The sequence below is a fragment of the Synchiropus splendidus genome, chromosome 10 (assembly GCF_027744825.2).
Source record: "Synchiropus splendidus isolate RoL2022-P1 chromosome 10, RoL_Sspl_1.0, whole genome shotgun sequence".
NCBI lineage: Eukaryota > Metazoa > Chordata > Actinopteri > Syngnathiformes > Callionymidae > Synchiropus > Synchiropus splendidus.
Window position 1 is genome coordinate 17,138,030 of NC_071343.1, and position 288,358 is coordinate 17,426,387.

General features: G+C 41.3%; 6 protein-coding genes across 6 annotated transcripts; 1 reads left to right on the forward strand and 5 right to left on the reverse strand.

Annotated features, from left to right (window-relative positions):
- Positions 1-698: 698 nt before the first annotated feature.
- On the reverse strand, positions 699-6,976 carry tent5c (terminal nucleotidyltransferase 5C). The gene is made up of 2 exons (XM_053877144.1): positions 6,840-6,976; positions 699-5,044 (listed from the first exon to the last, which is right to left on the reverse strand). Exon 2 carries the CDS (start codon positions 5,019-5,021, stop codon positions 3,873-3,875), a length of 1,149 nt encoding a protein of 382 aa, XP_053733119.1. The 5' UTR covers positions 5,022-5,044; positions 6,840-6,976; the 3' UTR covers positions 699-3,872.
- A 12,503-nt stretch (positions 6,977-19,479) lies between these two features.
- Positions 19,480-103,293, reverse strand: man1a2 (mannosidase, alpha, class 1A, member 2). Its single transcript, XM_053877141.1, has 14 exons — positions 103,086-103,293; positions 100,657-101,198; positions 82,062-82,323; positions 69,376-69,472; positions 58,114-58,232; positions 51,134-51,214; positions 39,460-39,554; positions 38,457-38,580; positions 37,219-37,312; positions 29,499-29,614; positions 28,146-28,365; positions 27,564-27,736; positions 24,707-24,822; positions 19,480-23,351 (listed from the first exon to the last, which is right to left on the reverse strand). The coding sequence occupies exons 2-14, from the start codon at positions 100,968-100,970 to the stop codon at positions 23,216-23,218; spliced, it is 1,947 nt and encodes a 648-aa protein (XP_053733116.1). The 5' UTR covers positions 100,971-101,198; positions 103,086-103,293; the 3' UTR covers positions 19,480-23,215.
- A 16,228-nt stretch (positions 103,294-119,521) lies between these two features.
- Positions 119,522-127,617, reverse strand: trim45 (tripartite motif containing 45). The gene is made up of 8 exons (XM_053877143.1): positions 126,840-127,617; positions 126,413-126,701; positions 126,121-126,266; positions 124,592-124,908; positions 121,716-121,845; positions 121,532-121,646; positions 121,208-121,334; positions 119,522-120,968 (listed from the first exon to the last, which is right to left on the reverse strand). Exons 1-8 carry the CDS (start codon positions 127,241-127,243, stop codon positions 120,814-120,816), a joined length of 1,683 nt encoding a protein of 560 aa, XP_053733118.1. The 5' UTR covers positions 127,244-127,617; the 3' UTR covers positions 119,522-120,813.
- A 407-nt stretch (positions 127,618-128,024) lies between these two features.
- On the reverse strand, positions 128,025-131,912 carry vtcn1 (V-set domain containing T cell activation inhibitor 1). The gene is made up of 5 exons (XM_053877145.1): positions 131,777-131,912; positions 130,544-130,603; positions 129,320-129,678; positions 128,974-129,225; positions 128,025-128,329 (listed from the first exon to the last, which is right to left on the reverse strand). The coding sequence occupies exons 1-5, from the start codon at positions 131,806-131,808 to the stop codon at positions 128,220-128,222; spliced, it is 813 nt and encodes a 270-aa protein (XP_053733120.1). The 5' UTR covers positions 131,809-131,912; the 3' UTR covers positions 128,025-128,219.
- A 6,181-nt stretch (positions 131,913-138,093) lies between these two features.
- On the reverse strand, positions 138,094-169,994 carry parp4 (poly (ADP-ribose) polymerase family, member 4). Its single transcript, XM_053877140.1, has 39 exons — positions 169,909-169,994; positions 168,997-169,124; positions 168,661-168,883; positions 166,436-166,517; positions 165,385-165,463; positions 165,217-165,321; positions 164,973-165,119; positions 161,460-161,597; positions 160,651-160,818; positions 159,211-159,362; positions 158,970-159,125; positions 158,364-158,462; positions 158,082-158,265; positions 155,508-155,649; positions 155,133-155,275; positions 154,421-154,552; positions 153,761-153,847; positions 153,370-153,534; positions 152,928-152,974; positions 152,748-152,829; positions 152,432-152,569; positions 151,667-151,856; positions 151,013-151,083; positions 150,233-150,420; positions 149,136-149,235; positions 147,641-147,811; positions 147,296-147,376; positions 147,137-147,217; positions 146,977-147,072; positions 146,028-146,174; positions 145,899-145,934; positions 144,334-144,399; positions 143,587-143,685; positions 142,754-142,817; positions 140,497-141,520; positions 140,324-140,399; positions 139,308-139,410; positions 139,093-139,225; positions 138,094-138,436 (listed from the first exon to the last, which is right to left on the reverse strand). The coding sequence occupies exons 2-39, from the start codon at positions 169,120-169,122 to the stop codon at positions 138,238-138,240; spliced, it is 5,520 nt and encodes a 1,839-aa protein (XP_053733115.1). The 5' UTR covers positions 169,123-169,124; positions 169,909-169,994; the 3' UTR covers positions 138,094-138,237.
- An 8,849-nt stretch (positions 169,995-178,843) lies between these two features.
- On the forward strand, positions 178,844-184,802 carry LOC128766295 (probable 2-ketogluconate reductase). Its single transcript, XM_053877817.1, has 5 exons — positions 178,844-179,222; positions 181,939-182,110; positions 184,188-184,366; positions 184,445-184,541; positions 184,646-184,802. The coding sequence occupies exons 1-5, from the start codon at positions 178,844-178,846 to the stop codon at positions 184,800-184,802; spliced, it is 984 nt and encodes a 327-aa protein (XP_053733792.1).
- Positions 184,803-288,358: the final 103,556 nt, after the last annotated feature.

Sequence of the window (288,358 nt, forward strand, 5' to 3'; positions counted from 1 at the left end):
TGTCAGGTTAACAATCGAATTTAGACCTCTAATTTCATAGTTCCTGCTCTGCATCTCCAAACTGGGGCAGCGCTGCAGGTTTACTGGCTCATAAATTTTAAAGGTTGCTTTTTATCACCGTTATTGCTCCGCTTTTATTCCGTGTTGCGCTTCTGGGTGGCGCAGCAACACTGGTCCCACCATTTGAAAATTTGAAATATACATGTATTAGGTTCAGGTCACATCTTCATTTCAGCTCTCCTTGTTACCATAAACTGTGAATCATGGTCAGAATCCCAGATGAAAAGCGCATGTTTATTTCTGTCAAGCCAGTTCAGGTGGCTTGTCATTTTTCTGACCTAGTTCCAGGTTCTTCGACACAGTCAAGTTGAGCTGGCTGTTTGGTTTGGTAGCTTCCAGATGTGCCATCGGCTTCGTCCAGGGTAAACCTCCAACTCGCACTTGTCAGTTTGCACTCAAAAGTGGAACTGCCCAGACGGTGAACAGGTTCTAACGGGCCTCCCACTGAAATATTCAGGAGTACATTGGGGTCTCATTGTTGATCCCCAGATAAGAACAAAAAATGGACAGCTGGGAGAAGAGATGGGAACAAGCCAGAGGACACAGTGGTTTGGCCCGTCGACACTTAGTGGTTGATTCAGAACACAGAGGAAAGAAACTCTACTCCATAACTTAGTTTTCATATTTGACTGCGTTCGTATTTTGGCATCGCACTTGAATCTACTTTCAAAGCAGAATACTTTTCAACTGCAAGTTATAAACTCCGTCATGACTTATTTCAACTGCATCCAACCTTTCTGAGGTTGGAAGTTGCAGTGCAGAACAGACGCAGCATTGACTCTCATTTTCAACTACTGCACTTTGAATCGGGTCACATCAAATGACCCCCCGACACGTGATTCCTGAAGTCAGCTGAAGGGAACAAAAGAGTCAGTGCAACAGGATGCATTTCAAATCTTTATTCTTAATTATTTAAGCACATTTTCCTGATGTACATTTCCATTTCAAAGGAAAATCTCAAGTGAGGTAAAAGTGCTGAAAATGAAATAGTATGACTGTAACTATCAAAGTCGTCAGGATCAAAGGCGACAAGAAGCTCTTTTGCATTAACTATTTCACAAAAAAGGAAAATAGTGCCACGATTTTAGCCCCACTTTTGTTTTGTTTTTTTGTTTTTTTTACTTCCACAGGCATTCCTTCATACTCACATGCAAATGAACACACACAGACAAAAACACAAGTCTGCCGCAAAAAAAAAATAAATCTCTTTCACGTAGAAAGAGCCATGACATCCTCCTGGTGCAAGAACACCGTCTCCACTGCTTTCTCCCCGATCGGAAGGCAAGAAACATCTACGGTCATCCCTGGTGATTCGAGAGGGGCAAACAAAACCACCCTGCACTCATGAACAAGGAGCCGGAGAAGCAGGGCGATCAAAAGCAAGAGGGGAGAAAGAAGCAGCAGGATAACACTGACAAGTTTACAGCAGAACTAGGGGCAGAGAAAAAAAAAAAAAAAAAAAAAAAAAAAAAAAAAACAACCTCAGCACTTCATCCTCATAAATAAAGTTCAAACAAACGTCCCTGACAAAGGAAGTGATGAAAGCATCCATGATCACAGGCGCGTGGTTTCAGTCATCAAAATAACGTCGCAATAACCGTAAACAGGTGAAGATTCACATCCAAGACCGCGTGGTCTTTCTGCACAGCATCGGTCTGAGGGTGGAGGAACGGCGACCGATGAAAGCTGCTGCGGTCCTTTGACCAAAATCTGCCACCTCGCATTTAAGGCAGGAATACTATTGCAAAAAAAAAAAAAAAAAAAAAAAAGACCAGGAGGAGACGTCTCAGTGTCGGGGTCTGCTGTCACTAAATCACCCATCAAATTGAGAAAAAAATAAAATAAACAAAGCCCCCAAATGACATTAGATCCCTGAGAGCCAGCTCAACTCCCACAGCTACTGACAAGCTTACAGACAATGCTCACAGGTGTCTCACTCTAACAGGCACTTGCCGACTCAAGAGCCACAGACAGGAGTGTCGATGCACTGGGGAAGTAGGTGGACAGACCCATTGCTAAAACTTGAAGCAAGACATGGAGGCAGCTGCAAGATTTGTTTTTTTCTTCCTTTTTGTTTTAAATCCCACGAGACAGACGGGAGTGCAGCGAGGAGGCGGGAATGACAAAACATTTGAGGGAGAGTGAATGTCGGTAGCTGAACTTAAAAAGGCGAACGGTGAGGGGATTCAATAAAATAAAACCAAATTTACCTCAAGAGTTTGTTTTAAAAAGAAACAAAATAAATACACCAATAATTCCCTTACTTTAAATAAAAAAAAAAAAATTTAAAAGTTAACTCCAAAAAAGCAGCTTCTGCTTGTGTGAATAGTTTGGTCCAGTGGAAGTGTGGCACTGTAAAGCTGAGCCAGCACAGCATGCCCCATGCACCGGGCGTGACCTGGACCGTCCGCACAGATAAGAGGCTTCGCTGGTTATCTGGCGCCAACACAACCAGCAGCAGCAGCAGCAGCATCATCATCTGGGGAGCATGAAGGAAGGTGTGCGACGCAGTCAAGTCACCGCTGTTCCCCTCTGCCGGGGCCGAGCCACATGCTCACAGCCAATATTAGTTCTGGCTGGAAATAGCAAGTCAAAGGTTTGGAGGAAAATAAGACAGAGGGGAGGGCAGAGCTGCACGCACCGATGTGGACGCTTCTCAGAGCATGACCGCCCTGCTGTGTCATACTATGCCCACAGAAGGGATTCAGACACAGCCTTCCAGGAAGCGCTGGAGCTCAAGCACATGTAAGGTGACAAAACTGCTGCTCGCACTGTCCCTCCAGCCACAGACCCTCCTCCTCCTCCAGGGGAAGAGGGATAAATATAGGCAGTCGCTGAGCTGCGTCAGAGGAGGATCCCCTTTCAGCGCTGCTGTCAAAGCCTGCATCGGTCAGGAGGGCAGGACCGAGTGCTGCTCCTTTAAAGGCAGGACGCTCGCTTCTTTATTTTTCAGGCATCAAGGCCCGAGGCATTCTTTAGAGTGCAACCGTCAACCTCGACCCCTCACAGAATGACCCATACCGATTTGGACTCCGCTAAAAGCAGCAGGGATAACTTCAGTTAAAAAGAAGCCTGGAAGTCGAGGTCAAAAGCGGCTCGACGGAGAAGTGCAGGCGATCCGGCGGGGCGGACCGGGGGGGGCTTACCCTGCACTGAAATACACAGTGGGGGAAAAAAAAAAAAAAAAACTTAACACAGTCTCTTGCATCATCAGAAAGGCACTTCGGGCAGTGAGAGCACCAATGACTGCAAGAGATGCTCCCATGTTAGCGGGAGTAAAAACAAATCCGTGCGCATTTCATCGCTGTGACAGTGTACCACCCTCCCATCAAACACCTGTGCAGATTTTTTTTTTTTTTGGTTTGGCAATCACCCTTTACATGAGCCTATCCCCTTTTATACCCATTTTTTAAAGATTTTTTCCTTCTCTTTTCACATTTTTTTTATATACATACTAGAAGAAAAACAAAATCTGACTCCCACATTCAAAAAGGAGCCCATTTAAAAAAAATATGGGGGAGGGGTTAACCAAGAGATTCTGTCACAAAACTTCAAAAAGAGTCACAAAAAAAAGGAGAAAAATAATGAACACTTAAAATATATATCATTTTCAAATGGACACCTCTGTAGATAAGGAATGAGAAAGGATTCCAGAAACAAAGCAAAACACTTCATAGAATCACTTGTGCCTGAAGAGGAACGCAGCGTTGTTGTCACAATCACCATTTTTGGGAGATTTTTTTTTTTGTTTTTCTTTCTTATTCCTTCTCTTTTCCCCGACCTCATGAAAATCCCGTCGCTCACTTGCATCGTCAGTTGCAGGGCAGCCATGTTGGAATGTTTTGATTGGCCACGTAGTAGTTACTGAAGTTGTGGTCCCTGACGTAGGGGGCCGGCTGGTAGTAGCAAGTGACCGAGGAGGCGTCGGGGATGGCGTTCTGCTCCGCCAGGACTCTGAAGGCCATCAGCGACAGCAGGTGGAGCGTCTGCCGGCGCTCGTGGCCCATGAGACACACCGTGCTCTCGTTGACCACGCGCCGCAGGATGATGAGGTAGTCGTACTTGCTGGTTTCCTCGCCGACAAAGTGGCTCTGGAGGTAAGCCTCGATCTTGCGCTGCTGCACGCCGATGTCGGGGAAGTCTATAAAAAAGCGGGAGCACATGTAGCGCTCCAAGGCCTTGAACTCCTCCTCGTTGGCAGGCTGGAAATCTCGCACCAGGAGGTTGCAGTACTTCAGGAGACCCCCACCGCGGATCTCCTCTGGACGCTTGGTGGCGATGAGCTTTTCCCTCAGGTGCCCCAGCGCCATGCTGAAGTCCCCGTACACGCTCTCGCTGGTCACGGTCGGGTGAAACGTGGACGACATGGGCGTCTCCGCCAGGTCATAGAAGGACAACATGGAGTCCAGCACGATCTGAAAAGAGTCCACGCTGAACTCAAACTGCCGACGTATCGTGTCCACAAACTTCAGCTCCACGTTGCGGCCATTGTTGTTGGAGAGGGAGATGAGGCTCCAGCGGTCCTGCTCCGTGTTGACCTTCACCAGCTTCTGGACATAAGCCTCTCTGAGAGTCATGGGAGTGATTTTCTCCTTGTTCACGCCTTCCGGCAGGAAGTCCAGCAGGGTACCCAGCACCACGTCTTTTATGTGCTTGAACTCCGCTTCGTGAGGCAGGTCCACCCTGAAGATGACGTCCAAGTCTTTGTAGCTCCAACCGATGTCCTGCACCAGCACGTGGCTGGCAGTGGAGCCGTTCAGCCGAATATCCTTAACGGTGATACTGCTGAGCTCCAGGCGGGAGCGCACCCGCGCAACAATGTCCTTAAGGCGCACCTCCAACGTGGGGAAGTTCCCCCGGCCGTGAACGGGAACGGCCTCGGTCAGGACCTCGTTCAGGCGGCTCACCTGCTCCCAGGACAGGACGCTGCTGGCACAACCTTGGACCTCCACCTGCTCCATCTTCTCACAAAATTCCAGATTCACTGCGGTCAACCAGAGAGAAGCAGGTCAGTTGGACACGAGTTGGGTGACAAGACTTTCTCCAATAGCAGGCAAGTTCAACCATCTATGGAGGCAGTTCCAGCACTTAGACTATTTTTGCCTTCTATGTTCCATCAACTCTAATCTGTGGTGAAAGCCTAGTGAAGCTTCATGAAACAGTGTCCACACTTTCAAAGCGGAGTAGGGGGCAGTAGTGGTTTAAAAATGTTTTGTTAGACACCAAACATTTTAGAGCAGAGAGTGCCATCTGGTGGGGGTCTAAAATAGGGCACAGTTTCATGAAGCCTCAGCAAACCCATCAATACTCCTCTGAATTCTGAGAGATTATAAAGACCAGTGTTTCAGCCCCGGCAGTAGAGCACTGCCTGTTAGCTCCGCCTTCGAGGTAGCCAGAACAGGTAGCTGACTTTTACATGAACTCAGCCTGCAGAGTTCTCAACACTCATTTGAAGTGAACAGATATTTGCTCCCGTCTCTCCTCAGTCACAGTTGTACTATCTTTACCACATCCCACATGTTAGTTCTATGCAGCTGTCGTAAAATACATCTGCCGTCTTTGAACCAGGCCACGTGAAGACGCATGCACATTCTTGCTTCACTCCAGTTTACTCAAGTAGACTACGAAAATCAACGGGTCAGTTATTACAATGATGATTTCTACATTACTGTGCATCTGTCAGTGACAGTTCTCCTTTATTATGAAGACCACAGAACAGATTTGGACAACAGTTATTGCTTAATAACATACCAAACAGCAAACACAACCATCTCAAGATACACAATATACTGAGACATAGTCACTCATTCCTCATAGATATCAGCTCAGTCATGCCACAGACTCAAGTAGTCGACTCCTGATAGTTTTGTATTTGATGGGTCTGACAAGAGCTTTTCGACCTTAGTCTTAACATGAGCGGCATCTAACATAGAAAATGAAATGAGTACTTGTTCTGTGACTTAAATCACTGGACCCTCCAGTGAAAAGACGTCACCACAACTCTGACGTCGAGAATTGCTGATTCGGCAACAGCCGTTCTTACTATATATATATATATATATATATATATATATATATATATATATATATATATATATGCTTCAACTCCTCGGGTACTTTCTCATCATATTTATATAGCAGTATTAAGACTTGAATTATGTTAGGAGAAATCTACTTGTGGGTCTAACACTGTCCTAAAACCAAATGTAGATTGGAACCATTAGTATTCCACCACTAGAGAGACCAGTCCCAGTCCTCGGAGTTTGAAGAAATAAGAAGTATCCGACCTCAACCAAACATGAAGAACCCAAGAGGTTTGAAGTACCTTGCTCTGACAGGGGGACAAAAAAAAAAAAAAAAAAAAAAATCACGCGGCTTCCAGAACTCGCCGCTCGAGCTACAAATTCAATCCAGAAGCATCTGCGGTGCGGTGAGGAGTCGCTTTCGAGACTCCAGCAGAGACATTCAGGGTGAAAAGAGAGTGAAGAGTGGCAGGTGAGAGCGCTCAGTAATCAAGCAGCGGCAGACGGAATTGGTGGAACTTTTGCGACCTTGACCGACGCGAGCGTCACGGAGCACTTCTCTGGCGTGAGCGGGCATTTAATACCGCCACTTCTGGCACAAATAAAACACGCTTCGTGTGGAGTTAAAAGCCAACAGCATCTCTCTAGATACATGAAATAAACGAACTTTGTTTTTAATGTTTCCAACGCTCTTAAACCGCAGGCGTCACCGTGAAAAAGTAAGAGAGGAAGAGCGAGAACTACAGTGATACATACGTTCAGAAGAGCGGAGTCCGAAATGTTTTCACGCGTCAAAAAGAAGATGTTAACTGGGCGAGCGTGCAGACAGCAGCGGCATAGTCCTCCTCCTCCTGGTGACACACACACACACACTCACGCACTGCCGAGTTTACTGGCGCGCCGTCGCGGGAGCTTCCCCAAGCCCCGCCCCTTTATACGGCCGCACCACTGCCTCGCGGAGGCGCAGCCCGTTTGAAGCGCACGGATGAAACCAGCGTGTTCCCGCTTCATAGAACAAAGGCGCAAGTTTCATTGACCGGACGCGTCATTCTAAAAGATCCGCCTGAAACAGTCGAATTTCACGGCGTCATTGGGAGACGTGCGTGCCACAGCTGGTCAAGTCAGATTCATCCGCCGCACGGCGGGATCTGATTGGGCCGCGGAGCCCCGTTGCCTGGTAACCAGGAGCGTCTCCAAGCAGGCGACATGGAGTTGGAGTTTAACGCTTTACTGTCCGTGAAAGACTTTCACTTGAAACCCACTGTACTTCACCTGCAAGTAGAAACAAAGACCAGAGCCAGCAACCTGTTTTCCACAATTTAATCCTGAACATCTTGGGTTAGGTACTTTGTCCGTACAGTGTTGTTATCACATCGATTTTCAATTTCTGTGAGTGCAACATCCTGTGAATCACATGTCCACTAATAATAATAATAATAATACACAATTGTGTACTTTTTTTTTACGAGAGTGACAGTACTGCATAAACTGAAATATAAAAATGTAAAATAAATAAACTACATTGATCTAAATAAATATACATTTAAAAATGAACTGAATAAAAACACTAAATGAAATACATTTAAAATGAGAAAAATCTGCCTAATCTACCATGTGCTACTATCTCCAGCGTTGATTAGTTATTGATAGAGTTATTTTTTGATTTTACAGGAACTGATAACCCTGGGAGAAGGAACAGATAATTACATTTTATAGGTATAGTACTGAATTACTGTCCGGACCCTGAGGACTCAGCATGGTCACCATTGTCATGCACACACGCAACTTTATCATTGTGTTCTGGAACAATCGCTCTGCCATAGATCTTGAATTTGACTATGAATGATATTCCAAATGCAAAATAAGAAACGTGAAAATAAAAAGTGGGACATAATATTGACTGAAAATCACGAGCAGAATGGCAGAGTGCTTTTCTTGTTGCAGTTACACTCATGAAGTCACCTCTTGGTGTATTGGCGTCTTATACTGTATGTGCACTCACTCAACAGCAATAACTGTTGTGCTTCTCCTCACTCCTTGGCAGCTTAGAAGGAAGGATACCAGGATGAGACGTCCACTTACAGACTGCCACCTCATGCGGTTCAGTATTACACACAGGAGAACCACATTAAACTGTTGTGGTGTGAGTCTGTTGTCCAGCCTCTATTACTTATATGAATAACATCTGCAGTTTGAAGATGACTCACTGGGGAAACACTCATTTACATCTCTCAAGAGCATAGAGGTTTTTTTCCATACAGTCATTTCCACAAAACTCACATGCTGTTTTCAGCGGCTGTCTTTAGACACCCACGCGCATATTCATGTTGTCAACAGCACAGCTGCACACCTGAGAACAACTGTCGATGAAGTCATGGCCAAACCAAGTGTTTTTGATATGTTGTTTATGTCCTTTCTCTGTGAAGCTGATGGATGGAGCTCCAGAAAACTGTGGCAAAATGTCAAGAAAAATGAAGTGAAAACAGTTTTTTTTTTTACACACACACATGTAGGTGTCAGTAAAATAAATACATAAATAAAACGCAGCCTCAATTCTAGTGCTCCTAAATACATCCAATTATCACCTCAGCTGACAACAAGCACCAGAGGCGAGGCAGAGCTGTTATGCAAGAAATAAGTAATCCTCCGACATGTTCATCGAGTTTGCTCACCTACACGTGAACGTGCGTGTTTTCAGTGAAGAGTAACCTCTCACTTGATGGATTGACGTTCGGCTTGAAGCTGCTCCAGGTCCTTTGCATGAAAAAACACAGCAGGTTGATTTACTCAGATAGATATTTGCTCGTCTCCTGAAGGAAGATACACTTTTATATCCACCTCTCTCAGACATGGTAAACCTACATTGACATATGTGACACTTTAACTCTTTAACTCCTCAGTGTTTCTCACTACCCCCTGACTGATTTTCACCGTCAAGTTTCAGAAACACTTTCACGACATTGAACGTTAAATATCACGGATGGAAACCTTTAGTCGGAGGATGGTGTTGAGAACAAAAGAACAAGAACCATCAACGAGACTGAAAATGGATCCAGTTTATAAAAGTGGCTAAAACAGATCACAGGTCATGAAACAGTGTCCTCAGTTTCAGAGCTCAGATGGTGGTGCTCTCTTTTTAAAAATGATGTGAGGTTTCACTGAAATAGTTTCACTAAAATTTTACAGCAAATGGTGCCCTCTAGTGAGCAATAAATGTCATGACACTGTTTCATGAAGCCGCACTGTGACTAGTCATGGAGTGCCCGTTCTACTACTCTGGTTGTGCTTCTGCACAACCTGATGATTACATTGAAATGTTTTTTTGTTGGAATTAATAAATTGTAATTAACTTGTTAAAGTGCCATATATTATTCTCAAGCAGAAAAGAAAAGGAGCTAAATCAGTTATATTCAGATTTCAAAGAGTACTCAATGCAGAAAAAAAAAGTATCACAGTTTTACTCTCATGGAGGCCACATAAATAGAGGGACGGGCCGCATGTGGCCCCCGGGCCACACTTGATTGCTCACATCTGGAGCAAAGCAGATTCAAATAAAGCATATCAGACTCACTATTCATGTGACAGCAGTGTGATGTATATTCATTTAGGTATAAAGATACATATACACTTAAGCCCAAAATGATTCATACCCCTGTCAAAAATAAGGTATTGCTTGTTTTTTTCAGTTACACATTAATATTTCGCCTTAGATTTGACATAAATAATAAATAAAAATTTTAAAAAATGTGGGCCAGTCTGGAACCATGACCAGTCATGTCATGTGAGGTAACACTGTGCGAGGTGTTAAATTAAACTTCAACAACAAAGCCACTATGTCCAAAATGATTCATACCCCAGTGACACTAAGACTCCACAGGATATTCAAACAAACTGTCGTCTCTGACGGTCTGAGTTTGCATCTTGTTCTTTTAACCAGTTTTCATTTCAGTCATCTTTGAGTCAACACAAGACTTGCCATGGCAAAGACCAAAGAGCTCAGTGAGGACTTGAGAACACACATTGTCAATGCTAGAAAGGAAGAAAAGGGCACCAAACAATTCCCAAACAATTTCAGGTGCCAGTAGCAATGGTACAAAGTATCATCCGGAACACCAAAAAATTCACCCCGTCAAAAACCTCACTGGACGTGGATGGAAGTCTCACCTCAGCTTGCTAGAAAGGTCAAGCAGGATGTTGAAAACAATCCAACGACCACTACCATGGCTGTTCTGAAGGAATTGCGTTCAAGTGCTGTGACTCTATCAAGGCAGACACTCCAGCGGATACTGGACCAAAGTGGCCTCGATGGACGTCGACCCCACTGCTTCAACCAAGGCATGGAAAAGCTCATCTGACCTTTGCAAAGACACACGTAAAGCAATATCAAAGCTTCTGGTCGTCTGTTCTGTGGTCAGATGAAACATTGATGGAGCTTTTTGGGCACAGAGATGTGGTTGTCATCTGGAGAAGAAAGGGTGAAGCCTTTAAACCGAAGAACACCCTCCCTACTGTTAAACATGGAGGTGGAAGCATAATGCTATGGGGCTGCTTTTCTGCCAATGGACCTGGCAGCTTGGTCCAAGGGGAAGGAATCATGAGGAAAAAGCAGCACGTCAAGATTCTTCAAGAAAACCTCAAGAAGGCAGCAGAGAACCTGGAGCTGCGGGAGCATTGGACCTCTCAGCAGGACAATGATCCAAAGCATACGGCCAAGAAATTGTTCCAGGACAGTGATATTAATGTCATGAAGTGGCCAAGTCGAAGTCCTGATTTAAACCCCATCGAGGACCTTTGGATGGAGCTCAAGAAACGGGTGGCAACACAGATACCCTCAAAGATCTGGAAACATTTGCAAAGGAGGAATGGTCCACAATTCCTATAAAAATCCTTTGGAGGCTGTGATAAAAAACGGAGTATTGAGGCAGGGTATGAATAATTTTGTTTTTACCCCGTTACAGATGTTTATTGACACTTTCTGTCTTTGGTTATGGCTTCAGTCTTTCTTGTGTGTCCTATTTAAGTAAAATCTGAAGCGATATGCTAATGTGTAACTGAAAAAAAAAAAGGAACTGTTTGTTTTTGACAGGGGTATGAATAACTTTGGGCTTAAGTGCACATGTAGGATGAATAAACACAGTCAAAAAGTCGCAAACCCTTGGAACTGGCAAGCAGAGAAGGAACTTTAGAAACATAATACGAGTGAAAACCGCAAAAGATTTAAAACTTTTGAAAGGCATGGCAACATCATTTGATGATGCCGGTCACAAAGCGCAGTCAAGAAGCGCGTCCTGCGTTTCATCGTGAAGGTTTTTCCTTCTTTAGCGCGGAGGTATAGTCTCATAAGTCAGTCCTTCTCTCGTTGAGGCAGGAGTGTGTCAGCTTCATCTGCGTCAACAACTCCACTGACTCATGAGTTAATCTCACCTGGTTAGTCACTTTGAATAGCGCAAATATTACAAATCAACACGTAATTACACACCATGAGGCGTTATAGTCATGATCATGGGGCGTGTGGCGAATACAGGAAGCACATCCACGTCACTCGGTGACAAAGCAAAAGCGAGGAAGTTTCATTGAAAACGAAAAGCATCAGTGTCTCCCCTCAGCCTGAACTGAGAAGTGTGTGTGTGTGTGTAGGGGGGAGACCCGAGGAGGTGTTTTTGTGCAACTGGCATATCCAGAAACCACACAAGCAGAGAGGGAATTCCACCACCCCCAGAGCTGATGTAATGACGTGCACTATGAACAAGCAGGGCAGATAGCAAGGCAGATACGCACGTCAGTCTGGATCCTTCTACAGAAACCTCAGCCAAACTGTGGCTGTGGTGAGGTAATCCTCGCGTCCTGAGTGATAGATAAGAGGTCAGGCTGGAAACCCCCTCCTGCAAGAGCTGGGCATCTGTCTTTCAATACTACTGTAGAGCTATTACAGAATATGCTACGTCTTCTGTGTTTACATTGGGCTTGTCAAACTCAGCCACGCAAAAATGTAAACAACAACAGTGGACAGGAAATAAATGTCTATATGGAGCCCTGAACCAGCCTCGCTACAGTGGTCGGAGGAGAAGCACATTGTGGAATAGCAAATACAATAACAATCATGAAACTGGTTTTTGTTCATTGAATTTCGTTCCGTCTAACATTTGTACTGCTTCTAGTTCACACTTGACTTTTTCGTTGTAAACCCTTGAAGGCTGACAACATTGAAATGGTACTGTAACTGACTGCGGTTACATGCAGCGCAGTGGAAAGCGCAGTGGAGCTCTTCAGTCCTTTCGGTTCCTACAGTGCGACCGTAGACCGTAGTTTCACTTCAAAGGTCCAGAATCAGCGCGTCGGAGCGGCGGTTCAACGTCGTCACCGTCACCATGGTTCCTTCCGCAGGTTTTGGGAACAAACCTTCGTTTTCGTTGTATCACCATAAACGTGGAGTATGTGACATGCAGTCGTGCTTTTGTTCACCGCCGTGAGCTTAGCGACCATGCTAACAGTTGCTAACACAGAAGCAATATCATCTCCAAAAAAACCACAATGGTTCCACACACAGACATACGACTTCTCAATAGTAAGGTTATAGAGACTGTGATTCGTCTAGAAGATTGTTTACACGCAGCCGCACACCACCCAGTATTAACCGCATGATCCAGGTCATGCAGTACCACTGAGAGATATTTAAATTTCTCTCCAGTGATCGGACTAAGGTGTTCACACGAATTTTAAAAGTCATAAATGAGCTGGACTAAAGCAATAATTTGGCTTTATGATCCCTCGCGTAAACATGCTCACTGCAGTTTGGATCTGTCTTTCTGTGTGAGAGGAGGAATGGACGTCACGAGAGCAGGTCAGTTATTGCACACATAAACAACATGCTTTTACGGTGCTACAAAGGTCACAAAAAGTTTCATCCAACAAGCACATCAGTTCAATAGCAAACACGTGTTGTTGAAGCGCTAGTTTGTGTCTCTCCCTACACTCTGCATTGCCATTTGGTGATGTCAGAAACCTCACTCACACAAAATGTGTGCGAGTGCACAGAAACTGAAAAGCTGACGACAGACCTGTCAACAGGAAGAAGCGCGTTGCAGAGGAGCTGTCCAGCAGACTTGAGAAATGATTTCAAGAAATGAAACAGAAGAGAGAGAGAGGGGAAGTTTACTATTCAGAGTGTCACACACACACACACACACACACACACACAGTGCTCAGATACAGTGTACGTGACCAACAACGAATCCCAGAGATTCACCAAAACATAAACATTGTGTCGAGTGCTGTTGACTGACGCCTGCGTACGTGACAAGTACGGCGGATCATTTATAAAAGATATACGACGTGCACAAGCAATCCATAGCAATCCGGGGAATTGCCACTCAATATTAGCTCCATACCATTCCAACTGCTCACTTGAAAACAGAGACAGAGATGCAAAGCAGGCGTTTGTGGTGGAATCAATATAGAGAGCAGCAGATGATACGGGAACTATAGTTTGCTACTAAAACAAAGTAGAATTGTACGAGTTGTTGTTGAGTTACTGCGATAAATGCCCTTGTCAGTCGCTTTTTTTGTTTCGAGTTGAGGGCTAAAACTAGGGCTGTCACTGCAGGTCAATTTGTATTTTGTAAAACTCTCACATTCCAACCATGGGTCCGAAAAAATGAGGGAACCCACAACTGCGAAGCTAAAAACACACAAACACACAGGAAGTGATGAGCCATGAGGCTTCATGAAACAGTGTCCTCATTTACAGAACCAAAGAGACGGCACTCTGTGCTCTGAAATATTCAGATTTGAACAACAATTTCAATTGAACTGACTTCATTTTTAAACAGAGGGCGCCACCTTCTGAGCTCTGCAAATTGAGGACAGTTTCATGAAGCCTCACTACACGCTGGTTTTGTAGGAGTGGAGAACATACAATAATGATTTTTTCAAAATGTATTCACTGATTCAACTGTTAAATATATTCATTAAAACCATAACTTGAAATCTAAAACTTGTCCGTTTTAAGCATGGTCTTTGTGATCAGCAGCACTATTTTGAGTGAATCGCTATCACCTCGGGGCGTTGTGTTACTGAACCGCAGGACGTTGGTAATGTCACGACGCACAACATAAGAAATGTTGTTCATACCACACGAGGAAGAGAACAATCGACTCAGGCACCGCTGTCTCCTCCCACTTCCTGACACATAAGATGTCACCAAAAAGTGGCAGAATTGTCACGGCTAACTGACAGAATATTGTGTTTAAGATATCATGTCCAGGAATCAAAACAGAATCTAAACTTCAGAGTGGTCCTCAGCAGACACAACAGTGTGTGAAAAAAAAAGCTGAAATCTCATCCAGGATTAAGACCGCATCAATGACGTGTGGCAGTGTTCATGTTCGCGAGCGACCGGTCTCCCAGGAGCCCGACCACCTGCTGCCGTCTGGCTCTCATCCATGTGAAGCCGTGACTCATGGTTTCCGGGAAGAGCGCACGCTAACACATTAAACAAACACTGGGACCCACAAGCACAAACCATTAGCATCAACCTGCATGCAGCCGCATATTCAGACACAGGCTGGAGGGCCATTCAGTGCTCCAGTGGGGAACCACCAGCTCTGTGTCTCAGCGCCTCCTTTCCGCACTGAAAATGAACCACAATGACGTGACAATTGCCATGTCATTGAACCACTAATCCAAGTCAAGAGCTTCAAAGTGATCCATCCCATGGCCACTTCAACATAATAGTCTCCTCATCTGGGAGAGTAAACAAGAGGAATATATTGTCTTAAAGTACAAACAATTTCTTCACGCATGGTGTTCGTGCTCAACATGGAGGTCGAGGAGTGGCGCGTGAGAAACGTAGATCTGATCGCAGACTCCGCCATGTTTGGGTCTGGATTGTCTGTTGGTGTGGAGCACTGGAGCCACTGTGGGTCGAGATCTTCTCCAGCGCCATCATTGTCGTTTCGCTCGCAATGACAAAACAACCTCTTGTGTATCTCTGGACTGAGAAGTGGTGCCCACGGTTGAAGGTTTTTGGCCAAATGGGAACTGAGTGAACCTGCTTTTTTTAACAGTTAGCAAGTTTTTCTTTTATGAGGACAATTCAAAAGTGGATCTGTAACAGGAGAGACAGATAGAAAAGGGTGTAAGGGAAACGTGAAAAGAAAGGCAAAGAGTGAAGTGGAAGAGGCTGAAATGATGTGACCCTAGAGGCGAACACCGAAAAACAAAGAAGGAAAAAAAGAATGTGACGTAAACTTTAGGTCAACATAAAGTTGCCCTCTCACGGTACGTTCACGTAAAATGAACTTTGGTTTCCAGCAACCAAAGCGTCAATCTGCAGGGAGAGGGTATAAACTCAGTGGAAAGTCAACGTGACAGATCTGAAAGTTAGAATTCCAGCTCTTTATCTCCTTGGGGTTGGACGCTGCTCAGTCTGGGTCCATGACATCCTTCAGAGGCATCACTAGCTTGGTGAGGCAACACCAACCACTGCGATCAGCGTCTCTTCCAGTTCACTTTGCCCTGCTCATGAACTTCCCCTCTCTGAAATTCACCGCCTGAAACGTGCCACCTGAAACACGCCGAAGCGCAGCTTGTCACACGGAAATATATTTTTAAATTCAGTTAGATTTATTGTCCCACAATTTGTTGTCAGTATTTTTATACTAAATAGATGATGATAATGTATCAATAATGATACAAGCATATTCTGAAGTTTACATGATTAACAAAATGTATTTTAAATAACTCAAATGAAAATGAATGATAATAGTTGAACGACAATGAAAAAAATGCCTTCATAGTCTTTGTCAAAAAAAAAAAACAGAATATTGTAAAGCCAGAATATTCCCACACTGGGGCTGTAACTTTTGGCATTGTAATTTTCTTTATTTCTCCAACACTGTTCACTTTGTTCATTCTGCAGTGGAGAATGATGAGGAGTGACTCCTCCCATCAGTGGGTGAAGACGGGCTGCAGCGGCAGTAGGAGACGAGGAAATAAAACAAGTGAACATGCACATCGCAAATAATGGATTCGATGAACTGACTTGTGGATTATGGTGATGGGCCTAGCAGAAGCGATGAACTTTTGTGCCCCAAACGTATGGCATTTGCTGCTCTCATATTGTAGCACTATAGTCTGTCGCACATAATCTGACATTAACGTGAGAAGAGTATGAGACGCTTCTGTCGCTTAAATCCTCCAGAAGTGTTTCAATAGTAGCTCCAGTTCTTTCAACGCAAAATGAAACCATAAAATGGAAAATAGAATGCGATTTTCACACCGTTGTCCTTCTACCGATATATATATACTGTATATATATCGGACACAACTTTAGCATTTTTCTTCTGCATCCTTCTGCATTCTAAGAACCATGTAGTGAATGAAGTAAGGGTGGAAGTAAGCAAGGCACTGGCAAAATAAGTCATCCAACATCACGACGACAATGCAACGATTATAGATCACTTTTGTTCAGATGTGACAAAAACAACATTCTCACACATGATTTTTTTTTTAAGTCTCTAAACATTTTTTTCCTTCCTTTTTTCCTTTCCTTTGGAACATAACCAAAACGTAATCATGTGTTCTTAGTTCCATGATTATTTCCTGAAAATTCCATTGAAATGTCTCCATTTTTTTATTATTTCCCAAACAGATTAGCACCGGCGAAAACATGTCCTCCTTGGTGGAGGCAATAGAAATGGCACTGGGGCTGAGAATGGAAAAACAAAACAATAACACACCATTTACTATCATCCAGTGTTTTGTTTGCTTGCTTCCTTGCTGGAATGCTGAGCGACCACAGAAAAAAAATTACAATCTTCCACTGGCAGGCAGCGTGTAACTGAAGACGTCGTCATAAAGAGGTAAAGAAATGATCTGGGAATGACTCTAGCGGTTTACAGATGGACTTTATTGGCGAGGGAGCGCCAAGTGAATCTTTGTCCTGAGTGTACTGTACATTCAGACGATTTGTCAAGGCACGCGAGCGTTTATGAGAGTGACACGTGAGAACAGATGCTGCGTTGGGATGTCTCAGACCTCTCCAGCGAGACATCCCAATGGTTTGGAAAGTCTCCCTGAACGTTACCGGCTGTGGCGCAATGTTAGCAGACGAATCAGTCGGCGTGTCAAAACCAGCGTCTGCCTCACAGATCGGACTCAGGGAGGAGTTAGCACACTCACATGACCGCGCTGCAGCTGGCAACCAAGCCAACTCCTGGCATTTTGGAATACTACATTTCTGAATGCCAAATAATTTGCTTTATTTAATATGTCAAACTCATGATGAAAGTGCTGAAACCAAAATCATAGTCCAAGACAAACATGTTTAATCAGTAACACAAATGTGATTATACGTCTGGCTGCTGATAAAAGCCTCCACTGTCGCAGCGCCTTCTGGAACCATGAGTGGAGAGACATGAAAGAGCTCATGTTGCGCTCACTTCAGAGGACGAGGAGAGGGATTCTATATTATACTACGCATGCATCTGGATGGCTGTAAACTATTGTTCTTTTTTTTCCCAGAACAAACCCCAGAAGACAATGAAAACATTTTTTTTAAAACTACTTAAAGAACTCAAGACGTTTGATGCACTTTGGATGGCAGCTCCGATACATTCTCATGACTCCCTGCGTCGTCTTGTCGGGCTCAAAGAACAATTTGGATTCTGAAAACACGCAGTATCCACATATTTGACTTATCTCACTTCGACAATGATGCTGCCAGTGAGAAAAATGAAAATGGTGATTAAACCAAGGTCAGAATCCAAGGCACGAGTGGCGCTGCCAGCATGAACTCCTTCAACTCAGGCGGCACTTAAACGCTGCAAGCTAAAAGTCATGCTAATGTCAGTAAAGTTCCAGTGAAACATTTGACAATGACATGTTGAGCAACTTTACAGGATAACTACCCGATCATTACTTCCAAAACCACGCTATAATAAAGCATATGGATCAGCAGGGTGGAGGTTCTTTCAGCCACGTAAAGCTCCCACCTTTGAGACGCCGTCAGACTGCGAAGTAGAAAAGGAAGTGGAAAACACACTGAGGTGAAATCTGATAATATTGGATATCATGGAAAAGACGTGTGTAGAGGCAGGTTTTGACAGCACACCTGCCTCATAAGTCATTGATATCAGACTCATATCAGAAACGCCAGAAGTGTAACACAGGCAGCGCGTCTCCGTAAGAAGTCTGACTTCCATTGGAACAGAGCTGGAGGAAGCGTCATGTTTTTTTTTTTTGTTTTGTTTTTTTATGTAAGAAACTCTCAATAAACATACTAGCGGTTACTGTGTCAGATACAGTACGCAATTTAAAAGTCAAGCCTGTATAAATATTAAACATACCCTGTGCACAAACGCTAAACTATTAATGCACAGTGGGTTAAAATCATGAAAAACAAATACTTTCAACTCTCCTGCACCAATGTTACAGGCATAAGAGCATTTCTCTGAATATTACTATTTACTTTATAATACTTAAACGCAGATATTCTGTCTGCATGGGAGCTCGTTGTTATGTTCCGTCACTGTTAAAGCCAAGTGTACATGGGTGTTCACTGCCTTATTAAACATGCACATATTTCCATCAGTATTCACCGGTAAACATATGAAATACTCATAATTGTTTGGGGCAAAATAATTTCTCGACAAACATTTTTCTGGTACACATCCAGGGTTGTAAACTCAATAACTTTACCTTCGCATGGACTATTTGGGGTCTGTAATCCCCAAAATCTGTGTGTCGTAGATGCTCAGCACAAGCACTGCCATCGGGGCAGCGCAGGGTGACTTGAATTACAAACCTGGAGCTCATGTGATGTTGCGTAGCTGACGTACGAGAAACAGGTTAGATATCATAGATATCATGATATCCTATGATATCCTATGATATCCTATGATATCTATGATATCATAGGATATCTATGATCCTGTGCCTCCACGGTTGCAGCATCATAGATATCCGACTTCTGTCATATTTTCTGGCATCACTCACACGACTGGCAGTTAGTGATGGGCAGATGAGGCTTCGTGAAACAGTGTCAGAGCGGCACCTTCTGAAACAGTGTCAGAAGGTGTCGCTCTCGGTTTCATTATTGTTGATGGATTTTAATGTAGAGTGCGCCATCTAGTGGGCACTAAAAATGAGGGCACTGTTTCATGAAGCTTCATCAGCCCATCACTACTGACTGAATCTCACTTTATACTTCATAAATGTTTACATGTCACCTGAACAAAAACCTACAACCCGAATGCTACTTTATCTAACACCAATGTTGCCAGTCCTTGGTGGAGACTCGCACTGAAACCAAACCCATCAAGAGAACGACAAAGAGCGTTGGGGTTAGGATTTTTACCAGCTGTACATCATTCTTCGCAACCACTTAGTCACTTTTTGTAACATCTTTATTGAATTTGTGTTTTTGCCTCTTAAACATATTTACAGATACTTTCCTTTTGAGTTAAGTAAAAATACAAATACAGAACACGCAGTTTTTCAAAATTCTCGTCGCTCCCAGCGACTTGTCGGCAGCTCGGGAGTCGCCTCGCTGTCAGACACAGGAGGTCATGGACCAAAGGGTGCTTGGGTTAATGGGCGGGTCGGAGGGAGGAGCGGGGGTGAAGAAATGCAGCATGTTTTAATGGATGTACAGGAAAATACCATGTGGACGGTAAAATATCACTTTGTATATTTAAATAAACATTTTCAAAAGGTAAGCGACACACAATTTAAATAAGTTGCAATTCAACAAATGAAACCAAATTACTTTCCCATGAATCTTATTTTAAAAAGTGATATAACCTGAAATGGCAACTATATATTTAAAAAAAAAAACATGAAAGAAATGTTACCAAGGGCATCAATATTTTGTGTAACACGGCAACACACACTTGTATTTTGGCTTCTTCCTCATTGCTATAGTTTTATTCCTAGGCTCTGACTGTAAAGTTAGCCATTCAAAACAAATGGCTTGACCAGGCCTCGGAACCAAACTTAAATCCTAGTTATTTTGAAGACTTTATCCTCAAATTGAGACAAACCCGTTTTTATTATGATGACAATATTAGCTCTTGTTTATACAGAGACTTTTTGCGTCATAATTTGGCAAGGAAAATTACAACTAGCAATGTAAAAATATTGACGTAACATCACACCTAGAGGGGGCGCCCTTCACAGTGCTCTGTGCTTTCTTCTGTTAGCGGCCACAGATTCCCACCAAACACAACTGTTATAAAGTCATAAATAACATGTTTCCCACTCTGTCTTCGCATCAATAAAACAACTGACTGACCTTTTAAATAACTGTACTGACCTTTTCACAAGCTCATATAAAATGCAAGGTTTTCACAGTACAATGCCTTCTCAAGTGTAATGATAATAAACACCTGGCAGCATTAATGTTCAGATTTACTGAGCAAAGCAGCAATGAGAGCGTGGTGACTGGTGGTCAGTAAAAAGTGTTAGGCAACAAAGTGCTCCGTCTGGAGGGAAGTGTGAGCCGGCACCCTGCTCACCGGGCCAAACTCATGGATGGAGAGCAAGGCTCCCAAATCTGCCGGGATGGAGTCGGGCTGCAGGCGGGGGGCGCTATTACCAAACTCATTCAAAGATGGGGTTTCTGGAAAATTCATTGAAGTTGATAACAGATGACAGCATCCTGAAGCAGCGTATATGTCACGGACATTTCACTGATCCTTAATGCCATGGCCTTTGAATTGAAATTTTACAAGGCTTTTTTTAGTCAACCTGCCTGAGCAGATTAGCGCTGACTGGTCTGGGCACTTCCCAAGAAGCCACTCATCACAGAAGAGCTGGAAATGACCGTTTGAAGTGGCTGGATTTTTGTCGTTTACCAACCAAAACGGCTGTTACTAAGAAAAATGCCTGAAGTCCAGTGACCTTTTCAAAACGAAAAGCCAAACCTTTCAGCTACAACCACATACGAGGTTTGTGTTTCATCAAAGTTTCACATTGTGTTTTCTAAATGAAGCGTGAGTCATGACGAAACTACTTTGTTTCTTTGTTTGTATTCAGCTTCCATTCAACATGGTGCAACCAAGTTACAGTGGGGATTTGTCTGTGACCGTTTACCTAATCTGTTTGACTGTGGAGACATCAGATCAAGGCCCTCAGACTGTTTAAGCTGATCATTTAGATTTCAACACAAACTAGTGTTCTGACTAGCACTGATTTCATCTCAGAGGCTTTTAAACTACCCTTGGACCCAAGTTTCTTGGAGAGCAATACTCAATTTAGGGGAAAAAACAAGTGATTTTCAAGCCTCATCTGGCCTATTCCTTTAAACCAAAGAACCAAATACCGCCAGACATCGGTGTGCGTAACGCGGTGGGCGGGGCTATAGAGAAAATCTCATTCTGTCTTACGTCTCAAGACGATCCACATCAACATCGAAACGGCACGATCTTAAAAATGGAGTGACCCTCGTGATGTAGCACTTTCACATCATGGAGAACAAGAGTTGTGAGCAAATAAATAAGTCACAGAGGTCATGCACAACAGCGCCCCTGAAAGGGAATCACACCGCAAACACAGGCCACCAATTGATGCTCGAATTATTTTGTCAGACGCAGTTACACTTCAGGTTAGCGAACATAGCAAGAATAAACCAGTCACTTTCTTGTTTACTGTTCATACTCCGTAACTATAGTTTTGTTTAGTGTCAAGGTTTGGAGCCCAATCCAGGGTAGAACAGAGAGTTACCAGGACCCTACTCAATGCTTTGTAATGAGTAATAACAGGCTAATATGCTGCTCAGACACATGTGAGTTGGGGGGTTATGGTTCTTCCCAAATCTGAAGTGTAACCAAACACGTTCGTAGCTGTGACATGCACTCACACCTCAGCAAACCATGTGATGCGGATCTCTTTCAAATTGCACTCTAGGATTCTTTTTGACTTTTGAAGTCTAGTGACATTTTGTTTTTACTCTCTTTCTAAAACATTGCATTGTTTCGCTCAGGTCACTTTGGAGCTGTGACATTGTCTCCAGGATGTTTTTGTGTGCAACGTCACTTCTCAGTGCCAGCGTCATCTGTGGGATTGAGATTTTATTATTCTTGTTTTTTAAAAAACATTTCAAAGGCTGATTTACGAAAAAGTCCAACACGCCACCTCATCTGATCGGGCAAGGTCGCGCTCCACCATTACAGAGGTCAGAAAAAAGTTGATACTTTGAAAGTGATATGAAGATGTGGCACATACAAACGTCATTTATTCGTCTCTTTCAACGTTACATCCCCGTCATCAGTCCTCTCATACAAAGTGCACAAACAAATATTTCACAGCAGAGGCCTTTTAACCACCACACACTCACATCATGGTGCGGACATAAATCATGATGAAAAAGGAGCAGATGAAAGGATGGGTCAGTAAAAAGTCTGTGACGCGGTGGGCTGGCAAAATAAAGTCAAAATAAAAAAGGAGGAGGAGGAGGAGGAGGGAGATGCAGATGTAGCAGCAGGATGATTCGGGATGGGAGTTTGAGACTGGTGTGGAGAAGGTATGGGCTGTTCTTCTACTGACACTGGTCCACTTGACTGAATCAGGTGGAGGACTGTCGTCACACAACAGACCCTCCAGCCTCCGATATGAGCTGCACACGTGGGTTAAAATTCATCTGATGAATGGGAGAAGTGTTTGAGGAGTAGCAAAGAGGAGGGCTTTGATTCAACCCTGTGTCCCCAAATTTCGCCTGGTAGATAAACAACAGCGACCACAGAAAAAAAAAAAAAATCACACCTGATCCAGACCCTGTGAAGTGTCTGGGAAAGATCCTTCAAAACGTTGCTCCGCAAGAGAGACACTTTCAGTGTTGCAGCTCGAGTCTGAGAGGAATCCATTTGGTCGAAAAGAATCACAAAAATGAAAGTCAGTCCTTCAAGGTTCAGTCTGGCCTCCGAGGAGAAGAAGAAGGGCGGACTGTGAAAGTGGGTCTCCGACCTCCGAGGCCCCGGGGGGAGGCCTCTACTGCTGGAGCAGTCTGGAAGCAGCTGACAGCTCAAAGTAAGATTATCCAGTGCTGGTTTGTGGTTGTTTCTGTTTTTTTTTTTAAGGGAAGCCAGCGCGTTGTGGTCGCCCCCCCAAGTCTCCGCCATGGGGCACCGGTCCATCTACCGCAGGACAGGTTCGCTGCCGGGCAGAGTGATGTTGCCCAGGTGTAGGACGGGAAGCGGGTGAGCCTCGGTGTTGAAGACCCAGCTCTCAAACGGCATCAGGTCGTCGCTGGAGAACAACAGGTACAGGTACCTGAGGTGGGGCGGGATATGGTGGGTGGGGAATGAAGACAGAAACGTATTTGAGAACAACAAGACCAAACAAGAAGCTCATTCAAAAGTCACTGTTAATGATGATCGCTGAGGAACAAACACAAAGGCGTCCCTGCTTCTCACCCTCTGAGCTCAGATCTCTGCACCTGTGAGTGGGTGAATGGTTCAGCAACAAGGAAACTCTATGGTGAGGGCGAGTCAGAGTATGTTATCCAGGAAAGGTTTGGGACGCACATGCTACATTTCCAACAGCTGCGATGCAAATGGAGAAAGGTGGCTGACCCGTCGGACTTCATTCCAAACATGATAAGAAGCGGTCGCAACCTTCCTATATACGGAAGCCCATTACAGCCAGATGAATAAAAAAGAAATAAGTCGATAAATAAATCATAATAGATGAAAAATACGTGGATAAAGGATTGAGTCTAGCAGCTGCTTGAGTGTAAGATAAACAAACTCCTCTGAGGCGTAACATTCATTAATAATTTGCCATTCGTGTTGGAGTTATTTAAAACATGGTGAACATTTACATGGATAATTAAACAAAGAAATTGAAACCTGTCTTATGTTAAATGTATCTAGTAAATGTTTACCAAGAACTTTGACACGGATGGCTGAATATACTGTATATCTTATCTTATCCTATCCATTTCCATATTTACGCTGCAACTTGGATTTTTAAAACTATTTAATTCATGTATTTATCATACTTGTAAATACATATTCACATCATTTCATTTGTGATGTGAGCAAGGTGACTAAGTGGAGTTCTGAGAGGCAGTTGGTTTGAGAGAGCTGGGAAATCTCGTGGGAAGAAGGAGAGAAAAGGCCACTTTCATGGTGGAGTTGCTTTAGTCAAGAAAACTTTAGCACCAGAAAAAGTTGAAATGCAGGTATATTCATACACACAACTGCACATGAGTGTATCACAGCTCTGTTCCATAACAGCACTGACAATAATCATATTCGTATTTTTGGTTTTTGTCACTGAAAAGCCAAAACAAATGATAGATGTCAGGCAAAGTTTGTTGACTGTGACACGTCCACTGCAAGCAGTTGGCTACAAGCAACAGCTGCTATGAGATGCACTGGCATAGAGTTGCCACTAGGAGGAGGCAGAGTGCCACATGAAAAATACTTGCGCTTTACTGAAGTGACATTTTTAAATAACCAGTTGAATTTATGTAATCGATACATGAATTCAATGAAATGTTTGAAGTGGATTTTTGAGACAGTTACATGAGAGAGACTAAATTAACAAGATCCATAACTGATCTTCATGGTTTACCAGATTCATGAGACTGTTATGAAAACCCTGTTAAACAGAGGACTTACTTGAGCGTTTCCGCAAGGAAGAAGCTCTGCTGCACGTCGTCGTACGTCGGGTTGGATGAGTAGACGTCCTTCACCCCGGAGAAACCGCCGCTCACCCGGCAGTACTTATCGATCGCCTACAGGGCACAGTGAGCGAGACGGAGAGGAAAAAGACAGAAAATTTCAAGAAAACATTAATTTTCAAAAAATGATGTTATATTAAACAAAATAATGCATTCAATAATGTTGTTTTTAATCATTTGAAAGAGGAGATAATATGTATAAGCATTATGCGCAGTATACAACCAAACACATTCATATTATATATAGCCAAAAATGTGAATATAATATAGCACTAATCCTTTACGAAGGCACTAAAAGTGACACTTAATGCCTGAATATGAGCCAGATGCAAATGATTCTGAGATAATGAAAACAATTACAGACTGCAACACTGATGACAAACGGTTAATGGCTCGTGAAAGTCTGTTCGAGATGGCACATAAACGTGGTTCCTATAGATCAAACATTAGCACAACAACCATCTGCGGGGCAGAAACGGTCTGATGTACCAGGGACAATTTTACAGAACAGCTGGGTGGACACACACACAGGTTCAGGTAAACATAAACACGCGGTAACGGCCTGTAAAGACGGAGTGACTGACACACGCACGCACACACGCTCGCTCGCTCACACACTCACTCGCACGCACGCACGCACACGCACTGGGAAAAGAGTAACAAATAGCGGCAGGTGCGCTGCTGCCGAGTGCAGCTGGGAGACACCAGGAGGGGGAGTGTGTGCAGTGTGTGTATGTCTATAGGAGCAGGGAATTGAGGCCACAGGTGTTGATGGGAAGTGAGTCAATGCGCATGTGGGAGATTAAAGAGAGGAAGAGTGAAGGACGATAGGTGTGAAAACATGGACAGATTTGAGCGACCCCTTGGAGAAAATATCACAAATACATTGGTCTCACTGAGAGGCAATCGACTTACCTTCCATTTAGAAGTAGAGGTGGTTAATCTATATAAAGGTTGCACTGACTGGACCGTTACATATTGACTTTGGATTGATTCAGATTTGAGAGAGACTTCAGTCGTGCGGTTAGGCACATTCACACATTCTGGAAATCATATTTGGAGTTGTTTTACTTGAAAATAAACCCTGAAAAATCTATGCAAATTACCTGTAAAATGTGTTAATAATAGATGTAAAACTGTACAGAATCTAAAGGAATTCTGGGGCGTCTAAGGAACCTGTTTTTTATATGGATGTGCGGAGACAATCTGAGCTTGCTGTCCAATATCCTGGCTCAGAGAAGTAGCATCAATAACCTCAGCTTCCTGCCATGTCCAGTGTGCTTCCACCTGTGATCACTGAGTACTGTCATGCTTAACATGCAATACATTTAGTCAGAACTAATAATCACCATACAGACACAAACAGAGATGTTCTTACTATTTTGATGCGTATATATTATATACTAAATACTAATACGAAAAGAAACACAGAATTTTAATGTGCTTTCATGTTTAATGTCAAACAGCATAATTGTAGCTTCTATATTTTACATTCCGGATGCTTGTCATTATGAAAAAATAAATAAATAAATAAATAAAAAAAATCTGAGATCGAACGATTTGAAAAACAAGCCCTGTGTTAAAATAATAAAATAAATATGCAGGAACCCCCTCGGATGACTGAAGGATTGAGACTGTAAAGATACATTCTGCTGCAGCATGAAGATAACAGTCTCAAACTTAAGGAACTGGTTGGTAGCTTAGATGTCAACAACACAAGATTTGAAATAGTTTAAATTATCCTTCCCTTTTCTTACTGATGATGTAATGAATGAATATAATGGAATTGTTGTAATTATCATTTGCAACGTTCACAAGCGTTCACCCACAGAGCCGAGCAAACACTTGATATAAAAAGGGTCTTCGATGTTGATCTTCAAATTCCACTTTTTCATAAAATGCAGTTGTCTCAAAAACAATATGTAATAAAAAAACAAATTACATGACTCTGTCCAAAACAATAGCTTTGATTCAAACATGGAAACAATAGGAGGGCTGTTTAAAGTTCAGAGGGACGACGGGTCTCATTACTGTTTACCGCATCTGACTTTGTACTTTAGAGTGAGCGTGCATCTATTCACAGCAATTGTTCTCCAGGGTCGCTCGTGGACAATGCTCTTTCATCTAAAAATGAATTGCAAATTGTCTATTTGATCAAGCACCAGCACTGTGAAGTCTGATGAGGCCTCAATATAGAGCTGCTTGGCAACTATGTTTGTTCTTTATGAAGAATCAAGTCACTATTGACCTTGAGCACTCATTTCTCCATCCTACTGCATTCAAAAGTCAAATCGTAAAGTTGTAAGAGGTATATGTGACGAGGAAATACAATCTCAATATTTAAGAAAGTCTCAGTCAAAGACAAAATCATTAGAAAGCTTTACATTTGGGAAGAAAAATCTTTTAGTCTGGTCTTATAACTAAACAGTTTTCCACAACATTCAATTGATGTTTGGTGATGTTTATAAAAAAAAATTTCAAGATACCTTCATTGTCCTTTATCGCTAGGATGGTTAGGTTTTGATTCACACTCATCCATGAATGGCAGGTGGCGCTCTCAGTTAAAAATGATGTGTGGTTTCATTGAAACTGTTGAACGGAGCCCAGTATTTATCTGCACACACTGCCATCTAGTGGGCTCTGAATATGAGGCCACTGTTTCATGACGCCTCACCCGCCCATCACCCAATTATTCTTCTAAACAAAAGCTTATTTTATAACCACAAAACAGTCACCTCTTCCAGGACTAAGTACAAAAAACAGATCTCAAATCATAACACAACAAGTTAACATACCTGTGCAGCCTCCCAGCCCCACTGTCTGTACTTGGGGTCGTGGGTGAACCTCCACATGTACCAGTACGTCTCGATCACCTCCGGCCGTAGAATGTAGTACTTCTCATTCTGCCGCACGGCCACAGCCTCCAGGCCGCTGTCGAACTTAAAGGCCTCCGGACCGAGCTTTACCACTGGAAGAGAAGACACAGCGATGAAGAAGAGAGACAGAGAAGGCCCCAAAAGGGATGACCCCATTTATTGGAGGGTATCATTTTGCCATAGCCTATAGGGTTCTGGAGTGACGGGCTGGTGAAGCATCATGAAACAATGTCCTCATTTTCACAGCTCAGAGGGTGGTGCGCTTGTTTTAAAAAATGTGACGTTTCATTGAAATAGTTGTTAGAAGCCACAGATTTTCACTCTAGCTAGTGGGCTCTGAAAATAAGGACACTGTTTCATGAAGCCTCACCTGCCCATCACCTTGGTTCTTGTTTCTACATTACAGTCTTGTAGCAGGTTGCTTTCAAACGTCTCGACAATTACAGACGCCGAAAACAAAGCAATACTGAAGAGAAACCTCGGTGGTTCCTCCTTTTTCACCTGTTCTGTCGTACGATTCGTGACAGGTGTGTGCGATCTCCGCGCCCAGCTGCAGGTAGTGTCCAGCCTTGTCGTCCGGCGAGCCGTCCGCGCCCAGAGCAAACATGCCGCCAGCGAAACAGGCCAGGTGACCCATCTTCCTCTCCAGGTGGCCGTTCTTCCACTCGCCGATGAACGTCAGTCCTCCATTGGACTTGCGAATTAGATGGCGCTCGATCGCCTGAAGACAGAGCAGTGATTCTTAACCATCGGTTGACCACGCACCAGAACATTAGCCGCACTCACTAAATTTAAGAAGGAAACTAGATCTTGTTCATGCATAAGCTGCACCGGTCTATAAGCCGCAGGTTCAGTGGTCTGCACTGTAGACAGGTCAGTGGTGCACCGACTTAAAAACGCTTGAAAACAGGGTCCAGCTTCGAGAGTGAGTAAATAGCGGAAACAAGCTGAGTAATACGGAGTGTCTTGATTTATCCACCGTGCTCTCACAATAGACAAAACCCGACTCGCTTGTGTTCACGTCGGACTTTTGAGCTGAACGCACTTTGCCTCGAGACAGCGTCTTACATCTTTTATTCGAATTAAAGCCAGTTGTATAAGTCACAGGGCTCAGACCGCGAGAAAAAAGTAATGTCTTATAGTCTGGAAATTACGGTAATTGAAAGCCATTTACAAATTGCAAATTGAAAATGGCACTCAGCATTTTATATTGTAATAATTCTATAGAACAAAAAGCAACATTCTGAGAATAAAAGCGCCGACATATGAACCAAAATGAGCGATAACTGATTTAAATGATTCAATAAAACAATGATTTAACTGGTCATCAATGCAATACACCATCTGTCCTTGATGAGAAGGTCATCATCTTACACAAGAGAACTACATGTAGTGTCTAAAAAAAGAAGGCAGCCCATTCATTTCGACTCGCTTCACCTTCCTTTCATCTGCTTCATGGGCTCAAGGCCACTTCTAACGACTGGCAGACACTTTGAACTGCTGCAGACCACTGAAAGTTGCTTCAGGCTCCAGCTAATCTCATTAAGCAAGACTGACAGAAGCCTTATGTCTCCTCTGGAAATAGTGACCGAGAACTTGTCCGCAGGTTAAGTGGTGACAATTACAGTTAAAGATGTGATTTGTCAGTGGCTGGTTTACATTTGCCACTCAGCTGACTGTGTCAATTTCGTGATTCTGTGCGCTCCTCTCGATTTTTCTCCAACACTGTTACTGGAAACAACGTGACGCATTCAAGCCAGAAAGGTATTTCTGTTATTAAAAAATCCAGTGGCAACTTTGTGAGGCAAAATGTATGTGATAATATGAGCAAATTTAGAAGTGATGACATCATACCTCGATTGCGTCGTCGTACGTCTTGCGAGCCTCGATATCCGTGCGGTCCGACATGAGCCACGCTTTCAGCAGGTATTCATAAAAGCTATCCCCCAACCCACCAACGGAGGTGTGATCTGAAAACCAGGAGAAGGAGAAAGTGTTGAGGTCACAGAGAGAACATGGTCAGATGATAATCATGTGAATGTGCAATTTGCCTCAGTTTTCGTTTAAACATATGACATCAGAGGTGTATAATGACGTGACAGAAGTCAATTTTCTTGATAAAATGGGAAAAGTAATCGCCTCATTTAGCACATACATCAACGTGACGTATGGAACTACATTTTGAAATTTAAACATCAACATTGCAATGTAAACTTGACATCAAGGGAGGCGACGAGGAGAGTGCAGGCAGGGCGGGGACCGTTACAGTGGTTTGGGCCAATATTACTTTGACTCATTTATTTGACTCCGTTAAAGCAAAAATACACAACAGTGTAATGTGGCCTTAAATGCAAACATCACATTTATACCAAAGTCCAAACCCAGTGAACCAAAGAATCACACCCTTCCTCTGGTAGCTAGATAAAATGACTCGGAATCTCCCAGGATTCCGCGTACACTCTTGGAACTTTTTTTTTTTTCTCCTCCACAATGTGGGGAGCTGAGTCTGGAGTGAAAAGCTTTATTTGGAAATTCCTTTCTCATTTCCGATTAGCATACCCCAAGGTAAATGAAAGGATATGCAAAGAGGAGGGGAGATAATGGTGAATGAATTATTCATCTGGTGTTATTGAGCGAAATCTCACGAGCGACTCACAAGGTTTGAATGTGACCGTTCTTGTCTGCGAGCACATATGAAGGTGAAGAGTTTTGGGGTTTCGAAAATTTCCCTGTTGAGCGCTTTAATGCTAAGCTTTAGCTATGAAAAATCACCGCAGTGCTTGTGTTCACAAACAGGGTGGGATCTGTGAAAATGTGCTATTACGACATCAAAATGTTTTTTCATGTAGTGGAAGCGGGCACAGAAATGGCATCTTCACGATGTGAGGATGTGGTTTTTAGGAGACTTGTTTTAAGAAAACACACATTTCCTCTTGATACCGAGCCTTTGAAAAATATTACCAGCACATTTAGGGGATTATAAACAGTTTGCATGTGTTCTATGTTTTAGGGAGCTTCAGAAGTGATTTATTATGAGAGTATGCAGGAGCTTTCAACCTCTCCCTCATGCGTTGGTTTCCATGTTGGTCACCTGAGTGCAGTCAATCAGAGATGCCAAGAAAAACAAGTCTGTTCACTTGAATACATATTGGTGCTGTGTTAGAGGCTATGTAATTCTAATCATGCAATCGTGGAAGTATTTTGTTTGGGGTGTACAGGCACTATAGAGCAGCCCAACAAAAAGAAATAAGTAATATTCAAAGTAAACATTTATTTCCAAAGCTGAATCAAACAAGAAGTTAAATTCAACATACAACACAGGCCCCTTGCGAGATGCAGGTTCTGCTAACTCAGTACTGTTCCTCTGAGGTTGTAGGCTCCAGATTGACACCATCAATGTGTTCAAGGGGTCAAACTAGGAGGTCGAACTGTGGTGAAATAACACAAGTACAAAGCACGATCACGACCTCGACTAACCAGCTTTCAGCAGGAAATCTGGGTGTGCATTGTTTTTGGTAACTACCACTCATATATTATTTCTGATTCATATATTCAATACTTGAGATTCAATTATTGTTTTTAAATAAGGAAAATGCAACGCAGAAAATAGTAAAAATAAAGAAAAAATAAGGCTCTAACTGTTGGCCTGTACTGTAAATCCAATCAAACCCATTTATCTGGATAAAACAGAATCGGCACAAAAACATATGGTACTATTTATTTGCAAAAAATTGAGGAGTTACATCATGAAATGCTGAGAATTGAGAATATGTGAATAATTTGCAAGACACGCTATCAGTAATAAGCACGTAGTGTTCTTATTTTCAGATGGTTGCTAAGCAATGGTCATCTGTACAGTTTGTAGGAGGGAGCATGGCTAAGTACTTTTACCTTTTATACCCTCTCACTGAACTCTCTAGAACGATTTCCTTACGCTGCCAACTTAGTTCTATTCACATTCTCAACCCACACAATTTCAGCATAGCGTCAGCAAACACTTCTCTCCTTCCACCTCAGAAAATCGAAAGGTTTGGTGGTCACGTAGTGAGTATGAGCCAATTATTGGCGAGGCCGACTGAGAAAGCTTCAAACACAAAACAAGCCGACGCTATGATGTGGTTCAAATGTAGAGAGACACATTTCCAAAGGATCAAAGAGCCTTTCAAAGAAGAGGTCGATACACACCATGCTGAGTCAGAGACCTTCTTATCTGCCTGTGCAAATATTAGAAACATAAAGGTGAGATTTCTGGATGCCACTGTTGACACTTTGCTGCCTTTAAAGCACAAGTTTTACTGCAATATTATCATCCTTGAGCAGGATTGTCGATGAATTACATGTTTACTGTCTTTGTCCTGCATGATCTATGGTGTGGTTATATTGACGACAAAGATCATCGTCCATTAAAAAGGTGGTGACAATTAATAGCCTGCCTTGGAAAGTTGTAAATAAACAGAAAAACTACATTTTTCTTGCAGTTTATATTGCACTGGGAAATAAAGAAACGGAATCAGGGGTCCGATTTGAATTTTGTACCCCATTGACTGAAGCGAACCGGAAGTGTGCTGACAGTAGTAGCTCCTCAGGAGCAAGATCGTGGATGGTTACCTATATTTACTTTTACATCTGCATGGGATGTTATAGTCCGAGCAGAAGGCTCGAATTGGAAATGTTTGTTGGAGCAGTTCTTTTAGTTATGGAGGCTCTCAAAACATGTACAAATACATTGAAGAAACCACACCAAACAGTTGGGAAACAAAACATGCAACTCAAATTTGATGATTTTTTTTTTTATAAATAGTAGCAAGTGCCACATCAACTACATAAAAAGTGACTTGAATTTGTTTTGAAAACATTTTTCATTTTTTTGTTTCCATACAAAAATGGAATAAACAAATATATATATGCATTTTCATAAAGGCTAAATGTAGTTGCCATGATGAAAATGATGTCACAAAAGATACATATTGCATTTACGGATTGGAAAAAAAAGACCATGTAAAAGAGCCATTAGTTTGTGGAACACACCAATGATTGCCATAAAAACCGCATCTTTTCAGGGCAGTTTAAGCAAAAGAAAGATTTTTCACAGTGTTAACAACTCAACCACACAATTTCGAGGACACATCATACAAGGACACATCATACAAGTCTTCCCTGAACATGAACCATGAGTGCAACATTCAATCCTTGGAGGAAAAAAAAGAAAACAAAAAGTAATGGTTCAGCTTGAATGAACATTCCCCCTAAAAACTAAGCAATATTTTAGCAGGAATCAGGCTTTCTGCTGATACTGTTGCTTCCATTTCCCATTTAGATGCCTGCCTTGATTGAACCACGCTGCCTGCATGCATCATCACCTCTGTCTCATTGTTCCCAAAGTGAACAAAAATGAATGTGGCATTCCCATTTGATTCACTGTCAGTCACATGAAAGTATGCAAATCCCATTCCCTTGCTGCAGTAATTTAAAGTGGCTTTAAAGGTGTTGCAATTTAGCCTTCCTTCAAACATTGAGCGATCGAAACAGCATCACACTGTATATAGTATGTTGCTATAAAGCCATGGCCTGCTGGCAGGGCAGGAAACATGGTGTTAACTTGCATTTAATTGCTGGGTGGATCAGAGAACAAACAGAATAAAGGACATGTAAAAGAAACTGAGGAAGGCAGCAGACGTTTATCCACCTGAATCCCCTTAAATCCACTTGCTTGCTAGAATGATGTAATTCGAGGCATCGCACAGTTCACAAAGGGGTTAAATATTTAAACTGTAACTCACAATCAAGTCTTTCACTTGTTTCAAATCCAAAACTGGACTATGAAATACCAGAATTTCATGATAACAACTAAAATCTTAATACAACAGGTGTTCAATTGAAAAGTTCTCCAGTGACTGTGTGCTGTGATTCATGGGCTTTACAAAGCTCTGAACAATAATGAAATTAAAAGGCTTCAAAACACATCAGTCATTTTCACAACTGTGGCTATTATTCCTGAGTGTGTATGAATAGCTCTGCCTAGCATCCACTCAAAACATCTAATCCACCATCTTGCACTCTTGACATTCATAATTCTTGCTTTACAAAATAATTTAAACCCACAAGTATACTTAAATATATAATTAACAATGGCTTATAAAGAAGCACTTCAGTCAAAGATGGTTGTAAATAATATTTCTCAGGTATAAGCTGAAATGCAGGACTACATCATTACACATCTATGGTTATCCATCTGTGCTGTGCATCGAATAAGATGGTGGAAGATTTCACGTTTGCCATCATTTTATTACAAATAAAAATGTATTTTACCTTAACCCCTAATAGTTTTCACATAAACACATGTTCAGTTGTACTCTTATCATAAACACAAACAAAATATATAGACAAATTCATCATCACAAACACGCATGCCTTTTTGACCTCCAGAGAGATGAGATAATTTGATTTTTGTGAAATTTATTTAGATAATTTCATTAGCATGTCGCCTTTAGGGTCAAGATGGCTGCGATTTCAGAGACATCCAAACGTTTCCAAGTCACTTTAGCTCTGAAGCAAAAATAGAGCACCCCTAAATTCAGGTTCATCTTAGGGAAGCAACCAACAACTGCCTTCATGATTTGTCACCCAGTCAGCATATGACTGGTACGGATTGACAAACACACCAACATGTCTGACAGCTGTGCTGTAAAAAGAACCAACATTTTCTTCTCATATGGTGACACAAACTGACTTTGACTCGTGCAGTACTCATTTTGCACATAAGCAATGCGCTGATGAATCTTCAAGAAGCAGCAACCTTACTTTCAACCTTAGTGGTCAGCCATTTACCCCACCAAGTGAAAACTAATTCCAAATATTGAGCTGGTCCAAATTTGGAAAAATCACAGGCACAGCACTGCAACCACTTACATAAACGTAATCATTCACATAAACACAGACCAAACTTATTATTGTGATGAAACTTGCACAGGTTTCTAGCAGGAACTAGCCTCAGGAACTTAGCCATAATTTCCATGTAATGAGAAAGAGAAGGGCATTAGATAGATCCATCCTCATTCTTGAACTTAATGAAGTCGATAACCTTCATGATGACACCGTCAATATGGTGTTAATATCATGAAGTACCTGTTGCACATGGCTTGTATTGTGCAAGATACCGCCCATTGATCAACTGATTTTTTCTTTTCTCCACTCTCATCCTGTTACAACAGCCTCCCATCTAGGTTCTGTCCTTTTTCCCCTTGTTTTGGCTCCGTGCCACTGCACGGCTCGTGAGCAAAATGTTGTTCGCTATGCTCACGGGGATTGTGGGTAGTTGACTCCCTGTGCGATGAAAGCTTGATCTCCATTTTACTGGAGTTCATTTTCTGGGTGAGTGTTTTGGCAACATTAGCATTTGCTGTGTTCCTCTATACAATTTGTAGTTCACAATCATTCATGTACGTTAGTTGTCACGCGTTTATGACCATCTCCACTGTCTTCTGGGCGTTGAGCTCCAGGTTGTTGTGACCGCACCAGGACACCAGCCGCTCCACCTCCTTCCTGTAAGCCGACTCATCTCCATCTGAGATGAGCCCGATGATGGTGGTGTCATCCGCAAACTTGATCAGTTTCACGGACAGGTGGCTGGAGGTGCAGCAGTTGGTGTACAGGGAGAAGAGCCATGGAGAGAGGACACAGCCTCGGTGTTGAGGGGCAGAGTGTCCGAGACCGTCGTCTCCAGCCGCATACACAGGGAGCTCATGGTAAATCACGATCAATGAAACCTTCTACGTCACTTTCGGTGCAGGATTAATGCAGGATTATCCCAATCTCAGCTCGGTTTATTCTGTGAATATTTGTATGTATTATGAAGAGGATTATTTACTTGTGATGAATGCACAAAGCAGTCCAGGAATAAGATGCAAGAGAGCCTTCTTTCAGTAAAACTATGGGGCTAAATTGTTTCAGTGATTGAGAGCCTTAGTCATTGGACATTCAGTCTGGCTTGGAAACCATTTGGAACACTTCAGAGGCGAAGAGGGGGTAAAACAAACAACAAAATAGATTTTGTTGTTGATGATGAAGATCTGTATGTTTCCTTTCGAATTATTATATTCATGTCATAAACAACGCAGCAACAATGAAAAGCTATTTCATACAGACAATGTCTGTTTGAGAAAGACATAACAACCCACACTCCATGGCTCCATGCACACAGGAGAAGAGTGACAGCCTTCCACCCACATGCTCAGCCTCCATCAGGCAAATCAAGTCACTCACTCGTGGTTCACCAGCCATCTGTCCATCTGCTCATGAAGTCAGCTATCAATCACCACGGAATTTGTTTCACACCATTGTCTGTTTTGACTCAGGTTGGCCTCAAGCTGATGCACAACAATTACAGTTGTCTCCCGTATCAGGCTGAGGTCGGTAACATGTCTCTTCAAGACATTCACTTATCAATGAGAGCTCTCAATTCCTACTGTCAACAAGCCAGTGAATCAGTGTCGCTCAGAGGATGCATCAGAATGTAATTTCATCCTGTAATTTCTTTAAAAAACATCTTGAGAGGCTGCTTCAGTCTGAATGAAGTCATAAGCTCCTCAGACTTCTTCCTCTCTCAGCTGCTACAGCACGTCCCCAAAAGTAAACCCCCCCAGGCTTAAAAGCATTGTTGGTAAATCTGCTGTCCCATTTTTGTTTGCTGAAACGCAAAGCAAGGCAATGCACAAATGAGCTGGGTTTGCCGTCAAGGAAATGTACTTCAAGATCTCAACATCTAACATGAGCTTCCTATTAAAGAAGGTTGTTAAATTAGTTAGACGCCATGAATTTTAAGATATTTGATCCCCATTTCCTTTAACAGGTGATTGCAACATCCAAACTCACAATACAAGTGAAGCATGGCCTCAAAAAGCAAAAACAAAATCTTCAAATTACAGAGGACAAGAACAAAACAACAACACTAGCACATCATCCTACACATAATTTCGCTTCTTCAGCTGTTAATGAACAGAGGCAGACTGCCAAAATGGAATCAATACACCAGGAATATGTTGTGGCCCTCTCTTCCATCCTGCCTCCATACATTTTTTCTTTTTAAAACTGATCCCTTCTCTTCCAACAGGCCTCACTTGGTGTTCATCCCTTCAAGTCCTCTTTAAGCCTTTTTGGAAGTTGTTCAATGCCAAAAAAACAACACTGAACTTACCTTCCTCGAGAAGAAGCCTCCTAAATTAGCCTTAAAAAGTTACATTGCAGAATAACAAAGGGAGCAGTAGCTGATCTCATAACAATTCACTTCATCCACAAAGTAAAATGCATAAAAGATGCTGGAGAGGCTCCATTGCTGCATTTCTGCCAAAGGATTTATGAGCAAGGCACCTAATTGATCAGTCTACCAGCCAAGTGACAATCCATAACAGATATCAGCAAATCTGCAGAAATTCAAATTCAATGTGCAAATCTTATTTCCTGCTATTGTTCTTTTCTTATTGTTATCTTACTCTTATCTTCTGATGAGCTGTTGAGTACATCCCCTAGATTGACTGACATCAAAGGTAGTTTTCAGAGTAACAAAAGTGCTACTTACGCTGGCCCCAGCGACCGGTGCGAGGGTTCAGGTAATTTGGGTAAAGCCCATTTGGTCGGTCCATTTTGGCAAGCAGCTTTCTGATGTGCATGACCTGCAAAAACAAGTGTATCCATTTTATTATATACAAAATACTTTAATTCAACAGGGAACCTTTGTAAGTCCACTGATCACACTGATGCACAAGACACGTGGCAGCTAGGATGATAACAACAACAACAACAAACATGGAGGAATCCCTGAACAAAAGCAAACAAAAGCATCTGTTTGCTTTTGTTCAGGGATGTTTTTCCCTAGACAATGGCCAGGGTTTCCACTACTCTGAATGTGCTTGAAATTCTTATAAAATTGAAATTGTTATACAGATATTTTCAAGATATTAAAAGAGCTTTAGTTTCAATAAGGTGATATAAAAGCGTGAATCATCGTGATTCAGGTTTTTATATCACCTTATGATATAAGGTGATATATATCAATAAATATCACCTTATATCAATAAGGTGATATAAACATTTGTTTAAATGTTGTTTATTTAGCATATTTTTGCGTATGAAAATAATTGCCTCAAGAAGCCACATTTTTCAATTTGAATGAATTACTGAATCAAATGATGGACCCATACATACATGTAAACAACAAAATGTTTATTTTGCATCAGTTTGTCAATAGCAAAATAAATCACGATGATTTTTCCATCAGGGTGGAAAAAGTCTAGATGCTAGGTTTGAATGAAAAATGACTTCAGAGCTTGTTGCTTAAGGCAGAGCAAAAGTAATCAATGGTGCATCAAAGCAGAAGGAACTGTGCAGGATGTCTGCTCTTGTATTCTGTTTGCAAAAAAAAAAGTTATTGAATGAGAGGTTTGTGTGAGTAACTTCATTTTCACTCTATTGGAACATCAATGTTTATCAAAATGTTTGGCCGAATGCCTCACTGCTACACAGCAGGATCAATCTTGAGTGGTAATTCTACATTTTAACTAGCAAGAATATTATGAGGTTAAGTACAGCAATAAAACATAAATGAATACACTAAAACAGAGCTCATGCTGGTAACACATATGTGAACAGTAAGAAATGACTAAAATACAACTGAATCATAAAACAGCAAGGAACTAAATCCCTCCTGGAAGAGGTAGAGAGAGAGTGTGTGTGTGTGTGTGTGTGTGTGTGTGTGTGTCTGTGTGTGTGTCTGTGTCTGTGTGTGTGTGTGTGTCACTCTCTCTCTCTCACTCTCACCTTCTGGTAGTAGGCAGGGTTCCCTGTCAGGTAAGTGAGGTGAACAAACTCCATGTGCAGAGTTCCAAACTCAGCTAGGATACTGCTGCCAGCTGAGGCCCAACCCCAGTTACGACCAACACCACTGCAGGAAGAGGGAGAAAAGAACTATTAGATGAGGATAATATGAAAAACAGATGAGCGCGAAAGGAGAAGGTACTTTCAAATGCACTTTAACATATGAAGATGTACTCTAAAAAGGAGAAGACGTAGAAGAAGAAATGTATTTTGATTTGAAGACTAATAATCACACGAAGAAGAAAGCGGAAGAAGAAAATGACAAAAAGAAGTGATTTGACTTGGAGAAGAAGAACAAATCACAGTAATAGCTGATGCGGATGCAACAAATACACCAGTCATGGTGGGAAAATTAATGGTTTTAAAATGCGCAAAATAATTAATGAGTACTTGGATTCATGTTCGGTGAATTGATATACAGTTTTAGAATACCTGGTAAGGACCAGTTATTCACCGCAAGAGATACAAAACAGCACACACAAAGGCAGCAGAATGTCCAGCAATTAAGCAAATCTGACTAAAAGCAGGATTCTGTTCATGTTGATATGTATATAGTTTGATTTAATCCTGGCACTCAGTATTTAAGACAGTGGGCTCGGCTTTCTGACAGTATTGTGGTAGCTTTAACAGATTAAATGACAATAAAATTTGCTCAAAACACAGCAAGTGGAGCACTGAAGTGAGTAAGTATGGCCAACAACAAATTATTATGTGACTTATACTGGCTATAATTACAGTTTTGTGTCACAAGTGAACACATTTTTTGTCTGCAAACATCACACTGAAACAAAACAAATCAAATATATCATGGTGCCATTTATTTTTGGACATATAGTTTTGTTTTTGGAAACTGGAGGCCTCAGACCGAAATTTCGTTGCCATAATATAGTGATACGTTTTTGTGTAATGACAATAAAGAAAGTCTAAGTCTAAGTGTCCTCTATACCTCTTCAGATTGACCATGGCCCATGGGATTCCTGTGGGGGTGTTGAAGGCCGGGAGCAGCTTCTCTGCTAGCTGGACAGCTTTCAGCTTAAACATCTGGAGAGAGACAAAAGAAAGGTGTCGACTTAAATCAGTTAGCCCACCCACTTCACCCCCTGTAACGATCACTTAAAACATCCACGAAACATTAAACAGCTGCCCACAGCCAAAAACAAATCTTGGTGGAAAACATCTAAAGCTGAAGGAGAAGTGAGCCGTTTCGTAAGAGGACAGGAAGTCTATATTCACAACGTCCTTTTCAACTTGTGAAGTGTCTGGAAATGAAATCTTGTAGGTCAATCCATGTCGACTGAGCGAAGGGAAAAGACATTTTTGTTGTCTCGTCTGCTCCCTAATTTGAAGAGACTGACGAGGAGAACCGAGACATGTCGGTTTCCAGATTACAGAGGTTCTTACTTTAGCCTGACAGACGCAGCCAGGCTGCTGCACTCGTGCTTATCACCGCACGCCACTCAAGCAGATGAAAGTCAATGACACATATTCAGCAGCTTTTTAATTTTTAGTGTTCTGCATGCTGATAGTTTGGACAGAACTCGTGACCCTGTGGTCGTGGAGGGGGTAAAGCAGGCGCAGCGAGTGTGTGGGAAGAGAAGGTGGATGGATGTGGAGCTTTTAATGCATGCCAGGTCTTGTTATCTAACAAATAAAAATGTGGGCTGCCAAAGTTGAACTTTTTCATTGCCTTTTTCTGGTTGAGACCTTTCCACACTGAGATGAGGCCGTCGGATGAAAACACATTTATTGATTTCTGTCCTGCGCAGCATCTGCGTCACAGCATGTTTAATAACGCGCACTGGGTGAGCTTTCACTTCGGTGACAGATGAACAGAGAATAACAATGGCAGGAAAATATGTGACAGAAAAACAAAATCGCCACTCCACCAAGAGTGAAGTGAAAAGGAGTTAGAAAACAGGCTGCAATGTGAATTGTTTCTCAAGGGTGGGCCATGTGTGACACCTAAACAAATGTTTACAATTGTTTTTAGAGTCCCCTACACAAGACATGCACTGCCTTTCCATCTCATGAGGCAGTGAACAGGAACAAAGTTATTTTTTTTTTTTTTTTAGTAATGTGTGGTCAAGTGGTACAGGTAATCAGTACTTCTTAACACTGTACGCAGCACAGGTCGGAGTAGTTTGCAACAATCACTTCCTGCTCATTTTAAGAAGATTAGTGCATGAAGATTTTGTGTTCATATCGCCAATAAGCTCAACTGCTGTTGCTGAATGAGCATGACTGCGTAGTCTGTTATTGCTGAGACAACTTTCGGGAACAGACATGAGTCAGACGGGGCAGTGACATCATTGTTTGCAGAAAGTTGCAGATCAACTGTAAAGAGACAGATGCAGCGCTTTAAAATGTACCGTAAATTCCGGAGTGTAGAGCGCACCAGAATATTGGCCACATCCACTCATTTTAAGAAGGAAAATAGATCTTGTTCCAACATAAGCTGCACAGGTCTACATCCAGGGGTGCAGTGGTGCTGCCTGCGCTTTGGAAAGGTCAGTGATGCACCCGGTGAAAAGATGCATGAGAATCTCTTCTAAACTAGTTCTGAAAACAGGGTCCAGCACTGAGACTGACACATGCACTTGTTACATCTTTTATTTACATTAAATCACTCAAAATGTGATGTTTTTGCCAGTGTGTGTGCGACACCAGACCCGGGCTCAGCTGTTACTTCTCATTTTGTCCCGCTGGACAGGGACAGGGCATCACTGGAAGGAAATGCTCTAAAAACATTTCCCGTAGCTTTCAATCCGTTCACCCATCTTGGGGTTATTTTGCAAACAGACAGGGAGACATAGAATGCGCAGGTAATCTGCTTGGGGGATGTCAAAAGACCAAGCACTCGTAATCCTAATGAGTATAGGACCCACTTGGTCACACACAATAGCTACATGCAGGCAGTATTGAGCTCAGAAACAGACACAAAGTAAAGAGTCGCTTTCTGTCTGGACCAAGCAGTTTTATTGAGACCATACTGCGGAGGATAACAAAAAAGGAAATGAGAACAAATTGTTCCAATGTGGCATCTACCAAAGAATAGATGTGTAAGGCAAGCAGTAACCACAGCAATGTGCCAGAATGTGGAACCTCAAGAACAGAGTCAAATGGAGTCAAATCAGTACAAGTAAGGACACAGCAAATGTCAGCAAGATTAAGTACAAGGTCATGATGTCGGTCATGAAGAGACAAAAATGAAGGGGGAAAAGAGACACAAGTGAGAAAATGTAGGCCACAGATAAAGATGAGTCTATTCTAGTAACTCCTTCATCCCAGTTCAAAGGAAAAGACGCTGACTCTCATCCATGTGCATGTCAAGGGTCATAATGCTCGTGACAAGCTCTGCGGTCATAAACACAGCCATTAATTCAAAGACGCTTTTCTGGCTGCACTGAGAGTTCAAAATTCTGTTTAATATATTGTCCGTTCCACCGGCCATGTCACTGAACAGAGAGCCAAACTACCCATCAGAGGACACAACCCGGCCTGTTTGACGATAAGACTCTACGCTTTTACGATTCCGTCCATCCTGCGCCGCGTTTATGTGGTGCACTGATGAAGGACAAGGGAGCTGTAGATAGTTTGCTGGCATTCAGAATGAAGGGCAGGTTTCCGCATATCTCTGCGGGCTTCTTTCTGTTTTCTGGTGCCATAAAACTTTTTTAAAGTTCGTGAGCTGAGACAGCAGTGAAGTAGTTTTCACATTCTGTTTGAGAAAGTGTGTCAATCTACAAATTCTTATGTTTAAACATGAATGTTTAAGCAAGATGACTCTCTCTACGGCAGTGACAGCTCTGAAACTCATTAGACAGTTAAGGCCCAACTAAAAAAAGCCTGCTCAAGTTGGCATAGTTCTTCTAGCTGGACGTTCTGCATGTTGCCAGTTTTTTATTGATGCCATGTTGTGCCTGCTTTTATCCTTGTAAAGCGACAATGGGTGTCATGAAAGGCGCCCTCAAATAACATGTATTTCTTCTCATTTGATTATTATTGTCGCAAATTACAACTGTGGAAGCCAAAGGATAACTAGGGGAAAGTTAAGTACTTATGATTAAATAAACATGATTTACACAATATAAACTCATTTCTCTAAACATTTCTGGAATAAAACATTTCAAAATTAATTAGGACAAATAAGTAACATTTTTCTGTACATGGGAGAAAGATAAAATCTTACTATACACTCTAGTTTTTTTTTATTTTTTTATTTATTTTTTTATTCATTATTATGAATATATATATATGTGTGTGTTTTCAATTTTGTTCATCTAAACTTGTATCAAATAGTAATAAAATTCGCAAACTGCCCAACTACAATGACAGCGTACGATCAAACAATTTCCTCATCATTTTAAATAAGCTTTTTATTTGAGATGATTGCGACTGACCTCATAAGTAGGAAACTGCCACATCAGACATTAGCTCATTCATCATTAGCCAAGAATTAATCTGCTTAATTTATCCTCTTTAAACTGACTTCATGGATAATGAAATGATAAAAATAATCCTCATAATGAGGAAATCTTTTCAATCTATTTTCTGCTGCCTTTGTTTTCAGATGAGTTCAAGTCATTGACGTGCAAAATACAAACAAGTGTCTGCATAATGACAAAGAAATTACTTAGCTATGACATGAGGATTGGTCTCCTCCAAAATGTCTAGAGACTGCATGTCTGTGACGGAAATTTGATACTTTGAAAAAAGAAAAATAGTAAAAACCACTCCACTTTTATTTAGCAATTCATTTCCGCAATACTGAACGGCATGATACACAAGAATACTTGAATCTGCGGAGCTGTGGAACTGTGGAGCGAACATGGGCCACCCGACACTTTCCACAAGCATCATTGAGCCACGGCCTCACATGACTCTGACATCCATTTAGTGTTTCCTTCCTTGGACCACATCAGCCACCATCATTATGACACATCCTTCTACATTTTAGGGGTTTGGGTCCCATAGATCAGTTCTGTGTCATCCCTGTGCAGTGCGCTGAGGCGAAGTTCGGCTCCAACAACAGCTGCACAACTAAAATGTTGGATCCAAGTAGCCTGAGCCTCAGCCTAGAACAAAGCCTTTCACCACAGATCAGGGCCTCAGAGTCACATCAAATCAAACCCAGGATGGATCTTGACGGGTCTCAGAAGGCTGGTGAGGTAGACCCGCTAAGTGCGCACCTATGGTGCTGGGGAAAGGAGTGGGGAAGGATAAGTTACGTTGCAGGCACTATGGCAGCTATTACAGCCATCACAGAGAAGCAGGCCGAGGACTTGGGCACAGTTTCTCACATACAAATCCAGCTAACCTGGAAAGCACTGGTTCTGACAACATTGTTCCCAGGTGGCATTCCTGCATTTACACAACAGCACAACTATCAGTATTAACCGACAGTGTTGTCTGATGTCTAGTGATTCATTGTAATAAGTGTGAAAAACTTAACTTGCTTGCCCCTGACTTAAAAAAAAAAAAAAAGATCTGTGTTCATAATGCATGTATTACATCGCCCACGACAGAGATGTAAGGTGTGAATCCAATAATAGTGTACACTGAACAGTAAGGCTGGGCTGTTTTAAATCATGTGAGCTCAGTGCATAAAAATATATCCATATACAGAATACAACAGAAAAAAACAATGCCTATTATACAAGTGCAATGCACATGATTCCATACGGGAAATTTTCATGTCCAGATTAAGAGTCTTTCTTTATCAACCCTTTGGCCCATTTGATGCAGCTTCCTCCATGTACTTACTTCGCTACTCTTTTATTTTTTTCTTACCACAACTTCTCTGGAATTAACCGTAACCCGAGTGAATCAGTATGCAACTATGGGCCAAAGTCACAGACAGCGGATAACAGGCACGTCTGCATGTACAGAGGCTGCAGCCGTAATTTTGTGACAAGAGATGACAGTGTCAGTGCTCAGACGGATTCCTGTTGAGAATAACTGTAGTTAAAATTCAAGCAGCAGCTCTGTAAGGCGCTTTGAAGCACTCTACCAAGTGATGGTGATCTTTGTCACGATGTTCCGAACTGTGACAAGGAACGTTGTAATCTGACACTTCAACATGCCCTTTACTCAGTCAACAATCCAGCTAATCCACATCAGAATATCAATATTGCAAGATTAAGTAGAAGAGAGAGACAGAGAAGAAGAAGTTTGGTTGAAAGAGATTATTTAAAAACCAGACACTCGAGCGGGAACATTGCATTTTGCCGAGTCAGACACATTTCGACTGTCGACAACAGTAGTTATTAACCCTCCCAGCACTGTGCTGAATCGTATCATGTTTATTTTTTCCCCAACATTCAATTTTTTCCATGTAAATTTATGGGTTGGGCGACATACCATGGTAACAGTAGATGCGTAGTCGACTCGCAAAATCGGGGGTCCCTAGCTGAATTTGACGCATGCTTCACTTCATACCTTTACAACGGTGGGAAAATGACAGTCCAATGTCTAACAGGACTCGAGTTCTGCTGTGAAAGAAATCTAATAATTGCAAGATTCCTGGCCCTCCTGAGTGTTCCCTATCTGACTTGGCACACCCGCCTCTGCCATCACAGTTCCACCATCATGAAGAGGCCGGGTTCTTCTTCTTGAAGCATTGCGACTCTTTCCACTCATATTATTAGGTATTAGAGAAAAGGTCGTGCCTAAGATCCAATATAATTAATGAAAACAAAAATTAAACAAACAGTGAAAATACAATTTGAACAAATTCGTAACACAGAGAAAAAACCCTTACTTTTTGTCTGCAATAACTATATAACGGATGAGGTGTCCTACGTTACTTTAAGTGAGTTTGATGTGAGGTGTGGCGGTTATCTACATTCCAGTGATCCCTAGAGCTGCCACAAAATTTTGTTGTGATCAATAGTCACTACTAACTGGCTGATGCCATGGACTTCACAGTGAATGAGCGCATCCTGGTACTGTATGTCCAAAAGCACTGACTGCACACAGGAAGTCCTGAACAGAATGTTGCTACCTATAAACAGCATCCAAAGGGGATTATATGATAGACTGTGAAATTTGCTGAGCAACTGTCAACAGAGGGACGGTCCCCAAGGCTAGCAGGAGAGACAGGATTAGCCAGTGCAATTTCTATTCTTGGTTACGTTATGACATCGGCAGATGAGTCACCGCCTGCATTGTTTTAACGCTGTACTATAAATCTAGTCGGCTATTCAGATAGATCAGTGATAAATGATGCGATAATGCAAGCATTCCTTTCATGTGTGGCCCTGGCATTACGTATTCTTAAAAAAAAGTTATGTCTAATCTCACAAAACCAGTGGCAGTGGAAGCCCCAGGTCTTCATAGTAGGCCCTGAACTATCAGGACTCAAACATTAACCAGACTACAGTATCTCACTCCCCAAGGACAGTTGGAATGAGAACGGAGTTGGATTCCCCCTCCTGCAAGAAAACATTTGGTGTGAATCATGTGAGAAAGTGGGGCAAGAGAAGATGAATTTGGACTGCACAATTATTGTTTTAGACAATTTGCCTTTCTTCATCAGCGCACTTGGAAATATGTGCCACCCCACTTGAACGCACATCCCTTATCTGTGTTTTGTGGCTGAATCTTTTGCAACTAATAGCATTTCCTTCTCCCAGAACACAACATGAGTAATCGGACAGATCCCAGCATCGTCTGAATAAGGAGGTGTTATTTACTTAAATAATGATGTTTTTTTTTTCCCAAAAGTGAATTATTTACTAGCACAAAAAAGATGGAATTCAATCATTTCTGCTGTCTGAAACTTCACTCTTTCTTCCACAGTTCCTGATGCCAGCACACAAACACCTTGCTTGATAGCATGATGTTACACAAGGAAAAAGCTTCTACGAATGAGTGAGGAGACAATTGCCAGAAATTAATAGGGTGACCTCAATATGTGCCGTTAACTGTGAGGGAAACTCATCAAACATTTCAGTTGATATGAGAATGCAGAACTAATGAAAATATTGGAGGGAGTTTTCAAAAGTATTCAGCAATAACACACTAATTATCTTATTTATAGCATGTGACCTAGATATTGTGAGCTCATGGTTATGGCTTGTTTGACTTCCAGCATTCTTCGTAACAACTTTTTATATTCTCACAACAGGCCTCTGGAAAGGACATTTTTTTCAACTAGTCAGTGTCTTTGTTGAGGAGAAAAAGATATCATGTACAGTCACCTGTCACATGACAATCCTTATCTTGAAAATGTAAAGATAGTAAAGAAAATGTAAAGATGTAAAGATTTATCTTTTTAGCTTTTGAGTATTGGTGAAATGTTCCTTCAAAGTTGTTTTCTTCTTTAAATACAGCACATGATTTATTCTAGCCTTAGTGTGGTGTGGCCATGTAGCTAAACACAGTGTTTGCTGACTAAAGATGTCTTTGCCAGGATAATGGCCCACTTATGCTCAGCAAAAAATATGGTTCCATATATAAACGGAGCCTTCTGTCTACCGATATGTAGCTCAAATGAAACACAAAGAAGAGAATTCTTTAACCTCAAATCGCTATATATTGAGCGGCCTTACCAACCAATGCCTCCTACAATGCTGCCTCCCTTTTTGTTTTTTCTGTAAGAGGTATATGATCAATACTTCTTCATAGCCGCCATACTGGTTTTGGTGTTTGGTGCTGTCATAAACTCTTGACTCTAGGCTGCCCCTGGTGGTTACAATGGTGAACAGCAATACCATCGTGAAGAACACTTGGATGTATGTGATCAGCAAGTAACAGGTACATTTTTTATGAGTAAAGGTAGCATAAAGGACTCATCATTTAAACCAAATTCAGTGTATAGTAGTATAATACTTCCACTTCTTCTTCCATTCAGTTTGTTTCTCCCTAAAGTTATGGTGGCAACGAACAAGTCATAACAGTCAAGTCCCAGTTGATCAGTTGACTATATCTGATCAACTGGCATAGCTCCATTTAGTGCTAACACCAATATAAATATCCAAACAACCTGAACATTATCGACAAACCTTGAGTGTAGCAAAACATAAGAAGGAGCCAAAATGCTATTCTGTGGGACTGAACACGTGTAGGTAGCGCATGAGATTTGGGGAGAGAACAGAGGATGAAGAGGCAACAGCCTGTCAGCGTTAAAGATTAATAACTTACGGAGAAACAGATGTTAACTTCAAAAGACAAAAAGGAGGCTTATTTGCTGTTTGCTGCTCCAGTTCCTTGTATCATTTTTTTTCATTTCAACCTCCACAATTTAGCTTTTAAACCCCAGTAAGTTTCCTTCAGTCTTTGCCGTCTTTTTTTCATCTCTTCCCACTTCTTCTTATCCATGTCTCTTCAAATCCCTCCCAACTTCCCTTCGCCATCATTATCTCAGCCCAACTCCTGCAGTGGAACAAATCCCAGACTTTTTTTTTTGTTCCATTTTAAACATGGAAGCCCTTTCTTCATTCAGGCATTCGTTGTGCATTTATGTTTTCCTTATGGGATACTTCATTGTCTTTGCCACATTGAAATGTTTTGAAGATTTATTTTGACTATAACTGTGATAGTGCCAATGCCAGAGAATAATTTGTTTTGTTTTTTAATGACATGATGGAAGCTATATTTACTCTATATTATTATAAAAGCTTTTTATCACTGAAGTGTAATTGCTACAGCAGCTCTCTCTACAATCTATTATATTACCCATTCCTTGTGGGGGGTGTGGAGGAAATAAACATAATTGCAAGGAAAGTAGATAACAATACAACAGGGGAAATTACACTTGTATTTAACTCAAATTTATTTGTTACTTTATGCTTGATGCTAGTACAAAAACAATCCCAGAGGTATTCAAATCTGCACTTCTTTTGTTCCTTGAAGTGACCACTCCCCCCATTCTCTACTTACTTAACATCCTTATGACTCAGAAACAAATCTGCCTCCTACAGGCACAGCTTTATTCCCACTGGCATGGCAGCAGCCAACTGGCATTGATGCTTATCGCCGTAATATATCACTCTTGTCTTGAAGCTCACCATCCTGCTCTAATTTCAGGCTTCCTTGACCGTTTCCTTTCTTTTAGAATTCAGCTGAGACACGGAGAGCGGCGTTACTCTCACACACACGCACACACAGTCACAGTGCCCCAGGGAGCGTCGAGCAGCCTCAATGTATTCCGATGATGCTTGATTGAGGCAGTTTGTGGGTCAAGTGCCTTGCTCAAGGACACGTCTAATGAGATCCGATTCCCCACCTTTAGGGCCATCTTTATTCGTCACCCGTTATGCTTTTTATCGGGAAGTGTCACCTCCAAACACCCTCCACTCATTCATTCTCCACCCGCTCCTTTACTGTCGGCTCTCGAGTGCTTACAGCTCCTTCCCACTTCTTTCCCACCTCCCACGGCTTGTATTAAAGCACGGTGGGAGCTGATGAATGACAGCGGCCGATTTGAAGGGAGGTGGAATAGAATATTGTCTGGAAAGAAAGTGAATGTGCTTGTACGGTGAGGGGTTAATGTTGTTTTAATTCGGATTACACTACATCACAATTCATTATCCTCATATTTTCCCCACAGCACAAGAACGTTTGATAGCAATTTATCAAGACACCGTGCGGCAGTGAATCCCTGCAGCAAGAGGCTTCAATTCCCAATCTGGCTCCACGATCATACTTTTACTGAACAGAATTTTCATGATTATTATATATAATACATTATGAATGTACTAAAGTGTTAGATACCAAAGAATTGCAGGGATAAACTATTAAGGATCTGGGATGTGACTGCTTTTGAGGCAGATCAGGGTCCTGATCCCTGCATACATGTCTGTGGTAGGGAGTGAAGAGAATAAGGTAGAACAGTCGCCCTCTCAGCTTAAACTCCTAGATCTTTTTAGCATTGAAAAGAAGACCATCTGTCAACTTTAAGATTGAGTAGACACAAAAAGCAAGAAGAGGGTAGATGATGTCTCATGACACAGTATTGAGGGGTTGATGAGGTTTCATGAAACAGTGTCCTGATTTTCACAGGCCACCAGATGGCACTGTTATCATTTCTAAACCAAAACCGTCATGCAGTGGCCTCTGAAAATTGGGATGCTGTTCCTTCAACCGTGCAATACTGTTTCATTACGGATAGACGGACAGATAGATAGATGGCAAAATTAGATTAGATCTACGTCATCTACCCTTATGCAACCAGTAATGGTCTATATGTCCCTCTAGAGCAATGATAAGCTCAAAAGCATATTTTTGAGCACTACATTAATTTTACCTTCTCTAAAACAAAGTGCTTTTGCTCAAATGCATCTAGTCATCAATTGAAATGTGAGACAAATTCCTTCATTTGGAGATTTTGTCTCCTTACCAGTCATTATTAAGTAAATTTAAGTAATGTTAATAATGGGATGCTGCCTGGTCTTTCCAGGGCTCCATGTTTCAATGAATTGCTCACGTCTGGCCCAATGGGATACTGGTGTGAAGCAGCAGAAATAGCATTTAATGTTTCTGCAAATTCAGCCCAAGAACTTTTGATGACACAACAAGCAAAATAAATATAAGTCATTGAAGGAAGAAAATTGAGTCAGAGATTTGGGATAGAGTCAGCCAGACCCCTGACACCAAGCAAGCAAATAACACGATCGAATAAACAGACTATTTTCTTGAATCACAAGTGTGTCATATTAAAATTGACACACTTTTTGTTTTTTTTTTGTATAGATTGTTTCCATTGCTCCACTCAACGATTTTAAAAGTAGCCTCAATCCATTCCACCTCCCTCTGCTGGATATCTCTCACTAACATGCTCATACAGTGGCTCAATATACACATACAAACAAATGAAACCAATATAGCACTTGAATTTTAAGTGAACTTGCCACTAAATATGAACATTGACACACCAATATTCAAAAATGTGACATAATTATCATGAAAAATCCTGCCTACTCAGAAACCAGTTTTATTGAGCCTCAAATCTTAATTCAAACAGACATGATTATAAGATTTTCAAGCACCATCACAGGGGTGTTATGAGCTCTTTCAAGATTACCATTGACATTATCACAGAGCTGAACTTGAACCCAATCATCCAACACCTGATGGAGCTGGTCTGAATGCAGCTGGGTACAAGGTAAGTGGCATGTTTTGTCCTTCAAGTCTACTTCAACCATTCAAAAGTGACAAAGTATTGTATACTTGAATAGACTGTCACAACCCACACAGCTGTTTTGGCTAGTATTGACATGACAGCATCAACCCCTGTAATTCCAATGAACATATTCAGTGCACTCTCCTGACCTTGAACAGACAGATCCTCAAGTGCCACTTTGAAGAGCCTTATATAAGCAGACGTCTGGGCCAGGAGGGGAAAAAATCTTTAGCTTCGGAAAACTAGTTCAATGAATTCTCACATTGTTTTTAAACCAAGAGTGCCACCTCCTGGTCACTGAAAAAGAGGACACTGATTCATGAACCTGAATACTTCATGACTAGCTAACGCTGACTTTACACTTGACTCATTTAAATCCAACAAAAATGACCCACTGCGTCACCGCTTTTAAAACCCTTACCTGCATAAAAACTGGAAACAGCATTCGTCGGACATACGAACCTTATTCAAACCCACAGAAGGATGAAGTACTTACCTCTTGTCCTGATAGGTAGTAGGCTGCCAGCAGTCCCCCGATGAAACGAATGTTGACTTCAAATACTGACACCTCAGCATTCTGGGGATGAAAAAACAATTCCAGACACAAAACAAGCAATTAATGAAGAGGTACATAAACAAACCTGATCACAACAAAGACACAATACGATAAATATACAGCAGCAACGCGCATTTCAGTTACAACAAATCAATTAAAATCAGGTACGAAGACACAAGTGGAGGGAAAATTGGGACAATGTCAACCCAAATTTCTTTTTATGCAAAGTTAATGTTCAGCAAAACAAAAACCATGGCGCTTCGAACAAGCAACTATTTGCATTTGAAATACATATTAGACCTCACATTATGTTTACAAAAAAAAAGAATAGATAAATCCCTACTTTTAAGAAAATCGATAATGGGCTAAGGGACTGGTTACATAAAGTTGGCTGCTATGAGAATTCTGTCGATTTAGTCCACACTTCCTCTGTCGTCTTGGCAACACTCTAGTCTAGCATGAGTGCAAACAACATTCTCTCTCGGTTTCTACTGGGTTGAAATACTTAGAATATGCCTAAACTAAAACATTGGACAATCTTTTCGGGATTGATCTGATCTTTCCTGTGCTTTCTCTGTGCTATTCTAGTTATCCAGTTGACTCTTTACCTGATCCATCATCTAGCCAGTCTTCTCAGCAGAAAGTAGGGGAAACAGCCCTTATCTTACTATCTCATAACTTCTTCAGGTATTGAAATGATAACATGCTACCTGCATGAGTCATTGTTTAGTTATGGGATTGGTGGAGCATGAAACCTGAAAACAGTTTCATACAAAAACAGAGAGCATTCTGTAAGTGTGTTTGTAGACCCTGAGTGAGTCTTGCTATTGCCAGCTGTCACAACAACCCTGCATTTTTTTAGGAGAATACACAGCTGGAAGAATTTCACTGAAGTCTGCATACTGGGAAAAACAACATTTCCTCAGCACACTACAAGGGTTGTTGAACAGCATATCACTGTGTCTGTTTGTTTGTTTGAATGAGGGGTATTCAAATGACTACAGATCTTTTCAATGAAGATACTTTGTATTTTGTCCTGGTTTCCAAACCATAAAGGATTATATCGAAGTGGAACCCAGAAACTGCCTGTGTTCTGATTGCTGCAGTCACTCCAGAAATGTATGAAAAAGAAATGCAGGAACAGTTACTCCAAAATGCTTCTCATTCATGTGGCCAACTATTTGTGGAGCTTTGCTTCCAAGTGTGGGTTTGGATCCGCTGTGGAAAGACAAATCTTCTCAGCTGAAATGAGCTTGCAAAGAACTGTTTCTGAAAACAGCAATCCTTCTTGGTGACAATCCTAAAAACTATCATTGTTGCCAGAAGAATGTTTTTCTTTCGGGGCAAGACTTCTGGACATAGCATGATCACCATGACTAGCAATTGAAGTACGTTTTTTTTCTTCCTCTCATTCCATAATCGAGCCAATGGCCTTTTCCCTGCTATCGGCTGTTTGACAGCAGTTGAAGTAGAATGACACCTTCAGTTTGCTTCTCAGCACACTTGCCTGAAGCTTTGGAATATGAACAAGAGTAGAGATGAATCATGAACCATATGACTGTTCAAGGTTGATACCCAGCTGTTGTAAAGCTGATGAGGTTTGTATCAATCTGCAACAAAAAGACCCACAAACCTAAAGACAGAATATGTTGTACGTTATCAGGAGGCTATTCAGGATAATACTATCAGGATAAAGCTGTTTTCATTTTCCTTACCTTGCTTCTTGTGCCCTACGCTCTAGTGTTGACTCTGAGTTGTCACCTGTGCCTTCATCTACTGCAGTGGTACCACCTTCACATCAAATAAGTAAACTGACACAGTCCCATCTTGATATTGAAAGCCCATTACAGAGTCGAGGCATTGGATATTAAAGAACTTGAAGGAACTTTATTCAACCATTTATGCGTTCTAGAACTGAAGCTAATGAATCTGTCAATTGTGAGACTTACATTTGGTCCACTGGGTGCCACCATAGTATAAAAACTGGGGATGGAGCAGTGTATGTTGACGTGAGATGCAGGTGCTACATGACTGTTTGGATCAGGTTCAGATGAACAGACTGCACTGTTACTTCTTTCTCAATTACTTCACCTAACCAGCATGTCTTCTCTGTCACTCTCTCCTGACTCTCTCTCCTGGCTCAGTATATGGGCACATTTTCACCAATCACAACCTAAAGGGAAAGAAAAAATATTAAAAATACAAAAACCATCTGTTAAACGTTAGCTAGGTCCAGTTGTTTAGTAGGAGGCACCTCTAGCTCTGTATTGCATTGTGTAAATACCTATGTCACTCAGTGGACATCGGTCTTTAGACATACTCTGGGTGTGAGTGCGTGTAATGGTTAAGATGTGTGTATCACAAGATGAACGCGTGAGAGTCAGAATTGAGCACAACTGCCTCTGTGCAACCAAGCATAAAGTGAAATGACATGGTAACGTGAGACCGTAACCGACCATGCCGTTGGGATGACACTGTCTGGAGCATTGTCAGGGAAACACAGATGTTATCATTTTTCATAAAATAAATGGGCAAAGCAAGTTCAGTGGGCAAGGGATATGTCGCACCAACGCTGTCTTCTAGGGATGGGCTGGTGAGGCTTCATGAAACTAGCCTATCACTACCACCTTCGGTACTCTGCAGCGATCAGTGTACTGCTGTCACTGGGATTGATTCAGAATTTCCAAAATGATTTGCTTATCAAAGGCAATTATCAAATTTAATTTGGCAATGGATGGCAGGGGAGTCAAAACAATCTTGGCACATTATTGAAAGTATTAATGTTTACCGTCTGGTTCATGAAATGATTTTTGTTTTAGGGATTTCAGAAACTGACAAAGAGTCGTGTAGTGGAAAAAGCGATTCAGATCAATTGATCAATCTCTGAAACTCAGTCCTATCACCTGCATGTATGACTCATGGGGCCCCAAGGTTGGTCAAAAACAACTGTTTTCTAACAGAAAGCTACATTTAATTTCAACGTATATTAAACTCTGAAAAGAGTACGTCCCTTTTTTTATGTTCTGGGTGGTGATCAAAGTGTCTGTACACATCAGATAACAAGGCAAAACAGTTGGGGGTATTCAGTTACAACCATAAAAGAAGTTACAGATCTTTTTTCTCTACTTTTTTTTTTTTACATTAGTTTCACTATTTCTTTGGCCCACAAAACACTCATCTCACTTTATAGACCAATGTCCATCACTAACTAACATCATAACCATAATCATCTGACTAACACGCGTCATTGCTTCCAGTGGTTCAAATAAACCACTCTGCAGTCCTTAGGTAGCATGAACCTGCTCACCTCCTCCAAAACAATTGACAAATCGCTCAAATCTTCCCTGACATCGGGCGCAACTTCCTCCATGCACTCAACCGAGCTTGTTTACAGAGTTGGTTCCTCTCCTCTGGCATTTTACCTGGCTGCAATAACCGAGAATATCGACCATTTATAAACATATTCAGATTTAGATTATGTAAAATAGCAACATATAATGTTTATTACACCATTTCAACTTTATCTCTACAACAGATGCAGCCATGGCACGGTACAAAATATGAAAGGCATTCATCCTCCATCCGAGGGTCCCATCTGTGTCATAAAACATATGTCATCAGCTGACAGATGGAAGCACGGAGTATGTAATGCAGAATGACCATCATACCCATCACTTTGTACTGATAAGCCCTTTTGAAGATGCCCACATTTTCCCAAAAGGACTGAGCCTTCAGTCACATTCGTGATGAGACATGAGAAATCTTCTGACACGTGAAATAAGAAGTCCTCTGACCTGGATGAATATGGACTCACTTAAAATAACGTGAGTGTTAAGAACAGTGTTCTCAAAACCTACTTGAAAACTGAACAGCAATCGGTTACTAGAATATGTATGGCTTTTATGAGGGCTACCAGGTCCACGTTCACCCCATATCGAACTTTGAAAACTTTCTACAATATATTCAGGCAAGGTTTTATGCTTTGGTTTAGAATGAATATTTTTATATTTTTGGAGATGAGAATTCACTGCAGGATGACGCACAACACGGGGAAAATTGAGTTCGTTCAGCACTGACGCAAATTAGACACAGAAATAGATGTGAAAACACGATGTTTGTTCTGTAACTACAAAGGTAGGAGTTATATAATCCTCTTTTATCAGACTTGATTGTGAACTTTTGCCCTCCTCTTTACATTCAGCTTGAGAACCAATTATATCTATAAATATCCAGTTACCAGAAACGGAGCAGCTAATCTTAAAACAATAAAATGAGACAGAGCCTGAAGGGGGACACACACAAAACAATATTCAGGCTGTTTATGTTCCAATTCTGCTGTTTCCCGACCAAGGATGGTAAATGCCCGCTTATCTTAACTGTTGTGAGATCATTCTATCAGTGAATCTTTATGTCTGGGGGGTGTTAAGAGTGTAATTGTCTCGATAATTGGTTCTGGAAGCGGTTAGGACGATTATTATACATGTTCAATATTTACGACCAAAAAAACTCTGTCTGTGTGGGGAAAACTGATCGCTCCCAGCATGAACTGTGATGTGAAACTGAATGTAGAGATGGCCCATGACAGGTTGACAATAAAAAAAAGTTGGGATGGGAATTCAAATGTTTAAACTGTTGTGACTTCATGTAAAGTTACAGTACGTTTCCACCTACAGATGAAAAATTGGACAAATTAGTCCAAAGATTTCTGTAGACCAAAGTCAACTTCCAAAATAGAATGCCAAGCTGATGCCGACAAAACACATGGATATATAGTGGATATAGTTGACTTATCTTTAGTCACTCTTTTTCTCTGTTAACTTTCCCAACAAGTGCCCTTTTTAGACAGTGACTCACTATCAAACAAGCCTGCCAATAAACTATCGAGCGATCATACGCCTAAAGATATGAAGATATCGCACATTTATAAATGTCAATGTTATCTTGGTAATGCTCAGTCTGAGTGTGGTAAAATAATCTCAGGGTTCATAATCAATGGAAATAGTTGTGAAGATGATATGGCCATTTATCTGTGCACTGAGAACAAAGAATATCACTGTTGAAAAATGTCCACACTTTCTACTTCATTGAAGCCTGTCTTACAGTTGGTAAGAGCCCTCAGACACTCTGAAATGTGTTTTTTGGGCACTTTAATCGAAATACGATAAAGACGCCTTGTGTCCCGAGCTGTCTGGGAGGAACTCTTCAAAATTAAATCCAATTCATCAGATCTGGCTCGGTCATATTCTTCGACAGCCTACATTAATCCATGTCTCCATCTCAGCTGCAATGAGATCAGACCTTAAGTCGACTCTTTTCCAGAGTTGGGACAGAGTATACTCCTCCTCTGCTTTGTTGACATGGGTAAGACTTTTCATTGGAAGACACATCTCCAATTACTTGTTTATTTACTTGGTAATTTCAGTTTTGTTAAGAGTGAACGTTCAGTGACAATTCCAAGGTAAAATCTAGTCAGTCTTAGCAAGAAACAAATTAATACTTTACAATGATTAATTGTTGGCCAGCATGCTGCAAATACACAAATGAATAAGTAGCTTATTGAGGGTAATAGATGTTTCCAAATCTTAAGTATGACCATGATATGCTAGCCAACTTCTTTGATAGTGGAAAGTGGTGAGGCTGTTTTATCAACTTATCAAACATTTACATGAGCTATCACAAAATGAAAAAAGCCATTGGACAAAACATTGCGGAGTTGAGCAGCAACATATATTAGAAGAGCCCACATATGGATTTGCTGACACATCTAATTTGACATAGAGAACCTGCACTGTGATTCCAGAGTCCGGAGTCAAACTTTGGCAGTCTGGACTCCAATACCTTCAGGTTGAACAAATCTTTGATTTTTCACGGAAGCCAAACTTAATAACACTTCTGCAGCCAACTCAATACCACTGCAGGCCGGGGAAGTATTGCGCTTCGCTCGATGGGAAAATAAATATCTTGGGAATAAAAAACTGCCCTTTGCTTAGGGCTGAGAAGAGAGTAACTTCAGTCCTGATCGAGCCTATTTTACCTACCCGAGAAATCCATGGAACGCATATATACAAGATTGTCAAAAGGCATTAGCATGACATCTAATTGGGACAGAAACGGTGCAAGAACTTAATGCCATGGCGTCCATGTTTCTGCCTGTCCTTCAAGCCGTTAATGCTGCCTGCATGGTTCCTCCACCTCCATCTCTGCAGACCTAATTTCCTCCTTCATCCTCTGCTCAATCTAAACCTCTTAGATCTCCTTCTACCCCATTGTCCTTTTCAATTCATCGCTCCACACCTCTTCCCGGTGAACAGGCACAGTGGCCCTGGGGTTAATTAGCCATCCAAGTGTCAGACTGTTTGATCCCCTCTACCTGCCGGCAAGGTGTCATGTGACCACCACAGTGAAAATTGAACAAAAGCTCTGACACAGGTGCATCTAAAGGGAATAGCTTATAAAGAGAGTTTATATATGAAGCGCAATCACAATTTTATTACAGTATGAAAGCAAATTCAACAGATGCTGCAGACTAAAGAGACACACACTATATATCTCATATATCCTGGGTAAATGTTTACATTTGCTAAAAACAATTAGTTCAGGAAAAAAAAATATCAAGAGGAAAAATTGTAAGACATAAATACAACTTTTTTTTTCTCCCATTTGTTTTTTTTCCATCACAAACACGATGCCTTAGTCAGACTTTTTTTTTCATTATTACACAGCTATACTGAAACCTAAAGCCATAAAGTTTGGCACATTAAAATATATACTTATATATATAAACGAAGTAAGCATGATGTAGATGACAAAGTTAAGTTGATGAGGCATGAAAAAGTTTAACATCCCCCTCTAATATAAATCTCGAACAGTTGTTGCTTATAGTTTTTTGCAGTTAGTTGACAAGACAGAATATGACTTACAACATTCCAGTCCAGATTCTGCTCGATCCAATCCTGGCCATCCTTAAATTCATCGTGTAAGCCCATGATGTATAAAGTGTCCAAGGCATCCACGATCGTGGCCCCAAGTTGGGAATTTCCTGCAAAGCACACATGAAAAGGATGAGTTTTTTGTAGTGCCAAGAAAAAGGAAATTTCAAAACAGTTCATTTAATACGTTCGCTCTTGTTCTAACAAGTCCCACGCTGGAAAGAAATTGATCTCTTTTTGCTTTCTGCGTTTCACATCAAGTCATCCCTCTCCACCTTGACTGTACTGATCATGGCTCTATTTAAATCCATGAAACTCTTTTGTTTACCCGGTTCCTCCATCACTAACATTCTTCAGCCGATTTCTTATGTTCATTTATCACACAGTCATATTGAATATGCAATCAATAATGGTTTGAGTCTATATTTGAAACGAATGTGTGCTAGCTAGTAAGGACTAAAAGCAAAATCAGGGGTCAACAGCTGATCCATAATATTTTTTTTTGTTCCAACCAACACACTTTAGGGGATCAGTTCAAAACCCATGATCTAAATCATTCCACACCTCAAAAAGGTCCTGCATCCAAGCCAGAAGAATCGTAAATACCACATGATATTCCACACAAAAACTCTAATAGAATTTTAAAATGCATTTGTTTTGCTTCATCACAACATTGTATTAAATCAGATGTACCACATTTATTGGACATGTCAATAGTGTATCTGCCCCATATCATAACTGCAGTTGAGTCAGTGCAAGTCTTCAAGTGGTGCAGCTCTTTATCAGGCTAAGTGCTCCTGTAATTTCAGAGCTTCCTTGGCAGCCTGTTTATCTACAACTTTGTTCAGAGGGGCAACGGAGCAGCCACGCTATCATCATTAGAGCTTGGAAACTCTTAAATCACCCTAGAAATATAGCAGACAGGCAGGTCCGGTTGACAGAAAAATGCCAGGCTGGCAGCCAGATGAGACAGATTTCCCCATACTGCCGGTGGATCGCAGTTCGTCGGCATGACTGAACACAAATCATCTCCCCATTTCTGTTCTGTCAGTGATATCAACGAGATGTACACTTAAGGCTCGAGGTTGACTTGAGTTTCAGGATATTACTTGTTTATTGACTGCCACTCAGACCCGCTTGGGTGCGAAGTTTGGTGTAGAGCTCGAAGACTACTTATATATAATGGAAAACGTGATGCATAGCACGCTTAGAAGTTTTCCTGAGCAAAATTGGAAAGAAACATTGACGTTTGCCTTAGCAAGGCAATGAGACTCAACTCTCAACATACTGGGATTTATGAAGATTTACATTTGAAATCCAGATGTACTTTACAAGTGAGAACTTTCAGACTAAGTCAGAGGGAATCATCTCTATCCATAAAAAGATAAGGGCTTACATTTTATTACATGAGTTTCTAGGGGGTGCTATGAGGGGTGTCAGCGCTTTTCTAACTTATTTGTGTTTTGGAGTTTTCAGGCATCGCACTGCTTTTTGGAGGCAGCCTTCTGCGTCACATGTTAGGCGTTCCGCAGAAGCACATGTTCCACCTTCCACGACATATGCTGACGCCGAGGACTGCGTGCCGTGTAAAAGAAAGAGTTCTGCAAGTTACACGACACTTACGTACATTTGGTATATTAAGCGCCTCAAATGACTGCAGTCTTCGTTCATGCTGTCAGAATGAAGGACAGCCACATAAGGTGCAATTTGCATTGCAGCATTACTATGATATGAGCATTAAATCACTGAGGAGAGTTTCCAGCGCATGCCTCTTTCCCCACTCCCCCTTCATGCCTTCATCAAGAACAGTCTCTCTGGGGTGAGTAGAATATACTTCATTTGTAAATCCTCTTGCTGTGGCTCAGAAAAAAAGTTAAAAACCTAGAACCCCCGTGAGTCACATTGGGCTGTATGTTGTCTTTTCTTGTGCAGTTTACCACAACAGCATTTTAATTGGCGAAGAACTACTGATTGTCAAATAACTTTCAAGCACAAACAGTTTGAAGCAATTAGACCCAAGCTACTTCCCTGTGACATCAGCATTGTTGTTGTTACATAACAAATGTTGTGAAACACATAATCACAACCATACTCAGCAGTGGACAAGTCCATTAAAGTAACACATTAACAGTTTCACACAGACACAGTACACCAACATGCATGCGTGAAAGAACCTCATTCACTCAACGTCAATGGTGGACTATAACCTTCAATTCATCTCCACCCTTATTTCCTTTTGGCTTCATCACGTCCTTAGTTTTCACTCGTCTCTCTTGCCTTTACCCAACCATCTGTTTGTTCCCATTCATCACTGTCCAACTGCTTTTCCTTTATCTGTTCTTCATCTCAGCATTTGGATTCTGAATGCACACTTATTATAGAATTTCAAAGCAGCTTTGAGGCTCTTGCTTATACTAAATCTTAGCCTTTTCCTCCCTGTCATGTGGTCTGACCCAGCATTTTTGGGTCTTTATTCTTCTCCTTCAGTAGTTCAGTGTCTAGAATATATTTATAACAAAGCACTTCTTTCATTGTCACCTGATCCATGAACTGCGCGGTTAAAAACTTAACTGTCGGAAAGGGCGTATTTGACACTTCATTTAAGGGACGCAGATATGCTCTACTTAAAAGCGCACTCTTAAACAGAATCATAAAGTCATTCTCTTTTGGCTGATAAGTCGTCTGCATACATACTGTGCGTAGAATATACTCCTCTCCAGCTACCATAACAATCACAACCACTCTGAATGGAATCCCACTTAATGCATGAATGTTTAATCATTGCTATGCACCCACTTTTAGGCAGTGCTGAGACAACAAATCAATAAAATTTGATTATTACAAGTGTTGGCAATGAATTATGTAATCCATTTGTTGTGTTGCACAGTTATTGTTCTGCTAAATAAGTTGCTGAGATGTTTGAGTGACTGATGAAAAAAAAGTTCAGTATGGATCACAGGTGGAGGAAAGACCACTGGAGATACATTCTGAAGCAAGTCTCCGTTGCTACAATCATGTTGTGAATTTACGCGCACATTGAGTCAGTCACTAAGCACATGAATGCTATGGAAATGATGAATTAGAAGGGATCGTCTTCATTTGCAGGGGTGTTCACACGCTAATAGTGGAGGCTACACCAGGCCTTTGTGTTGTTTAAAGGTGTGAACACAAACAAACCAGGCAGTGGCCCCGGACTTCATATGGAGAGGTGGATTTTGCCCTGGACTTCTCTGGCATCTGTTTAAGAATTATGAACTACATTTAGAGCCAATAAGTTTTAAAGTAATTGAGGTTACCTTCTTTGAAATGCATACATACATGTATACATATATCTTAGTTCTTTTCATGCGTGCCATCTGACACGTTTGAGCTTATTTTTATTGGCGTTTCGTGCCCGTTTACCAACCTACAGCAAACTGTCGAGCCACAATAGTCAATCTACTTAAGTGAACAGGGTTTCCGGGTTTCCAGGATTTTTTCAAAACTGTGGTGGAGATCCTCTGCCGCAGAAAACCATCAACAGTTATCCATTTGTTAAGAAGTTTCCATTGTCATGTGAGATTTCATAATTAAAAAGAGACATTTTCTCTAAAAGCACGGTGGCTCTCATTTAAGTCGTGGCGGTGCACCACACTCACTTCCATGGCAGAAACCCTGAAATTTGATGTAGCCTCATCAGTGCATTACAAGATTAAATTTTTCATTAAATTCATTTGTAAGTGCAGCTGTTGTTTCACGTTTGCTTTAGCCCTGCTATTTTTTTTTTTAGCTTTTATTTCTTCATTTTTTTTTATGTACAGGAAACCCAAAAGAGACATCTTTTTAAGCCAGACAGGAAAGTTCACAAATTTCCCATTAGTGCCAGGCTGCTACTTCCCCGACTGTTTGTTGTTGACTACCAACTGATGATGTGTTCAACTCCTTAAATGGCAGTCCTTATGGAACAATAAATGTCTTTTCATCGTTCAGAGGTATGACAAATATCCTGGTTTAAATCCATTAAACCCTTATGATAATGCTTTAATTGTTTCTATTCCTATGACAGTGACAAATCTAGAAAACGGAAAAAAAAGAAACAGAAAAACAAAGCAGTTTGGCGACGGCATCTCTCTTTTATTACAATTAATTGTCCAAGGTATCTCCGCAGCCTTATTCATCTTAGCCTGGCTGCTATTATACAACCGGTTACCAAACTCCTTGGCAGCAGACGAAAACATCTGTTTCATTCTCAAAGTGGGACTTCTCCCCCTGCTTGGTAACAAGAAAAGACTAAATACCGGATTGAAGCCTCATGAAAACCTGCCTTTCTTGGTGCATTTTTATTTGTCACAAAAATCATGTTACACCATTGGTATCAATGGGGAGACGATGCTCAACATTCTGCAACAACTCCACACCTAATGGTCATCATACACACTTAGATATTATGGGGAATGCACTTAAACTCATTTACGTGTCGCTTGTCTTTACAGAAAAGTCAAAGGTTTCAAAATGTTCAATATAAAAACGGATAATGAATTAGTGTGAGAATAACGTCACATGCTGAAATATGGCTACTGCAACAGCCATTAAGACATCAAGATGAGAGCGAACCAAGCCAATAGCCAAGTTAAAGAAAATTAAAGCTTCTTCTATGTGTTACTATAAAGGGGATTTGGTCTAGTGTGTCATCTGTTCTTCTTCAGTGGCAGTTTTTTGCTCTTCAGTGGAGCAGATGATTGAGAGGCCAAGTATTTTTTATTTAATGAAATTCCATTCGCTCTTATCAAAAAAAGGTGTTTCCAAAAGTGGCCATTTGCCATATTTCAGCATTTTATCTGATTACAGCCCAAGTTTAAAAAAAGATGCTGGAGAGAAGGCTGTAAGAAGGAAAACTGTAGCTGTAATATACTACTCCAAAGAGGAATTAAAAATGTGTTTTTTAAAGTGCTCCTGCACAACCGGTCTGGATGACAGAACAGTTAGCTGAGGTGTCACAGTTAAACAACCCAAAACAGTGCTGCCACATCAGACTAAGACCAGTCAGTCAACCGTTTTGGAGACAGTGGGAGGCGGATGCAAACAAGGGCGGGCATTTCAATGGGCGGCTGGGAGAAAATAAATATAAATCCTGGGTAACTGAAGTCCCATAGCATATTAATGTTCTTAGTCCACGCAAAATCCTAATTTCTGGGGTAATTTTAATTTATGTCTTAATAATTAGAACTTATTCATATTTTAAGTTGGATCTTGCACTGAGAGTTAGTCTTTTTTAAGATAAATCAAGAAAATTATATTTTCCATAACATCATAAATAATTGTGATACATAATTATGACTACAACACTGAGCAAAATGATCATGCAGCCCTAAAGCAGATGTCTCTTTAGCAGACCACTGTGCATTAATGGTCAGGGCTTTAGTATGAGACAAGTTGCTCTTCCAACCCTAAAAATAAATGCTACTCGATTGCTGTATTGTTTACAGGCCAAAACTCCTTAATATGTGATGTCTTCAAGCAAACATTAAAAGTATATGGTTGGACCCTCGATCACAGCAAGGCTCCAAAATGACACTGAGGTTTAAAATAACACAAGGAGGGTGTAACTGAACTTTCTCAGATCCTCTCTTTCCTCTTGAGCGCCATGGTCATACACATTATACTAGCATGACTAAAGATAAATTGTGGTTAAATGGACTGCTTTTACTTGCCCATTAAAATATTGTAGCCAGTGCACTGCATAATAATGTACACTTTGTTTTTATCACTTTGTTTAATTTTACATTTGCTAGGTGACATTGTTGGAATTCACGGTGAAAGTAAATAAATGCTGTAAAGATCATAAACAGAGGCTATTTTGGAGTCACGCAGTAATTCTGCACAACTCAGCAGCAGTCTAATCCTTCTGTTTCCTGCTGGCCCATTTGGCACCACCGATGGGAAAAGGGGACAGAAGGCAAAGCCAGAGCAAATCTTTAGTTCTCTTTTTGAGAGACAAATACATGACCAATGGTCAAGACATATCAGTACCAACACTTTTCATCAGTACTTTCAGCAAGACTTCTTTTCTTGCTTTTTGAATTTGGAAAATAAGCTTATCAATAACTGTCTATTAAATGAGCGATGACATTGCTTGAGCACATTTGGAAATCAGAGATATCACTACCCACATTTCCCCCCAGAGCATCTTGGCATTATAGTTTATTTAATCAACATGATACATCCAAGAAGTATCTTGAAAGACTTTTACTTGTACTGAGCATTAACAAAGAAGGGAAATAATTTGCCTATTTAATGCTAGTGTGAGAGCTCAGTTATCAGGGTTATCACATAACAAAAGGTTTGAATACGGCAACTGAACCAGGTAGCCTACAAAGAAACATCTTAACTCTATCGAGAGTGCTTCGGTTATTTGCCTTTTTCTTCAAATAATTTATTAGAAAGCAAAAGGGTCCACTTTAGTTTTTTTTAAGTTTTATACCTCCAATTTATGAGGACTAAAACATTATTTTCAGGTATGCAAAGTATCCTGATTTTCATCAGAAAGGCTGCTAGTTGAGGAGTTAAGATTTTATGAGAGCACAGGATAATGGGTTCAAGGTTATTTACGGCTCATGTAAATAAAAGAAGTACAGTTTAGAAAAACTGCAGAGTTGATGATGCTCAGGTTTTCATTGGAAGCCACTATGTAGAAAAAGAAAAAGAAAAAGGTTTCAGATAAAATGAATGAGCGGAGAACATAGAAATGATGAAAGAAGATGAAGACGATGAAGAAAAAGAATAACGAGAAGAAAAACTAAAAGCAGTCAAAACAGAAGTAGCTGAAGAAGAACCGAAACTAAAGACAAAGAAGAAGAAGAATCCATCTCCATCATTACAACTGGTCACATTTACTGGTACGAAAATCAAAGACAAAATGAGTAAGTACTTTAAAATGAAACATGGTTAGAATATTGACTATTTTTGTTCCACCATGCATGATTTTTGCTGAGTCTGGTCACCAATTGCGGTGGTGCTGGGTTGCAGAACCTTTCCTGGTCGAGATGTGTTCACAGGTTTGAAGCATTACATACAAAGCTGCGTTAAAACAGCCTTCTGTTGACGTCATGGCAGTGAATGCCAGGGAGTCATGATGTCAGGCTCATGCCACAGTACCCACAGATGTCAACTTGAGGAATGGAGAATGGAGAAAAAACATAAACTGGATCAAGTGTGTGCCATGAATATTTTACCCAGAACTTTGGAGTCCAGACATGACAGAGAGAACAGGTATCAGCACTTCATCTCTGCTCAACATGATCTGTACTGCCTTCTCCCAACAGGCAGCTGTATGCCTAAGGCAGTCACGGATATCATTTGCTGAGAGCGTGTCCAGCTGTTCTCAGGAGGGAGAGGAAAACAGGGAGAATCGAGAGACTCCGGACTTGCAGAGTGAGATTAAAATCAGGCAGCAAAGCCTGCACGGAAACAATAAAGCACTAATAGTCACTCGGCAGAAACACAGGGCAAGGCTCTGACTCATCGCTGGTGTGCTGGCAGAAAAGATTAAAAACACACAAAATGACTTCCATAAGGTCACACTAAGCCAAACTGGAAATCCACTGAACATTTTTTTATCAATAACAAACCACGTTCCGGGCCAAAGAGGGTTTGGCAGCGTGACTCAATAACTCCACAGTGGAGGAGATTTTATCTAATAAAGTCTTTCTGGGCAACTGTGAAGAGCTCGCACATCCCTCTGAGACTCACAGCAGAAATGGGGCTTTGGTCTGCTTCTGGTGCAGCTTTTTCAGGTATGTCCAACTGCCAGAACACCAGTTGGACGACCCAGAACTAGATGAAAGGTTTAATTATTTAGGGGCTGATGAAAGGGTAAGAGAACAGGTAGCCAAACAAAACTTGTTTTCACTGAGCTGAAGATGCACAAGCGGTTTAGGATCTGGGGAATACTGTGGTGCATAATTCAGAGACTTGTCCAAAAAGGAGCAACTCTTGTATAGTTAGACAAAGTCAAGAAAAAAGAAGTAAAGAATAGCCAGCGATACATAAGTATTGCCACAGGAGTTATTCAAAAGTAGGGATGCACGATACCAGTATCAGTCTGATACCGGCTTGACTTGTAAAATGGCCACAGATACCGCTTTATGGCAGTGCGCAGTTTTTGAGTGTCAATTTGTGACAATTTTGTTACATTTGTATTTGTACTGCAAGTGAAACTTGTGACCGTCACCCAGTGAGTACTTAAATGCAAGCACTCGTACACTACTTGTTTTGGAAAAAAATGGTTTTGGCGCATCCCTATTCAAAAGCATAACTTTTTGTCCTTTGGTTTTTTTGGTTTTTGGTTTATTGAATTATTTGACCAGTTGCTCATTATTTTTCTTAACTTTGATCCAACGTTTTCAAATCAAAATCAGCATAAGCAAAACACGGTTACAGCAAAGGAGGCTTTTCAAAAATCGATGATTCGTGATCTGTGCCTTCTCAAGTGTGGAGGCACTGCACCAGAGCACGAACTAGTCAGACCTGTCAAACACACACAACTGCTGACTACAAATGCATCAGAATGACCAAGAGCCCCTCTGGTTGTTAATGTCTTGAGGCTAAATATCAAGGAAAGGACAGTCCATCCGCAATAAACAAATTCACCTCAGTCGCCCGGCACTCTGTGTACACCCTCAACAACGGTCAAATGCTTTCAGGCACAATCAATAGCTCCAAATGGGTCAAATTACATTGGATTGTGTGAGGGGTTCTGTCTGCCATTTGACAGAGCAGATTAACAGCAATCGATGAAAGAACTGATCACATAGGGCTAGATTGATTGACGGCCGATGCTGCTGGACCGTGGCGCTGAGACAACAGGTCAAGCTCTATTTACATATAGAAAAGTCAAACTCGTGATGCAGTTAGGCGTTAAACAGTAAAATCAATTCATTGCTTTCAGCATTCTGCAGGTCAATGATAATGATCCTGCATAAAATCGGCATAGTTCTTCCCTACTCACAGCTAAAGCTTATGAATCGAACATGACATTTGAGCGAGTTTGGCTGACAGCTCGAGCCGTAATATCAAGTCAGGACTCTTAGAGTCAGTCAACAAAAACTTGCTGTCACTGTGTTTTTATGCAGCCTCGCTACACGTTGAAAAGATGCCGGCACAATCCATCGGTTAGAACTTTTTTCTTAGGCAGTCAGAGATGTAGCAAGATAGACAGGTTGGACCAAATTGTGAGGGCGGCCCTCAGCGCTCAGCTGCTGGTCAGGAGAGCCTAATTGAGGTACACTGCACTGAGGTGAGGAGCTTGTTACGCTCATACAAGCTCACCATGAGCCTGCCTCACTCCTCGACAGTTTAAAGTACATTAGTCGAAATCAGGCCTGTCACAGATCACTCCACAGAGCACCCGGGACTATGGCCATAAGAACCAACAAGAGTCTGTGGCTGAATAAAGCAGTCGCTGGCTGTGACAAGACCTTTTCCACACCATCCTTGCACAAACTTTCTTTAACAAGGCTCAGTGTTATCCTGGCTTGAACCGCTTATTCTTGTGACAGAGGCTGTTTGTATCAGCACTTAAAATCACTTCCTCACATTCTCCACACAGCGCAAGAAAAGGACAAAAACATGGAATGGCACTGAACTGAAGGTTATCTGAGCCTGGTGCAATAATAAGAGCCTCGGGACTTCTTGTTACCATTCTGGCCTCTCCTCTGCCCTCTGAACAGATTAGTGCTGAGCTGTGAGCGATGTTGTAACAAGAGTTTTGCCACTTCCTCAAATCTACTGGATGGAAGGAAGAAAAACTTGAGATGCAAATGCAGTATTCATATATCTATATAAATACATAATCAACACATAGTATTAGGGATGCACCAAACATTTGGTCACCGAATGTATTTGGCCAAATTGTGGAGAAAAAAAACATTCAGCTTCAGTGGTGAAGCCGAATAGTGGAATGAGATTAAACACAGTGCAGTGCAGGCTGAATGATGAGTTTTGCTAATATTAAACAATTAAATGTGTTTTTAAACGATAACAATGCGTCATGAAGGTGAAAAGAGGTTTGCGTGACCGCTGACAAAATGCTGGCAATAATCATCCTCCAGAAACATGCCAAGATGCATCTGTATTTTTGCAATAAAAACATAAATTTAATCAACAATAACGCAAATGAAAATAGCATAGCGAGGAAAATAATAACAATAACAATCCTTTTCTCCGATAACTAGTTCAGAATTTCTCTTTTAGGCTGTGACTTACAAGCAGCCTGTCTGTCAGTAGAACTAATATATATATATATATATATATATATATATATATATATATATATATATATATATATATATATATATATATATATATATATATGTGTGGTTATGGTTATGGTTGTATTAATTACTCATATTGATATTCGCTAACGGCAAGTGCTTAAATGTCTTGTACATGTACTCGGTTGGCAAAACAGTTGCATCATGACATCCCTGCTTGATTTTTTTTTTTTTGTTTCTGAATCATTTGACATTCTGTGTTCTTACCATTACACCCACAATGGTCACAATACTCATGAGACAGTCGGAGACACTATTGAAAGAATGGTTACACATGGGAACATTATGTGACTGTATACAGGGGTCCTAAGTTAAAAAAGAAACTAGACAAAGTTACATACATAAAATATGATGGCATAATCAAGGAGATAGTGAGTAGAATAAAAACAAAAAAAGCAGAGAATTTCCAGGTGTAGGTCCCTTCATGTTGCTGCTCATACAACTGCGCTACAAAAAAAAAGTTTCCTTTTCAGATAACATCACATTTACGACACACTTTACACAGAGAATTGAGCAGAACACAGTTATCGGAACACAAGATTTCCCAGTTGAAAAAAAACCCCACTAAGACTTACATGAATACTAAATGGCAGATTTATAAAATTGTGGCATGGATGACTTGTGTGCATTTTAATGATATGGTAGAAGAATTTGACTAAAGAAATGTCTTTACTCATTTGGATTACAGTTGTCAAACAGAATGACTTCATATGACCTACATCAAGCCTTTTCGCTCCTGACATTGTCTCCTACCACTTACTGTTGCTCCCTCCTCAATATGATCCGTCAGTGGCCTGTGACGTTTTCAAATGACCTTGTCCCTGACAGCAGCCCACAGGCCATGCTAGTCACCATGAGAGCTTTTGTGTAGTCAGGCATGTATCAGTGCTATTCACCTCTACCAGGGGACAACGCCTTTGGACAGCATGAGGGAGCGACTTACCAAAGATATTGGTGGAATGTCCTTTCTTGGCGAGAGGCTTCAGCTCATTGTGACCCCAGCCGTACTGTCTGTAGCTGTCCCAGGCATGCTTCATCATCTGGTACGGATGACAGCAAAACAAACAATCAGATTATATGGTAATCAAGCATGAAAAAAAGAAACAACTGCACTCCATGTGACTCCTTATATAGAGGACCTTCTGCGCTTTTCAATGCAGGATGAGTTATTCACTGTGCTAGTGAGATGATAGGTCACTATGTTTACGAACATTGTTGATGCGTTTAAAACCAAAATGCCTTTCCAGAGGACCCCACAATAAAAGTTCAGAGGATTAAGTTTGTTTTTCAAGAAAGGTAGCAGCCTAGTTCAACGAAACACGTAACCGAAGACAGCTTCGCAACCCGATACATCACTCAAACAAGGGAATCCCCGGTGTCCCTGTCACAGAAGGAGTCAATACAAAGCTTCACCACACAGCAAAACATGACAACTTTAGGAATGGCTTCAACAATGACTCTCATTTATGAAAAATAAAGTCATGACAACATTAGCATTTTACAATATTAACAAGGTGTAAAAGAAGATAAGTGCTTCATTTGGCAACATTTAAGATGGATTTTGTCATCAATCATTCAGTCATCTGTCTTTTTAACATTCACACAACATAGGTTGTTGTCTGCTTTTAATTCTCCAGAAAACACATTGTCTTCAGCACGTTGGTAATGTAATAACGCTACTGAGTTGTAATAATATCTGACAGTCCTATGGGGAAACTAACAAACTTCCATATAGAAGCAGCCCTATTTTCAGTTGTGACATACATTGACCTTTCCAACGGAAACCAGGTTGCAAATATGAAAGAGTTGACATAATCTAATATAACAGCAGCTGTAACCAGTTCAGTTCTGTCACAGTTGTCTGTCTAAAATGACTGAACATTTGACATCCATCAAGGAATGAGTGCAAAAACACCACTGCAACAAGACTTTATGGGTGACATCAGAGTATGTTAATGTGCTTCATTTGTACATATTGCTCATATCTTTCAGTGAAAGGGGTCAGTGAACTTGTGTGTGCCTGACTAATCCAGAAATGAGTCTTGGCATCTGTTTGGTGTCCAGCGCATGAACTGCTAGTCAGAGCACCACATTTTTCTTCAAAAGAATAAATGAAAATCGCATAGAATAAGTTAAACAAGCCAAAAGGAATGGCTGCTGTGATTAACAAGCCAAGTATAAAAAGTGTCATGAAAATGAGGAACCAGGAAAAAAAAGAAAAAAACTCCCACCCGCCTTTATGGTGCAAGGAAACCTCAAAGGGCAAGCATTATTTAATGATCGCCTCAAAGCGCTTCAGTTATTATTGGTATGGGATTTTAGGCCCCAAAAGTCTTTCAGGCCTGTTTCGTGACCTGCACAGTGAATGGACATCTTAGCTTATCTCAGTGTGTGTTTGCATATACAATACGATGGTGATCTGTTTCTGATACAATAAAGGTTATTTGATGTGATCGATAACAATAAAGCACGTGATAACTGTCAACACCTGTCACACACACTGCTTGATGGAAGAGATCTACAGGACAATTCGTTGAGATAAGTTGATCCTGAGAACTTCTGCTTCAAGGGTTAAGTGAGGAGATGAAACTGCAGCAGGAAGATTTGACTGATGATAAAGTTTCTTGTTTCAATCTGCGATAGATAACACGGCTCACAGCGCTAACTCAAGTGGCGTCGACACAATCTGTGGAGTCAAGTTTCTTCCTCCAAGGAACGGCCCATCTCAGCAAGACTAGATGGATCAGAGGACTTTCTTTTTTTAATATCACTTTCCTGGGAAACCAAAAAGCAACGTAACCTGCAGTATAGAGAATTCCAACTCAAAAATCACGGCACATATTAATTCTCGTGTGTGAACTCTGAAGTAGTTTATAGTCACAGCTGCAGGGAAAGGAACACAAGAAGAAGTTAGAGAAGAGCAGGCAGACACATCTCATTTGTACTGTTGCTTATAAGCCATTGAGAATTTCACATTTTCAGACCCATTTTTGGCCTACTTTTTACCTACCAAAAACACGTTCGATACAGATATTTTCCAACAGCTTTGATGAGCACTATACTTGAAAAAGACTTGCATCTTCATACTACAAAATATGCCTTCTTGACAGTGTACTTTTTTTCTTAATTAGAATGGGGATTATTTGCTAAGACCACAAAGTAAATGAACTGTTAAATTAAAGTAGAATGTGTTGCAGATGCAGCAGGAATAAACTGGCAGAAAAGGGTGTTTATTTAAAATCAGGTAGAGCTGATATGTCCCATGTGAAGCAGAAGTGCCAGAAACCTTGAACTCCCATAAGCTACTGCCTTCCTTCTGCTCAACCTGCCGGTCTCACTGCTCATGTCTTTATGCCTCCATGTAAGGACAAGTGTTCTGATCCACCTCAATCTATTTCTCTCCTTGGATAAGGCTGACAGCCAAGCTAATAAAGACAGGGCCGGGAGACTCGATGGCATCCTTGCCTGTTGGCTGTCCATGACGTATGACATGGACACAATGCTAAATCAAATCAAAACACAGCTAGGAACGGGCGCTCTGTCAGATCTGCGTAGACGAACTGCTTCATCAAATTTGGAGTGGCCCCACATGCCAAGGACAAATGAAACTGTGCGGAGAGTTTGACAATGTGGACAAATGGTTATTTAAAACGAGCCTTGGAAATAATGTCCAAGACCGATTCAGACAGCGGACACTTCCTAACCACCCACTTTGTAGCAGATACGATGATAATGTTCCTTCTGAAATGAAGAGTGAAACTCTTCAACGATGAAAGTAACTCTTGAGACCATACCAAGAAAAGTTAAGAGCCATATCCATCATTTTGATGGTGACCTCTGAAGAAAATGAAATTGGCATCATTCTTTACGTCAGCAGTGAATTAAGAGGTGCTCAATAACGTCAGATGAATTTCACTGACTGCCAACATCATCAATCATGAATGCACAGCATGATTCTTCTATCAATGAGTAGATCAGTATCTGTGTAGACCTGGAAGCTTTTTTCTTGAATTGCAAAAAAGAGGTTATAGATGGAAAATTTCAACTGAGCTCAGTCAAAAGGCTCCAATCCAAAAAGAGCAGCACAAATTTTTGCTGCAAATTTGCTATATAAATGTGGTAATGTGTTGTGTACTAGCCTCACTGAACACTCCGGTGCACATACTAATAATAACAGGACAGTAGATGGCGATGCAATCTTTTACCAAAATGAACAAGGCATAACCTCAGGGCTAAAGGATGATTTCTTCAAGGTAATGTTTCATCTTGTCAACACCGTAGCTTGTGTTTTGATATAGAATTGTTCTTCTCTACTATGAATTGACATAGAAATTAGAAGTGGCATTCTATATTACGACTGACTTGAACCAAAAAAGGAAGGTTTAAGTGGCAACAACCAGCTTTTTCTCAGTGGATAAGAATTCTACAGGAAAGCAATTACGGACGTCGAAAGGTGACCAGTGTGTCAAACAGCGCATTGTACCATCATCAGTCAGTTCACTTATCTCAATCAGTTCCCAGTTCACACTCATAAATAAAGATGCTCTCCTGCTCACGTGTTCTATCAGTGTTGTCGGACTTCGCCATGGCTATACATAAATCATCCCCTGTTCTATTTGGCACTCGCTAGATTGGAAAGACGGTCTCTGTAGCTATCCATTATCTTCTACAGCAGCCACTGGCTTGTTTCTGTGATGCTCTGCCTATGACTTGCAGGAGGAAATATATTTATCATGCGCATGGCTCAAGCACACTTTGAACCAGTCTGTCAGCTCATCTCCGACACTTTATTGTTAAGGTCAGGTCTGTCAGGGATTTAAAAACTTCTATGCAGCTCAGCTTTCACAGCAACAGGCGAGTAAAAGGTGAGTGCACGATTGTAAAGTCTGATGAGAAAGCCAGCATGGATTTCGCCCCCCTCTCGAAAGTGAGCATATTTTTCTGTTCAGATCTCTGGCTGACAACCACGGGCTCGAGGTCCAACATTTACAGCCGTGTAAATTGTTCAATAATGCAGAAATTTGTCAGATTTCTGTTTACCATTTTTCTAATTTGAGTAGTTGAAAAATCTTACTACAACATTTTACGTCTCATTCAGTGAATAGAGCCAAAGAGTGTGCACCACTGGTGTCCTACTCTTCCTCTCTTGGGTTTCAGTTACAAAAGGTAAGTTACGGAATTTCTTTCCAAGGCAACGGCAATTGACAGATCCTAAGATATTTGAGGACGAAAGGGGTAACTTAATCTTTCAACATTGGGCCTGGTCTGCCCGGCGTTCTCTGAGCTGATCCTGCCTGGAAAATCTCCAACGTACATCATCATTCCAAACAAGACACTGAACACCTCTCAAGGGGCATCTATCAATGAATACAATCAATTCTGAGGTAACAGAGCCCTGGGGAACTGTCGCCTTATCTTGGTTGGGAGAAGATCTCTCCATATCTTTGCTCTTGCTGTAACATACTTGGAATGGTGGACTGACTGAACTCAGTATTTTAAACAAATATATCCCTCCTTGATAGTCTAGAGTCATCAATACAGACCCACGGCAGAATGAGGGAAGGACAGTACGACTTTCAGAACTCAAATAAAAGAAAAAAAACAGTGATATATTAATTGTTTAGCAAACAGAAATGAAATACGTGTGGTACTTGTGCTCTGTTCTACAGTTTTTGGAGAGGAGCTACAAAGCTGATTTGGAAATCGGTGCGGTTCTGAATGATCTCAACGGTTGAAGACTACGACTGCCAAGCGACATCCTTCTCATCCTCTTCCAACTCACCACATGGAAGCTTACTATCACACTTATTGAACAGTCTTCAAAGAAACCAAGTGAATCATTGTTTCTGGTAAACAAAGTCGAACCGGCTCCGCAGACGAGGGTTAGTCAGTGCAGTCACCGAGACTGCAAAGCGCTTTGCTTTTTCCACATCTCATTATGTTACACCCATTTTCCAAAACTGATTTGTTTTTCCCAAATCTATACACCATGATGACAAGATATAAACAGTCTATTTCGTAACATTTGTGCAAATGTAATAAAACCAAAGAAATTGCAAGAACCTTGGCTCAGTAGACCAAACTTGAGCATTCCATTTTCTCTGATCATATTTCACATGTATATAGTAGTGGTAGTGTAAAACATGATGCAATGAAAAAAATATGTTGCATGAGAAGCATATTAAAAAGCTTCAACACAACAAATTTCAGATGCCATACAGTGAGTTTTCATTGCAGACAGTAGTTAATGCAGGCCAAGCCTCGCAACACCTGCTGGGACTTGGTGTGTGATAATCAGAAGGTTGCAAATGACACAAAAATCATACATTTAATACAGCTGGATGATAAAATCTAAACATGCTTTGTCTAAATTAAGGCTACTCTCTGGTTTGTTTTTTTCCGCACCATAAACCCAGGACTCATTCTCTCTCAGGCACTGTGGCTGATCGGTTTACACTGGTTCATATTTTGGACACAGTTTAGTTTAGAAATGCACACAGCTAAATAAGGTCTATCAGTTGTCCGAGCATGTCAGAGCCATGACCTTTGGGTAAAATCAGAGGAAAGGTTCAGTGAAGTTCATACTGGCAGGTCAGAAGTTTCCAAGCTCTACAATTCTAAAATTGGAAATTCTTCTAAACATATATGGGGTGATGAGCCTCAGCCAAGTACAGGGTTCAGCACCAGCGCTTTAGCAGCTAAGGGATTTTGAGTTTTCAGCTCTTGTTGATATGAAGGGAAATACAGCATGTTCATGTTGTCAGCTGAGGGGGATGCCTCTACTTGAGGAAGACTGTAAAGGCGGCCCATTACAGACGTACAATGTGCTCTGCCATTCTCCCAATCAACCCCCTCCTCGACACGACTGAAAACCTGGACCATTCAAACTTGTCCTCAGACTTGAGCAGCAGTTATTTTTTCAATTGCACAACAACCAAAGTGCGTTGCCAAGATATCAGAGGACTTGCTTGGCCCAGCCAAAAACCAGATGGGAATCAAATGGGACATCAGTGTAGATATCTGAAAATGACTGTGCACTGATGCTCTCTACTTAACCTGGTGCCTCTTGAGAGGCAGAGGAATAAGCAAAACTGCCAGAAGACATAAATTCAGATGCACATATTCAGAAAGACTTGAGGCGGCAAGGAGACAACAAATAATAGAATAAACACTGAGCACACATAATTTGAACAAAAGCAAAGCGGTTTCTGGACGCGAGAGAATAAGGAAAAAAAAAAGGTAAAATGGCCAAGATACTTGATGCAAGCTATATCACGGCTCAATAGCATTTTATAGGTTGGCAAAAATATAGCACCACTAAATTTGACTATTCACTTACCCTTAATAGCTATGTGTTTACACATGACTACAGATTTAGGGAAGCCACTTTATCGACTTTAAGACATTTTTAGGGCCAATTTGATGAATTAAGATCTGAAGGTATGGGGGAAGATATCCACTGGGTGTAAAATTTTAGCAACGTGGACAGAAATTGAAGATTATATAAAATGAGGCATCACCAAATATGACCTCATAAACACATATTTTTTTCTATGTTATAAAGAGAAATTGTTGACTTGCATATTATACTGGTCAACACATTTATCAAAGATTTTGTTTGAATCAAAGTCCAATAAAATGACTTCTGGATGGCAAAATGTGCTTCTAATTCTTCTAACAGAAGAACAGTTCGAGTTAGACTGCTGACATTTCGTAGGTTATGGGACTACAATAATGGAAAATGATCATTTAATTTAATTGTCATATAATATTTGTATTTTTTGTTATTACAGATTATATCTTTGGCAGTGCATAATCTGGCTCAACTTTGAATGTAACCATAAAAACCTGACACTAGTTTTATAGTATATAACTATCAACACCACAGCTGACAATCAGATGACAGTCAGCTGACTGTTGAGTGAGCACACAGCGTTCACACGGACCATAAAGATATTATTGCACAGCTAGATTCTAAGTAAAAGACCACAAGCTCATAGATGCCTTAATAAAGCATGGTTCTTTGGAATTGTGTGGCTGAGTGAATAATATAAAGATGTTCGTCAAGCCCATCCATTTCATGGCTCATATATTGAACATGGTAAAGCGAACACAAACACGAGCATATATTTTAAAACATACCAGCAGCATTTATCCTTGGTCTTTCAGCCATAATCGATTCAACGCGAGAAAAGTATCAGAATGAAAAACGACTGGAAAACTAAAGTTGCATTCCAGCTATGGGATAGCCGAAAGAAAACTGCATTCTCTGCCCGATCAATATATCAACCACACCACGGAACAAGAACTTATGCCTGCAATATGTGCTTATATTTTCACTTTCCAATTGAAATGGAATTCTTTTCATTCAATAATTTACTCAAAGTTTTCTTTATTGTGGTTATATGCTTCCAATCTCCATGTAAGCAGTTCTTAACAGCTTCTTCTATTCAAAATGGGTAAACTCTAGTTGGACAAGTTGTCTTCAGAGACCATGTACACAAAATGTCTCTTTCGATGCTGCAGCCCGATTCAAAACCGAAAATAGTAATAGTAAAATAAATAAATAAATAAATTACAATGTTTTGCTGTGAAAATTGTGTAAAATGCAACAACAGAAACATAGTTTAAGCAAACAATTCAGAGTTGATCGGGAAAGTAATTTACTGCTGAATGCCATTTGCCACTTGTGAAGTGTAAAAGAAAAAATAAAGTTGCTAACATAGAAAAATGTCTGTCTGGCAGACTAGGATATTAGACAAGGGATCAATACTCCTGTGCAGGCACCACGGTTTTCATGAGGATTTTCAACAGGTTAGTAAAGCTACCGTCCGTAATTTACCTTATTCTATTGGACTTACAAATGATTTTCATCTTGCCCAAGATACTAAGATTTGGGTTTTTTATTTTGCACCAAATTGCACTTTAAACATGATAATCATATATTATTCTGTTTTTCTTTTCCATTTTGTCATGATTATTATCTATTGTGTTTATTCATTGAGCTGTTGTTCTGCTTTCATATAAATCAAAAACACTGGTGAGTTGAATGTCACAGCAGTACCACATAGTTCTGTCGCAATAATGTACACTTACCACAACGTTCACAGCCTGCTTTCTCCCAAACAGGAATAATTGATGCTCTTACAGTGTAATCCACATTACTTCAGCACCTTATACTTAGGCAAACACAATCACACTGTATTTAGCACAGCCCACTGCATACAGAATCACTGTATAGAAGTGAGCCATTTTCCTTGTTTGTTCGTATTGCGTGGGATGGATAGAAAGAAAAGTCACATCACAAAGTAAAGTGAATGTGTCTGGTTTGCTGCTTAGATGCACATAATGAGTCCTTGAAGTGGCAGTATCATGGGACGACTAAGAATTAGCTTTCTCCGCTTCTATGTGATGCTGCCTCTACTTAGAGGCAATAATAAAGTTAAGACAACAGAGGAGAGACAGACCTAATCTTAGCGGCGGTGAGTCACCTCCTCCAGAGTAACAACATCATATGAAGAAGTCTAGAGGGGAGCTGCAGCTTATTCTCATTTTATGGTGCTGTTCAGTTAATATGGGAAGCCCAGAATTCAGGATGCCTTTAAAACTTGGTCAAAATGGCTTAAAAAAATGAAGAAACTAGCTATACAAAGAGCAGCACAAGACTGCATACTTAATATCCGTGCAATACAAATTTTATAAAGCCTTAATGTGCGACAGATAGGGAGTAAAATCCATGGATTAAAGAAGACATCAGGAAAAACAGAAGTAAAAAGTAGTATTTTTAATCTTATGGATTTGAATAAATTAAAGAAAACCATTTTTGCAACAATGCAATCTGGCTAATAAGAATTTGAAATAAGGATTAGGGGACTGCTTTAAGAATAGCGGCTCAGGCTTGGGCTTCAAACAAGGTCACATGATTTGTGCTAATATGTCTTATTACTACGCAGTTGTGATTTATCATTGTTCTGCTTTTGTAATTTGGTTTCAAAACCGAACCAGGTTGAGTTCAGAGGATTAGCCTGGAAGTCGTCTATATGTCCCAAGTTTTCCAAAATCATTGGACTTTTCTAATGCTGTAAAAGGTATTCCGAGACTTGTAAAAGTAAACCTTACAACTACACTGAAAATCAACTTTTACTAAGAAATCCAGAAACCATTGCACGTCACAAATATGAAGTGTATACATAAGCAAGCCTTTGTCATATAAATCAAATCAGATTTCTCATGAAGTAATTGATGGGGCAACAAGCAACAGTTTGAGAAGGAAAAAATTAAAACCTTTAAATTAAAACTGTGTACTTCAGCAGTTGTTTAAGGCTAGTACATACCACTGGCCTTAATGGTCAATTCGAGTTTTCACACTCAACACAAAGACATAGACACAAATGACGTTTTCGCTGAAACCTGACTCCACAGACAGTCAGGAAAGTGGTCAAATACAGGGGTGCTCCGAACAGGATTTTTGCTGAGGATCATCGATACCGATCAACATAAGTGCTGATCACCACTGATAACCGATACAAATCACATGGATTGACAATGAATTTGTCATCAAAATGATGAGACCTTCTGTGTGCACGATGTGAAAAAATGAACTTTAAATAATTTGAATTAAGACACATTTTTATATACCTCATCAAGGTGGTAAAAAATAGATCAACCTTGCTGAATGCAGCAACTATTCTGTCAAAAGGACAACTGAAAAACATTCAATGAGAGACGTCACAGATGAATCTCTAGAGACTATGTCCGTGCAATCTTTACATTCTGTAGTGGGACTCTGAGACAGAGAGCACTGCATTTATGAAAGTTTCCACTCCATAATTATTTCTTACCATTCCGAATGGCATGCGGGTGTTGCTAAGCAGCACAGTTGCTGACAAACTAGCGGTCTCACTTTCATGAGCCAGGAAAACTCTCCATGCTCAGTTAAGTGCTGGCCCTTTAAATGGTTTGTTTTATTTGAAGGTGCTTCCATGCACAGCATTGTCCCATGCATGTGCTGCAGGATGCAAACTTAAGATGACAGATAGAAAGAACCTCCAAAGAAGAGATGCTGCTACTTAGTGAGCAGCGAGTAGGAAGGAGCTGACGCATCACAACCAGTGGGGCTTCATCACACTGCCAGCTGTCACATGTGATCAGTTGTTGTGATCGGCTATGACAGGTAGTAATCAGCATTGACCGATCACGCTGAAATCGGTCGATCATGATCGGTGACCGATCGATCGGAGCATCCCTCGTCAAATATACAATGTAAAATTATACAATGAGCATACACGTGAAATGGGCCATACAGTTGAGATAAACTTCAGATGAACCGCTCAAAAAGAGAAAGTGTGTGCCACTGACCAACACACACACATGAACTCAGAGCATCCAGAGGACAATCTATGATAAACACAAAGATATCACAAAGGTTGTTAATAACTTAAAAAGGTCCTCGAGAATGCAGCACCTCATTGTATTTCTGGCCTGAACGGAGATCAATCCCTCCGCTGCACAGCCATTGTGGCGTTGGTACCAGTTTCCAGGTAACAATTTCTGCCGCTGCTTTACTGACACAGAGTACATTCATAACTTCATGGCAAGAATAACTACAATGTACCTTTGTGAGCGCCTACTCTTTCATTACTCTCTCGCTTGTTGATGACGTGTAGGTCAGACGAATGCGACCTGGTTATTCACACTGCAGTCATATCGGATACATATCTGATTTAGATCCACATATGAAAGGGACTTAGGGCGGATATGAAAAAAAATCGGAATTGTACCGTTAACATTGACATAAAAAAATAAAAAAAAATCAGATATATGTCACATATAGGCAAAAAAAAAATCGAACAGTTGCACTACTAATAACAGACTTGGCTTGTGGCTCACACAGCTCTTAGTGTTGAATGAAACTTAAATGATTATAGATTTGTGGCCAAGATATGGAACTAGTAGATGTGTGTTCCCCCTGCTGATCAATGCACTGTTAGGCCTGAGGAAATCAATGTCCCCACACAGGCCCTGTCCTGCCTAGTTTCAGCTACACTCGCCAACCTTACGTACCCATCCATCCTGACAGAAAATAAAGGAGGAATGAAACCAGATATGCTTCATTTATTTCTGGTCATAATGACGTTCTACTCCATTACAAGCGAAAATTTAAAGACTGTTTACTTTCCTTTTATGGAGAGCTTTAAATACACATTTAAACCTGGTAGATAAGTACTACTGACGTCTAGTCCACATCCAGTCTACACATTTCCTGTTGTTATGTGATTCTTAATGCATAAATCAAGATCAGTGGGATATGAGATACACAATCTGATTTTGAAAATGTAAAAGGGGACTAATCTTTGAAAATACTGTTTCAACTGCCATCATCACTGCGACGAGCACCTACAACTTTTAACCAATTCAACCTTCATAGGAGGGACTCTCAACTGGCAGGTTTTCAGAGCTTTGTATGGACAAAAAAGACTTGCTTTTATTATGCTAATGATGGATATATTGATGGAGTGGCGTGCAGTCCATTCACTCAGTAGGTGATGAAAATGCTCTGCAACGTTTTGCTATGTAAAATTGCTAACAGCTATTTTACAGCTCAGAAGAGGAGCAGCAATTGAACAGTGATAGAGTAGTGCTATGCAGTGACAACCTGACATATGTGCTCCAGTAAGAACCAGCACTGTGTGTATCTCACCAGGGGGCACAATGTAAAGCTAAGTTAACAAACCTGAACCTTTGAATCGCCCAATTGATGAATCAACAGACATGGCAAGTGCAGCTGTTGAAACATTTATGACACAGGGACTTCCAGAGTTCCCTGCTGCAGCATCAGATGGAAAAAAAAACACAACCATCAGATTGCAAGTTGTGTAGCCTGATATCTGAATCTAATTATCTGTGAATAAATCAGAGAACATTGTTCTCGTCGCAAGCAGATTATTATTCATATGAACTTCCTTCTTTTGGAAGATGGGGAGCACAAAACAGAGTGGGTGTCCCGATCCAAGAGGTGTCCCTGCTCCAACCAAATGTGCTGAGAGGACATAAAGTGAGACTTTTTGACTCAAGATTTTGACTCAACACAAAATTAGAATCACACAACTTCAAATATGAATTAGAGGCACCTGTTGCTTTTTCAAATTCATTAACTCTGCCATGTGTTGATCTTAAAAACAACACACCAAACACATTTAAACACATTAAGTCTAGTCAGTATGACAACACTTTCTGAAAACAAGTCAGTGCTCAAGTTTGTGAATTTAATTTAGAAACAAGAGTGGATTTGATGGGCAGTTCATATTCAGAAAAGAGTGAAAGGGAATGACAGGACAATTATGCAAGGAAGGAGGGAGAAAAGGAGGGATGAGCAGAGCCAGGGAGATCGTCTAAGGTTGGCTTAGTGCCTGTAGAGAGCAAGACCAGATAGCACCATCTGCATTCTGCACAGGCACTCTGTCTGGCCCTCTGTTGCCTTCAATAAGAGCTGGCACCAGGACAGAGAGATCACACTGGATAGTTTTCAGTGCGGTGCAACCAAGTAAAAGGCTATTATTTTAATGATATCAGCTGATCTATGTAAAGCAGTTACCAGATTCTGCTTCTGAAAAAGGCACATCATCTTACCTCTCGTATCTTATCCCTCTTCTCTTTGACGCCGGGTTCTACAGGTTCACCATCGTTGATTCCCACCACTTTGGGCATAGGGACTGGTGGCAAGGGTTTGGGCCCTGTGTCCTTCTTTTTTAGGTCCTCCATCACTTTGTTTTTCTCAGTCTGAATTTCTGCCTGCAGCTCTTCACGTGATTTTCTAAGCTTCTCCTTCGCCTCCTGCAGTGCTCGCTCATGGTCCGCCCGGATCTTGTCCCGAAGGCTCTCCTCCTCTTCCCTGTGGGTGGTGGGATAGACAGGTAGGGGGTAGAACAAAGCGGCAGGATTACCACAGTGTGAACACTAACCGAGTGTGTGTGTGTGTATGCACACCGCTGAAAGACCGGACACAGTGCGAACAAAGGTGTGCAGTGAGTCTCCTGTTATTAAGAATTCATTGAGAGCAGGAATAGACCTTTCGGAGATTCATTACTTCTGAGCTTCTACGTTTGATGTTTAAAAATAGCATTGGCGGATCAGAGAGAAATGGCTCAAAAAAGTGAATGTACTTTCTATAACACAGGACCAAGAGCTGAACACTTCATGTTCCCATTTAGGAAACTACAAACTAATAATAATGTAGTGTGATTTACCGGCGAAATCCCTGCTTTGTTTTGACATTTTCACACCGTGATTTTAAAGAGTAATAACATTTTAAATCATGTTTAAATATAAATAGCGGCCCACATTTGCGCCGTTAAACAAGCCGGCCGATCGATCAATGCAGCCCCAGTTTTACTGAATGAACCTGCCAAGACATTACAAAGACACTTTGACTAAAATATTGCGGTGAAAAGTATTCCTTGGAATGAAACCTCAAAATGTGTTCAGAATTAAGATTAGTACTTGACTACGGCTTTACTTCCACGACACACACTTTTTCTGCTTTCTTCCCGGTGCGCCCTTGAAAGAAAGATTAGGGGTGCACGCTTCAATTTGTATAACTCGAACACATCAGGACATGGCTAGATCTTGTATCAATTTCGACAATGGTTCAAAAAAGCCTCCAAAAACTTCTTATCTCCTGCTTCAAATCCAATTGCACTGTCTTAACTTGGGGAAGTCACTATCTGAACTTGTGCCGGTGCAAGGAATCATGAATTCTATTGTTATTCTGGTCCAAGCCTGCACTTTGTTTTCACTTCATTATCAAACCCCCAAAAAAATAATTTATAAAAATGTGGTGACTGGTACAACATTGGTACTGCACTGAGACACCACACAGACCTGGTGAAATTATGACTGTAACTATTTCCCATTGTGGACTGAACTCGCAACTTCAAGTAAACTAAGACAACCGTGCCAAACTGAATCACCCAAAAGTCCAAAATGTAAAACACAGAATAAGTCATGGGCTGAAGAAAATGTATTTATTGACCAGTCAGTAACTGGTCTCCCTTTTTAACTACTCCATCTTTTATCAAATTTGTTTCAAAGTTCCCTGATAAATGGCTCCGCTTGCAAGTCAACAGGCTGTCACAAAGCAACGCGTGAACACTAGTTTTTTGTACACTTTAAATTTATATAGCGCTAAAGTGCACATACATAGAACACTTATAGACCACATAAAATGACTTAATGGGTCAGATTAGGCTCTTATGGCCAGAGTTTCATACATGACTTAATACTAGGGTTGTCATAAGAACTGATACTTTGGCACGATTCAATATAAACAAGTAAAAAAATATATAGATAACAGGCTGTTCTGAGGGCGAAAATAGATGCTTTACAAGTACAAGAATACGCGTGTGGGCACAATGTCTGCTACAGAACAACACCGGCTGACTTTAAAAAATGGCAGTGCAGTGAAAACCCAATGTTTGCCATGTCGATAAACCGTGGAGATATAAACATATGTGGCGATAATATGATGAAAGCCTTCATAAAGAGATGTGTGAAAGGCGATAACACTTCGAACCTGGCACGGTACCCAATGATGGTCACCGTGACTTGTTCAGGGAATTCAAGGTGAGTGAGTTTCAGTTTACTCCCACTTGTGTCACGTTAAACTCAGCACGAACACACACTGCGCTAATTAGGTGAGAGGACCAGCTCATGAAGTTGTGGAGGCACAGGCTTTTACAACGCTGCCGTCATAAAATCCATTAGATGTTCCCGTGAAGGAAACAGAAATCTCTGCAAGATGAATGCACACGATGACAAAGCAATTGAGTCTTACTTCTGTTGTTAAAAAACGGTTCATATCCCATGTGGATGCTGACTGTCTACAACTGTCACAGACACAGTTAGGGGTTTGTCACTTGAGATTATGTGCAAGTTAATGTTTTGTTTGTCTGTCTGAGTGGTATGCACTCAGTATGGAAAATCTCGGAAATTCACAGGTATTGGTTTCGACTATTTTTTGCGCCAACCCCACGTAAGACAGAGAGGAATGTAATCATTGTGACAATGTGAATGTCTCAATTTTCGTTAAATATCATTACATTTAAGCTGCTTCTACCAACTGGAAACTGAAGGTTGAAGTTGTCAGTACCAGTTCAGTTTCAAACAAATTGAAATTAATTATTTTTGCCACAAAAAAACACGAGAATGCTGATGAGCAAGCCAGAAAAACTCCATCCAGTCGGATCATTATGCGAATGACAAAAGCAGCCGCCGCCGACGGGTGGCACATCTCACCCCGCTGCTCTGCAGTTACAAGAGCTGCAGGAAATAGGACAGGTGAAGACCGTGAAGAGGCGATACAGTCCATGGAGATAAAGAAACATTATCTGGGGTTTCACATGGTGTTACAAGCCGCCGGCTGTTGACACAACTCTAACTCATGTGAATCTGGGTGAAAAATGAAAACATAGCTGCCTCTAAGGAGTGCGATATGGACTCGTTTCTTCTTTGCTGGCACTAATATCACATGATATTATGAATGAGTTATGTGTTAATTAAGAGGGCAAAAATATTAAAAAAAAAAAAATATTGCTGTGCGTCCAGCGAAAATCCTTTAGTCAACGCAGAAACTGGCCTGCATTGCAGGAGAACCTTGTTGTGTGTTATGTCCAAGTCGGTATTCGGTCAGTTTAAATTGTTTTATTGATGTCAACATCTGATGGTGCTGTTATGAAGTGACATAATTTCATTTACTTATTTAGGGAGAATGTAGGATAGGAGCAGTTCTTGCGGGCCGCCTTGACAAAATGTGATCGACAGGCTCAGATACACTCAATCTTTTTTTTTTGTGGATAACAGCTTGGAATACAATTTTTGACAGCAGGGTGGAGTGTGAATATTGACCACCCAATATTCTTGCACAGGCACTAATCATCGGACTTTTAGGGCATCCATTGTTTTGCAGGATGCCCAGACCCTATTTAAAAGCATGGTTGCAGCCCGAGTCTTATGCTGCACACATGGCACTGGCTCCCAATGAAAACTTAGTCAGACGAACAGTCCATTTGGCGAAATGGACTTTCTGACATCATCCACAGTGCAAATACAGTAATGGGCGCCCTCCCATAACAAACAAGATTCTTGAAAAGCGCACCACATGCGCTTTTTACTAGATTGCACACATGAAGACAAACCTCTAAGTAAATTAAGTTATACATTCTTCCAACTTCCGACACCATAAGGGATACATGAAGCACTAGTGAGCTCTGCTCATATCTGTTTTATGTTATTATGCTATTAAATAATCGGAATTTGGACATTTGTGAATCGATTCAGAGTCAGTGATGCATCAAAGAATCGTTTTGCCCACTACTCCGAGTCGGCAGGCATCACACACACATACAATGAAACGTCACAATTATGAATCACATCAAACCTTAGAGAGAAGAATTCTAATTATTCCACAGCACTTCTTATTGAGGACAATTGGCGGGGCACTCTTTGAAACCTATTAAAAGTAATCAAATCATTTAACTGTTGTATTTGATTTTGCCAACTGGTGAGATGTCAGCAGCACTAATCAAAAGGTAATAGCAGGGGCACATCATCGCACCAGTTTTGCATTGCAGATTTGTTTTGGTTGTACACTATACATCATGTTAAAACAGGGTTCTTAAATTGGTATTTTTTATTCTCGCTGTTCATGGACCTTAACTACCTTAACCATAAATAATGCACAGGTGTCCTATATAGTCCTATATATAGTATAATACAGTATACTATACTATACTATATAGTACATAGTATAATAGTCCTGTGTAGGCAACACAACTGAGAGACCAACGACTTGAACAGTCCATGTTTGGCAACTTCAGAAAGGTTTGTTATATTCGTGCCGTGACAAACTGGATGATAAAGCCTGGGGGTCAAAGACCAATACGTGTATCGAAATAAGCAAGACACATTCAATCATAAAGCACATTTCACATGCAGAGGAAGTTCAAAGCGATGCACAAAATGGGTTAATTGCTTAAGTAAAGAATTCAACGAACGCAAAACGCATACTGCTTTGGTGGGTTTAAATATTCTCGCCAGAGGCACCAAAGGCAATAAATGAGTTGAAAGCCTCATCAAAATATTCACTCAGAGCGGTGAGATGTGGGCTCACACAACACAATGTAATAAGTGTGTCATATTTGCAACAAGCTGAATGGATGAATTCATCGACAGCACTCGGAGAAGACCATCAAACTAGCCACCAAGCTGAACTATGTCTCAGCGAGTGGATCACAGCCATGGGCCCTCACACTATTGGCAACACCTACCATCAATTACATCCGTCCTCACCTGGTCTGTCTCTTCAATTGTGTGGCCAGACACTGGACTTCAGTTCCTCAACATATTCCAAAATGTTTTTTTTGTGTCTGTTAAAAATCACAACAAAAACCACATTACTCCATTCCATGAAGCATCTGTATCACGGATATTTCGATGTATCCACTTTGTTTAATAAGCTTGACCACGTGAGCTTTCATCTTTAAAAACATATTGTTCTGAAGCCATGGCAATGTGCCACAATCGTTTACATGTAGTGGAAACCCTGGCATCTGTCCCGTCGTTTCTCCATAAGCTATAATTGTGTTTCTTGAGATCAGCCATCCGCGAGACGCAATGCAGCTAAATAGAGGGTTAGATAATGTTCAGTCATGTTTGTGAGAAAGTACTCATTCAATTTGAAGGATTTAGACAAGGCAACTGGACCTAGATAAGCCTCTGGACACGGAAAGTCCGGATCAAGATTTTTCTACACCAAATTCAATTTTTTAGCTCCACCGATACAGACAGCGTTTTCTACATATGCATTAGCCAGAAGCATGACGACATGGAATATGGTTGTACGTTAAAAGAAAGACCAACTGACTAAAGCCTGTCTAACCCTCACAAAATAAAATGATAAAATTATTTTTAAAAGTCAAAAAGAAGAGCATCATGGGTAATCTGTATGACTGTACTGTAGTCAATGGCTTTGTTGTGGATTGGTCTGTGTTTCATGGCGAAAGTGGAAACCCTGGAAAAACAATGACAACAAAGTGCTGAAGTGAAATATAAAGTCTAGTTATGCTAAAATCCTCTGCTTCCATTTCACTGTCAGTGTGCAGGACTGAGAGTAGCGGGGCTGAGAGAAGTGTCACTACATTATGAGAAACCAGTGGGTCGCAGATGAAAGCTGTATCGACCCGATCTTATGACTAAATCCAATACTATCCGAGCTTCCAAAATTGCAGGATCGGCGGCCGATACCGATCATGAGAGTCGAATTGGGACATCCATACTGTGGACCTGAGTTTAATGTCCAAACCTGAAGTTCATTTGTCTTATTTAAAAGCTCCACTAGGTCTTTCTTCAGTTACTTTTCTTAACTTCAGGCCCCCCCACCCCAAAAGAGAGCAAATTAATCGCCTGTGCAGTGTGGGTTGTTAGAAGATTGTGCCATTTAAATCTCCCATCGCACAGTGGAACTAACCTCTCACTTCTTGCTTGCATCAGGTACAATAAAAAGACAAGGTCTGCTACTGTTCATAGAGCCAAAATATCAAACCAAGCGGCTAAATAAAGCAACTCTCTGTCGACCTGCTAACGCAGGTGTGTCGGGCAAAAAATGATTCATTCCTACCAAGCTGTACGGTGACTCATGCATCACTCAAATTAAAATCAATTATCTTAACAGGATAGAAGGGGTGCAGAAGAGAAGATGCTCACTCAGATCGACCATAACACTATTTTGAGGCAACAAAAAGTAAAATGTCAGGCAGCATGTCCCAGTGTGCTTTCAATAATAAATGATAGTAACATTCCGATGCCATATTCATGTGCAGCCAACAAAGACCAAAATAAACAGCAGAGTTATGCAACATCACCCAGGAAACCAATAATACATATTCATGCAGCTCAGCATGTAATGGTTTCAAACATATCTTGCAATCCAGATCGCATGATATGAGAAGAATCCATTATGTATGTTGTAACATGAAGCTGTTTTATTCCATTTCCAGGACAGATGAGTTGCTCATGATTGGGGCAGTGCGATATGTGTGCCAAACCTAGCGTGTGCGAGACAACTGCCCCAGAGCAACATGCATTTAAATGTGATATTTAGATGGTGCCGGTGGTGGATGGCTGGCTAATGCGTGTATAAGTGAGTACCAGATCTGGGCGAGCATGACACAGTTTCAGCAACGACGGCTCTAATGGGTGATGATTGTGCTGCTTAGACACTCACTTAAAATTAATGCAGCATAACACAACAGCCCAGCGATAAATCCTCCCTCCGTGCAAACTATTATGTTCCATTTTTATTGAATCCGTTAAACAGAGCCGTTGACTGGCCGGTTATTTTGGAGGCGCTAATGTCTCCTGTCATTGATAGTCTGTCAACTTTTATTCATCTAAATGAGGCAGACATTATTAGCCATAGGAATTTTCAGCGCAGCTTCACAATGTTGTCAAATAAAACAATTGTTCTGCGTTTCACATTGATATTTCCGTCCGGTGCGTGAATGAACTGCATCAACTAAACGGGGCCAATCAATTTCATAGCCTAAAAAGAAACTGAGCTCAGTCCAATTGTGACTTTGTGTGCCAGACAGCGTTTGGAAGAGGACGCAGTTTTCTATCCGTCACGTGAGTCTTCTCCAAGCTGACCAAAACACAGATTCAACAAGAATCTTTTCAGATGCCGAAAAGTATGACTCACTCAACACGGTAACAAAACCTGGTAAAATAATGTTCGGAAAATGCTTGCAACTTTCAAGTAGCAAAGATAACCCATAAATCAATTTGCTGACAAAGTAACAAAAAAATATGATCATTACTGACGACGTTTACAAAAATTACATATTTCACATTATTTAATAAAACCAAAAACTAATGAGAAATTGCATTTTGCTGCAGAGTTAGTGATTCTTTTTCACACACACTGCTCGGAAAAAACTAATAAAAAGCATCATGCTTTCGGTTGGTACGATTATAACATTAATCAATTAAATGTAACATATTATAAGTCGTGAAATGGGTTGCCAAATATGCAGGCACAAATTTGCTTTCTGTCACAGTTCCTTTCCTTCCTTCCTCCTGATCTACGGAAATGGTTATATCAACACTAACACAACACTCTGGCCAGCCGTGGCCTTGGTATCCGGAGCCAGCAAGAAAGGGTGCTCCATGAGGTGACTGTGTCCTGGGAGGACAGAATGGAGGAAGTTTTGGAGAAGAAGAGGGCAAAGTATGCCAATCTTGTGGCTGATGAATGGGCAGAAGGTCCACTGCAAGCCTATCGAAGTGTTTGCAGTCAAGTCCTTACACTCCAGGTCTTTTGTATTTGTGGACTGCACAGGAGAAAAGCCATCCTGGAAGTGTCTGAGAAGGCTTCATGTTAGCTCTGGTTGAAGAAGGGGGAGGAGTGGCGTGTCGCACAAACTGGAGACCAGTCGGGGGACTGATCAGTGCTGATGTCCGAGAATCGATGATGTGTCCAAGCACCTCAAGCAGAGGTTTTACAGCACTTTTAATTTGTAAGATAAAACATCTAATGTCGCTTATAGAATATATATGTCTAATTCATTCATTGCAACACCAACATATCACAACAACAATCCAGACCAAAGAGCAGGACAGTAATCCCCAACGGCTCTACTGAGCTGTGCTTTGACTACAAGTCAATGACTATTAACACAACAGAAATCTTTGGTGTAATGAACAGTAACCTTCAAATGTAAAAAAAAAAAAATTAAGAGCTTACAGCCCTTCCGGCTAAATTCACAGAGAAAGGCGAATTGTACTTCTCTCGCCCTTTTCCCTCCCTTCTATTTACACCAGTCATTATCAGTCTCAGTCTCGGACTGCTGCCGATTCACTTTGTAGCCCTAAATGTCAAACGTGTCATTATGACAATTACCATTCAGCTGAAATGCCACCTAAGAGGAGCCCCGACAGGACTGGATCGTGATGTTAGCACCTCAGGGTTCACACTTCCTGTCCAGACGCTATGGAGAGGAGACTTTTTGCTGTTTACATTATTAAGGATATAATGCTGGATTCATTGTGACGACTTAAATCATGAGTCACTTTGACTGCAGTGCTTCATATTTATACGGTCGTTTCCTCCACACTTTAATTCAATTTCACTGTCAGTTTAAAAGTGGTCTTTCCACAGCAACCGCAACAGAAAACAGCAATGACAAATTTGGTAGCATGAGGGACACAGTGCAATACAGTGCAACCACAGCAACACAGCATACAAGTGTGTTGAGGAGCACCATCACTTTTTTTTTTGCACGCCTTCTTCACTTGCTTCAAGCGAATTTCACCACTCATGACCCTGTTGCTAGGTTGCGTTTCCATTGATTGGTTAGCCACAGCCACATTTTCAGTTGTGTGCAAGATTCTACTGCTGCACACTGATGTGAAGGGGTCAGTTCTGGCGTTTACCATGGCGCATGGAAGTGAGACCAGTCAAGTAAATGACTTGCCAAAGACTTGCCAACAAATCTGCGAAGACATTTGCATAGTCACAGTTTTCAATTTAATCATTGTCTTCACTTCAGATTGGTCAGGATCTGGGACCCTGATCTTAATGTCTCAATGGTGTCCCGACCAATAATCTAAAAGCTAATACATATTTAAACAAAACCGACCTGGTAAAGTTGCCATTATTCTGAAATAATATTAAACAATTTAGTTGTACTTGTGAGTTTGGGTAGTTGCATGTTGGAGCTCAGAAGCTCCAGTGAGATAGCTTCATCCAGTGAGAGGGCGGTTTCACACTGCAGGTTCCGTCTGGGGTGTCCTGAGTCCGATTCGCCCCCTGCTGTGCAGCCTCGCACCTCTGTGCCTCAGGCGCTGCCCCCCTTTTTATTCTCAGCTGGCACAAAATAGCTGGTTTGTGAGGCACAACGAAGCACGTCACAAGGTCATCATCAGCCGGGCGACAAACATCATCACCATCGGCTTGACCACTTTATGTCTATGTCAATTCTTAGCACAACAAGTCACCGTCACCTCAGATATTAACTGATGACGGACCTCCACCACGGCTGTAGCAGAATGCAGCGTTTCACAGCTAAAACATCTCGGATTTCTGAGCCGAACGCGCTTTGTCTCGAGACGGAGCGCACAGTGTGAAACCGCCTTGACTTTCAAGACTTATGACTCGGGGAGTAGGGATGTTTGCATTTAAAAATATAAACATTTATATCATGAATGAAAATAAACTGAGTGGCTTAATAATAATAATAATTATTATTATTATTAACAGTTCCTTTTGAAAAATGGCATCAATCAGATTATATGCATCAGGATCACTGGGTAGTCTACGCTGATGTAATAACCATATTCCTAGCCACCTCACTAAAAGGAGTAAGCTAAAAGGAAATGGCCGGAAATGAACAATTTAGATAGAGGTGAAAATATGCATCACACACAGTGATGGAACATTTCCAGTCAAGTCAACAGTGTTCTGTTTCAGAGAAAATAAAAACGTACTTATGCAAGTCTGGCTGGTACATGAAATTGTTCCTCATCCTGACACAAAATGACCAGCTCTGTGCTCTACGTGTAACCGGTCATACAGAACAAGGTTTCAGAATATACTTAATTCACAGGGGAAGACAGATTTCCATGGCTTTGTGGAAACAACACGATGGCTATGAACATTTATATACCAGGGCCGCGGCTGTCCAATCACATACAAATGCAAACACCACTTGCTTTCACTCTGGGTCAACTAGCACTCGGCAGAGAAGATGAAAATCCCCTCCACTGAAAACCCATTCTGTTTCTCAGCATCTTTGCTTCATTGCCGCCTCAAATGACAGTTGTGTTGCGAGCTATCAAGCAAAGGCTGGCTCACATAATAGCGACTGCCGCTTTATCTGCCGCACTTACACTTTAATAAAAGTTATGAGGGAACCACACACACACACACATATATATATATATATATATATATATATATATATATATATATACACATACATACATACATACATACACACACACACACATATATGCATATTTTTTCTTCTCCTTCTTATAAGGTTGAGCGTTAAGAAAGACCATACTTCATCAAAGGTATACTCTACATCTGCAGGGGTACAATGCAACTCCCGATGACCTTGTCTGTACTTCTCAGTCAACATCCTCCAGGCAACCATTGCTTCATGAATTCAAACGTCATATTTAAATAGCATGCTGTGAATAGCTCTTCTCATCTGTAGCCACATCCCGTAATAGAGGCATCATTTGTAAGTGCAAAAACTGTAAATGCTTATAAATCTTGGGGCGCTGTCGTAAACTTGATTAAAATGGTTCAGTCTAGTTAATGAGGTGGGACAGCACTGAATAATGGAGAACAGGCATTATCATTTAGGTTCAGAGATGGAGAACAGCAACATTTGAATCAATAGACAAAACTAGTTTCATTTTGGATTTCTGAATCAAGGCTAGACATCTTATGAGCAATGTGCTCCTGGCGAGTGTAGACAACTTCCATTACAGAAGGTAGCACTTCCCTTAAAGCATGTTCCATTTCTTTTGATCTCACACAAAAATGAGTTTGGTGACCTTGGATGGTAAGCAGATCGGTGGAACCAGCTGCTCCACACGTTTTTAAAAGAATCACTTTGACACTGGCCCACAGCTCGCTCTCTTGGTCAGATCCAATTGAAAGTCGTCCTTACAGGAGCAGAGAACAGTTCATCTTGTTTCAATGTCACATTCCTGTGCACACCACTGTTTGTTGTCTTTGCCTTGAAAAAAAAAACTTAAAGGTTTAAATGTGATGATTAGACATTAGAAAAAGGGTTTGATTTGATTGAAGCGGTTGCCCTTCAGCGTTACGTAGAAAATAATACCTGCTGCAAAGTCACTGCTACAACAAGCAACTCTTATGCCAAATGGGGCAACAGGAACAACTAAGTTATCGTTAGTTATAGCTTGAGTTTTGTGTCCATTTAGTGAAAATATTGAATTCAATTTTCAATGACTTTGTATTTGGAGGGCTTTATTTATTTGTTGCACAAATACAAAGTTCAGTCAACTAGTTGTAAGAGATAGAATATGTTGACTTATTACAAGGGCTGTATTGGTTCACATACTCGGCCCGGATCCCTGGTGATGTGTCCTCTGTATTGAGAATTTGATGCATATAGCGAGTAACTCCGGCAGGCATCTTGCCAAGCATGCACCAAGGCATGTACCTATGACGTAGCTGTTGACATATGAAGCCTTGCAACCAACTGTACTATGTCACCAGTTCAGGAACTGGATCACACAGTTCATTCACAGATTTAAGCGGTGACAAAACACAACGGAAATCAATATTTGGACACTCTATGTATGCAACTACATTTAAACAGTGAAAACATATGGCATATTATTATCATTTGTCTATGATGTCATGTAAGTACTGGCACAAAAGAATGGGTGAGATGCATCGTGAAAAAAGCCATTTAAATCTGTCGAATTTGTGAACTGGCTAATGCATCTACCATCTTATGACTGGTGGCGGAGTGTGAAATCTCTGACAAAACTGGACAAAACAGAAGGGTGGCCAAGCCACTGAGACACATAATCTCGTTCTTTGCATGTGTCTGCACATGAGGTTGCACACAGCATGACTCTTCAGTCAGTTGGAGAAGCTGCAGCTGTGATCTGCACTCAGGAACACCGGAGTCACATTAAAAGATGAAAACAAAACACGACAGAGAGGCAGGAAATGAGATATCACGACAAGATCTGAGTAACAGTGAGAAAGAGAAGATAAGCCTTGATCACATTCTTCTGGCTTCTTACAGCAAATATGAGTTCAAGGCGTAAACTAAAATAATTGAAACCTTGAATTTGATAGGGTAATTTGTTTCCCCCACTTCAATGCTTATTTGATTCTGTAAAATCTGAATGCCAAATGGAGAAACAGTATAATAAAGGGCAGCAAACACAATGTCTGAAGGACAAAATGTAGTTCTTTGTTAGAGATTTTAAACTAGGTAGTACATACATGAAAACCCAAGCGATGAAGAGCAACGCTGAGTAATGCAACTTGCATTTGATGTCCTTGGATTGAACTGCAACAATGAATAATAATACCTCAATAATCATTACCCCAAGTGTCAAGCATCACTTATTATAGGTACACGCTCTGCACTAGCTGAGGACATGCATCAAACCCAAAATCTGTTTCTCGGAAGAACGAAAAGTGTTGGTTTTTCATTTCACTTTCCAACACATACAAAAGAAAGAAGTCCCCAGGTAAAGAAACCCTCATGTCAATTGTGGACTGGTTTATCCATTTTGCAAAAAGAGCTGGGGAACATAGTTCACGTGAGAAATTATTGTAAGATTACGAGACGCTTCAGTAAAACTAAAGGCTATAATAAAGTAAATTGATGGATTCATCCATCTATCTAGAAGATACTTCAGATAAGGATGTTAGCAAGTGTGTCTCCAGCTGCACCAAATAATTTATAAAGTAGAAGCCCATCATTGGAAACAACTCTTTCTGTCATATATATTTAAAAGAAGTTCCAAGAGAGGACTTCAGATGCCCTGTAACACAGTCGATAATACAGTACACACAAAAATCGGGATGATTCGAATAGATCTCTTCCAAGAAAAGACATGGGAACCTTCTCCAGAAAGCCTCCTATTCTCCCCAAAATTGATCTTGGAGACCAGTGTAATTTCAGAGTAACAACATCTCAGAAATCTCTCTCATGCTTCAGAAAGATGACAGCAAGAGTGAACAACCTGTAATATTTCAGTTGGAGAGATAGTCTCTTTCATCACTCTCGGACGGGTGTACATCTTTGTGGTGTAAGGTATTCATGCTCGAGCTCACAAGTTCTCGAGCCTGCACACTGTAAATCCAACATGGTCTGACAAGCTTTTTTACACACACCAATCACAGATCTGTGCGGCACATCCACATAATTGACTTTGCTTAGTGAAGAAGGAGTGGCTTTCAGGCTGAGATCTTTCACTTAAATTGTACAAAAATGACTGAACATGGTTGAACATTTGAAGTCAAAAGGTATGAAAAGAAAAAAAGTGGATTGAGTCAAGAAGGTGTCTACTTTTATCAAAAACCGATGCATATAGAATCGAAAGCTATGCACACATTGGCGAATTATCGTCAGAGTAAAGGCGCAAAAAAAGCGTGTTCAGACTATGATAGACTAAAAAAGGACACAGTCGTGAGAACTGACTGCTCAAAAACTCCTGTGAGCTACTGCTTTAAATTGATCCAGACTGATATTGTGTGCAACTGTGCACAAAGTGGCACTCCTTCTTAGCACCTGGGGATTGTGATGTAAAGTCAAGCACACGTTGTAGCACGACACACACCGCCAGCAATTTAAATGGAGGCTGACAAGCGAGTGAAGCATGGAGGCACGAAATTATATCCAAGATCAGACTAACTATGATAAATAAGGGAACGTTGGTGCAGGCACAGTGTGATCCGGACGCGGGGGGATGGTGATTTACGACTGAATCAAAGACTGAAAGCAAAATAATTCGCCACACGAAACTAATGGCCAAAACAGCGCTCACTGCAACAGATACAATCAAGAACACCAGTGAACTTGACACTATTTTAAACTAGGTTGGGGGCAAATGGGGCACATATCTGGAAATACAATTGATTTGACTCAATACGCCACTGTCATTTATGATCTAATCCCAATTACACAATGATGGATGGATGGATGGATGACAGTTTTAAGTATGAAAAAACATCGTATCTATGGCTGAAAAGGTTTCCAGTGACTCTAAAAATTGGATTCTACAAGTACAGTTGCTGTTTTTCTTACCTCAACCACTTGCTTGCAACATTTGAGGCATGTTACAGTTACATATGTACTGTAATTTGTGCTTCACAGTAAACATTTGCCACTCTGAAGTGGAGGATCATTTCGAGATGAAACTGAAAAAAAAAAAAAAGTGCGCATGGTAGAAGGGATTTGGCTTTCCAGAAAAAGAAATCTGAAAAGATACCCAAAGCAACCCATGCCGGCATATAATACGCTGAGCACTGCAGGGTAACTTTACCATGACTTTATCTTCGAGCTAAGGAAATACACATGCAAGCATGTAGCTTGATGTCATATCAAATGTATCCACTACACTTACATTTTTCTCACGAGCACTACCCAACTTCCCCAGCAGAAGATTCTAATGCAGACTCGACATAGACTCTCTAAAACATATTTTGCTTATGTAAATTAAAAATTCACAAAATTACTTTTTGCGTTAATTTCCTCATTTTAAAATGGTAACATTTTAGCAATTATATGTAGAATTATATACCATTTTAAATTCTCCCGTCCCCCAAATGCTTTGTTGAAATAAATGTTTGTGGAGATCAAATACATTTTAGATGACTTTTCGTTTATTATTATGGAATTACAAAATACCCAAGACGATTTAAAATAACGCTGACATTTTTGACAGCTTAATTGGCCTTTTCCCCCCACACATATTAAGCACAAAATTATTATTGATAATGTGTGTCATAGAGAATGTTGTTACACGTCACATACAAGCCAAAAACTGGATCAATATTCTACATCTAAGCCTTAAGATAAAGTGACACTGCAAGTCAACACAGGTGACCCTTCAAACCCTCCATGCAAAACCTTCTGCAGCCAGTTTCCAGATAGAATTCCACCCAAGAAACCCATTACCTCTTTCTCATATGACAATCTTATATCCAAAGAGACTGGCATACGGATATCTGAGACACCACAGAAATCATGTCGTATGGATTCTAAACAGCCATACAATTAGGCAAGAGGAAAAAGCCTTCTAACTGTAAAAGGCTATTTTCCACACCATTTGTGAAGACATTCCAAAACTGCTAATCCTAAATCTGGGATTATAGCACACATTAAATAATCCTTGACCGGCACATAGAGTGAAAGTAATAACTAAAAGGGTGTATTTAAATTCCCTCCCCGCTACCTGCGCCGACAAAGTATGTTCTGAGAGATTAGCCAGCATTAGGAGTGATAGTTGCACCAATTGAAACCTTATTTCTACAGCCAAATTAAAATTTTAATTTTGGCGGCAGATGGCAAGCTTGTCGAATCTGCAGGGCAGTTTGGCAAGCACCCAGCATGAAGGCTCATTACTGCAGGATTAATTCCTAAACCTTGATCACAATCCTAAAAATCGTAGATCTTCATTTGGCTGATACCGCTAAACCACTAATCCTTTTATACTGACAAGCAATAGTGACGTTGCTCAGTCTAATATTTGGTAAAGAATATAAGCCAGTTCCCCCCAAAATAGACGTTGTGCTCCTTCATACTTAATTGTTTTATTTCTTCAGACCATTAAGTAACACAGCCGGGTCATCATTGTCAGTAGACTGTTCAGATTACAACATCAAGCTCTTATGGGCTAAAGATGGGACAATAAAATGTGCAACACAATATATTGTTATGCTCCCTCTCATGATAAATGATCAATACAATCACTGCAAACATTCATGTTTCAAGCCATCCTCACTGCCATGCTATAATATACTGACGTTGGGAAAGTGGATTGTTGCACCCTATGATGATGTCGAAGGCAGCCTTCAGTGTTGCATGTTGATGCATTAGCTTTTCAATTGAAGCACATGTCCCGTCTCCCTCGGCATATCCTAACACCATGGGCAGCGCATTGTGGGGAAAAAAACTGGTTGGGGTTAAGTAAGCAATAGGATGGCGCTCTTTTCTTATTTCTACTCGTAATAATGTGTCAAGTGCTACTTAAAGCCCTCAATCTGGGAATGAGGAGAGCCACAGAAATGGTCATTTATAGCAAGTGACCTCCACGATTTTAAGGAGAGTCACCACACCGCCAAAAAAAAAATATTTTTAAAAAGAAGAAATAACACCTGATCAAATGTATCAACAGTTTCGTTCCTGGTGCTGTCAGGTTGCTGAACGTTGGACAATAGCTGCAGTACTGTTTATTTGTTTATATTTAGTATATATATATTTATTTATTTTTATTTGTTAGCATTTATCTGATATTTATTTATTTTGGACATATTGTTTTTGGATACCGGAAGCCTCAGACCGAAATTTCGTTGCCATAATACAGTGATATGTTTTGTGCAATGACAATAAAGAAAGTCTAAGTATTAAAACGACGTGGAAACATCAAAACAAACAGATAGCACACAACACATTGTGGAGGGGGACATGAACATGACAGTTTGTCGCTGTGTCATTTATGGAGAAATCCCAAAAGAAACATCATGATGACTGAAATCTGTTGCTCACGTAACTCAAGTAGCACGTTGCAGGGCGCAAATCCCATAAATGCCGGACTGTTTGCTCACACGGATGGTCAATAAGATCAAGATTGTGTTTCTGGTTGCTTTGAGAGAGGATATGATGAGCACTTCACGTTACTTCACAGTTTGCCAGTCTGTCGGTAACACAGCTTATTTAGTGAAACTGAAGAAGGAGATGATCAATGAGAACACAAATGACCCCAGGTTTAGACAAGTTGCTGCTACTCGCAAAACACCAGAAATCACTTACCAGGTTTACAAAAAATATTTGGGCATTGTGATATCCTTATGATACTATCATCATCACATGCCAAAGATCGTCTCAATATCAAATTGTCCTTCTGACCTTTCCTACATTTTCAAATGGAATCAAAAGTTGAAGTCCTAAAGCTAAAGACATAACACAACCTACAATGCATATAAATTACTGCTTTTTTTCCTGCACGCAATGAAGGTCATATGTCATCCAAGTGTCCAACTTGAGGTGCACAAGATGTTTTCAGAACAGTTGAACTTGCAAGTAGGAGGGAGGAAATTAAAACCCAAAACCACCAGGCATAACCACCAAAATCTGGTCCGGAAGTTTTCACGCTTTTGTAGCTCTGATCAGGCCAAAGCCTTCTTTTTCCTCTTACAAAGCAGGTACAAGGTCTAAAGCTTAGAAGACTTCCTGTTTGGAAACCCTAACTAAACCGCAGGAACTATGGAAACTGAACAGTAGCTGGCGTTCAACAGTGAGAAATGAGCACGATGGTAAGCACTCTGTGAAACTAATGACCACCCACACATGCATGGAGGAGACCTTTCTGACAGAACGAACTTTTCCACCTACTATTTGGCAGCCAGCATTAGCTTCCACGACTTTTGATCGAAAATAATTTAGGATTTGAATCTTAAGTAGGGCTGGCATTCAGAAACAACTTCATGATAATTTATTGTATTAATTATTGCGACAAGATGAGTGCTTTTGCGTTGAGAAAGCATTCAAAACCTCTTAGCCACGTACTCCAGATCAAAATTGGATTCTTATTTGGTACCACACGGGGAATTAAGTGCCAATCCTAGGTTCATAAAAGAACAAGCTTAAATAAATAACCAGACAGGCACTGAAGCGGGCGCATACCTCTGCCAAGCACCTCATTCCCACCTAGTTTTATTTTTTTAACCCAGTATTGGCTTATATTTATCTTCTTCATAAATATAGCATTTTGAATAGGACTAACAGCGGTGCACTAAATGAGACAGAAGGTGACCGTAGTGTGACAGCTATCCTTAAAACACACACAGAGGCTGGTTGCGAAGAAAAGGTTGCCCATCAGTGAAGTCTCTGTAATGAATGAGAAAACCATCTTTTCAGTCATTCTGTTTGAGTCCTGTGAATCCTGTTGCATAACTTCCACCATTTAAGGAAGTAAAGATAATGCAGATCCCCTTGTGATAGAATTTATCTCTTCGCATCAATTCATTATATTTTTACAAATGTTACAAGGAGTAATTGAATAAGGCAGTAAATTATGAGGCAGTTTTTTTCTGACACTGAATCACATTGTGTGCAGCCAACAGGTGTTTCTCAAACATGTTAAAGGTGTGACTCTCTTGACAAGCTACACTGACAGTGGTATAAATCTAACATCAAGACCTGGGTGGGAGGACACACCGAGAAGCTAACAATGAAATATTGATGACGGAGTATTCAAATTGGAGGATATTCAAACATCTTACACGCTGTGCCCCTTAATAATCAATAGACTCTTATCAGTTCGCTCCAAAGATTAGATCAGATACCCTTTAATCTGGAGGGGGTGCAAGGGTAAAAAATCCTCCAGTGAAAGATTACTTGGATGGTATTTTCATGAAATCTGTAAATAAATCCGTTCTTACCGGTGCCTGTGCTCATCATGCGCCCCTTGTCCATGAATGACAACCTGTCCAGAAGCATGCTTCCCCTCTTTGGGCGGGTCAATGTGGGGTATGAGCACGTCTTCCAAGCCCAGGTCAAAGCGCTTGTGCTTGGAATTGTCTGGGAGAAAAAAGAAGGCCCCGAAACATAACGTGATGAAGGCACTGAGGATGAGGAGGAGGATAAACTTCTCCGAAAGCCTCAATGTAGCCCTGTGGTGAGGGAATGAGGAGGCTCCTGGCGGCAGTGTGGGTATCCTGCGGCCCGACAGCGGCAGGAGAGCCGGTGTGGTCATATTGCGACCGTTGAAGTAATCTTCACCAAGGGGTAGGGACAGGGAGGAGGGGGTCAAAGGGGCCTGAGTGGGTGGGTTTATAAATGCCACGGGTGTCGTTGTAGCAGCATGCACCGGCAGGTTGTGCTATATTATCTCATCCCTGCGTCCTGTAATCCACAGAGCAAAAATGGCAGGGGTCCCTCAAGGATGGATTGGCTTGTCAGAAAGGAAAGAGTCATGATGATTCTGTGAGAAAAGAGATTACAGTCAGTCAGAAAACCCCATCAGAGAGAACAGAAATTTCAAGACACCTAAATAACATATTTAAAATAGATCACATAAACATCACACAAATATAGTTCAGCTAAATTTACATCCAGATGGAGGCGACTATTTAACACTCAGTGCAACCTTGTTAAACAGTGCTTTAAGTGTGATCGGTAGGTGCTTAATGTCCTTTTAAGAAATATTTTTTCCTGACTGTCGGCAGCATTAAGAGGTGTATTAGAGGGTACCGAGCTGATGCACATTAGAACATGAGGTGCATTCATTACACTCTTACTTAACTGCATAATTATAGTGAAACACTTCTTAAGAAGCCGTGTTCCTCAAGTCCACAGCAATCTCTGTTTATGCTCAGCTTAAGCAAAGTACGGCCCGTGATTTTTTTTTTTTTAATGGTTGATGACAAACACGGCAACATGTTTGAACGGTTACACACTTTCTACATTTTAGCTTGCGATGGTCCCGTGGCCTCATCTTACTGTGGACAGAGCAATGATGTCAATCAATCTGCGACTCATTTAATAGTCGGTTCATGTGGAGTATGTTGACTAGCAGTGACATAGCTTCACACGTTTATATCTGTATGTATTACGTAAGAATAACAAAATAACAGGTAAATCTGGTGATGGGACTTGTGTCACAGCAAATAAACTTTGCACCGTGCGATTGCATCCACAGGCATTTTAGGTCCACTTTCAATATCTGTCTCAATGGTAAATGATTCACCAAATCCCAAACTTGATAAATGAGTAACAGACCTGAAAGATACACATGATAGCTGGATTGATTTGGATGTGCATGTGTGAGTGTGTGATAGTAGGGATGTATCCCTCCTGTCTTTTGCATCGTCTATGACAGACTTTACAGGGAGCAACTCGTGCGATTGTTCTCTACCTGAGGGCACCAATAACAAACAGGTCTGCCACCACAACAAGCTCATGCATCACTTGAGAAGGAGTAGCCAAAAACAGTCACAGCAACACAACAACAAGTCAGTCCTGTTATAATTCCGTCTCTCGGTACTAATGATGTATGTTCTACAAGAGTCAGAGTAACACCCTTCATCAATCACCAAACTGCTCCCAGTGATGAGCCAGAAGGAGTCCAGCTTTTGTGTTTTGCCGTTTTTACTGCATGGCACATTAGTTTCCACCAGACAGCCGCTTGATATTCCACCTCCAACAGAGGCGTTTGGAATGACAAGTCGGGCATATGGCAGCTCAGGGTGGTTATAGAAGAACGTGCAAGTTGAACACATTCGTGTTCCATACTGACTGTAGTTCTGTGGCTATCTGAAAATGTGCCGACTTTACATGAGAATTTGGCATAAATCCAGGTTATTATTCTAAGAGGATTCTAATGATGCAATACAAAAACAATCCATTGGTTAAAGCTGGAGTTTTATGGTTGCTCCGAGACACTTCGTCACACAAGAAGGTGTCTGGTATCGAACCAGAAACCTTCACATCAACAGACAGCCTCGCTTCGAGCTACAACAACAATAACGCATCCCGATCGGAAGCGTTTTCTTGAGCCCAGTGGTGTTCTGCATGGAGGTGTGACGTGGAATCGCCTCCACACTGAATACCAAGTTCATTCTCCGACAGTGCCAGGTTGCTAAGTTAGCATTGACGGCTAACGCAGGCTAGTGACAGTTAAATAGAGCGGCTGGGCCGAGGAGCGAAGTTTAAGTCGAAATACTAGCTGCGCTTTTAAATATACCCTGACATGTGAGTTCATGTCCGCTGACAGGCAACTGGGAGTCCCGTGGGGGGCAAAGACAAGGCTCGGAAAGCCGTTAGCTCTGTGTGGCTACGTGGCTAAGGCTAGCGCTCTCTGCATCACCACCTTTTCTCGTTTTCTCGGCGAAAATCGCTGCCAAGTGACGATTAAAGGTCCCCATCGTCGTCGCAGGCGTCTGGGCAGATGTCCTCATATCCACAGACGGTTCCTCGGTTCTGGGCTCAGCGTCATTTAAGAGGCAGACGGAACGCTCCGGCAGCAGGTCCCGTGGATGAGGAGTGGATGACTTTCCGCTGCAGCGGCGGACTGAGCGAGTGGAGCTGCCGCGGCTCGATCCAGCATCAACTACTCAGGCTGCCGGACCAAGGGAGCGTGTGACAAAAGCATGACGTGGACTTGCACTGTGAGAAATCTAAATGCTATTATGTCATTATTGTGATTGTCAAGCATTCAATAAACACTGAAATAATTTCCCTGTTTATATATTCGCTCACATACATCTATTTAATATATTTTTAACAGCTATTTAACCTCTCATCTCTCTCTCTCTCTCTCTCTCTCTCTCTCTCTCTCTCTCTCTCTCTCTCTCTCTATATATATATATATATATATCAAAAGAACCAATTTTTTGCATATGGGTAGGCTCAGAAAAAGCAGTGGTGAAAATAATAAGATCACAATTAAACTCATGAAAAACAATAACAAGCAGGCTTCGATTTCACTTATATATATATATACATATATATATATATATATATATATATATATATATATATATATAGATAGATAGATAGATAGATAGAAAGATAGATAGATAGATAGGTAGAATGTTGTGTTTTCATCAGTATTGGTTTGTCTGTCTATGTCGAAAGTTATTTGAAAAGTTAAGGATGAATTTGGAAGATTTTTTTTTTTCAGGGAATATGAATATATATGAAATGGGAGAAGGAACAAATAACTTTGGGAGTGATCCCAATATTTTGCGGAAGGATACCTCATGTGGAGATTGTCTTGGGGGTGGGCTTAAACTGCTTGGCGGAGTTTTGCTCTCTCTGAGTACTTTTCTATTTTCTTTACTCATTTTTTGTTTGTTTTTGTTTTTAAATTAGAAGCTGTTGCTTTAATGTCTAACATCTTAGAAAAGATATGCATTCGTCCCAAATTGGGGGAATTTCTGTCATCACAGTCGTAAAGAAAAGACTTTAGAGAAATGCTGTACTTGAAGCAGCAACATTTTGGCAAATGGCAACAAGATAAACTGACACTGTAAAATGTAGTATCTAATGGTGAAACACTACTAAAATGTGGTTCATTAAAACTATCCATATTGTAAAGCAACATTTCAGAGTAATGCTGGGGTAGGGCTGATTATTTATTCATGTTTATTCATCTGTCATGTTGATACATTAGTAGTCGACTGTGGTTGTACTTAGTAATAACAACATAATGTCAAATATAAATATAGCAGGCACCATAAGTGGCTGTGTAACAAATCAGGATATGACAGGCTGAATGTTCTAGAATATTTTTAAAATTATTTTCCTTTATATTTCAATGTAAATGAAAAACATAATGACAAGAACTAAAATAAAGGCCACACATTTCATTTCAACAATAACTGCAATGTAATTGAGACGCGATCCCCTCTGCAAACATGGACACCTAAAGTTTATCCTCAGCCATCAATACTGCTGTGGCAGAACCAGCTCAGATATAAACATGACAGCATTCACAGAGAGCAGTTTGTTGCTGTCATAGCTCGAACAGCAAAATAAATAGTGTGTTAGCAGGGGTAGAAATAGTGTTAGTCCTTGAAGGAGCTGTTGTGGTAGCACTTATATAAAGACTAATATTCAGGAGTTTAACAGTTTTATTTCCTCTGTATTATTTGAAAAAAAATGGTTCACCATTGGATCAGTGACCCCTATCTCAATGCGTATGAAATAATCTTCCAAGTTGATTATGCAAATACTTGACCAGGGTTAAGGAGACATTAGTGTTACTGCACTTAACTTCTCTGCCTGCATCCATACATCACACAAGGTCTCCTCGTGGCGCTGTGTAATCTTATAAAATGCTCTCTCTTTTATCAAAACAGAGGGAGCCATCGAGGACACACTTCATCATTTTAGTCTAAAGCAGAAACTTTTGGAGGGGTGGAAGGGCTGTGACTGACAAGTGCAGGGTCTCTCTCTCCTACCTGACACATGACTAAATGAAAGACAAATATTACTTTGCTATCCGGAGCGTTTCATCCACTCCATCGAGCAGCGTTCGGTTCACCTCAGCCAAGAACACTCCTCTGCCAGCCAGCAGTTCACTCAGCTTTGTCTGCTGGGGAGGGCTGTCATTTGTCAGACAACCAAGACTCTTGTCCTGCAGGGGAATATTCTCAGACTGTTCTGGTGAAAACGCATCTCAAACATAGGTCAAACTATATCTTATGAAGATGTCATCGCACAGCCAGTGTTCCAGCTTGAGTGTGTATTTAGTGACCTTTAGGAAGTACACAACAATGTGGCAACTGAGGCTGAAAGTAGTCAATAAGGAGGAGCTGCTGGCGGGGCAATGCCAAACTCAAGGTCTGCATTGAGCACATGATAAAATGTTAAATAGTCCATGACATGATTTCAAAATGTCTCATATAAACAATTAAAAGGCACTCATCCCATAATGCACAGCAGCAATTTAACCTCTTACAGCAGTTAAGATCAAATTTCTACTCCAAATAAATCATTATCAGTTTGAAAAAATGCAAAAACACAACCACTATAAAAACGATACCAGGTCAAATAACACAAGGAAGATGTGGGTCGTGGATTCAGATGGAGGATGCTGAGTTGCTCTGGCAACCGCTTATAAATAATACTTCGTGACTCACATCAGAGGCAAATAAAAGAAACGAAGAACATACTAGCAACAACACATTTGACAACTTACAAAAATTCATTAAGAGATCGTATTAGAAAAAAAAGTTAAATGGATGTTTATTCTGAGATATTTATGTTTATTTCTTTAGCAGTGTTTCGGGTTCATCCCAGCTATGTAGGCTGAGAGACAGGGACACCCTGAACTGGGAACATGTGGACAGACAACTACTCATACACACACGGATTCTTTAGAATTGTCGGGTTTGATCAAAACAGTCTCCACATTTTCAGAAGGAAGTTCACTCATGATAGAAGGTTTCATTGAAACTGTCGTTCAAAGGCTATTGAGCGGAGAGTGCCATCTAGTGGGCCCTAAAAATAAGAACAACGTAGTGATGGGATGGTGGGGCCTCATGAAACAGTGTCCTTATTTTCTAAAATCTTGGCCTTTTAACAACTACTGCAATGAAACTTCACATTGTTTTAAACTGAGATCGCCACCTTCTGAGCTCTGAAAATGTGGACACTGTTTCATGAAGCCTCGCCACACCAACTTGATACAACTAATCGGCACACTACTGTGCTGCCCCCTGGTGGCACAAATGTTCTGCCTTTAATTCTCAGAACTAACAACCAAGACAGTTTCTCCCAGCAGAATGGTGCATGTATTCACTCTGGGAAGCGAGAGGAGGCCAGCAGTCGATTGAACGTTGGATGCATTGTTCAGACTGAATCAGCAATATGAGCAATATTATGAGAAAAGCATACAACTAGAAATCATTGCTCAAGACATGGTATAAACAGCCATAAGATGTGACTCATGAAGAAAGAAGTTTCTCTCGTGTACTATTGTCTATAGCTGCTGACAACCTCATCAATCGTCCACAAGGAATTTCAATGCAACTAGTTCACACACAACACAACCAAAAGCTGCTTTAACAGCGTTGTTGAGAAGACAATAGAAGCCAGACCTCTTTAATCATTAGTTGCTCTTTCATGATCAGGGACACGAGAAAGAAGTGTGTCGCCTTCTATGTGTGTGAGAGTATCCAAGTTCATCGCTCAGAGTCAGGAAACAGCACCTGCCCTTTCGAGCAGAAGAGCCAGGTGGATGTTTGTCAAAATGGCAACCAGGTAAAAATAACAATTGATCCACTGTATCCTAAAGATTCTGCTTCTGTGAAGGCGAATCTCTTGCTTTCACATGATAGTCGCGCCTTCTTATTGACCAGGGAACTTTTTGTTCAAGGCAGGTCAAATTCAATGAAAAGAAAAGATCGATTTGAGGAGAGAAAATAGTGTCAAACCACCAAGACATGAATAATTTGTTCCTGGAGACAGAGGGTTTATCTTATTCGTCATTTGAAGCACAGTTATTGAAAGCTTTTTGGTGTTCAAGATACTGGTGAAACGCAACACACAAGCTGATATAAATTCTATTTTGATAATGAACCTATTCTAATGAAGTTTTTTTTTTTTTCAATTTTGATAAAAGTTGACAGCCATGTGCGGGTTTTAATGAACATAGTGACATGTGAAAGTTGGGCAGTAAATGTAGCCCCACGTTCACTCCTGCACTCCACACTGAGGGCTGTGGATCATCCACGACGGCTGTGTTTTTGCTGCGTGTGGAAGAATCCAGTGCCGTCCAGTAGTCCTTGAGCTTAACTCTCCGCAGCAGCAGCAGCAGCATCGGGGCTGCTGATTTACAGGACACCGCTCGCTGAGTGAATTAGTGGGGCTACTGCGGCGTGTTGGACCGTAATCACTGTGAAGTCCTCCCTTCACAGAGGCATCACCATGAGTCACTCTCTCTGCTGGCCAGCGTTTGACACCAAATGTGGGCATACATTGAGTTAAAAAAAAAAAAAAAAACACCCAAAAAAAGAGCTGAGCCGCCACAAATAGGACGACAGTTTGGAAGCCATGGCCCAGATCCAGCAGAGCGTAGTGGAGGAGAGTGGCCCTTTTTTCAGTGGTTCACTGACAGGATGGCAGATGGCAGAGCTCTGTTACACCGCTAAAACAGTGTCCTCATTTTTCCACGGCCATCAGAGGGCACCCTGCGCTCTGAAGTCTTCGCCTTTGAACAACATTGAAACCTCATTTTTAAACTGAGGGCGCCACCGTCTGAACTCTGAAAATGAGGACGCTGTTTTATAAAGCCTCACCGGTCCACCACCACTGCAAACATCTACTCAGTCTAAAGGTGGAGTCAAAGCACCTGTTTCTACTTTGCACAGAGAATGATCAAATTGATTTCGAAGTCTTGTTGCTTGAATGGCTTAGCAACTGTCAAAGTCACCATCACTACTGCTGTGATAATAATGAGCACACAAATACCTACATACTTGATGTATATGTGCAGCATGCATGAGGTATTAGGTAGTAAAGGTATGGTGAGGCCTCAAGATGGCGCTCTTGTTGAAAGCCAAATATTATTGCCAACGCCATCTAGTGGCCTCTGAAAATTAGGACACTGTTTCATGAAACAACACATCACTAGTAATGTCAATATTTAGTCTGACTACAATCTGAGCAGTTTCAACAGGTGAAGGCATCCAACGCACCCGTCTGCAGCTGCTGAGGCTTCGTGACACAGTGAGGACAGTGTTTCATGAAGCCTCACCAGCCCATCACTATTAAAAAGAGTCTGTCTTGATTCAAGGGGCTTGTAAAATATTCGACACTCACGTTTGTGTTACTAAAGACTCAATAGTGTGTATTATGTACAAATGGCCATCAGTGAACTGCGAATGGCTACATGAAAAAGGTTTTAAAACATCAGGAAAAACAGATCCAACCCTGAGTACGAATGCAGGAGATTTTTTGAATGGTTCTTCTCCTCATTGTGATCAACTTGATTAGATGAAATATATTATTAGATTATTAGATTAATACCTTATCCTTTATTTGTTGGGGCCAGTAGCCTCATCTGCCTACTGAAACTGCAAATAATATCTATTTCGGTACTAGGTGCCTGAGGGCAATGCATCAACAGAATGAACCTGAAACATGGTGCAAAGAAATACCCAAGTGATGCTCGCCTTATAAATGGATCCGACATGTGTCTTGAAATGTTTGTGGTCATGGTTTTTGGAGCGGCAGAAGTCTACAGCCTCCTTTTTTATGTTATGGCAGCAGTGGTAAAACTGGACACATAAATGTGAACACAAATACAAAAAAAATAACAGAATATATTTATTTGTATTTAATCCTATTTACATAGTTTTTTGCTTTTATTTTTTTTTCTTCTCACATGAATTTCTGTTTTTTTTGGCACTGCTGGAATGTCGTACTCTCCAGTTGACAGAGATGGATTTTTGTGGGTGACTGTTGGTTAAATAAATGCAGAGCGGCTACAGAGAGAATCTCTCACAGCAATGTCACGTTCTATTACCGAGACAAGCGCAGCCGCACATCGTGATTCAAATGTATTTTGGCTTCCAGTTGACCCACAATAACTATAACAGTAGCCTGTCTGCATTCGCTTGTTCGAGTCTGTCATCATCCTGCGTGAAGGAAGGTTCAGGTCAGACAAGAACAGTTTTGTCTGTGGAATACTGGCAAGCTAGCACATGAACATGAAACAAAATAGTCTTCTGGATGAACCACACAGTCATGCTAAAAGCAATTAATCGAAGCAGGATTATGTTTGGGAAGCGTATTGCACTGTAGATTAATCGGCTTTATTTTTGATTTACAGCAAGGATTACAGCTGTCTTGAATGACATGAACAATAAACAAACAAGTCTGCTTCTGTGGCATCAAGCTGGTTGAATCAAGATATTCCTCAAGCGCGGTGCAACCAACAAAGACTTGCTGTCCTCTCGCATGTCTCGTCTTATTACTCAGCATCTGTTGCGTCTCCTGGTGCAGTTTCATTACTTCAGGTGGGCTGTTCTGCTCTGACCCGCTGCCTGTTCATGCTGCACTACAGCAGCAGCGATCCATCATCAAGTGCCCTATTGGAAAAACACCACGTTTTTATGAGGAAACACATGCGCCGCTGATATAATCACCCAGATTAATGAAATGCATCTCAGCAGATGATGTGGCTGCAAAAAAAAAAATACCCTGAGGTCTTAATATAATTGATATTTGGGTTTTAGAGAAGGAGATTATACGCCTCCATGTTAATGTCTTCATTATTGCATTATTGTCTCTGCATGTTTGGTCTTTGTGGAACGTAATCCTTTACCATGGAACCGAAATGTCAAATTCAATCCTAAGGTGGATGGATGGATGGATAGATAGATAGATAGATAGATAGATAGATAGATAGACAGACAGACAGACAGACAGACAGACGGACAGACGGACAGTCAGATAGATACATAGACAGACAGACAGACAGACAGACAGACAGACAGACAGACAGACAGATAGATAGATAGATAGATAGATAGATACATAGACAGACAGACAGACGGACAGTCAGATAGATAGATAGATATATAGATAGACGGACAGACAGAGACAGAGACAGACAGATACATAGATATATAGACAGACCGACAGACAGACAAACAGATAGATAGATAGATAGACAGACAGACAGACGGACAGCCAGATAGATAGATAGGCGGACAGACAGAGGAAGACAGACAGAGACAGAGACAGAGACAGAGACAGAGACAGAGACAGACAGACAGACAGACAGACAGACAGACAGACAGATAGATAGATAGATAGATAGATAGATAGATAGACAGACGACAGACAGATAGACAAACAGAAAGATAGATAGATAGACAGACAGACAGACAGACAGACAGACAGATAGATGGACAGTCAGATAGATAAATAGATAGATAGACGGACAGACAGAGACAGACAGGCACACAGAGACAGAGACAGAGACAGACAGATACATAGATATATAGACAGACCGACAGACAGACAAACAGATAGATAGATAGATAGACAGATAGACAGACAGACAGACAGACGGACAGACAGATAGATAGATAGGTGGACAGACAGAGGAAGACAGACAGAGACAGAGACAGAGACAGAGACAGACAGAGACAGACAGAGACAGACAAACAGACAGACAGACAGACAGACAGACAGATACAGAATCCCTGAGACTGGCAAAGGAAGGTGGATGTGGCAAAGCACTCCAACTCGTTCGTAATCTCTCTTTCTCTGGCTGTACATTTAAAGGGTCATATACGGCTCCAGGGAGCCACAGAAAAGATGGATGGTGCGCGTCTCTTTGAATGATTTTAGACTTGTGGACGGTTGCTCGCAATAATTTGGATTTATATCATCCACTATCAAATGACATTAGTGCTCAGCCTGCGTAACTGCAAACAATGTAGAGCTTCTGTAGCAAATCAATATTATTCAGTGACTGCATTTCAGACGAGAACTGCTGAGTTCTCTTGTGGTTTGTCTCATGTATCTAGCCCTCTTTGAGCACCTCAGTGATCTTGTTACGCTTCATGATCGGCCTTTTTTTCCTCCTTCATTGTTTTTTTTTTCTTTTTTTTTTGAGCATCTTATCTGAAGCAGCTCCCATCAGTATTGTGTTGCACATCCATGCAATTAAAGGAAAGTATCTCTCAACAAACAAGCTTCATTGGCCTCTAAAAACTCCACTGTTTTCCATTTGAACTTGGTTACGCTCCATTTAGATAAAGGTAAGTGTGTTAGTGTGCTAGTGTTGTGACAGCGACTGAACCTCTCAGCCTGTAATAAGGTTATGCCGTGTTCCGTCTGGATGACTTGCAGTCTCCGGAACAAATCTCCACTTGGCAGCACTTCATACTACACAAGATCCAATAATTTAATGCTGAACGGAAATGTATATTCATTATGAATTAGATTGTGTTTTCACCAGAACTGCTTGGTCCTCATTACCCTCAAAGTAATCTGAAATAGTATGTGTGAAAACAGCTGTTAATTGCTGTTAAATCCTTGAATGCACAAAGAAAGGAAGCTGCTTGAAGAAGGATTGAGCACGGTACTGGAAACACAAAGTGAAAAGACACTAGTGACGGGCTGGTGAGGCTTCATGAAACACTGTCCTTATTAGCACAGGCGAGAAGGTGGCGCTCTTGGTTTAAATATGACGTGAGATTTCAACGAAATAGTTGTTTTGAGGCAAAGATTTTAGAGTAGAGAGCGCCATCTAGTGTGCTCTGAATATGAGGCCACTGTCTTATCGTAAGACTGGGACGTTTTGGGATTCATTTCCATTCAATAAATAAAATAATGTATCAAGGCAAATAACAGATGAACCAGAGCACCAAGTCCAGGTGCACCAGACTTTACAATGCGATGTCATGACCACGCATGAGACCGGATGAGAATGCAACGAAGGACAGAAAACATATGTTTAAAAAACATCAGGATAGAAGCACAAACCTTTTCTGTGTACATATGCAGCGAAGCATCACTAGGGTACTTCTTCAAGCGTATGTAGACACATTCATTTGTTTGGTGCAATTCCACAGATAAGAACGGGCAAACTTTATTGGACCCAAATGGCACCAAAAACATCTCAGAACTGCTCTGCAGATGACTGAAAAACAGCTATTCTGAATAATTCTCTTTTCTTTCGTCTGTGTTCGATGATGTCTGTTCAATAATAGCCAACATTAGCAGGAGCTGCCATGATCCAAGTCCAAATCTCTGACATTCTAGGGAAACAAATCCCAAAGACGGTGGGCGTTCAACATCACATGCTGTCTGGATTCCATTCTGGACAAAGTTTATTGCAATGTCTTGTAGTGCAAGATCTAACCGCATGTTCGGCCCCTGATCAAACCACCTAAACAAGCATATCTAGCCTCTGTTCTCATGGAACTCAGTGCAGCTTTTCACTCCTGGGAGGGAATTATATTGCCCTTAGATGCTTTCCATCATATCCTCAAGGACATCCTCAGGAGGCATCAGGAACTTCTCTTGATCCACTGCTGAATTTACCTGTGGCCCACAGCGAGGTTCTATTTTAGGACCTATTCTGTATTCCAGCAACATGCTGCCTCCGGGCCAAATCGACCAGCGCCACAACACGTTTCCACTGCTACGTGGATGACACGCAGATTCACTTACCCATAAAGGAATGTCAAGGTGTTGCTGCTGCTGTTGCATGTCGCCACTTGGATGGCACACAACTTCCAGACAAAGCATTAGTCTGTCCCTTACGAAACACTCCTACTTTTCTTGATAGCCTCGCTCCCTTGTCCAGAAACATGCAGTGCACAGCTGAAATTGTATTGTCCTATTTGACTCCTTGCTTCTTTTAGTCCTCACACTCACAATCCTGTTTTCTACTGTGATACCTTGTCTGTACAATCCTGTCCAACCTGAAGTGGAACAATTGCCCAAGTGATTCGTCCTCCGCAGTCAGGTGGAAAAGAGAAGAGAGGAGAAGAAATGAGATGAGAAGAGATATGAGAAGAGAAGAGAAGAGAAGAGAAGAAATGAGAAGAGAAGAGAAGAGAAGAGAAGAGAAAAGAGGAGAGGAGAGGAGAGGAGAAGAGAAGAGAAGAGAAGAGAAGAGAAGAGAAGAGAAGAGAAGAAATGAGATGAGAAGTGATATGAGAAGAGAAGAGAAGAGAAGAGAAGAGAAGAGAAGAGAAGAAATGAGAAGAGAAGAGAAGAGAAGAGAAGAGAAGAGAAAAGAGGAGAGGAGAGGAGAGGAGAGGAGAAGAGAAGAGAAGAGAAGAGAAGAGAAGAGAAGAGAAGAGAAGAGAAGAGAAGAAATGAGAAGAGAGGAGAAGAGAAGAGAAGAGAAGAGAAAAGAGGAGAGGAGAGGAGAGTAGAAGAGAAGAGAAGAGAAGAGAAGAGAAGAGAAGAGAAGAGAAGAGAAGAGAAGAGAAGAGAGGAGAAGAGAGGAGAAGAGAAGAGAAGAGAAGAGAAGAGAAAAGAGGAGAGGAGAGGAGAGTAGAAGAGAAGAGAAGAGAAGAGAAGAAATGAGAAGAGAAGAGAAGAGAAGAGAAGAGAAGAGAAGAGAAGAAATGAGAAGAGAGGAGAAGAGAAGAGAAGAGAAGAGAAGAGAAGAGAAAAGAGGAGAGGAGAGGAGAGTAGAAGAGAAGAGAAGAGAAGAGAAGAGAAGAAATGAGAAGAGAAGAGAAGAGAAGAGAAGACAAGAGAAGAGAAGAAATGAGAAGAGAAGAGAAGAGAAGAGAAGAGAAGAGAAGAAATATGAGATGAGATGAGAAGAGAAGAGAAGAGAAGAGAAGAGAAGAGAAGAGAAGAGAAGAGAAGAAATATGAGATGAGATGAGAAGAGAAGAGAAGAGAAGAGAAGAGAAGAGAAGAGAAGAGAAGAGAAGAGAAGAGAAGAGAAGAGAAGAGAAGAGAAGAGAAGAGAAGAGAGAAGAGGAGATGAGCTATGTGATGAAATATGAGCTATGAGATAAAATATGAGATGTTGCTATAGAGATGACCATAATGGAACAATGACACCTTCAACTGTTTGACTCATCACGTCAGAGATTGTGGAGGGATCCATATGATGCCTGCTGCCTTGGTAAGCTGACAGAGATAACAGAGTCATCCTCATTCCTCAGCTAGAAAACATTCAAATTGACCAGACACATGAACAGGATTGGCAGGAAGGCCCACCGTGTCTGAGTATTCACGCCCTCTCCCCCTCCCCCCCTTGCTTTGGTTGAAGGGAGAATGAACGAATGCAACATGAATTATTCACATCTCAACTCTGAATTTCCTGGAAATGTCATCCACACAAGTTCATTTTACGAGCGCAGCTGTCTGCCCTCAATGAACTACACACGACCTTGAACGTCCAGCACGTGCACGTGCTCATGTCACTCACAAATTGACAGTGATGGAAGTCAGCGCTGCTCTCTGCAAGTTAGAAGATGAACCAGTCTCTCAAAACAAAGTGACCCACATGGAGGGCTGATACTGTGCTTGTTTACCTGACTTCTAAAAGTCAAGAGATCATGCAGTGCCCACCACAGTTCCACAGCCTCCAGTTACAGAGCATCCACAAAGTGTTCGCAAGGCTTCACTGTCTCCACATTTTGTTATGTTACAGATTTATTACAAATTGTATTAAATAAATCTCTTGCACAAAAATTGTACACACAATCTCCCATTATGCCATGTATTTTTATTCTCATTTTTATTTTGCAAATGTATTAAAAATAAAAAACTAAAAACATCACATCAGAGCTCCAGCGTTCCTCTGTGGAGAGAGGAGAACCTTCCAGAAGGACCACCATCTCTGCAGCACTCCCGCAGTCACACTTCACACTTCATAAAAACAACATGGCAGCTTGTGTTTGAGTTTTTCAAGAGGCATCTGAAGGACTTTCAGACCTAGTCAGGATAGAGGGTAAGAAGACTGCAGCAATGTACTGAGACATCCTGGACAAAAACCTGCTCGGGCCAAAGGTTCATTTTTCAACAGGACAACCATCCGAAGCATAAAGCCAAGATCTCGACAGAGTGGCTTCAGAAGCACAGTGTGGATGCCCAGGTGTGGCTCAGCCAGAGTCCTGGCTTAAATCCAATTGAACATCTCTGGTTGAACATCTCTGGAAAGGTCGGAAAAATGGCTGGGCGCATGCGTCTCCCATCCAACCTGATGGAGCTTGAGAAGTCCTGCCTAGAAGAATGGGCGAAACAGCCTAAGGAAAGGTGAGCTGAGCTTGTGGCATCGTATTCAAAAAGGCTTGAGGTGGATCAAAAAAGTATTAAGCAAAGGCTGTCAAGACTTATGTAAATGGGATTTACATGTTCTTCAAAGTCAAATGGGGTGTTGTGGGTAGAATTTTTAGGGAAGAGATTTATTTAGTGTATCGGATAACAACAGAAATTCTGCATATTTCCTGTTCACATTTCTAGTGAGGCCTCATGAAGCAATGCCCTCATTCTCAGGTCTCACTAGATGGTAATCTCTGCTCCACAATCTACAGTTTCAAACAACAAATTCAATGACAACGGAAAATGAGAACACAGATGAAGCAGCACCAGTCCATCACTAGTACTCAGGGTGGTGAGGATTATCCAACTTTCTGTCTAGGAAGTCGTAATTCCTGGGTTGTAAGTGTGAATTTCTGAATAGAACTGGAATACGAACGTAAGCTACATGCAGTTGAACTTCATAACTCTACCACAACTTGCTGTAACTGGTTGGTAGTTAAACTACACACATCAAGCTATTTTTTTTTATATGCCACACCAATTTTCAGGCAATGCGACAAAATATTTAATAAATCGTAATAGCATGCAGTGCATTGATCAGATATCCTTTGTCACACAGTGGGGAAAGTATATTATGTTTCGTTATACAAGTAACATCCGACTTACAACCGGGATCGGTTCCGACCAGTCGTAAGTCAGATTGGATCTAAGTTGAATGCCATTCCAAATGGCCGACGTGAGGGTTATAGGTACAACTGTAGTGGTAGAGAGTGAGATGCTGGGATACTGTGCTGCCGTAACTGTTGTACGCCATGCCAGACGTTGAATAAATAAACATCTGCTGGCCGTGGTTGTAATTGGGTGTAATGTGCCACCACAACCTGAATGACTTGCAAGCAGAATAAATGTTTGGTGAGATGTGTCTTATCAGTTACTCACATGTTTGTGTCCACATGGTTATTACATGACCCAATGACACAATAAAAAAGAGAGAGCCACAGTTGACTGACATTATGTGAGCAGGTGCTTTGTATACATAGTTTGAGTGCAGCAGTTGGTCTATTGGGTGACCCAGGTTCTGGCCAGTGTGTCTCATCCAGTGTCTTTCCAATGACTAGAACACTTTTGTCTGAGGTTCATTGAAGGTTGCGGGGTTGAAGTAACTGACTACAGACACGGCTGAAATGTAAGAGGATGCAGCGGTGGGTGTTAGATTCAGAAATATTAACCCACGGAAAGTGAGGAAGAAAAATAATCGAATGTGTTGAAGGCTATATGTGTGACATGGAACTGATGATTCTATTTTGTCATCTATTTTGAGTATGTCAATGACACTTTTTAAACCAACAGTGCCACCTACTGAGCTCGGAAAATGAGGACACTGTTTCATGAAGCCTCACCGGCCCATCAGACCAAGACTTCTTTTCATTGTCATTGTACAAAGAAAACACAGCAGTGAGACCTTGGTAACGAAATGTCGTCGCTTGGCTTCCGGATCAAACAATAATAAAATACTGAGTGCAAAACTATTAGTACAAGTACAAACTAAGTGCAAGTAAGTTAAGAAAAGCGTGAAACAGAAAACAGAATAACCGAATGACCAGTATGTAAACTGCACCAACAAACAAAAAACAGAAATGTTCGCAGATTCTGCGGAAGCTTCTGCCAAATGGCAGACAGGACAACAGTCCATGGTGCGGGTGGGTGGGGTCTTAAAAGGTCCAGTGGGCTCTGGATAGACAGCGGCTACCCACCAGGTCCTGGATGCTGGTGAGCGTGGTCCCGATTATCTTCTCCGCTGACCTCACCACTCTTGGCAGAGACTTCCAGTCTGGGGCCCTGCAGTTCCCCGACCAGACGGAGATGCTGCTGGTCAGCAGGCTCTCGATGGTCCCTCTGTAGAAGGTGGTCAGGATGGGAGGGGCGAGAAAGGCTCTTCTCATTCACCACAGGAAGTGCATGCGCTACTGTGCCTTCTTCGACAGGGAGGAGGTGTGGAGAGAGCAGCGGTGGTTGGTGATGTGGCGCCCCAGGTACTTGTGTGGCTGCGTCCCAATCTCCTGAAGTCCACAATGATCTCTTTAGTTTTGCTGACATTCATTACCAGGTTGCACCAGTCCACCAGATGTGGCACTTCATCCCTGTATGCCAGTTGGTTGTTGTCCTGAATCAGCAGGGGGAGCCGGTGTCCAGGGTGATGACACTGGGCGTGTTGCTGCCCACTCGTACAGACTGGGTTCTGTCGGTGAGGAAGCCCAGCAGCCAGTGGAGACCCAGGGGTACCAGGTCCTGGGGGATGATCGTGTTGAATGCTGAGCTGAAGTCCAGGAACAGCATCCGTATGTGTGTGTTTTCTTCTTCTCCAGGTGTTCCAGACTCGGGTGGAGAGCACTAGAGATCCTCAGTTTGCCAGTTAGCCTGGTATGCGAACTGAAACGGGTCGAATGATGGAGGGAGTATGGAGATGATGTGGTCCTTCCCCACTCTCTCGAAGCACTACATAATGGTGGATGTGAGTGCGATGGGTGGAAAGTCACGAAGGCAGACGATGGCTGGTTTTTTGGGCAGTGGAATGATCGTGTCTGACTTGAAACACGGGGGGACAACAGCCTGGTTCAGTGAGGTGTTGAAGATGTCTGTGAGCACGGGTGCCAGCTGATAAGTGATCAGGTCATGCATGGTGTAAAGCCAAGACGTGATCCAGTCCAGGAGCCAGCGCCAAAACCTTTTCATATCAACAGTCTCAAATAGAGAGGTGCTGATACTCATCCTTGCCACTTTTTTTCTGTCAACCTTAATAGAAAGAGTACTGGCCATAGAAGCCAAGCCAGAAGTTGGTGACAAAACTGATGGTAATATAACTGTATTTATTATTGATGAGTGGATGAGGTTTCACGAAACAGTGTCCTGATTTAAAGAAGCCACTAGATGGTGCTCTTTGTTGAGAAATGATGTGAGGTTTCATTTAACTAGTTTTGTCCATTCTACAGCAGACAGTGGCCTCTGAATATCAGGTCACTATTTCATGAAACCTCATCAACCCATCACTAGTATGTATTTATTTCAAGTCTTTCTATAAAAAGCAGAGGAAAAAAAACAACAAAGAAAGACGAGTATTCCATGACGGCTGAAGGTGGTTCAGCAGCACTGAACACCTGCCTCCGTCTTTCACCGCAGTGTCAGACAGCTCACTGGCCTTTGGGTCCAGTCCATAGAAAAGTGGAGAGAAAAGAGGTCTGGAACCCAGAAGAGGGACAGCTTTCGAGGCGCTCCACCATTTCGACCCCCGCCCGCACCTTGGCTAATGGAAGTGGAGGCACGCGCCCCGCGGTGATCACCCAACGGATGGCGGTCAAGTCATCCGTCATTTCTAATGAGTGGAACAATTACTTTGTGAGATTAAACAAATATGTCTTTTCTCTGCGATGGGTTTGAGTCCCAGTTCATCAAAGATTCATGCAAACAGTCGATGTGAAACCACTTAAGAGGCCTTCACGATGATGCAGTATTCATCAGGAATCAGCTGCGTGCCGACGCCTGCAGAGAGCGACGATTATCGATGACTTGTAAGGACAAGCACGCGGCGGCTAATGCCGCGCACGCAGGGACGCACTCGTGTCTGGATGGAGGAACACGCTCACGTCACAACCTGCAGAGAGGAAACATGCTACTGTCGCAAACATCACCACATGACACATCAGTAGTTCAGAAATGATCACATCAACAACCACAAATGAACATGTTTACTTACATATTTAACAGGAAAATGAATAATAACAACAGAACAAAACAGTTTGCTCTCCAGACAACACGGAACCATTGTAAGTGCAGGAGTTCCTGGTCCAGTGTTCACACTGATGCACAAGACATGTGGCAGCTAGGATGATAACAACAACAACAAACATGGAGGAATCCCTGAACAAAAGCAAACAAAAGCATCTGTTTGGTTTTGTTCAGGGAGGTTTTTCACTACACAATGGCCAGGGTTTCCACTACTCTGAATGGACTTGAAATTCTTAAAAAATTGAAATTCTTATACAAATATTGTCAAGACATTTATTGTCACAAATTAAACTGCGATCAATTAATCAAACTTCTCAAATTAACTAGATAATTTTTAAATCAAATCCCACCCCTAATTCAAATATATGTAAACTTTCTATAGCTGGGAACAATTTCCATGCATTATGTACAGCGCATTATGTGGTGTGACGTCATAACCAAAACATGTTTTGAGCACACTGACGGACAGAACTTTTTCACTTATAAAGTTCTGAACTGAAGCATAGAAAACCTTTTTCACTGGGACACTTCCACCCTGATGTTTAAGCTCCTGTGCACAGATTCAACTTCATCATTCTGGTGTCAAATATGATACAGATAAACCCTGCAAACAATGATACAGTGATTAACCACAATATTTATTAGAAATATTTCAGGACAAAACATTTTTTGTTCAATATTTGATTACCATTGTCAGTGATTAAAAAACAAACAAACAGTAATTTTGGTATTTACTGTAAATAAAAACTGACCATTTCACATGAGAAAAACTAAACAAAACAAAAAACTGCCAGAGAAAGATATCAATACTAAATGAAAAATAAATAAAGGAAATGCTAAATAATAGTAACTTTTCAACATGAATATTTATTATTTTCAAATCATTTTTATCACGCTCAAAATGAAGAACGTTGAATGAAAACTAATTTGATCGGTTCCCCAGCGGAACAGCAACATTTCAAAACAGCAGGAACGTTTCCAGACTTTCCGACGTTTTGATATGTTCGGCTCACAAATCTCGACAGCTGTCATCACACTAAATCATTTTTCCTGCAGCAAGAAAAACAAGTGAATCCAACAGAGGAAATCCACAGCAGCGGCAGTGTGGAAGGTCAGTGGTGTAAAACCTCTGGAGAGGAACAGCTGTATATTTTAGCATGAGATTGACAGGCTACCGTTCACATAAAACACACCCTCAGGTCGCGCAGGAGGGAAAAACCACTGAGAAAAGACACCTTTAAAATCCTTAATTGAGCGGGAATAATTGTAAATACAGATGCTAGATTGTTTTGATCATTGATTATCGGCTACAAATTTCTCTTCATGGTTTTATGGCCAGAAAGTTCAGTCTGAGTTCAGTTTCAGTCAAAGTGTTTGAAGGAAAAAAGGCACGTAAATGACATGGCACTTCGTACCAGCTCACTATCTAGTCAGCATCAGTACCATCACCACCGTTTCCATGGCAGCAGAAAGCTCTGACAACAACATTCCTCCTGAACTGGATTTCAGTTCCAACCATTGAAATCCGGACTTCTTTCATTTCACCTTCCATCACAACTCTGCGGTGCGCAGGTGACCACGAGGAGAAACTGCAGCCAGCACACTCGCAGGAAGACAGTCGGACCTCTCCAGCGTGCCGCCGCAGCAGGACCAGTGAGGTTTACCAGGGTGACCCTTGTGGCTGTGGCCGCAGCCTTTGAATCCTCCTGCATGAATGAAACATGCCCACATTAAGGCGGGTTTCACCAGAAGGCGCTTGCTGGAGTGATGCTCCTGCGATTAAACTTTAAATGAATCCAACACAGCTTCAATACTGGTAAAAGACTGGTAAAACTGTTTAAATGACTGCTTTATAAAAAACAACACGCTGATGATTCAGTCGTAAAAATAAGGCACTTACAGCTGTTCTGAGTGTGTTAAGTACACTTGCTAAATGGGGTCTTACCTGGCATGGTTCCAGGACATCCACATCGGGCCTCTTTGTTCCCTCCACTGGAGCAGAAGGAGCAGCAGTGAAACACCCCAGTGTGGCTCCTCGACTTCGGCTTTACGTTGAGGATGAAGGGAGACCCCTGCAGGTCAGACGAGCGCATTGTCAGTGACACCGGAACACAGGAAAGTCTCACGACCTGAGTTTAATTCCTCTGTTGTGTTTTTGTTTGACTTCAGTACATTTTAATTTAAGAAAAAAAAATAGTTAAATCAAATATAATAGTTTATCCAATTGTTAATGACCGTTTTGATGTTTGTAATAAATAAATACAAGTACCTTGACATGTTGGGTTTTAACACAAACCCAGACAGAGTAGACACCAGGCTCCAGCGGTGTGTAGGACACCGTGTAGGACCCGTCCTCGTGGTCCACCAGGGAGGTCTGGACGGTGCTGAAGGTACCGATCAAACATTGTCAGACAAAAGAGGTGGATTCTACATGACTTGGCGAAGAAACTGACCAGTTCTTCTTCTGGCTGTGAGCGATGCTGACTAAGATGTGCTCTCCGCCTCGTGCCATCTGCTCCCCAGAGGAGTCTCTGAGCACCAGAGTGAAGCGACCCTGCTGACGCTCCGTGCCCTGCCGCAGTCCTGCACCCAGAGAGAGAGAGTGAGGGCGCGGGGATCGACTTCAGACTTTTCTCATTGAAAATGAGGCGTGAGGACGGACAACACTGTACATCACATGTTGGATCGGCTTGGAGGTAGAGGTGGCCGACGGAATGATGTCATAGAGTCAGAAGGATTAACTGAAATATAGAGGACCATCAAAATATACAATTGTAGGAAAACTAATGATACTTTTTAAAAAAGATTTTTGGTGTGGAGGGAGAGAGAAGAAGAGGAGAGGAGAGGAGAGGAGAGAAGAGGAGAGGAGAGAAGAATATATGAGTGTAGAGGAGAGGAGAGGAGAGGATAATATATGAGTGTAGAGGAGAGGAGAGGAGAGGAGAGGAGAGGAGAGGAGAAGAGAGCAGAGCAGAGGAGAGGAGAGGAGAGGAGAGAAGAGGAGAGGAGAGGAGAGGAGAGGAGAATATATGAGTGGAGAGGAGAGGAGAGGAGAGGAGCGGAGAGGAGAGGAGAGGAGAAGAGAGGAGTGTAGAGGAGGGGAGAGGAGAGGAGAGGAGCGGAGAGGAGAGGAGAGGAGAAGAGAGGAGTGTAGAGGAGGGGAGAGGAGAGGAGAGGAGAAGAGAGGAGTGTAGAGGAGGGGAGAGGAGAGGAGAGGAGAGGAGAGGAGCGGAGAGGAGAGGAGAGGAGAAGAGAGGAGTGTAGAGGAGGGGAGAGGAGAGGAGAGGAGAAGAGAGGAGTGTAGAGGAGGGGAGAGGAGAGGAGAGGAGAAGAGAGGAGTGTAGAGGAGGGGAGAGGAGAGGAGAGGAGAGGAGTGTAGAGGAGGGGAGAGGAGAGGAGAGGAGAAGAGAGCAGAGCAAAAAAAAAAATTGCGCAATATAGCGTGCTCAAGTGTTCTCATTGAGATGAATCCAAAGTTCTGTTCCCTCACTGGAGAACATTGACAGAACTATTTACACAACCACCTCAGTTTTGAGCATTTGGATGCCTGATATGTGAGATGAGAAGAGTTGCATGTCTCTTAAAATGAAATTTTGAGGTTTCAAGTGGTGAAAGTAACTGAACTACTGCTAAGAAGAGAGGGGCGAATAATGCAGCAGTTGTTTCATTCACACATGAGCATGGGAGTCCGAGAGGAGGGCCAGGGAGTCGAGGCAGTTACAACAGATGAGCTAGTATTTGGAATCAGTCATCGGGAGATTTGAATGAGTCTGTCATGAGGAAGACAGAAAATGTGGCATGAAAACCAAAGGGGATTCATGGAGGGAGGAAATTTAAAGCATCATTGCTCATAGTGTCTCAGTAAGATAAATAAACATGGAAATAAAAGGCAACTTTGAAGAAGGCTTAAATGAAAGTGTGGAAGTCAACTGATTTCTGAGCATTGGTGGGTTTCAGTCAGTGTAAAGCTTCTTCTGCACAAACGCTCTCGTTCAACACTTCTCTAATTGGGCAGGACCAGGGGTCCAAATGTTGCCCCGGGGCACCACTACGCCGCAGCCAGGGCCATGCAGTTTTAGTTTAGTGTGTCTCACGCCGCATAAACGGCAGTGAGGGAGAATAACAGTGGCTATAAAGCGACCATCCGCAGCCGTCTGCGTCCCTCAACAGAGAGGAGCCAACAGAGGAACACAGACAGCAGGTCTCCTCCCTAGATCGACGAGGCGTTGTGAACATCATCATCGCTGGCACAGAGAAGACAACAGTTGCACTCTCTCAGCCATTAAACCCCCTCCTCCCCCCACACACACACGCAACTCTCCCCTCCCTCGACATATGCCGGGGGCATTGTGAGACTCCAGGCCCAGTTGACGTGAAGTCCTGTAGAGCCCGGTTTGCCTTGCTTTTGTTATTTAGTGTTTCATTAGCAGGTTCTGCTGGGACTCGCTCTGAAGCTGCCTCACTGCCGTTTCCTGTTCAAGTCCACTTAATTGGAGTCACACTGGTGATTTATGGCTGCTGCTGTCTGCTGTCAGACCCTGTTAGTGGCTGCGAATATGATCATCTTCCGCTTTGTTTTCTGTTCATGAGACCCAGGAAACACTTGGAGTTGTACTTTGTTATTCTCAAACACCTTATTAGAACTGATTCGAAAATATTTCACTTACATTAACTACTGGTTTTGTGTGAATATTATCTACATATTCTTATTGATATAAGTTTTGATATCTTCTATATCTAGCAGACAAATGTTACAGTCTTTATATTGTTACTATTATGTTTTAATAAAATTGAGTTTAATAATATCAAACCACCATATAAAAGATTTCATGCGTGTCAGTCTGTGTCGTTCAACTGCTTTTTCTGTACTACTTTTTGTGTACAATTTCTTCAACAGTACGCAAAACTTTAGTGTAAAAACATTTTGTTAGCTAGCTAGAGGAAACATTTTTCAAGGTGAAATAAATCATTTTGGTAGCAGTAAGCAGAGAGGGCTGGGCAAGCGTCACAATGTCTTCAATAGCGGGAACTCTCTGCTCTAAAATCTTTGAATTACAACAACTATTTCATTGAAATCTCACATCATTTTTACATCGAGAGCGCCACCTTCTAAATGGCTCAGTCAAAATGAGCCTTTACAGTATTGTACGTAACACAAGTGACCAAAAGGTTTTGTTTTTGTGTGAGAATGAATTGGCTTCAATGGGGGAGAGATGGGGATTTTAAGCAATATAGCTCTCCTACCCCACCTTTACTGGACCTATTGATTGTAAAATTCTTATTACAAGAAAACCAAACTTGTATTCATTGTTTCTAACACTATGGTTACCTTCTCCTTCCACAGTGCACTTGCTGAGGTCCAGCGTCCTGTGGTGGACCGCCCCCACCATGGGGTAGCCCTCCACCTCCCCTGCAGGCTCCGAGGGGGAGAAGCCGATGCAGCTGACCTCTTCAGGTGAGAGCGCGGCCAGGTGAGAGTCGAAGCTGCTCTCCACCAGACTGGTAAGTCGCTTCAGGGTCACTCCTTTGGCACTGAGGATCTCTGCATCCGAGCCAGCGCTCAGCAGCCTCTCAGCGAACTCTACCCCGCCTTTGACGTCCGACAGAGCCTGTTGCAACTGCGCCCTCTGCAGGTGGAGCTGGTTCCTGCAGGACCAAGTCAATCGGGTGATTTCTCCTGAATATTTTAGCTGAAATATTTCAAGAAATATCAAGTTGTTCCCCCCACCATCAATTCTCATGGAGTTATAAAGGAGAAATAACATCAGGGTTTTTGTACGAGGTAAATTTCTATGGCACCAATGCAGAAAAAAAAAATAAAGTTTTTATATCAGACAAATACTTATTATCTTGATCTAACCAAAGTGGCATTTAAAAGTTTTTAAAAACGCTCTCAATATTTCATACTTGGAAGAGGGCTGTGTGCACAGATTAAAGCCAAAAAGATTTCATTTCTGTGGCCATGAATGACAGCCTGAGAATTGTTAACGGCTCATTCATGTGGATAAACATTTTCATAACTCAACATCACCAGGAAAGAATTTATCTTAAAACATCAGGCACATCAAGTTATCAGACATTTTTGGTTAGAATGTGTGGTGTTTTTGGACAGATCAGCGGCAGTTTAAAGGAAAAATAAGAACAAAAGTTTCTCTTCAGATACAGGCATTCTTCATCTTAATCACTCAAGGATCATGACGTCTTTCACAAAGTCTGAGTATCTTGAAAATTGAAAAGATTGAAGTCTAGATAAGCTTTTTTGTTTTTAATTTTCTGTCACAGAAACAGCAGGACCCATCTTAAACCCTCAGAACCCAAATCACTGTTGATGTTTGGGGTGTAATATATACACGACAATGTACATAAAACATCCAGAGGTTTGTTCACCATGGCTGTTTTTCTAGTGACGGCCTATCCAGGGACAAACTATTTATAACAAGATTTCGAATGAACACACAAAGAAACACGGTCAAAAGTAATTAAAAAAACTCAAAGTGAAGAAATGAATGCAATATATGATATACAGCAGACACAAAACATCAGTAGTCAGCAGAAATGTGAGTAGCTAAGAAAATGACATCTACAACATCTACAGCCATTTTCACTTCAATCCACGTCCTGCTGTGAAAATAATCTAACCTGAATGGTGCTGCTCAGCTTAACCACCTGAGAATCCTCAGACTATACTTTTGAACACTTAAAGAGGCTCAGTAAACTACAACATCTGCTTTCAGTTCAAGCACCAAATTAGTGTTAAAAAAAAATCCCCAACTCTGGCTAGGGAACAACACATTTTCATCACTGAAAGCTGTCAAAAAACACTTTTTGACAGATCAACAGTGTAGTCCAGTGCCATACCTGCGCTGGAGTCTGATCTCCTCCAGCCGACGAAGCAGCGACAGGCAGTGAGCCTCCACCGCGCTGGCGTACCCGCGCGCAAACGCCCTCACCTCATTGGCTGTCGACTCAACACGCGCCTGCAAAGCCTGCTGGGACACTTCCACCTGCAACGGGAATGGAAGAAAGAAGTCATGACACTTTTTGCTGCCATTTCTGAAGAGGATGTGATGTTCCTTATCCAGAGTGCAGATTTATTATGAAAACATGGAGGAGCATCTTGTCCTGCTGCAGAATCAAGAAAGAGACTGACCTTCTCCAGGGCTTGCTCCAGCCCCTCCAGCTGGGGTCGGAGGTGCCCCGTGACCAGCTCTCTGATGCGGTCTCCGTGGCGATCGATGACTTCATGCACCGGACAGCAGCGGTGATCGCAGTGCAGCGTGCCGGCACAGTCCAGACAGACTGGCAAATCGCAGGTCTGGCAGAAGAGCCGAAGCTCCTGGCCCGGGTGGAGGGAGCAGAGGATGGGGCGGCAGAGGCGACCTCTGGACTTCAGGTCAGCCAGCGACTGGATCGAGTGAGACGCTGTTCGTCTCTGTCGCCTGTTGGGTCAAAGAAATTATTGTCACCTCTGCTTTTACAGCATGTTTCAGGGCGAATAAGAAGTTTATAGAAGTTACTTTTGGATTATTTGGGGTAGCATTTTCAGCTTGTCAGAACAGCCTGACTGTGGACAGTACCTGTGGGCTTGGCAGCAGAACTCGCACAGGTTAACGCAGCACACCTCACAGCGGCCCTCCGCTCCTCCCTCCCCGCAGAGGTCGCACCCCAGCGGCCCGTCCGTCACAAGCGTCTCCAGGAAGACGTCGTCCAGAGCCAGGTGGTCGGTGCAGAGCCCGCCGGGCCCAGACGGAGGAATGTCCACTTCCGAGTCACAGTCGGGACAGAGAACAGTGAGCGTCTCCGCCTTGACAGCCGGCTCTTCCGCCTTCACGGAGAAGGGCTCCAGCAGGGAGATGCAGTCCAGGCAGAAGGTGTGCAGACACGGCAGGAGCTTGGGCTCGCGGTACAGACGTTTGCACACCGAGCACACCGCTCTGGGGTTCCTCTCGCGTCGCTCCAAGTTCTCCTTCTGCTCGGACATCGTCCCCCGCCGTCCAAACAGCACCACGAAACCAGAAACTTTCCACCAATGTGGCAGTTATTGTCCTCAGACAACTCACGTGACACACTTTTCCCTTCACTTGGTTTAGCAGAGGAATGCGCCTCCTGCCACTCATGTGTTGCCTTCAGGCTCCGCTGGGAAATCTGACACCTCACCCAGGAACCCACCAACGGGAAGCCCCCGGCCCATCAGGGGGGTGGTCCGAACTTTGCTGTCCCAACATGCCCGGCTCTGAACTGCCCCCATCTACCGGCCGGATGAGTTTGGTGGCATTCTTTTGAAAGGCCATGTCACGTTTGCGGTCCTCGACCACGCCACAGCTGAGCGACTGCAGCGACCGTTTGTTTACCACATTCACACCTTGTTTTCTTAGTGTAATGCGCTTTGTCACTTCACACCACGGCGCTGTTGTGTCACTGAACTGTGTGTTGAACTCCCACATGTTCGCTCTCAAACACTGTCAGGTGTCTTTTTATGTTGTTGACTCGTCTAATGAGGTTGTTGACACTTTTTTTCCTGTTGTATAACAGTCATTGTTGACGCCGTGTTCTGTTATCCTCCATGTCGTTTGTGTTGTACAGCTGCTCACGTGGCTGTACTCTTCCAGTTGTTTAAATCATAAGACAAACATGATGTTTCTTCAGAAATTCAAGACCTTTATATCTTGAGACACATGAGAGCAAGACACGATTTAACAAGGAACAAGCACAACACTCTTATTAGACTCATTATTATGACAAAAAAAATAAAATAAATAATAATCATGTGTTCCTGGCTTTTATTGAAACATAAAACATGTTCTATTGGCATTTTTACATTTCAGTTAATGATAATTCACAAAATAGTTACAGACAAGCGCACGGTTTAAACCTCTGAAAACACGATCTAGCAAAAATTTCAGGTTGACTGTTTTATATACATTGACAAAAGTGCGACCATTGAGGAGCCTTGCTGATCATGTGACATAAGCGAGGCAAAGGAGGGCGGCGGTGAGACTCAGGTGAGACACCAGCTGGGATGTAGCCGAACTGAAGATGAAGTAGGAATTATCCTGCACTCCAGTTCCTGGAAAACAAAGAGTTTGTCACACCAAACTACTTAACTTTCTAACACTTTTGTAAACTATACATATGAATTGATCACTTCTTTTTCATTTATCCAAAACGCCATATTCATCACAATGAAAAGTTTTGTCGACAAATTCTTTCATAATAATTTGGAAAATTATTATTTATTAAAAAAAGAAATTGCTGTGTACAACAAGTGTACAACAGATTTTTTTTTTTTTTTACTTTCCAAGAGCCTTAGTTTTGAAGATACACACTCACACAGTCATGTTTTATGGGGACATTTCATTGCCATAATGCTTTCCCCAGCCTCTCACCCTAAACCTAGCCATCCAAGACAAATGGCTAACCTTAACCAAGACTCTGAACCAAACCTAAACTCATTCATCCTCAAATTGAGGCTTAACCTTATGGGGTCCAGCAAAAGAGCCCCCACAAACTCCTAAGGGCCTCACAAGAGGGTGCTTTCCACATAACTGGACCTCACTAGGATAGAATGCTTAAACACATGGATTTAACAGAAGAAAATTATAAAATGAACCGTCTTGAGATTGTATTTTATTTCTAAAAATCTACGCATGAATAAAACTATTGTGTTGTTTTTTAGAAGATTATTATTATGTTTTCAACAGGCAAGTGCACCTGTGAGGATGGCTTCAGAGACTGACTTGACCAGCTGGTTCTGGACGTTGCAGTAGTAAGTGGAGCTGCTGTTGACTTCTTTCAGCCTGCTGGTGAAGCTGAAGATTCCCTCCGAGTTCTCCGACATGTCTGTTTCAGCCTTCAGGATGTTCTCCGCGGAGTCGGTCCAGGTGACTTCAGGTTTGGGGAACCACCTCGCCGCCTCGGCCTTCAGGACGCCGCTCGCAAAGGTAAACGTTGGAGCTGAATAGGCTGTGAGGCAATTCGAATTGTTTTCAGGAACAAGAACCTCACATCTCAGACGGAACCATTGTGAGAGCAAAGACAGTGTGAACAGGGATCCAACCTCCTGTCCTGAGATGAATGGTGATGTCGCCGCTGCCCTCAGACGACTCGATGGAGCACCTGTACTCCCCCTCGTCCGAGCGCCTCAAACCCCTCAGCAGCAAAGAGCCATTGCCTTGAAGCAAAGAGTCCTGGAATAAGCGAGTCCTGCCGATGTACCGGGAGTCCTGGTCTGACAGATCCTCCACTCCCTCTGAGTACTGGTGAACGATGCCGGTGGATCCTGTCTTCACCCAGGTGACCGACATGTCGTTGATCTGGTCACTGTCCGTGTTGAGGAAGCAGCTCAGTAGCTGTTCTTTACCAAGGTTCCCAACAGGAGTCTTGTTGGCGCTCTTTATTCTGAATGTGACTCCTGCCGTGCACAAACACAACACACTGAGTGAAAGGTGCTGTATACGGAAGTATGTGGGAAGGGAACTCTGACTTGGTGTGACTAGTCTTTCATGCGCTTGTCATTGTTATTGAGAGGCTGAGCAGTGGATTCTCTCCACACTCGCCTCCACATATGAGCATTGCAGTATTTATATATAAACACATCATTTGTGTCAGTGGTGAGAACTTGCTTTTGCACTGCTTGCATAGAAATTGAATGTGACCCTATGGAACTATATTTAAGGAATAAACGAGTGCCATAATACGGAGAAGGAAAATGCAGAAAAAAAAACCAACCAGTTGTGTAAAATAAAGGGAGTTAAATGAGGAAATATGAGTGGAGACATGTTGAAATAGAAATAAATACATCAACTGTTATTACTGAATTTTTGTACTATTAATATTCCATATTCTTGGATATGTTCACTTTTAGTACATTTTAGTTCATTAAATTATTATTATTTTTAATATTTATTGATCGACTGTGTCTGAATTCCAGTCATGATGAAATAATATCTGTGTGTTAAATCTAGATCCACAAAACCAGTCGGTCATATTACATGCAACACTCATGTCTCTTTTCCTAAGAAAAAGAAAATCGTCACTATTAGATTCTCTTTTAGTTGCAAAGGGCTCAGTGTCACAACGTTGTCTTGTAGCAGGATCAGATTTGTTGTGAAAACTCACTAGCGCCACTCGCAGGTAATCCTTGATACATACAGGATAAAAATCCACATATGACTTCAAAAAAGGACTTTTTTTTTCGCCGTAGAACTAAACATTTTTACACACATTTTCTAGCGGAACAAAGAAATCACAAATTTCAGTTTAAATTGGACACTGGCCTGAGAAGGTCACAGCCAAGATGAGGATGATGAGGGCCGAGAACAGGACGATGAGTGTGACCATGCTGCAAACAGAGGAGTGACACAAACGTCAGAATATCCACAGGAAAGAGAAAAGTGTCTACAGTGAATATTAGACTTGATGGAATGAACGATGTTTGAGGGTTTTGACAATAGTAACATGACATAATTCGTATCCTCCTTAGCTTTTGTTTCAAGCGAGGAACAAACTCCATATTTACAGTAATTATTAGTCTTTTTTATTAGTCTATTATTAGATGTGACCATATAACAGGGGAACATTTTCAATGAACCGGACAGAATTGCTTCCCCACACAGCGTGATCAAATGCTGAAAGTGATCTGACGCTTTGTAGGCTTTGAAAAGTTGCTAGTGCACATGAGAGACATTGAAATATCGGCAACAACAATCTAAGTTTTGACTGTGACATTCTGACCAAGACCCAAACTCAAGCCCAACACATGTGGAAAGAGAGGTGGGCGGGCTGAACTTCACGGACATCTGATGTCTTCTACCTGTAACAGTTCCCATAGTAAACTTGTCAGTGCCATGTCAGACTCGGGCTGCGCCCAGGTGTTGTGGACTCTGGCTGGCAGCAGGGTGAAGAAAACAGGAGGAGGTCAGAGACACATAGGAACAATGGTGAGGAAAACGTGTTTCCAGTGTGCCGACATCAGTGAAGTGTCCTTGAGTGTAGGCTCCAAGTGTCGACTGTGGCACAGGCAGATATATGAAATACCAAGGAGCATAACCTGAGGAATGTTAAGGTGAGCTGAGGTCTGCAGTGTTTGTCGTCTTGTGACTCCACAAACTTGAGCTGTTAATTGAGCAGAACACCATAAATGCTCCTCACGCTGTGAGCATGAAAAAGAAAATATTTGCAGCAATAAATTAAAAATGACAAAAAAAATAAATAAAAAAGTCAGTAAGAGTAAATAAAAGTAGCTTTTTTTTTCTCACACATGTTACAAATGAATAGAAATACAGATCTAAAAAAGTTGTATATCTGTGTATGAATGAAATAAATGGAAATTGCTGACAGTTCCCCACAGAAGCTTTGCATCCATCTCATTTTGTTCGCCAATTTATTCACATGATATTGTTCAGCCCACTTGAATTACACTTCTAAAAGAGTGTTTTAATTGATTGTTTGCAGTACACTGAGCACGTTGCACTCGGGATCCATCAAAGAGACTCCCCCACCCTGGGTGTCGTACCTGTAGAAGATGATCTTCCCCAGCGTAGCCATGGCCGTGGACAGATCCTGTTGAGCCCAGGAGGGTCAGTCCACCACCAGCAAAACAATCCCCACATGTACGATCTCGGCACGAGGAGTCGGCAGTTTCAACTATTCTGACACTTTTGTGACAGGTCCAACTCCTTCAGTCAATATTTCCTCTTAGGCGTGTGCTCACTACTTGTCAGACCTGTCGTCATGGTGACTTCATTATCTCTTAAATAATCTCTGAGTCCAGGAGCTGGAGCTGGGGAACTGCTTTAAATGGCAATATTTGAGTCACTGCCACAAACTCTTGACCCCCGCCACGCCTCGGGAGGCGCCCTCCCGCTGGCTCAGTGCTACTGAGTGTCCATCCATTGGTTGCTGTTTCTCACTTTTGATCCAGCAAATCCGCACTCGTGAATGGGCTGGTGAGGCTTCATGAAACAACGCCTTCCTGGTCAGAGTACAGCAGGAGGCGCTCTCGGTTTAAAAAAATAAACTGCAATAGTGCCATCTAGTGGGTTCACTGGGACACTGTTTCATGAAGCCTCATAAGCACATCACCAGTTGAAGGTTATTAAAAAAACATAATAATATCAACGAAAACAGGGGGAAAGCGACACCAACTATTTTGTGAACCTCTCATTGTAATGCTGTCACAATGAAGCTTCCCGAAGCTTCATTTTAGTTGAAAACACGTACTCTATTTTTAGCTTTCATTTTAGGCTCCGAACAACTTTAATGAAGTGCATCACTTTTAAAAACCGAGGGCGCCACCTACGAATGTGTCTTTGCCAGTTTGTCCACAGCCTTTTGAAAACAGGTTCCGAAGAGGACACATTTGAAAACGTTGGCTTCACGTCTTCGCCTCTATGGGCAACTTGTTGGATAATGTCATATCTTTTTAGTCTTTCATCAACGTCCGCACAACCAAACGCCAGTTTCAAGGCTAAGTACTCGCCTGTTCACAGTGCTCAAGTATATCCTGTCTATAACCCTCAGTTTCTCAAGTATCTCTCTTGCTTATCTTACTTGAGTAACCTAGTGTGATTCTTGTTCCTCTCAAACCTCTGTGTTGGCTCATTTTGTAGGTCACTCCAGATAAAACGCCTGTGATTTAATGTAAGAGCCTGCACCACGCCATCTTCTCTGTTTACTTTTCTGAGAGTGCTACACTGCCACATACAGGCCTGGAGAGTCTATAACATTCACAGCGACTTCACGTGGAGATGACTGTTCACGATCACTTTTTAAAATTAGAAGAAGAACTTAAAATCCCTGACTATAAATGGAACCCAAGCCACAGTGGTGAGAGTGCGACTGCTAACCACTGGACCTGGTCCAGGGGAAATTGGAGAAGTGTTTATATCTTGTGTACTGAATGTACACGAAATAGATGGCTTCAAAATGATCAATCCCATTTCATACGTTTCCTGATAGAACTGTCCATAGCTTTTCCTAGTTATTTTGAACATGGAGAGAAAGACCAACTAGCGCCATCCAAAACACAACCTCCTTGGCAGAGGTGGAACCGCTGGGCCTGGTCTTTATGTGCGGTTGAATTTCACGGACAAAAACATTGCAAATGTTTTTAATATTCAAACAAATCCAAGCTGCTTTCCTCTGGTGCAAAGCAGTTTCTCACAACTAACCCTGGCTAACCGGCGAAGGCTGAGGGCCACAGCTGGCGAGGCCGTACCCCAGACAGCTCCACTCATTGGTCATCTCCATGAAGCTGGGGTCCTGATCCAGTTTGCTTGCTGCAGAGTTAAGGATCCCATATCAAACCGACAATTGGAGGAGATCATTCATGTGGAACGTCGCTCACCTGTCAACAGGTTGTTGAGGACACAGTAGTTTCGACCTCCGTCCAGCAGGGAGCTGAAGTCCTGAGACGTGGATTTGGCCTGGACATTTGAGCAGCTACCATCATTTACTCGCACAAATGGATGAAGGTGTCATGCTGCAGTATTACTATCAGTTTAAAGGAGAACATTTCAACTCAGACACAACCATCACTTCTACTACTAATAAATGATAATAATAATGAGATTCATTTCTTCCTCATATTCCCGTATCAGATACTAGTGGGGGGCTGGAGTCTATCTCAACCACGTGGACTGGAGGGAGGAGACACCCTGAGGAGGATGGAGTGGCGACTCCATCACACCCAGACACCAACACGTGCTGCTGAAATTCCGCATGTTTCTAGGCGGTGGGAGGGGCCTCATATAGGCACAAGCAGAACATCCAATCTCCACAAAGAAACCCTGGTTTTCAGCAAACATGGAGTTGCCTCCGGCTGGATTCCACTGGCAGCCTGCTTGCTGCTCACTGTTCTAAAGGTTCAAGTACCATGACGAGTTCATTCTCATTCAGTCAAAAGTGGAAAACATTCTAATAACAACAATGCCATTTTTATTGCATCATTAGAATACTGTTTTGAATATTAACCGCATTCACTTATGTTACTAAAAATAACATGCCAGTAGTTATTGCGGTTTTTCATAACTGTTTTTTTACTTTAAGTTAAAGTGACAATATAAAAGAAGATCCTACATGAACAATAACAATCACAATAACAATACTGTATTTATTGCTATAAAATATAAGTTTATAATGAATATGATTGTTATAATTTATTACTACTGTATATTTTATCATAAATAGTTTTCATGAAGTTAGTTATGCTTATATAACAAGTAATATTGAATACATTTCATTCATTGTCAGAAGGAAAAAAAGAATGAGATTAAATGAAATAACAGAGTTTTATGAAGTCCAGGTGGAATTTATCACATTTGAAGAAGTTATTAAGAACACAGAGTGGGACTCACGAAGACGCGACAGCCGGTGGACAGCATGGTGGCGCTCAGCGTGAAGGTGATGTTCTCCGCCTGCAGTTTGTCGACGGAGCTGTGGTTGGCGCTGATGGACGAAGGTGTGGCCGACACCAGCTGCAGCACAGAAGCCATCAGAATCACTCTGCCCGCAAACACGGCTTAAAACTCACCATGTAGCCGCATTCACTGCACCCCACCGCTGGCTTGAAGGCCACTATCTGCTGGACCAGTTTGGAGCTGACCTCCAAACACGGTGTGGTGAAGAGCCTGCGAGGCGGAGATGAAGGTTGAATGAAGATTAAAGCAGCAAGGAAACTTCAGGTTTCCTCACCACACGGTGCTGCAGAATGGGTGGTAGGGGGTGACAGGAACGGAGGAGCTGGAGCCACACATGAGGGCAACCACAGCCGGGAGCAGCAACAGAGTCTTCATGGTCACTGGAGAGCAGGGTGGATGTGTTGGAGGGAAGGAAGCAGAGGAAGTTCTGGACACTGTGGGATTTATACCAGAGCCTAGATGGGTGGCTCCAGTCTGAATATGTGTGAGAATGATACTCTGTTGTGACCTCCGTGAAATGACATTTCAAGGATGTGACTCCGCTTTCTGTGGCCTTGATTCAACTTCGGCTCCTCAGGTCACGGCAATGTCCAGAAATGATGCTGGATAAAAGCTAAAGAAAAGACTGAATCTTACCCAAAACATAAAAAACACAAGCTGTGTTTAATAGAAAATATTGTGCGTTTATCGTGTGTAATAATGGTGTAATTACATCGTGAAATGGCAATAGGCAAGGGATTGAAAAAAAATGTTTGTTACTCTAAAATAAGAGTCAGTGTTGTTCAAGAGACGTACAGATATAAAGTATGGGGGGAATAGAAAATCTCAATATTCATATCGACAATTAACCGGGGTATCAGTGATCAAAGATCGGACATGATTTACTTTGAGAAATAGTTGATGTGAGTATTTCTTGATGGTCAGAATATATTATTTAATTCAAATATATGTGTACTTCTAAAATTCTACTAGTTCATTCATGCATCAATGTCCAGACAAACATGTCTGCCTGTTACGTAAATAAATACATTTTTTGTTTTCATGTGCCGTCGACTCGACTAAAAATGACTGAATATATGAAATTTCTGTTGAATGAAGGAGGAAGGAACACATGAGGATTGAAGAATACCTTCAGCTGTGACCCGTACATGTTGTCCAGTTCAAGGACGAAGTGGACCCTTCACAAAGCGTGCAACAGTTTATAAAATCCAGACACATACGGAAGCGTGCTGCATTCAGTTGAAGAAAAAATAAAGTCCGTTTTTTTTAGTATTTTATTTTTTGGTTTGTTTTTGGCGGTCATTTTCCTGTATTTGACGCCATTTTTTTCCTGCCTGCATTAAGCTGACATACTTATCATTATGCCATCTATTTTACTTAGATATAATGTTGGACTACCATATGTCGCAATGTCTTAAAAATTTGACCAAATAAAATGTTGAAAAAAATAATGTTGGCTGAGCTCGGAAATGAATGGAATCGGATGACTGCATTGATTGTTTTATTGTTGTTGCTGTGGATTTCCAAGTATCTCAACAATTCAGGAAAAATACTTGAAAACTCTGAAAAAAAGTATGACAAAAAATGTAAAAAAAAAGGCTCAAAAAAGGAAAAAAAAACAATAAATACTTTACTAAGAAATACAGCCAAAAAAAAACAACATTGAAAATGTTTTCATTTTCTATTTCTCAAGTGACTGCAATAAGCTTCCGTTGTCACGACACCTCTTTCAAAACAAACAAGTCAGTTAAAAATAACATGATAATGATACCACCGTATTTAATTTTCATTTTTAAAATACATTAATGGATAATCTTAAGTATTTCAGCATCTGAAATATTGCCAGCAAAAAGAGATACGAAAGAGTGAAGTCCTGCTCACAGGTTCGTCTCGTACAAATCAAACTACTGTATTGTTTAGTTCAGGAAACCTGGACATCTTCCGAAGCCATTTATGCTGGGAAGGCTTCAAGCTGTTCCCAGTTGTCGGGTTTGAATCTAATTCTCTGGCAGTGAACAGACAGGTTAGCTCAGGGAAGGTTAAGCTGTAAGCAAAACATCTCAGTTCGCGTTGTGTAAACACTGAGTGAAGTATTGAGATCAGCTCATGAGTTACTCAAACATTATTCCTTCTAGAATGAGCCACGTTTTGCAAAGAAGGTTCCTTCACATCTGCATTTTCCAGTGGAAAGAGTGTGCTACCCCACATACTTGCTGACTGTCTCACTCGGACGGGACAGATTTAGTCGAGAGTTGGAGAGTCAGATGTCGTCTGTATCGGCTCAGGGGTCCAAATGGTTCACCCACTATAGTCCCTGTCTGGTTTGACCTGATCATCATTTCTGCAGAGGACACATGACCCGGATCAGCGCTGTTGTGATGTTCCGCGCTCAGCGTGACTGTTACTGACAGCATATTAAAATATTTTTGAGCAGAATCTGTTAACATCTTGGGGCCTATTTCACAGAAATATGTCTTTTATTATTAATATTCTTGGTCCCTTGCTTAAGTTCCTTGCAAGTGTCAGCCCATCAACCCTGAGGCCTGAAGGGTTACAAACAGAAAAGACAACATATTTACTCAAGCCACTTCTCACGCCATTTGTCCCACACACAGGCGGAGTTTATGTGTCGCAGAAAAACCGTGGGAGAAAAGGATCAAGCGGAACGTCGAACTTCCAATTGTTTATTAAAAATGGATTCGCTCCAGCTTCAGGGCGTCGTCCCTGCTGCCCATGAGCAAGCAGTCAGTGTCGCACTGATGCACTTTGGTCTAGAACTAAAGCAACTCCTGACCCAAACAACTGGCTCTCATGACTCGTGACCGAAACAAGGACACACATACTTGGTCATATTTGATTTAAGCTTTATTTTTAAGCCCCCGCCACAAATAATAATACGCACATGAACATACACCACAAGTGTCAAATAACACAGAAATTGATTTGTTATGGATAAAAAGAATCTCAATAAAAGTTTTGATAAATCATACTTTTTGGTAAAAACGATTTTAAATCATGTATAAAAACGCGATAATCTGTATTTGAGTCGTCATAAAATTCAGGGGGCGATGACTTTTTTCACTATTTAAAAAAGAAATAAAACAATAATGCAGGGATCAAGCGGAACGTCAAACTTCCAAGGAGCAGCTAGTGGTGCTCCAGCACCAGATCTTCTTCCCCTCTTTTTCCCTGCATGATAAAAGTGCCTCGTGTTTAATCTTCATTTGGTTCCTGAGAAGAAGTTGCTCTCCATGCACCAGGCCACTGACAGGTTCCATTTGTTTTGGTTTGTCAACCCCTGAACTGAAGTACTGGCTATAACACACGTTTTCTCTTATCGTTCCTATGGGTCCACGGATGAATGCGTGTGAAAGCGCCATCAACAGAACTAGACTGATATCTTTCTTAGCTATTTAAAAAAAAAAAAAAAAAGAATGATTGTCACTCAGTTATAGATTTGTAGCTTTACATTTGGAGCAGTATTTGATGAAGCAAGGCCACACTTTTTTCCCCCCTAGTATAAGGTGCAAAGCCAGAATCATGTTTGTAAGCGGCGCTAATCTTCCACCCTAGTGTTGCGCAGGTTCAGACCCTGCAGCGGTGAGAACGGAGGCAGAGAGTCAAAGCCCAGCAGCTGGCGAGTGGACGACTCCCAGCTCACGCCGAACTCCAGCCGGCTGCAGATGCACGGGTACTGGCGGTCGGCCCAGATGACCCAGTCCACCGCTCGCTTCAGCTGCTCCCAATGCTCCGGCCTGGAGGTCAAAGGTCAACAAGTTCTTAAAGAGCAAGACGGTAGTGAACAACCTGTGCTCATGGACGATTTAAACACCATGAATTGATTCATTTCCTTTTAAAGCCGATAAGAATGGAGGAGCTTCACTTCAGAACCTGGAGTTTCAACTCAACAAAACGTCAGCCTTTAACAGGAAAAAAAAAAACAGTTGTGAAATCATTTGAAATAAACGTCCCGTTTCATGATTGAAGCCTAATTTAATGTAAAATCTTCTAAACTGACTCTCAACACAGGACACAGTCCAGATGCAGCGGTATGTTGCTTGTGGACCGTCACCGCAAACAGACTCATTGTCATTACGCACAGACGTGGCGCCACCGCTTTCTATCTCACGGCTCAACAGAACATCTTCTGAGTGCGAGTCTTCCTCTCTTGCTCTCTGCACTGCTGCCATAACTCGAGCCTTCACAGTCTCTGCGACTGTGGGGCACTATTCGGTCTCCATTTACTCCAAAATAGGATCGAAATACGGTCACAGCTCTGATCAAAGTTACAGGCGTCCGCCATCTGCTTGTGGAAATGTGAAACTAAACGGAGCATTTTGGTGACTTAACTGGAGCAGGACACCAAGAATGGAGCCGTCAGAGAGACATAAAAAACCACTCCCAGACCCACCTGTGCTGAGTGGACTTGCTGAGGTTGAAAAGCGAGTGGAGAAAACGACCGAACTCCGGATCCCTCACTCTCATCAGCTGCAGGACCAGAAGCGTTGCCACCAGCCTCAGGATGTCCACACGGGCCTTCTCTCCTACACACACACACACACACACGCTTCCATCATGAGGATGGAAAGTCACTGCTTCAGTGCGAGTGTCGAAGACCGGACTCACCCAGAGAGTTGATGCCTCTGCTTTTCAGGAAGACGTCAGCGAAGAGGCAAAGGTCCACGTTGATGAGCTGACCCAGTTCAGCGGTCGACTCCCAAAATCCCTCCTGCAACACCATGACAACACAAGCTTAATCCCAACTCGTCCGGTGTTTTTCAAACGGTGTGCCGCGGACACAAGCGTGCTGTAGACTGTGATGGTCTACCAACGTGAGGAGTGAGGATGTGGATTCCGTCACATTCCACTGTATACACTGCAGGTGCACACTGATGCCTTGACTCATCTATCACTCACAGCAGCGCTGCTCTTCCCACACACTCCCAGCTGAGGAAGCTGGGCAAATACACAACTTCCAGCTGTTTTCAAACCTGATGTGCCTCTAACTTGACCACACACCTTCACCACAGAAGGACGGAGGCAAAGACTATCTGCACCGCAGAGCTGACAAAGCTAACAGTTAACACGACGTCTATTGACAATGGTAAACTAGGGACGTTTGCTTCGTGGTTTAAAAGTCCGCTAAGAGATGAACGCAGAACCAAATAAATGCGCTCCAAAATGTGAAGAGAGAAAGAATCATTGTTGTTATGAAGCAAGCAGAGTCAAACCATGTTAAAGATTTTCTGCAAATGACCCAAACAAGAATAAAATCAGACAAAAGAGATGAAATCAAAACAGTTATTTGAAATAAATATAAATAATTCATGATACATGAATGTCATTTTGCCCGCTCCTCTCTCTATTCTCTCAAATGAAATGTTTCTGCAGGACATTTGACTAAGCACAATTGTGTTTTGGTCAATGGTTTTGCCAACTGGACATGCAAACACAAATATCAGTGAATCAATAAGGAAGTCTTCATAGGCCAAACATGGTTCAGCATGTCAGACATATGTCATGTTGTCCAACATATGAACTATATCTAACCCTAACCTATAGATCTGCCAGTTTAAATCTCCTCCCTGGGTGACACTGTGGAACAGACAGAGAGCTTCTTTTGGGGAAAATAACTTTCTTACTGGAAGTTGCAGCTTAAAGATCTCTGTCCATTTTAGGTGCAGGTCTTCAGGCTGTAATGGCTGTGATCTCCTCTTCCTGATTAAAAAAAAAAGAATCAATGTGGATAGATGTACAGATGAAGATGAAATCTCATTATATACAGATTCATGGGTGGAAGCTAAAATGTACTTACTGTGATAAACTGAGACACCGTCTCCTTTTGTGAAGATGGGGTTTGACATTGATTTCAGCTGCACCGGCGCTAAGGGCCAAACTAAATGTGTGCCTTGTTCGGGAAGCCTCTTCCCTCATTTTTTCTAAAGGTATGTCAGGCATGCTTCCTGCTCCTTGCTGGGGTTCTTGGATGACTGGAGGTCCGGCTGGGGCTTGGAAATGGGCCTTAGTGCGTTTTTCTCTCGAGTCAGGGAAGAAGGAAAGATGTGGAGATAAACTGTGATCTGAAATCACAGATCGTAATAAGGGAATAGATTCCAAAGCTTCTCCAGCTACTTGGCCAGGCTTTGTGAGACTCATAGGCTCAGGCAGTGTGGATAGGCTGGAAGGAGGAGAGAACCCAGAAGGAGAGGTGGGATGGTAAGGAGGAGTGGTGAAAAAGGAGGCAGAACCAAACGGACGGAGACCTGAAGACAGTATAGCACCTCCCATCATGGGTGGCGGAGGGGGTGGAGGACAGGATGAGAATCCACTGAACGAGGGAGGGGGTGGAGGGGGTGGAGGACAGGATGAGAATCCACTGAACGAGGGAGGGGGTGGAGGGGGTGGAGGACAGGATGAGAATCCACTGAACGAGGGAGGGGGTGGAGGGGGTGGAGGACAGGATGAGAATCCACTGAACGAGGGAGGGGGTGGAGGGGGTGGAGGACAGGATGAGAATCCACTGAACGAGGGAGGGGGTGGAGGGGGTGGAGGACAGGATGAGAATCCACTGAACGAGGGAGGGGGTGGAGGGGGTGGAGGACAGGATGAGAATCCACTGAACGAGAATCCAGCAATCACTGGCTTTTCAGAATAATAATCAGAATCAGGCGGGCTTTGTCTGAGCAGGGACATGGACGAGCCCTGGCACTTTGCGAAACGAGATAAGGAAGCGAGACGAGGAGCTTGAATCTCGACTGCAGAATAACTGCTTCCAGGAGACTCTGTGCGTCCAAATGCTCCCACCATTTTCTCAGTCACTTGTTCTGACTGCACTGCACCTGAGAGAAATTTGAAAATCAAATGTGCAAAAAGTTGATATTTCACAAATGAATGCAACATTTAAATGTAGACTCATCCTTCCTGCTTTGCGAGAGACGGACATTGGTCTGTCAGGACTCAAGTTTTTGAGCCATGGATGGTCGCAGACGCACCTGACATTTGGCTGTCAGTCTCACATTCCATTGAGCCCTACCGCATATTCAGGCAGTGTCATCATTTACAGAGCTCAGTAGGTGGCGCTCCCTGTTTAAAAATGGTTTCATTGAGAAAGATTCAGCTCCTACAGTGATTTTGAACTAGAGGACCGAGGAAATTTGTCACGATAAGCCGATGAGAAAACGTGCATAAATGTTAGACCCCTTCAATATTGTTAACAAACAGTGGTACCTCGGTTCTGGACCACAATCCGTTCCAGACGGCCGTTCAAGAAGCGATTTGTTCGAAATCTGAATCGATTTTTCCCATTACAATGAATGGAAAAAGAAATAATGCCTTCCAAGCCTTAAAAATAGTCTTTTGTAGGAGTGAATGTAGAGTGTCTGCTGCAGGTGCGCTGTTCCTCTATGTGTGTGGCCGCTGCATGTGGGAGGGGTTGCCGAGTGAGTGACGTCTCTCCAGAAGTGAAGAGGTGCCCAGTGCGTGTCCAGCTCTGAATGTGCGCTTCTGTGCAGTTTGGCTGTGACAAAGTCATAAACCAAGTAACGCTCTGTCCCAGACTCGCCTCATCCCTGTCCCAGCTCCAGCCCACAACAGGACATCAAACCCTGGCGTGTGAGCTCCAGCACCTCCCCTGTGACACTCTACCACGGTCCAGTGCATCCACAAAACTCAGTTTCATCTTCCATCTGGTATCTCCACGTCTAACATTCTTTGTCCAACATCTCCTCTGTATCTCCTTTCTACATAACCAAAAGAGTCTACACTCCAAATATGTCTCCACACTTTACCACATGAGCTGTCCCTCTAATATATTGCTCCTATTCTTGACCTTCCTAGTCATTCCCAATGGAAACTTGAGCATTTGCAACTTCTACCTGCGCTTTAAATGGGCTCCATTTACATTATAATAATAATGCAATAATATAATTAATATGTAAACATGATTCATTTGCAGCGACTGCAGAGGCACCAGAAGAGACACACTGATCTCATGACAGGAATCTCTGGATGTGCTTCGGACTATGGGAATGATGTGAGTGCTGTTGAAGTGCTGAAAACAAAATGTTACATACCAAACAAGACGGAATCTGAACCTTGGCGAGTCGGTGGTGAGTCCAAGGACGCCTCCATCTCTCCCTCAAAGATAAGAGAAAGGTGATGACATTATTTTAAATATTGGATGATTTACAGCCACAATGCGTAAATAGATTTTCATATTTCGTGAGATGACGGGTTTCAGAGCCATGTTCTGTGAGTGGCATCACAGCCCCAACTCCACCCCCACCGCTACACTTTACAGCAGAAGGGCAGGGCAACCTCAGCGGTGAGTTCCTTGTTTACATCATGGCAGAAGAATGGAATGACAGAGGAACATGCTCTCGCTGGATCCTGCCTCTCCTCACTGGCTGCATGAGGGAGTTCCATCTCTGATGTTGAATGATAGATGCTTCTTCTGTGCAGGCTGAGGAAATTATACTGTTTCATAAAGCCTCACCTTAGTGATGGGCTAAAGCACATGGAATGATACATCTTGTTGGTATGAGTCAATATATGCGTCACTTTGAGAATTAGTTTGGTTTCATCTTGAATGAAGCTTGGTCTGTCATTTTGAGTTTTAAAATGCATCTTCAGACTTGGCTCAGATCCAGCCACTAACACATGTTATAAATGTTGTATGAATCTCTCACCACATGCTAGGATCTAGTTTGACCCTCTGCAAGCCCTCCTGAAAACATTAGATTCTAAATGAGAGAAAATAAATGTAGGTGCAGCGGGATCTAAAGGTGGTGTATGAACATTGTCCACAGGGGGCAGTAACATTTTCTACGCCAAGATCAATTCAATTTCAATCTGGAATGGTTACACACTTAGCAAATGCAAACATTCAAGGTTTGAGTGGACTTACGTATGATGAAGACTCATCTGAAAGACTTGCTTCTTCACCATATGTCTGATTTGTTGGAACCATCTGATGATAATCATCATCATTCATGCCAAGGAAGTGCTAAAACAAACAGTAAATAGATATAATATAAATACATCAGAGTAGATGCCGCAACCTGTGCTCTGAAAATGAAGACACTGTTTTATGAAGCCTCACCGGCCCATCACGACCATTTACTGCTCCACCGAGATCTAGTAAAGATCTACTGAAGAACATGGAACGACAGGTTGTGGAAAAACACCAATAGATATATCACTCAGAGAACAAAATAAGGTCATTGATTTTCATGTTACACGGAGAAAGGAAACGTGTAATTTGATCTTATAGCACCAAATAACGAAAATCACCTTTTCATCTTTTAACTATTAGGATCAGTGAATATTTGCTGACTGTGCTTGTGTGGCATAACCTATACCTGCAAACTGCGACAATGCATGAAAGCCGTAACCAAAACAAGGCAGTGATAAATCAGAAGAGCTGTCATAGGTTGCCACTTGACAATATTAGAGTCTAAATTAGAAAAAAATTAATGTAGGTGCAGTGTGATGAAATATGTATGAACATTTTCCACAGATATTCAGGTGGTTGGGGACATATTCCATCCAAAGGTCATTTCAATTTCAATCTCACATTTAGCTATTTTAAGGTTAGACTTGACCGAACGTTAATAAAGGATCCGCTGTGCTAATGTTTTTTACTAATATTTACCGCCGGTAAATCCATCATCATGTCACCATCCATGCCAAGGATGACATCAAAGTCCGAGATCCAGGACTGAAACAAATCGTAAAAAGATATACATTTTATGTATTTTTAACCAAAGTAACAAATAAACCACACAAAAAGATTGAATGGATCACGTAAATACTTCAGAGCTCTGAAAATGAACCGTTGCATTAAGCCTCACCAACCCATCACCACCACTTACTCATCCATCCAGGTGTCTAGTAGAAACGGGCCAGATCATACCGATGCATGAAACTGTTTGGAAGCACATTGGGCGATACAGCTTGTTGATAAATGCCAATATTTTCAGCCAGCGTTGCATGTGAAGTCTCACGCTGTGTTGCGAGACAGCAGCACTAAAAGAACTTCAGTTCACTATCGTAGTTCGCAACATATTTCCAATAGTGATCCTTTTTTGTTTGTCAATAATACCCAATCTGAGTCAGGGTCTGGAATCAATGTTATGGTAGAGATGGGAAGGTGACATATTCTATGCCAGCGGTTTTCAGGTGGCCGTGGAAAATGACCCACTTCTATTGAATTTGTCCGGACGTAAAGGGGGGCGATATAATGACATTAAATCATGAACAATTGGATTGTGTGACGTCCATTAACATATTGATGCTCATCTGCTCGTCGGCCTAAATTCTGTTTTTTTTTTTCTTTTTACAAGTAAAACCGACCAGAAACTTGCAAGTTAGCTTAGAAAATATGAGATTGTGATAAAAATCGAAACTATTATTTAAAATAAATAAACAAATCATAATTTATTTTTGCTGTATCACTTGCCCCTTGCTGGAAACATTTTTTAAACAAATATATTTTCTGCTTTTTGCTTCTGCAAATAAGGTGCCAAAATAGCTGAGTGTCAGTCGCTACAATTTATCACAAATTAAAAATGAACGACAAAAGGACATTTGACTAATCGCAATTGTGCTACGGCCGAGGTTCCTTTGGTGGTGAGCCTCGGGATTCTTTTCACTGAACAAAGTGTGCTGTGGCTTAAACAGGGTTGAAAAACACTGTTCCATGGAAAGCTCCTCTTCAGTTTTCATTGGATTTACGATTGCTTATCTCAAACTTTATGGCGCTTTGATGATTCCGGCATCGATAGCGTGGACAACTCAGACAAGACAGTGATTAATATACTGTTTTGCCAACGTAGCAATGTTTATAAAACAAAGAGAAATCACTTTTGCTGAGTCCAGTTTGACAATAAATGGAGATGATTCATTTGACTAAATTTGACTCACACAAAAAGTTGAACACTTAATCAAATGTATTTATACAACTTTTTTATCCCGACATTTTTTCCTAACCTGCATTGCACAGACAAATGGCTTTGTACAAACCTCTGTGAAAACCATAGATGATACCTATCTTTTGTTGGTTGGTCTGGCAAAACAGTTTAACTGTTATAGTTAAAATTTTTGAGATGAGGTGCTCAGTATTTACAGTACACGTGCTCCGAGGTCCAATAAGCACAACATTTCTTCCAAACAATGACAGAAAGCAGCAATCATAGTGAAGACATAAGGGAGACAGACCTCTGTACATAGAGAATGGAGCATCCGTCCTGCACACTGAAATAAAAAAAAAAAGTGTTTTTTGTGGCCAAAGAGACAAACCTTCTTCATAAAGCTTATAGAGTTCAATGAAAAAGCAAGTTCACTCACAAGCAATGAGGACATCAAGTCTTCTCCTTCTTCTTCTTCTTCTTCTTTATCACCATAATCCCAGCTCATGTATGACAGGATGTCAACATCTTCCTCAGCGAGTAACTTTGCAATATCAGTGTAGCCCTTTTCAGATTCACCAGTGTCCTGAAACATTTGAGTCCAGGAGAAATATACATTTTTCACACAGCTAAAAATGTTTCTTTTTGGACACCATTTAGCTCTTTTGAATGTCTGCTGTCACGTATACGGCATGACTGCTGGTACAAATGATGGAATGCCCAAGCACAGATTAAGCTGTTTTAACAACATGGAGCTCTACCTCGGCATTTTCCAAGCATCACATGATAATTTTTTTGAAGCATAAAGAGCAGGCACTTAAATTTCCTACCGGGCCACAGTTTATACTGTGAGTGCTGTGAAGGAGCATCAAGCCAAAAGACAGAAGAAGAGTCTAGAATTGGGCACTTTTAACACCTTAACACTTCCTAGTAAAATATTGCAATACATGGAGAAAAACCAGGGAAAAACATAACTGCACAATGAAATGCCTAAAATATGTTTTCGTTTCTGTAGTTTGTTCACAGTGCACTCACCGCAATTGTATGCAAGGAATTTTTAGCAATATATTTTATTTATTTAGGGACAAAAAATACTGTTAAAATTAGTTAGTAAACATATAATGGAATTTGTAGTCAAAGGTCAAAAGCAGCTCAGACTACATGCGGTCTGTATTAATAAAGCCAAGGACCGAATGTGGCTTGAAGGCCATACTTCAGACATTTCTTCTGTCTAAGGTAAGATGAGGAAAAAACAAAAAAACAAAAGAAAAAAGAAAAAAATAATAATAACAACAACATTTCTGTCCATAGCACCATGCTTTAGGTTTAAAAACCTGCTAATGGAAAGGTTGACTTCACCAAATAAAGGGAATGTGAAGTGAACAAACCCTTTCTTCAATTGCCACAAAGCTGGTGAACTGCGACAGGATGGAGAACTCTTTGCTCAGTTCGATAATGTAGGACTTCAACTCTGACTTCTTCCCCTGGGAAAGATCAAACTCCTGTCATCTGGATGCTTATCAAAGCAAAGTGAAGTCACATTGACACCTCTTGAATTGGCTCGCTGAAGTCCAGGCTTCCGTCTTCATAATCCCTGATGATGGCCCGCGCAGTGAGCTTGTGGAGAAACTGAACACACGATAAAAGCTAGTCCATATTATCGCCAATCAGGGAGGCAACGTACATCAACAGGGCGTGTTTCCTCACCGTGCCTTTGGTTTTCTGCAGTTCACTGGTTGACACCATGGTGTTCAGCTCCTGGCCACTCAAGTTTCCCAGAAGAGTGGCCTGCAGTAAGACAACTGGGGTCACTAGCTTGAATGAACAAGATCTTCAGAATGATCAATATCAGGCTAAGTGGGGATGGGAGTTCCAAGTATCTTGGGGTAATGTTTACAAGAGGGGTTACGGCACTGCGTGATCTCGACAGGTGGATTGGCACGTGGTCACGAGGCAGGTCTGATGATCATAATGACTAATAACTAACTAACTGTAACGGTGCAGATGACAAATACAGGTCTCATGATACTCGATTCAGTGACATTGGCGTACCTGTGTGCAGTGTGGCACAAAGCCAAAGACGAGGGTGTGGCAGTCGTTGAACAAAGACTGGAGCCGTTTTGGGGCTTGTACAGGAGATGGTGCTGCTGGGTTGAACTGCTGCCACTTGACTGACACAGAGCTGCAGCTTGGGGCTGACATTCGCTGCACCTGAGAGGCCACCTGAAAAACATGCTTGAAGTTTTAAAACGCTTTGTTGACTGGTCACATTAACAAGGACCAAAGAAGAATCATTACATTGATCCATTGTCAGTGTCAGTATGAAAATAGATTTGTGGTGTTCAGTGAGATCCTCTGAGTGTGCTCCTACGAGTCTGATTCACGTAGCTCGTTAAGAATACTCCAATTCTCTTGGCTGTCTTATGTCAGAGCCACCATCCTTCCTGGAGGGGAAACTGTCCAACATTTCAGGGCCACATTCGCTTCTAAGTTTGTCTCACAGAGCTTTTTTAAGTGCCAAACAGACGGAACCATTTTGTCATCACGCTTGTTTCTCATCACGTTTCTACTTGTGATTCTTCCTGGCAAAAGAAAACATATGAGACTGCAGATTAAATATTTGCTATTTAAATCCTATGCTTTCAGTTAAGATTTCACCCTTGGACTCAGCCAAATCAAACAAAAAAAATTCCAAAACAAGATGACTTTCGCATTATGACTAGTGGATATACTACTGTTTGGGTTGATCGTATTAAAATAAACAAATAAATAAAGTAAAATACATAAAAACGTACAAACATCATCAGTTAACCAGCGCTTAGTTCTGTCCAAGTGTTGCAGGGAGTGCTGGAGCGTAAACTTAATCTAGTGAGCATGTCTTTGGGAAGCGGGAGGAAACCGGAGTATGCAGAGAAAACCCATGCGCACACGGGGAGAACATGCAAACTCTATGTAGAAACTGTTTTGATGATCTAAAACATATGCAATAGATATGAAAGAAAAAAAAAAGATTAATACTGGGACAAATACTTCTCCACAGTAGTGCAGAAATACACTTTAAATCGGATCAGTTTAAGTGATTTAAAACAAAAAATATGGTCCAAGTCTGTGGACAAACAGGATGAATATTCATAGAAATTTCTGAAACTCGCTATGTTAAGTTATGTTCATTGTTTCATTCAACTGCTGACTTGTAGAATGAAATGTCGAAATGTAAGTTTCACATGTTTGATCCACAAAGAAAATGTCTCTTCAAAAGAAATGATGTAGTTCTATCTAGAAAAAATAAAATCGTTGAGATCATTTGGACAAGGTTCTAGTCACTTTAAAAATGTACACAAAAAAAGTATATATTCTCTCAAAATAAGATATTGTTGTGAGATTACATTCACAGTCACATTATCCTTATTGAAAAACATGTGGCCTGAAGAAAAAACATGCAGACTGCGGCTAGAATTACTTCCCTCCAGGCTATTTCTGTGTCTCTGTCACGATTCTTCCAACAGTCAAAATGGAAGCATAGGTGCTTAGAAGGCCGCATTCTCACCTTGTGTTTCCAGGTATGTTTCGTCTTGGTATCAAAGTACTCATAAGCTCCGCCTCCTGCTTGGGCCAGAGCACGCAGCATGTGGCGATTAGCCGTGGTACTGGTGGAACAAGAAAACCAAATCAATGGCAGCAGCACGCAGCAGGATGGAGGAGAAAATTAACTGAAGCGGTGCCCCATTTATAAAGGCGACACTAACTTTGGCTGTGAACGGCGACTATTTTTACACCAAAAGCACCACCAACTGAGGACAGGGCTTTAGTCAAGCTTACACTTCCAATCATTACTATGAAGTACAGTGGTACCTCAGTTTTCGAACGTCCCGGACTTGGAACAAATCGGAGTACAAACAAAAATTCCGAACTTTTTTTGCTTCTGATTTCGAACCAAAATCCAGAACTTGAACGGCCCAGAAAAAAGCCGGAAAAACCATAATGTGCGCGGACCGATCAGCTGACCCACGACGTGCTTTGTTATTGTGTATAACGCAGCCTCTGTATGCAGACGTGTCCCGTTAGCTACATTTACTGACTGTTTTTTCTTCATACTGAGGTGTAAAACCTTTCCTGTCTCCGCACTGGACCGTGGTAGAGTGTCACAGGGGAGGTGCTCAGAGCGAGCTCCAGCCTCGGAGGTGTGGAGAGCCCACACCTCCGAGGCTGGAGCTCACACTCCAGGGTTTGATGTCCTGTTGTGGGCTGGAGCTGGGACAGGGATGAGGAGAGTCTGGGACAGAGCGTTACTTGGTTTATGACTTTGTCACAGCCAAACTGCACAGAAGCGCACATTCAGAGCTGGACACGCACCGGGCACCTCTTCACTTCTGGAGAGACGTCACTCACTCGGCAACCCCTCCCACATGCAGTGGCCACACACATAGAGGAACAGCGCACCTGCAGCAGACACTCTACATTCACTCCTACAAAAGACTATTTTAAGGCTTGGAACGCACGATTTCTTTTTCCATTCATTGTAATGGGAAAAAGCGATTAGATTTCGAACGGCCGTCTGGAACAGATTGTGGTCGAGAACCGAGGTACCACTGTACTTGTTTTGAAACACAACAATGATGAAAACAGCGGGCATCCACAGGTTACCTCAGGCCACAGGTGAAGAGACGGCTGTGGCGAGCGTTGTCCCTCAGCATTTGCAAAGTCAGCATTCCGTTTTGGATGTGGCCGTCTGACAGCAGGAGAAGGTTCCTGGTGCCTCGGGATGGTGGGAGGAGATTCAGTAACCGTAGCGGACGCCACAATTCGGTGCTGCCTCCAGACTGAGGGATGGCCTACAGACAAAAACACAGTCATCTGACCTTCTTTTCCTCCATTTTCACATTTTCACTAAAATAGGGAGAGTTACACAGGACGACACAATAGTCTTGTTTTTAGAACTATCTGAAGAGTTTGGAGACCAGGAACAGATCTTGCATGGAACACAAAATGTCTGACAAATGAGTCACATAAATAGAAAACAAGACTCTTTGTTCTTTCTCATAAATGGAATAAACACATTAAGGTTAAAGTTATTTTATATCCAATGATATCCATATATATATACATACATCAAATTGACCATTTTAATTTAACTAACTTTTAATCTGACTTTTTAATACTTACCGTCACAAAGTGAATCTACTTACTTGGGCATAAATCATTAAGTAGGTTTAGCTGAAATAGAATTCCAACAAATGCGACGCACAAGCACCATCAAAGCTGTATAGAAGTATTCAATTTTAAACTCAAGATAATTAAAACTCCAAACTAGCAACGTGCAGGTTTTAAATCTGAGACAGTAGGATTTACACTTCCCTGTTGGCCCCCTGACAACTCAAGAGGAAATATACTAACAGTGAAGAGTGTCTTCATGTCATAACTCACCTTGATGAATCTCTCAGCCTCCTCCCCAGCTTCGGCGAGCGGACGCGCTGCCAGAAAGGCTTGAGAGTGATCTGACAGGGAGAAACATTGCAGTCGTCAGGAGAGCATTTCCCAGGATTCTCCGCCTCACATTTTACATTGTGGGTAAAATTGAAGTCTTTGGATCAAATGTATCCTCACAATTTCGTTTTTCTGGAGACCAAAAGAACAAATACTGCCGCAGGTACGATGGAGGCGCTTTCCAAAATCAGTTTTTGGACTGCCTTTTATGAATTTGAGTTTTGTTTAATTCATCCTCTCTGGTATTGGACAGATCAATATGTATCCATGTATATCCAGGGGTGGGTAAACCGGTCCACAAAGGGCCACAGTGGGTGCAGGTTTTTGTTCCAACCAATGAAGAGGACACATTTTCTTTTTTTTTTTTTTAATGTGCACTTGTTTGGTTGGAACAACTCTTCCTCTCAGTTCACTCAATGCCTTAAAGAAAATGTATCACCGAAATACATCTTTCCTACTGAGCTTCACACTACAGACACATCTATAAAATTGAACTTTGAAGCACTATAACTAGATACCTATACAGTATTTAGTGTTACTCACAATACACTCACTGGTTTAAATTAAGAAGAGAAGAGGTAATAGAGTACGGACCTGTGCCAAAGACAACAACGTTGACTCTAACATTGGGGTCGAGGGTTTTGATAATGTGCAGCGCAAGCATCCTGGCATTGTGGAGTGACCCCCCTCTCATGGACTCGGACACATCCAGCAGCAGGATCACTTCGTCTGTGGCAGCCTCCTTGCTGCTTTCAAAGTTGGGGTAGAAAACCAGCATGCAGGCCTGCAAGGAAGACAGTCAGTGTTTACAGGAGCCAAGATTTGGAAAGGAACCAGGCTGACCAATGCCCAGGAAGACGGTCACCGAGTTCTACTACAGCTTTATGTTGTCAGTTGTTGTTATGCTATAATTTTGAATGTGGACATTCTAACACTCGAAATTGCCTGCCACTCGAAAGATAAAAATGCAACCAAATCAATTTCGGGATTTTTAAGTGCAAGACGGAATTTAAATAAATACAAAACACTGATATTGCTGATACAAAAAGCTGACATTGAGAGAATGTTTTTGTACTTATGGGCAGGGCAAGGTGTTTTTGTGTTATTTATTAATGAATAAACTGATCTGTTCAATGACTAAAGGAGAAAATTAGCTCTAATAGACAAAATTGACCACAATTATGAATGAGGGTTGACAATGATAAGTTGTGAGCCAATTATGATAGATACAGACTCAGTCTCTCTAATACTACATTGCCCTCGGCACATATTCACTCAAACACTTCCAACAACTTGATAACCTTCCTGTCTTTAAGTGGATAAAAACAATTTAGAAAATGTGAACGAAAGTGAGCCCACCTGGCTGTCTTTGTCAGGATGGTTTTCTACCCACATCCTGGGTAAATGAACCGCAGACAGACTGATGAACAGCTGGAATCCTTCTGGACCCATCACCTGTCCAGGCTGCAAGCTCACTACTGCTTTGCAATCTGTTTTCTATAAAGCAGCACATAGAAACACATTAAACACAGTCACTACTACCGGTACTAATGGATACACAAAATGGATAGGAAATGTTTTGTCTAGTATTTGATTCAACTTCTCTGTAAGAGAATATTGTGACACATGAAATAAACATAAAAGACAGCATCTATTTAACATCATGATACATTACCTTCCTTAGGATTTCATGGGTAACACAATGCAGTCTTGTGATATCATAGGGCATCTCAATTGCCATGTCCAGAGTGAACTCTCTGAAAAAGACATTTATTACTATTAAGAAAGGGGGAAAAATGTATTGTATTCTATTCTGATTTATTTAAATTAACAATTACAACAAGGTGGGTCTGACCTTTTACTTGCTGTTTCGTCAGTGATACAGACTTTATCCAAAGTCACCTTAAAAAGAGATGCAAAGCATCATGTTGGAAATAGTGACATTACTGTTGCATTGATTATACAAAATATAATACAGCTTAAAAACCCAAAACATGCACACAAAAACAGCCCACAACTACAAGACATAGAATGTAGCTGTCAGAAGATGACCCAAATATTAATCTACAAGTCATTCCAATAAATATACATACATAACATGTGTGCCTCAATGAGATCAGTTTATATTTCACTTGGCAAAAATGTGCTTTGTATTACTTGGATTCTGTCCATGGCCCAAAATAAAACTGGGTATTTGAAACTTTGAGTTTTTAAAGATGTCAAACTACTTTCAGTCAGTGACCCACGCTTTTACTTCTGCTCTCGGACCTTAGAAAGAATGTTTTCATCAAGCTTACTTGTGTGGTCTGGTTGAGTGCTGCACTCTCTTGCCAAGGAGCGACGCTTCCAGGCAGAGAGAAGAAAACACTCCCGTCCTTGATCACCAGCTCAGACACAAAGGTAACTTTAATGATGACGGTTGCGCCCGGTGGCAGGTTGCCCACACTGATGGTGAAAACATCCTGCATGAAGCACAGCAAGGAGTTAGAATCAAAGCTAATGAGGCTTAATGGTGATGTCAGAACACAGTAGGGGGCGCTCTCCGTTGATAAATAACGTCATTACAATCGTTGTTCAATGAAGACTGAGAGTAAAGAATGAAGCCAAAGCCAAAAAATGAGGGCACTGTTTCATGAAGCTTCACCAGCCCATCGCTGCTGCAAACAGTAGTTTAGAATGAATACATACTGGGGCGTCCTGATCCATGAGGTACGCTCCATGGCCTTTCTCTACTGCCTGCTTGTACTCTTGGCGTGCTCGTTCCTTCTCCTTCACCTGAAATGAAAAGGTCACAGAGACAGGCGTCAAACTATTTGTGCCACTGAGGCCCTAAAGCAATTAGTACTCTCATAACCTAATAAATCAACTCTGCATTTAAAGTTTATGATTCAGTGCAAATTAAAGGTGTCGGTTATGGTATAAACTTGAAGAAAAAAATATCAGAAATGGCAGGTCTTTTGGCTCAATTATCACCATTAATACTCATATTTCAAAGAACTGCAAAAAACATCGATATTAAAACAAAAAAGAGTATTGTTTTGTTAGCACATGAATTAATATGTTAGGATCCATATCACTCATTCTGTTCTGAAGTTCCACACTATTTCTGTAACAGTAAAAGTAAACAAACGGCATACACTGACTAAAGAAACAAAAGCTTGGTTCAAGTCAAGACATGCATCCTAAATCACCTACAAGCATCTTTTCTCTCATCCAGCCTGCACATTTTCAGCATGTATATTCAATTTTGTCATGGGCGACATGCAATGCACTTTGCGTAAGTAACATGACAGTTGCAAGGTTGGTAAAAAGAATCTGTATTTATAGATTAGACAGAAGCGGCGTTACCTGTCCCACCACATGCTTTCCATTGATGAATGCTTCAAACCCACACACTGCTGCTGAGTCATCTAACGGAAAGACGTACTTTGCCTCGATGGGCTCGGTTCCCAGATTAGTGTACTTCTGGAAGATTATGACCTGAGAGAAGATGACAAAAAAACAATATTTAGTGGAAAATATAAGCCCAGAGCTGTGGAGTTACAGCTCAGAGCTCTAGGTCTCCAGCGCTTGGTGAAGTTAAGTTATATAGAGCAGTGTCAATGCTCTATATAACTTAACTTAGCTCCAAACATTAAATGAACTCAGAGCGCTTCCTCCTGGCCAGCTCCCTCAGAGATAGGGTGAAAATAACTGCGCTTCCGCCACATTGAGAAAACCCACTTGAATTGAGTTGAGTTGAGTTAAGGTATTCCCGGTAGGTGGAGTTTGGCAGAGGCTTGGAGCTGAACAAGGACGCAGTGGTTATTGCTCAAGCCCTTGAAATTCCACGTCTGGATCTCTCTTTCTGATTCCACTAATTCCAGCTCTACTTAGTACCAAATAGTCATGGGACGTGTATAAGAAATAGTCATCCCGTTTGCCTTGCTCTTATAATCACTCATAACACTGATAAAACAAAAACAAACAACAAACACCATTATCTGCTGCACTTACTTCTAGGCCTATTGGAAACGTAGTAAACAGCATTAGTATGAAAGGACTGGGCAGAACAAGTTACCTGAGAGAGCAGATCCTTCAGCCTGCACTTCACATTGACAGCCTGCAGAGGGAGCTGCTGCCCCTTGCTGTCCAGCAATCCGGCCTTCATGTCCTCCAGAGGGTTCTTTATATCATCTATTCCAATATCTTTCTCGGAAATCGCTGAATATACACACACACATACACATGACACAAGTTTACAGTCAAGAGGCACGCATTCTAACACGTACAGGAGTGTTTAGAGTGGCTCCAGTTTCCTCCAACTACAGGCCTGGATTCGTTTGTCAAAACAGCACATTCCAGTAGCATTGAAATAGTTAGCAATGCTCAAGCATTTAATGAAAAAGTCCATCAATAAAAAAAAACAAAACACGGATTATTATACAATTCTTACCGTCGCCAGGAGAGGGCAACGCCTTCTCATCACACAAGTTGATGGAGGGACTGAATTTCCTGACTGAGTCAGTGGAGCAGCTGAATTGGACCACATACTTCAGCCTCACTTGATCAGGACTGTAGACCACAAACTCGTCATGCTAAAGGAGGACGAAGAACAGTGGAAATCCATATGTTGACAACTTCCGACACCGTGAATGACAAGCGCTTGTGTGTGTGGGAGGGGGTAACACTGCAGTTTCTAAGGCAGTGTTTTACTTGTATCCATGTACATGGGTGAGACAAGTTATTGGTCCAGCATGAGAAACCCAGGCAAAAGGATGCAACACAACGACAAGCAAATATAAAAGATGCGATCCTATTATGAACTGCCTGCACCGCACATCAATTGATCAGTCAACAAAAATGTCTCCGTCCGTGACTTAACGGCAGTTTGAACAGCAGAACACATCTTTGTGCTCAAGAACACAGCATAGATCAGATCTAAGTAATAAAGTATACAGGGGTCTGGGAACAGAGCCCAGAGGAGCCCAACTTGTGTACACAAATCAAACCACCCATTCTTCAACACTAGAGATTTTGGTAAATCACTGATGATTTGAATGTCTTAAGCACACTGAAATTGTAATGGATCAGATAAGAATGATTTGTTTTTCAATGATTTATGTCAATACTTAGGGCCTGATGTGGTTAAGTAGTAAATGAATGCAGAGGAATAGATAGAGCATTTCTAGCCAGCAGCTTAGCGTCGCTATTAGAGAGCTTTTTATTTGTATTTGTTATTTATTTTAGTTTGTTCCCCCGATTTTGCTTTAAACAGGCTCTAATTTCTTTAGTAATGAAATCTGAAAAACACAGAGTAGCTTCACATCAAAATAAAAATGTAAACATTGGTAGTTATTGAGTTTTGTTGAGTAAATGGTGTCGTTTGGCATGGTGCGAGCGACAATGGACAGAAAAAGGCTGATTCGCCATGGCCTTGACTCCGTTTGGATTTCACTTAATCAAAACTAATTCCTGGTGAGTCATTCGGCAGAGCATTTTCTATATAATATGAACCTGAAATGACGTCACACTCCCTCCCACAACTCAGATGGTTTGCTGGGCATGCATTTTTGACCCCAGTCACCCTAATATGAAGCAACATGGACAGAAAACCTAAACATTTTGCTGCACCTTTTGATGAATTTGCTATAGTAAAATTCAACTTGAGATCAAGAGAGCCATGTGTTTTCTTCCTCCACTGTGGAAAACATGAAGTTCATAATGTCTGGTTAGCAGCGTATTCACTTCTCAAGGCGTAGAGTCAGGTGCGGAAAGAACCGCAGAAGTAGTGGGTTGCAAGCTTCTATTTGTTTCTCCAACAATAGTTTTGTTAATAGTAAAAGGTGTTTTACTACCAGGCAAAATCATGTCCTCACTTCAATGTCACTAGCATTGGTGAAACAACCTGTCTGGGGAAAAAAAATACACACAAGATGGGTGCCATAAGATTTGTTCTTTCTTTAGCTCCATTTCGATCCCTCATATGATGCTGAAATAGATAGCTGTTGTAAGTATGCAGTTCATTGCATGCAGATAGGTGACTTAATAAAATGTTCTGTGTCTGAGCACGTTTCTTGACACAACCTCCAGTAATCATCTCACTTCCACTGGAGAAGAATGAAGGCAAGCCATTCCATGATTTGCTTGAAAGCAGTTCAAGAGGGGCTAAAGGTGAAGGTTTTGTAATCTCTCTACAACAATGATTATGGCTCAGCTATTTCTGTTTCCAAAGTGGCAATGTGATAAAGAAGCTGAAGTTGAGATTTCTGCCATCAATTTCATGTTCAATGCATCAATACTGTTTGAGAGCATTTTCAAGCACTTCATTCCCCAGTGGGGTCACTCTGCTCTTAATCGGCGCGATGGCGTTCATAACACACATAATATTGGACCTGAAACTATTTACAAGGTTGTTAACAGAGTCTGAGAGCAGAGTTAATGATGGCGCAAAAGCCTGAGCAAAAAACGAATGGCTCTCATCTATATAACGCCTCTGGATCAGTTTTGCTTTGCTTCCCCTGAGCCAACAGAGACGGCTGTTTTGAGCACAATAATGATCCAAAACAGGGTCATTATTGAGGGGTGGCTGACGCCGAGAAGAAATCCAGGAGAGAACCCTGAAGTAGCAGTACGCCATGATAGCAGTAGAATCCCCCATCGACGCAGTAGCAGCAGTTATAGCCACAATGGAGGAGAGACGAGAAGAGAAGAGAGTGGATGATGAAAGCAGAACTAAGCATCAATAGAGTGGCAGTAGTAGTGGCAGTACAAGAACAAGACAAGGTGGTTTCTGTGTAGCCCATTTGAAAAGACCTCATTAAATCCCTAGTGGAATAAAAGAAGCAAGAATAACATCAAGTAATGGGAATTGGTGCAGCATCTATCAGCTACAGCAGTATTGAAGCAGAATTGAGAGCATGAAAATATATAATGTGAGTACTACTGAGCAAACAGAGGTCTATCAACATAAGAGAAGTGCTGCCTTTTTGAAAGAGAGATCAAAAGTCCACCGCAATCACCAACTTACCTCAAACTCAGATGAAGCCCTTGGGGATTTACGGACTGCATGCACACTTGTGTGTCCCTCAGGTGCTTGAGTCAGCGTGTAGTCTTTCTTATACACGTCCTTGCATGAACCTAGTGCCACGTCACACACAAGCATGAGGCGAGAGCCATCCGTATCACTGGCCTTGGAATAGCCAATGCATGTGCTGAGGAGAAGAAAGGCAGTAGGGATTGCAAGCCATCAGACAATGCGATGTGTTTACAGTTACAGCGTAGATATTTTGAAATGAATTGATTCCCTGACCTCATGGAATCACTGAAATAGATGCCACCACCTAGGTTTCCACCATCTGTTCTAATTATCCCATGATCCTCCACTCCAACACGAGGAAGCAGCAGACCACTGAGAAGAAAATAAGTTAATGCTTGCGCATTTCACACAATTTCATGTTATAACACAGTCATAACAACATGAAATCCTTATTTTCAGTGATCAGAAAGCAGTGCTCTTGGTGAACAGTGCATGTAGCCGTATTGTTTATGATGTGAATCACTTGTTAAGTAGCAGGAGTGGTAGTAAGCTAGGTAGAGGTAGTACTAGCCTTTGGAGGTGAAGCATGAAAAAAATAGTGCCAGTACTAATTGCGGAGGAGTTAAAGAGTATTATGAATGTTGTAATTATTACTAAAAAGAATCATGGATTCTCACCGGAATTACATTCCCTGAATGCACACAGCACACTTGTGGAGGCAATAAGAAAGATAGTTTTTTAGCATGTTTACCAGAGCAACACAGACGCAGCATAAATGTGTTATTTACTGAGCTGCTGTGTTGTGCTGCAACTCCTGGGCACAAAAGCGAGAACACTAGCAGGTGTAATTCGCTCATGTCAGAATGATAGTGATCTCACCGAGACAGAATCCCCACAAAGTTCCTGGGAGTCGATGAGTGGAACAGAGACTTAATGTTCCCCAGCTCATTCCTGAAAGTCTGGAGCTCCACACCTCGGGTAACACGCAGTATTTGTTGGATATTCACCCCACTGAATTCCAAGTCGCTGTCACAACTAAAGAAAACACCAATGCATTAATAGATTTCTGTAGCTTCATAGGTTAATATTAATTAATATGGTGAATTAAAAATAACAGTACCTCCTTTCGAGTAAAGAAGTGACAGTTTGAAATTCAGAACTATCATTGGCAACCTCTTCAATGCTGCACCGAAGCGCACGGTACTTCCCCAAGCAGGACAGGGCAGAGCCGCTCATACTCATCTCTTTCACGTTTAGAACATCCCGGATTAGCTGCATGAGAAGTGCGGAAAGAAGGGAACAAACCGTAAGCACATGTGGTACCATGAGTTCAGCAAACATTAAATTATTTAGGTCAACAATACAGCAGTCAATTTTACCCAAATTTACCCCCAGGTCACAGGAAAACATGGTCTTAAAATGGAGGAATTCCATTTCTGAACAAGCTTTGAAAACCGCGTGGAGCAGAGACTAATTAATGATGAAACACACTCGCCAATGTTCTAAACGTGCATCATGCCAACAAGATCGGCACCTCTGACCAATGAAATCGCAGGTGTTTCATTGACATTTCCTGGCAGATCCTGGAGCTCTGGCATCACAGCTGGGCTCAGGTGCAGTACAGTGCTTCAGGAACACCAGACCAAAAGTGGGAATGCACGTGCATTGAACACTCTAATGTCAATGAAACGTGGCATGAAGCCAGTAAAGATCCATATAAGCAGCACTAGTGTCTATGCGATGAGTTGACAGTGTGTGAAAAAAGTAGTTGCTTATAGGAAATCAGATTTCATTGAATCCCACCAGTAATTTTCCCCAACAAACATCATTGCTTGCCTTTCTTTCTATTCCCAACAGAGTTTCTAGTGGACATATACCCGCTGCTCTCTAATGCTCAAGGTGTGTGCAGGAGGCGTCATCACAGCTTTATGTGAGGTTTTATCAAACTGTGCCCCACATCGGGTAGACTAGGCCACTTATAGAAACACAGCATGTGCACCAGACAAAAAAGGCCTTCATCTTATTTTTGACACAAACTGCAAAATGTCCAAGAAACTCCATATGTGGTCAGTTTTTTTTTCTTCCAGGTGCCATCTATTATGGTAGATTATGCTCACTAGTGTACACCCTGAACAGCTGGTGTAGCACACAGGCTTATTTCCAAGTCAATAATGGCATAAACATACACACAAGCTGGATTATTTGTGAATGCTAAGTTCCTTAAAGCTACAACAAATACATCACACTTGTCCGCAGGCAAAGAAGCAAGATTAATTTCAAACATAAACCCCAGTAAATGAGAATGTGAAACAAAACTCTTTGGGTTTAAGCAATACGGGAGTTGTTATGGTGCCCGTGTAGAACACTGTAATTAAATTAGGACCTTATCAGTTCTGCCAGAAGGGTGTGAGACAGATGAGTGAGAAACACAGATAAGTAACCGCCAGAGCGCGATTTGCTATAAATCATTGTATGCGAGCATCACAAAGCTCCTTCAAAAGCGTTTGATCATTGAGAATATGCGGAAAATAAATTTTTTGTTCGTGAATCCCTGTTATACCTGACACAGGTCCAGTTTCTGGGACACAAGACTCGGATCAGGAAATGGTGGAGGGACTTTGTGTGGCAGGAGAGTGTAAACGGCAGCCATTAGAGATGCCACCTCAGGATGGTTGGCCTTCTTCATTTCTCTCTGCACTTGAATCAGCAGTCCCTCGGCTCGACTCACCTAAAAAACAAACAAACAAATGACTCACAAAGATTGAGTCAGACAGCACCAAAACTATGACTGCACACTGAATGTTTTACGAGCTGGTCTAATGATTTAACAGAGAATCTTCTTAGCTACAGTTAAATGCGTGACATTCCTTGCAAGCCGTTTAGGTCCATCCAAAATGCATTGTGGTACAGTCACACTTTCCAATTAAACCTTACACACACATTTCAAACTCTGTGTAACAGTGTATCAACATAAAAAAGTTAACTGAGGTCAAATGCAGAAAGTCATTAGGCAATCGCTTTACTTTAAGCACTGATCTACAGGGGTTGGACAATATAATGGAAACACCTTAAAGCTAAAAAAGCTTTAAGGTGTTTGCATTATTTTGTTATTTTGTAAGCACATTCATATACAATCATAATGCATTTATAAGGCATAATATAAGACAGATGGATGCTCATAATTATTTAAAGAATCCTTATAAAAGTGTAAGATATAGACAGAGAGAGAGATGGGGCGATACAGAATAGAAAACAAAAATACTCCATTAAATCATCTTCAGCACGTGGAAACATCAGAAACTGCAACAGCTTCAGTTTTCAAAGTCTGGATTAATCCTCTAACATAGAAATCGATAGGAGGCTTCTTACATCATTGATGCTGAGTTTGTCGATTGGAACTTGGAGGGTGTTGTCAAGACAACCCTGGGCCTCGGTCCACAGCAGCTCCACAAACACACCCACACTGTGTGACAACACTCCAGTGCTCAGCTTCTCCTCCAGCAGCAGCTGTCGATAAAACAAGGCACAGGTTGAACGGCCAATAAGCCCAGTAGTGGGAGAAAACAAACAACAGAGGGACATTAATCCTATTTAGTTTGATTTCTAAACTGTATAAACTATAAATATAAGTATGATTTAGTGATGTATATATATATATTTTTTTTTTTTCATTTTTTTTATCCGCCTCCTCAATGACCCACTTTGTTCCCAAAAAATCCTCGTCATGTTGGATCAAATTTGCTAAATTACTTGCATTATAGGTGGCACAATGTGTTGGGAACACATTGTGCCACGAGTTGCTGTAGTGGATCCTCAAATGAGTCTCAGCCCAGCTGCTCTCTGCAAAAGTACATCTTTCAGTGCCTCTCAACCAACAATGGTTCCATCTCTGATCACCAATGAGGCGGGGAGATTTTGGAGAGTGACAAATTTTCCAGGCGTCCACCATTGCGGTTTTGGAGGAAAAATAAGGATGAAAAAAAAAATTAACTCATGATGGGCTGATGAGGTGAGAGGAAACTGCGTCCTCAGTTTCAGAGCTAACTAGAAGCCACTGCTCAAAAATATTTAGCTTTGAACAACTACATGAATGACACTACATCAACAAATGCCTGGACTGCAAATCCAGGCTATGAACTCTAGCTGTACAAAGCCTGGATTTCATAATGATTTCAAAAAAATTTTGCTTGAATATTTGCTTGAAAAAAAAGTCACACAACAACCAGTGGTGATAAGTTGGCGAGGCTTCATGAAACAGTGTCCCCATTTTCATAGCTCTGAAGGTGGCACTCTTGAGAGAGAGAGTGCCATCTAGAGAACGCTGAAAATTAGGGCACTGTTTCATGAAGCCTCACCAGCCCATCATTCACAACGAGACCAAAGATCGCTCCAAGATGCATAAAGCTAGCTTAAACTTTGAGCGCACCTAGAGTCTCCACCAAGAGAACCCACGAGACGGCACTCTCTGCTCTAAAGCCCTGGGCTTCGAACAAAAATTATTTTTAAACCGAGGGCGCCACCTTCTGAGCTCTGAAACTGAGGGCACTGTTTCACGAAGCTTCATGAATAGCCACACAATGTTTCTCAACCGTCGACTGCAGGCTGCAACACTTCTTGTCACTTTCACATTAAAGACATACGACAGGCTGGCTGGACGGAGGAACAAAAGAGGTCTGGTATGGCCATAATAAAAGTAAGACCGCATGTAACCCAGGTAACTCCCAGCGCAACCTGCTTTTTCATTGACTCCTACAGGGGTCCAGGACCTATTCTTTGAAAAAGTACTACTGCCGCGGGTCAACGATCAAATCTTCTGATTTGATTTCTTTGGAAAAGCTGGCGAGCAGCCTTGATCCATATGAATCCTCTTGTACCTGCCTCACCTTGATGGCCCCTCTAACCTGCATTAGACATGAACACAGGGGGGAAGTTCCACACGCCCCACTACCTGTCAAGCCTGAATTTCGGTGAAAGCAGTATTCCTTCACTGTATCACTAATAATCACAGAATTGGCAATGACACACCTTCACTTGTAAATTCAAATCCACACATTTTCATACATGGCAGTGAGCTGAATATTTTCCAGTTCAGCCTCTAGTTAGAGATGTTTTATTTGTTATCACTCTCTAAATAAACCAGAGAATATTTCAAGATTTATGTGACTCTCCTTCTGTGGGCTGACAGGTGAGCACCAGCTGAAATAGCAACAACATTTCTTCACACAAAAACCATCAGGCAGTAGGAGACGATATTTAATGTTTCATATATTTGCATGATTGAATTTGTGCTTATCCAAGCATGTTAAACGCTGAAAAGACTTCTGAAACACCAGCATAAGCTATTTGGCAAATAAGCATTCATATCTGTCAAGTCCTTTTCATTAATGCATCCCGTGATAATAGCAGCAGACAAAACATCAATTATAACTTAGAAGAGGAAATTTCACATCAGAAGTGAGGCGCAGATTTGAAAGAAAGTTGGGCTATTAGGCCTTCAATGAGAGCGAGGCGAAAATATTTACTCTAGCTGAGCAAAGCCTGGATTTCATAATGATTTCAATTGAGTGCTGGCAGCCTTGATGGTTATCATCCGGTCAATTCACCAAGCCATATGTATATAATTTCAATCATCTGAATTATTGTCATTTGCTATTTGGAGTTAATTAATTTACAGTGAAACAAATCCACAATTACATTAAGAACATTTAATACAATGTTCATGCAAAAACATCGAGTCAGACAAAATAAGAAAATCCTCCATTAAGCTTATAAACCTGACATTTCATATTTATTTTTAAAGATGGGGGTTGTGTGTAGTATTCGGGGGGCTGCTCAAGCTTCATGGAGGTGTGTCATAATTTTAAAACCAATGTGAGGTATCAATAAAATAATTCAAAGCCAAAGATTACACCTCTCGTTTGTGAGAACTAAGCTTCTTGCAAAATGAATAAATAAATAAAACATCTAAAAAGACCTGATGGTGATAACTATGGCGGAGTGGAAAAAAAAGGAGATGAGTCATGGTACACAGAGGCGGAGCCTGCCTGGGCGGAGAGGTCGGCCTTTGAGTGAAGGATCCAGTAGTGAAACCTGTTACAGGGCTTCACACATATTCAAAAAACTCAAGTTACATTCAGGTAACTACTTCACACTGGTAGCCTATTGCTATTTGAATTAAATTTAGTGATCCAAAGACTCAAACAGGAAAGAAGAATCCAGAAATATTCATAATCCCTAAGAGAAAACAGCATTCCATACACAAACTTTGAACACTATTGGAGGTGAGGTAGCTTTGGAGTGCTTTAAAGATATAGACTTTAACTATATATATATATATATATATATATATATATATATATATATATATATATATAAATATATATATATAATTTAAAGCATGTGGTTAGCAGAAAATTAACTTAAACCATGAAGGAACTGACATAGAAGTGGTTGTCTTCAGCAAAATAGAAGTGTGTAGTCAATAACAATGAATTTTAAGAGAGCTTTATTTTTAACCACAGTAACAAATGAGTTGGCGCAGATGAAGGCTGAGCTGTGGCCATGATCAACACGCTGGGCGACACTTTTCTTTTAATTCGTAATTAAAGAATAAATATTAAATAATAATAACTAAATCCCCTGCCCGTTCAGATTCATTAGATTGGCCCTTTGTCTCAAAACCTCGACCTCTATCGGGTCAATATTTTTGTGCAACTGTCCCTCTTTGCAGCAAAGCACGATTGTTAAACGTCCCTCAATATGCGAGTATAAATGAACAGCCAAGCGGAGACGCGTGTTGTGCCAGTGCCTTCCTTGCTTTAACTGTATCAGTAAAATGTTGCTTGGAAACGATTAATTATTGAGAGTGATGCTCAGACAGACCTGCTGCAGAGGAGAGGAGCCGAAGTCCGTGACCTGAGGAGGCATGTCCTTTTCCTGCTTTAAACCCGCAGCCTTCTGATTCTCCATCATTACTTTATAAATCTCCACAGCCTCCTCAGATGTCGTCGGATACACCAACATGTCTCGCTGTCAGTCACAAACAAAGAGACGTTGGTCACAATATTGCTAGCAAATAGAAGCTTTATAGCGTGGAAATAAAATACAAAGAAGGGAAAACACGTACCTTTGAGTGTTTCTTTTCCATCCAGTACCGGACCACACGGTACTTCTGCCCATCATCTCCACAATAACTCTGCAGCTCCAGAACACACCATGTGGTCCTGTTCCCCTGGTAAACATTGTATTGGCAGTTTTAATAAAAGACCATATTTAAGAAATATTTTAAAAATACCTTTTGAAAAATGCTGTATTTGGCCACGTGGAAGTGTTCAGAGAACTCTGGCAAATCCTGATCTGCATCCCTATACACTCTGTAGGATCAAATATAGGGTAAAAAATGCAACTTCACTCGAGAAAAGTACTTTAATTCTGTAGGGGAATGGAAAGAGCGGTCAGAAAGAAATAGCAAGGACATAAAACCCAGATGTTTAATAACCTTAGCTTGCATTACATGTCTCACACTGTACATCCACCATGTTTGAAAGTGTTGTTAAGGTTTCTGTGCAGCTTCCACACACTGAATGCCGTTTTAACAGGAACAACAACTAAGAAAAAGTAACCTGATATTTATTTATAAATTCAATGAATGTACTTGAACCTGAAACCTAATTGTGTGCATTGAATTCAATATATTCTTACATATCTTATCTTCTCATACTACTTAGTCATTGCAGGGGTTACGTTCCAGACCCACTGTGAAAAACAATATTCCCAGATTTAACTCCAAAAACTTCAGGATAGAAGCACCAATGTTACTCATTGCACTTACTCTTCAAGCTTGTGTGTGCATATGCATATTCAACTTAAATTGATCATCACTGTGTCAAATATTAAAATGCGACTCACCACTATTATCTAATTATATAACTTTTTGTTTTTAATTCAGTCCCACCCCTATTTATACAGCTTCTCTCCAGAAATAAGGCAAAGTAAATGCCACTTGGTTGATCGTGCCAACTCAGTATACTTGTCTTGGAGAACAAGCCACTCAAGTCTCACTGCATGGGTCATGCATCAGTTCACTGTGAGCACACGTCTCTTTGTCTGATGGTTAAATCTCGCCACCTTCCTCACCTTCTACTACTCACTTACTTATCATATTCTATTTTTTCCCCACATTATTTACATTGCTATTAATTTCTAATACTGCATATATGCGGTAAGATGATGGTAATGAGGTTTGTTGATATGGTGACATTTCTATTTAATAAAGTTTCCTATAGGTCGTAGAAAACAAGGCCTATCCAAGTAAATTTTTGCATTAAGAGCTACACTGTCTGTACCTGAACTTATCCAAAATGTTTCCATTCTCCTCTTCAACCTCTGTCTGCGACTGCTGCCTGTTCCTTCTGGGCTGCTTGGCCACTGCAAGAGAACAGAATAATCCACTTGATCTACACACCAATATTTACTTTCTTTAGAGGAGACAGGTTTTCAATTCTTAAATAAACTCATGACAAAAGTACAAAGGAATGTGAATGCAGCACTGAGTAGTATACAGAGTCAAAAGTACGAACACACCCTTACTTTGACCTGTTAGTTCACATAAAGCTCCTGACTCAGCTGGATTGTGAAACCTAATCTGTGTTGCAACAGATCAATGTAGTAGTGGAGAATGAGCTATTGAAGACTTGGATTGCATCAGTGCCTGAAGGCAAATAATGGCCCATGGCAGCCATGAGTCACTGTGCTGGAACTGGGCAGTGTGACACTCAATCAGGTCTGTGTTCTGTAAATGGTCGGGACAAGACATCAGGGCTTCAAGGAAAACTTTGAAATCCATTTTAAGGAAAACCAATTAAAAGCTGATTAAATGTGATCAATAAGTTTTATCATCAAGAGCTAACTCAAAGTTTCTTTGCAAGCATCTATTACCGATCACAAAGTGAGATACATATTATCCTATACTATAAACTCCTAGCAGGCAGCTCTTTCAAGTGAGTACATGAGAATATAAAATTAAAAAAACAAAATAAACCATCATAGAGCGCTACGAAGAGCAAAAACATATGCGATTATCAGCATAATTTTTATTTTAAGTCTTTGAAGTGAATTCAGGAGACGTTTCCACAGAAATCAGAATTCCTGCAGCACGCAAGTTTTACTTAGTAATTGGATTTTAAATGTGTTTGGTTGATTTTTATGGATTAGGGGATAATTTGACCTGGAGGTATTAGAAGCGTCAACGATTCATCTTGCTGGATATTGAGGTAGAAAATTAAAATAAAAAAAAAAATACATACACAGTGGTACCTCGGTTCTCTACCACAATCCGTTCCAGACGGCCGTTCGAGAAGCGATTTGTTTGAAATCTGAGTCGATTTTTCCCATTACAATGAATGGAAAAAAAAATAATGCGTTCCAGGCCTTAAAATAGGCTTTTGTAGGAGTGAATGTAGAGTGTCTGCTGCAGGTGCGCTGTTCCTCTATGTGTGTGGCCGCTGCATGTGGGAGGGGTTGCCGAGTGAGTGACGTCTCTCCAGAAGTGAAGAGGTGCCCGGTGCGTGTCCAGCTCTGAATGTGCGCTTCTGTGCAGTTTGGCTGTGACAAAGTCATAAACCAAGTAACGCTCTGTCCCAGACTCGCCTCATCCCTGTCCCAGCTCCAGCCCACAACAGGACATCAAACCCTGGAGTGAGCTCCAGCCTCGGAGGTGTGGAGAGCGAGCCCCTCCCCTGTGACACTCTACCACGGTCCAGTGCGGAGACAGGAAAGGTTTTACACCTCAATATGAAGAAAAAACAGTCAGTAAATGTAGCTAACGGGACGCGTCTGCATACAGAGGCTGCGTTATACACAATACCAAAGCGTGTCGTGGATCAGCTGATCGGTCCGCCCACGTTATGTTTTTTACAGCTTTTTTCGGGGGCGTTCGAGTTCTGGATTTTCGTTCGAAATCCGAAGCAAAAAAAAAAAAAATCTCGATTTTTTTGTTCGAACTCCGATTTGTTTGAAGTCCGGGACGTTCGAAAACCAAGGTACCACTGTATAGTGATCAACTCAATATGGAGATGGTTTGAGGCAATAGTGCAGTAAGCTGTTTCAGGCATTTGCAACATAGAAGAAAAAAAACTATTCATTTCTAAAAACTGCACAGCACGTACTACATGTTATTGTGATTGGTATTGTTCAGGAGCGGAGTGGGGTTTAACTGATGGAGGATGGCTTCTTAATACAGTGCAATTGTGGTGGGTTGATGAGGTTTCATGAAACAGTGTTCCAATTTTCAAAGCTCAGTAAGTGGTGCTTATACGAGGTTTCATTAGACGTCAAAGATTTTGAAGCACAGAGTGCCATCTGGTGGGCTCAGAAACTGACAAGCCTCACCAGCTCATCACTAGAGTGAAGAACTGCGAACAGGAGGAAATCTTTGAGGAGTATCTTTGAAGCGTTACAGGGAAAAGCAAGGCATCTGGGCATCACCAAGATGCCCTGTCTATCAACAGACTCTGGCAGGTTTCAGTTTTCTGTTTCGCTCTTGGCTATAATTTCAGAAATATAATGGTACCTGGGGGTCGGAGAGGGGCTGGTTGCGGAGGGGTGTGTGGGACAGCACGAGACAAAGCGAAGGGCGAAGAAATATCCAGTTTGAACTCATCCACTGGTAAAAGAACATTCCTCTCCAGACAGCTGTGCACGTAATCCAGCCCCACAACAGGCGTCTGGTACTTCTGGATGCGGTGCAGCCTGGAGGTCAGCTTGGACACATCGTTGGTCACTACTAGGGAGCACTGTGGGAAGAATAAAGCAAGGCGGCACACACTTAGTTGCACGGTAGAAATGCATGGTGGCTGTAAGAAGCAATACATAATAAGTAGCAGTTTAGCCCACTGAATCATCTGACCTGTTTGTTGATCACAAAGGAAATATGGCCTCCATTTTCTGTTATGGATGACTTTATTTTTGTCTTTTCCTTGAAAGGGAGATTTTTCAACTCCAGAAGCAATGAGCAGCCCTCAAAGAGAGCCATGTCTGTGGAGAGTAGACAAAGGCAAAGTGTTTCAAAAATGTTATATTCGGTGTGTTTTTGTTAAGAGCAGGTTTCAGCTCTATGAGGTTTCTTTACTTTAATAGAGAAAGACTTTCATGAGAATGGCGGACAAACACATTGGATAATGCTCTGATTCTCTTGAAAATGAAAGAAAAGTCACTCAGATTAGATCAGATTATAACTAGATTATTCCACTTGTGTAAAGATAAAACATTTTCATAGTCAAACATCACCAAATAAACATAAAAAAAACGTTTTTAATACCAAAAGATGCATTTGACCACTTGAAAGGTCCCAAATAAGGACATGAGGTAAACTAAATTAAACATGAAAGATTTAGGCTTGTAGGAATGTAAACCGCATTTCATCTATATTTCTAGAATGTATTAAAAACGTCCATCCTGGTTCTACACGCAAGAAACATGTTCTAAAGAGGCGAATAATTTCACAAAGCTAGTAGCATAGGTATGAGCATGTCCTTAAACCAGGAAGTGCTCTTGCACAGGCTATTTTTAGCCTGTCGGGAAAGGAATACGAAACAACATTTCATTCAACTTCGTTTCACGACACCTAAAGAAAGTTAACGGTATAAAAAAAATAGAAAAAAAACAGAGTAGCATCACACAGTTTGAAGTGTCTGAACCAAAAGCCCGAAACTGTTCCGATAAAAGTAGAGGGTCGTTTACCCGTGTCAAAATGTGGGAGAGGAAATCGTTGTTGGACAAAACCTTACAACAATATAGAATGGAAAATGTGGGGAAATACCTGCGCAGTTTGCAGCTGTCAAACTCCCAACATCAGGCACTACTGGATAGTGCTTCCTGGTTCTGAGGGAGGAGTTCGCCTCTAAATTATTTCTGCCAGCAGAAACAAGCGGAAGTGATGTGATTTTATGACTGCAACCTAACAGTGAAATTATCATACAAGGAAGATGGCATTCATCTGCTTAACCCATGTTTGTCACTGCAATAAGACGTCAGTTAAATAAATCTGTATTAGTATATTATATTTAATGGTTGCAAGCGTCTTAGAAAACTTAAAACACAATGGTTTTTCATTGATTCACATGAAGAAATGTTTTTGCTCAACAGGAAGAAAATGAACGTACGGATGAATATGAATGATTTTACATAATATTACTCGATATTGATCAGAAAAAGGGAAATGTAGTCTCAGGTATATTTCATCACGGTCAGCCATCATTAGACCCAGAAGGTTTGCACATGTTGCATCACAGCTGTCCAGCCCTGGTGGTTGTTTATTATTATGGAAGTCAAACATAACACAACTGCCACAGCATTGAAATCTCACCCCCACTCGGTTCTGTATAGAAACAGCAGATGTAATGCAGCTATGGGGTCACATCTTTCCTTCATATATATGGTTGAAAATGAACGAACTGAACACATGACGGATGGAATTATGATTATCATTGTTATTGTTTTTGCTTCTTCTAAATGCTGCATTTAGGCTTTCATGGGAAGGAAGTGGTGAAAAGACAAGTGTACACACACAAAACAGAAAGCTCAACCACAAATGACACGAAACAGGGCTCAGCATTGAATCAAACTAAGGGTTGTATGAAAAATATTGTGGTAAATAATCCACAAATGCCTAATTGTGTATTTATCTGCCTGCGCTGGTTGCATTCTTGTAGGTGATATGACACATACCAAATATGAGCCTGCACCCTTAGGATGAAGTGTTCAGCCCGCTCTCGTATCCAAATTTGCATAATACTGCCATTGAAATTCAAGCCAAAGACATTTTAAAGAGCCAGGACAGCTTTATTCAAACGTCTGCAGTCCTTAAGTCATATTCCAACACAGGGAGACTTGAACCAAAAACTTGATAGGCAATTTACTGCGTTACCATGGAGGCTGGAATCACAATGCACAGCAAGAAATGTCTTTTTTCTGCCGAAAGCAAGTGAGAAGAATGTTGCCACAAATGGGCTTTCACTGGATTTGACAGCGGCAGAAAAAGATGTGCCGCACAGTTGTACACTTCCCCTTCAGCAACTCAGCCATCCAAAAGTTTCAGGTGCCACTGGGTTTGAAGCCAACAAAGCATGAATGAAAATTTAAATTTGTCTTCTCCTTCTTCATCTTAATAATAATGTTAGTGTATAGTATTATCATATTATTATTTATATATTACAATATGTAAATAATATTGTATAATTATTTATCAATAAAGAGAGTCAAAGTAGAAGTGTTATATTATTATTACCATTATTATTTATAGTAGTAGAAGTAGTCGTAGTAGCATATATACATTTTCTTCTTCTCAATGTCTTCATCCAGACATTTCAGTCAAAATTCCAAAGGGGTTTTAAGGATGCGCTAAGTGGTTGGTTTATTCCCCCTCATGGCTTATCTAACACTTCTACTACATTAGCCAAGCATTGATCTAACACAGTGGACCCATCAACAGGATACGAGCAACCTCCGCATTCACACCATCAAATAAATAAGGACCCCTTTCTTCTCCAAAATAAGACACTTTCTTAGATGTCACAGCACAATCGCCTCAATTCCTGTGAAGAACTGGAAGATTCCAGTCTCCTTAGCATGAGGTGGCATGAAATGCACCCTCACGGTAATGGTATGCAAGAGAAGAATACACAAAAGAAGACACTTCACCTAAAGCTTTGTAGTGCAACTAGATTGCAGACATTGGTCCTAGCACACGTGAGGATGTCGCTGTGGCATAGGCATGTCTGTCTCCCAACAAGAAGCCTAGTGGAGGAGAATAAACGTGATTTTCAGCAAGAACTGAAATGACCCTGACTGAATCCCAGGATTCCCTGGTTAAAGATGCTGTTCCTGCATTAGACACTGGAAGGACATGGAGACCAGGCACTGATGTGGCACAAGCCAACGGAGACATTGTGGACATTGTATAAACTTCCTCGAGTTGACGTTCAATGACTAACATTTCAGCGTCACAAATGCATTAGAATGGCTTGTGGAAGTACTAATGTCGCATTATAGATGTGACCTCGAGGCTCAAGAAAATAAAACTCAGTCTATTGAATCATGAGTGTTATTTCTGTGATGCGCAACATCCCAAGTGCCTTGAAAAACAAGTATAATATGAAGCCAAACGCTACCTAAAGTGACTTCAACTGGAAAATAGAGGTGCCACTCGGAGACTCCGGTGGATGAGCATACAAATTTGACCTTTAAAATGCTATATAACTCAAATTTTCTCTCTCTTTCTCTTATTCTGGGAGGCTTGGAGCCCCCTGAAAAGGTTGCCAGCCTAGCAGAACTATCACACACTCACAACTTTAGAGAGATCCACTCTCTATGCTTCTGGACTCTGGGAGGAAATCGGAGTGCTTCATGAAAACTCAAACAGAAAGTACGCAAGCCTCAAGCTGGAGTTGAACCTTTTAAATTAACATGTAATACATATTGCTGCTGTTCAAAATGAACAAAACATCAACTAGAAATGTTTAAAAACTCATCTGTCATCCTCCTTCTAGAGTGAGTGAGTGAGTCAACCTCACATCGTGAGGCTTCATGAAACAGTGCCTTCATTTTCAGAGCCCACTAAATGGCACTCTACTCTAAAAAAAACAACTATTTGACTGAAACCTCACATCACTTTTAAACTGAGACTACAATGTAGAAACAAGTAATTCACAGATATTGCTCAGGGGTTGGGAAATATATGAAATACACAATGATGTATCACAGCCATTCTACATGGGATCATATTCATATTCATGACTGCAGGGACAGTCAAAACAATGGCAGTTTTAGAGAGAAAATCCGCTACTGCTCTCCTTCTCAGATGCTTAAATCGATGACACACCATGCATGTTCTCCTGATACCAAATGATACGACTCATCTTAAAAACTCAGAGCAAATTTAATCTTAACACCTGGTATCCAGCAATGAAATTAGACGGTTCTCTTTACACAAATGAAATCCCCTTATTCAGGGGACGTAGACAAATAGTGAGATTCCTAAAGCCTTTTTCTGCTGACGTTGGAATACTGCGGAATATTTCATTAAATTTAGGAGACATAATGTCATTAAAAAGAGAGCATTCTTAGGTGATTTAACAATTTAAATGCGTATTTGGATTACACTTGCATAGGTGAATAAGAAGTGGGTCAGAAACATTATGGTTTCAAAGGCAGCATAAAAATGTATTTAGCTAGCGATATTAGACTCTGGCCTCCTGGGATAATAATGAGATTCTCTTTGTCTTCTCATATCTTTGACGCTGTTCCGCCGCAGCGGCGGCAGAGTTATCACACGCGTTTTCTACTGCAACTAATTATCCAGCAAATTGTTATATTCTCCAGCTTCTTTTTCCTGTTTGGCTGGAGATCACTCAGCGTGCACCCCATCAGCCTGTTACAAAAGCAAACTAGTTTCTAGGTTTTTATGCTCCCTGTCCACTTCGCTGGAGCAAAGTAGACCCCCCCCCAAAGGAGTATGTTTAATTGCAATTTATACATTAGTTTAAATCTTGCTTCATTTTTAATAGCTTCTGCAGATTTGACAGGAGCTATTCATGGGGGATATTTATCAACTGTTTGACATGCAGGTTGAAAATGAGCTTGGCTCAAAGGCTTTCGTGATTGTTTGCAAAGCTAACTGCAGGGTGTAGTGGATACCAGTTTAAAATAACAGCATAAAAGGGAAGAAAAAGTTATATTCAGAGCTCGATCAATACGTGGTTTATAAGTGCTGGACACCAATGTTCCCATACTGAAGACTTTTTTTCATACATGAGAGTACACACACAGTCAATGCATGGAAGTCACTAACAAATCCGCAATCGTTTAATCCTAACTTAGACATTGTTCACAGAAGTTCATGTCCTTGTCGCCATTAATCGGATCTTTGTTGGTCCTAATTAGAAAATGTGAGATCCAGTCAGATGGGATGGGATCCAAATATATAGTGTGAGGAGTCTATTTCCGCATCATATTGTGTATCAGTGCAGACACTTTGTGTGGATCCCATGAGAAACACAAGAAACTAACAAAGAGATTAGAAAGCGCAGCCCTTCAGCTCATTTCCACCTTAAATAATGTGGTCTAATACTTAAAACACACTCCGGATAGGCTTTAGTCTCAAATAGCAGCCGTTCACAAGTACACCTTTTCCTCAGTTTGAATGACCTCTGAAGTTAAATGTTCCCTGATGTCCCTCCAACATGATGCAATACTTCATAATCCTTCATATATTGTAAAGAAACCACCCCACAAACCACCTGGCAACACATCTGAGCAAAGAACATCACATCATTCCGGTTATTTGTATCTGTATTTTCTTAAATAGGTTTGTTTCACATTTTGCGTATTGAGAATTGAATGTACCCCCTGTGTTGCAAATGGTTGTGATGGGTAGGAGAGGTATCACGAAACAGTATTGTAGTATTAATGAAACAGTGTCCTAATTTCCAGAGGCCACTAGATGGGACTGTTGGTTTAGAAATGATGTGAGGTTTGAATTAGTTGTTCAAATCACAACATTTCGCCTCTGAAAATCTGGACACCGTGTCATGAAACCTCATCAGCACTTCAACACTGTGTCACGAAACCTCATCTGTCCGTTCCAAAGTGGTGTTGTTTTTGGCACTTCAGCTGCACATATTAGTGTTGTAGTCGAGACCACCCAACCGGAGACCAAAAACAGGACCGAGCATACAGAGCAAGACCAAGACTTTGAGGGGCTAGACCAGGTCCAAGACAAAGATAAAACTGAATGCAGAACAAATAGTTCCAATGAAAGCATTTCAGTTGTTGATTTACATTGAAAATATAAATTAGACCTGGTCTCTGTATGCTCTGATCCCTGTCACGGGTGAGGTGGTCTTGACTACAACGATAGATAAACAAAAACCACCTCTCTCGAACCCCTCTTGAGGCCCAGTGTGCCATTTCATGCTGAAATATGTGTTTGTTTTTCATTCAGATCTGGCACTGTTCCTCCAATGAGAGCATTGAATGTCAACGCAACAGTTGAGATTATGAGTGGTGGGAACAGCACCAATACCTACCCGCTCCTTGTCACATTCTCAATATTTTCTGAAAATTTAATGGACATCCAGCGATAACTGTAAGACATTTCTTTGCTAGCAGATGACACACAGCAAAACGAATAACTAATGCAACTGCGACAATATGAAATCTGAAATAATAATGCCAAGACAAGTAGCAGAGGCAGACAACAAAATCCAAAGAATGACAAACCATGCAACACAGACCCACACCTGTCCAATCATATATTACAAAAATGGTAGAATAAAAGAAGAAGCACCAAACAATAAACACATATTAAATGAGGCGTTATTGTTTTAAGCTTGTACAACTATTCTCTGCGCTCAGGGGCTTTCAGGGAGACACCACCGTGCACTTGAAGACCAGTTACATCATGGGCGTCAGTTTTTTAACAGCAGACTGTCTCATTTCTTCCATGCTTTGAATTTTCTGGCTCATCATTAATGCATGACTACAATACATTTGTGCATCTCCGTCCCTGCCGAAACTTTGAAGTGACTGTGTGTATTGATTTTTGCGTTCCCCATTTCATTATCTGAATGTTTTCTTTCCAAGTCCTAAAATTGAGATATTGAGTTTGTTCACTCCACAAGTGCAGGCTTTAAACAGAATAAAAACATTTATGCTTCAGTTGAGAATGAGAGAGAGAATGTGGTGAATAGGCTGGAATACAGTTTGTAAGGCAGCATGTTGGTGCCAGAGAGGCAAATATTTAAATTACTCACCAAATTGTTTTAATGCATTTATTAATATGTTGAAACTGTCGTGCGCTTAGCTTTTGTCCCAGTGGATTTTAGTGATCTCTGCAATTGCCATATTGACAATCTCTACTGCTTGATATCAGTGACATATAACCGTTTTTTTAAATAAAATTACGCTTGGAATGATGCTCATATCAACATAACAATTCAACAGCATACTGAGATTGTTTACATTCATTCCAACAACACAATTTACGGATGAAATATTAAAATATACATTATTATATTTTCACAACAAGAGAAACCAGGAGGTTGGAGGAACACTCACGGCTGGTCATAGTGAGAGATCTGGAAACTCAAGCTCAGGGTTATCTTTTTTGATGAGTTGGAGGAAGCAACCCCATCTTCTATTAGGGATTTCTCTTTTTTATTTATTTATTTTTACATATCGCAATGCAAGGGTTAGATATTTGGCACCTTACCTCAACAAGGGTTAGAGCACAACTCTCTCCTATTTATGATTAACCCCAACAAATGGTCATATTTCCAGACAGTTATTGAGTCACTGTTAAAACTCGAACCGAAGCATGTTTTTAACCTCATTTGCGACTGAAGCCAGGTCAAACAAATGCTGTATGAATTAGTGGTAAACAGATGAATAAACTGGATTAATTTACAAAAACATGCACACACATGCATGCGCTAGTACAACTATCTTTGTGGGGACATTTCACTGACTTCCATGTTGATTCCAGTCTCTCAACCTGTCCATCCAAAACAAAGGGCTAACCTTTAACCATGACTCTGACCTTTCATAATGACCTGGTTATTTTGTAGTTTGTGGCCTCAAATTAAAGTTTAACCTTCTGGGGACTTGCAAAGAATGTCCCCACAAGTATGTGCATTTGCATCTTCATAAATGTAGCTGTACAAGGTAGTGGTGGGACAAGTTAATAACAATTTATTAATTACAGCAAATAAACATATTACAATAATTTAATTTAATCTAATGTAACAGTTTGCTCTCCAGACAACAGGGAACCTTTGTAAGTGCAGGAGTTCCTGGTCCAGTGTTCACACTGATGCACAAGACACGTGGCAGCTAGGATGAGAACAACAACAACAAACATGGAGGAATCCCTGAACAAAAGCAAACAAAAGCATCTGTTTGCTTTTGTTCAGGGAGGTTTTTTTCACTACACAATGGTCAGGGTTTCCACTACTCTGAATGGACTTGAAATTCTTGACATGAAAAGAGCTTTAGTTTAAGGTGATATAAAAACTTGAATATAGCCACCATTGTGATTTATTGTGCCATTGTCAAAGTGAAGCAAAATAAACAATATTTTGTTGTTTAAATGTATGTATGGGTCCATCATTTCATTCAGTAATGTATCAAATTCATTCAAATAAAAAAAAAAAAATGACTTGTTGTGGCAAATATTCTTATATCATTAAACTGTGATTAGTTGAGATTTTTATTCATCATAAATTCTCATTTTTTTTAATGCCACCCCTAGTACAAGATATCCAAGCACACACCCAGGTTTGTCACACTGTCTTTGTGGGCGCCTCTGATCACCATAATGCTTTCCCCAGCCTCTCAGCCTAAACATAACCATCAACTTAACCCAACTTAAGTTTCACGATAATGACCTGGGTGTTTTGAAGTTTTCATCTTCTATTTGCGGATAAATCTTGTGGGTGTGTTTCCAAGAATTGGTCTTCATAAGTACAACAAGGGGCACACACACACACACACACACACACACACACACACACACACACACACACACACACACACACACACACACACACACACACACACACACACACACACACACACACACACACACACACACACACACACACTCACAGAAATTGCATTACAATATATTTACAAAAACTGGCAATTGCAAGAGTCAAACATCACGAACAGGGTAATTGTTACTACTTATTAATGTTTTAAAATGCATTTTTCCTCAGTAGTTTGCTATATTTAATGAAGCAAAGATTGTGTAGCACTTCCTTTTTACGCAGTCATTGATTGACCTAGGTTAACATCAACATTCTTCTTCTCTGAGGAGTGAAACTCCTGTCTAACCAGTAGCTCTGACTCGTCTCGCCCAAGACCAGAAGTCTCAAGCCTGGAACCGTAAGAAAAACCTTTTTTGTATTTATTACTTTATTTTAAATGAAATGAATTTAAATACTGTAGATACATCAAACAAGGCTGAAAATAGTGAAAGTGAAAAACAGTTACAGCGATTGCATAAATTTAGATTCATATCTGGAATATCACCTTGGAATTAACACTGTTACATGGACACATAGTACGTGCATGTGATGGTCAAGCACCTGGCCGAGTTGCTGGAACTTTCTCATCATTTTTACATTCCTTATTTCTGGATTGTTTTACTGAACACATATATATATAAAAATATTATGATCAATTATTATATTAATACTTTATTATTACTTTATTTTTATTAGCTCTTTTTTTGTAACGTGGCCAGCAAATTGTCTGTACATATTATACACATTCATAGCCAGTGTATTGTGAGACTTCTTTTTTTGGTGACCTTCCTAAGTATGGCTGTGGTTCTATGTATCCACATTTGCTCTTTGGCAAACAGTATGTGATGAAGGAGTACTATTAGTGGTGTATTTAGAAACAAGGTCCTGATAATGGACCGGTCTTCTCGTGACCCGAGACGGCCAGTTTAAAGATTAATACGACATGCAGAAGCAAATCTACATAATCTGTTCTGAGCAACATTACAAGGCGAGAGAAGAGTTTTCTCCAAATGGAATTCAGATTTATTAAACTATATTACCACCACTGACTACCACTGTCAACTGTTGAGATATTTTTGGTTTAACAAAAAAAAAAAAATAAAAAAAATAAAAAATAAAAAATATATATATATATATATATCTCTTTCTTTATCACGGGTGTTCCAGGTGATGGAGGAGGACAAACCTTGGGCCTTGGTGTCAGAGGTCGGGGGGGAATACGGCTACCTTGAGGAGCTAGTGGACATCATAAGACAACACTTTCAAATAATATGTTACAAGGATTTCCTGGAGAACCCTGCGGCTCATGCGTCCAAAATCCAAGTTGTCTTTTGTTGGAAGTACTTCCCAGCTGCCGAGCCATCGTTGCTTCGGTCACTCCCTTCTCTCAAAGTCTTCGTCAGCGGCGGAGTCGGCATCGACCACTTGGATGTGTCATTCATCCACAGCCTTGGGGTGAAGGTGTCCAACACGCCCGGTGTTGTCAGCGATGCCACGGCCGACATGGCCATGTCCCTGCTCCTGGCGTCGGCTCGGCAGGTCCTGGAAGGTGAGATCCTAGTCGCCCGCCGCACCAAAACAAATTTGAGTGGATCTCTTCGAGAACGGCGAGAGCTTATGAGAGTGAAAATTTTTATATTTCATCTTTTCTGAATGACAGGTCCATTTTGCGTTCTCTCAAGTTCAGAGCAACAGTGACTGACATCATTCTTTCCTGAACTAATCTGCTTTCTGCATATTCAGTCATTTACGTTTCCATTTCCGCTGAGGTGAAGCTGGAGATACTTTGCTTTACGCGATGTCATGGTGAATCACGAAAGCTGCTGTCGATTGGTGAGGGCTTTTGACGTGTTCATCCACGAGCTGAACGTGCATCAACTTTGATTCAATATTAACTGAAATATAGACGTCAAATCCTCCTTCTGAAAAAGTTTGGAAGCTCACAGTTGGACAAGCTGCGCATCCAGTTTTCTCACCGGATGTGGTTGTTCACCAGCATTCATGAAACAGGCCCCTGATGTTCATCAAACACTTGCAGGACTGACAAGGTGAGGCAGAAGATACTGAGGCTGAAACAGATGACAGAAACTGGCTTGACAGAAAATAGACCTCGACCACTTTAACTGTCAATTATGGTTTATGACCACAAATATGTCTCTTGTATTCATTTTCCAAGAACAAAATAATGTGATAAAATCATGAAATAACTGATGCAAAAACACGAAAAACACTGCTATCAAGCTTCTTTAGATTTTTACCATTGGCATGTGTTCATATTTTTCACACACACACACAGAAAATGACAGATAACTAAATATAGAGGAGTTGTTAGCAACCTGGGAGTAACGATAAGTTGAAAGCAATGGCGAGTGATAATTTGGTTGATAAAGTGGAAAGAAAATCATGAAATAACTGATGCAAAAATACAAAAAAATACCTGCCCTGCTGGCTGCTATCAAGCTTCTATATATATAAACATTCCCATCCAAAAACATATAAGAAATGATATAAACAAAAAAACCAAACAAATAAACAAAAACATTTCAAGGATACGCCCCCTGAAAATTATGAAATAAAACTAAATAAAAAAAAAAAACCCTGAATATAACAAGGTCCAAAAGAAAATCATGAAATAACTGGCCCAAAAATACAAAAAATACCTGTCCTGCTGGCTTCTATCAAGCTTCTTTAGATTTTTACCATTGTCATTTGTTCATTTTTATATATATAAAAATATATATACATTCCCACCCAAAAACAAATATGAAATTATATAAACAAAAAACTAAATTAACATTTCAAGGATATGCCCCCTGAAAATGATGGAATAAAACTAAATAAAATAATTTAAAAGGAAAAAACCTGAACATAAGGTCAAGAGATAAAAAAAAGTGTGCCACAAAATACTAAATGTGAATTGGCAGATCCAGTAATAATCCACACCACCACTTACGACCTTTAAATTTCCTCCCCTTCATGTCCTGATCTAATAATTATCACAGCCTTCCTAACAAGTTTTATTAACTTTCATCATTTCCGAGGCTTCCAAACACGAGTCACACCAAGTCAATGAAAGTGAGAACTGCTTCAACCGATGATGTTGTGCTGTAGAGTTGGTTTGACAATCGACAATCATTACATGAGCAGTGGTGCGTTAGTTGGAGGTACGCCACAGGTAATGATTCATACTACAAGCGGGCCTGAAATGCTTTAACACTGATGAAGACAGGGTTTTGGGTCTTACATTGCACATCAAAGTCTTCTTTTAATGTCTGCAAGAAGGTTTAAGATTTTATCAACATGTCCATCACAAATGTACTGTGGTGAGCAGCGGCGTTTCAGAATTCTTCACTACAAATTCAGCTTGTACCATGGCGACCTTTGGGTTAAAAAAAAAAAAAATAAAATAAAAAAAAAATCACATTCTTGACCAAACATTACTGAGAAGTCTGGAAAGGTACGAGTGCAGGAAGATGTCAAGTGTTTGTCAGAAGCCTAAGTGTCATGTTTGCCTCAGAAGTGACCCAGGTGCAGATGAGTGCAGGTTGACAGACGGCACGGTCACAAGATTAAATTGATGAATTTAATACAAAAATTCAGGGACTAGAGATAAAATCTGCAACAAAAGAGAGGTGAATCAATGTCAACCTTCAAAACTAGGGAGTACACAAAAACGCTCGGATAATAACTCACGAGGTCCAGATCGACTAAAAGCGCTAGGTGGAGGAGAAACACTCAAACTCACACGAAGGAAAAAATCTACATAATCGATAAATGAAAAGTGAGTTTAAGCACACTCACACGCGGTCTGGCTAAAGAATTGAGATGAAAACAGAAGCGGAGCAAGGAGGAGAAAATGAAACCCAGGAAACGGCTGAAGAGAAATTCAAGCGCACGCAAGAAATCTAGAAAATTCAGAGGAACAAAGAGGAATGGTCTCAGGAGATTTACCGAATGACACGAAACCAGCTGTCTGGAACCCACGAGAAGATATCTAGAGAGGAGTTGATAACGGGATGAGTTCCAGCTGTGCTGCCATTAAGCTGGATGGGACACAGGAAAAGGAAACTACAGGGGGTTAACAAAATAAAAGCACGCAGAACAGACAAAGAATAAGAGCACAGAGTGTGGAACATGACACTAATACCTTAAAGCAATGCGTGCCACCTAGTGGAAGATGAAAATGAGGACGTTGTATCAGCCCATAAGTACCTTTTGCTCATAAGATAAGAAAGTTCCTCCAATATTTCTTTCTTCTTCAACAGGTCACCAGATTTCCGTGGACCCTACGACCACCAAGATGCCCCAAAGCATGATGGGAGCTGAAGTCACAGGATCGACTATCGGAATCATTGGAATGGGCGATGTTGGTTACAAAATTGCCCAAAGATGTAAAGGATTTGAAATGAAGGTCCTGTATCACAACAGAACAAGGAGGTAAAAAACAATGGATCGAAACTGTGGTCTGAGACATGCTTATAAGATATTAGGTTTGCTGTTATGCAAGATTATTTTCAACTTATTTCCTCCTTCCTCTTCCTCTCAGTGGTGCGCTATATTTCTCTCATATTTTCCCCCTTATTGCTCATTTGTTTTTACAAAAGCTGATAGTGTTCTGCTATATGGGGAATCAGCACTGATCTAGCACATGATGCTCTGATTCTACCGGAGCTGATTCTGTCAGGAATGGTCTTATTCTTCTCTTATTTTCCCACAATCCCTTTATGAAAAATAGCTATGCCGACAGAGGGTGTACGGATGTTGGTCTGTGATATCAGTCCCCTTTTAATCATTGAAGAAAGTGTCAAAAATATGTCACGTTTTAAACATTAATGAGGCAAGTGTACTTCAATGATGCAGTGTGCTGGTTTTGGCTCCGGTGCCTTGAGTTTGATGGTCTGGGTGAAGATGGCGTTTTGGCCAGTTGGTTGATTATATAACGGATTTGCAGGCATCAGGCATGGATCAGTCCGACAGTAAAATGATCTGTTCCTCATTTTCGAAGAGACTTGGTGGGGATGAACAAGCTCTCAAAGCTGTATATAAAGATGTCCCCAGGGTTTGTTAAAAAAAAAAAAAAAAAAAGACTGACTGGCCGTCTTAGCTCTCCTTTGGGACCTCATTGAGTACAGAATGCCTGAGGAACCTCACCAGGGAAGTGTCTATAAAGTCATGCAGAGGACCTTGTCGAAGCATTTCCTACACTCCAACTCTCAGAGGGGGCGCCCAGACACCCTCAGGGGGGGAGCTGAATAGAGAAACTAGTCATGACATGGCATATTTAGCTGCTAAATTTCATGTTAGTCATCCAGGAGTGGGTTTGGAGACATGATTAGCAGACGTATTGAAGCAATAGTTGTAGGTGCAGTTCTAACATTATGATAAATAAAATGCATAGAGAAAAGTTTATTGTTTTTATGAAGTGAATCAGGAGGGAAGGGGAGTGTATTCCATGCGGTGCTTTCCGCCTCAAGTTGCTATTTGGGGGACTGGAGAGATGTGTAGCTCACTGACTGGATTTTAGGCTTGTGCAGAATTCCTAAATTTGAAATTTCATTTCAATTCATATGAAGAATTGAAAATGAAATTGCTTGAGTGAATTCTTTATAATTCAGGCAAGTAAAACTTCCTGGAAAATGAAATACTTTGGCCATTGTCAACAATTCGACATGTAATATATATAGCAATAAAATAAAGTGTATTATATTAATACAATGTCAATTTATAGTTACAGTGAATGTTTTCATTCTTAACTGTAGGTAGTGTGTATGAAGTGCATAGGGAAGCATATATGAAACTTATATATACTTAGAATATACTTAAAAAACGACATCCTTTTATTGATATTTGAACTTCAATTCAACGTCCGGTTAACTCCTTCCTTTCAAATTAAAATCGCATGAATGAAAATCAATTGGAATTTGGGAGATTCAGAGATGGGATTTCGCATAAGCCTATCATCTATCAGCAGAGGCTTCATGAAACAGCGTCCTTTCATTTTCAGAGCCCACTAGATGGCATTGTCTGCTCTAAAATATTTGGTCTTTGAACAACTATTTCAGTGAAACCTCTCATAATATTTGAGAGTGCCTCCTTCTCAGCACTGAAAATACAGACACTGTTTCATGAAGCCTCACCTGCCCAGCACTGTGAGTGTTGTTTAATAGAGGCTGTCATGAAACAAACCTATGGGTTCCTGATGATATTGTCGGGCTCTTTGTACGACTTAAAGTGTGTTTAGGTTTTCTGGGGCGCACCAAACAGAAGGGAACTGTCATGGCAAAGATGAGAATGAGACTAAACTCACAACCCGTTGTGTAGATTGCGAGGTAATTGATGCCGTGGAAATGGTGCTGGACCATCGAAAGATGTTGTGCTGTTGAATATATTACACAAAACTGGTTTTAAAAAAGGCTATAGTAAAACACTCCAATAAGAAATGGAAAACCTATGTGAAATGCATTCATTTTACACACATTTCCATTTGTGAATCTCAAACCCAAACCTTATGCAGGAGTCCTGAATGCGAGCAGGCGGTTGGAGCCACTTTCTGCCCCCAACTGACTGATCTGATGCGATTCTCCGACTTTGTCATGATAGCTGTCAAGTTGACCCCTGACACAATTGGCCTCATTGGCCAGCGAGAGCTGTCCGTCATGAAGCCCACAGCCACACTGGTCAATGTAAGCAGAGGTGAGTTACCAGAAGTGTATTTATCTTGATCAAGTGATGACACGAGTCAGGATAATGGTGTTCTTTTCTGTGCCTCAGGTCAAGTTGTTGACCAGGAAGCTCTCGTGGAAGCTCTTCAGTCAGGGACAATACGTGCAGCTGCATTAGACGTGACACATCCCGAGCCGTTGCCAAGGTCGAGCCCACCTCACGCCGACAATACACTCTCATGATGTAGTGCTGTAATATCGCTAATGTGTTTTCTCGTGCTCATGTTTTTTTCCCCTCAACCTTTTATAGGGAACATCCTCTGCTCTGTCTGCCTAATGTGCTGATCACGCCACACATCGGCATCAACACCGTCAACACGTCGAGGAAGATTGTGGAGAAAATGGTGGAAAATGCTCTGGCTGCAGTTAAGGGATTAGATATTCCAAATGAGGTTAAGCTAATGTGATTCAGCTCCTATCTGCACAGTCAGTGGTATATCTCCAAGCCTTAATGTAGAATTGTTGAGGCTCATTTATGCAAGGAAAGACATGGCATGTTTTTCAAGTTAACAATTTATCGATTGTCTCTCTTGGAGTTTAGCTGGAGCAGCATTATATAGGAGACAAACAAATAAGACCCTTGGTTTAATGCTGATACGAGGCAGTTACAATCATCTGCGCATGGTGAAGGAGCTAGTGTGGTTTTATTTTAAACATGTCTAAGTACACATGCTTTAGCCCATTAAAGTTTCAATGTAAGCACGGACAGGTTGTGATGACTGTTTATTAAGTTTTAAGGAACATTATTTTGCTGCATTATCAGTTAGAAACAGTAATATTTTCACATGTATGTCAGTTGTTTACACATTTTCGCTGGTAGTGATGGTCTGATGAGGCTTCATGATACAGTTTCCTCACTGGGTTGGCGCTCTCTGTTAAACACAATATGAGGTTTCATTTAAATAGTTGATAGCCAAATATAAGGGAGCAGAGAGTGCCATCTGGTGGGCTCTGAAAATGAGAACACTGTTTCATGAAGCCTCACCAGCCCGTCTCCAGTCATGAGTGAATTTTGTGATGCTGGTGAGTTTGAAACAAAACGGAAAAGAATCCCAGAATTTTGAACAGTTCCGCTCTTGTTTTCCATCTATTCTTCAGGCGCATATAGGGGAAAACTTTTCTTAAATTTGCCATTTTGAAAATTCTGTTTTTGGAGTGTTCAAGTTTTGAAATCCCACTGTGCTAATTTTATCACCGTAATACTCACATTAATAGAAAATAAATATTTTGTAAGTCTCTGCGATTCCTGAACTGCAAAAAACTGCTATCTATCGATCTATCTATCTATCTATCTATCTCGATACATACAGTATATAATTTTACAGTGACAATAAGCAGTTCCTTATTTTCATACAAAATGCTCAGTGATATATATTTAATATATTTTACATATTTTTATGCTAGTGCATTATGATGTCATTTTCCTCAGTCAGTAAGTACTGTATTTATGATGAAATGTCAAACTTGTATCTATAACCTGGTGACCCTGTAGAAGCCATAGCTCACTGAGCTGTGACATATGCTCATTATATCATGGAAAGTGCACGGGCTCATATTATAATTAAGCAATTATTCATGACATGTTGGTGTATATGCTCATTACCGTGTGGATAAGGGGCAGAATTGCAGTTCAATTCAGGGCGGTTCCCTCTGAAAAAACAACACAAAAAACAAGATATAGCGTGTACATAACCTACTGTTTATTTTTCCCGAATACACACTAGAGATATATTGGTGTTAATTTATACCTTGTTTAGATATTATCTATAGGAGAAGGTGATTCGACTGCAAATTTATTCTGAACCGTACATAGGTCTGTCCGCCATGGAGCTAAACATATCAACAGTGGATGGACAACCAACCTTGTCGACTGTCCCAGACTGTCTGGAACTATCAATGAGTCTGTCTGTTCTGTCACTACCACATGCTGCGGCAGCATATTTCATCCCCTATGGATGCCATAGGTTCCGTCCTTGCCTTGTCTGTCATTGAATTCTCTGTGCTTAACAGAGACTCAAACTTTATTTGCAAATGATTGAGGGTAGATATATACACTATACAACTGTAGAAATGTTTCATCATAAGCTGTAGTGTTGGATTAAAGAAGGAGAAATAGGAGAAGTGATGGACTTCTGTTGTAAAACAGAATGTATCTTCCTCTTCTATGATCGGTGATGAGGAATAGTCCTTCTTTAATGGGTTTCTCTGGCTCTGGTGAGTGACCTGAGGGAATGTACTGTTGTCTCTCGCACAGAGAGAGAGCGGTGAATCCAACCAAAGTATGTGTCACAGGGAGAGAACGAGGGTTCTCGGGACGTACAGGGCAGGTCCTACACCACAGTATAAGCGTAACCCTTGAGCTAACCGGTACTGACGCGCCTCAGGTGAGAGACGAATTCTACGCAACTGCATGGGTTCTTCCAGCACTTCAATTATAACAGGGGGTAAAGCAGGGACTTGATCAGGGGAAACAAGAGTCTTGAAAAAAAAAAGGTTTAGGGAAGGGAACAGACAGAGTTTGCTCCCCTGTTTGAGGAACAGCAGAGGAAGCAAGCTGAGCAGTGGGCGGATCAGAGCAGTACACAATAGCAATACACACATCAATATCTGAAGAATGACAGGAACTCTGTCCCATCCATGGCTTACCTATCCCCAACCTCCATCTTCTTTTTTGATGTGGGGGCATCAGGACATGCTGCGGATTGCAGAACGTGTGCATCAATTGAAAATCTCATATGTCAATATGCAGTGCAGAAGGTTGCCAACGTTGTCAGTATAGGACGGATTACACTTTCCCAACGTCAATATATGACGCCATGGGAGCGAGGATGGGTTGCACCGGGCTGTGACGTGTTTTTTTTGGTATATTTGTTGAATATTGAGCAATGTATTCTTCTTCTTTTACCTCTTTTCCTGTTAGTTTTTCCCCCTCCTCTGCCATTTTTGGCATCAAAGAAATTACTCATCTCCATCATTTTGATGAGGTGGAAAGGTCCATTCACACGTTCTTAGAGGGGTTGTTGCGTCCGTATATGGTCAATTGAAGGCGTACAAATGGAATACACAAGCTTGATAAAGCTGTGTATTTTGGTTCTTACGCATATTGTAAATTTCATGTGGGCAGCTGAATTTAGAACTGTTTTATGCTCATGTTTGTAAATGAAGCTCCAGTACTCAAGTAAACACAAAGCAGTCGTTGCATACAGTATAGTAGTTTGAAATAAATAAATAAATAAAGGATCTGTGGACATTTCTCACTGTGGGATGAAACCAGAAAATGCACACAAGCTCCAAAAGGAAGTGACTGAGGTCAGGCCTGATGCATGGATGCAGCAGTCTGGACTTAAGCCAAAGCATTTCTTTAAGAGAGACAACGCCACAGCGCTCATCACACACTTAAACTTCACTAAATCATCCCAAATCATCGTCGATGAGAAAAACCCTGTTGTTTAATATCACGCCTGTTGCGCCAAAACACAGCTGGACTTTTTTTTTATTCCGCAGCTGCACGCACATATTCACAGCCATGGCGACCGAAGAGTCCCTCAGTTAACCTGCGCTATGCAAATTGACATGCTCTCTTAAATACGCACGAGGCCATTACGCTTCTTGCTGAGCTGACGGAAAACTCATTCATTTGACATGCGTTGCTTCGTTTAGAAATGTCACCAAATGCTCCACAGAGAGCTCCTTTGAAAATGGTAAAAGCTAGCGAGAAAAATGTTCCCTAAAGACTTCAGATCACACTGGCTGTCTGAAGTTTTGACACTACACACCAACGAAATTGCAGCAGAAGAGAGAGAGCGAAAAAAAAAAAAGCTTCTTTCAACTGTGGCAGGTTCTGCAACAGACACAAAGGCGAGTTTGTTGTGATGAGAATCTGAAGGAAAACAGATTGAGCTGCAGTTAGCAAGTGGTAAATCATGATTTGATGTGAAGTAAGTGGTCAAAACAAGAACACATTTTTATATGTCACTGACTTAATAAGTCGCTGGCCTGGCTTCATTTCACAGCTCCTATCATCAATCCACCTCTAGATTTTTATAGGCAAAGGTTCCATGCTCAGTCGTAGTGAATTGCTTTTTGCCGATGATGTCACACTTGTGTTGGGCTGGTGAGGCTTTATGAAACAGTGCCCCCATTTTCAGAGCTGAAAAGGTGTCGTTCAAGTTATAACAGACTCCACTGACAGTTGTTTGAATCCAAATATTTTAGAGCAGAGAGTGCGCTGAAAATGAAGTTTCATGATCCATCAACCATGAAAGCAAATCATTATTGACCTACATTTGCTTTATTCAATTTCTAGCAGTTGTAATATTCAGTTATAAACACTCAAATTTACATGAGCAGATGGGAGTAACGTTCCAGAACTGCCTCACAGAACTCATGTAGAAATACATCATCCTTTAGTAACATAGTCCCCATGTAGCTACTGACTGCCCTGACTCTTAAATAAAAACAAATAGATATTAATAATCGAGTGACGTGTTTTATCTTTATTTTGTGTCACATTTTTTCTTCTACTTTAGGATTTATTGTTCCGAATTTTGCTACAATATAGAACAAATAACATTTTGTAAATATAGGATTTAAGTCTGGCAGTGAAAGAGTGAGAATGCCACACAGTACCCATGCAAGACACACTTTAAACAGTTAAAAATAGTGGCAACTTTAATAAATCCTGTGTGCCGTTTTGAAGATACAATCATGGGAAGTAATCTCATCTCTATGTTCCAATGAAACAGAAGTGTGAATTTATTCTATAAAGCTCAATCATCCCTGAACAGACACCGATCCCGCTTCAATATTTGATGAGTTGGGAAAGAGAACCTCCACATTGCTACAAAGTTAAAGTGCTTTATGAACCATAAGTTCAGGAACTTTACAGAAAACGTACGCGGCCGATGCTGGCTGCCTGTTAAAATCCCTGATGGCATCCCACCTCATCCTCACTCAAAGGCTGTCCTCCAAAGCTGATGGATTTCAACAGCCACTAGCTGGAAAAGGCTGGAAGGCAGAGTGAAGCATTTGCATGCATGAAGGTTAGTGCTGTTTTCACTCTCCCATGCCAATGCTCATCCGCTCTGCGAGTTTCATTGAAAGTGGCACAATAGAACTTCACGATCACCCATTTGTCCACTGCGACGACAAAAGAGCGACTTATATTCTTAAGCAAGCCCAGCCTTGCACATCACAAAGACGGTCAAGGTAATACAGTCCATCCGCGCATTTCTGCGCAGCTACCGAACTTCTTCACACGCTACAATGTCATCAAATTCTTGCGAGCTCCCTCAGTTATTCAATATCCCTGACAATGATCCGTATATAGTTGATGACCGCATGGATGCAAAGACAAAACTCTTCTTTGCAATGACGGTGATGCAAAGAAAGGAAACCTTCCCATCAGTAAAGCTGAGTGTCTCACTTTTCGGTCCTTGCGGCTGCGGTGTAGCAGTTTAAAGCTGCCCTATTATGCTCATTCTAGGAACTGCCAAGGTGATTTTGGATCTGAGTGGGGATTTGTAGTCAGGAATGCTCCATAAATGTGAAATTCAGAGCAGGGACAATCTGTTTTCTTCAACACTTGGAATGACTTCTGTTCTGACTTCTCCTGCTCTGGTGCGATTGGTCACGGGTCGAGGATTGGCGACAGTACAGGTGTTCTGGTTACATCAAACTCCTGAGAAACACTTCAATAAAAACAATTCAAGAGATAACATTTCTGAGAAATGGATCAACCTGTTTGTTTTTGCTTTGTTTGTGTTCTCTCCACGTCCCTTCCTCGTGCTTTTATTTTGTTACTCCCTCTCGTTTCCGTTTCCTCTTCTCCTAGCCAACTGGACAGGCAAACACAGCTGGCGCTAATCTCCTCATCATTCTTCCGTGGATATATTCCTTCCAACGCCAGCTACGTGTGCCAGATGGTAGACTTTGATTCTCCACTCAGGTACCTCATTCAAGACATTCGCTTAATTCCTCGGACTTTCTAAATTTCTCCCGCGCTGAATCCTTATTCTTTCATCGCTCTTTGTTCCCCCGTTCTTCCTTGCTACTCCTACATTTACTTCCCTATCATTGATCCATCCCGCAAGTGAGCAGCTTTAGGTCTCATTATTTAGTTTAAATGCAGTAGATCCGCTTAGTTTACCCCTGGTGTGCGTGAGTGAATAGCTGCCACCGAGCGCTTTCAGTTCATTGCCACCTCGTTGATCTTAACTTCGAGTGTGTTTTCTGCTTGTGAATTCTAATCCGCCTTTCTTGTGTTCCAAATTCTTCCCTGTTCCCTGTGTGTTCTTCCTGGTCCGCGTTTTGGATCCCGGCATCTTTAATTTCATCGTTACTTGTCTGTGTGTTTGTTTGTATTTATCTATTAGATCGTTTCGAAATTTAATTTTTGTTTCAGGGAATTTGAGCAAGGGACGGCTTAACTGTTGGTGTGTTCAAACATAAAGTAGTGCCGCATGTGATGGGCTGGTGGGGCGTCATGAAACAGAGGGTGGTGCTGTTGCCATAGAAATGATATGAGGTTTCATCACGAGCAATAGTCACCCCGTGCTTCTCCTCCCACCAGACCCCACTCACTACATCTTCAACGTGATGAAGTATGGGGCAACCAAATGCAAAATGCAAAAATGCTAGCGACTTTTGATTTTAATGACAACAAACTCAACCTTACAATACATTATTCATGTTCTCTTACATATATGTTCAGGATGTTTCATCACTAATGCATAGGCAATGTATTCAAATGGCATTGTTCCAGAATTACTTGTCTTTAATTTTCAATAAATACTGAGCCTTGCCTCCGTTAACTCTGATTTATTCAGTTATACCTCTGTCCATAGCTGTATTGAAGACAGAGATAATCTACAATGTTGATGTCCTTGCTCCTAAAAGCACAGAGTGTTACTCCCAGTGGTAATCGATGGTCATTTTATTCGGTAGTATTTTGAGTGCACCATTTTTGGACCTGACAGGTTCCTTAAATGTGATACAGCGTGTTAATGTGGTATTGAACCCTGCTGCAAAACACCAGTGGCACTCTGCCGGGATCACAGCTCTAACAGAGACTCTTGCAACATCCTCTGCCTCTTTCGTAAAATGCTTTTAACTCCACATCAAGAGGAGGATGTGCACTGACTTATGTATATGTCTCTGTTCTGAATGGTGGAACTGTTGTCCTTGAGATAAAACTCAGATTCTTTGATTATGTATGTAGCCCTCTAATAGGCTTCATTGTCATTGTCCTTCACGCAAAGGATCCTTCTTTTCTCTAACAACTGAACAATTCCTCTTCCCCAGTCCTAGAGAGGTCAGCACTTCGGTCCGATCGGCAATGTATTTAGGAGTCATAGTCACATCGTGTCACAAGTCATTTACACGCCTCCATCTAACAGGCTTCTCCAGTGGTCTATCACCACAGTGAAGTCCTGCACAACGAATGTACCCCCTACTGGGCAACTCCAGAACCCCCTGAGGGAACACCTGAATGCTGAGTCTGAATTCTGCAAGAGAGGAGAATCAAGAAACACTGCACCATGCCTCGCCCCGGGCCGGAGGCTCAGAAGTTCCTCAGGTCAAAAAACAGTTGGATGGAATGCGGAACAGACCACCTGCACTGACAAGAGTATATGGTTTGCGAGTATTTGTGTCCATGCTGGAGCGCTTCTCATGACCAGCCTGTTTTCCATGAACCTGAATTAATCCAGCAGTAGAACGGTCCTCATTACTACAAGCATTCAATAAGGTGCCTCACAAAAACATCATGGAGCAGTGAAATGCATCAAGACTACACTCGACAACAGTCTCGTTCACGGAGCACATATCGCAGTTTTAAGATGATCATCAATTTCCTGATCCAAAGCATTCTCAGAGACAGGAAATTTGATTTTATCAAGACTCATCTTCCCAGAGGCAGAAGCCCAGACTCCGTTCCTCACCTCATCTGACATCAGAAGGAAGCAGTTCATCTGAAAGTGAAGCCAATAACAGAGCTGGTTAAGCACTGCACTCTGCACTTATTACTTGATTGTTGTTCACTCCACCAAACAATAAAAATGGCCTTCGCCCATCTCACCTCTGAGTGTTTTTGAAAGGACTGATTGTAATTCCAATTTCATCTGGATGTTAATCGACCTATCTGAATGCTGAACAACTAATAAATACTTCAGTTTTGTGTTTTGGGAAGCTTCATGTCATGGCTTGTCAAGGATGTTGAACCCAGTGGCTGAGTTGGTGCAGGTTTACAGAAGACACGGAAGAGCGAGGGTGGTTTAACAATTCAAATAAAGAAACGCAAAAGACGCACAGAACTGATGAACCAAGGACGTCAACACCAAAACCCGGCGTGAGGAAACATGTGCAGGAGCAGGGAGAAACCTCAAACAGAAAACAGGCGAATGAGATTAAGCCTGACTAAGGGGGACAACGAAAAACGCAGTCGGAGGTTACTCACGAGGCCCAACTAACAAAAAGCACGCGGTGGTGGTTCTAATCACACACACACGAGGAATAACTATAACACGGAGAGACAAAAAAGTGAGTCTAACCAAAAACACTCATGCGCAGCTGCAGCAATAAACGAAAACTGAGGAACGAGAGTAACTAAGGAGGTGGCTGAGAAAAGACGTCAAGCTCGCACAGAATTTGGAACGACAGGAGCACAAGAGCAGCGAGAATCGATGGAGTTTACCGTGAGGACGCGAAGCTACCATCTGGCAGCAGAGACTGGAACCCATGTGGAGAAATCAGTGGAGTCTGATCAGTGGACTGGGATCCAGCTGCACTACTGTGAACCTCAAGAGAGAGAAGGAACAGGAAAGGACATTCAGGAACACAGGAAATAATAAAATAAAAGCACAAAAAAAACTAAACCTGACACTTCATAATAGATTTGTTTTTCATTTTCCATTTTTCGCATCTGAAACTACACTGAATTTTTCGATACTACTACTGTCATATATGAAAACAGTCATTGGAAAAGTTGCCGTTTCCTCTGAAAATGTATCCACCCCTAAAGGCTGAGCCATTGTCCACTCTGTGTAGGCGTGGTGCGTGGGGACTGAGCTCCAGGACTCTCAGGTCAGCATAATGGCTTGTTGCTGCCTGTGAGAGCAGCTGTGAACTGGAGGCTGTAAAAGCATATGGTGCTGACATTAATGAAGGAGGAATAAAGGCTCCAGTGGGCACCAGCAGCTCAGGGGTTGGGACTAAAGCTGTCTGTTTCAAGTGCAGCAACAATCACAGCGTGTCGCTCATCTGGAGTGGCAGCGACGGCGAAGGCAGCAGTCATGGGGAGCGCACTCGGGATAAACACAGCAGCAACACACATGGAACGTTAATGGTGAGGCTGAAGAGGGGAAGACTGCTGGCTTAAAAGACAACGCTGTGTTACAGTGGGAGGAAAAACGGCTTATGTTCCTGACTGCTGTTTTTTTTTTTTTTAAACCAATAGGTCTCCAAAGACTATAATCAAAAGATGTTTAATCTGTGAGATGGAACAAACTTGGGGGACATGGTCCAACATTTTGGGTCCTGGTCCACAAGCACAAAAAAACAAAACAAAACAAAACAAAAACAATGGAATTGGCACAGATGAATGACACCCTTTGGAGGAAAAAGTTACTCTCACATCAGTTTCACACAATTGTATTTTAATATCTGACAGGGAATTTAATTTAGTTCATGTCAGAATCGCTCCCCAACCCTCACACACCAGCCTCAGACACATTAGCACAATGCTAGAACCTGAGGGTTGACGTGTTTGATTTGGTTATGTTTGGATTGATCGTTGGTTGTTAAAAAACACACTACATGGTAACGATGGGTAGATGAGGTATGAAACAGTGTCATAGTTTTCAGAGGCCACTAGATGGCGCTCTTGGTTTAGAAATGATGTGAGGTTTCTTTGAATTAGACGTTCAAGTGCAAACATTTTACAGCAGACAGTGCCATCTGGTGGCCTTTGAAAATCAAGACACTGTTTCATGAAGCCTCATCAGCCCATCACTACTACATTACTACATTACATACATTACATACTAAAAAAATTATATACTAAATGTAAATACTGTTTATTTGTTTATATTTAGTATATATTTTTTTGGTTAGTATTTATCTGATATTTATTTATTTTTGGACATATAGTTTTGTTTTTGGAAACCGGAGGCCTCAGACCAAAATTTCGTTGCCATAATATAGTGATATGTTTTTGTGCTAACTAACATGCCACTGTAAAGTCACATATATATATTTTTTTAATACTTAATGTTGCTCATTTCAGTGATGAACCGACACACGGACAACAACAATACTCTTATTATTTTCAATGAGTGCCCTTTATTCTGGCTTGAGCACCAGCACGCCAAAATGTGAGTACATGCCGGCCATGTTGCTAAATACAGATGGGACAGTTTGTCTTTACAAAACAGAAAATGGTCATCATTGAAATCAAAGGTGTGGTCCATGTCTATTTAAGATGACATCGTTGTGATAACGTCTATTGAGCACCTACTACATTAGTCCAAGGTCACAGGCTTTAAATGCATTTTACAGTGAGGTAATTCAAAATAATAAACAGATATTTACTGACCCTATAATATCATAAAAAATATAAATAATAATAAAAAATAAAATCCTAGCAAAATGTATCAAAACAGTTGACTGCGAGGTACTGAGGCTTGGGTTGGGCAACGATTTCTTCCCGTCCAAAATAATAAAATAAAAGCCTTTCAGACACCAAAATAGTGATGACAGGGCTACTTTTTTGTTTTTTAGGACTATAAGAATAAAGTAAGAACATAGGTTGCAACAAAAAGGGCACTTTTCCCATGCAAGGAACAAGGGCTCTGGGTCTATCTGTGCACATATAAATGTTCACAGCTTCCTGCAGGAGATCTTCTTAGACTTCTGTACAACCTATGTAGCAAATAAAATGCAAAATATTTGGTAGTTTTAACTGAACCAAGCTGTACATGTGCACCTGACAAGTATGTCACAATACAGTAATTACATATCTGTAGTTTTGCAATGCATCTTTTTATTTAACTGTGACAGCATGAAATTAATGAAATACTCAGTCCAAACTTCAATAGAATGATGTATAAATTTCTTCAACGCACCCCACGTCCTGCTCTGTCATGTAATCCAGAGCAAAAGTTTGGGGTGACCGAGTCATTGACCATCTCCTAACCAGAGGCCCTCATCATTATTCAGCGCAAATGATCGCCCCGCTCGTCCGCTCATTACTCCCTTATTATCTTAACTCTTCCCACTCACGAAGGGCGGTTTAGAAAATCCTGCTTCTATCCCCACAGCCCAGTGGCATTCTTTGCTGTGGCTCTTCAAGGTATCTTTGTTGTTTGATCAAAATGAATCTGCTGCTGCTTCTTTTCAACTCCCTCACTTGACATTCAACTCTTCCGGTTGGTTACGTATCGTGTTATCATCAAAAGCAGCTGGTGACAAGCGAAGCAATAATGGCCAGGTATTTACCTAAAAATAACAACCCCGGATTCATTTTGATGGAAAATTGTTTTATAATTAATGTCATGCTGTTTGAAGAAACAAAGAGGGACTATGTTTTTTTTTTTTTTCGTACATTGTAGGAGGCTTTGGCATACGAGAAAACAGAGCACTGCTCCAAAACTTCTCACCTGTGTTCATGTTAACATTTTTGCTTCTGCTGAAAACTGTCTGAAGTCAGCATCACACACAGTTTCAATGTAACCTTCTGTTTACAAGAGGAAACATGCTTCATTTTCAGCTCAATTGTCCACCACAAATAGACTCAAGAGGCATTAAAATTGAGACGGTTTTTAAGGTAAATAATTCCTGCTTTACTCTGAACTGTCATGAAAAAGCTTGCTCAGTTCTAACCTTCTCTGCACCGTGACACGTGAACCACCAATGAGACCAGAGCATTAAACAACAGCAGAAGTCTGAAATTCCCATCAGACTCATGCCAACTTCTTTATGTTCCGGCTGATGACGTACGTCTCCCCCGATGCCAGTGCACTCTAATAGGAAGAGGAAATTATAAACTCGATAATCAGCACTTTCCTCAAGTTGAAAATAAAACGGAGGCAACAATCTCATTAGGACTGCAGTGTGATGAATAATCAAAGGAGGGTTGATTTTCCAGCTACATCAAAAATACAGATTTACTATGTAAATATATGCAGTTGCATCCCAGTGTCATCCTGCATTGATGAATCACAACTGCCGACATAAGGCTCTGAAGTTAAACTAGCTCCGACTATTGTGCGTTCTGCAATAACAGAGGAGTTGTAGTTCAAGTAAAGCTACCAATGGAAAGTGGAACACAGGAACGTGCAAGTATTCTTCCTTAATCTAGATAGTGGTGCGGTAAAAACCCCTGAACATGGCACTGGGTCACAACAGAAACTGACTACAGAACACAGGGGTGTCAGTCTAGCGATCATAATGAGAAATATATTCATATCTTTCGGTTGGTGAAGCTAACTCGCCTACAAAATGTCCAGTCATTTCTTTTCCAAAATGATGATGGTGGTTAACCATAACTGTAAGCAAAATCAGCAACTGAATATTAGCCATTTATAACTAGGGCTGCTCAATTTATCGGTGCTCATATCGGCATGTATGACCTTATCATGATTGGTAGATCAGATTACAAATGCAGGCAGATTTTTTATATTTATTTTGGCTTCCCTGCTCTGAATGCTGCCTCCGCGACCCGACCCCGGATAAGCAGTAGAAGAAGGTGAAGGTGAAGGAAGGTATTTTAATGGGATGCTATTTATATTTACACGTGATGACAACTGCTGTCTCTCTTTAAAATTTTGAATCAGGGTGTAAAAATGCAGCCTCACCAGCAGAATAGACCTGCAGACACTAGAGCCAGCCAGCCACGATGGTGGTAGGACCAATCTGTTTTCCAACGTGTGCACCTGTGGACTGAGACGCAGCATTAAAACAAGACACTTAGCCTCAAATGACCGTGCCGAACAAACAACAAACACATGCTAACAGGAGCTAACCGGTGGCGAAACCAATGCTAACGGAGTTTATTGTTTTGGACAAGCAGCTGAGTTCTGTTGTTGAAGACCTGAGGTGCACTTTCGGCAGCTGGAAGCGCACCTCGACCCCCAGTACTCATTCCCCGGACAAGTCGATGAAAAGAACAGTGGTCTGTCAGGTTAAAAGGCAATAATCCGGCATCAACGCAAGTCACGGCGAATAACAGGCCCCTTTTATTTCCTGCACTCAATTGTTGTCAATTGAATTTACATGGAATATAACGGAATTTGATATTATGTGACTGATAAACTGTTGTAGTGTGGAAGAGGGATGTGTGTTGAAGGAAATTTGTGAGGAGGGAAGCTACTCTGAAAGGCATTGCGAGTGCGAGAACCAGAGTCTGTGCAGCGTGGAACTCTGCCTGTCAGTGAGAGAGCTGCTCCCTCTGTTAACATTGAGTGGGTGGACGCTTCAACGTATTAACTATCTTTCAGTGCCGACCACATCCTCTGTACACCGCTGGCAAGTTACATTGGCATGAGCTCAATTATACACACACCACCATCATATTCCATATCCATCGCTACAGTAATCTCCTCCATTGTCTTAGTTTTTTTGTTGTAAAAACCAGGTGCTGGAATTAGAACACGATCCAGCGCTCGGCCATGTTGAATGTTTCTGTTTGTGTATGTGTCAACAATGAGTGCTGGTTGGATGTGTGCTCGCCCCTAGTGATACTAAAATTGACCTTGGTGCAAAAAATACATAAATAAATAAACATTGCAAGTGTGTAAGCTTGGATTGAAAAACAGCAGGCTAGAAAATATATATATATATTTTGTGAAATGTTTGCATGAGCAGTATGCATCTGGTGTGAATGGAGCTTCAGGGAGTACAACGTGTTACCAGTCACTCTGGAACAGTAGTATTCTTAATTGACTGCATTTCTTCTCTGGAATTTGACATAGTAGCTGTGATTTTTACTGGTCTCCAAGAAAAATGTCCAGCTCTTCTGAGACAAGACCAAACCATGATGCAGTTGATTTGTTTCCATGATCATTTTTATGGTACAGCATATTTGTGACATTTTTTTTTTTCATTTATTTAAACCCCAGCTGTCCTCAACGCTGGCATTCATTTGAAGGGTGAAATATTTTTTAATAAAGGGAAAATTATGGTTTAAATGCAGCACATTATATTTTCTTATTTCATTGATACGCAACTTATTTTCCGCAATGAAAAGCGGTGAAATCGGAGGGCATGGAAATAGAGCAGGAAATGAACCAGTCGTGTGGGTCGGCTGGCTGCAAAGCTTCAAATGTCCACAGCCACGTCAATGAAACCTGCCTCATCGCACGCTTCACAAAATTAGCTGCCCGACTACGCGCAACATGCATCAAGGTTTTGAAACAGTGGACACATCCTCAACAGAAATAAATGCAGTTTAGTTCCGTGTATACTTGGATCAGTGCTCACAGACCGAAGGGTCTGTACAGAAACAGTCTGATTCAAGTGGAAAGATTTTGATGAAATGAAGTTTTATCTTTGAGAAAAACAACAAAACAAAAAAATAAAATGAACTGAAGAGGCCAGATTAAATGAGAAAAGGTCCGCTAATTGCCCCCGGGCCTGACTTTGGACACACCTGTCCTATGTAGCAGTTAACCCTGATCAAATAAATTCAATTCGATTAATTTGAAAAACAGCTGCAATTAAAAATACATACATGAAACGGTTGACATTCATTTCACTTCATGACAAATCCTACATGATGTTTCCATTACGGACACAGTGGGAATAGAAGGGTTAATGTGCTCCCTCACCTTAGGGCTTCTTTACTGGTAAACAGCGAGGGTGGACGATCGGCCGTATCTTGTGAGGAGGAGTTGATACCCCCTGAGTCAATCTCATCTGCTTTCCCTTGTGGACAAACACTCTGGCGCTGCGAGCCGCCGCTGCTGAGCTGCTGCTCGTGTATCACCAATAAAATCAGATAAACACCAACCCACAGAGCTCCAAACATCAAGCTGGAGAGAGGCAGCCAGGAAACAAACACCATGCATAGCAGTGGGTATCAGTGGGATCTTCGGACTTTGAGGTGATAACAAATGTAGAAATATATACAGCAAGTAGCTCTTTAAAGCCCTTGACACCAGTAATAGAGAAATGTCAAATATTGCGTGTGATATTCTGCTCGCCTTCAAGAGAAGCTGTGTGCTTGGATACGGTAAAAAAAATAATCCAGCAGCATATCAAAGATCCAGAACTGATATTCATTTTAGGCTGCATGGGTCATGAGACGTCCAAATGAAATCCAAGGAAAGCAGAAAATATTGCTTCTCCACAAAAGTTTGAATTAAGGTTAAACGGTTCTCAAACTTTCCCTGGCAGCCGTCTCTAAAAGTGATGTGGGAAGCAGCTTATAAAAAAGGGATCCCTGTTAAAATGTTAGTGAAGCAGAATAGCATCATCACGCTTGAACACGACATTAATCATGATTTTTCAATTCAGCTTCACTCAATATTTCCCCCCTGGTAATCCACGCACGGCTGACTGTATATTACATTACGGTCTTGAGCAGCTGTCCAAAGGCTTGTGGGGGGGAAGGTCGATTATGCTGCAGCAGGTGATCAAATGCCGACACGGAGACGCAGCACAACAATAAAGCAGGAAGAAGGAAAAGCCTCCAGCCTCTTCGCAGGTGCCAAGAAAGAGGACATCCATCGCATGAGGCCGTTATTCTTGAGGTTGGGGTTTACATTGTGAAAGGAGATAAAGCACGGAAAAACCAATATGGGTTTGGACGTGATCGCCCCCGATGGCCAGACCAGCCAAAGCACCGAGGGCCATGTCAAGGTCAACTGACTTAACACCTGTTCCAAACATCAGGATTTGTTTCATGTGATCATTGTCGCAGAAGGAAAATAAAGTACAAATGAGAGCACAGAAGTACTCTCAAATATGGGGCCGATGAGACGTCACAAAACAGTGTTCTCAGTTTCAAAGCTCAGTAGGTGGCGCTCTCTGTGTAAGAATGATGTGAGGTTACATTGAATTGGCCGTTCGAAGCTAGAGATTGTAGAGCATCTCGTGAGATGATGAGGACACTGTTTCATGAAGCCTCGCCTCCCATCACTACTTCATCGCTCTCTCTGACTTGCCTATACATTAGTGATGGGTAGATGAGGTATCATGAAACAGTATTGCGAGGTTTATGAAACAGTGTCCTGATTCACGGCAGCCACTAGATGGAGGAATGGTTCCTTTGAATTATTTGTTCAAGGTCAAACAATATGCAGCAGACAGTGTCATCTGGTGGCCTCTGAAAAGCGGGACCCATCACTACTGTACAACTTGTTACATTTATCCAAAGAGGTTTTTACAACACTTCCCCATAGCTGGTGAAATGTTGACATTCCTAACTGACATGACACAAACATAGCAAACAAGCTTTGTATAATGACTAAATGCTACTGATGGGCTGGTGAGGCTTCATGAAACAGTGTCCTCATTATCAGAGACCACTACTGTAGTGGTCTCTGATAATGAGGACACTGTTTCATGAAGCCTCACTTCAAATTTTGATTAAAAGGACATGAATACTGAGGAGGCAGGGATGAAAAAAAAAGTCATTTTCATGACTACTCTGTTTTGAACTACTATGGCAGAGATTTCAGGAAGAACATTGATCTCTATTTGGAAATGCCACTTGAATTTTAGAAGAAGCAATTCACAGCTTGTAGGTCACACATGCTAAACAACATACAGTGATAAATATATAATCTTAACACACAATGTGTTTCTTTCAGAGGAGCCGCTAGTGATGGGTACATGAGGTATCATGAAACAGGGTTGCAGAGTTAGTTCTCACTGGCCACTTGATAGCTGGTTTCAATTTGAAGTCGTTCTTTGTAGTTGCCATCTGGTGGACTCTGGAAAACAGTGTTTCATGGAATATTGAATATTGTGTCATGAAAATGTAACTCTGATTCATCCCACACATTCTCCCTCCTAAGACGTATGTTGACACATTGGGCTTTCAATCGAATGCAATGTTTCCTGTCCCTGCGGCATTTCCTGGCGCTTCACTGGACTGTCCAACATGTTCAAAAAATAGTTGGGCATAGCCGCGGCATGGCGCGCCTTATCCAAAACTCACACCACATTCGGTCAGTTTCCCGCAGCTCTAGATTGCTGTGTGGGTTGCGATGATTCACACCAGATGTGGTTCCTGACTGCATGGATGAAGCTGCGCAAGTGATCAATTCAACCAGCAGCACAAGTACTCGATTGCAGAGAGATTGTTGACACATTTTAAGTGTCCAATGTTCCTGCAAAGGGACTTGTTCTTTTTATTGTATGTTTTTTGAGTTTCCTTGTTAGATTTGGGACGTTCAATACAAACTTTTTATGCAGCAAAGGTTTGAATCAGGTCAACCGGACTAGTAATAGTCAAAGAAAACGTTTCGCCTCCTATCCAGGTCTGTTCTCTATGACTATTACTAGTTCGGTTGACCTGATTCAAACTTTTGCTGCGTGGTGACCCGGATAACTGAGCACTCTCACAAACATTACAAATTGTTATCAATTGATATCAATATTAATATCATAGAGCTGCACACATATTCCTGATTCCCTTTGTTCCCGGCACTCTCCATTGGCCCCACTTTGCAAAACTTGCACAGAAATAAGGTCATTACTCCATGTGTCCTTGTTTAAGACAGAACGTAGAAATCACGGACCATTCTTGGGGGACATGAGGCATGTACCTGAGTATCCTCTGAGCTCTGACTAGACAGACACAGCAAAAAACAGAACTCAGTCTTATTTTTGCGGTGTGGTCCGCCAACATATTCCATGTCACGTGGTATTTCCAGCACCTCATCTGATCATGAGCTTGAGTGTAAATGAAAGAAATTCTATAGTCCAGCTCCCAGTGCAAACTCTTATATATTGTGTTTTCGTAGTGGACAAGCAGAAATCTTGCTATGTTGGCCCCCTCATATGAGAGGATCCACTTTCGACCACACTATCAATGCAAATATACCTAAAAAGACATGAAACATTGTCAGGCGATGCAAGCGCTCAGCCAAAACCCTAATCTACACGCCACTGAATCAAAGAACCTGTTGGCAAAAGTAAAAAAAAAAAGTCCACAGAGACTGAAAAAGCTGTGGTACAGAGATGATGATCAAAGTGGGATGTTGAAAGCGAACTGTTTTACAAGGAAAAGCGGCTGGAAAGAGTCGTTTGTTGCTGTGTTGAAGAGCAGCTTCCCCTTGAGTTTCTCCAGTGGAGTTGTTCGACAAAATACAACGCCCACATCAGCGTGCTGTAATTCAGAGAGAATTGACTATTCCGAATGCAAATGTCATAAATACGGTGGAGGATTCTCCGCTGAATGCTGATTTATTAATTTCATCAAGGTAAACATGCGGGTAATTACAGGAGGAGCTGCGTCTGCTGCTCCTCTACAAACATATTTTATGAGAGAAACCAACCAGAAAAGTGACACTTTCTGACACCGAGGCGTGGCTCGCTGTCGCACCCTTGTGCCATTGTCTTATCAGACTTTCCAATGTGTTTTATCACATCTGGGCATCAATGGCTCTCTTCCATCCTGCAGTGGAAATAACTAACCTGGATGTCACAGACACAAGCACCATCTCTTAAAACCACAGGATTGGACTGAAGAAAAGTCAGTCTTATTAAACCTGCCCTACAGCTGCCTCAGCAGCAAATGCTATTTACACCAAACATGTTGAGCACAAAAAGCTACAGCACCGAGATGTCAGACTTGATGGTGGTAATTATCCAGCACCTAAAACACCAGGTTATTTTTATTGACAGAAAATGTACATTTTCCTCTAAACAGTCATCTAAACAGTGAGATCTGAACTGTTTTTTTTTTGGTTTGTTTTCAAATGACGGCTCTTAAGAAATGCTGGCCTGTGTTGAAATGAGCTTTGTTTCCCAGCAGTGGGAAGTGCTTGGTGTAGGAATTCACTTAGTTAAGGTGAGTCATGAATCTCTGAAGTAAAATGCAATCGCATGATCACGTCTTGAGTAAAGGGCACATCTAGCTTTTTTAGAAAATGCCTTAGATTGCAAACCGCTTCTTATTGATTCCTATTTTGAATTCCCTGACTCACATGCAAATTTCAAAAGGAAGATAATGCTCAGGTTTTCAGCTGCTGTTGGTGAGTTGATCTACTTCTCCTTGCTGCTCCACTTCAGAGAGAAAATAATAATAATAATAATAATAATAATCATAATTTGAGATGCGCCAATACCATGTTCCTCCGCAAAACAAGTAGTGTTCAAGAACTTTGCATTTAAGTACTCACCATTACCAATAGCGACCAATACTTACGCCATTACACATAAGGTTACGTTTTTTTTTTTGTATTATTTCATATATACAGTTATTTGAACAACAGTCCTCAGTATGTCTTTGTTGTATATGGGTGAAATTTCACTGCACTACAAACATAAATTTCACAAAATTGTCATAAACTGCTTGCTGCTGTAAAGTGGTATCAGTTTTGTGCCATTCACCGGTTGCCATTCAATAGTACGAGTACTCAAGCCCGATATGGCACAGATGGCACAGATGCACCCAATACATATTACTGCATTCCTGATGATAATAATGATGATATTATAATTTCTTTTGTTATAAAGTTTTTGTGAACAATATTTGTCCTACAGTTACTATATATGATTAAGTATCAAGATGATTAAGTATCATGCTGATAATTTAAATACTACACTACAACTACTACTACTACAAATAATAATAATAATCTGAAACTCACAGGTTTTGCAGCATGTCACCCAATATACATTATATATCACTCACCAAGTTTTTTTTTTATATACGTCAGCTTATTCTCATGACAAATTTTTTTGAATAAAAAAAAAAAAAAAATCACATTAAATCTCTGTCTCTGACTCAACTAACCCACATTGCACGTATCACATGGAGAATAAGTCAGGGTCGAACACCCCACCACAGCTGTTCTAAAAGGAAACTCAGGCCTACACACACATATGGAATGGAGTGGAATGGAAATTGAAGATAGAAGAAGGAAATAGCTTCTGATCTTGATTGTGGTGGATAGGAGAAACCTGGAGATTTATCTTTGTTTAATGTCAGCCGTATCAAGAGGAAGTCAGAGGTGCATCCAAGCATCTGTGCCGACGCTACGTTCAGTCAGCGCACTTCAGACCTTGTATATGGTTGTGTTATTCTCAGTCCAAAATCATTGGGCAAGAGTTACGCATGCAATTTTTTCTCCCACGGGCCATTTGTCTGAGAATTAACCGACAGAATAGAATTATTAGTTTTGTCTTTCCTGAAAGTGACTTTGCCAGTTTAAAGCAACAGGAGGAAATGTCACTCTGGGACAATATCAGTTTGACATCTGCTTTCCTTGACGTTCAATCAGGGGATTTGTGTAACACATTCAGCCTCGGTGACTCTGGAGGAGGGAATGATAAATTTGGCTCGGCAGCTGCCAGATGGGAAATTACGAATAAGAACAGTAATCGGTGACCTTGGCTGAGGTCTAAAATGATACCTGAAGTTCATCTCCACCTCAACTCAGCATGACAATACACAGGCTCACGTGGCCTGACCATATTGTGAAAGTATGGTACAGTTTTAGGTATTCATTGGTGCCTTTCATCATTAAAGGGACTCTGTAATGTTTTCCCATGTGCTAGGAGTTATCTACACTGTTAACCAGATGAACTGCTACCTAGACATACAAGTAACATTCGACTCACGACCTGCTCAACTTACGTCCACCCGTACTTACGACCACGGCTAGCAGATGCTTTTTTTTATTCAATGTCTGGCACCGCAGCACGTAGCAGCCCAGCATCGCGTACGACAGTTACAGCAGCACAGTATCCCAGCATCTCACTCTCACACAGTGATCTACCACGACAGTAGCACCTACAACCCTCGCCTCGGCTATTTTGAATGGCATTCCACTTACGTCCAATCCGACTTACGACTGGTTGGTCGGAACCGATCCCGGTCGTAAGTCGGACGTTACTTGTACTTAGTTGTGAACGGACCATTTCATTGACTAGAAATAGTATTCCAGCTAAAAAGCATTGTCTGCATTTCTATGTGGAAATTCCGATCATGGCTCACAAGGTCATGAGCCGATAACATACTCATAGAAAAGCTCCGTCTCTGACTGAGCCAAGAACAGACGGCAGGTATACCATGCTTTCAAGGATGCTGCCTGGAACCTTGAGCAATTGAAGTCAAGTTTGTTCATCCATTGTGCAGCCAAAAAAATACTACTTTGCTGGCAAAACACAAGGACAAATATGCAATTAGTGATATAACTAACAGTAAAACAGTGTTGGAACCCCATATCAGTCGACTGGACTGCTGCCGTGAGGATAAATAAACAGTGGGAAGCGTGAAACTGATCTACACCGGAATAGATAACAGGGAGATGGGACAATTGTTTTTCCATTCATTACAGCTAGCCTTAATCTATCTGTTGAATTGATGCACGGAAATGTTAAATAAAGCCACATTTCCAAGACTAAGATACCGTCTTTGAAGAAAATATAAGCTTCAAGTATTACTGATATCACTGTTAAACCCACCTAGTGGATCTAAAAACACACCAAGCTCTACACTGAATCAGAATATTCACCCATCTATCCGACCTCACAATGTCAACCTACTGACAGGGAGGTGTGGTGTCAAGAGAGCCTGCAAATGTAACGTTCCCTTTCAGGCTGGAAGACTGCAGAGCTTCATCTGCATCATCCGCATGAGAACTTTTCTTTTCTTCTCGGATACAAAGCATCAGAGTTTAAGTTTTAAGTCGTCCGGTCAGTTTTAGAACGTATATGCGGAGCTGCTGAAGATTTGCCTTGCGTTGAAATCCTCTAAAGATTTGGTCTTCCCGTTGCTGGGTGGTCGGGGTGATCTTGCCTTTTTTCAAGGCCGCAGGATTTCATTCTGCTATTTCAAGGTGCAAAGATACCTTGTGAAGCTTGGCATTACTGCAGTCCGTAAAGCCCCTCTGAGGCAGCTTTTGAAAAAAAAGAAAAAAGGAGCTAAAGTGCGATTATCTTGAGCTGTTTAAAATTCTACTGCGCAATCTTCCCAAACCTATGATGCACACTTCCATAGTGTTGAACGCACACAACACATAACCTCAAATGACATTTGCAGGTTTAAGTGGAGTATGATTGGGTGCTTTTTCCCCCCCTAAAACAAGTTGACACTAGCTTTTTCCAACTCTGTTTCTTGGAACCTTTATTTTGAATCTCGTTTGGACACTGTCAAAATAACATTAAACATGCTAGACTTACTTGCAGTGAAATTATTTTCCTCAGAAACCTGGTTAGGGTTAGCAAAGTCACACGCCACAGACCAGATGCGGGAATATTTAGGCTTGAAACCTAAAGAGTGAGGTGAGTACAACATGGACGAGCTAGACTGTCAAACACGCTCGACGGTGGTGACAACAAAAAATAGACAACAAACAAAAAAAAGACAACACAACGAACATGTCCACCTGGACCATAACCACTTGAGCTGTTTTATTTTGCTATTGAAGTTGCATTTCAGCTTTTATCAATACATCCTCAATTCCATTGCATAATATATTGACGTTGGATCTTGACACATGAGGTTTTCTGTCAAAATTCCGCAGCATATAAGGAATGGGGCTACTATCATTCTACGCTTAACAACATGTTAATTGCTATTTAAAGCCCCTTTTATGGCCATTTCAATCATGGTGACTTTCTGACAGCACTGTCAGTGGGACGGAGAGCCACTTAAGAGACATAAATAGCGACTCATGTCCAAAAAAATGCTCCTCCTTGGAACACTGCACAGGAAGGAAAGCATTTTTTTATTTCAAAGAAATAACCGTAAATAAATACGGAGGTGTGTAGCCCAGATTATTTATTAATTTTCTTACTGGTGTCTTACATCGCTTCTGGCTTGTCTTTTAAATTCAGATCGCGCTCTGGCCGCGACTCTTCTCCACAAGGGGAGCGACTGCAGCATTGGACGCAAAAAAGTCCACTTTCCCAATCGTGAATATATTATGCTGTGGATGTGAGGATGGGTTGTTTTTTTTGTAGCCTTCTTTTTCAAGTAAAAAAAAAAATATGGCGGACTACAGAGGACATGTGACAGAAGTATCATGGACCACCTGAGAACCTGAAACTTCATCCAGCAGCTGAAGATGGATAGGAATGTAATGATGCAGTCATGGAGGTGGGAGGTATTTCTGGAATTGGCTACCATTTAACTCCCGTGCCAACCTGCCGACTAGCTGAATTTTTTATGAGCTAATGGCAAAATCACATAGGCTAGCTACAGGTAACTGGTAAGCAACCTTGTCTTAAAACCTAAAAACAATGTTTAATATTATTATGCAATGTAAATCAGATTGACGTACCTGACAGTTATTGGTAAGATATGATTAGATGTCCCTTATTTGTCTGACATTGGGGAAATTCAACGTGGGACTGTTGCAACTATCAAAGAGACCAAGGCATCAAAGACAACAAAAACATCAAAGCCACACACCAAACAACAAAGATGCACACTGGGCTACAGCAAACACAAAAACACAAATCCAATGCCTTGTCTTTTCAATTTATTCAGATCTGGTTGCAGTAAAATAAAGTGACTTGACTTGGGTTGCCTAGACATGACTGTGACTTGACTTTATTTGACTTGTCCAAGAAACAATGAGTTGGAACTTCCTTAAGATTTCCACATGTGTGACTTAGTCCCATGTCTGAGGAACAGAGGCATTGTGAACCCACAAGGGTTTGAACAGTTTTCACCAGTGATGGGTGGACCAAGTATCCTGAAACAGTATTGTGAGGTTGGGGAAGCAGTGTCAGACAATCCTGGCAACCCTTCAATACTGTGTCATGAAACCTCATCTACCCATCACTAGTTTTCACTTCGCAGTCATTGCTACCGTTAAAATGGCACATGAAAATAGTGAGGGTAGATGGCATGATACATTTACTTCAGGAGCTCCATTACTTTTTAACTATAGACACAAACCACCGAAATGCACTGAGAATGGGACGACATTTACTCCTCACTCTAGGGCAGTGCTTCTCAGTTATTTTCTGTTGCGCCGCCCCAGGAAGAAGTAAACGTTTTGAGCCCCCCAACTGTCCGCCGCCTCTGTAAATAGTATAATATGTCTATAAAGTTATTATAAGTACACCTCTCCCTGACATTTTATCCGTGTTAACATTAAAGAAAATAAAAAAAAGAAAGTAATATAGACCAACTGACAATAAAGAATAACTTTATTAACATTGTTTTTCTCTGAAAAGACTTTAAGTGCATCAATTTGCCTATGTTCCCCGAGGTCCCATGTGCTCCCCCCTGGCATCGCTCCAGGTCCCCCAAACTCGGGTGGCCCGCCCTACTATTTGAGAAGGACAGCACTAGGGAGAGAGACGTGCCGTTTGGGTGCTTTCCATGACATCTGGTGTCCTCCCTGTCACTCTCTTCCAAGTTTTTTTTTTTTCCCTGTGTTGCCAGCAACCGCACATTAATGTCTCAGGCTGACACACACCTCAACCGCCGGTGATTGATGTACAGGACAGCCTGTCCAACTTCTCAGATATGACTCAAATACCGCTAAATGAGAAGTTGTTAGTCCCAGGCTTCTCGTATGAAATGTGTGCCGGTAACGGTGTTTTCCCAAACAGCTGTCATTCAAAAGGCTTTTGACAGATCATCCTGCCCACCACCCTTCTTCTCTGCAGCGAGACAAACCGTCTTATTTAGTCCCGTCAAAGGACTCCACACAAATGCTATATTTAACATGAAACATTTACGTTTTATTTTCAAATGATGACAATCATAAAAACTATTTTATGACTCTTTTATAACTGACCGTTTCATTTCCCACCTCTGGCTTGGAGGTGCATGATCACCATCAGCGAGCAAAATGTTCAATTTTAGCTCATGTTTAACTGTGTTTGACATTTCATTTGGCAATTTACGGGCGAGACACATCTTCCTGAATGTGACTCACACTTCCACTGATCCTCAAATTCTAAATGACGGTGTGAAGTTAATGAGTGTGTTATGCTCTTGTTGAGCTGAGCAGCGCACTGTCTCATCTCCAGTTTAATTACTAATATCCCAATGTGATCCCTGCACCACGGAGATTTGTATATGGAGGACACACTCAAAAGAACTGCCAAATTGCCACGGACCCTGAATGCGCCACGATTCCGCTCCATGAAAGAGTTCTGCTTGTGTATTCCAGTATGGCTCCCAACTAAATGGCAGTAAGCGTTTAACAGTCCATTAGAGCCACACTTAACTCGCCCAGAGCTGCTATGAATCCTAACATTGTGTCACGTTGAATTTCAACAAAGGGAGAGACTTGGGTTATGACCCGTTTTCAAATCCATCATGTAGACTGCAAATCGAAATTGAGAAAAGTGTGAGTCAATAACTCTTTATCATCAGCCAGTCTAAAGCATAATATGTTCTAGTCCCTTGAGTCACTCATCCACAAGCACAGAGTGAGTGAAAACCTAAAAAAGACGACTCATATTCAGACATATATTGAAGAAATGGCAGTCAGATGACCTACTAGCACAGGGGTGGCCAACTAGTCAGAGCCATGTTGTTTTACTGTGTTGCTGCAAAGAACCACATCCTACAAATATTTAGACGTTGCCATGGATGTGAGGCACATCTGAACAGCTAGTCAGGTGACTTTGCGTGTCATAAGTTTATTTTTAAAGATTTCTTTTAAATAAATGCATTTTACCATTGATCCTGTTTGAAATAGCTCGCGGCGTAGACAGGAACTAAGTAATGTTAAATCGTGTTGGATTGTTGCACATGCGGCAAGGCGCGTTGTTTATGTTTCAAAGTTAAAACGCGATGCAAAGTCTTGCAACAATATTTTGAAATTTCACCAGAATTTGTTTGAATGATCATCTCAACAGCAACTTCACCAAAAAAAACACAGACGGTTCAAAGCTCATTTCGTGAAGAGCGGCATGAAACTGGGCAAAGAGCCGCACGTGGCTCAGGAGCCATGGGTTGGCCAGGACTGTTTCAGCACCTGAAAACCCAGTGACACTACTTTCAACTTTAACTCGGTTCATTCCGCTTAGAAGGTCAAAAAATCCTGTGACTTGGCTTCTCTTCTTTCGACACTTGTCCCAAAAAAATATCAAAATGATTCTCACTATCATGGCCGACCAGAAAAATGGGCCCAATCAGCACAAAAAGCCGACTGCACGGAACACACTAATAAAACCTTTCCCCAATAGATCCGTTAAGCTCCTGATCAATACGCCCCCAACACACAGAGGCAATAACCAACTGCTTTTTATTGGGGCTGTCAAGCGAAGAGCTTGCTTCGACAGAACACCAATGATTCGTCGATAGATTAAAGGCTACAGCTGAAGACAGATGCACTGCAATTACCACTCTGGAGCGTCTCAGTGGGGCAACAACAAATAGAGTTGAAATGCATTTTTTCATGTGATGTGTTTTCTACTTTGTTTCGTAGTAAAACTTAATTTCAAATTTAGAACCATGAACATCCATTTTCTTTAAGCTGTGGAAAATTTAGATTTTTTTTTTTTTTTCGCGATAATGCAATTGTTGTTGTTGTTGTTATATACAAAAGAAAATATTGTCTGTGGCAGTGATTCTGTGAACGGTTTTAATACACTTGCCAAATATGGTGGTTTTTGATTTGACACAACAGTCACAGCAGTTTTTAATTAATTTCATTAATGAGAACGTTTTATGGCGATACTTTAATTTTAACTTTAACTTTAATTTATTACTTATCTTCTTTAGTTGCTCTTTAGTCTTCTTGAGTTTATGGATGAAAAAGAAAATATTCTATGATATTTAGACACTGTTTTTATTATATTTATTTTATTCCAAATTTTATTCATGACGTACACTTTTTCCAGTTTTCTCAACAGTTTGCATCAAAGGGTATTTTCTTACTTTTTTCTTCTGTAAAATTTGCACCTGGTTCTGCTGCTGGTGGACTTTTCCATGACAAATATCTTTGCTCTGATCACATGGGTTCATGTCATTTCACTTGGTTTTTGGTTTATTTACGTGCGTGGTTATTGAATACAAATAAAATCTGAATTCTGAATTTCATTACAATTAATATTTTTGTATTTCTCATATTTTTATTTACTTTTCAATACTTTTTCGTGTCATCTCCATCACCCACTCCTCTGCCCTCCGGTCCCTTGGAAAGCACCAGCGTGTACAGCAGGTGTCTTCAAGCCAAGATGGGCCCCACCACCTCCTCCACCACAGTCCTCAAAAATGCAGTGATTTCAGTTCCGTACAGTCCACATAGTACCCCCATGATAGTACTGCAATCTATGATGTAGTATATATGATGATGTCTATGATGTCCAGATGCTGGTAGCATGTTGCGCCAGGAAAAGGAAAGAAATTGTTCTGGATTTCTGGATATCAAGAGCTCCACCACACTCATGGCTGAGCATCACTGCAGTGGAGCAGGTTACAAACTTCATGCTCTCTTGGACTACACTAATCCCAGCAGCATGTGTTCTTCCTACAGGCAGTGAGAGAGAACTGTTTTCACCGAGTCTGCTGAGGAATTTCCAACAATGTCATCTGTTACAATGGACCGCTGAAGGGCCCCACCCACCCAGGACACCCTCTGTTCACCAACTTCCCCGTCTGGCCGGCCCTGAGCCATTCGACTCCTTTCAACCACAGCTACTATCCTGTGACTGTGGCAGCGGCTGTAAGAGGCTGCTGCGTGGTCCATGACTACCACACTCTCCAATAATATGGCCTACTACAATAACTGCTTTCTGCACCATATATATGCAAAATATATTGAAGAATAGAAGTTTATATCAATCCCTCATTAAACCTACAAGAACAACTCTGCCTGTCAACATGATCAGAGGGATCAAAAAAGAACAGAGAGGAGAATAAATGTCACAATATCTGTGTCTTTTCAGTGCATTTTATTTTACCATAAAGATTTGGGTGTTTTGTAATGAAGTCCATTTTAATCTCCAGAGTCCTGTAAGTAAGCTTACGTTAAGTGAGGACTGTTAGACACAATAAGGAGCACAAATGCTAATGGCTTTAGGAATCTTTTGACTATATCATTACACTTCTTAGTGTGTTGATTCTAAATGTGTCCCCTTTTACTTGTTCATCTTTCGAAATGCTGCTTTTGGCCTCCACATTACCATCTTGGAAGTGAACTCTCAGCTTTGCAAGAAAGAGATGGTGTGCCTTCCAGGAGCTTCCTTTTCATTGCCACTTGCTCCTGTCTTTATGTACCTTCTGTGGGTAAGCGTGGTCGAAAGTAGTCCTGGTTTGATCATTTCATTTGATCACGTTTCATGCCTGCCACACTTGAGAACTTGAATATCCTAACTTCCTGTTGGAATATCAACAAGATGGTTCAAAGCCTTACACCCACGATGGGCCTACAGCCGATAACAAATCACTCTTGTCCATGTTCGTCTGAGAAGAGCATGAAATCACCAGCTTCCATGTCTTCTGGCACTTTAGTAGATCTTCATGTTCTTGGCTTGTACTTCAAGTGAGTCAATTGAGTTTTCAATTCTGATCCAACCGTTGTTGTTTGTGAATACATTGGTGTTGACACAAACCTTACACTTATCTTATTTCATTTTCCTTTCCCTTCTTTTCAGAATTTTTTAGCTTCGCAATTTCCTCTTGTGGACTTGATCTGACAGTGTAGTCAAACCCTCTATTTTCACCATGATGGACTTCATTATCAATGGTTTCTTGCGACAGACTTTCGTGCGGGACTGTGTCCTTTCTGGCGGGGGGCGATGCGATTGACTTTTAGGAGCTTATTCAGCACAATTTTGATGACTGAAAAATCAAATATATATAGATTTTTCTTTTTTTTTTTCAAGCAAATATGATCTTGTCAATACTTCAGTCCTTTGATGTCAGAAAGAGGAAGTAACAATTGAGTCCATTTCTGAAAATGGTGATGAATTCCATTGTGTTATTGTCACTTAATCCCATTTTTTTTTTGGTGTTAACATCACCAGAAAAAAGTAGAAAGGGTTCCTTTTATCAACGGTATTATGTTTTAGTCATAATGGTCAAATGTGTCTAGAACCGCAATCTGGATCGATTAAACTATTTTGTCCTGGTAGGATCAGACATCCATATTAAGATCTTGCTAATCACTTTTGTAGCTTCCCCAGAGATTCCAAGCATGTCCAACTCAGCAAGAACGGAATTAAATTGGGTTGAAAAATGTCTCCACACAGCGACGTGACACATCCATGTATATAATCCTTTAATGCCGGCTGGGACACGGTTTCAGCAGCCCACGACCCTGAGCTGTGTGTTTCAGGAAGATGAATGAATGAATGCTCCAGTACGGCACAGAATTCAAACACAGTTTTCATAAAATACAGTCATCGCGCTGCGTGGACAGAAAAGGGAAGGATGAAATGCCTGAGATGTGGTGGTTTATTCGTCTTGCTTTGCTGCTGTGCCATGGCACTTGTTCATACTGAGGTGCGTCTGGCTCATTCTGCTGCTTTTATTCACTTAAAGGTTCTGTGATTTGGGAAAGCCATCACGAGAAGCAGCTAGCTGCTTCAATGTCACAGTAATATCCGGCACCGACAAAAGATGACGCTCATGAAAGCAATGGAAATATATTGGTTCACCTTAGCGAAGGTCTGCCGCGCATTCCGTAACCAGAGAACCGTTGTCTGCAATATTTGCACATACAGTCAACAGAAAACAATACACTTTCCACTGTGGAGACAGCCATTTAATACAGATGAATGCAATTGTTCGGCTATATACGCGTCAGACAAGATGGCCTCAAAACGACAGAAAACCCAAGGCGAACTTCAGGAAACATTGAATGCAGATGATTTCCACAATACTTCGTCTCTCAGAATTTCCTGTCAGAGGTTGCCACAAGCAAACTTCACTAGATCGTCTTCCACAAGTCAAAACTGTCTTGTTCAATCCTACTTTATCACTATTATAACGGTAACAGTAGAGTTTCCTTTTAGCTTGGCTTCGAAAGCATCCAAAATAAATAACACAAAAATAAACCAACATTAGAACGCATACTTTTTTTCATTGATTTTGGAGACAATGCAGAGAACATAAGCCATCCTCCTCGCTCACTATTATAAGTTTGTCATGTGTGTCTCAGCATTCCAGTTACACGTGGGTGATGTCACACTTCGGTCCGTGTGAACACACACTCTGTTTGGAGGATGGCTTGAAATTAACTTGACCACTTATAACTGCAAACATTTGTACTCGGCTGAAGGCCCTGTAACTTGTGATGATAGATGAAGCATCTTGAAACAGTACTGCAGTGTTGATAAAACGTCATTCTAATTTTCAAAGGCCACTAGATGCCGCTCTTGGTTTACAAATGATGTGAGGTTTTTAGTTAATTAGTTGTTCAACTGCAAACATTTTACAGCAGATAGTGCCATCTGGTGGCCAGTGAAAACGAGGACACTGTATCAACCTCTAAACACTTCAATATGAAACCTCCTCCAACCATCACTACCCATCTTGAGCGCCCCTACTATTTATAGTAAGAAAGACTGTGCAAAATGTTGAGCAAAGATGGTTGATTCTTGAAACAAAATGCAGAAAAAAGCCACTTGTATTTGGAGGAAGAAGTGGAAGGAACCGTCGGAATAATAGAAGGGCAGAAGACGACAAGTTTACGAGTCAAATGTTGGATAAGCTGTTTGTTTATTCCATCAATAAATGCAAAGGAACTACAGAACTTGAAAAATAATGCATGAAACATCGTCATAATATACAGTAAAGCTAGAGGATACAGTGCAAAAGAAGGGAGGAACCTTCATCGATCAGAAACATAAAATGGTAATTTGGCAGGAGTTATACAATAGATCTTGGTGCCCATGATTATGTTCATGCTACTACACCACTTCTTCTGATCATGGTATTACACTAGGGAAAATATGCATTTATTTATAGGAGTCTGATTCATTGATCATATGAAGCATCGACTGAGATGAGCCACCACCACCAACAGCAGATGAATTGGAGCAGTTTCATTACCGGTCGTCTTGAAAGCGTGCTACCGAAGGGCCTCTTGACTTCAAGTTCCTCATAACAAACTCAGTTTGCATTTTAAAGTCAAGTGGCTGGAAATTTTGCGCAGCAAAGCAGCAGAAAACGCTTGAGAGCCAAGAGACTTCACCTCAAGCCAGTGAGACTTACTGGTGTGAAGCAGATGAAGAGAAGGTCGACCTGAACAAGCCACGGTGTTTTGAATTGCAGATACGGCGTTCAAAACCATATCGATCCCATCGACGCCCTCTGATCCCAGAGTCCTTTTATTTTTGTCCTCTGTGTCCCTCTGATCACCTCTGCGCAGCGCTTTCTCATTTTTTTTGTACAATAAAGTTGATAGATTTGATGGTCATTCATCACGGAGGTGACTGCCTAATGCGACCAGCGGCTGGTAGCGACTTTTAATCATCGTCTTACGGATGAGGCAAGTGCTACATTATCCAATCTCAGGCCACATCTTGCCGAGCATGAAATGTTATTAAAAAGTTGCAAAGCTGGTGGATTGTGCGACTTTTCTAACTTCAGAGTGGCTCTCGCGTTCGAACTTTTGAAGCGGGATATCTGAGGGCGCAATTAAAAAAGGCTGTTTCCTCGTCGCTGAATTTCCTACAACCTCCAAAATCAACCGAGCTACTGAGCTCATATATCAGCACACTGGCTCTGAAATGGAACTTATATTACCCGAACTCCGAGTGTATTATCATTCGAGCAATATACTGCAATCATAAAACCCAGAAGGTGTAACAAGTTCGTCTCTCTTCCATTGTCGCATGTTCTGATGACTATCTTTCAAGCCGAAACGTAAGTCATACTCACAACTTTGGAAGTGACACACCTATAAAGCAATATTCATGAAAAAGGATTTTCTTCAGAACACAAGCTTCCAACTTTTCCTTTTTGCTTATAGTTGTCTTCCTTCTCATCATCATCCTCCCCAGTCACATCCAACAATTTCATGTCCTCTTCTATCCAATGACTGGATGTCTTCTTCTTGTCCTTTTACCTATTGCCTCCATTTAAAACCGTAGTCCAACAGGTTCCATGCCTCTCCTCTTCACGCGCCTGCCCTCTCTGACTTTATCTCCAAATACAGGATGCTCATTTGAGGATATGATTCTTGTCGTTGGGTCACAGCTGTGACGGTTTTAGGAGGTGCGTGTAGGGAGGCAAACAGGCTCGGAACAATAAGATTATCTGCCAGCAGAAAGACAAAAGGAGGAACCAAGGGCGTCACCAAACTGGCAGAGAAAAGCACAAACCGAGTGGTGGAACAAAAACGTAAAACAGCGAGAAACAGCAGGACTATCAAAATATAAGGTAAAAAAAAAAGAAATAGATAGTGGTCAACACACATCAAAATAATAATACAATTTCAAAAATAAAAATAGAAAAGAAGACTGCATGGGTGGAACAGAAACTAAAGAATCACAGCAAACAAAGCAAGCAGGTGGAGCTCTGACTCTGAAAAAGGAAGAAGCAGAGAGTTTGGCAGTTAGAACCTGCTCAAAAATAAATACTACAAAAAGCTGTAGACAAATCAGTGCAGAGCATATGAGCAGGTGGTCTTGATGGCCAGAATCTCATCCAGGTGTGAGTTATTAACAGGTCAAGCTCAGGGGGGCAAAAGGAAGCTAAAATTCTAAATTGTTAAAATAAACCACTCATACTCGATCAATGAACAATATGTCGGTGATCTGGAGCTGGTGTTACTGTAGTAAATATTATGCTTTTGCCACCTATATTCATTGTTTACACAGGGACTTCCAGGGATAGACCCACAGTGGTGCTCCTTTTCCCTGAATTCATAAAGTCTTGAGTGAAAAAAAAAGGTATTGTGGTATGTGACAGGGCTTGTTTGAATTGTTTGCCAGTCAGTGCAGCCCTCCCACTCTGAAGAGTCCGGCATCATCAGACAGGTAAGAACAGTGATCCCCATTAACTACAGTAGAACAATGGTGACTTTTTTTTTGGATATTTTTGGATAGTAGAAAGTAGAGTAAGTGAACTTCGTATTTTTAGTTTGAGGTTTGAGACGTTCCACTGCAATGTTCATTGCACTGTTCCACTGTACAATTCAACATAAACAAGCTTTGTCAAAAAGTGATGTTGATAGATGTGGACATATTTCTCTCACAATAGATTGTTTTATTGTTATTTAATAATAATTATAATAACAGGCCACATGTTTAGTGGTTAGCACAGTAAGGTCTTATTCCCAGCTCGGACTGGTGGCCTGTCTCCATGGAGTTTGCATGCTCTCCGGTCTCCCTGTGTGTGCATGGGTTTTCTCCGGTTTCCTCCCACAATCCAAAGACATGCTCTGTAAGATTGCCTGTGTGTGTGTGAATTGTTTGTGTGTCCAGCGATGGATGGCGACCTGTCCAGGGTGCATTCCTGCCTGTCTCCAAATGAAAAGCTCCAGCACTTCCCGCAAACCTGACCAGGACTTTTGTGCAAGACAACATGATAGCGTGGTTCTGAGATATCCTGCTCTCTGAGAGACAGTTTGATCTTTGATGTATCATGCATTAAATAAGTTGATAAATTATTCCTGACAAGTCCGAACACTGCCAATGAATATATATTTCCTCAATAAACTGGCGTTGGATTGAGAGAAAATGAACCTGTTTCGGAAATTCTTTGGTTTCAAGAAGTGTAAATTAGGTTTAAAAGAAAATATATAAACAACGTAAGTCAGTATAAAGAGCATGTTTCTTGTAAACAACCAAGGAAAAGCCAACTGGTCATACTCTCCTGAATCGTGACGAATCTGAATCGTGACGTGAATAATCGTGTCAGGCATCATTGAAATGGAGGCGCTTTATTCTGTTCTTATACATAAGCAAATGTCTAGAGTATATAAGAAACATGTACAAGTGAAGTGAATTGTAAAGTCAGCTCATGCCCAGACCTCTGGAAAAGCCCGTGGGCCAGTGACTTGCAAGTCTCTGTTCCTTTCCTCGAACACATATCACAACAAGTCTTCCTCAGTGAGTTCATCGGTTCGTGTGCGGGCTACAGCTGACAGCTGACCTCTGCCGCTCAGCAAGCTGACCTATGGAACACAATGCACAGCGAAGGTAACTGCAACAACATCCACATTATTTCCACAAACAGCACTGAATGGTGTCGTGAAATCGATCACGCATTCATTTTGATGCCCAGCTGTTAAGTCATGTGACGCCATTCGGTCCGTATCATTTACAGCTCTAAATTGAATGGTTCTGAAAGGGTGAAACCTTTTTTTGGTTCAGTGTCTTTTAGTGTCGTAAGCTCGTGCTAAAGTGAGTTAAAGCAGCTGGTGTTTGTTGAAAGCATCTCGACAATAATCCCAGCTTCCTTTGTGCACGTTGCTCTCATTTTAAAATCCACATTTATTTCGCAGAACTTGACATATTGCAATATTCATAGCCCACAATTAAACAAAGCTGTGCCTCATTTTGGTTTTCACGGCTGGCAGATGATCTGCATATAAATATTTCCTTCTAAAACATGTTATGACAGTGGAGCAGCTTTGTAACAACGACTCTTTACGCTGTTTGTGTTTTTGTCTGGCTTCACTGCATGCACTCCAGATGCGTTGTCCACAGGTGTGTGCGTGGGTACTGGTGAAATGTGCCCTGTGATGGACAGGCGACCTGTCTGGCACGTAGCTCAGCTGTGGGAATTTAACGTTTCTTTCGAAGCTTGCTTTAGGTGCCTGTTTCCAAGTCACAGTAGATACCACTCAAACACAAGGCAATGACACGTTACTTTTGGTGTCTGACCTGGAATAAAAACACCACCGGATTTTGGAGAAATAAAATGAAAAACATCTCAATATAGTTCTACTGTTGACATCAGAGTTGAGACTTACTGCGACTTAGTGTAGCATTCCACATGCCCTGGGCTTTTATAAGTATACTGTATATTCTATTGCTCATGGGCTCAGACTGGCTACAGCTTCCATTCTCCAATAATTCTCAAGTTGGCCAAATGAGTTGTTTCAGTCCTTTGAAGTCATGTTATCTTTGCAGGGGAAACATGGATGAAGTTTATTTGAGCTTGAGTTAGGAAAATCAGAGTCGCTGGCACAATCTTCACGAGAGGATGTGCCCATCTCTGGTGAGCTGTAGAGGTTGTATACGTGGACCTTGTGTCTTTTCTCACACATCTGGACCACTGAAAACCTTTCCTTTGTAGAATCCTTGGTGCGACCATGACTTACCAAAACATCTAAGGTGAATTGGAGACCCTTGTTGTTGCTGCGATGAAGTGGCATCCTCATTTTCAGAAGTCAGAAGACATCATGTGACTGAAAGTTCCCTCCTGACCAATCACAGAAGAGTGGGCGTGGTTGGGAAGAATGAGATCTTTTCCCCCACAAAACAGTGGGCGGGGCTTATGCACATTTCAAAATATACATTTGTAAAATAGAATATTCATGTTTTTGTGCAAACATAAACATACTGCTGTGTTGAGTGGTATAGGTATTTTGCTCCCTTTTGAAATAGAGAAACACAAACTCCACAACATACTGCAAGTGGCAGGTTTGTGGGAAGCAAAACAATATAGCAGAACAAAATAGCAGAAATGCTTCCTGTTGTCTGTCTACAGCAGCGCTGTCTGAGAGACAAGTCTGGGGGATGATGGGGGATCAACACCAATTTTACATTGAGGCCGCTGGGATCGACAACAAACTCCATCGTGGCAAGGCTCCAGCTGTTGCCAGAAATGCTCCTGTTGGACCTGTCTGTCGTGGTTGTCACATGTTTGTGTAATGCAGCAGTAGTGTTGTACACCATGAGACGCCTTCAACATTTTACATCCCCAGGTGGCAACACGAAGGCATGGTCGTCGTGATAAATACTAGCTTGTGTTCTCCTGGAGAATCATCAAAAAGAGCCACAGAAGCGCTCTAATATGATTCAACTTGTCACGCCATTAATAAGAAATGCATTCAGAATTTTATTATCTATAAAACCAATTTTCATTTTACTAAAACATGAGGAGGAAAGCCAGCTTTGCTGAAATGCTAGAGACAGCATCATTCATTAAGTGTAAATTATTCAACAGAAGGAAACTCTTAATATTTAGAAACAGGACGATCTATTGATTCCTAATAGTCACAGTTGTGAAGGTTATTATTTATGTATACATTGATTCACATGCGTCTGGCAAGTGGCCACAGAGCAGGAAGACACTGCGATCCTCATGAGGCTCCCAGTGTGAGGCCTTAGGCAAGGACCTTGCCACTACATGCTGATCCATCGTAAGTCGCTTTGGATAAAAGTGCCAGCCAAATGATGTGCAATGTACTTTGCTCTGAAACTAAACTTTTTCTGGAATACCTTGGTTGATCTTCGCCCTGGTGAGACGTACCGTGCCCCTGGCATGTTCTGGCTCCACCCTTGTGGACAACCGGAGAGTAGCTCAGAAGAACCCTCCTCTTTAGAAAATTTTACACTCACTAAATGACTTACTTTTACTTACTTCAACTCAACATCTGTTGCAACTTCCTCTGCCATTTCGTTGAAACTTCACATCACTATAAAAGTGAGAGCGCCACCAACTGAGCTCTGAAAATGAGGACACTGTTTCACTGTTTTTTGTTGGTTTGTTTACAAAACAAACCAACAAAAACCAAACAAAATTTTTGACGGTTTCAGCATGTCGGTTCTCAACATAGCTGTTATCAAGGTCGACAAATAACAGAGAATGTGTTGAAGCTGGAGCAAAAAAAAAAGAATAAACCATTACACCATCAAACTGATATTTACTAGTTCTGCCATTAGCATTCAGTAGAAGACAGGGGGGTAGTCGAAACTTAACTTCACGACTGTTGGTCTCGGCTAGTTCAGTTAACGCTCACACACCCAGCTCATTTTAATGCTGCTTATCTGACAGCAAAAAGTGGAACTTTGGGACCAGGCTGTCTGATGCTCCCTCTCCGGGAGCCTGCACCCAAGGGGCTGTTTTAACAATGCCAACATTAGCAGCCCTGCTAAGTGTTTGCACAGTGTCTTTACATAGATATATAAGTGGCAGTGCTCCAGAGCTGGTCATGTGACCTACAAAGCAACAGATGCAGTTGACTTTGGTAAGTCCAGATGAATAATACTGAATGGTGTTGGTAAAAAAAAAAGAGGACTCCCTGCAATACAGCTGCCGGAGACATATAGATCAGTCAAAATTATGAATAAATGAACACATAGCGGAGGTGAAGTCAGAAGGATACGTAGCTCCGCACTGCTGGAGCAGATAAACAGCTGGTGAGGGAACCAGGAGGAGGATCCAACTCAACGCTGTTAGAGTAAAACAACACTATTGAATAACTATCCATATCCCAGTTCAGCTATAACAATTGTTTTACGGCATTTTGAATATAACCGTTCAGCAGTAAAACAAGGAAATCTTGGAAAGTTATTGTTATTAACAAGTAAAACGTATAAACATGGAGACTTCATTTTCATGCAGATACACAAGTCAAGTGAATTGATTCAAATGAAATCTCAGTATTTAAATATTCGTCTGGAATTGAATTTATAAAACGTGTTTTAAATCCAGTTTCTCAATATCCCCTGACAAATTTCAGTTGACACACCTGAGGCTGCTCACTTCTGCTATCAGTAGAACCAACTTACTCGTGACTACACACACAAAAAAAAGTGACGCACAATTAAGAAACAATTAGACCAAGACATGTTTATGAGCTTTAGTATGAGGCAAAATGGTCTCTGTTTCAAGACTCAGTCCAGCTTGTGTGAGAAGGTTTGTCGATATTCAATTTAGCCCGGTGTACTGTCAGTCTATAGGTGTCCGCTCGCCATAATGTCTGACCCAAATGACTTTGGACAGTAATTAAGCCCGACTTTATCTACCATGTCCATGCAGTGTTGCTCTGCTGTCACTGCCGTGGAGGATTTCATTTGTCTGGACGCGCCATTTTTAGATAAAGAAAATGGATCCACAGCAAAGCGAGCTCGACACCTTAACGTCTTGTTATTCGTACTGGAGTCTTTATTCTGCTTATTTTTCCCATTCGGATTCTGGAACTTGCTTTCGCGGCGCCCTTTCACATCAATCAGTGTTCAAGCTTGTCGGTCAGAAATTGACTCGGAAATCCATCCAGGGTCCCCTTCATATTTTCTCTCGCAGGTCGGAAAACCATCTCTCGTCTATTTCTCTGTGTATTTGAATGTTTCTGTGAACATGAAACAACTTAAGTACAATATTAAAGTACCATTTGGGGAGTAAGAATGATAAAATCAAACTTGTTTTTTAGTGTTTTGAGGACGATGTTTTGTATTTTGTCAATTGGTGAAATTGCACAACTTCAATTTATGTCCACACTTTGTTTGTCCGTTCATTGTTGTACTTTTCCGTCATTTGTCTCGTGCTTTTATTTTGTTACCCTCAGTTGTTCTCGTTTCCTGTTCTCTTCTTCTCTCCAGCTTCACGACAGCTGGCGTTCATCTGTCATTAAGCCTCCCAAGGACATGAACCAGTCAACGCCAGCTCCTGTTGCCAGATGGTTGTTTCTCTTCTAAGACAAGTTCTTGTTGATTCCCTGACCTTTCTAAATTTCACTGTGCGCTCGACTCCCTATTCAGCCGCGTCCTTGTTCTTCCTCGCTCTGTTTGTTTTCATCCCCTTCGCTATTCATCCCGCATGTGAGCAGTTTTCCAGTCTCACTTTTCTTTTCTCTCCGACAGTTATTTCCTCATGTGAATGTGTGTTTCCACCACCGAGCGTTTGTTTATTGAGCCTCGAGAGCTTGACTCCAAGTGTGTTTTTGTGTTCTTCCATTTTTTCAGGCATGAATTATAATTCGCCTTTCTTGTGTTCCAGATTCTTCCCCAGTCCCTGCGTGTAGTTCCCGGTCCGCGTTCTGGTTCCGGCGTCTTTTGTTGACGTTATTTGCCTGTCTGATTTATTGTTTCATTCTTCAATTAAATTCTGTAAATCACGCTCGTCTCCCGTGCCTTCTGTCGACCAGCACTTCCTGCACTTGGCTCCCTCCTTCCGAAACCATGACAAATTTGTCATTTATAAACCTCTGTGTTCATGTATCTGCGTTTCTAAATAACTGGGCTCAGAATAGAGACCTTTGAGTTGCTGTTACATTGCCGTAGCATATAAAAATATCACTGGCACAAGCAGAAATAAGATCCAATGCAAATGAATGTCATTGAGCGTTGACATTGTCAAATGAAAGTTATGTTTCAGAATAGCCGTTAATCTGGGCAGCAAAGGCAGTGTATCATAAATCAGTGAACCGTCAAATTGATTTTCAGTGCAGAAAAAAAAAGACTTCATCTAAAACCTGTTTGGAATAATTAGCTCAGCCAACGTAAAAACCAGTTCCAGTGCACCAAAAATATATCACTGTGATGGCAAAATGAGACACATGCATCCACGGGACCCTCACTATAAGGTGGGACGCCGCTCTAACGCAGGGAGAGGAAATATAATGAGTTTTTAAGAGGGAAGGTAACGCTAACAGGGAGCAGGGGGAACATCAGTCTGGGCAGATGTGCCCCAGTTAAGTAGATGATGAGAGAAACTAAACACAAGAAGCACTTTAGAAAAGCAGACTCTTATTTCCGACTGGACCAGTCTGCTGAAGAGTGTGACGGTAAACATTGCTTGCATGGTAACTTGAATTGAACCTCTCCCTCAGCGCCTCTGTCCTCCTGTCTGGAAGGACATTTTACTCTGATCGCAAGAAGGATTATCCATATTTTGTGAAGATGGAAAAACAAGGTTCTCACTAAAGGGCGCAACCAATCATTTTGAAAGAGACTGCGGTCCATCTTAACATGGAGCGCCACACGTCTGTCAGACCGATTCTGGAAGTTAAGGTTGTGGAAAGTTACTGTATTGCTGACTGGTGATGCGCCCTGTCTAAATCGTGGTCACACTTTAGATTAAGGAACATTTATTGCCATAAATAAGATATTTATTTGTACGCACATTATCACCATATTAGCCTGTAATTAATCATTATAAAGTAAAGCATCATTATTACTGATTATTGACCGTAATAAGCAAGTAATAAGATTATTAATAGTTCATGTGATCCAATATCAAATTTCTGTAACAATGTCATGCTGACACGTTTATGAATTTGCACATTCGATTCATTGGTAATGCTTTGTAACCAGTGTCCAGAATGTAATTTTATTTAAAAAAAAATATTTATTCAGTTTTATTTTTTAAAGAGGAGCACACTTTTATCTGTTTATCTGAATGTAAACAACATATACTGTCTGACCTGTAAAACCCAATTATAAAAAGGATGGAAGAAAGAAAGAAAGTACGAAAGAAAAAATGTCTCTTAACTAGGTTTGGCATTTAGGAGCATTATCAAATGAATATTAATATCAAGAGCATTTTTTGCCGCATGCAGTGAAATAAACATAGAAATAAAATAATAATAAAAACAACAACTATTATATATTATTATTGTTGTTGTTGTTATTGTTGTTGTTGTCACTCAAAACTGTCCTTTTCACACCAAAGGTTTGAAGCACATGGCCACCACTAGTTTCCCTGCCTGGAATTACAGAAAAGACTTGCGACTTGTTTTCCAAATATTGTTTTGAGTTCCTCATGTCACTTATTTATATGAGACAGCATTAAACTGAAGTCTATCTTGCAGATGCATTCAGAACTAGTGGTCAGTGTAAAGAATGCCAGTTCAGATAAACAGTATGCTCATGCAGTACATGTAATGTTTCCTACGGACTTTTGTCGTACTGGCACGTCATCATTTCCTGTTGTGTCAGTTCATCTCATAAGTATAGTGGACTGTACTAGGCTGTACAGTTATTCATGTAGTGATCAGTGGATAGTTCACAGCCATTCTTTAGCATGCAACAGAGCGGCATCATGACATATCCTGACACTACTGGATTCAAAGAATGGATGTGACACAAAGGAGTCGAAGGTAGAGCGCATAAAGTGAATTATTGATCCAGCTCCAGACATGTGAGAGCACCCAGAGAGAAGTTTGGGAGCATGTGATGTGAACAAAACAAACTTAAAATGTTGTTTGATGTCACATTAAGCAGCAAGCAAAAACACAATGTGACTGGTGCAAAGGAGACGTGACAGGAACTGACAGCTCCAACCTAATGCTCTGACATGACAAGCAGTGAGTAGAAGACAAATGCAATATTGCAAATCTGCGACACTCTTCGGGATCTGACAAAGTAGATTTGGAAAAGTGTGTTAATACCTGCGCAGGTGTGAGAGCCGCGGCGCTATCACATGATGAATAAAGCCGGTCAAAGCTGTAATGATGTGAGTGCAGCCTCAGTGAAAATAAATGTAACTTTGAAAACGTATTTGTCTCTGGAGGCGTCACTTACAATATTTTATTATGTTCCTAAACTCATCGGCCGTCTCTGCTCTCTCAACAGAGCCAGCGCAAAGTAATGGCTTCCTGAGGGAGAGATTGCAAAGCGACCCAACAGAGATAGATGGTCCTTTTGTCTCCTGTCTCATCTTCTTGTAAATATGCAGCAATCTCGGAGGGGTGATAAAACGGATGCAGAATTAACAAGCTGTGGGACTGCCACAACAGGAATTTGACTTGTGTCCAAGAGTGCAAACTTGAAGCTGGAGTCAGGAATTTGCAAGCCACTAAAATAGTTGTGCTGACCCACGGCGCCATTACTGTTTGCCAATTAAAACGTAATAGTTGCTGGAGACAACAGTGTTGTCCCCCTTGTGCCCGGTACAGTCTCAAACAATAGTGTGAATAATGAAATACTAATGAGTTCTGAGCCCGGTGTGGTCAGTCCGAGGAGGAGCAGCCTTCCAATTATAACATACAAGGTGACACACTTTGGTTGAGTAATCTTTAATAATAGCTTGGTCCCTTTGAAGTGTTCAAAGAAGCAACTCTCTTGAATAATTCAATTGTTTATGTTTGGCCCGAAAATCTTACTTACAAAGTTATAACTGAAATACACAGCACAACTCAGATGCAAGTCAGCTGTTTAAAGTGTGCCATTATAAAAATGGGAAAAAAAAAATCAATCCCACCGTACCGACTTTGATGTGCGTCCCCTTCAGCATAACAAACTTTTGAACTGTTACCGAGACACATTTTGGATGGAAACCATTGTGATATTAATTGGGGAATTGATGGGCTTCTAACTGTCACAGCTCTCTTGATAGGTAGTGTCTGTTTTCAGGTGCGGCGGGCGAAGACGCCTGTTTGTATTTTGCTCCATGGAATCATATCCTGGAAATAATTGATTTCATTGAAGTACACTCCACTGATCCGTACTCATGATATCGTTTAATAACAATCCGACCCCATGGCGACTATTTGAGTCCACCCTCCGTGTTGTATGTCAGCGCATGAGGCTTTCAACTGAAGCACATGTTCATAGGCAGCCAGTCATGTAAAAGGCAGAAGCTGGTTGGTGCTTTGGTCAGTGACAGTCACTGGAGAGCCACACTGCATGCTATATATTCCGGTTGACGTGGTGATGAGGGCTATCGAATGTCAGTCCAGCACTTGTCAAAACCCCACACCCTCCTTTTGGAACATACCTCAGGAAGGGAAATGCTTGACTCTATTAACAGACCTATATTAACACGTGCAACGTGCAAGGGTGGCTTTGGCGTCAACATGGGCCACAAAAGCACACTTGCATAGTCACCCCTCCGGAGTGAGAAGATGTCCAGAATGGTGCAGAACACTTTGGACGTCATCCATGACCATCATGATCTCAGGAGAGCAGCAAAAGGCTGCAGTGAGGCTGTGTTCCAATTCCTTTCTTAATCCTCAACCTCAACCTTAATACTCAAAAATGCACATTCTTGCAAGGGACAAGGACTGTCCCAATTCTTAGGACATTAAATTGAGGAGCAAGATTGAGGAACATACCTTCCTCAGTATTGAGGAACTCCCGACCTCCCTCAGTATTAAGGAAAAGCAGAATCCAGAATCCATCCATAAAAACATGGTGCTCAAAGCGACAAAGAAACCAAGCTACAAATGTGAGTATTTTCTTTCTTTGTTTTATATATATATATATATATATATATATATATATATATATATATATATATATATATATATATATATATATATATATATATATATATATATATATATACACTGTATATATAAAGGACAAAAGAGATAACACAGCTACAGACGATATTGTCACTGATCCTGCCTCTCTTTCTTCTTCTTTTTCTGAATCCACAGATGAAATGTCGCTTTGGTGTAATGCTGCCCCCTACAGACTAAGGAAGTACCTGCATGTCCCTTTTAGATAGGATTAGATAAGACTGCCTTTATTCTTCCCGCAATGGAACAAACGCTTCTTTAACCCTTGGTTTTCACGAATGAGTCGAAGTGGTTAAAGACTGAGCATTGAAATTGTAGAATGAGGTTGAGGATTAAGGAAGGAATTGGAATTCACAGTTAGTCTTCACCATGGTTCACATGGGAGCAAACGCGGTCCTCGATAGATTTGCGCCCTGGGCGGTTTTTCGTAACACCATGAAACCACCATGATCATATCCACCTTCGTGTTGTCTTCATTGTCTTCCACATGTTTCGATGTTTCACCTTTGTCACGTTTCATCTTTAAAAAGACATAATTTTCCTGATGGAATGGTGGCTCTCAACCAACTTCGCCCATTGCTAAGACTGGCCTTGGCTGAAAGAAATGAACGCACTGATTCTAAAGTTTGTCAACAGCCTCACGTCTTCCTTTGTCAGTTGTCGACCTGTCAAACATAGAAAAGGGAAAGTTGCCTAGTTCCGTAACACTCGTGTTAATGAATCATTTTAATATTGACCACCAAGAAACAGACTATGAAACTCTTACTTTCACCTTCCGACACTCCAGTTACGATTGTTCTCAGTAGCTACACTATAGTTCTTGGGCACTTTTACCATAGTCTGAATGACTGTGTATTGATAACAACACTATCTGATGCACATGTGTGAGCACTACTACTGCCAGAAGAGGTATCTGCATGTACTGCTTTGGTGCCGGAGGTCTCCTGTTGGTTAAGAATGAATTTACTTGTCATGTCACCTCGAGCAAACATGAACAGAGAGATAAAAATTAACCCAGTCACAAAGACATGGGGGCATCAACCAGCCCTCTCGATTCACAGGTCACTTCATGTGGTACTGTAAGACATGTCTACATGGAAGATTTTCATTTTTTCCAATCTGTGTGGTCCAGCTGCTACTTTCAGAATCTTTCTGATTCACCTTGCCAGACTCAAATGGCCTTTTATTAAAAAAAAAAAAAATCTTTACGTCGTACTACAAGGCACCTTCAAATGCACCTGGAAATCGTCAGTCAGAATCCACACCTGAGCGCTCCCACTGACTGCCTTCATTGTCACCACCCTGCATTGTTGTCACCAGGTCTCACAGGCTCTCGCTGTGTGTCCAGTCAGTGGTTGAATGCACCCATCACCTGGTGACTTGTTTCCTGGCTGCGCTGGATTTTGGGGTCAAGGCCTGACATCTGAGTCCAGCTTGTCACCGCAAATTGTACAAAAGCCTTTGTTTCAAGTGACTACTCGATAAGAAACGAAGAAAAGAGAAGAAGAAAATGTTCAATATCAACCCTTGTTTACATTTCCAGAACCGATGATGAAGCGCTGCTCTCAAGCAGTATATATGCAGCCTCTTTAATTACTGAGTGCAAATATTTACCAGACTTGAGATGCTTGATCATTATCTTAAGGCTATGTCGGCAATTTACATAGTAAACCTCTGGAGAGAAATTATATTAAAAAAAAACAAAAACCAAAAACTGTAAATTAGTGTCAAGAGTTGAATCAGTCTCAAGGGCCTATATTAAATTAAGTTTGTGACACATGAAGCGTCCAAGTTCTCAAGAGCTTCTTTGACTGTGATTTACAACGGTGGCAACATGAGAACGTTGTAAGGATTAAAAATGTATTTTTCATCACAAGAGGCGTGTAGATCTCTGTGGCATAACTACTTAGAAACTAACCCCAAACTAAGTTGGGGCACTCATGTACGTATAAATGGAAAAACACAAGCTTAAGACAAAAGTGATCTGGAGTACAAGATACTAAGCAAGAATCGGACTTATTTGAAGTAGATCTTTATAATAGTATGTACAAGTCAGACTGTGACGTGAGAGCTCACTAAAATAGTCGATAGACATCGTGCGGAAACTGAAACTGAAAGTCGGTTCTCTCAGTTTCTCATATTTCAGCAGTTCAGCGGAAGTAGAAGAAAGCTTTGTAAACCTCAGAAATGTGAGGAGTGTATCTGTGTGCAGGTGATAGTTTGACTGTACTTGTTCTTTAACATTGCACACTGACAGTGTTTTTATCTTCTGTGTTCCAAGTTTTTGTTGAACTATGCCTCAGAGTGGAGAACTCCTGTCCAAGCATTTTTAACCCTCAAATGTCCAGAAAATCGGAGACAACATTGAAGTACCCCAAAAAAAATACATGAAAGAAGGTGCTCTGCTGGTACTCTGTGAAGCCAAGTCTTCCGGGATGCAATAAGGGTAGTTTTTATGAATAACTGAAATAGTTCTGGTGTACAGTCCAGCAGAAAATTGCAAAAACGCAATATCACTCTTAAGCAGTAGTCTAGATGGTGATGGCAAGCTATGTAGCTGAGTGAATTTCCACTGTCTTTAACCAGCATGTCAAACCAGTCATGAACACAACTGCATGAAAATAAAAACAGGCAGGCATATTTGTGATAGCATCCAATGACAACAAGTTCTCTCTTAGAAGGTATTGCCGCTTGGCCAGTTGGCTTTTATGTTCCAGGGTGATGCGGTAGTCGGCCTTCCTTGTTGAATTTTAATCTAAATCAGTATCAGCTTAATGCATTAGGCTTTCAGTTCAGTGAAATGTTTCCTCTCCCGCAGCACTTCTGGATACCGTAGACAGTGCCTCAACAGGCGTTTTGTAAAAACAAATGCTCAGACTGAAGAGATGGGATGCTGCCCCTTAACATTCCACTCGAGGAGTAAAAAGTCAAATCACTTTTTGCCACTCACGAGGCTCAAAATACCTGTACATCATCAGTACAGCATGTCACGCCTTAGGAGGCAGGATGTGTTGCCCATGACCATCCCACTACTGACGCCATTTTTCCGAAAGTGTGGACAATACATGTCCAATACTGGGCCCTCCCTGTGACAAACCTACACACAGACCTGCGCAAAGCAAAGTGTTGACTCAGCACAAAGATTGACAGTGGACTGTTATCATTCTCCAACCTCTCAGTAAGTGCTTAATAATATGTCCTTCATGCAACCGGCTGCTCGTGCTTGCCATGCCTTCTACTGAGTCTCATATTGATCCTTGATACTTATCAGATACACTCAGTACGCTTGCGATGGCATCATTGTTCAGAATGAAAAAAACAAAAACAAAACTGTCAGACAACTTTTTCACTTTTTTTCGCTAAGTTTATACATTTATTTCTATCATATTTCATGCCTGTGGTTTCCAATTCCACAAAAAAAATAAAAAAATTCCTGATTTGGTTTCTTCCCGATGAACATGGGTCACATTCTCATTTAAGATTTTAAAAGACTGCAGATGTAACAGTTCCGCACGTATACATACCGTATACATCGCAACGTAGCTGGCATCACGACAGTTAGACAATCGACCTGCCAGAGCACCATCTAAATTCACAATCCGCAACATTAAATCACCTTAAGCAGAAAGACTGGAGGTTGCATCAGTTGCAAACACTTAACAAACAAATGAGGCTGTCGATTCACAACGGACAAGAAACATAGCCAAAGGCACAGCCGTCGTCCTCAAGCTTCCTCAAACAGCACTTTCTGCTAATGAAATTTCATTTAAAATTCATTCCATTGTAATTGTGGTCAGATGTTCATTTCCTGCTTGTGGGTAAATAATATTAATCTCAGGGTCTCAAGCGGTTATTCCTAAGATTGTAATTAAATAAAGTGCCTTTTGAATGGTAGAGTTTACTGATGTTATTAACATTGTTTCATCGAATACATCTGCGGGAGTCTCGTTTGATTTATTTCCTTTTCATGTGTTCTTCTATGATTTATGGCGCTGCAGTATTGACGGTTTCTTTTATCTCTTATCTCCCACGTCGCTTGCTCCGGCGCAGGTTGGGTCTGCCACATAACTTATCACCCTGATAAACCGTCTCCCAGCGGAGCAAAGTAAAATCCCGGAATAAAACAAGCTCATTCAATGTAACGCCTTCCCTTTTTTTTCCTTCTCAAATAAACCTTTATTTTCTGCTCAATCCTGAGTATTGATCATGTGACCTCTTTCATTAACCCCGATGAAAATCATCGATCTATTAATACAATCCTAAATCCGCTCGGCCCGGACTCCATTCTCGTCGCTGACAGTGCAGTGAGGAACATCGATGTCGACCGATGGTCCATGAAGGCACCTTAAAGCTCTGGAACCCTTCACTGACCCATTAAATCACTACAGTTTAACTTGGACTGGAGCTCTAACTTTCGGAAAAACTTTCACGTTATTGATTTTGCTTCCAGTGTGGCTATAATTATTGCCTTAAAAATAAATACTGCAGTATGTTTTAAAAGTTTGGAATCACTTTTGACAAGGACACTATCATGACTTATCATTGAAGAAGGTGCTTGGTCCAGATGTAATAAGTTGAAAGCCATTTTGAAGAAATGACGTTAAAAATAGCACTGTCATATGAGCGTTTATTTATTTTAGTGTAATATGAATCATCTTTTTATCTATTCTTTTCTGGAACTTCATTTCGTTTGAGACAGTCAACCACTGGAAAACCAAACCCTCTCCAGCGAAGGCAATGAAGCCGATAAACGTCCTCTAAACATATTCAATGAGTTTGCAGTTGCTTTACTCAAATCGAGTAAAAAGTTCCACCTCATCTTCAAAGATGTCTCCATCCTTGGGTCCTAAAGTACAATTTCCCCAAACTTTACTTTCGCTGACAACACTATCGAACAACAACAGATGAATCCGGAGACGATCCCTGACCGGTGGGTAGATAAAATCCCTTCATTTGGGCTTCTGGCTGCCCTGTGTTCACCTCCCGTGCTGAGCTTTCCTGGAAAACTGCCCAAGGCATCACCGCCATTTTTTTCTTTTTTTTTTTTGTCTTCCCGCTGAGCAATGTTAGTAGCAGAGTATTACATACAATATATATATATATATATATATATATATATATATATATATATATATATATATATATATATATATATATATATATATATATATATATATATATATATATATATATATATATATATATATATATATATATATGCCCATATATATATATGCCCATATATATATATATATATATATGGGCATGTTTCATCCCCCAATAAATAATAAAATCTAAAACGTTTATTTTTTTGTTTTTGTTTTAATGGACAGCTACTATATTAGTATATGAGATTTCATCACTAAATAAAACACAAGAGCCCTCTTTTATTTTTTATCAGGAGTGGAAACATGTCATGTTCTCTGCTTTGCTTTACAGAGCGCTACAGTACACTGCCTCCTTCCCCTCAGATGTGCATGTCCCCACATGACATTGTGATGTGACTCTTGGATTTACACTACAAACATTCGATGGTGACCGCCAGCCATTGCTCCTGTTTTTTCATGTGTGCTCAATGTATTTTTTTGGTACATTCACACAATAACTTGGAGACAGGAGGAATCTGAAAGCAGAAACCGGTTGAAGTGTCCAGGTTGTACAAAGAAAACCCCTGAACTAGTCCCTTTATTTGAACCAACATCTGTGTTGGCAGCATCACGGCAGTGAGGCGATCACAGGGCAGCAATTGGAGTCTTTTATTCCAGGTGGAACACACTGTTGTTTTATTCATAGATGTGTTGCAAACACCAAAGTCCACGAGAAGAATAGAAGACCTCAGATGTCATTTCCATAAGCTAGAAAAGACAAATATAAAACAGCATCACACAAACAGACGGGGAAACAGTCAGAAATGAGGCGCGACATGAAGATATTTCAAGTCTTTTGTACCCCCTATACAGGCCAGAGGGACGTCCACCAACAAAGAGTAGACTCACAAACTTTAGCCCACACCAATCGATACGGCCCATAATACACCGCCGTCTGTCTTTGCCCAACTTAGCAGCCAGCTAATGTGACTTTTATACACCTTTATAAAGTGTCGAGAAAATAATTCCCCCGAGGCCTTTCAGCCATACACTCGCTTGTCTCCCGCTGCTGTCTGCCTGAGCAGCAGGATTAGAAAAAGAGATTATTAAAAACGCCTACTGGAACTGTAGGGCGTCTGTATTATATATAACAATGGCAGGGCCACTTGTGCTTTCCAAACATTTCTCTTCGCCGGCATGGATGGTTTTGCATAAGAGTTGCTGTTAATCACTGCGAATGTGTTGAAAGTGGTCGCAAGTTTTCGCTTCGGGGGACAGTTATGAAATGTATTCAACGTATAAAGATAATCATTGCACATAATGACCGCTTCCATCTCCTGGTGACTTCATTCTGCAGGAATAGCCAGAACGAGTGGGTGGTCGCTGCCAAAGGAGGTAAACAGAATGTCTCTTCTGAGGCTGTCATTGTCATTGTCATACGGTCTGGAGGAAAAATACAAAGAACGCTGATCAACATACAGTACAGCCATAAGCGTTTGATGCATTTGCTGTGGCTTGATCAATTGTTATTGCATGAATCTAGCACTGAGCTTATGCAAGCAGCGTTACAAATAATGGTAATAATAATAAATATTGATTTTTATGTCAATGTTTATTATTATTATTATTACTATATGTTGGGGGTCTTGTTCTTGAGTGAGGGAAAAGGGGAGCAGTGATGCGGTCGCTGTATCGGACCGTCGTGGTGAAGAGGGAGCTGAGTCACAAGACGAAGCTCTCGATTTACCGATCGATCTACGTTCCCACCCTCACCTATGGTCACGAGCTTTGGGTAGTGACCGAAAGGATGAGATCGCGGATACAAGCGGCTGAGATGAGTTTCCTCCGCAGGGTGGCTGGGCGCACCCTTAGAGATAGGGTGAGGAGTTCGGTCATCCAGGAGGAGCTCGGGGTGGAGCCGCTGCTCCTCCACATCGAGAGGAACCAGCTGAGGTGGCTCGGGCATCTGATCCGGATGCCCCCTGGACGCCTCCCTGGGGAGGTGTTCCGGGCATGTTCTACTGGGAGGAGACCCCGGGGAAGACCCAGGACTCGCTGGAGAGATGATGTCTCCGGTCTGGCCTGGGAATCCTCGTGATCCCCCGGGAGGAGCTGGAGGAGGTTTGTGCGGATCGGGAAGTTTGGGCTTCCCTGCTCCGAATGCTGCCTCCGCGACCCAACCCCGGATAAGCGGAAGGTGAAGGTGAAGGTGAAGGAGATTTTTATGTTAAAGGTCACATAGCTAAAAACAGTTGACAGATACCAATGGTCTACTGCAGATGATTCATGAGGAAAATTATTTATTATTTCTTTGTGGTGTATAAGTATGACTGCATATCCTCTTATTTACCTCTCATTTACCTCTTATTCGCCTGAACCTACCTCCCGAATCGAACCTTTCCTTTTCACCTCATCTGTGACCCCATTCGTTTTCCACCTCTCTGCTTGCCCAAAGCATCTGAGTCTGGCCTCTGTCTGCTCACTTCTCCATGTGAATTGTACTTTGTTTTGAGAATCAGGGTCAGAATCCCTTCATTGCTTTTTGTTACAACCACAACTCCTGCTCAAAATAAGAGTAATAAAGAAACAGAGAGAGTACGTGACATGGAATGTCACTTAAACAAACATGCAAGATAAAAAAAATGAATGAATAATTAAAGATCAAATAAGGACAATGATAAATACTACTAAGTGTGAATAAAAAGACCCATCTAAACAGTATTTACAGTACAGTGTATTCACATAAGAATTTCAAATGTTGTCCGTCCTCATCGCTCCCAATGAGAACCTGTGAATCTTCAAGTCTGCCTCTTCTAACCGCTGTCTCCAAAACATTTGTCAAGGCAGGTCTCACTACTGTCTTATAGAGCTGCTCTTGCACTGTGGCTGTTACTCTTCTATCCCTATCCCGCACTCTCCTCTTCATCTGCTTTGATCTCCATCCATTGCTTAATTTTGCTGTATGTTGTTCAGTAGCACCCTGTGGCAAAAAAGACCAATATCCATTTGTTTTGTATTCATTATTAAATGTGTATTTTTCAAATATATGTGTACAAAAAATGCGGGAAGTTTGTGAAATGTCCCTCGAGCACAAGTTGACAAGGCCTGAAGCATCGGCTGATATTTTTATTGAACAGTCAGTTGAAAAATACAAGGATACAACATTCTTTAGCAATAAAATACCACATAATAATATAGTAGCTTAAAATCAAAATAAAACGTTTTGAATTTCAATCATAACAATGGATGAGGTTGTGTCTGTGAAACCTCATCAACCCTTCAGTCATGTGTCATGAAACCTCATCTACCTATCTCTACCTTGTAAATAGTTCAGAAGGCAGAGACATAGGAAAACCGATCGACAAAGGGTGACTGCTCCAAGAAAGAATTCTGGAACATGCAGTCAGCGTGGCAGATTGTGAGTGTGGCGGGTCGTAAATACTGGGGAATAGTTTCCCCCCCAGTGGCTCACAATGTTTGCCTTTCAGCCAAAATAATGTATCCACTGGGTCTGCCTCTGCGGCCTGTTGTTTTCTCAAACATTTCTTTTGGACAGCATAAAAACACGATCCATAGTCCACAGTGTTATCTAATTTTGAGTCAGCATAATGACTGACACTTCCTCGGAGGCATCACCTGAAGCGTCAAGATTTGTGACATCACCTTTGCTGTTGTCTCATGGTTTCCCGCCATAAAGCCCTAAGTAGCCAGGCAGGAGTCTTACGCTGACGCTTCATAAAGAGACTCTGAGTGGCCCCGTGCAGTTCACCTCTCAGATGCACCATGACAATTGCATTCCCAGTGATTTCCCTGGGGAGGGCTGGCTGTTCAGGGTGAGCGCCACAGACCACATCCAGTGCCAAGTCATTCTCCGGCTAATTTTTCAGTTGGTGTGCTGGAAAACTCCTCTACGGATTTGAGCAGGGACTTTTTTTGTGAAAGTCCCAGCAGGATTTTCTTTTTCGGCTCCACAAATATTGGACACTGTAGATTCCTACAATACACTGTCATGGCAGTCATTTTCAATACACCAGAGTACTGTCTGTGTCTGCCCCTCTCAACCTTCAATTGGACAATGGCCTATAACACAAAGGATATTTGTATTTGCAGATCAAAATGTCTATCTATCTACCTATCTACCTATCTGTCTGTCTGTCTGTCTGTCTGTCTATTTATCTATCTATCTGTCTGTCTATCTGTCTGTCTGTCTGTCTATCTATCTACCTATCTATCTGTCTGTCTGTCTGTCTGTCTGTGTCTTTCTGTCTGTCTGTCTGTCTATTTATCTATCTATCTATCTGTCTGTCTGTCTGTCTGTGTCTTTCTGTCTGTCTGTCTGTCTATTTATCTATCTATCTGTCTGTCTGTCTGTCTGTCTTTCTGTCTGTCTGTCTGTCTGTCTATTTATCTATCTATCTGTCTGTCTGTCTATCTATCTATCTATCTATCTATCTATCTGTCTATCTATCTGTCTGTCTATCTATCTATCTATCTATCTATCATCTATCTATCTATCTATCTATCTATCTATCTATCTATCTATCTATCTATCTATCTATCTATCTATCTATCTGTCTATCTATCTATCTGTCTGTCTGTCTATCTATCTATCTATCTATCTATCTATCTGTCTATCTGTCTGTCTGTCTGTCTATCTATCTATCTATCTATCTATCTATCTATCTATCTATCTATCTATCTATCTATCTATCTGTCTGTCTGTCTGTCTGTCTGTCTATCTATCTATCTATCTATCTATCTATCTATCTATCTATCTGTCTATCTGTCTGTCTGTCTGTCTGTCTGTCTGTCTGTCTGTCTGTCTGTCTATCTATCTATCTATCTATCTATCTATCTATCTATCTATCTATCTGTCTGTCTGTCTGTCTGTCTGTCTGTCTGTCTTTCTATCTATCTATCTATCTATCTATCTATCTGTCTGTCTATCTATCGAGCTATATATCTATATAATGGTCATAGCACGGTCCTTCGCGCTCACTTTTTCCAGCCTCCGTGGATCTTAAGTCCTTTTCTGATGTTATCTTTTTCCAACCACAGATGCAGTTTTGCAATTTCAGTCCTGACGCTCCGTTGATAGCTGGGCTGCCATCATTGTTTCCGCTCCCAGGTTTTTGGTTGTGTGATCTGTCTGCGACTCATCTTGCGGTCCCCTTCCATGTCGCATTCTGTTCTTCCCTCCACACGAAAAATGACTTGACCGTCTAGATTTAGCCCCCAGGCCTTAGGTTTACAAGTGAGCGATGCCATATATTTTAAAGCTTTAAAGGTTTTTTTTAAATGATTATTATTATGAGTAGAAGTAGTGTCTGTTTTTCAACATTCCATCAAGAAATTGTACCTCACAATGACACCTAAAACGCGAAAGGCTCAGGACAACTCCACAACATCAATCTCTCTGACTTTGTCACAGAAAAAGCCATTATATGTCTATTAGAATCAGTGGGCTCTACAAAGACTTTTATTGTGCTGAAAAGTAAATATCAAATCATGATACAATTCTCCAAACACTATTGTGTGCTCATGCATCAAAGAATATTCCGAGATACCTCAAGACAAAAACGGAGGCGGGAAAAAAAGCACAGCACCAGCAGCGCTTCCTTCCCAAGAGACCACAGAAGTCTTTGAAAGAATTCCAAAATCCCACGTTAGTAAGACGCCTTCGCTTATATGGGATCCAATCGATCGCCCGAACACACTGGATTTAAAATAGTAAACATCCTCAGTGGCTGCTTTTTAATGGCCTGGCCGTTTTTTTTCAGAGAAAATCCTCGGGTAACACAGCTGCCAAGAGAACAGAGACTTTTAAAGACCAAAATGAAGTTCCAAGATACATTATGTCTCATTCTGTTGTGAATATTTATTTCAGTGTTTGAGGTTAGAAGTTGATTTATGTCGCTGAAGCAAAGAAAAAGCTCTTGATCAATAGCCTCCATCAGCACTTCACTTTTATTGTATATTCCATATAGAGCTGTTGCTCTGTACGTCTCTAAAACCAAAGCTTTTTCTACTTGAGAAATAACTATTATGAGTCTTTAACGGATGCTAGAGATTAAATGGTACAATTTTTATGCAAACAAGCCGGCCTCTGAGCGGGAAAAACTGATTCCAATTCACCTGAATTTGCTGACAGTTTTACCTGCGCTTTATGTAATACTGGATTCTGCTGACATTTCCCTGGCAGTGACACCAGCCACTGCACTGCTATTCCTTTTTAGTTGTGATGTATTTGTGTGACATACATGCTGGTTTCTCTCTTTCTTATCGCAGCATTCACTCTTTTCTTTTTTCAAGTGGACTTGAAATACCACTTGTTCTACAACATGGAAAGAGAAATGAACTTAAGATGTCAAGCGTCCACACAAATCCAGAATGAATCATGAAAGATGAAGCAATTTCAATTGTATTAATAATTCAGAATTGCCTAATCAAACATATGTATATTTCACAGATTGGAAGATAATAAATGAGCATGACCTTAATCAGTCTAAATGTCACACAAATGTGGAAATGTCACCAGTAAGATATTTCTGGTGCTGTCCTCAAAGTTATGGAGTCGTGGAGCAAAATGAGTTTTAATATTCTAGCTCTGACTTATTTTGAAAGTTTGCTGAGATGATGATGGGGACGCTGAAATGACTTGTGACAGTAAAGACCTGTTTATGCTCTTTTTACACATGAAAATCCCTTTCAAACAATGTTGCCATGTTGGCGTCGCTGTACATCTAACAACCAAAGGGGCTGGATAATGAAGGAAAATGGAGGGAGCATTGAGGGAGGTAGTGGTCAATGACCAATTCCATGTTTTCCTGTGGCACTGCTTCATTTGGTACGTATTCATAAGCGGTGTGGAAATGTGTGGAAATTCGGATGAAATAAACACACAGAAAGAACTGAAGGTTCAGTCCATATCCGTCCCAAACCCCTCAAACTTTGAATGGTCCATAAGACAGTCAGTGTTAAAGTGTTCATACTATTTCCTTATAAAAGGTCGACATAGATGATGGTCATCTATGTCGAAGTAAAGAAACAAGATTAAGATTCTTGCGCAACTTCTGACACCATTTGTCTCCGCTCCAGCAAAAAAAAAAAAAAAAAAAGAAACGAAAGCAAGGAGAAAGCAAAGAGACCTCATGGGCTTTTACACCCAATCCTGAGTGCGAAAAACAGTCACGATCCACTGCCTCCAGCTTTCCATTTTGTTTTTCACTTCCGGATTCTGCCTGCACCGTCTCTTCCACTTGACAGGTCTCCAGATCTCCAACAAGAACAGTGGATCTCCATCAGAACGTCAGGATTTCTACATCGACCGATATGTCTCTGAATCACATCCTGTATTTATTTATTTATTAATTTTTGTGTGTGTTTGAGCTCGTGGTTTTGCCCTGCATCCGTGCCCGATTTCTTCCATCGTGTCTTTCTCCTCTCATGTGTTTGAGCTTGCCTTTGTTTGGTCTGTACTTCTTCCTCTAAACTTTCCTGAACCAGACAATTCTATTTACATTTGGACTCTTTTCCAATACCCGCTGTTATGTCAGGTTCCGCTTCCCTATTGCAAAGTGTTTTTGAAATGGGAAATACAATGTCATACGTATGACACTTATTCCAGTTATACTACTATGATAGTTAGTGGACTATAAATGTTCATGCATTTATGGCCCATCATTTGAACTTTGTTTATCTGCGGTCTTTTCCAATGTGTCTATCAAATCCCTGAAAACATCTTTCCTTCACAAAGACTTTCAAAACTGTGGTATACAAATTTCATTTGCGGTGGTTGGTTTTTGGAGGAGACACAAGACAAGGTCTTTACAATAGACTTAATATTATGCACATTTCAGCTCTAGTCATATTCAGCTAATTTAACTAATTGCATTTTAAGATTTTTGCCGTGCCAAAATGTGTTCTAATCTGAATATCAGCTTGAAAACGGTTGGGGCCAAGCATTGTAAATATTAAACAATATACACAACCAAAAATCTTGGAGCGAATTGTGAGGAGGAATGGACCAGAGCTAATCCAGAAGCGATCTGACAGCGACACAAGGAAACAGTTGAGGATGTTTTGACAGCTAAAATCCTCATTTTTGATCACTACAAGTAAATCTCACTCCAATCTGCAGCCATCCTCACCAGGTCCGTCCCTTTATATGTCTGTGTAGAAAAATTTTCTTCAGTGAGGGGAGAAGAGTCCCTGCCATTATTTGCAATACTGTTCCATTCGGATTGATCCGTAAAAAATAAATAAATAAATAAATAAATAGTTTGCTACTGGGAAATTTCAGGCCCTGAGGACACACTTCTGCAACTTCTGTGAGGCAGAAGCATTACAGAGCCCTGGAAGTGACATGCATGTGTTTATTGTTTGAATGTGACATGCATGAATTTATTTTAGTTTTTTTATCTCTTGAAAATTTTATTATCACAAGATAAAGAAAAAAAAATCTTGTGATAATTTTTGGATCGTGATCACAATATTTTGTGAGTAAATCTATGTATTTTTTTTTTTTTAGGGATGGCTCACACAGCGTCTATATAGCTTAGCCACATATGGCATTATTTTAAGTAGAAGGCACTTTATCAGCGCGCTTAAAGCACAGTGACTATCCTGACTTGCAGACAGTGAATGACAACGTTGACAAACAGTTACGAAGCCATGAGAGACATAGTGGTTACAGGTGGATGTCTTTGCCAGCTTTGTGCTGACAGTTACGATTCAAATGATACGAACATTTTTCTTGAGATACTAATTATTATGAGATAATAGTCACAAGATAAATGTTATCTTGACATAAAAGTATCACAAGACATGCATGTCACATCCACAAAAATAAACACATCCTGTACATGTCACTTCCCGGGCTCCGTACATAACAGTCAACGGCAGACTAGTTTTCATGTGTGGCATCATTGACAGAAAAAAAAAAATTTCTTCCGATTTGGAAAATTCTTATGTGTGCAGCAGCCAAACAGCTGGAAACAAATTTTGGTAGCCCTATTGAGTCAGATGCTTTAACACCATAAACTTAACACCATACAATCGGACCACCTGTGGTCATTTAATACCAGAATTCAACTTAACTTGTGTGTGACATGGTAGATGGAACACTTTTTGGCACCCTGACAACCAAGTGTTTGGATTACATGACCACCATTGACTGGGAAAATATGATTAGAAATGGCGTCTGCAGTATATAAAGGCTTCTAAAGCAGCAAATCACTGCTGTGTATCACATGTTCTGGGCAGAACAGGTCTGTCCGGATCCAAATGTTAAAGGTTTTCACCAGCCCATCAAAATATCCCGCAGGTGACTGAAGTGTTCTCACATCAATTCAAAACTGAAGGGTTGTGGTTTGACTCATCATGAGGCTGCCAAGTACTGTACTCCACCCCCCGTCATTATCGCGTCCGTGTTAGGAATTCTAAGAGCGGTGCCGCGTTTGACGAGTCAGGAAAAATCGATTATCATTCAGTCAACAAAGAAAAGAGACTTAGGCTGAGCAGGACTACTTGAACACGCGTGTGATGATTGTATTGACACTGCCGTCCTGAAAATGAGCCGAGTGACTCGGAGTCACATTGTTGCCCGTCGATGAATGCAGTTATTTTGTTCATTTTTTGGCCGGGGCAGAGGCTCGCCGGGGTCCCGTGGGAAACACAAATTAGAACTCACAGTTCCTCACAAAAAAATGTAGAGATTGGCAGGTCCCATCTTGCATCTCAACCGAAACACAGTCTAATGGTCTCCACGTGTCTCTGCGTCCATCACCACTCAAGTGTAACCATTTGTTCATCATGCGCAACTCTCCAGCATTTCTGACCTTTTATGAAAATGATTCCGCCGTAATTGCGTTCATGTGGCTGGTGTGAAGTGCTCTTTACTGATTGACTCTATTAGCGCCAAAAAAAAAAAAAAAAAAAAGAGCAAATCACAGGAATGTGCATTTAAATGAACAGCACCTCCCTCAGCGTGAGGTTATCCACGGGCCATTCCCTGCTGTTCCACTCTTTGCGGTGCAAAAATAATCACCATGTAATTCATCATTGCTTTCCCTATATGAATGTAAATGTAGAGCCTTGTCTGAAAAATAATTGGAGCTTATACAGAATACTGTAGAAGGTTTTTTTTTTACTGAGGCAGAGCTGTTCAGAAGTGACAGGAAATATTTCTTTCTTATTTTTCTTTTCATATTTGCAAGCGCAAAATATGTTTGCACTTGTTCAAAAAGTTATGAATGTGGACATTGCCCTGGAGGGGACTCATTGGCAGGAGATAGATATATAGATGGTGTAAATGGAAGAGTAGTAAATCACAATATAATACCACTTTATAGGTTGACAATGTGTTAAGTCCAATACAGTGTGATTTCTGTTTGATTCTAGAGCCTGTGACTGATACGATTTTTCAGGTGAGTAATGAAAAATATTTAGTAGGCCAAAAAAATGATTGTTATAAATTATTATAAATATATTAATGCAAACATAGCATGACAAAAATATTGGATGAATGTCAAAATATGAATTATTAAGTCCACAATGAAACATGAACAATGAACATCACGGCTGACAGAGTAGTTTTTGGTGAGACAAAGACTGATATTCTAAGACAGATTGTGAGGATTCAGTATCTGAATCCTCACAATCAGTATCTGCCTCAAAGTGTATCTGTCACACGAAAAGTTCTGCTGTTATCACCACCTTTTTGTTTAGGTTTCCTAATCTTGCTCCTGGCCGTCAATGCGCTTTTCACAGTTTGATTTCCATTATAGCACAGAGGAACAATTGTGCCATCTTTCATCGAGTGTACTAAAGTAGTAGCTGTAGCTGTGAGTCCCTTCCACTTGTCACAAGTATTGAACATTGCATGTAAAGCAGCATTTTGTAAAGGTTAGTAAAATGAAAAAAAAAAAAAAAGAACATTAAAACTCATTTCCTTGTCTCTGTTACACCGAGTCAATGGAGAAATGTGACCACTACCACCTCTGTATCAAGTGGTTAGGTTTGTGCCAGGTTTTCCTATTATTCCGTACAAAGCCGTAAACCTTGTAATTACAACCGCACAATGGTTTAATGTCTTTTGCAGTAAACTTCCCCACTAAATGACCATTACTATTATTTGTGTCTGAAAATAATTACTTTTCTCTTTGGTTTCTCTTCTGGCCAAGGAGCCTCCTGGGAACCTCCGCTTCATAAACAAACGTTGGTATCGAGAGTAGAGAAGCAGAGAAATGAACATATTAATTCATGCAAAACTACTGGTCATGAATTCTCACAATTATTCGGGCGATGAAAGCATGACACAATAACAATGAAGTCACCCTCAACAACCTTGAAGTCGTCAGATTTGAACAATGTAAAACAGTCAAACAAGCTTCACTTTTTAAAGGCACATATCTGCATATATTAACAAAATAAAAATCTATAAATAAGAGAAGGTTGGATAAACCACGGCCACTGGAGGCTTCCTATGTTAATTGTTCCAGCACAATGGTCTGAAAGAAAAAAAAAATCCTAATAACTAAGCAAGACAGTGGGATATCGATAAGATTAAATTTAGCAATGCGTGTATTTAATTCACAAAATATCATTGGGCATAATAAACACTGGGTTGACAAATGCAATGTGAAGAGGTTATTCATATACATGCAAGAATACACGTCATTTTCGTGATGGACACGTGAGGTTTCATGACACACTATTGAAGGGTGATGAGGCTTCGTGACACAATGTACTGAGTGCCACCAGATGGCACTGTTGGCTGTATCATGTTTGAATTTGAAAAACTAATAAAGTGGTACCTTGGTTTTCGAATGTCCTGAATTCGAACAAATTGGAGTTCAAACAAAAATTTCGCGTTTTTTTTGCTTCTGATTTCGAACGAAAATCCAGAACTCGAACGCCCCCGAAAAAGCCGGAAAAAACATAACATTCGCGGACCGATCAGCTGACCCACGACGCGCTTTGTTATTGTGTATAACGCAGCCTCTGTATGCAGACGTGTCCCGTTAGCTACATTTACTGACTGTTTTTTCTTCATATTGAGGTGTAAAACCGTTCCTGTCTCCGCACTGGACCGTGGTAGAGTGTCACAGGGGAGGTGCTGGAGCGCTCACTCCAGGGTTTGATGTCCTGTTGTGGGCTGGAGCTGGGACAGGGATGAGGCGAGTCTGGGACAGAGCGTGACTTGGTTTATGACTTTGTCACAGCCAAACTGCACAGAAGCGCACATTCAGAGCTGGACACGCACCGGGCACCTCTTCACTTCTGGAGAGAGGTCACTCACTCGGCAACCCCTCCCACATGCAGCGGCCACACACATAGAGGAACAGCCACCTGCAGCAGACACTCTACATTCACTCCTACAAAAGACTATTTTTAAGGCTTGGAACGCATGATTTCTTTTTTGATTCAGATTTCTAACAAATCGCTCCTGGAACAGTTGTCTGGAACAGATTGTGGTCGAGAGCTGAGGTACCACTGTAAAATGAAACCTCACATTATTTCTAAACCAGGAGCGCCATCAACTGGCCCCCAAAGACTAGGACGCAGTTTCATCAACCCGTCATTGCTGTTTCATGATACCTCATCTACTCACCACTAGGCCATTAAATATGAATCAGGGTATTAAACAACAGTGTTTAGTAACTAATAATTGACTAACTACTTTATACGCACATACCATCACACAATAGACTTCAATTCATTTGGGAATCTGCACCCCTCACCATTGGTTTTACGGATAGTGTTAGATATTTTCTAGCTAGCTGTCTATTTGAAGCAATAGATAGCCAGTGAAACAGCTGTAAAACTGCAGGGCATCATTATTAACATCATTGTATGTCTCCTTAAAAGGGACAGGTTGCACATGGCGAATGGAACAGTTGGGTCAGATATTTTCAGCCTTCTGAATACTATCATTTTTAAAATAATAAATAGAAATAGCCTCATTCCGTTCCCCAGCCCTGTTTCACGATTTTGCAGTCAGCCCAAAACAATGATGGAGGAAAAGCAGAAATAAACAGGTCTGCACACTGACGTCAAGGGGACTCTGTGTGCCCCCATGATGAAAGACACATCAAATGACAAGCCAAATGTGAATCAGAACATCTAAAATATCAGACCTCCAACATACTGCAGAACTGAAAAAAGAGATATCAAACAACAAAAAGTACAACCCGTTTTGCTGGTGACTAACAAGGTTTAGCAGCCAGCCATTTTCCTGAGGGACGCTGCGAAATGTCAGCTTGAGGGCAACAAAGTGTGCTCAGGGGACAGGATGAGGTCTAGTTGAGAAATATTATTCTAGCTTTTAACATCACTTCTGTCACTGTTTTGTAGCTCAACTTCAATTGTTATTATTATTTTTTGCGTACAGACCATAACAATTCTTTAAAGACTGCTCTTTTACAGACAGGTCATTGAGTTAAAGATTTTATTGGATGTTGCCGTCCTTGTGGAAAACCAGTGTCGACCTCAGTTGCTGTTTCCGTACCGTACATAAAGGAAAGGTCCAAGGCATTTGTGGTAACATTTTTCACAGGCCATCCGCTAGTTTCATTGAAACCATATGTGACTTGAAAAGCTGCCAAACAACTGGAGCTTCTGTGTTGTTGTTTCTGAACTATTGGGCATCACCTCATCACAGACACAGTGTTGCTTCCATAACAAGAAACACCAGTTGTGCCAATAAAGGAGGACATTGGTGATTCATAGTGTAATTCAATGTATCTGTTGGTATTTGTCTTTCAGTCAAACAACTCAAGTTTGCTGAGTTTATTGACCAACAGGCAGCCAACTAGAGGCTGGACCAGCGGGGAAAGTTATTCCCAACCCAAACCTCCGTTTGACTCCCACCCTTGAAGATTCTTGCCAAATCAGGTTGGACAATTATGGGACACATTGTGTAACACCACCCAAATCAATTTCATGTTAAATTGAATTCTGGTTACGTGAGCTCGATATGTGACCTTTTATAAGCATATGCTTTTACTTGTCTAGAGAGTGCCGCTTCACATTCATCACTGTTCAATAAATGCACAATATGTGCGTAGGAACAGACATGCTGACTCACTTCCTTCCTTCCATTCTAAAAGGAAAACTTGAGTGATAGCTATTACGAAAGACAACAGGCAACTATATTTACACATCACTGTTGTTGGGGTAGATATCTGGTTGGTGGTGTACCTCAGGGCTTAACACAATCCCAAGTGGTCCAATAGTGACCATTTTCAAGTGGACTCTTGCATCCCAGAGTTAAGCCGATGTCAGCGATGCATGTTGACATGTAAAGAGGGCCACAAAAACAACAATAATCTATTTAAATATAATTATTTTTTCCCGGTTTCATTCCTTCCTGACAAAGGACGGTAGACGCTAGTGATGGTTAAACGAGGCTTCGTGACACAGCATCCTGATATTTTGGGGGCCACCAAATGGCCCTGTTTATTGCAAAATCCACTTGCAAAAAGTTCCTGTTTGACATCTTGTGAGTAAGGTAAGTCAGATTGTATTGTCAAGTCTGCCATATGCATTGCATTAAGAGGACTGAAATGTCATTACTATATTATTACCTGTGCACTGACCGAAAACACAGCATTGACGGGATGGAGAGAAGCCTCCGCGTGTGTACGTGCCGCCATCTTGTGAGTGGCAACGTGCTGCAAATATACGTCAATTTTTTGTTAATACTTGCGAGCTGTCCCTGGTCATTTGCATAGATGATGTTGATGGTATTTACCGGACGTTGATATCATGTCAAGTCCAGTCTTGCTTTCCACTTCCTGTGTCCAGAATAAGAATGATGGTGGAAACGTCTCCAAATGAAGCCATTTTCCTTCCGAGAGCATCATTCAAGCCTCCACTGATTCGCTTTAACTCATCATATTCTGATCTTACATTATTTAAACAGTGTCACCGATTCGTTCTCCCCTTGTGTATTTCAGGGGCCACAGAGGCGGAAGCCCGTTCCCTCTGATCCAAGACAGTGGTTCACCATGGGGAGGTGACATTCTGACCTGCCTGGCAGCTATGATAGATACACTGGCGCTGCAATGACCTCCCTGGCTGACTCCCACCAGCTCACTGTTGGCTCTGGTCATCTTCTCCGCGCTGAGAGGTGCTTGGATATGGAATGGATCTCGGTTTGTGTATTTGTGCGAGACAGAAGACTCCATAAATGCATTTTTGAGTGCCAGAGGAAAAGAGTATTTGACAGGAAATGATGTTTCATTTATGAAATCTTGACACTAGTGGGCCTCTGTGGATTGAAGAAGAGCAAGAGTTCATACTTGGTTTGAAAAATGCTCACCCTCTATGCTTTTTCTAAAGCAAAAAAAATCATTTCAAAATAGTGGACCCAAATTTCATGAAAAAAAGGTAAAATAAAACCCCACAAAAATCTAAATTTGAATCCTTGTCCGTCATTTTCTAGGCCTGTGTCTTTCTTGCCATGTCTGACTGACAGAAGGTTCTGGTGCAGAGGCATCACTGATCATGCAGGAATATAAAATGTACGCGTATGGATCATTGGTGTACTGGGGACGACCTCTGGGATTGTTGGGTTGGGTCTGCTGAATTAATGAATATTATTTTTCAGTCTCATCTAATATGTTAAAGTGCTACTTCAAACCAAGAATGATGTAACTCGGAACCCTGGAAACTTTCAAGAAAACATCTTTGATTTAGCTTTAAAATCTGCATCATCCACAACATTTGTTTGTGATGGGCTGGTGAGGCTTCATGAAACAGTCTCCTCATTTTCAGTGCTCAGATGGTGGAGCTCTCTCTTTCATATTGCTGCAGGGTTTCATTGAAAAGTCAATGATTTTAGAGCAGAGACTGCCATCTGGTGGAATCCAAAAGTTAGGACACTGTTTCATGGAGCCTCACCAGCCCAAACTGACTTAAAAAGTACTGCAGGTCCTCTAAATCAGATGAAGATTCTGGGTAACACATTGACAATTCATCAGACACAACCAAAAAGGGGGACTATTTTCCTTTGAATGCAGCTTATTGACTTTCTTTCCTTGTCTTAGATGCTTCAATAAACCGACAATTTACCCTTATTTCCTTGCACACGTTGCTCCAGTTGCAGGATCCCATCAAACTGCACTGGTCCATGCTCACTGCTAAAACCCGATAGCCACCCCTTCAAACCAAGTCTGATCTCTCTTAAGCATAAGAACCTTGGGGAATAAGACAAACTATAAACTAAGCAGGAAATGCTCCACAAAGTCAAACAGCTTTATACCAGATGAGCCGATGAAGCTCAAGGATGTGGTGGGTTTTTCCGCTGACTCTTCTACATTCTCCAGCAACACCATTATTATTGATGCCTTGTTTCTTATTGATATGGCCAGTATGGGGAGAATACTCACTCATTCATATTCTCTGCTGGAGTCACCTGATAAATCCACTCCTTATTAATGAGACCCTGATATGATCAATTTACGACTGCCCCGGTGCATCATGGGTAGTGACTTTTTTGGGGATAAATATATTCATATTGACGGTCACTGCTTAAATACTGATGCACTTTGCATATGAGCTCGCTCACCGCAGCGCTGGACTCTTTGTTTAGCACTGTTTATCTGTCCTTGATGTTGACTCTTCTACCTGACCGGAGACGGTGAAGCCATTGTCTGACTTTTGCTGCAGTTATTGTCAAACACCTTCAAACTGAAGAATGTGTTTCTCTGTAACGTAAAAAAAAGTCTGTGCTCTTGCATTTAAGTTGATGGATCTGATAGGATTTGAATTAATTCTTTTGACCCTATCAATTTTTTTTAGAGCTTAGCAACTATAAAAGATTATTATGGACCACATCAGCGGGCGGTACTTTGGTACTACTCGTTCATATTGTCACGATCAATATGTTGTGTGTGTGGTTCAAACAACAATTGAGAAGTTATTGTCGCACATAGTGTGATTCGATTTTTTTTACCTATTCACTCAGACAGAACACGTATAAACCATGAATAACTTACTTATTCAAACATGTATTAGCAGCATATTATGCAGTTATAAATCATCAGAGCATCTTGTTCAGCATGCGTCTATTCTAAGCTGAGTTCACCCTCTTGACGCTCTGTTCAAGACCATGTGAGTAAAGCACACCACAGTCAGAAGAGTTGGTGATAATCTACGGACAAAATCCATCCTCCCTTCCTTGTGCAGGAAGACTTCAATGAGTGTCTCAAGAAGAACTCAAAGATAAGGAGTTGGACATCTGAGGAAGGCTGCAGACACGTTTCAGAACCAAACATGGCGGACAAACAAACAATCCTCAGACCAGAACGGACTGTGGCATCACTGTGAGCCAATGACACGGACCTGTAAAGTGAAGTTTTCACACTCCATTTGTAAAGGCCTTGTATTATTATTATGAATACTTTATTTTCCAAATTATAGCAGAGATTTAGCAACATCATATTCTGTCTTTGATGATCGATACTCTGTGGGCACGTTCCTGCATGAATGCCAGTATCAGCCATCTGACTGACACTTGTAAGATGACTATTTATCACCAGCTCTTCAGCTGAGGAGACCAACAGTTCCTCTCAGACATGGCACCAGTTTTTGTCAGAGAAGGTACAAGAGATCAGCGAGACATGAAAGCATCAAGGCTAATCTGTTTACTGCAGTAAATGACAATACACATGACAAGAAGTATGTCTAATATATCTATCAAGTCCAGTGACACAGCCAAAAGAGAGAAATCGTACAACTTCTGAATTCATTGAAATGTCACCTGCAGGACGGACAACGTCCTCTGCGGGTCGATGCGACTCGCCGGGCACGGTAGAATATCTGTGCTGTCAAGGAGGACGACTCACTCTGAGAAGACGGAAGACACGTTATGACATTGCTGACAATGATAGATGCCTAATCAGATTTCATGTGTTAGAACTACTTAACCTTTTTGGTCCCACGGCTGTTGGCATATTGAAACACAGGGGTATCGTTTTTCTCTGAGTCACAGGGGTGACAGTGCGGCACGGATTCTCAGCACACGTTATCGATTGCGTGTTGCTAACACTCAAATACTTATTCACGCTTTAGATTCGGGAACACATATTAACCATTAATAAACTAAATATTTGCGTTTTTGCGGTCAATAATCAGTTACCAATCCTGGGTAAAATGTAGTAAAGAGTAGCAAGACACCAATAAGTACGTTATAGTCGGAAGTTACTTGTATTTGAGAGATAAATAGTGAGAATCCCTGAAACTTCTAATATTAAGGTCCGTCATAGAGTTGCTAAAATTCTAAAGCTGTTAACACTGAGTCAACACTCGGCAGCCGCGGAGACCAGTGGAGACTCATGAAACGACTGCATGCGAACTCCACAAATATGTTATGTTTGTGTGCTTATATTTCACTTTTCACCATTTAATGAGGAATATGTAAACATTATGACCAGGTGCATGAAGTGCATTTAGATAAAGTGTTCATCTAATATTCCGACAGAGGAAGCCTGTGGAGGCTGTAAAGCTTGAGAGACCACGGACCACAGAGACCATGGCTATGACCAATGAAGACGCTCAGACCCAGAGCAAAGCTGAGTACAGAACAAAGTACTAGTTTGCTTTGTTGTTTGTACTGATTCATGTATGTTTCAGTTCTTGATTTATTTCGGAACAAATGGTCACCATTGCTTTTGCAGTAAGAAATGAATCTCTGCGTCAATATGACCAATAGACTTATGCTTCTGTATTCTGGAATCAATTTGGTATTGGGCTCCTCTCCCTCATTAGTCTGAGGCCCCGTTTAGTTGTAGTGAGTTATTTTTAGAAATGAAGAAATATCCCTTCGTTTGCACCATGCGGAGGAAAGGCTGGATTCTTGGTGGATTCTTTTTAGTTGTTAAAAACACCATGGCCTTGTTATTTAGTTACAAGTTTGGCTCACGGTTTAACACTTTCATTTGAACAGAAAATTAATGCACAATAAATAAATAAATAATGTGGACTGCAAACTTTCAACCTTGTGAATCACGGAACTGTCCTCTAACTCAGGGGTGTCCAAACTCTTCCATAAAAGGCTGTAGTGAGTGTAGACTTTTGTTGCAACCAAACAAGCTCACACAGTTTAACCAAGAGAAGCTGGTGTAGCTCTGTGGGTTGGAACAAAAACCTGCACCCACTGAAGCCTTTGAGGAGTGGTGTGGACTTGTGGTGTGCTTAATGCTACATAAGCCATGTGCAGTGAGGCTCAAAAGTCACTTCATAATGCCGTTGCGTGGCAGCAGACACACTCGGTCACACACACTGTGTGAAAGCAATACTTTCTGTTTGGGTGAGATGTCCTTTTCTGAAAACAGCGAACTATGTCTAAATGTGGCAGGAGTCTCTGGATGGAGTCTCTGTGGCAGGACACGGTCTTAAAGACAACACTAGTTCAGGCAACTGTCTTCGGCACATGGTACCAAGCTCCACAGCCAACTGCTTGAAACACTCCTTCACACCGACATCGAGCTGTGATGATCAGAAAACTGGCCTGAAATATTGTGTATATGTATATACAGTATTTATACTGTATTTATATTATATTGTGGATTCTTGTAGATAATGTGTACGGTTGTGTTGTCGTGCTCTTCTACAGGGTGGCTGCATTTACCCAATGAACAAGAAGTTTTAGTGCAGTGGGAATAACATTTCTGTGCAGCTAAGTTGGAGTGCGTTTTGAGAAAAAAGTGTGCCGTCAGTCTGACATATATTCCCAATTTGAACAATAAGGCTTATCATGTCCTTTCGCAGGACGCTTTGCTGGTCTATTTCTAGGAAACATTCGGTTCTTCTCCAAAGCGTAATCGTTTCTACAAACTGAAGAGGAGGGCTGAGACTCAAAACAAACTCATAATAGTGAGCGAGGAGGCAGCAGTCTTGTTCTCAGGATTACTAAAGTCTGTCTCCAAAATCAATAAAGAATGATTTCGTGATAATCCGTACAGCATTGAAAACACATATTGTGAGTCACAAGGACACAATACAGTACAATTATAGTGACGTATTTAATCTCAGATATGGACTCCTTAATATCAGCAGCGCTGTGTTGAGGTGAATATGTTCTACTGAATAAAAATGATGGATCATCAATAGCACGCAATGAGGAGACTTCGGCCAATAGTCGAACCTCAGATCCAGGAGGAACAGTGTGGGTTTTCGTCCCGGTCGTGGAACACTGGACCAGCTCCATACCCTCCATCGGGTGCTCGAGGGTTCATGGGAGCTCGCCCAACCAGTCCACATGTGCTTTGTGGATTTGGAGAAGGCGTTCGACCGTGTCCCTCGCGATGTCCTGTGGGGGGTGCTCCGGGGATATGGGGTACGGGGCCCTCTGCTAGGGGCTGTCCGGTCCCTGTATGACCGGAGCAGGAGCATAGTTCGCATTGCTGGCAGTAAATCAGACCTGTTCCCGGTGCATGTTGGCCTCCGCCAGGGCTGCCCTTTGTCACCGGTTCTGTTCATCACTTTTATGGACACAATTTCTAGGCGTAGCCAGGGGTCGGAGGGGATCCGGTTCGGGAACCACAGAATTTCATCTCTGCTATTTGCGGGCGATGTTGTTCTGCTGGCCTCATCGGACCGGGACCTTCAGCATGCGCTGAGGCGGTTTGCAGCCGAGTGTGAAGCGGCCGGGATGAGGATCAGCACCTCCAAGTCTGAGGCCATGGTTCTCGACTGGAATAAGGTGGTTTGCTCTCTCCAGGTCGGTGGAGAGTTCTTGCCCCAAGTGGTGGAGGTTTGTGCGGACCGGGAAGTTTGGGCTTCCATGCTCCGAATGCTGCCTCCGCGACCCGACCCCGGATAAGCGGTAGAAGAAGGTGAAGGTGAAGGCGTATAGCAATGTGAAAGACTGAACTAACTTAAAATCATGTGTTGATCACTGGTGCGAAGAAACGTCCTCCAGAATCTCTCTGTCATTCAAGCGATATGCAAGGTGTGTTCAAAAGACCATACTCCGGAATTGGAGGTAAAAAGGTTCCTGTGACTGCATATACTGGAAAACTTTGAATCCACAACAGGACAATAGAGTGCGGAAGTGGCATTAGTTCATCTCATTTATAGACTATTAATCTAAAAAGAATGATGCATATTTGATGTCAAGCAACAATTGGTAAAGTGGATAAAGTCGGACAGGAATAGATGGGCCACGACAGCTGAGACGTACAGGTGGTCTGGTTAGCCAATCCATCTTTTGATCTACCGTGAATCACCGAAACATGCATCCATCTTCAGAGAGCGGCGCTCCGACCCATCTGACCCGTGATGATGCTTAAAGACACACTCACGCCTTCACTTCAAGCAGACTCCGCTATCGCGTTGCAGCATTGCAATGCATTATTAATCCGGAGGCTTTATGAAACTCTCTTGACTGACTTTAAGTTGCTTCACAACTCCACTGCAACTTTCTCAACTCTGTCAGAGAAATGCTGTCATTTAGCCCGGTCCCATTTGATTCTCCTCTTTTTAACAATTGATTCAAAGACTGACTGGCATATAGAAGCTCAGACGCCGCGTCGCCGTGGGACATTTCTTATGGTCTTAATCACCATTCCTTACATAATGTGCTGCTGTTACTGGGGAGCGTCTGGAATCTTCGCTGACTGACGTGTGACTCAATTATTCTATTTTTTTTTCCCGTGACGTGTGACCTCATTAAAGACAAATCATCCATAATTGATCATATAGATTATTCTGAATGCACGAACGTGTGCGTGCGAGCGAACCACTGCTTCCATCCCACTGCTCTGCAATTACAGTTTTTCAACACCCAAGCTGCAGTTTCAGTGCTTTTTTTCATTTGCCCCCTGCTGGTGCTCACTAAAAAGAGTGGCTCTCGAGGTTAATGGTTCCATTCCAGCAGGAGCTGAAGTGCTCTTGAGCAGAGCACAACTGCAATCATTTCAGTGATCATCAACTGCAAACAAAGTCGTTTTTTTCTTTTTCTTTTTCGTTTTTTTTTTCTGCTCATGCTTGACTTTTGCAGTCCGTCCAGCCTTCGCGGACAACCTCCTCCTTCTGATCTGGATCTGGACAGCTTGACCCCACACCCTTCATGCGGCAGCACTCCTCTTGTGATGCTTTGTTAGATTTCTTGGGGAAGGCACATTGAGTGTTAAATGGAAGCGGGTGCAGAGTCCAGGGCCTGGAGCCATTGGAGGCAGGGGACACTGTTCTCCTTCAGCTACCCGAGCAGACGCCGTAACCTTGCTGTGCACCTGGGGAGTCCGTTTTCAGCCGCGAGCCGGCCTGGACCATCACCCATAGAAGTCTATTTTGAAATAGATTTATTCCATTCTCTTATTAATGTATTTCCCTTTGCTTAGTTGATTTCCTTTGAGAAAATTAATTCTTTATTTTATTAAAATCTAAATTCAGAGCAGAAGCTAATGTGCTAATGCTTTACATTTTCCTCTTCCCTTTCATGCTGCTTTTGTGTTTGACTTGATTTTAGAAAAACATTTTGATAGCTGCTGATGATTTTACTAGAGATCAGTTGGCAAGACCAGTGGTGGCGCTCTTGATTTGAAATTCATGTTACTTTTTATTGGTAGAGTGCCATCTAGTGGCCTCTATGAATGAGGTACTGTTTCATGACGCCTCTGCAGCCCACAAATGGTCCACATTGGCTTGCTGTTTGTTGCCTATTCCATCCATCCATCCATCCATCATCCATCCATCCACCCATCCATCCACCCATCCATCCACCCATCCATCCATCCACCCACCCTTCCATCATCATCCATCCATCCACCCATCCATCCATCCATCCATCCACCCATCCACCCATCCATCCATCCATCCATCCATCCATCCATCCATCCATCCACCCACCCATCCATCCACCCATCCATCCTTCCATCCACCCATCCATCCATCCACCCACCCATCCATCCATCCATCCACCCATCCATCCATCCATCCACCATCCATCCATCCATCCATCCATCCACCCATCCATCGATCCATCCATCCATCATCCATCCATCCATCCACCCATCCATCCATCCACCCATCCATCCACCCACCCTTCCATCATCATCCATCCATCCACCCATCCATCCATCCATCCATCCACCCATCCACCCATCCATCCATCCATCCATCCATCCATCCATCCATCCATCCACCCACCCATCCATCCACCCATCCATCCTTCCATCCACCCATCCATCCATCCACCCACCCATCCATCCATCCACCCATCCATCCATCCATCCACCATCCATCCATCCATCCATCCATCCATCCATCCATCCACCCACCCATCCTTCCATCCACCCATCCATCCATCTATCCATCCATCATCCATCCATCTATAGTCCTTGAGATATCAGGGTGACACACTCACATGAAGCAACATCATGTGACTTTAAAGACTGGCAGGAAGTGACAATGTATGAATAAACGGACCTTTCCCACATGTGGTACTTTCTAGTGATGGGTAGATGAGGTTTCATGGCACTGTCTGCTCTAAAATGTTTGCACTTTAACAACATGTTCAGTGACTCCTCACATTGTTTCTAAACCAAGAGCACCACCTGGTGGCCGGTGGAAATTATGACACTGTTTCATCAACCCTGCAAGACTGTTTCATGATACCTCATGTATCCATCACAAGTACTTTCAGTGACATATGACCCATGTTTCCCGGTGAAGTGGTTTTACCTGATATAATCTATTCTATCCATCATGTGGCCTTGGTCTTCTCTGGGGCTTCCTCCCAGTTGGACATGCCCAGAGTACTTCTCCACAGAGGCGTCCTAAAAAGGTGCCTCAACAGGCTTCTTTATATATGGAGGGACAGTGGCTCTTCTTTGATTCTCTCCTGGATGACTGAGCTCCCACCTCATGTCTCCATCTTGCCTTGTACGTTTTGATGACCCTATGTCCATGACCATAGGTGAGAGCAGGATGACAGATTGACAGCTTTGCCTTTTGTCTTAGCGTTTTCTTCAAAGTGACAGTGCCCATGATGGAAAATACCACACAAATCTGTCAGTCAATGTCAGGCCACCGCAAGATAATCCACCAACAAGCTGTCCTGCTAACTAATATGTGTCCCTCATCCTGACTGAGAACCGTAGCAACCGGCTAGAGGAGCGGATCTTCATGCTGCTTCACATTCACCCAATTTCAAGTGTATCTTTGTGCAAATGCTCGACAACTGTTGTTCTTCACTTCTGATGTTCTCTCTTTTCTTATTTGAAAACAACATATTGTTTGCCACAATATAAGTTTATTTATTTGAAGGATACATTGCATATGAATAAAAACGTGTGGTATGCGAGAGATCTAAACCCGACTGAGACGCAGTGATGTCACATCCTCGTGCCTTCTTTCGCATTCAACCCTGAAGTCAATTTACACCCTCATCTCTCTCTAAACAAGCGTCACTCTCTCAAGTCTATTTTTGGCCAGATTCCTCTCTAGTTTGCATATTTCTGCCTGATTTCCATAGCTCTGAAATGTGGCGTTTCTCACCAAAGGATTGAAAGCATTATGACAATGAGAGGATAAATATACATATATGCTCGGTGCAGGAGAAGGAACCGCACTGCCAAACACATAAATGAGGACATGGAAAGAGTCGAGAGTGTGGGGGAATATTTCAGTGGAACACAATTTCAGTTTGGACGTGGCGAGCCCACTTGTGTTGGTTCTTATGATGATGAGCTTGTTGTCCAGTACTGATAGACCATTGTTAGGATGCCTATTCAGTCATTACAGTTCCATCATGACTCCCCTAAATGATGCGATTGTGCCATTATCTGGTTGAAGGAGCCGAATAATCCCGATCCAAAGTGACGCTATTGCTGAGAGCAGCTGTCAAGAAACATCAGCCTGATCGCAGCACTCAGGTTTCTACTTCTGTCTTTTCAGTTTAAAAAGTTGCAAAACAGAGCTTGGTGATATGAACACAAGAGGATTTTTGTTCAGAGGTGATAGTAATACTCCTTTTGGTAGCATAAAAAACTACTCATTTGGAATGCTTAAAGTCACAATACTTGCTTATTTATCAACATAAACTGAATTTTGGATGCCTTACAATCGGCAATAAACGTCAGCATTTATTCAAAATACTGACTTGGACTTACTGACTTTAATGCAATTTTGTTTTTGAAAACGTAGTCCTTCAACTTTAAATAATCGTCCATTCAGCTATAAAAAAAAAACATCATCTGTGTTTCAGCATAAATGTCTTCAGCTTCTCCTTCTCTGCTCAAAGGCACCAATTATTCATTTATGGAGAACTGGTCACTTTCTTCAAATCTATTCCAGACAGGTCAATAATGATCAAAATGTATTCGATTTGAAGCTTTTCCTAAACTTTTTGTTGAGCAGATTTTAGTTTTTGTATCCTGCTTTAGGCTCAAGCTTTGGCTCAAATGCAGTCCTGATCAATACAACAGAACTTTTTGCACATTTGTTTCTTTTCCAAATGGCGAAACTCAGAACAAAGTTGTTGTAACAGATATACAGATGTTTTAGGTTGAAAAATCTGTCGATTTAGTTTTCTGTTTAGATTTGATTAGGGTGGGGACATAGAATTTTCCCATGTTTTTTCAAGTTCATGGGAGGATTGCAACATTGCTCAATACTTGGTATGAACATTTAAAGAGAACAATAAACCAGCTTTGTGAGAATAGTGTGTTTATCATTGAATGTCCTCCATATCTGTTGTACTCGTATGTTACGACATTCTCTGCACCCTCTAGTGATGACTGAACTGGGTTGGTTCAACACCATCAAACGATTATTTGGACTATCCAGCCCAGGCCTCACACTCTTTATTCAGCTGTTTTAATTTAGATTTATTTTTTTTATTTCATTTTTTTAAGCGACTAGCGTGTATAATTGTTTCATCAGGGAAAAAGGTGTGGCAGGTACTAAGGTATTTTAATCTCATACATTTTTTTCCTAAATTATAACTAGTGCTGTCAGGTGTCTATGGTCAGCAATTTATTAATATACGTATTCAATTCTGTTTAGTTTCAATAAAAAAAAAAGATAGCTGACAAAACCAATTATTGTGGCATTTATGTATTTATATATATTATATATAATATTTTATTAACTTGAACCGGTGGAGCTCCAAACTCAAACGTATACCTCTATTTTTGAGTGTCAGGGATATCATTGCTTTGTTCATTGTTAATCCGCAAATAAACTAAACAAATTACATGCAGAAGTCTGTCTAAAGTGCAAAAGTTCACCCACAAATTTCTGAGCAACAATAACAAACACAGAACTTGCTTGTTCAGATAATTCATCAAATTAAAATAAGCCAAACAGAGGACATAGCACCGGTCAGATGTGAACCTGCGTGACTCTCATGTCACCTGAAGTGACCACTCGCTGATGTAGTGACCAGCCAGAAGTTCATATCTTTCTGGTGGGAGGCTATGCATGTATTGCCACGGCCAACACACACAACTCCTCCCCCCACATGAAATGCATCCCCCCTGTTAGATTAACATGATTTAAAAAAAAAACCCATGTCATTAATAAAGCGATAAAGCAATAAATTGACACCTCTAATTATAACAGATAGCACCAAGATGACAGACGGGTTGAGGGAATGTGTGACACCGACACCACGCTCCTCAAAAACACAGAAGCAGCTAGAAAAGCATGGATCAAAAATAAATCCTGGTTGCAGGCGCTGTGCATGAGGGATGTGCCTGTGCTGGTGCAAGGTGATGGCAGGAACAGAAGTGTCAGTTGGACATGGAGGCAAATAATGGTATCATGTATCTCCAAATACAAGCTATGGCACTCTTTCACTTCACTGTGCAAACTGAGCCACTGCGGGTTTTAGTTCCAACCAAACAAGCAGAGTGACTATCAGCTGAACACAGTCTTCAGACGCCTGACTGGAGAAACTGTGCCTGCGATTGGTTCAGGAAAAAAGAAAAAAAAAAAGTGGCACTTATGTGGACCAGTTTGGGACCCCTGGTGTAGAGGTTGCATAGATGCAGAGTCACACCCTCACAAGGTCCTTGGCTGATTGCTGCAGGTGACCTAGATGCTGGTGCACCAATTTGGATGTGGAGGCAGAGCTGTGACTCACGTCTCTGTCTGTGCTGCCTGCTTTGCTTCTTTATGTATTTTATCATGCGTTTGTGAAGCGTTCCAAATCACAAGTAGCAGAATATATTGTGGATGATATTTATAATGTTTTGGTTTGGGACAAAGTAGCCTAAATATCTGTATAGATTTCCTCTTTGTTATTTTTATTTTATTTTTTTTTGCTTGACTGAAATCACACAGAGAAAAAGTGCCTGAGCATGGGAGAGAGTTTTTTGGGGAGCTGACTGCAGGCCCTTTCCAAATGACCTGACAGATTTCGTTCCGACTGGAAGGTCTAGGGAGGCAGACTTTCCAGGCCGACTCCTAAAAATAATACACATTTGGCTTCACCAAAGGGCAGCAGGGGCAGTGAAGGTACAACATCATTCTGGCTGTCTTTTAGAGCACAAGTCGAGTAACATATGGCCGCGGAACAAAACAAAAAAAACAATTATTGCGTTCAACAAAAAGTCCCTCCCACTCACTCAAATGCAAACAAAACAGACTGGATTGTTTTCGGTGACCTCACCTCGACTCTGTTTTGTTAACACACAGTTGGTAAGTGGCTGTGATGTGAGAGGCGCTGTCTGATGAAGTGCAATGATGAGCCGTTCGGCGCGGTAAACTAAAATGGAGGTTATTATCCATACTGTTCCGAGTAAACGTACGTGGGCTGGTGCACTTCATAAACTGTTTGTGTATGATAAAAGCAGCGCTCAACAAGGAGATCTTCAGGAATATATCTGGGGGCAAAAATCTCAGCTGCTTATTGCCCCATGTGGAGACGGATCGATGCTAAAAAGATATACATTTTTAGTGTAAATCCAGCAGCAAAATAACTTCTGCTAAAACACAATGCACACTGTAAAATGACTGGTAAAGTGTCTGGTTATGACATATGAACAACAATAAGAGCGTTACACAGGCACTATGAAAACCCTGTATTTAACAGACAAGTGACTCTGGTGAATATAGGATTTAAAAAGTATAACCACATAACTTCTCTCTGTGGTCCACACCTCAGCAACCAAGGAAACTGGTATGGAATCAGTAACTTTCTTTCTTCTAATCCTTTGCATTGGTATAATTCGCAGTGAGTGCTAATAGACAGCTGGCGAAGAATCATTTTGTAGCATTGACTGGTGGTAGCCATGTTGTGCTTGTCTATTGTTGACTATTGGAAACACTAGGGCAGTTCCGTTATAGGTGATGCACCCACTTGCTTGTCTAAACCCAGGACTGACATCCTCCTCACTACCTGATGCTGCCGAGAGCCAGAAAGCTAAGGGCTGTTTCAACAATGGCGATGTGAGCTTTGCTGCATTTGCAGCGTTTTACCCGAGCTGGTCACATGACCCACTCAATAGAAATTAGGGCTGCAAGTAATAGTTATTTTGAGGATTTATATATCCGTTGAGTATTGTTGTTTCTGATCAGTTGATGAATCAGATTTAGATAACCTTGTATTCAAAACTAACTCGAAACTGAATGCAAACAAATCAGTTTATGGACTGCACAAATGCATATTGTTGTTGTTCAATGAACATTTGTGAGCAGTAAAAAACAAAAAAAAAAAAACAAAACAAACCCAAATGGTCTTACAAAATGAACATATTCAGGTATGTTTTGTATCTCCCACACATATAGATTTTTCTTTAATAGTGTACATAAAGATGTATATTTTACTTAAAGGGATGTGAGCTGTCAAAACAAAACATTATTTATCAGTAAAGCTTGCCATTTTTATTATTAGTATTTTTAGGGAGTCACGTGTCTGTCCTCATCGAACTGATCAGCTCACGTCTGCAAATATTAGTCTGCCATTTAAGACCATTTAATGAAAGGCTTTCATCGTGCTGTAACTTCATATGAGCCCAAAATATGCAGTGTCCCAAAACTCGGAGAGAGTGTAAGAGCAAGATTGATCAATTGATGTTCATTTCTATTCAAATAAGAATGTATTTAAAATGATTTTAAAATGGATGAAATGAAGGAATTTACTGTTTTCATGTTGTGAAACCAGAAGAGACTGAACAAAATAAAAGCCTATTAGAAGGAGGTTGTGTTACACAGAGTGATGACACGACATCACCTCATCGGCACGTAAATAATAGCTGCCAGATATCACAGCAGAAGTTTTGCCTACTCCAACGTATTGCTAGCCAAACGGTCCTCAGCCTTTGCTACTCGCTGAACCCAACTTTTTTCTTTTTTTTATAAACTCAAACTCATGCCAAAATAAAGAGACCACTTGAACTGTACGTAACCTATGTCACTCTGTCTGGTGGAGGTGGACATTCATCGATGAGCAAAGGAATAAAGTCTGGTGTGGAAAAGGACAGAATAGCAAACTGAAAAGTGAAATTTAACAGAATATATGTTTGCTTTTCCATAATTTTTGCATTAAATTTTAGCAGTAGTTCCTAAGCAGGAGCCTTCATTGAAGCAGAAACCTTTATAACTCAGGCAATGTCTATGACCCAGGGTTCAGGCTTGTGAAGACAAAGTGCAATAATGAGATGAAAACTAGTTTCTTTAGAGCGAGAGCGCCACCTTCTGTGCTGTGAAAATGAGGACAGTGTTTCATCAATCCACATCATCATGAATGACAAGACTTTTGAAGCGCAGCACTGACTTTTATCAGCTGTAATATTTCAGTGGTATGGATTGGTGACAACTAACTGGACATGGATTCATTTATTTGTAATTTATTTGTGTGCTTTCTAATCTCAGTCCCTTAGAATATTTTTCTTTATTCCGCCTGATATCATTGGAAAATTTGACTTCTTTAGATAAACTGGATTTTCTCGCACAATATCCAGGTGTTTGGTGAGTAAAAGGTGTCAAAATGGAAGTAAGACATGCACTAATCCATTTCAATAACTCTGCTTTCAGCCTGGACCAGCGAGTGAAGAGGGTCACAAAGGCGGCCAGCATCAGTCCAATGAGAGAAGATATCCACTGAGGCGAAATTAACATTTCACTGAGCAGCTTTTTCACTCTCGGCCATCAAGTGGAACCTTATCTAACCTTTGTCGTACGGATCTATAAACGTATCTCAGTGTAAGATAGTCATCCGGCTGAGAGAGCTGTCACATGGCTTCTACAGCTACCCAGGCGCATTATGTTCCGCGGAGAGATTCTAATCCAACTAGACCACGCGATTGACGTTTCTGTGGTGCCACAGATTAAGATATGCTTATTGGGTGGCCCCGGTTGTCATGGCAACTCAAGTTCATGTTGCTCATACTCATGCAAGCGGCACTGCAGAATAGGAAGTAAACATGATCTGGCCTGACGCGCCATTACAGACTCTTACTGAGTTTATGAATGAATAAACGTTTATCAGTTCATCAGTCAGTCAGTTATATATATAACTATCATATGGCTTCTCAATTGATGTATTGCATACAACTCAGTTAATATTTCTTCTTACATGATAGAGAGATTGAAACTGAGTAGAGTGTAATATAATACCTTGGTTACTATGGGTGGAACCTTTTTTTCTTTTTCTTCTTTTTTTTTTTAAAGATGAGAAATTCTTCTAAAATGTGTATTACTTTCATTAAATTTAATATTAATACACAGTAGCTATGGGGAAAGAAAAAAAACAGATACAGTAAAAAACAAATAAAATAAACATGTCTCGTCACGACACGACACGACAGCAAAGCAAAGCAAAGCGAAACATTACTTTTTTTAGAGATGAGAAATTCTTCTAAAATGTGTATTACTTTCATTAAATTTAATATTAATACACAGTAGCTATGGGGAAAGAGAAAAAAACAGATACAATAAAAAATAAAAAATAAACATGTCCCGTCACGACACGACACGACACGACACGACACGACACGACACGACACGACACGACACGACACGACACGACAGCAAAGCAAAGCAAAGCAATTTTTTTAGAGATGAGAAATATTTGTAAAATGTGCATTACTTTCATTAGATTTACTATTAATATAAAGTAGATATGGGGAAAGAAAAAAGACAGATAAAATGAAAAAACATGCCCCATCACAAAACAACATATCAAAATTAAATGAAATATAATACACTAAACAAAACAAAACAACAATTTCTTTATTATATTATTCTGTCAATATTAAGCCTCTCCTACACTCCACTGAGGTAAAAAAAAAAAACCTCTAATGTAAATTGGAAACTAGTGGTTTTGTGGTCAGTCTTTATAAAACAGTACCCTAATTTTCTGAGCACAGAAAGCGGTGCTCTCTAAAATGGTGTTGTTTAAGGCCAAATAATTTAGAGCAGAGAGTGCCATCGAGTGGGCTCTGAACTTGAGGACACTGTTTCATGAAGCTTCACCAGCCCTTCACTATTGGAAACACACATCTAAAAACAAACGAAAATACTATGTGAATCAGAGTAGAGGCGTTGTTAACAGGAGACGGGACAATAAAATGCAAGACAAATTGGAAAAGCATTTTAACCACGTAAAACTGTGACCAGTTCGGGATTCCTATGACAGTAGTGGATGAGATTGTCAAGGGAAAATTTTATTTGAAAATCCACCTCACACTCTTCACAAAAATGTGTACTAAAATGACCACATTCAAAGTCTCTTTCTGGCGGTTGCATCTAAATACTGGGAAAACCTACTCTTAAAGTCCAGTCAGCATGTTTGTCCTGCAACTGTTGTGTTCCTTGGCCAACATTTAAATGAGGTACACAAAAGATGAAATTAGGAAAGTTTCAGATTTGCATCACCAACACATTGACATGAAGCAGGCGAACACTGATTCTATCACAATCATTTGCACATTTAATACATGATGGCACGTACACTCACCAGCAAGAGCAGGCAAAGCTGGACGAGGTAATTCTTCCCAGCAGTGCAGAGTGGTTTTTGTGTGATTGCTCTGGCTATTTCTGGGAGGTTCTTCAATTTTCAAAGGGCTTCTGCTTCACAACAGGAAGTTTCAGGCCAAATAGATTTGCCATTTCCCCTCACAATCAACCGGCTACATCTCTGACTTCCACTGCCCATTTACCACTCAGTCCATCTGGGATTCAAACAAGGTCAACTGGTTTTTCATGTGACCATATTTGAGACACTGAAACAGAGTGTAAGTGCAAATATGGTGCAACACAATCAAACTGAATCCAACACATATATGTTAGTTCCAGCATAAAGAAAAAGTGTGTGAGAGTGGTATTCCACCACCTCCTGGGTCATTCCTGTCATGATTCCGCTTGTATTTTGTTCCCTTGAGTCCCGTTTTGTTTTCCCCCTCCTTCCCTCCTGTTCCTGTGGCACACGGCTGGAGACAGTCAACTCTAATCTCTACGTTTAAAAACACATGGACTCCAGCCACGTGTGCCAGATCTTCTCCTTTGCTCCAATTGGTAATCTGCTCCGTTCGTTCTTCTCCGCTGTGGTACATTTTATCTGTCGTTTAAATTCTTCTGTTCACCTTTCTAAACCCTGGTGCCCTGAGTTTTTGTACTTAGATTTCCTTTGTTCTCCCTGCTCCGTGTGGCTTCTTGGTTTTCTTTTTGTCATCTCTTACTCGTGCGTTTGAGTTGATGACCTCGACAGTTTACTTTGTTTTATTGCTCATTGTGTGTATGTTCTCTTGTTACGGACTCTACTTGCATTCTTTCTCCCGGTTCCGGTAATGTTTTTCGTTTGGACTCATTCCGTTGTGGACTCTTCCCTGTTTCGGCGACACTTTGGATTTACTTTATATTTACTTCTCCCGGTTTGGTGAGGCCTTTTGTGCTAAAGTTACATATTATTTATTAAATCGTTGGTTTTGACCCGCTCCAGCCTCCTGTGACTCTTTCACCACTGCACTTGGGTCCCACCCGGCGTCTTGAATCATAGTAACTCCGGCTTGAACCACAACCACAATTGACTGCAACAGTTAAATATCTTATATAGGGTTGTTTCATATATATTTTTTTCCTTTTAATCCTTTCCTTTTAATCCGATGAGTGCATGTAGTGTTAGCAAGATATGAAATAAGTGTAGATGAGGGCTGCTGGAGTCCAGGCTGGAGTTTCCCGTCTAATGGCTGCATGTTGTGATGAGTCGGTGAGGTATCATGAGACACTGAAGTTGATGAAACAGTGTCCTAATTTCCGTTGGTGCTCTTGGTTTCGAAATGTTGTGGGGTTTCATTGAAATAGTTCAGATCTAAACATTAAGCAGCAGACAGTGCCACCTAGTGGCCTCTAAAAATTAGGTCACTGTTTCATGAAACCTCATCCACTCATCACTAGCTGGAGTTGTATTGCAACCAAGTGTTCACTCCCAGTTGAAGCAGCAGCTTTCTCTTGTTTTGCCTTCTCTTTCTTGATACCGACTTTGTTGTCTTTTAGTGCCAGCTGGGTAACAGCTGACCAGCCCACTATTTGGTCAGATGTTGACTGCTGTCATATGTTATATTTGTTTATTTTGTAGTAACGGGAATCCCGGCATCCTTAAGGTAAAAGTTCTCCTGTAAAAAGACATTGCATACAGACATGTATCAATTGAGATACATGTCACATTATGAGATTTAAAATTAAGCATATTGTGTTGATCCTGAGATCAGATCATATTGTGTATATTATAAGATTGTCCACCTTAAATATTGTGAAGTGGCAGATGGGGCAGTAACGTCCGTGGTTCATCATTTGACATTGTGGGTGAAAACAATGACAATAATTTCAGTGTGATAGTTACTCTAAGCTTCTTATTACACAGGAAGACGAAGTGGAAATAGCCATTTGGTTTCGTTTCACAGAAATATTCTGACAAATGCAATAACTTCTGGAATATGATATAAACCTGTGCTTCAGTTTTTCTCCCATATTGTCCACAATACACCAACCTTCACTACCTCACGTCGTAATCGAACACCTCCACTGCAAACCCTCTTAGTCCGATGTGTGCGTATCATTTTTCTCCTCCAACATTATCCCACCCATTACACCGAGATTCTGGTCTGACTTCATCCATAAAGCTGTCAATCATCTCTGAGTATAACGTTGAGGGAAGTGTCCGATCTTCCAGTAGTTCTGCCGTCACAGTAAATCATCTCCCTGTCTCTCATGCAACCATCACTTTCAATATTTTAGTTGATTTAAAAAGTTTTACTACACATTCCTGACCAAACCAGGTGCCTGGGTTTGAATCAATACCCAACAGAATTTGGTTATTTGAACCCAATGTCATGTTTGTCCAGGGAGTCTGACCCAAGTGCTGGGTTGTTGTCAATAAACAGGAGACTCGGACAACAAGGTTAGCAGTTAACAAGAGGTCTAATACAAAGAACATAAATCATACTCGAACAATAATGGAAAACTGAGGGCGTCAACACCGGAAGCGGAGCGAAGAGGACAAACACGAAAAGGAAGGGGTGAAACCTTAAACAGAAAAGCAGGCGAATGAGTTAAAACCTGAAAACGGGGACAATTGAAAACGTGCTCGGAAAAAACAGTTCTCATGAGGCTACAATAAACACAAAGTGCTCGGTGGTGGTTCAACACACACACACACACACAAGAGGAAATAAATACCACACGGTAAAACAGAAAAGGCGAGTCAACAGACTCACACACAAGTCAATGAAACAGAACCGCCAAAGAGAGAAACTGGACAGGTGATATAAATTCAAGGAAGAGTACGCTGAGTCGGTGGGTCGAGAGAGAACTTTACCATTGAACATGAAGTGACCATCTGGCAGATGAACTCCTGGATAGAAATCCTTGGAATGAGATCCAGCTTCGCTGCCATTAAGCGGGAGGGAGTGAGATACTGACAGGAAACAAGTAACCGGGAAAACAGGAAGTAACAAAATAAAAGTATAAACATAGTAACTCAAAGAGTAACCCCCATGGCAGGGCAGCAACTCTTTTCCCTCTTCATTGGCTTTCACAGGTTTCACCACTACATTAGACTGTAGGCTCTACAGCAGGGAGGAGCTGAAGACAGCATGTTTTGACTGTCACTGACCTTCTAGAAAGATTGGCGAGCTATGATTCAATTTTAAAGATCAGGACACAAAGGCAGATACAGTCTAATGATTGACTAGAGAAGTGTGTAGTAGTACATCACAAATGTATGGCCAAATACATGCATGTATTCATACTTGGTAAAGTGGTAAAGTGGTCAATGACTCTTTCTTGTTCCATATCTTTGCACAACATGTCACACCATTGACACTTTCAAGAGCATGTTTACAAGTCTGATCACAGTGCTCTTTCACGTGGCAACTGATGCACCCTTCAAGTTGTTGGCTTGGTCATCCAGACATCTGGACTCCAGTATTACACTCTAGATATATACACATAAATCTATACACAATACAGGCGTACAGTATCTACACTGATATATGTATTTTTCCTGGCTGTATTTTATCCCGTTTCATTGTAGATACAAATGAAGGATTATTCCTGAAGAATGCCATTATTTTAAAGCACTCCATAATCTTCAGGAGGATGACATGTTGTTCTCCACCACGATGTATTATATTAGAAATGTGCTTCTTGGAGGAAACTGAATCTAATATTCTATATTAGCTGTAGTTGTGGTAATGGATGTTGCTTTCCTTTCTACTAATGGAACAAACCTGCATGCTGTGTGTGTGCGTGTCTCCTGCTCTTTCTCACTCTCCTGGTGTGTGTGTGTGTGTGTGTGTGTGTGTCTAAGTTGGTGAAAATAGCAGGGAAAGGAATCAAACGGCGTATCATTTTTCAGGACACTGAAACGCCAAGCAAGTAGAAAAGGGCCGGGTAATATCAAAGGAAATGTTTCACAAGAAAGGATTGGCGTGATTATGGAAATGCTTTATAATGGCATCATTAGATGGAAGATGAGAGAAAGATGAAACGCAGCGCGCAGAGAGAGGCAGCGAGTGTCAGACGCCTAGTCTCAGGTAGGCTTGTATTATCGTTCCAGTGTGCTGGTGTAATTGTGTGACGCTGGGATGGACCTGAATTAAATAGTATACATCAGTAAGGTTAGACTGCTTTTACATTCAACCCGGTGCTGGTTTTGGTTGTTTTATATCATCATCAATAACCAAGGTTTTTGTAATTTACAGAATCCCAACACGAACTCACTTACGTGGCTTTAAATTCTCGACCACAATCCGTTTCGAGAAGCGATTTGTTCGAAATCTGAATCGATTTTTCCCATTAGAATGAATGGAAAAAGAAATCATGCGTTCCAAGCCTTAAAATAGTCTTTTGCAGGAGTGAATGTAGAGTGTCTGCTGCAGGTGCGCTGTTCCTCTATGTGTGTGGCCGCTGCATGTGGGAGGGGTTGCCGAGTGAGTGACGTCTCTCCAGAAGTGAAGAGGTGCCCGGTGCGTGTCCAGCTCTGAATGTGCGCTTCTGTGCAGTTTGGCTGTGACAATGTCATAAACCAAGTCACGCTCTGTCCCAGACTCGCCTCATCCCTGTCCCAGCTCCAGCCCACAACAGGACATCAAACCCTGGAGTGTGAGCTCCAGCCTCGGAGGTGTGGAGAGCGAGCACCTCCCCTGTGACACTCTACCACGGTCCAGTGTGGAGACAGGAAAGGTTTTACACCTCAATATGAAGAAAAAACAGTCAGTAAATGTAGCTAACGGGCTGCTCTGAATTCTGAATCATGAGACTTGGTATTTATGGCACCACAACTAATCATATGCTTTACTCACAGTGCCTTATGGAAGGCAAGTGCCACACACGGTGCTAATTATACATCAAGTGACATCTCTATTGAAGTAGTGCAGAGATTAGTAGTAGTCACTGTAGTCGTTGAACTAGGGGTTTATGTTAGTCCCGTATCAAATATACAACTCTTTCATTATCATCAACGCACTGTTTTTCGCATCGGCCATTTTTATTTTTCCGCCGCGTTTTTCCCCACGCTACTCCTCCCAGAGCGTTCGTCGTAGAGACGCGGTGCGAAGGCAATACATGGGGTCCGACCAGGAATCGATCGCAATTACTTTTCTTGGACGCAGGTGCCAGCATTTGCAAGTAATTCCAGGATTTGTGGAAAATTTGGGTCCTTTGAAAATGAATGGGACCAAGAAAAGCCAACTGGCAGAATCAGGGGCTAAAACACAGCCGCACTCGTCCTCTGTCGCTCTAAAAAAAAAAAAAAAAAAAGAACCAGAAAAAAGGTAGAGTGACTAATTAAGTTGGTTAGAGTGGAGCTGAGGAGGAAAAAAATGTGTGCACGGTTTTCCGTTATCTGCTACGGTTTTCCTAGATACAGCCATTTGTACACTTGATCGAGTAACTCTCAGTCAAATGCTCTGCACTTTTGTTGTGTGTTGCAAGCTGCCTTTGGGTTTTGGTAGATTTCCACCATATCATCTTGGCACTGAACTCTCAGCTTTACCGAACAGAGAGCGTGTCCCTTACCTTTCATTTCCTGAAACTTCTTTGTTGTCGTCAATGTCGCGATGGACGGGAAAGATTTTACTCACCCGTGCATCGTCGACCGTGACTTCTGTGTCAACGCTGGGCCAAAAGTCAGTTTGTGAATGTACTGGGAGCCCATTTGCATGTCCTGAGAAGAGACGTATATTCTCACCGTTATTTGAGATTTATGCAGTATTTGGTGAGTCCACTCAAAGTCTTGTGTTGCGAGTGAGTTGCCACTGTGCTTTAGCTCAGTTGCTGAACACTCTAGCCAATCGCTGCGTCTATGAACCCTAAATATGTGGCTGATCCTGAACCCTCTTCAATCTAGAATAGACCAACACAAAGTCAAGACATCTGATGTGATGCAAACTGGCAAGTGAATTTTCAAAATAAAACATAGTACTAATAACCATTTAGACGTAGCCGGCTATTTTTTTTTTTTTTTTAGAAATGAAGATATACTTTTATTTATATTCAAATGGAAAATGTGCCCCTACAAACAATGGTTTTCAAAAACTCCAGGCAGAATGTAGATCTTGAAGAAAAATGCCTGTTGCACATTTGCTATCTTAAGTTAAGATATTACATGTAAGATGAATGACCTTGTGTCCCTCCAAATTCATCATGCTCCAGTTTGCTTTAGTTTAAATTATTTTTAATTCCAATTATTGTCTTTAGTCATGTATTATTCATACATTTTCTGTTTTGCTGTCACGTGTGACTGCAGTTTAGATTATCGTAGCCGCAGCAAATGGGATTGTAGGAAAAATACTATGTATATTTGCAGATGACACTCACTGTGTACAGTAAAGATGATGTGATGCTCATCATGGACATGTTTTCTAGCATAGATAAAGACCACACAGGCTTCACAGGGACAAGTACCATGCCCCCTCCTCAGCGCATTCAAAGTGAGGGACAATGCAAGGTTCAAAATGGTCATCAGTTGTTGGACTTCATGCAGATATTATTGTCAGTGGTTCGTACTGCACGGATGTTTTCACAGAAAATGCTGGTCTATTTTATACATTGAGCAGCCAGTTCTTAGGGGAAAAAACATTTTTCATTCAGAAGCACTTCCGAGAAATACGTCCATGACCTTTCACGTCCAACATAAAACAAGCATTAAGAGCATGTTTCAGACAAAGTTACAGCCAGACGTTCCCTATGTCGAATGTGAATCTATTTTTCACTCACGTGGAAATACAGTGAGGCTAAAAGCCACAACAGTACCTTGGGGCATGCTACAAGTGGCCTTAAGACATCATGGGTTGGACTTTTATATGTTACTTTTGTATTTTCGTATTACATGAGCCTCTTCAGTCGCAAGCGTTTGTGGAGTTTTGCTTTTGGCTATGTGGGATAAGACTTACCTTAAAGGAGGAGCAAGTGAACTTTGCCTTGTAAGGAAAGTTGGAGCAAAAAAGAATGTCCTTGTTTGTTATTACAGACAATGTTAACAATAATAATGCTACTATGACTAAAATATGCCACTCCGTGTCATACAAAGTTGGATTCATTCTCAAAATTTGAACAGTTTCAGAGTTGTTATTGCATAAGTCTTATGTGTGTTCATTTGCGCAAGCATTCTTTGCATTTTTTGGTTCTAATGGTATCACAATCACGATGAGGCAGGCACAGTCCCCAAAGGTGACTAATAGATACACATTTTAAATAGTACTGTGGTGCTGAAAGCCAAATATGTGGACTGTGCCTAAGAGGTTAAATAAACCTAATGTCAAAGGTGACGTTTTGGATCACACCAGTTCCAGGGGCACAAAATGGAACAATGTGATGTCATCGGCAAAACATCTGCGACTATGACTGTTGCGGTGTCATGTCTGCACTTTATTGGTTGTTCCTTTTTGTATTTTTCTCTTGTGCTTTTATTTTGTTGCCTCCGGTTGCCTTTGCTTCCTGTTCCTGCTTTGTCTCCAGCTTCACTGGCAACACAGCTGGCGTTAATCTCCTCGTCAGACTCCTCCTGGATATAAACCTGTCAACGTCAGACCTGTTGGCCAGATTGTAGCTTCTCGCTTCGTCAAGGTAAAACTATTTGAACGAATAAATCTTTATAATTTAATCTCGTCTCCTGTGCCTTCTGCCGACCAACACTTCCTGCACTTGGGTCTATCATCCAGAATTATGACATGCGGGACTGTGCTGATGATGGAAAACATAATCCATAGATCGCCGAAGTTGCAAAATTGTGACTGTTACCATTGCATCATTGAAACATGCCAAGCTGCAAATATGAAGCTTGATGTAGATACTACTTTACACAAACAGATGGCGACACCTGTAGCTTTAAACTTCGCAACATTTTAGACCGTGGTCATATGAAAGTTTTGGAGCAGAGGCTGAAAACTGCCCCCTGGTTGAGGAGACGATGTGGTTGTAGTTAGGCTATAGGAGACAAACCGAGAGCCAGTGTGCAAATGTGACTGACTCTGAATATGAAGAGGAATCGTCAACCTCTAATGAAGATCATACAATGAGAGTGAAAGTGATGGCGCGTCTGTCTGCTGTGACACTCCACATGCAGAGCACAGTGGAACAGATTCATGAGCAAAACCTTGTGATGGAGGCAGCAGGAAAATATCAACAAAAAAACCTGTGGAGAACATGTGATGATGACAGTGATGATTCCCAGGTATGGCATCATCATTGTTGCTTGAGAGATGAGGAAGAGCATCTCCAGTGGATCGGATAAAAGTCAGTAATAGTTTTGTAATCAGTTAATAATAGAAATTAGATGAGGGACTTTACGTACACGCCAAATTATATATCACAAAGAAGGTTTTTCTTATCCACAGTCTGCCTTCATCTCCAACCATTTTCAAGCTACTGGCTCTCATCGAATTAAATCAATTAAAAATATTAAAAATACATTTCATTGACAAAACTTTGGCTCCTAAATGGCTAAGTCTAAAAACTGGAGCACAAAGGAACACTTCCACATTTGTGTGTCACATACCCAACAAAATTTAAGATTTATTTATTTATTTTTTATATTTTTAAATAAAATATTGACGGAGCCAGAGTTTGTCTTAAAGATTAGATGTGTTCAAATTACATTTACACAAGTTTTATTCAGTGGTTGTTGAATATTTACTTCTTCAAACAATAAAAAAAGCTGATGAACTAAATGATTGTGCGGGTTGAAATGATTCCTTTGTAACTACCACTTCAGAAAAATCAGAAAGAGCTGGTAGATGATGTCTTCAGTGACATGCTTACTGGTGTAAACCAGAGAAGTTCACTCGTGTTTATGTCCCCGCATGGCTCGGAGCCAAGCTTCTAAACAAACCAGTGAGGGATGGTCCAAACCTCACAGGTTTTAAATAATTACTGGTGCCAGCAGGTGTTAAATAAATCGGTGCATAGACTCGCTGCAGTTTAGTTTCAAGTCCCACGGTGCGACTTAAACCTGCCGTGTAAATAAAGCTCACAATTTATGCACTCACACGAACTGCTGAATTGTCCTGTATTCTCTGACAATTCAGGCTGAATACATCATCTTGTCAAAACATATTAATAATGCATTTGAAATACTGTATGTACACACTCAAACGTGAGTAAAATTGGTGGATACGAGGATACGAACCTGTTAGACTAACCACAATGGCGACCAGAATCTGTCACTCTTCATGTTTGGCCTCATCCCCTAACTTGTGAACACTCATGCAGGAAAATTCACTCATGCTAGGTTCAGCAGTGAATGTGTAAGCATGCGTATCAGCCAGCAACCACACACCACTGATCCAGCTCTGCTAAATGGTGCAGCTGAAAGTTGCTGTTACCGACTGTTCAAGTATTTAACAATTCACAAGCTCCGATTCCAATGCAGGATTTGGATTCTATTTTATATGGTTCACGGCTGTCAGTGTTAACATGTCAACACATTTGACTGGGAAAGATAAAAAAAAGACACATTTCTTTGGCCAAATGAGTCACAGCTCCATTGCACCGGTTGACATGTGGTGCTGGCACATCATGTAAGATGTCAAAGACTGTGTTCTCAGATGATGCGAACGCTCTGCTCCCACCTTGAACGCTAACCCTATGTTCCCTTATGTAACATGGGTGCTTCTGGGGACAAATTAGCTCGCTCACGTTCTACTGGACTGAAGTGTTGTGACTCCAAGTGCGTCAAGGCTTAGTTAAAAGCTCATCCATCAATGCATATTTCTCACTATTATTGAATAAATGTATTTTTCATGGTGCTTCATTGGGTTCTAAAAGGGCAGATATTTCCCAATGGAAAATAAAAGGCCATAATAAAGCTGTACATGTCAGACAGTCACGACGTGTCAAATAGGAAGTAGAGCATATATCATATGCTGTAGTCGATTGTCTTCTATAAGGAAATCGACATCAAATTGAAGTTGAAATATAAACTTTTAATTTCATCATTTGTGAAGATGCAATTTTCATTCACTTACGCCAGCTCATTTGACGGTGTGCATGTAGCTGCATCATATCACAGGATGCTTGGACAAGCTTGCTTGGTTTAACCCTTTAGTCTCTGGAGTTGTGGCAATTAAATATTCAACTTTGATATCACCATTTTGTGAGGCAGCTTGAAAACTGTTCGGGGTGAAGGTACACTGCAGTGGGTAGATGAGGTATCATGAAACTGCGTGGCAGGGTCGATGAATGGGTCCGAATTTTCAGCGGCCACAAGATGGCGTTATTGGTTTCGAAACTATGTGAGGTTGCATTGACTTACTTGTTTACAGTTTACTGCAGACAGCGTCATCTGTTGGCCTCTGGAGATCAGGACAATTGTCTTTTTTTTACTTTATACTCTGTAAACATGCTGTTAAGTGTTGCTCAGCTTGAAGTTATCGGTGCTTGCCATCTGTTTGTGTAAAGTAGTAACAATACCAGGCTTCATATTTACAGATTGGCTTGTCTAATTGCCGCAATGTTGCAGCAGGGGGAAAAAAAAAGAATGCCGTCACGTCATTGAGAGGGAGTTCAACAAAGTAAAAAATAAAAGGAGGGTTGTGAAGAAATAAGTTCTGTCATGAAAAGTTGGCAGAATAATCCCTCGGTTCCGCAGAACGCATGGCATTATGCAAGTGCCAAAGCCTTAGCACCCTGTCCCACCAGAAGTGTTCTTGGCTGGAACCACTCCCACTGACTTGAATTGAAGTGGTCAGCCGCAAAGCTTCTCATGTCAATGTGACAAAACAGAACAAGTCGGGCTTCCCGACAGCGCACTGGACACCAGTTATGTACAGAATCAAGCACAACCCGCCAGTTTCTCTCAGTTACTACTTCAAGGTTGAAACAACGCAAAAGAATCTGTTTCGCCAAAGACAGTTGTTAGTATTTTAAATTCATTCACAGCCCAGTACTAATGAACTTCTTGAATTACAGCACTAATTTGGAAACACTACCACCCAGCAAAATCTTCCAGATATGTTAATAGCTGAACTTTAATTAGCTTTGATGTTGTCATGACTCTAGGTTGTGATGCTGCTTTCACCACTGATGATTCCTCGAGTTGGCTGGGGCTCACAACTAAACAATTACTCTCGTTCCTTGTGGCAGACGACACAACGTCCTGCGCTGGAGAAGACACCAGATTAGCTCATCTCCTGACAGGATACAGGCCAATTCCAGGCAACCCACCTTCCTGTTGGTTCAGTTCAGTGGTCCCCAACCTCTTTATCACCGAGGACCGGACTATGCTTGACCATTTGAACGTGGCCCGGTGGGTATGAAGTTGCCACTTTGAACCGTCAGATTAGGCCTCTGCATGTTTGCGTGCTTGGCACGTGGGACTCACCGACCATGATGAATCCATATTTCAAGTACGACTCCTGGTAAGACTTTTTTCTTCTTGGAAGTCCTGGGCTCTTCTCCTGTCTCTTCCCTGAGCCTTTTCCTCTTCGCACAGATATTTCCAAAGATGGCTGTTTCTGACTCATTTTGTGAGCTTGTGGGTAACATTTTGGCTCACAAGTGACTCAGTTTTAACAGAGAGAGTCAGTTTTCAAAATAAACGTTTCTGTTGTTTTTTTTGTTTTTAATAATATAATAATAATGTGAGGCCCAGTACCAATTGATCCATGGACCAGTACTGGTCCCTGGCCCGGGGTGTGGGGACCAGCACTTGGTTTAAATTCTAAATGACACATGCTGTATTGATCTCCTGTCTATATTATTTAGACACATTTTATGGTCAGACTAAGCCATTTTTTGTTTTGTCTTTGTTCTCTGTGAGCCTAGTGTTGTCATGTTTTGTTCATGCTTTTACCTTCTCTCTGTCAGATCATCACAGATCATGGCACCAGGATGGAACCAAACACCTGATATGTAGACATGCCAGCCTTCATAAGCGTCCTGCTTCCAGTTTGTGGTGTTAGATTGTCCATACTCTGCCCCTGCTAAAGTTGACTTCCCTTGCTCTCCGGCACTTGAATTTATTTATTTATTTATTTTTTGTTTTCTATCTGGACTGTGTTTTTGAACCTTTTGTTTACTTAATTCCAGTCATCCCAGTCTCCCACTCATTTCCTGTTCTTTGTGTGTTGTGCTTTGAGTTTTGACCATCGCATTGTCCTCTTTTTGCTTTTGTTTGTTATTGCTATCAGTGTGTTTTATTCTGCTCTCCTTTATCATTTATTTGTTTATATATTGCAAATAAATTTTGATAGTTGTTGCCTCTTATGTCCAAAGTCTTCCTGTCACCAGTCACTACATGTATTCAGGTCCAGTACCTCCGGGTTCCGTGACAAATGTGCTGCTATTTTGCGTAAATCTGAGGGACAACCGTGAGTGTTTTCCAGACATTCTCCACTGGCAGCTTGACTACTCCTTTGACTGGGAATGATAACTAGCGGTGCCTTTGTCCTGAGGACAAGATGCCACAGATGCCTGCGGTTGTGAGGGAGTGGGCCATTGGCATGTCGGTGTGGCGCTACCAACAGCTGCTGGCTGTCTAGTATTCCACTTTTTATACAATTTGAGTTGGCCACATGCACCGTGTGCCAAGACTGTCTCATTCAGCAGGTGAATTTCCTATTCACTATCAAGTCTGTCTGCACCTCTTTCACCCTGACACCACTGGCATCTTGCTTCACATCAAGTTTACCTTGAACACCAGTGACTTCACCAATGTACTCAACAAACAAAGCAGATGTTTGACAGTCATGTTAATGTACACTGCGATGGACTGGCGACTTGTCCATGGTGTATTCCTGCCTCTCGCCCAATGACTGCGGAGATAGGCTCCAGCATTTCCCGCAGGACTAAGCAGCGGTTAATTGAAGATGTATCTATGTGTGTAAATGTACAGATCTAGCTCAGTTTAATGAGGTAATCGATAGTTAAAAGCATCTTTAAAAGTCGAAAAACCCCGGTCAAACAAGGTCTCTGCCATCACAAAAATGATTCCAAAGGCAGGAAAAGGCAGGTAGTTTGCTTCTTTTGGGATGAAGTGCTGGCATTTCCTTTCAAATGTAAATGTATATAATGCACATCCACGCACCAAACACTGTACTCAGCAGCCGATGAGGCTCTCAGCACTGATGGAAAAACAGATTGTAATAGATTTGTCCAGAAAAGAGACCGACAAAAGGTATGATTTCAAACCCCCCTTTCATATTCAAATTTGCTTTGCGTTTGCATCCGTATTTGAAACCTAGTGCAAAGGGAGCAGAGCTCAGAGTGACAGCACAGTGGGACAGGGGCGCAGCGTGAGTTCAGAAGTCGGCGATGGAGGCATCCGCCACAGTGACACGCCGAGTGCACCGTTATTGAAGACTTAAGTGGCTCTTGTGAATTTCATCAGCAAGAGAGAGAGTTGTCTGCGGCAAATGATTTTCTGACGCGAGTCCAGTGAGCTGACGCTGCTGTCATTAAAGCAGACCTCAGAGATTGGAAAGCAGCCATTGACAGGATCACGGCACACAAAAACATCCAAGCCCACCGCCGCATGACAGTGAGCGCACATCTGCCAAATTCGATCAAAGCCCGGCTAACTAGCGCACCGGGTAAACAGCAGGTGGTGGGAAATTGTGGGTTCTGTGTGGCATGTGGCGACTTTGGGAAAAGTAAAACGACCACACGGATGAGATCGCAGCGCCTCATTTCAAGAGCAGAAGTGAAGTAACAACCTTTTTTTTCCTGTATTTATTAATAGAGTCAGATGTTTGGATCGTCATGGTACACGGGCTTTTAAAGTTGCCTCGGCTTGTTTCTATCGCATTGATCGTAATACTGAAGTCTGAGCCAGAACTTGTTGAGATCTATTGGAATTAATAGACTCATTTTGCTCCCTGTGGGTACATGTAATATAATACTTTCAGTTTTAAAAAGTGTCACGTGGATGTGTACAGCATATGTGTGTACGCCGCTAGAGTCGACAGTGAACCACTTAAATCATTTCTGTTAATACATTGAGATTGGAACCTTCAACTTATACCTGTATTCAAAATATTAAAAATATTTTTTGTAGACAAAAAAAAAATCACTAAAAGCAATATAGTCATAGTATACATGTCAAATAAAATTCTATAACCAGGGTTCTTATAGCAGCACCAAAGGCATGTTAACCACTGTTGGACCAGCAAAACAACTTATTTACAAGCTAATCTCAAAAAAGGCTTCCAACTACCCAAGTTTTCTACCTGCAAAAGCGGCAGATAGCGAATGGATTTGTGTTATTATTGCTGCAGTGCTGAATATTGCGTTGAAGGCAATATATGAGTCTTTTATGGACCATCGATATTTTTTAAGCAGAAGAAAGTTCTGAAATTAAAGTGTCTTGTGAATGTGTTTCAAAGTGCGAAGCAGTTATTATTATCTTGGGAAGCTTCTTGTTTCATGCGGGGGAGGCTCCACATTTCGAACTGTGAGCAGCTTCATCTCCCACCACGATTAAGTAGCACACCAAAAGAGGCGTTTGTTGCGTCTCAGAGCCTTCATATGTGACACTTTATTTGGAGTTAATGAACTCCTGTGAGCTCTTAACCAGAAGGTTTGCTTTTTTTTTCTTTCTTTCCTAACTGACAGATCACAGTGGTTTCTCCAAAATACAACAAAGATAGGGGGAGAAAACAGAGAAATAAAAGTCACTCACCTCTCTTTGGAATGTTGTGAAGACAGAAGAGAAGACTCACAGCAGAATTTGCTGCAGTTAAACATGATAAATGATGTATTTTCTTTTGCACTGAAAGGCAGATGGCGCAAGTAATAGTCGAATGAGAAGAGAAAAGTGGAACCGCTGCTCGTCTGCATTGAGAGGAGTCAGTTGAGGTGGCCTGGGCCACTCGTCAGGATGGCTCATGGACGCTTCCCTAGTGAGGTGTTCCGAGTGTATCCAGCTGGGACGAGGCCCCGAGGCAGACCGAGGGCGTGCTGGAGAGACTTTTTTTTTTTTGACCTGGGAACACCTCAGTATGGAAAGCTGGATTTGGTAAAGACCTGCAGTGGAGCTTACACAATAAAATAATGAAAACACTTTCAAGATCCTGCATGTGGCGGCTTTGCAGTCTTTTAGCAATGTGACGGTTGAACATTTTGCAGCCGTTAACATATTAAAAGGCAATGGTTTAAATCAAATTTGAATTCAGCAGAACCAGTCCGCAAAAATTTTGTTTGGCATTTGCTATAGTCCTCAATCCGACCCCTACACTTCCCCTCTCTAAGTTTGATACTGCGGCTCTGAATTGGATTAAAAAGATTAATACAGTGTTACCTCGGTTTTCGAACGTTCCGGATGTCAAACAAATCGGAGTTCGAACTAAAATTTTGAGATTTTTTTGCTTCTGATTTCGAGCGGAAATCAAGGACTCGAAGGCCCCTGAAAAAAGCCGGAAAAAAACATGACGTGGGCGGACCGATCAGCGGACCCACGACGCGCTTTGTTATTGTGTATAACGCAGCCTCTGTATGCAGACGTGTCCCGTTAGCTACATTTACTGACTGTTTTTTCTCCATATTGAGGTGTAAAACCTTTCCTGTCTCCACACTGGACCGTGGTAGAGTGTCACAGGGGAGGTGCTCGCTCTCCACACCTCCGAGGCTGGAGCGCACTCCAGGGTTTGATGTCCTGTTGTGGGCTGGAGCTGGGACAGGGATGAGGCGAGTCTGGGACAGAGCGTGACTTGGTTTATGACTTTGTCACAGCCAAACTGCACAGAAGCGCACATTCAGAGCTGGACACGCACCGGGCACCTCTTCACTTCTGGAGAGACGTCACTCACTCGGCAACCCCTCCCACATGCAGCGGCCACACACATAGAGGAACAGCGCACCTGCAGCAGACACTCTACATTCACTCCTACAAAAGACTATTTTAAGGCTTGGAACGCATTATTTCTTTTTCCATTCATTGAAATGGGAAAAATCGATTCAGATTTCGAACAAATCGCTTCTCGAACGGCCATCTGGAACGGATTGTGGTCGAGAACCGAGGTACCACTGTAATATTAATCTCTATGACTTATTTCATAGTCATTGATGTCATTCTTCCAGCTAAGAGAAAAACATTTTTAGATGAGGAAAAGTGTAGAGCCTATTTTAAGAACCAAGAGGATGCTCATGGAGATATGAGTGGCTGATGCCATGATCATAGGAGAGGTCACCACCAGTGAGCAGCAGTAAGGTTTTACTCCGAGAAATCTGCCATTTGCTTCCTGTATGCTGATAGAGTGCAGAGAAGGTCAGAAGGAGCTTCACTGTTTTTGTTGATCATGGGTGACAATACAGTTGCAAGTGGAGTGGAAAAGAAGAGAGAGTAGTGAGACCTACCTTGATGCATGGTTTAGAGACCTACAGAAGCAGAGGGAGATGAGTTAATGCTCTTGTTAGATGATGTTAGATGAGGTTTCATGAAACGGTATTGAAGGGTTGATTTTCAGAGGCCACCAAATGGCTCTGTCTTCTGTAAAATGTTAGAAATTCAACAACTAATTCAATCGTACCTTACTTCATTTCTAAACCAAGAGCGCCATGAAGTGGCCTGTGAAAATTATGACACTGTTTCATGAACCTTGCAACACTGTTTCATGATACCTCATCTAACCATTACTAGGACTCACTTAGGACAAGATGAGAAGCGAGTGAATGAATTTGTGAAAGGAAAGTTTGTCCAGCAAGTAATATGAGCGAACACCCTTGTTAAAGTGGGATTAAGTGCACAAAAGCTCTTTTGGGTCTCACAACATGTGTAAAAAGGTTCTGAAACTCCGACTGAGGAGCCATCTTGATGTCTTGTAACCCATTTTAAAAGACAGCCAGTGTGACCCATGGAAGAGTGCGCTTTTAATCTTAACATTTAACATTTGAGAAGCTCGGGTTTTATTGGGTTCAAGGTCTCACAGAAGAGCTCTGCTTTCCCAGTTTAAAGACATCTTATCAAGCAGTGCATTAGCATACTGTATCATGTTCAAAAGCAGCTCGCCGTCTACTGCGCCCAATTTTTAAATGGGTAAACAAACCTTGAAATGAAACTTTATGAATTACATTTCATGTTGTGTTGGCCTTTTGTCTTCTATTCATAAGCGAAGGGAAACTTTAGACACAAGGATGAATGAAATCACTTACGCCAATTTGCTATTCATCTCCACAACAAACGTTAATTTGTTTTCTGACAGCAAGCGCTCAGCTCTCTCTTCAGTGGCCGCGCTGGAAGGGAAATAAGAGCTGATCCAAACGGCAAAGGTTCATTTAACATTCATGTTAATAATACTTTAAAATAGTAGTGTTGAGCATACATTTATTTATGGATGTGTCCAAAGTTCTTTCCCATTTGTTCGTGACAAAGGGATGAAAATAGATGTGAGCCCATATGCCACAGTGCAACTCTGACCCAGTTACCCAAAACTCCATTGTAACAAATCTCACTGCAGCCCTGAGGTGTCAGCCAGAATCAAGTTGTGGCCTGTTTATGACAGTCATCTTACAAGAGGTCCCATGGTTTGTAATTTAATGTGTGAGATTGGTGGAAGAAGACGCGGCTCATTCCAGTTTCGCAGCCTCCAGTTAATTCAGTCCTTTTCATACATTCATGGGGTGATCTTCGACAAACTGTAGATATGCGGGCTCATGGTTTTACATGTAATTCTGAACGTCACTGATTCCTTCAGTGTGTACTCACCAGGGAGATTTGACTCAAGGGACACATGGGTCCTGGAAAGCTGGAGACTGTGAGGCTCCAGTTGCATAACAGAATGTTGAATAAATGCTTTTAACTGCTGCGCACATTAAGTCAAAATGAGTCACCCACATGCAAGGCAGCGTTGCACTGAACGAGAACGGGAAACATGCCTTTGTGACGTCACAGGCATCAGATCCTGGCGGCGCATCGATCAGAATGCAGGTTAAAAGCAGCTCTTCAGCTCCAGTACAAGAGAGGAAACGGCAAACCATTATATGGCGACTGGGTGTGCTTGCTACTGGTGCCAGTGAGCATGTAAGCCTGGTCTTCTAACCAAACGTATGGGAGCATCATAAGAAGTGGGTGAAGCAAGTTAAAATAATGAGGGACAGTGTCGTCTGTACTGTACAGCAATCATTAGGCTGCAGAGCGTGATTACTTTGGCCTGAAAGTTGACCTCAAACAGCCTCGGAAACCGACTCCAATACCCTTGGTGTTCGAATGTAAACTGCAAACAATGATACTAAGAAGCCCTGGCGTGAAAAGTCTCTTGGAAAAGAGAGAGTCGCTGTGTTTTGAACTGCTCACCATTCTTAAGAGAGTCCAATTGGATCTTTAGATTTTCATCATAGTTCAAGTTTTGGAGCTGTTCACCAGAGTCTAAGCTCTAAGTATACCTAAGCTCTTTAGTAGGGCTTTGTTTTTGCACTTTCTTATATTATTTCTTTTTAATTTATTGTGATATGTTGAGTTCAGAGCATGTTACGAACATAATTTCCCTTGGGATTAATAACATTTTTCCAATTCTGAGTCATTGTTTCCATAGCAACGCAGTTTGAATCCAAATAAGTTCATTGTTTATATGAACTGTTAATAATTTGCTCAAATATTTGGTACTATTACACACTGCTGTCTGGTTCAGTCACAAGATGGCGGCAACGTGTGACCCGCTTACGAGAAATCGCAAGCCGTCCGGGTTGTATTTCCATGCGTAGGCATTATATAAATACATCCTCAGTTAAAAAATAAAGTAAATGATGGTGGAGACCTTGTTTGACTGGGGCTTGTGGACCTTTGAAAAAGAAAAAACATACATCTTCAATTTACCACTGCTTAGCCATGTTCGGGGTTGTGTGGAGTGCTGGAGCCTACCCCAGCAGTCAGCAGGTGAGAGGCAAAAATACAACTTGGAGTCAGTATAAGACGCAAAACTTTACTTTCCCAACCTCAACACATGATGCCCTCACAGCCAGGACGTGTTGTCTGTGATGGTAGATGATCCGTCCCCACATCATAATGCTGCCTGCACCCCAGTGATGTGTGGCCACAAGAAAATGATGAAAAGGCTTGGCTTGTTAACATCGTAAACCGATGCGCTTGTCACCTTGTGAAAGCATGAGTCATGACACCAACAACTACACTCTATACTGCTCAGGCCAATATCGCTCATGGTGATGTCTCTCTGTCAGGATAGGTGGAACAAAAATTTGTCAGCAGAGTAATCCAGCGACTCGTAGATGGAGTGGAAGTACTGACCAAACTATGTGAGCCCTGGACAATTGGCAACGTACAATGTCTCTAGGGGTGGTGATGGGTGACTGGCCGAAACATTGGTGGTTGCTGTTTGTTGGTGTTGGTTGACAAGGGATTTTGTCACCAAAATGGATTGGATTGGCAATAATCCTGCTTCATGTGTTGACTTGAAACAAAGGAATCACTGCTTTAACACATTCACGTAATGAACTCACAGCAAAAACATAGATTTGCTTTATGCAGGGCTCAATTTACACTCCTCCCCAGCACATTTTCTGAATGTAATGACTTCCTCGTGTATCTTTAAAAATACAGTGGGTAATTTTGTGACTTCAGGAAATGTTTCTTCGCACAGCATCTGTGTTGTTTTTGTGTGACAGAACGCGGTGGAGGAGGCCTCAACTCTTGGCTCTTCCGGGGACAGACATTATTGTCTGAGGTCACCTTTATTCACATAACATCATGTCACTTTAGTCAGTTCAGACTTCAGGTACAACTTTCTATTTGATGGAAACTAACCGCTTTTTATGTGGTTTACTGAGTTTAGAATATCAATACAAGGTGAGGACAAAATCTGTTTTGGTCTTGACGGACGCTCTATTATTACTGTCGCTTACAAACGTCAAGTTCGTGTCAGATCCAGAATGTGGACAATAGCTGCTTAAAATAGATGTTTAAATCCAGATTAAAAGACGGTTCCCATTCTGGTAGTTTGATGTGTTGCCGCCTGACACTCCAGGTCAAGGTGCCTTTTACAGTTGTAAATCCTCGATTCCCAGTCAGACTCAACAGTGTAAGGAAACGTTTTTGGCAGCTTTCCCCCACCATTTTTAATCACTACGTGATGGAATTTAGGTCAAGGCTGCTGTGTGATGGTGCCAGGAGCGAAAAAAGGTTCAGGGTCAGTTTGAAGGACGACTGCACTCTTCGACCTCTCATTTGTGAGGCATGGTGTTAAACCTCCTGAGAACACGGTTATAGTTTGAAACCAAATTACTAATGCATTAACATGAATTATATTTGAGTGAGACTTAATATTGGACTGTGGTGTCCAGGTGTATAAATGGTGTGAGACAGTGACATATTGGAGTTTAATTTATGTGCACTGCTGCTTTGACCTCCTTAGAGCCTGCGTCCTCAGAGGTCAAAGAGGTCAAAACACCTTTCAAAACCTTGATATATTTTTTTTTCTTCTCCTTTTTTGCTCGGAGTAAACATCCGCATTTAGGGTCACTACCTGCACCATTTTGTCGTGACATTGCTAGTGCATTACTACAACTAGAAAGTAGTTACACTCATTTCAGTGATGACAACAAATAACAACAGAAATGTCAACAGCAGCTGCCAAAAAAACACAATAAAAACAAAAAAAAACAATATGTATATATATATATGTATATATATATATATATATATATATATATATATATATATATATATATATATATATATATATATATATATATATATATTCACAATAAAGCAATAAAGCAATGAAGGGTGATTTTAAATACAGTGGTGCCTCGGTTTTCAAACGTCTTGGAATTCGAACAAATCGTAATTTGAACAAAATTTTCTAGATTTTTTTGCTTCTGATTTTGAACCAAAATCCAGAACTCGAACGCCCCCCCAAAAAAGCCAGAGAAAAACATAACGTATAAATCAATAAAAATAAAATAAATAACAAATAACTAACTGAAAACAAGCAAGAATATATATATATATATATATATATATATATATATATATATTCTTGCTTGTTTATATATATATATATATATATATATATATATATATATATATATATATATATATATATATATATATATATATATAGTTTTGTTTTTTTTCAAATAATAAGTTTTGCTATTATTCCCATTATTAGGCCAAATGAGTTTTTCCTGCTGTATGTGGAAATAAAGAACACCCTAGAAGTACTTTGTGAAGATACTGTAGTACAGGACATGCGTGAGGACAGTGTTGGCCATGCAAAAAAACACCATTTCCATTCCAAATTTTTATCCACATCACTTTTCTAATCTTTGTTTTGAAATTAAAATTTGAGTGTCAATATGAAGACTGTTAGTATATTTTAACATGAAGTTTTTTAAGTCATCTTTCAAGTTAAAAATAACACAACTTTACTCAAGTTTTGTCATTAACTTCCACACACTGTCGTAGGAGCTGCTTGCAACAGAAAAAGCCCCAACACTGGCGCGAGTGTAATATAACATTCCAAACTAGAACCCTCTCCTTATCAGTCATGACAGCTCCCCCACACGCCCTGCGAATATATTCCATTAATAAAACATTTTCTGCTTCATTTCAGACTTAAAACAAAGCCCACTGTGCCGTCCTCCGTGCTAATTCTTAAGCTTCACCCTAATAGCTCACACTAATGCTTTTTCGATGGTGTGATAAAAGTAAAATCAGGTGCTAAGCGTCTTAATTGCCGTTGTTGCCCGCTGACATTGTTGCTGCAGTGGAGAGCAGCCAAGATGGAGAGGGAAAGTGCAGCGGAATGGGACCAGCACATGGTGAGCACACAGCCCTCATACTAAAAGGTGGCTTATAAATAAATAGAACCCACAGTGGCACAGGCATTGGCTCACAGGCTTGGGATGATGACAAAACAAGCGCACAAAATAGAGGGGAAAAACAATGTTTGCAGGAAATGGCTTGCCACAAATGTCTGCAGAGGACCGGTGATTTATATCCCTGGATATCTCCGTCCAATAGCGACAAATCTTCATTTGATGGAGGGCGTCATGACCCTGCCCAGGCTCTCTGGTGGTTTACAGGCATAATCAAAATACACTGGCCAAGGTGAGTCTCGGCCCGGGGGACCACCGTTTGTTTGAAGTATGTGGATGGAAAATGAGATACAATAGTCGCACTGAAGATATCATAGAGCATGTTAATACGACTGTCTAAGCTCAGTGATAAGAGAGGCTGCTATTCCAACAGGCTGAGCTGGGTTTGACTTGCTGTCCAAGCCCAGGTGAAACTGGTCTGCGGCCATCGGAAAGGACATCTGGCATTGAAGGGTGCGCCAAATTCAATATGTGAGCGAACCCCTGAGCTGACTCACGCTGGAGCCAAACTCTGCTCAGCAGTTATTTGCTGTACACAGAGTGATGTTCTGTCGCAATTCAACTTAACAGTCTTTTTTGTAGACTGAGTCTAGGGTCACCAAAAGGCATTAACTGTTCAGGACTAGAAAGGGTGTGATGGAGTGTTTTTTTTTTTTGGAGGGGAGGGAGTCCTGGACAGGCTGTATAAAACTGAAAATAAAACCTCTTCCAACACTGCAACAATAAACATGGATTGCACCACATTAGAGCAGACTTCAGCTGACTCTGTTGAACTTGAAAAATCTCTCTGAAATAAAAAAGCCCATTTTGTTGTTTAAAAAAAAACAAACTATTGAAAGTATTTCGCGTAATTGCAAAATATACCCGAACGTTTTTGTAGCAATTCCAAGATGGCAGTAAAGCTCATAAGAAATTCATGTTGCGTTAAAAAATGTGTTTAACAGAACCATTCAGGAGAGTCAGAAGAAATGGAAAATCAGAAGTGGATCAAAAAACAAAAGAATGGTTCATTAAAGTGAAAGCTTTGAAAGTAAAAACAAGGTGGTTTAAAGCAGGGGTTCTTAACCTTTTCGATCTCGGGGCCCACCTTTTCCAAAACAAATGGACCCGGGGCCCATTAAATAGAACTGATTCATGACTCTTGATTTCATTGGTGATCAATAACCATATTTCATCTACTTACACATAAACAAACCAAAACCTTGTGATATGTGAAAAGATAGTCATTTGTCCTTGAAAAGTCCAACCAGCAGCAGAAGCAGGTGCAAGTCATGTTCATCAAATTTACTAAAGAAAAAAAGGAAAAAATACACTTGATGCAAACTGTTGAGAAAATTGGAAAAAAGTATAAAATTATGAATAAAATAAATATAATAAAACAATATCTAAATATCATAAAATAAAATAAAAATATATATTTTATTTAAACTCAGAAGAAGATATAAGTAAAGTGTAAATGCAATAAAATCATCGCCATAAAATGTTTAAATGAATCTTCAAAAGTGTTTTAATAGGTGCTTTTATGAACAAAACTAAAAATTATTTATCATTTTTAGTTGTTAACTATCACAGATTTGCAGCTGTCAAGTCAATTTATTGACACAGTACTGCCACCATACGTGGCTCATGTATTAAAGATGAACGTCTCACGGCCCAAAGGTGAAAAACAATAAAAAAAAAAAATTGCGGCCATCTACGAGCCACTTATGGCCCAACCATGGGCCCGGGCCTTATGGTTAAGAATCACTGGTTTAAACTAGTGATGGGTAGATGAGCTTTCATGACACAGTATTGAAAGGTTGATGAGGTTTCATGACACAGTGTTGAAAGGTTGTTGAGGTTTCATGAAACTGTGCCTGGATTTTCCGAGGCCACCAGATGGCACTGTCTGCAGTAAAATGTGTGGACTTGATCAACTAA

Bases quoted from the DNA above. Each gene is read 5' to 3' on its own strand.
- tent5c (XM_053877144.1), bottom strand. From the start codon at position 5,021: ATGGAGCAGGTGGAGGTCCAAGGTTGTGCCAGCAGCGTCCTGTCCTGG.
- vtcn1 (XM_053877145.1), bottom strand. From the start codon at position 131,808: ATGGCTACGCTGGGGAAGATCATCTTCTACAG. The intron at 129,679-130,543 runs CTCAGGCCAGTG...GTGTTTGTGCAC, and splicing joins CTCATCTTGGCTGTGACCTT to GGCAGGAGTCACATTCAGAA. The intron at 129,226-129,319 runs GTTGGATCCCTG...ATTGCCTCACAG, and splicing joins CATTCATCTCAGGACAGGAG to CCTATTCAGCTCCAACGTTT.
- parp4 (XM_053877140.1), bottom strand. From the start codon at position 169,122: ATGGCTCTCTTTGAGGGCTGCTCATTGCTTCTGGAGTTGAAAAATCTC. The intron at 145,935-146,027 runs GTGAGTGAACTT...TTTTTATTTCAG, and splicing joins ACTTGATGTCCTCATTGCTT to TGTGCAGGACGGATGCTCCA. The intron at 139,411-140,323 runs GTAAGAAAGTTA...ATGGTGTTGCAG, and splicing joins TCTTTAAGCTGCAACTTCCA to GAGGGATTTTGGGAGTCGAC.
- LOC128766295 (XM_053877817.1), top strand. From the start codon at position 178,844: ATGGAGGAGGACAAACCTTGGGCCTTGGTGTCAGAGGTCGGGGGGGAA. The intron at 182,111-184,187 runs GTAAAAAACAAT...AACCTTATGCAG, and splicing joins TATCACAACAGAACAAGGAG to GAGTCCTGAATGCGAGCAGG. The intron at 184,367-184,444 runs GTGAGTTACCAG...TCTGTGCCTCAG, and splicing joins ACTGGTCAATGTAAGCAGAG to GTCAAGTTGTTGACCAGGAA.
- man1a2 (XM_053877141.1), bottom strand. From the start codon at position 100,970: ATGACCACACCGGCTCTCCTGCCGCTGTCGGGCCGCAGGATACCCACA. The intron at 29,615-37,218 runs GTAAGTAGCACT...CCTGGTTTTCAG, and splicing joins CACCGGTCGCTGGGGCCAGC to ATCACACCTCCGTTGGTGGG. The intron at 27,737-28,145 runs GTGAAAAAGGAG...CTTCTCTTCCAG, and splicing joins CGAATCGTACGACAGAACAG to TGGTAAAGCTCGGTCCGGAG.
- trim45 (XM_053877143.1), bottom strand. From the start codon at position 127,243: ATGTCCGAGCAGAAGGAGAACTTGGAGCGACGCGAGAGGAACCCCAGA. The intron at 124,909-126,120 runs GTATGGCACTGG...TTGGTCCTGCAG, and splicing joins GAGATCAGACTCCAGCGCAG to GAACCAGCTCCACCTGCAGA. The intron at 121,846-124,591 runs GTAACCATAGTG...CTCTGGGTGCAG, and splicing joins GTGCACTGTGGAAGGAGAAG to GACTGCGGCAGGGCACGGAG.